This window comes from Sycon ciliatum, chromosome 2 (assembly GCF_964019385.1).
Source record: "Sycon ciliatum chromosome 2, ocSycCili1.1, whole genome shotgun sequence".
NCBI lineage: Eukaryota > Metazoa > Porifera > Calcarea > Leucosolenida > Sycettidae > Sycon > Sycon ciliatum.
The window spans coordinates 43,596,873-43,863,149 of record NC_088644.1 but is presented as its reverse complement, the minus strand read 5'-3'; the positions used below and the strand labels follow the sequence as shown (position 1 = coordinate 43,863,149).

Sequence of the window (266,277 nt, the reverse complement as noted above, 5' to 3'; positions counted from 1 at the left end):
TATGCGGTGAATAGTATTGATGTGCGGCAATTTTCAGTGAGTATGTAGTGAAATCCATCAGTTACAAGTCTCTGGTGTAAGCACTCGTCATATTTGAGTAAAAAGCCGCCACGATGAGACGTTGCTGACCGAACAGTGCACTGTGTGTACGTGTAGTGCAACACAAAAGTTCAAAAAACGCGGGAAAATCGCGGAAAACGCGGTCTTTTAAAAATCGCAAAAAACGCGGAAAAAACGCGGCCGCGGAATCGCAATTTCCCCGGGGACAGAAGAGGGTGCAAAAGTCAATGTACTCGTACATGTTTGTCATAATTATTGAACACGTAAACGTTTAATAGGCCTAGCCGCCCAGGCTACACGTCTACAGTCTATACGTATAGCACTATGTCTATGGTACTTCACTAGTTCACACCAGGCTTGTTTGTTTCATCAAAACACTGCTTACATTCAACGTATCTTTCTTTCTGTTCTTATGACGAAAGTTTTCAGCATGTATTGGCAATGTTCCATGATTTCAATAGAGAGTTATGGACTTGCTTCGATGGAAGCTCGCGGAAGAAAGGCGAAGCCCCGCGTCCTTGAGTCGCGGCAGGAGCAGCGCTTTATTCTGAAGCAGCGCAAGTGGATCATGGACGCACATTTTTACGTCTTCCAGTCGACAACGTTTTTGATGAACATCTCTGCTGCGCACATGAGCGACAACGAAGGGCTGTGGAGATCTTGATTTGAGTCAACGGTTTGGAAGGAGATATCGTCAATCATATCCTTGAACTGACTTGTATCGCGTGTGCTTGACTCAAATTTCGAGACAAAACGGATTTCTTGAACGTCATCGCCAATCCATGAGCGAACCAGAGCTAGAGATCGATCCCTCTGTACTGCTGTGGCTACTCTCCACTGAAGAAAGAGAGAAAAATGTATTTTGAACTGCATGAAAAGCAACTCTCTCTCACTTCGAAATAAGGACATAGTCACTGTAAACTGCCCGTCGATCGACGCATATGCAGGATAACCAATCCAGTAGGCACGCTTTTCTTTGGGCAAGATTGCCCGAAAAAAGGTGGTTTCCAGACACCAAAAAACTCATACGGTGCACGCGCCTGGGTTGGTAGAGATGATGTGGCGCGGTGGCAACACAGAGAGCAGCTGCGGAGGACCAGGCAAGTAGTGCAGCTTGTACAGGCAGGCAAGCGAGGCAACAGTGCGGCGGATGGCCAGGCTGGGTAGGTGTGCCCCAGGGCCGATAGCATGAAGCGCGCGGCGCTGAACATTGTTCAGACGCTGGAGGTGACTCTGCGCAGCTCCCATCCATACAAGAGGCGCATACTCCATGACTGGTCGTAGTCTACGAACGCCTTGTATACGGTCGTCCGGCCGGCGGGGGTGAGTATGTGGGCGGCTCTGTTTAGGACCCCAAGCCGTTGGCGTGCACGGGTGGCTACGGAGCGTAGGTGATCGCTGAAGGTCAACTTGGCGTCCACCTTCACACCAAGGAGGGTGATGGTGGTTGTCTCGGGCACCAGTGTGCCACCAAACAGGAGTGGGGGGAGATCTAAGCCGGTGCGTCTGAGGGTGGCTGTCATGGCCTGGGATTTGGTCGGTTCAAACATCACTTTCCATGTACGACCCCACTCGTGCAGTCGGTCAACGGACACCTGCAGTGACTGCGCGGCGACTGTTGGGGTCTGCTGGGAGGTGACTAAGCTGTACAAAGTTGTATCATCAGCATAGGCTTCCAAGCTGGCGCCGTCAGCGAGAACATCTGGCGCGTCGTTGACGTAGGCCAGGAAAAGCGTTGGTCCAAGGATGCTTCCCTGGGGGACTCCAGCGGAGGTCGTATACCTAGATGACGTCCGCCCTCCAACGAGGCACTGTAGGGAACGGGTGTCCAGGTTTCATGACGGCACTTGGACACAAGCTCTGACCTCTTGTTGAGGGAGCGGGTCTTGTCGGCCCAGGCAATTTCCAGCTTCTCGGCCAGACACAGGTTGCAGCGCTTCGATACATACATAATCATAGGATGCATGTAGACAGTAATTATTGTCTAAGGTCCTCAGGCTGCGTACAGTGCTCTATATCCAGTGGATGTACACACCTAGTAAACTGTCTAAAAGCACGTTCTAAACACCTACAAATGTACATTGTACATTGTACATTCTACTCTTGATTGTGTACTGTGGAAAGATATCCTAGGATTGCCCTCGTTCCCTTCTCCGACCCTACAGCATCCACTCTCTACCGCTTGCAGTGCCGTCCATCTCAATCGATATCTATGTCAGACTGTAGTCTAGATCAGCTCATACTTGTAAGTTGTAGTAGATCTTTGCGACACCTCTCTACATTGTCAATGGAGATCTAGATCATAAGATCGCCAAGACCGCAATGATAGCCAAGTCGCTGTTCGGCAAGTGTGTGTGTGTGTGTGTGTGTGTGTGTGTGTCTGTGTGTGTGCGCGCGCGTGTGTGCGTATATGCGCGTGTGTGTCTGTGTGTACAGTATGTGTGTGCGAACTGACACAAACGTGGAGCTTGAGATAATATTACTCACACATTGCAGAATCATAGCGAAGTTCTTGTTAGCACTTCGAGTAACATATACATAATACATGTACGAAGTATATCGCACAAGGAAAGACTTTTCGGTCACCTTTCTCTGTGCTGCGACGAATAGTCCATAAGGGAAGAAGCAGTACTGCCACCAGAGTGCCGGAGTAACTCTTTGCTGCACCACTTCCTCGATGCTTTGCAATAAAAATGAAAAAGGTGATGGAAATCGACGTCCCTGCACAAACTTTTGCATGCATATAACGTGCACACCTCAGAAGGTCCAACACACGCACCACAAATGGAATTGCACGTGCCAGCACATGCATTGCGTTTAGAGAAACATCTTGATCACGTGCTAACAATGAACATCTTCTTTTTAAAATGTCCAAGACCTACATGTACATGTACACCTGTATGTCTATGACCCAAAACACCTCCCCCTCGCCGCTAGGCGCTGCATCTGCCACCATGGTATTATTATTCTTTTATTCCACGATGGCGTGACGCCAATAAGGACGATTGATAAGTGTGATTGAACTGATACTAGTCAGAAAGTGGCAGAAACAGCTTCAAGTAGATGGAATTTACCCGGGGAGGCAAGAAGCAACGGATCATGAAAAACAAGCGGGGTCAATAGCAGGGGTGATTGAGATAGTTAAATACACGTCAGTTGGAGATACATGTATCAGAAACCGGGGGGGGGGGGGGTGCGCGGACCAGGAACAAGCACTGCTCAAAATAAGACTGGATGCATTGTTTCGGAAAGAATTTCTACGATGTTGGGTTGTGATGTCGATAGGGAGTGAGTTGTAGAGGGTGAGGGCACTGTTGATGGGGGAATCTCGGTGCCTGTTTGTGTGTGCGTGTCCAATGGAGTAGGTCCTTGTCTATCGAAGGGTGTATGGTTGGTGTTGACGTTGTGGTGCAAGATGTGGTTGTTGCAGGTGTGGTGGGGAGGTTTGGTGGTGGATGTCCCATGCAAGTAGGGCTTGTTTATCAAGGAGTGGTGAGCTAAGGGTGGGAAGCTTTGCGTGATGGAGGAGGGAACTGTGGTGAACTGGTGCAAAGAGGGGAATCCGAAGGCAGATGCGTATAGCACTGCCATGAATTCTCTCCAGTTTGTCCCGCTGTTGCTGTGTGATGTTGAACTTGGAGAGGGCAAGGGCAAGGGCAAGGGCAAGGGCAAGGGCAAGGGCAAGGGCAAGGGCAAGGGCAAGGGCAAGGGCAAGGGCAAGGGCAAGGGCAAGGCTGCCATATTCGAGAACGGGTTGGATGTAGGCTGGAAGCGTTCATTGTGTCACGTGTCTTGTGGAGTTGGTGTAGTAGTCGGTTATCAGGCATGGTGGCGGTGGCCTGACACAAGCCAAACCTCCTAAGCTGCTTGTGTTCTTCAACACTATTGTATAGTCAGTGATAGCGCGAACGTGTGAACTTTACTTGTATGACCCAAACACCTCTTCTTTATACGCTCTTGCCAGATAATTAGTTACTAGTGTGTTGCCACGGGGTTGACAGTACACTCACAGCTAGAGGGCAGCAAACCATTGTCATTCCAACGTCAATGAACGACAGCACAATAGAATGCATAGATTACCCACTATAAAGAACACTACAAGCTGTCATCATTAGCATCGCGACCGTATTGTAATTACTGCGGTTACACATGTACATGTACATGTACATGTACATATACACCGTACTGGATTAGAACTGTTCAGCAAAGTAACAAATGTAGAAGTGTTCCTCTGCAATCACAGCAGTCTATCACAGACATCGTGCACTGACTGTAGCGTCTTCCACACTACACCCTGCGTGGCATTGACCTTCAGAAGTGCATTTAGTACACAACTAGTCACTAGTGGCAGCACTTGTCTCGTGTTGGATTCCATTCTTATGCGTGATACAGTTAGAAACGATAGACACCTGAATAAGAGTCAAATATTTACAACTTAGTGAGCGAGTGTTAATACAATACTAGGAAGACAATCAGTGAAATACCCAGCGACACATATACCGGTACCTCCCGTACACTTATAACATACTACCAGCAGGCAGCAGCCCTAACTAATTACTTACACGGTCATCCTCTCCTAGCATGATACAGTATGACATGTATCAGCAGGCCACGCCAGATCCTCTTGTTTTTTTCCCATCACGTGTGTGTTCAGAGATTGAATACTTTGAACTCCTCCGACAGTTCGTTTATGCGGTCTAATGCTATTTATGCGGTCATGTATTCCCCTCAAAACCCCTTCCCTCCATTACTACTGGGTATAATGCAAAAGGATCTTTGGAAGTCGTTGCAAACTGGAAGTCTTCCGGAGGCGTTGATCGATGGGCAATGAGTAGAACTGATGTACACAATGATGTTGGATTCACATGATCAAGATCTCGGTGACTGAAATCAATACTTCCTATGTGCCTTGTGTCGCTGTGGCGTTAAGCGGCACACATGATAATTAAAACAATCAAGAGCCGCGTGTTGTCCAGGCAAAACAATAAGCGTCGTTCCGAAGCTTGTTCATCGTGTATTTGTAGAGATCCGTAGTGGTGAACTGGTCCTGAACACGGTAGCCCATGGACATGTACCGTACAAGTGTGGAAATCTGTGTTACTCCGTCACTCTAAATCATACGTGCATTGTTCTTTGTTCAAAGCCAAGGTCATGGCTAGTGCAGTAGTAGTGTTGTAAATCTTGTACATGTATTATTACTATGGAAATACCGGTGTGATGAGATGAGTGAGGTACGAAGAGTGTACTGTGTACCACCTCAAGTCAAGGCTCAAGTGACGGTAGACCACCTCAACTCTCTCTCTCTTCTCTCTCTCTCTTCTCTCTCAAGTGACGTGTGTGTACATGTACCGTGCCGCGTACCTCACTGCATTACGACACTCCAGCGTGCTCACTGCATGCACTATGCTACATTACTTTGAAGTCACTATCACTTACAATAATACAATACTCGTACTGATGTAGTTCCACACTCAACCGATAGACTCTCAGTTGCGTGTAGTATTAGAGCCGTGTCCCAGTGCAGTACTAGTGCAGTACTAGTGCAGTACGCACGTACTCATGGTAGTGTTGGCACAAACTAAACGTACATGTAGTTGTTAAATCGACGAGGCTCAAACTGAAACGCCGAATACGTGTATTCGTCCAGTGTTTGTAAGTCACGTTCCGCTATCTCCACTGACCACTAACACAGCACTGCACAGCGCAGCACAGGTCCAGTCAACGATGGCAAGCATTTTTACTAGTAGACCCGATCAGAGCACGGAAGATCAGAGCACGGAAGATCAGTCTAAGTAAAGAGGATGGCAGCAGTTTACTGTTTAGTTCAAATAATTGACATCCGCCCTTGTTGCTAGAAGCTATGATAGTATGAACCAGCGAGAGCATTCGCCGAACTCGCTAATTATACGCCGAAGCTATTGCGTACTGTCCACCGCGCTGCGGCACTGAGCCTGGGCCGGGCCGCGCGCGCAGAGAAACGAAAGTGCACGCGCCGGGTCAAAGTTCAGCCTCGGGTCAAAGCTCGTGCATCCACTATCTATTACTAAACTGTGATGTGAAATCCCGCTGGCATTGACAGGCCACTGTCTGTAGTCTACTGACTGTCATGTCACTAGCTCTGCGATCGTGACTGCAGTGCTGAAGGCTGTGAAGGCTGTGAAGCGGTAACACGATTATCCTGTACTGCTCGGGCTTGCAGTCGGTCCCTGACCAAGAGGAAGTGCAAATCCATGACAAATTGATTCGATGCTTGATTGGATGGCACAATGGCAGTAACGAAGAATGTCACAAACACCCAAAAGAAATGACAATGCCATCCAGATCTTCACTCTGTTCTATATTGAGTTCAAACCGCCGTATTCCTAGTTCATGCGACCAATATCCACAGCCGGATGTCGACGAACACATTGCTATTGGCTACCACTGTCAGTGCTGCATACAACTTACAAGCCCGCCATTCAGCTGATACATGTAGAAGCAATACTTGTGTAGCAAGAGTGCAGAGCTGCATGACAGCGCGACATGCAGGCTGCTCGGCTTGTAATACTAATAGTACTGTTGATCGGTAAGAAGATATACTGCTGACCGGTTTGATGATGCTGCAACTATTACTTTTTAGTATTAGTATTACGTCTTGCTATAGCACATATCGCGACCATCGCGGTTTAGCTGAGGACGTGTGTACACGAACATGGTACACAGCTTTCGCAGCTAGTCACGTGGTTACGTTCGCTTACAAAGTGGCTCGTCAAGAGCTCACCCTGGTCACAGCTCACTGAACACTCACTGAAACCAAAAAGAGCACCAACATCACCACGCGCTACATCACCTTCTACGTGCAGCCGCTAGCGAGCGGGGCAAAAGCCGCGCTGCAGGATATCTTCTAAGGCCCGCAGCGCAGGATCTGTGCTGCTGACCTTGGAAAGCGGAAGGCTTTCAAGAGTGGGTAACGTAGCCTAAGGTCTGGGTGACCGTCGACTGCCCTGGCACATTCTATTTCACTTGCCAGACTTCACAAGACATTTTATACTGTGCCCTGTGAACCAGCGACATTCACGCACAGGACTCAGAGGAATCCTAAAGATTCTAGGACCGTTTCTTAGACCAGCTCTGAGATAGTTGAGAGGTCGCACTCGATCACTTTCAAGGTTCATTGAGCGTCTCAATTGCTTTATAGGTCTTCCTTCGTAGAAACGAAACCCGCTGCCTTTGATCCTTTGGAGAAAGTTCAAAGGTGCCGGCCCACGCGGAGTAGCCAAAATTAAAGTGAAGAGTCACAGCTTGGGACGGTGCTGGAAAACGTTTTTCCTCGAGAAGAAGTTTCTCAGTCTTGGCTGCAACATTTCTCAACGCGACTGTGTTACAAGAACGCACCAGAACCCTTTAGTCTATACTAGGCAGCAGAGAATTTCTAGGACGTTTGGATGTTGATAAGCGGAGCGAGGCCTGCAGCAGAAAAGGAAGTCATCCCACAGACTGTTCAGTACAACACAATCGAAACTGTTTAGGCAGGCATCCAAGTATTGTGTGGCAATTTCCTCTTTGCTCCAAGTCAGAATATCATGGATTCCTGTTACCGATTACGGAGTATTGTTATGGCTGCGGTGCTTGGTCTGTTGGAATCAGGCTTATCGAACGCAGAGTAAGTGCTCCCGACTGAATGAGCAGTGTCGCTTGGTTGGTTTTCAATGTGTTTGTTTTCAGTTTTGTTTGAAAGGTAACCCGGCGATACACCCGGGGAGCCGAGTGCCGCAGATCTCAGTTACATGACGATGAAGTCAGGCGTGTGACATGGGTCTACAGAGTTACTCAACATACTGATTTTTGATGTTGTGTGTTTGTGTATGTGTGTGTTTTTCAAGGTTTCCCTATCACACATCCGCCGCACTAGCTACGAGTGGCTTGCGACCGATTCGCAGGGGAGACTGCAAGCGACTTACAGGTCTGACCGAGGGACAGTTCCAATGGTGCAAGACGCATTCTGTCTTCATGCAACCGATTGTCAGTGGTGCCAAACTGGGTTTAGCCGAATGCCAACGCAGGTTCTCCGATAGGCGATGGAACTGTCCAACGGACCAGCCAGAAGTCTTCGCTAAGGCCATCGAGACAGGTTAGTCTTGGCGTTTCTCTACCAATCTTTGCTGCTGTCCAGGTGGTTGGCAGGTTGGTCGCTGCGCTGTAGGGGTAATGTGTGTGTGGTGATATGGAGTAGGCCGGTGTGATCGACCGTTTTACTACTGCTTGTGTGTAGCCGGTAGCCTATAGTGTAGGGGTGATAATACCCTCTGGCAGCAGAATAGTGTGTCCCGTAATAGTAACCTTCTGACTCTCTGACTCTGGCCCGGTCTGGCGTCCGTTCACACGTTGAATGTGTTGTTCGTGGGTCGTGGGTCATCCTGACCCACCTGATCCTGATCCTGTCTCTTGTTTTGGTACCTACCTATGATGGCCTATGGCGGTCATAATGGCTGCGTCGAGAGCTTCAATCATGCTCTCTGTCACATGTTGGGACTAATCCGATTTGACAGCGTTGAAGTAATTAGCCCTTCTGGTCGTGGGGGCCAGTTTTCGAATCTTGAAATGCCATTGGCATTGGTCTCTGTGCGCAGACCAGGCATTCTCAGCATGTGTACATGTATTATCATGACCTTGCAGTAGCTCTTCAGTTAATTAACTCCTTTTCAGGAGGAGAAGGCCTCAGTGTAAGCTGTGTATGTTTGAATGAGCAGCTGGCAGGGGAAAGGCATCCGATATGCTATCAATAATCAAGTTTAGGCTGATTTACATACATGAGTACCAGCAATATGCGTACCCAGCAGATTGTGTACAATACCTCATACTACATGACTGTACATGTATGTGGAAAGCTGATGAAGCCAGGGCTGCTGCATACTCCAGTACATCGACACAGCACATCTTGTGTCAGGAGTGTAGCAATTCTGGACAGCATGCAAGAACACAACCGCATGCTTTCTAGGGCAGGTGACCATGGGAGCATTTTCAGTGACCACACACAAAGTGTACTCGGAATCTAGTGATGCCTAAGTGTTTACTGGGAATTCTTGTAGGAAGAGGGTAACTGTGAGAACTTGTTGCAATGTTGTAGTCAGAATGTACCAGTGCTGGCTGTTGTACTAGTAGTCAGAATGTACCAGTGCTGGCTGTTGTGCTAAGTCATCTACACTCTCACTGTGTTACGTCAATGAGGGCTCTGTGAGAGCTGGGCCAAGCATTTATGGTAAGGTATTTGCCAGTCGTTTGCAGCTCTAGGCAATGCCCACAGACTAGCTCAACAACTCTGTTCACATGCACTCACAACTCAGAGTGAGTGTTGACATCTCAAAGTATTTCACCCTGTCAGCAAGAAAACAAGCAATTCTCACCAAGAGAAGATGACCATTGAGACGGTCCAGGTATTCAATTGACCATCTTTGAAATTTCAACCTGGTTGCACTTCAAGGTGTGCACATTCACATGCTCATTCTGCAGTGTTGACGTGGATGAGAAAGGAATGCATTGCAGCTAAGCTTTTTAACAGGTCGCTTGTGACGACGAGGTATCCTCCTGGGCAAGTTGGAATGGATCTGCATAATGGCAGTAGGGGGTGTGTATGGACAGCAAGAATAGTGTAATAATTGCTTTCAGCACAATGGTGGTAACAGGGCACCTGTTTCCTTATCAACATGCTAAGCGGAATGATACCTGGAAGTGTGCACAAGCTGTCCACTATGAATCACACCAGAAAATCAGCAACATTGTTGGCTTTGACTTCGTGGCGTGCCCCCCAGGCGCCATCATTACTCCCATTGGTAACTCATAAACTTTCCCTGGAGTGTGTCGACAACTTCCCTCGTTTATTATGATAATTGGCTCATTAGGCAGTTTTCTAGAGGCTAGATATTAGGCGAGTGAGGAATGAAGGAAATGAGGGGCCGATGGCTACAAGCCGGAAATGAGCAGACCGTAGGCAATTGCGTCACCTCACTATCGCCTTATGGCCCATGTAACGTACTACTCTTGATGCGTAGTCATCAACACCCAAAACGCCCAGGGTGGGTCAGGCGTGGCCAATGTTACATTTCTTCTTTCCCCGGCATTGAGAAGTCAAGCAAGGAGTTACTTATTTACCTATTAGAGCGGGATTGCTGCACATGCATTTGACGTTTTCATTAGCAAATGTCTGCATGTACTAGCTTGGTATGTTGTAAGCCTGGTTTGATCAACATGTACCAGGGTGTACCAGCGTGTAGTTCATGTTGTTTTACTGACATTCACATGGCTAAAAGCGGTATGCAAGTAGCACTGATGGATAGTATGCCTGCGTGCTTGATTCCCTTGGGTGTAATTCTCATCAACGTGACGGGGACATGGTGTTATAACAGTGTTCTGTAGTTGAAGTAGTATCGTCCAACACAGTCAGTATCCCAGCAGTGGTGAGTAAACATGTCCGGCTTACAAACAGGAAACTTCAGCAAAGAATGATATGAAGTAATTAGTTGATGTAGAGATCCTTCCACTCCACTAAGGTCCTGGTCATACAAGGAGTGGAGGGGGGGGGGGAAGCCGCAATTACTTATGATCTCAACATGATTGCATTGACATACATATAGCACTGTAGCAGCAAAACACCATAAGGAGGTCTAGAAGTGAAGCTACCTTCTTGATTACTTCCTAAAGTTGAAGAATGAGGCAGGAATGAAAGTAGGACAGTCCTGGGAAACAAAACGTGTGCCGTGCATCTCTACAATAGCATAGCATTGGATAATGCTTGGTAGTACTGTATGCCTGGAGGTTCTTTGTAACATCTTGTTTGTTATCCCTAGAACTCGCAGAGTCCCATGTAGCCACGCTTCTCACGTTGAGTGCTGCTAATCAGAGAAACATGCCCTGCATGTGTGCAGTGGGCGGGGGGGGGGGGGGGGGGCAGTGGCTACATCCGTCCTGGACACTCAGCACTTTGTCAGTGCAATTCTGAACTTATGGGACTGGCGCCAGGATTCACAAAATCACCAGTCAGCAGCAGACTTAAGCTGACTTTGACATTTCAAGTTCTCACGTTGAGTGCTGCTAATCAGAGAAACATGCCCTGCATGTGTGCAGTGGGCGGGGGGGGGGGGGGGGGCAGTGGCTACATCCGTCCTGGACACTCAGCACTTTGTCAGTGCAATTCTGAACTTATGGGACTGGCGCCAGGATTCACAAAATCACCAGTCAGCAGCAGACTTAAGCTGACTTTGACATTTCAAGTAGGTGAGATGAAGTTGAAGCATCACCAGGGTATTCAGTGACAGTGTCTTTGTGTGTGTTCCTCCACTTGCCTAGGACAGCTAGCCATGACCATGGTGTGTAGTGTACAGCCTTGGTCATTGCATGCAGTACAATGATTTGTTGTGTCATGGTTAAATTATGCCATACAAAGCCTCCTTGTCAAGTACATTGTGGGTATGTTATGCCAGGCCTTGGTGCGCAGTAGTTAGGTTAAGCCGCGGTGCAAAGCCTGGATGTGGAGTAGCTATGTTACATGGTGTGCAGCCTGGTGGATACGTACCGTACTTATAGCAATGCCAGATGGTTGGAGACTTCTCCAGGGTGATGTACATCCAGTGTCTGAAGAGGGGAGTGCATATTTTGATACCTGATAGCTTCCTGTACTGTCCTGGTATTAACATAATACATTTATGTTAATTTCAGGGGTAGAGAGGGGCCATTGGCTTCATCAAGGAGAAACTGACTGTTGTAGATGAATATCAAGTGTTTTACATGCACTATCCCCAGTACACATGTATTGCGATAATGGTAGAGGTTGATTATCTGATACCTGTGTTAGATAAGCATCTACTAGTAGGTAACATGTTATTTGATTGATGTGGGTATCCATGTTGATGGGGCATCCATATTGTTTTGATTGGTTTGGAGATGGGTCACTCCAAACAGAATGACTCAGTCAGAGTGGAATACATGTAGATTCGAGCTGCTTGTACTTTGTACATGTATATATCAGAGATATAAAGTCTTCAAAATGATCCTACCATGCCCTACCTCTTCCCCCCCCCCCCCCCCCCCCCCCGGCCCTGCCCAATGTGCTTTACACATGACACACCTGACGTCTTCACTGAAAAAACAATGATGAAGTCAAAGCCAAGCCAACGCCAAGCATTGTTATAAACATGTACTGTGCATAATATACTTTCTTGGGAACTGAATGAGTACTCTCTTAGACTGAACTTCGTCCAATCAAGCTGATCAACTCTCAGCCCCACCTGACTATGGCTGTGCCGGAAACGTGTAACACCTTATTGGGCGTGGGACACTTGCAGCAAGGGGTCCACCCATCTTTGTTTGGAGCCATCATTTAGGCACAAGTATGGCCATGATATTGGAAGAAGAATACTGATCAGGTTCCCAACGATGTGCTATTTCCATTCGCCAGAAAATGAACTTAGCAGTGCTGTGCACAGGCTGGTTGAGGGTTAGACAAGACATTGCCAACTGCAACAACCATGGAATGCAAGTTCCACTCCCTCTTGAGCGGTGGTGCAAGCTCCACTCCCTCCTGAGCGGTGGTCTAACTACCTAATGTACCACTAGTCGCTGCAGCATGATAATAATGCATTACGGCAAATTGTCTACATCATCATGTCCTTGACCGCAAGCCAGGCTGCACCACCCACCATGCCGGTCCATGCAAAGAAGTAAAGGACCTAACAGTATTATTGTCTGTGTCCTTTACTTTACTGCTAGCACACGAGCTTGTATGTGAGCAGCATGGCTGGTGGAATGATGCCTGGCTGATGCATGACTGTAGAAAGCAGTTTGACAGTGCTACTCATACTTGGCATGGAGTGCGGACAGTGTCGGAAAGAGAAAAAGTGAGAGAGAGAGGTGAAGAGAGTGTTCTTGAGTCATGACAAAGGCTCACTATACCACCTGGTGTGCTGCTGAAACAGGTTCAATTGTTCTTCAAGTAGACACTGTCAGTGCACACAATCAGCTATGACTCTGAGAGTGTGTGTGTGTGATGCTGCAGTGTACTGTGCACTGTGGTGTGGGCTCCTACTCCTAGGAACTACATCCTCTTTGGCTGAGTGAGTGCACGGCAAGAAGAGAAAGGGGATATTAGGCTACACTGAGCATAGACATACAATCATGTATTCTGGGGACTCACTGCATCTCTGGCAGCAGACACAGACGTGTGATCATGTTCCACTTTCTTCACCCTTATTGCTTATTGTTAACCCCAACCCCGGCATACCTGAAGAGCACATGTTCCTTTCTACTTGTTACAAGTATTTACTCCAGTTGGGGGATTCTAAGCTGCGACATGTCACCATGAACAAACACACACAAGGTGTGCAAGCCGACTGGCTGTGTTGAATGTCAAAGTTTGAAGCCAGGGGTATTTTTAGGATGGTAAAGGATATGTTTGTTGCAGCTGGCCGGGACATGAACATGAGCATGGACACATTAATTACATCATTGTAGGTAGTTAAACATCGCATGTGGCATGCCAGTGACTGTGTGGCTGCCAATATGGAGAGTATTTTTATTAGTGAGAGCAAACCAGGGTACTAGTACGCGGTGGAGAAAACTAAGGCTACACTGAGGAAGAGTGAAATTGTGTGTGTGTGTGTGTGTGTGTGTGTGTGTGTGTGTGTGTGTGTGTGTGTGTGTGTGTGTGTGTGTGTGTGTGTGTGTGTGTGTGTGTGTGTGTGTGTGTGTGTGTGTGTGTGTGTGTGTGTGTGTGTGTGTGTGTGTGTGTGTGTGAGAGGCGGGGGGGGGGGGGGATGAGAGAAAGCACCTTCAGAGCAGATCCTGGATCAAGGCAGTACGAGTGAGAGCAAACCACGGTACGCGGTGGAGAAAGCTAAGACTACACTGAGGAAGAGGGAAATGGCGAGAGAGAGAGAGAGAGAGAGAGAGAGAGAGAGAGAGAGAGAGAGAGAGAGAGAGATAGAGAGAGAGAGAGAGAGGCGGCGGGGGGGGGGGGGGGGGGGGGGAGAGAAAGCATGCTCAGATCAGATCCATGATCAAGGCAGTACATATACTACATGACCTGAGCAGTGAACTACCTGTACCGGCATTGTCTATCTACCTGCGTTGCACATTGACTTGATGTATGTCAGTGCCTGCCCTGTGGCTTTCTTGTCTGCTAATGCACCTATTGTTCTCACTGCCTCTTTTTCACCATTCTCTACTTTTATTATGGTGTGCATGATCTTTGATGATGCTGAACCCTTCATGTTTGCCTGACTACCATGGCTATACTACCTTTCTTATCTCTTTACTCCTCAAAACGGAATGTGGTTTATTTAGAGAAACACGCATGTCTAGTCAATAGTAGTTACTCACTGGGTCGATGATATTGCATCTATCCACACACACACAACAACACACACACACGCACACACACACACACACACACACACACACACACACACACACACACACACACACACACACACACACACACACACGCGCAGGGTCTATAGCACTGCATCAATCCACACACTAAGACAAAGAAACTGAATACCAGTGCCACAGTTGCCGCCATGATTTACATTCAGCCCAGACTCCAGTCCTGTATCAGCACTCCAATCCTGTATCAGCAGGAATGCTGCTTTGATGACTTGTAAGGGAGCACACCCAGAACAAGGGTGGATGATTAGGAGCGGCATTGTTAGGCTAGATACTGATGATACTGATGATACTGATTGGCGATGGCGACCTAGGTGTACAGGTGTGACTCGCCTCAAATAAACTAAACAATCAACAGCAAGATCCATTGATCATCATCACCTCAATGGGCTGCTATATTTACCATGCCTATTGTTATCCGGTTGTGTTGGCTGCTGCAGCTAATCCCGAGGCATCATTCGTGCACAGCATCCAATCTGCTGGCATAACACTGGCCATCGCCAGGACGTGTAGTCGAGGTGATGCTCTGAAGTTCTGCCAGTGCGACCAAACCCTGACCAAGAATAAGGCCAAGGACTGGACTTGGGGCCCATGCACCGATAACTATCACAAAGGAAAGCAGTATGCTAAGGAGTTCCTGGACGCTGGCAAGAATGAATCATCGCCAATCTCCATGGTGGCAAGTTTCAACCATGAAACAGGACAGACGGTCAGTCCCAGTTCTGCTTATGGAGCATAATCACTTACTCGATGAATACAAGAAACCAAACTTGCTTTCATTATTGCGCTGATATCGTTCTTGCCTGAACGAAAACTTCTCGAAAATTTGTGATATACATGTATATACTTTGGAGTAAAATAGTGGTAAAGATACACCTGGTAAAAAGGCAGAAAATTAGCTTAAGTGCAGTCTTCAAATGCATACTGTCATGTATGTATGAGTTAAAATTGTAAAAGACACCAGCCATCCGCATAGAACCAACATCAGTGGATTCAGATCCAGAACATGCACATACACACACACATACATACATACACACACACACACACACACCAAACACACAAACACTCACACACAGATACATACGCACACAAACACACACACACACAGATACATACACACACAGATACATACACACACACACAGATACATACACACACACACAAACACACACACACAGATCCATTCACACACGCATACATACATACACATGCACACACTCAACCATTGTTTCCAATAGAGATTGCATAAATATGCAAACTCAAAATGAAAACACCATCTGGAGTCCTATAATTGGCAACATTAGCGTAATGAAAAACAATGGCTTCGCCTTTCGAGTCTTTATCAGTACAATATGACCTCCTTGCCACCGCAAATTCTCAGGCAATTGGCGGCATGTTTGTGCCTCTCCTCTTTTAGGATGATGGCATTGTCAGCTTTGTATTCTTTTCGAGCACACGCCGGTACAAACACCCAGAGTTTGGTTTTGGAGTAGTTACAATTCCGTGTGTTATGCTGCCACGCGTGTAGCCTGGTAGCATGCATTACTGTGAATTGTATTGATCAGGGACACAGACATTGTATTCCATGGCTAAATGCCAACCATATGCCAAAGGTTTTACCCTGTCTGCTCCACAATTATCACTAGGATTAGGGTAAAGAAGACAATGATGACAAAGAGGTCTTACAGCAAACACAGTGCAGTGGTGGTATGAGAGCACGTGTATAGATTTTTTTGGAATAAAAGGATGGGCTCTCATACCATGTGCACAGTATTGCTAATGATATGATTGGTGGAGCACACTAGATTGGGTATTAGCATAACAACAAGTAGTTGCACTCTCTTTTGAAGCCCTAACCTGCCACATGGTCAGCCATTATCATTTACCCCACACTCAGCAAGGACCACAATCAACGAGAGAGCTTGGAAGCTCAGGGCCCTACGCTATGCTTTTTTGCCTTGATGACCTAGACAAAAAAAAGCACAGGGATGTTATAAATTCTTTAAAAAATCCTTTATTTTTAAGACATAACCTGGGATTCGAATCCGCACTATGGCGCGCCCTGCATGCATCCCCCGATACACTTCGCATATATACTAATTCTTCCAAGTTGTTTCACATTGTGATCTTGCATTTTAAAGCCCTATTTGAATATGCATTGTGGCCAGCCGTCTTTGATGGCACGGTACGGTAGGGGATAGGTACGGGACAGGTACGATCGAGGGTAATACGACACCGTCTCCCGTACCGTACCGTACCATCAAACACAGCTGGCCACATACAGCTGCCCCAATATTCAAATAGGGCTTTCAAACGCAAGTTAATAACGTGAAGCAACTTGGAAGAATGGGTATGAATGCGAAGTGTATGGGGAATGCATGTAGGGCGATAGTGCGGGTTCGAATCCCAGGATATGCCTGAAAAAAATAGGAGAATTGAAAAATTTATAACATCCTATGCTTTTTTGCCGTCAGATACGGATAGCGCCAGGCGTGACACAAACAAACAAACACACACACAAACACCAAACGAGAGAGCTTGGAAGCTCAGGGCCCTGCGCTATGCTTTGTTGCCTAGCTCATCGTGCATGTTGTTAGAACTGGTGGAAATGCTTTTTCCTTTGATTAGCTTCATCATTGTATTGCCAAAACGTTTCAATTAGGTACTGAAGTAACGTCTTCTGCATAGCTTCGGGACCGGCGCTGACTCTGCCGATCACGGGCGTTCTGCAGTCGATGACGTTTCCTGGGACCGGCGCTGACTCTGCCGATCACGGGCGTTTATCTTCTTCTTATTATTATACTGGCGGCAACCAACATCCATTCTGATTGCATTTACTCGTCTCCCTACTTCGTATTTCTTTCCAGAAAATCTCCCCATACAGCAGGGAGTCGTTTACATAATATGACTCCCTGCTCTACATCTACATGACTGTATAATTATACGTTATAGTTATTATGCTATCCGCCTACATGCGATTCCCGGGCAGGTCAACAGGCGGCCCAGCCAGCCTGCTAATGGGATCTCGGCCTCGAACACAAATCCACACAAAATGTTACTGCACTGAATGCATTCCCCCGATACACTTCGCATATATACTAATGTCTTATTCTCTTGATGGTACCGTACTCTTGATGGTACGGGACAGGTACGGGATAGCGCCAGGCATGTCGATGCCACAAACACACAAAAATATAGTGGCCAGCTGTCTTTGCTGGTACGGTACAGTACGAGACAGATACGGGATAGCGCCAGGCGTGACACAAACAAACAAACAAACAAACAAATAAACAAACAAACAAACAAACAAACAAACACCAAATTAAAGCTGTGTGGACCCTGGCTAGCGCCAGACGTTACTGAAGTAACGTCTTCTGCATAGCTACGGGAATAATCTTGATTAGTGGTATAACAGTCAGTGGAGAACAATACCCTGGGCCATTGATTAGTATTGTTCAGCTCACACACAACCATATGGTCAAGCAGAGTACTGGCTTTCAGCTCGCCGCCTCGCATTGTAACAGTTAGACCACGGAGTGGCTTTGTGATCACCTACGAACATCACCACCATAATCAAATGTATTTGCTATGGATGATTGGAGGAATAGTGCAACATTGAAGGCACTAAGATTATGAAACGTAAAACTGCATTTTCTCGTAATAAGTAATAAGATTCACAATTGTGGAAGGATGACAATTAGTAACTGATCCAAATATTTCCACATGAAAAACGTGATGCCTCCAATCCTTCATTTCAGGCGTAGAAGTATCTGTATAGCAATGTATTGATGACTTACACGAGTGTTAGGTACCTCCTCCCGTACCCCAACGTGACAGTGCTTGAGATAATTGTACTGATATTATTATTGTACTCTGCTCTCTTTATTGCTGTTTTCATTGTTGTGATCAGGTTGTACGTCAGTCGATGCAGCTAGTGTGCAAGTGTCACGGTTTGACAGGAACCTGTGCACAGAAAACATGCTGGTGAGCGGATCGCTGTGTGGGCAGTGTCGTGAATGTGGCCAGGCTTTACGCACTCGGCTTTCATGCAGCACGGGCTCCTTTTTCATGGTTGAATTACTTAAATTATTTGAGTATTGACTATGCTGCCTTCTTGGGATGCTTAAACCAAGTGTGGCGATAGTATTGGAGATCCAGAGTTTAACGTTCTGGTGCAACAAAAGCATGGGATATACTTGAAACCCATCGCATGGATTATTAGTTTGGGTAGTAGCATCCAGGATGACGATATTACCAGACCATGGTGCATGAGTCAATTTGCGTTTGACGCCAGATTTGGACAGTCTAAGCTGTCTGTGCAAGAGTGATGTTTGGGACACTTAAAGTGAGTATGAATGTAGCCATGGCCTGCTGCTCCAGGCTACAGCAGAACACAAGCCTGGCAGACTAGCTAGACCACACGCAATAGAAGTCTTCCTCTGTCCATATAGTGCCCAGTATCATACAAGCTTCTCGGCCATATATGACTGGTTCACATAGTCATTGCCTCTCCTGCAAGTTAGACTTGACCGGGAGTCTTGAGCATGACGCCCGGGCCGGCATTGCTTCATGTCCCACTTGCCAGTGCAATGTCAGTTCCCCTGGATGCCAGCAATCTGCTATTCCCATACCCCATTGCATGAGCTCTTCATGTGTCACTTGTTAGTTCTCTCATTCTTAGTACAGTCAAACCTGTCTAAGACGACCACTCAAGGGACCTTCAAAACGTGGTCTCTGTTACCAGGTGGTCTCCTTAGCCAGGGTCATTTGGCTGGAAATAACATCCCTTGATCCTGGCTTCAGTGGTCTTCTTGGACAGGTGGTCGCCTTATCCGAGTGGTTGCCTTGACAGGTTTTTTGTAACTGTCAATATCGTTTCGTTTTCAAATTTCATTCTTTTCTTGCTTTTCCATTCTACACCTCAGGTACAGCCTCCCTAAGGTTCAAGTTATCGGTAAGAAAGTCCTGAACAAGTACACGCGCGGACTGCGCGTGAAGTGGGAAGCCCAAACCGAGCAGATTAAACCATACAGTGCGTTGGTAACGAATGTTACGGATCAGCTCCTATATTCCACGCCGTCGTTGGACTACTGTGAAGCTAACGACGGGACGGGAGCGCTGGGCACTGCTGGACGACAGTGCGATCCCAACAAGACCGGACCAGGTAGCTGCAATCACCTGTGCTGTGCTAGGGGCTACAATGAGAGGCGGCGCATCGAGGAGAGAAAGTGTAATTGTAAATTCCTGTGGTGTTGTCGGGTGGTGTGCTCGCGATGCTTGACGGTAAACAAGCACTACACGTGTCGATGAGCAGCAGCAGCAGCAGCAGCAGCCGTGTCACTGTTGAGACAAAGATTGCACCTTCATATGCATGTGTACGGGTACCCATACTGTTCCATGAGACAAGCTGTGTTAGCATCTCATGGCCAGCAGCATGAGCTGAGAATACCAGCTGCTGGTCATGACTATGACTCAGTGTCAGCATACATGTAGGTTACTCAGCTTTACACTATCCTGCACAGATATCTATTGCAGTGCCGTGTTTGTCGTGACACTGCCTGGCATCTGTGTTGCTATGTCTACTTAACGGCTACAAGTCCCTAATGTTCTCACTGTCACTGAAGATTATAACGATGGTGACTTAACGCAAAATGAACGCTTACCACCTTTTACCCACAACCTAATTTTGGCAAGTAATCGAGATAATTCCGTTTTTGATGATTCGTAGAATTTGTAAATAATACTAAAATAACATTATCACTCTTTAGCAGGAAATACGCAAGTGGTACAGGTTTTGTTGTTCTTCCTACATGTCGTTGCCAGTTTACATGGTTGGTCGATGTAGTACATGTACTGGTCTTGCACATTACAGTTGATTGTTATCAGGCCATTGCGACCTTACACTTTTGCTTTAGCCGTCGTTATTTCTTTACGAGACAACTTACTTGAGCATAAACTTACTACTTACTACTTACTACTATCCTGAATGATACACATTTAATCTATCAGCTAACTACAGTACTATGGTACTAGCAATCATGGACTACATGCGCTTGAAATCCTTCACTTGAAAACATGTTTTATTGTCGGCTACCTTCCAGAGTTCTTGGCTCACTCCATGGACTTTGGCAGGAAGGGGGGGGGGGGAAGGGGGCAACCTGTCCTAGGCCAGGGGACACCGAACAGACCGGCCACCCCTGGTCAGGGGAATATACATGTACATGTAGGCCAATAGGGACCGGCACCCCCTGGTCAGGGGATATACATGTACATGTATTACGATGTACATGTACATTGTAGGCCAACAGGGCCCGGGACTGGCCACCCCTGGTCAGAGGATATACAAGTAGGCCAATAGGGGCCAGAACCCCTCAGCCTGGTCAGGGGATATGACATGTACATGTACATGTATGTAATAAGCCAAGTTCAACTCGGATGGTGAGCCAATTCATAATACTTCAAAAGTAGTACAAAGTCATGTACTTCGACTACAACCATAACTCTGCCAACCGGGTTGTACTTGTAGTCAGGAGCACTATGTCACGTGTCCTCCTCGCCTTGTAACAAAAATGCTGTCAAAATCGAAAAACATGACGGTACTGTTTGTACAATAAACAACAAGTCATGTACAGTAGTTTCGGCCACCAAATAGGCCTTGACAGATTATGCTAATATTTTCGTGAAATTATGCTTTTCGCATTGCTGAAAAAAATGCAGAATTATGCCATTTTTATGCTGAAAGTTATCATGTTATGCCGCATTATGCTCAAATATGCTGCTAATGTACATGATTGTAGTATAATGATGGTTATGTGCAAAATAATAGGGGAATTTTTTTGTAGAGGGCGTTGTACTGTAGTAGCAAAAGTTCAACGGGGTCAACGCACCGTCCGACCTACAATTGTAGCTACGACCGTCACTGATTGTAGTGGACTGGACATGTTATCAAGGGAGTCGTAAACCTACGACTTCCTGGTGCACATCTACTTGTACTTGTAGAACATGTACATTGGAAAGGCTTTCTGTCTAAAGCCTTTCCATACTGGTGCTCGATGTTTTCAGTTTGGGGACACCAAAATTAGTGTACCGCTAAAGACACGTGGTCGACACGTTGTTGACACGTTGCTGACACTTTGTTGACACGTGACCCAATTACCGGCCTACCAAGTGCCTTTGGTGACCGCTAACAGCAACTGTGGAACAGTGCAGTGCCCTTTTTTGGAGCAACGTACGAGTAGTGCCCATGGATTATGACCCCGCGACCCCAATCTACGTGGCGGTCCGCAATTCGCTACTTCATACTGACTGGCGTCCGGCATCGTCCCGAATTTGGCCACAATCTGCTCTCGGGACCCCTATAGGGCTCCCTGACCTGCTCCATCTCCGCCATCGTCAATGTACTGCGCATCCACCCAGGCCAGGACTGCACTTACTTACGGGAAGGAGTATTTGCAAGATGGAACCTGGGAACTGGAAGACGACGAAGAGGAAGCGTGGGAATCCGGCGGCAATGGCTGGGATGTAAGTCCAACATTGCTGGTGCCAGAGTTGCCACTGCTTGCTTATAAGGGAATCATGTGTGTTGCCTTTTTGCCTTTTCCGACGTCCTCCTCCGACTGTACTCCCGATCCCAGGACTGAACTTACGGGAAGGAGTGCTTCCAAGATGGGAGACGAAGAAGAAGAAGCCGCTGAATCCGGCGGCAATGGCTGGGATGTAAGTCCAACATTGCTGGTGCTAGAGTTGCCACTGCTTGTTTATAAGGGATTCATGTGTGTTGCCCTTTTTTGCCTTCTCCCATGTTCTCCTCCGACTGTACTGGTGAACGCTGTCACATATGTTGCCATTTCCAGACAGTAGAAGGGAGGGGGGGGGGGCAGCACATCCTGGCATCCAGGAATGCTAGGCCCTAGGAACTAGGCAATCTGACCTTTCCTCTTACTCCAATAATGGTATGGATGGGGAGTTCTTGAACATCCTCAGTCTTGTTAGAGTGAACTGTGCAACTCGGCAATCGGTGATAGCAGAGGACCAATGCCGATGCTCCTTCCTTTTTCTCTGTCACAGGCTGCGTTCTCGAGAGGAAGCGTTATTTCTGCATTCCAAGAAGGACGGCACAATGGTGAGTGGAACTTCGTGGGTGTGCAGCAGTGAGTGGAACTTCGTGGGTGTGCAGCCTTGCTAGTTGAATTGTAAATCAACCATTCTTCCTGTCTCTGACTTCTTCAATGTCCTCCTCAGTGTCGGACTGTCCGCGTCGCATTGAACTGGTCCGATGAGGCTGCTATTGCACACACAGTGAGGGAACTCCCATACGGGAACTCGGAAGTACTGCTACAGTACAGGTAAGGTGGCCATTGCTTATGTGCGTGCGCCGTTGTTGTCAACTTCTAAGCCAGCTGTACTCCAACCTTCATGGAGTTTGAAAGTAGTCAGCTGGCGAACTACAATTGAAGTTTAGACGTTATATGCCGCGGCTTGGTCAGCTTTTTCAGTTTCACAATGCATTGCACTCAGCACCGCTTCTCGGAATATCTTGTCAGGATAGCTGTGGAACGCATCCTCCCCAGTGGGGGAACGGCAAATGTGCTGTTCATTTTTTAGGCTTGCTTTTATGGTACGTACAAATCCCCATTGAAAAGACACAGTGGAGACCAGAAACTGCAAATAGATGTTGGGAACCGCGAAGACCACCCTTCCTTGTCAAGTTCCCTGAAGGTGTGGAGGGGGGGGGGGGAGCGGAGGAGGGACATTCCTGCACTTCTTAAGCAGGATTCACAGGAGCATTTTCAGAAATTGCTTGTACATTTGTACCAGTTGTAACTGACAAACGCATTCTCATTGAGCTTATCTTGTCAGGATAGCTGTGGAACGCATCCTCCCCAGTGGGGGAACGGCAAATGTGCTGTTCATTTTTTAGGCTTGCTTTTATGGTACGTACAAATCCCCATTGAAAAGACACAGTGGAGACCAGAAACTGCAAATAGATGTTGGGAACCGCGAAGACCACCCTTCCTTGTCAAGTTCCCTGAAGGTGTGGAGGGGGGGGGGGGAGCGGAGGAGGGACATTCCTGCACTTCTTAAGCAGGATTCACAGGAGCATTTTCAGAAATTGCTTGTACATTTGTACCAGTTGTAACTGACAAACGCATTCTCATTGAGCTTTGACTTGAGGCACGTCAGCAAGGCGCTGTTGCATCGCTGACGTCTTGTCCTGATTCTGTAAATGGTATTTTGTGCGAGTTTGCATCGCACGCAGAATCGCAGGTCTTGTCGCATTGCGCAGCACACTGCCAAATTGCTTCTGTGAATCCCACGTGAATGGGAATTCCAATGGGAATGTAATCCATTGCCAACAGGTGTATTCCTGAGCTGCTCATCATACTGCAAAATTGCTCCTGTGCATGCAAATGGATTTCATTGCTCTTCTGTAGCTTGGGAAATTCTCGATTATGATAATTCTGCGTGTGTGTGTGTACACCAGCCCTGAACATACATGTAGGTGACCCATTTGTGGTGTCTCATAGCCTACCTCACGACCTTATGCTTTCTTTCTGTATCACTTGTATCTTGCAGGTATATCACCCCGTGACGACCACATCGAAGTCTGAAATTGAAGTGTGAAGATGCTTCAGCAACCCCTTCATATTTTTCCATTGCTTTTATTGTGCTTCTACTGTGCATGTGTGTAACCTGTGGGGTATGCATGTGATGACAATGTATGCCGGTGACACGGTCAGATTTTGTCCATGCGTGTAACGTACACCTGCATGCTATCGTTGAAAAGGATCTGCCACTTACGATCTTCGGACGAGTATCAGGTCAGCTTGGTTTTGTGTGGGCTGTACCAGACGCTGTTCACTTCTCTATCTGTTGGATATGTGACTTTCTGCAAGTTTCTGGTGTATGGTGGCCACTTCTTTGCTTGTCTTCGTATGACATTACAATAATTCTGTATTCACTGCTTCCATGGTGTGGTCTGCAAACTGCAATCCTTCGGGAAATATCATCACGGTTTGCAATATTGTGCTTTGGCCGCTAGCTTACCTACACATTGTATATGTAGTTGAATTATTTTTGTTTCACAACTGACTTCCTGAAGTATGGTGGCCACTGCTTTGCATGGCATTATACAATGTTCATCAAGAATTTCCTGTTTGGGTCGTGTGTGTGTATGTATGTGTGTGCGTGCCCATGTGTGTGTGTGCCATGTGCATGTGCGTGTTTGTCACAAGGTGTCTGTGTGCGGGGTAGCGAGGTGGGGAGGGCTGGAATGTATCAGTGTGCTACTGTAGTTGCATGGCTACAGTCAGTGCATCGCGCGCGTGCTCACCATGTTTATCTTCGGAGCTGGGCTAGGGTGGGGGAGGGAACAGAAAAAGAACTGAAATTACCCATATAAAAACCGCTCTGTGAGCGGTTCTGAAAAACCTCTACTGGTGCAGCCCTGTCGTAAAAGTAAGAAATTAGAACTGGCGCATTGTCCTCCCAAATGTGAACTGATCCACCTAAATCGCGATTGACGGGACCCGAACGCACCAGTAGCACGAGGTCGGGAGGGCACAGGATCACAGCCGGCGTCGGCGCTGATCAAGTTACCATACAACACTTAGATCTACACCGAAGCCCACCTTTGCCGCTTTGGCTTTGGCTATGGACCAGCGTCCCCAGCTGCATCCACAGGTAGGAACCTCGTGCTACTGGTGCGTTCGGGTCCCGTCAATCGCGATTTAGGTGGATCAGTTCACATTTGGGAGGACAATGCGCCAGTTCTAATTTCTTACTTTTACGACAGGGCTGCACCAGTAGAGGTTTTTCAGAACCGCTCACAGAGCGGTTTTTATATGGGTAATGTACATGTACAACTGTATGGAATTACATGTATATGAGGCAAACAGGCGGACTACCGTATTTCCGCAAATACCGTGGCCTCCGTAGGCCGGTCTACTATTTTTTCAAACTCGTCCTTACCCGGCCTTATAATTGAGGACGGTCATTTATTCTTTCAACCCAGTTTGACCCCCCGGTCTTCTATTTTTCGCCACACAGTTTTACCCCCGTTCTTCCATTTTCTTCTACACAGTTTGAGCACGGTCTTCTATTTTTCTCATACTCATTTAGTAGGCCCGGTCTTCTAATCGGAGACAGTCTTGTATTTTTTCAATCGCCCCCTAGGCCCTGCCCCGGCCTTGTATTCGAGGAAGGCGTTGTACATGTATACGAGGACGGTCTTTTATTTGCGGAAATACGGTATTCCAATTTATGCGATTCGTATGCAATTTGCCTCGAATTATGCGATTATTCGATTTTGGTAGGAATTACGCGAAAAATTATGCTAGCATAACCCGTCAAGGCCTACCACCAAACATTTATTTATTTTATTTATTTATTATTACAGCATCTCATAGCACAGTGAGAACACCGGCCAATACAAAGAGAGAGAAACATAATTGAAACTGCATCAGTGCAGCATGTTCAGCTCAGTACACAGTCTGCTGTTGTAGTCAGTAACCATGGTAACATCAAGAGTACAATCATAACTACACAGTGTGTGTAGTTATGTACTCTTGCCGGAGTCTTGGTAACATGTTAATAGTTCTTCCACTGTTCCAGTGACCATGGTGACCAGGGAGTCGTAAAAGCCCGGGAGAGGACACGGCACACATTCCCAGAAAACATCTTTGCCTCGCGCTGCCGGGGAACGTTGCCAGGGAACGGTGTCGCGAGGCAAGGAAATTATTATTTTCGAAAATTGTGATGTCTTCTTGAAATACTAATTGGGACATTCTCCGATTTCTCTTAGAGCACGGAGACGATTGCTCCGTCGAGTCTTCTGATCTCTATTTTCATCCTCAATTCTTCCAGCTGCCTCACTCATTCTCTCTCAGTTTATCGAAGTTAATTTATTCTGAGGCGATGGAAATGCAAGATAAATCCCTAATTGTACTTCAATTTTATTTGAGTTGGGTGAACGAAATGAGATTTGTGGAAAATGACGCCACTTCCCGTGTTAGCCGCTGGTCGTATCATACAGCCCATATTCCATTGCAGGTGATCATGGTGATGGGCGAACGTTCGTGTTGAGATCCGCTGAGCTTCCTCGTACTCGTGGAGGTGAATTTGTGGCAGAAATTGCATTGAATTGCAGTCAAATGGTTGTGAATGAAACGAGATTTGTGGAAAATGACGCCACTTCCCGTGTTAGCCGCTGGTCGTATCATACAGCCCATATTCCATTGCAGGTGATGGGAGAACGTTCGTGTTGAGATCCGCTGAGCTTCCTCGTACTCGTGGATTTATGAATTTGTGTCAGAAATTGCACTGAAATTGCAGTCGAGTGGACTTCTGTGCGTGTGTTGTGAGTGAATCGCAAAGGCTCCCTTCCTTCAGCATCGTCAAAACGCAACATAGAGCATTATTACGCACTCGTTCCATGATTCATGATATTGCCTGGATTCTTTTAAAAACAATCAATGTGTGTTCCCTATCTATCTACATTGTACATGGTTGCAGGTCGTTATTTATAGATCTTGTTAAAATTTTCTACACTTTTCTACTCGTATACTGAGTACTTTAGCCGTTTAGGAAATGGAAGGCTCAGCCTCCAGGTTGGCCAGAAAGGTTCTCAGTGAATCTAACCGAAGTCTTGGCGAGTGTACAAAAGGTAAACCTATCATTTGTCCTTCATAACGGAATTGTGCACAAAAATGCGCACGCATGCGTGCGCGCACACACACAAACACTGTACAAACACACACAAAAGTACAACTACTACAAGCACATGTGCACATACACACGCCTCCCCCCCCCCCCACACACACACACACTCAACTCCCCACCCCCTGTATGTACTGAGTCTGACAGACAGACACACAATCATGATTATGCTTCCTTCTCCGCCAGTTTCGGATAATGGTGTCAACAAGGAGTTGTAAAATATTGGTATTTTAGGACTCCCTGCCCTGCAGACGAGCACAGCGCCGTGGATCGAGCAGATCCGGCCGCGCCGGCCTAGCGTGCTTCACTTTCTGGCCGAGGCAAACATCGTCCGCGTGCGCGCATCCCGTGTCCTCTCCCGGGCTTTTACGACTCCCTGATGGTGACTCATGAGTCATGTCATGAATGATCACATGATCATTCCCCGGCCCCGGCCACTGCCATGCCCGGCAATGCCAATGCCATGGCAATGCGTCACCTGGCATAGCGGGGAGATTCCCGATATTGCCATAATAATTATTATAATACTTTTTGTGCTTACTTCATCAGAATACTTACTTAGTACATGCACTCTGTTACCTGGTATTCAGTGTGCAGAAGTGCAGTCACTACGAGTACGAGTAGATCTACGACAGTAGTCACCTTGGTCACGTCAGTGCAAGACTGAAGTGCAGGGATCGATCGGGAGTTGGGAGGTCCGCGATCCGATCCGAGCAAGAAAGACACACAAGTCGCGAAGTCGCAAAGAATGAATTTTTATGAGCAATCATTGTAGTAAGTAAGGTTTGGTGAGAAGCGGAAATAAAGGAAACGGGTCTGACAGAACTAAAAAATTAATAATATCTCACTTACAGGCGCCAGGCAGGAAAGAGAGCATCGGCTGCTCCCCCGGCCCTTGTCCAGGACGTTTTGCGTTCTTGCTACTTGCATATTTGAGTGGGACGTGTGCAAGGCACCTGTCCCTGCCGATAATCTGCCTCTGACCTGTGAACTAACTTACAGGAGTTTGCTTGGTCATAGATTTTATTTCAACTACGCGGTATCAACCCGCAACCAGGTTTGAGACATAGCCACTGTTGTTGGAGTAATTGAATCGCAGAAAGAAGCCCGACAACAATCTAGAAATATGTGTAGAAGTCGACTAGAACGCGAGGCGGAAATGCTGGCTCGTAGTGTTATGTACGATTGGCGAACTAGGATTTGCCCGTCGGAGTCGCAACCCAGCACACCGGAGACTGGCGGGGCGCAGAGATTAGCTACGTACGGAGAATACGTGTGTCGTGGCCTAGATCTTGTGAATAATGTCGTTGAAGAAGGTGCCTCAGAGGAGATGTTCATGGATGATGACCATTTCAAGCGACATCACTCCGGTAAGATTTTTCGTAACATTTTTTGAATTTTCCTGGTGCCCTTGTTGCGGAAATTCGGTAAAATAAAGAAACCTGTCTAAGACGACCGCTCAAGGGACCTTTAAAATGTGGTCTCTGTTACCAGGTGGTCTCCTTATCCAGGGTCATTTGGCTGGAAATAGCATCCCTTGGTCCTGGCTTCAGTGGTCTTCTTGGACAGGTGGTCGCCTTATCCTAGTGTAGTAGTGGTCGTCTCATCCTAGTGTAGTAGTGGTCGTCTTGACAGGTTTTACTGTAGGCAGTTGGACCACGGTGTTGCCACGTGCCCTCTACCCCCATGCGTACTGCCCAGTGCCATTTTGCAGAATTTTTCAGAGTTTTGCGTACTCGTTTTTTTTCAGGTCGAGATTCTGACTGATTACTAGTGTAGAGGGGACGGTTTCAAATAGGACAGAGGTTGCAAACCGGAACGGACTCAATATTCACTTTCGCTCTTGGTATTTTGATTAGAAAACATAGTCACAGTGAGACTACGATGTGTTATAATCCGAGCCAAAATTGCATGGCTCTGCGATGACCAGAAGCGCCATACCAAGCAGGTGAGTTTTTGACGTGTTGCTTCGCACTGCGACTTGAGTTTTACGACTTTCGAAAAATCAACTTCTTGTCGCAGGTAAACAGCGGCTCGCCTCTCGCCAATAAAGCACCGCATACCAATCAAAACTAATGGAAGCACACACAAGGCTTATTGTTACACTGTACTGGGCGTCGTGGAGCGATAGCAATTACCTAATTTCAGACCCAGGGTGAATTTGACGTGCACTCTAAAACGTGTCCGGTTTGGAGCCACCTCTGATTTGAACTTTTTTGAAGCGAAAAATTGGGCAACTTGGAGGCAATGGGTCAACACAAAGGAGTGGCTCAGTTCGATTGACTCTGGCCCCAGAGCAAACTTCAACATGCCAGTTTCCTTCAACAAACATATTTCGAGTGAAAAATCAACGCTGATGATCGGTTTGGGTCTATACAAATTTGGCTGTCAAAGCGTCCCGGTATCGAGCCATCCCCTCTACATGTGTCTGGTGATATGGTTGAAACCTCCGTGTCCAATGCCGAAATCACTGTTGCAGTGCTTGCAGAAAGCGAAGTGAACCTTCTTGCTACTCGTTATTCCTGGCGGTAGCGACCACGACTCTTTGAAGCAACCGGCAGCTTTTTTCGACTTTTCTTCAATCCAGGAGGACCAGCTTCTCGCCTAGGTTCCCGTCAGAATCCATACTTATGACTACACACTGTCATAACTGAAATCCCTACCATTTCCTGTCCATACCGTCTTGTCCACTTCGTTGATCTGGCCAAGACTGACATTGAACACGAGCGGCAAAATGCTCGATCGAAAACGGCAACCTGAGAGCTCTTGCGCTCTACAAGCTCTGAAAAGGGCGCACTGCGGCACAAGTCACACCACAAGGGTGGCGGTTAGGGCAGTTTGAACAGACCCATTCAGGTCTGCACACACACACACACACACACACACACACACACACACACACGCACACACCCGTTACGGCGGCAGGCTGCTACCGTATATATGCACATGTAGAGCGGCGCACTGCAGGCTGCATTCACTCTGCAATCCGATTTTGGATTGATCGATCGTGGACACATGGATGGCCGTCTTCTGCACCATTTTTCACTGATTTCGAAGACACCGTATTTTTCACTTTTGCGGGGTAATTCGATTGAAATCCGTACTGCAGACTAAACCTTCGTTTTCCGTAAAAAATGCATACAAATACGGGCGGTTGGCAACACTACGACCATGTGTTGTATCCATTGTCTTATACCGTATTTTACCGGTTATAAGTCGATCCCCGATACTCGGGGCCTCGATTTACCCGTTCAATATCAATATAGAGAAACCACAAACCGCTGGATGCAGTATTCTGTTCATGAGGTTTGTGGCGTCTCGTAAAGAAGTATCAACGGGGTGGATATGACTCTTAGCTTCTGTGTGTGTGTGTGTGTGTGTGTGTGTGTGTGTGTGTGCATGTGTGTGTGCATGTGTGTGTCTCCACGTGTATATTACTCTCCAGCTGCGTCAGCTGCCGAAGCAGGCATTGAATCTGGTGCTGAAGACGGACCTAGCGAGGAGGATATGGAAAAAGTCCACAACATCCTTGCAGACCTCAAGACAGAGATGGATAAGAATTTTTCTGATCTACCTGCTGGTGACCAACTGAAGTTAGTTGGCAACCTAGTGCAGAAGGACCTTCCTGCATTGGTGCAATATTCGTTATACAAATCGGTAAGTCCTGGTGTGTGAGTGAGAGTATTGATGGCTAGTTCAATCTGTAGTGGTTGGTGCTTTTCAAGCGGCGGCGCAGCAGTTCCCAATGCTTCTCTAGATCCGACTTGCTGTGTACTGTGTAGATTTCGACTTGGTACTTCTCGCCTGTAGTCTGGTCTATCAGTAGAATTGTTCGATATGTTTACCCGTATTATGTGCGCTGCTGTTGCCACTCTGTACGTCAATTATCTATACATGTGTCGTGAATATGCATCACGAATCCGCGTTACGCTGATTATTATGTCTTGATTTGTTTATGTGTTACATCATGTCGACGTCATGCTGATGTCTTGCGGCACGCGTCGCGTGCACCGTTTTGCAGCTCTCAGCCCAGAGCATGCGCAGCGAGCCTGTGGCTCCTTTTTTGCTGCCTTTTTCCTTTTGCATGCTTCACTTGTCTCAACTTGTCTCCAATAATGTTTTCTGGTGACACTCCTTTTCAGTCACCTAATCCTTTCAAGTAACAAGTGCAATGTCGTTCCGTGAACCGGAACCCCTCCATATTTGAGTTACCAAGACGTATTTGTGCGTGGCTATACAAGCTCTCCCACTCAACAGTTCAAAGTTGTGCACAACATGCATCATACTCAGACGTTTTCAGGGCCGGTTGTTTGTCGAAGTAACTAGTTAACAGTGCGCGTGTGTGTTTAGGACTGTTTTGATGTAAATTTTTCTTTGTTGTCTATTCTGCAGTTAGGTGCGTAATAGCACCTCATTGGCCCCGCTCGTTCCTCGTTCTGTATTCCATTTGGCCTAAGCGAAGACTAGCCAAGCTTGCTTGGCGGTGTTAACGCAAAGGGCCGATAATATTAAAAAAGTGCAGCAGTTTCGATAGGACGTGCTGATGTTTCATTAAGTTAACTGCCTGTCCTGCCAAACTATCGGAATCCTGCTACTTGCAATTCATATTGTTTTGTCTCGTTAGTGCCGAATCCATTTCGTATTACTTCGAGATTTGATTTGCCCTCTCTGGAGCGATGCGCACTCAGATCTAACGATGGGTACTAGAATTGCCTAGAATAGTACAAGGAATTGACTGTGGCATTGAGTGGTATCAAACATCTTTGCCATGTGTTTGATGTTGGTTTCAGAGTGTGTTCGAAATTACGCGAAAGTTTGGAGGCGGCTTCTTCCGGTCGGTGAGCACCGTCATGCAGCTGACCTGCTGTGTGCTGCAAGCACTCCATGATAGCACTCTCGGTGTTCCGCTGACTCCACAGCTGGAAACCGAGATCATGAAGCACACCTCCAACATCATCACGGACTTGGCGAAAGCGGGAGGAATGAGTGACGATACCAGTATCGTGTCCGAGGTCCTCAACATGGAGGATAATGACGATTTATGAGATGGCTTGGGGTATTCACACCTGCTTCTAGAGTGTGGCTACGTTTCCCCTGTATTTATGATGAGTTCACGAAAAACGAAACAGCATGCTGTCCACAGATTAAGCATATCCATCTCAATCTCAGGCCAATTATATGTGTGTACAAAAAAAGCCACTCTTCGCAACCTGCAACGAGTGTCTGTGTACTCAAGGTTCTGGAGCTTGCCTGGGCAGTTGCATTGTAGAGCTGTTTCGGTTAGATGACTGTGCCATATCGTAATGATTGCGCAGTGCTGCATGATACTGATGTATATAGTAGCAAGTACTTGATTGCGCAATGCTGCATGATACTGATGTATATAGTAGCAAGTACTTGTACTGCTACCACTCTATAGTATGTCCTGGAGGATGAGATGCTTTTCTTGAAAGTTTTGTCTTTTCTTTTTCTGTGCTGTGTTTGAAGTTTTGCCACCTGCATGCCTGCATTATGACCTGTAAAACCGGTACCTCCTCTTTTTTAAAGAGTCGGCGTGGAGAAAGCAATTTTATTAGTGCAATTAGGAGTATAATCGATGCAGACATGGCCAGACAACAACGAGTTCATGGAATTTTTAAGGATTTTTATGTTATTCAAAATCGATTTTCGTGTTCCGCTCATCAGTGAATAGTATCGGAACTGAGGGTACTGTGTACAACAATAGAACATTTTATAACAGCATAATTAATTAAAAGTGTGAACAACAAAGGAAGTGCTACAGCATTACATAATAGGTGTCAAACATAGTGCTAACGTATAACTGAGTGCAGCCACAAAGCAAGAGGTGATACAGTGCAACATATTATACTCCTAATTGCACTCCTCTTTTTTTTATACCTTTTTTCTCATTCTATCCGTTTTAGTTCTTGAGTAGATGTCAACAAGATGCATGCATAAGTTAACTGGCAAGCTACTTCAAAGTATTATTTATACATTAGTGCCGTATGCTCTGCTTTAGTCTGTGCTTCATAGCCTGTTTTTATCGGATCAAGCACAACTCATGTTGCACATCCCATGTATTGCTTATATTTTGCATTGATTCTTTTAAAAACGAGTTCCATGCCTTTTTTGCTATGCATGTTCACGTGGATTCACCGGTTGTGTTAGCGGCCGTCAAGTGCAACCATGGCAACCAATGTGAGTACAGACAAGTCACGCACAATCAAGGAGTCCTGTCCGGTCTCTTTGTCGTCTGTACCTACGTTACCGTTTACGGGGGAGCTCTTGTCAAAAGTTCACCCGGTTGCCATGGCAACCGCCGAAACCATGGCAACACCGCGGAACATTGGTCATCAGTCTGCAGGGAGTAACCAGGCAAGTGGCATTGCTCAGTCTGGCGCGCAGCAGGCACCGGTATCTACGTCGGCAGCTTCGGCAAGAAACGTAATCACTGCCCCTAACCGTAGTTCAAGTGGGGTCAGTGTACCACCCAGAGCATTGTCGGCCACGACCATACTCGTGCAGTCAGCCCAGACGCAACCAACTCCTGCAGTGCAGCCTCCTCGTGGGACGCAACCAACTCCAGCTGTGCAGCCTCGTGCAGTTGCAAGTCATACTCTCTCGGCTTCTACGCCTGCATTTGTGCCGGGATCAGGAAATTTGTACGTTCCGCCGCCGACCCATTCTGGACATCCATTCTCATTTGGAACACCACCGGGTTTCTTGTCGGCACCCGACTTCCCGACGCACGTCTTGCCGAATCAGTCTGGAATAATGTCTACCCCACCAGCGACCCAACCGGTCATGCAACAAATACCAGTTGGTCAGCCAGGTCACGCGTCACACCGTGAAGATTATGGTCTTGTGCAGCCGAGCAGTCTTCCAGTTGCCATGACATCGCCGAGTGGTCTACCAGTGCAAGCGAGTAGTTCTGGTAGAATCGAATTGTACCGACATTTAGAGAAAGTGTCAATTCCAACGTTCAAGGGCGACAAGCGGCAATATGAGACGTGGAAGGCGGCGTTTGAGATGTGCATTGGCTGCGCTAACATTCCGGATGGGCTGAAGTTATTGCAGCGCCGAAAATACCTCGCGGGCGATGCACTACGGTCTATCGACACTCTTGGCTACTCGGCCGAGGCGTATGAGGCAGCACGACGTAGGCTGGAACGCAAGTTCGGTGGTCAGCGACGTCTAGTTGCAGTGCATCTAGAAGCCCTTGAGAAGTTCCCAGCGATGAGATCTGCAAACGCCCAGGAGTTGGAGCGTTTTGCGGAGCTACTCGATGTCGCTGTGGTGAATTTGAAGGCGAGTGGTCAGACACAGGAGTTGGCTAACGGGACATTTTATGTCCGGCTAACACAGAAGCTGGGGGTGTCTCTTCTGCTGAGCTACCAGAAGTGGATACACCAGACCAGCACCTCTGAATCTGTCGAAGCGCTTCTGCAATGGGTGGAGCTGGAAAGCGAGTTCCAAGTACGAGCCCAGGAGACGATCCAAGGTATCTCCACGGCAACTCCAGTAGGGTCCACTCAAACAGCAAAGAGTCACCCGCTGAAGGGTCAGGCCAGTCATGGTGGAGTGAAGCATCAGGCATTCTTCGCTGACAAGCCCAAGAAGGCCCAGAGCAGCAGCAGTTGCCCGATCTGCACGAAGGTCCATCCCGTTTGGAAATGCCTAGAGTATCGGAAGCTGTCAATTGCAGAGCGTTGGCAGAAGGCCCGGACGCTCAAGCTTTGCTACCGTTGCCTTAACTCTGGTCATTTGGGAAATAACTGTCCCAGGTCGCAGCCCTGTGGTGCCGACGGTTGTACAGAGACCCACAACGCGTTGCTGCAATGAAAGTCTAGTGCTACTACAGACTCGAATGGAGCCTCACAGAAGCCAGTGCTCCAGTCTAGCGCCTCCACGGAGGGGGGTGACACCAGTTCCATGGCCACACATATGAGTAGTGTCGGCGTTAGAGCTGTCGCACTGCGAACCGTTCCCGTCATACTTCGCCACGGCGACAAGAATGTCACGGTCAACGCGCTGCTGGACGACGGCAGCACGCAGTCTTACCTTAATTGCGACGTTGCGGCACAGCTAGAGCTTAGCGCTCCCACACAAGAAGTGTCAGTGAGCACGCTGAACGGCCGCATCGAGACCCTAGAGACCATACCAGTCGACTGCCACATCGAGAGTCTGGATGGCAGATTTATCACACAGTTCTCTGCTCTGACTGCCAAGAATGTCACCGGTAACCTTACACCTCATGATTGGTCGGTAGATCAGACACGGTATCCGCACCTCAACGGCATTGAGTTTCCGCAATGCCAGAAGAAGCGAGTAGAGGCGCTGATCGGCCTTGACCACGCTAGTCTTCACAGGTGCATGGAGGAAGTCTATGGTGAGGCTCATGAGCCATTCGCACGCAAAACGCCACTCGGGTGGACATGCGTTGGCAGGAGCACCAGACCGCAACAGACGACAAATTTCACCCGCACGTACTTCGGAAAGGACGTCGACCTGAATGCACTGGTGAGAAGGATGTGGGAAGTGGAGGAACTTCCCCAGTCGTACAAATTCTGTGCAGATGATCAAGCCGTTTTTGATCAGACGGTCCAGTCGATGACCTACAAGAACGGAAGATACCAGGTTTCGGAGCCGTGGATCAAGAGACCACCTCCGGACAACTACAGTCGAGAAACTGCAATGAAGCGGCTCATCGCAGCAGAGAGACGCCTGGCGAAGGAGCCAGACGTCGCTGAGGAATACCGAACCGTGATTCGCCGTCACTTAGAACAAGGGTATATCAGCAAGATCAGCAACGCAAGTGATGGCGACGGCTGGTATCTGCCGCACTTTGCTGTTGTACGACCTGGGGCTACATCCACAAAGGTGCGTGTGGTCTTTGATGCAGCAGCAAAGACGAAAGGCAAGTGTCTGAATGACTACATCAGCACTGGGCCCAAACTACAACGGGACCTCACCGACGTTCTCCTGCGGTTTCGGCGACACCCAAACGCACTGGTAGCCGACGTGGCAGAGATGTATCTACAAATCGAGTTGGAAGAGGATTACCGGCAGTTCCATCGATTTCTTTGGCGAGAAGATACGGAGGACCAACCGGCCGTTTACCAGTACAATAGAGTGGTGTTCGGGATCAATGCATCTCCATTCTTAGCTCAACTGGTCTCGCAAGAGCATGCGCGGCGGAACCAGGAGGAGTTTCCTATGGCAGCAGAAACCGTGTTGAAGTCCACGTACATGGACGATTCAATGGACTCGACAAAGTCAACAGAGCTAGCGATTCAGCTGTACCACGAGCTTACGGCGCTGTGGGGTCTCGCTGGAATGCATGTGCGAAAATGGATTTCCAACAATGTTGAGGTGCTCGCCGAAGTCCCCGAGGAGGACCGAGCCAAGGAAGTGGACATCGCTAATGGAATCCTGCCGACGACCAAGACTCTCGGAGTTAAGTGGCGAGCAGAGGAAGACGAGTTCCTGATTCATGTCAAGCCGCCATCACACATTGCCACCAAGAGAGCGTTCTTGAAGAACCTAGCCACATTGTTTGATCCGATCGGATTCGTACTGCCGTTCACCATAGTTGGTCGGATGTTGTTCCAGAAGATGTGGCTAGCAGGTGCTGACTGGGACGTCTCTCTGCTGCCAGAGCTAGGTGCAGAGGCGCAAAAGTGGTGTGCCGACAAGGATGCACTCCAGGATGTCCGAGTTCACCGGTGTCTTCAACGCGATGAGGAGGTGGTGGAGACTCAGCTACATGTATTCTGCGATGCCTCGCAAGATGCATATGGAGCAGTCGCTTATCTCTGTCATGTGTACCAGGATGGTACGAGGTCCAGTCGATTCGTCATGGCTCGAGCCAAAGTGGCGCCGTTATCAGCTGTTAGCATCCCCCGACTCGAGCTAATGGGAGCAGTCATCGGATGTCGTCTTGGTGTGTCCGTAGCCAAGACACTCGCCATCGCAATGGAGAATGTCGTGTTCTGGAGTGTCAGCATGGATGTCCAAGTGGTGGAAAGAGTACCCGGATCTCAGTGTCGGTGACATCGTCCTCGTTGTGTCAGCTGATACCCCCGTGGCAGGTGGCCTCTTGGACGGGTGTTGGAGGTCTACCCTGGTTCTGACGGCAGAGTGCGTGTCGCTAAGCTCCAGGTCGGAGGCAAGCAGGTAACCAGGTCAGTTGTACGGCTATGTCCGGTTGTGAAAGGCTGACAGTCCGTACGCACGTTTTAGATGGACCGTGCTTATCGCCATCTTTAGTCAGTTCGATCTCTTTTCTCATTTTACTCATTCTTTGATACGGATGTATCAAGGAGGGGGGTATGTTGGGAAGGCCGTCGTGGCCATGTGTTTTTTATGAAGTATTTACTATTTATTCAATATTTCTCTCAGGATGTGAAATATGAAATGTCTCAGAAATTCAGTTTATTTTGGAACGCAATTTCGCGTACATGTAGTGATTTAGCCTACAGGTAGTTCACGAGTTATTTCGTAGGTTGTTTGTTTCTTGCGTTGCACAGTGCAAGACAAGAATTTGCACAACTGCACAAGAGTATTGACGTTGACTCTCAAAATGATTCTTGGTCGCATTTTGTTTGTTTCTTCTAAGTTTTGACAAAGGGACATGTATTTTCGTTTTGTCTTTTCTCGCAGTGTTTCCTTTCATTTTCTAAGCCGCGACGCCGTCGCGTACTGCGGTACGACGGGTCACGTGCTGCCAACCTACTGCATTCTTTATTCACCAGTTTTCACGGCTACACTGCATGCATTGTATAATGACTCATGATTATTTTTTGCTCTGCGCTGAATCCCGTACTAGTGTAGTGTAGGGCTTTTTCAGAGTTTTGTTTTTTTCGATGAGGCTCGGCAAGTAATGAGTTCGGTTCTTCGAAAGGAAGAGAAAGAGTTGCCTTTTTGTTGTTTGCGAAATATCTATTTTACTACCACGAAGTGTTCCCGTTGCGTGTGAGAACCTGCATGACAGCATGAATAAAGTACACAAATGTCGGTTCAGCTAGTTTTATTGATTGCGGTTATAAAACAAAAAAATACCGGTATTTTACTACTCCCTGATTCATGCCTTTCGCATGGACTGTTTTCATGCGCGCATATGCATGCATAGAAATAAAAAAAATCGTCGGTGCGCCGCCAAAAATCGGTGCGCGCGTACTCGAGAATCAAAGATAATTTTTACCATGGCCTAATAGAACAGATCGCATCATGTAGACGTCGCCGGATAATGCTCGAAAATCCCACGGATTATGCTTTTGTATTGTATTGTATTGTATTGTATTGTATTTATTTAAAAGGATTCTCCAAAAGCAAATGGATGCTTATCACGGAAGTCTCCCACATAAATATCGCTTTTCAGTATGCTGGCAATATGCTCTGAAAATCACTAAATTATGCTTCTTGACACTGTGCTCTTTCATGTTTATAATGCCATTAAAATGTATAGAATGTGTACTCGGGATCAAATGTGGACTTCCGGAGAAAACTGCATGGAAGATCTAGTCTCAGCTATGGATAAGGAACCAGGATACAGCTACTTCTATACAAAGGTTTTGTCCGACCCGCCCTGGAACACGCCACCTCGGCCTGGTCCTATGCCATCACCAAAGCTGAGCTGGAGCGTTTAAATATTTTACAAGCCAGAGTAGCTAGGAAGTATTTGCTACGTAAAAAAGTCAATGTAGATAGATGCGAAACGAAATCCCAGTTAAACGCCCTTTGTGACTTAGAGTCCTTGCACTTTCGCAGACAAGTATCAGCTCCTGTTACTCCATTTAAACTTATACATATATCTCCAGAACGCATCCAACATTTTCACCTTTCATTGTCTTCAAGTCCAAGAAGACCAAACAAACTTAACATCAATTATCACAGGAGGCGTTTTTCTTTCCTCTTTTCCAACAAAGCTGCAATGCTATGGAATTGCCCACCGCCTTCTGTTACCTCTATAAACGGCCTCCCGGGATTCAAGCATTCTCTCTATGAGCATTTTCGCCGATATATTCATTACACTGACGGTATCCAAACTCCTTAATCACCAGATGTTGCATGCTTTGATCTATTTCCTTAGCCTATCCTCGATTAACTGCTCCCTCTACATAAAGTTGTCATTTCATTCTTCTTGCAGGAGATCCCCTCGACAGGCCCAAAGCCTTTGGGAAATCCTTAAAAAATATACCAAAATACAAATACATGCAGGCACTGGAACATCAATACATGTACAAGCATAATTATGTACAGAAATAATAGAACTCTGGACGGTGAACTTTTGACCTTTTGACGCCCTAAACATTAGACATCTGTTACATTTACAGTGTAGATCAGGCCCTTTCACGGAGCCGTGCCAGATATATACCGTGGTATGGTACGACTCCCTGCCGAGTCCCGGGTGCAGATCTATTTATAGGAGGATTCCCCTGCCTTTGTAACAAACAACGGACTCTGGACGGTGAACTTTTGACCTTTGAGGCCCTAGCGGTTTTATGCAGCAGTTATGCTGAAGGATCAACTAAGTTATGCTCGGCAATGCTATTTTTCAGAAAGCCGTGATTATGCTCAAAATTATGCCGGCATTATCCGCCGATGACTACAGTCCATTCATAAAAAAATGGGTCCTGGCTCTGGCGAGCTCCCGTATTTGGCGATTTTTCGTGATTTCATCGTACACAGTGCAGTGCTGCGAACTTTGAAATTTGAAAAGGGTCCAAAAAGGGTGCCTGAACTGGGGTTCGAACCGCAGAATGCACTGTTGCAGGCGGGGTCAAACGGCCTGGATTTTGATGGTTTTTCCCAATTCAGTGCTTTTGGGGCAAAACCTGGCCGAAATCCTATTCTTGCTATGGCTTGCTTTTTGGACAAAAAAACTTCAGAAACATAATTGGAAGAGGATTCCATATGGGATTGCAGAAAAAAATTCTAAAAAAACTCAACGTTTGACCCATTTATGGCCAAAAGCTAGAAGTTCATTTTTTTCTGAATGGACTGTAGTCGCATGTCTCCCAAATAATTATGGGTTCCACGCATCTGTCAACTGTTTCACCATGAAAATTGATTGCAATTTGCAGCAGGAAGAAAAGCATACGACAAAACCCATATACAGGTTCTAGCATAATTATGACAAGTACATGCCATTCTTTTTACACCGATGTACATTTGTCAAAGCGAAGAACAAATTGCTATAATATAGCAATTTGTATTTTTTTATATTATAATTTAGTACGGGAGATATGACAAGGGATTTTGCAGCGTCAACAGAGGGAACACAAGGAGTTCATAGGTGCACACACGCAGAGAGCAATACAATCATGACGGAGTGTGTGGACAGGCAAAGACAGAGCATTCATTCCAAGGTGTAGCGTAGGGCCTAGGGCCTAGGGGCGGGGATGGAAGCTGAGCAGCCTTGATCTCCCTGAGGCCGCGGTCACCATGGTCACACATGAAAAGCTTGCACCGCTTTTGCGGAGGCGAAAAGCGGAACTACCGCAGCCGCTTTGGCGGACCACACGATGCAACGGTCACACATACATGTAATGGAGACTACTGTGCTCCTCAACGCTCCGCTTTGGCGGAGAGAATGCAAATCTGTCCCCGGGGAAAATTGCGGAAAAAATCGCAAAAAAACGCGGGGAAAAACGTGGCATAATATGGCATAATTTGCGGTGAATTTGCGGTAAATATGCGGTAAATATGCGGTGAATAATATTGATGTGCGGCAATTTTCAGTGAGTGTGTAGTGAAATCAATCAGTTACAAGTCTCTGGTGTAAGCACTCGTCATATTTGAGTAAAAAGCCGCCACGATGAGACGTTGCTGACCGAACAGTGCACTGTGTGTACGTGTAGTGCAACAAAAAAAGTTCAAAAAACGCGGGAAAATCGCGGAAAACGCGGTCTTTTAAAAAATCGCAAAAAACGCGGAAAAAAACGCGGCCGCGGAATCGCAATTTTCCCCGGGGACAGGCAAATGCAGCACGTCAGATGTTCTTGTCCGAGTTGAAGCGACCTTCGCTTGTACAAGTAGATGTATCGTGGATCGCTGGCAGGCTGCTGAATGTCTCCTGTCAAGTACACTCGTGGATTTGGGGCGCATTCACTGCGGCCCAGTACAGGTGTATTTGAATATTACTAGTTTGGTTTACATCAATATCAAATTCGAATAGTTGTATAGCACTGCAGGGTGTCGTTGCCTCCTTCTTGTCCGAGTTGAAGTGACCTTCGCTTGTACAAGTAGAGCTATCGTGGATCGCTGACAGGCTGCTGAATGTCTCCTGTCAAGTACACTCGTGGATTTGGGGCACATTCACTGCGGCCCAGTACAGGTGTACTAGTATTTGAATATTAGGCCACCCTTTGTTAATTCATTGTTTAACGTCCTTTTTTTCGCGAAAAGGTACGCGGGAGGGCGGAAAAAAAACAAAAGCCCATTCCAAAAACTGGAAACCCCAATCAAACATTTTGACCAGCAAAGCATGCGATATATACAATATTTCTGGGTCTAGCGGCACTTGCAGGCATGAACAACACTCTTTGATGGTACATTGGAGCACATGCCTGATGAATCCAACAAAACAGGTACATAGCATGGAGTTAGCATGTCATGAATTCATTACATCTGGATTTTTACTAGGGCACACACCGTACGATATTTAAAAGCCAACAAAAAAAAGAAAAAGAACACAAGACCAAGGCATGCCCGGGAGGCAAGATTATAAGTTTAAGGTCATGATCGGCACACTGTGAAACTACACAATCATGTATTTACAACTTCGCATATTATTGGCCGTACTACTACTTTCTTGTTTTTTTTTTCAGGTCGGAGGCAAAAAGGTACGCGGGCGCGGACGTTAAACAACGAAAAAAGAAAGGGTGGCCTTAGTTTGGTTTACATCAATATCAAATTCAAATAGTTTTATAGCAGGGTGTCGTTGCCTCCTCCATGATCCATCATCGACCCCAGCGACTGTGTGGATGCCTGGCAGTGAGGGTGTGGCAGAGTACTCTACTACTCCCTGGTTGCAGTCCTAGTGTTGCATACTCTGGTGGACGCCTTGCTAGGAGAGAGAAGGAGAGAGTTGGAGATCGTCTGCGATCGGGGCCAATGAGTTGGGAGACGGATTCCCTCACCAACTATCCACTCATAACGATGCAGTATCGTTTGCGAGATCTCCAGAACGTACAGTACATAGGCAAAGAAGATCAATATGAAAACTGAATACCAAGCGGCGATCAAACAACACCAGAACTCAGCGCAGAAGTAGCACACCAAACTCCAAAGCCATCACCACGCAGGTTCCGCCAAAGCGGATCCGCGATAGCGGAGGTTCCGCTCGCATTTATTTTGGCGTAGAGCGAAATCCAAACTTTCCGCCAAAAAAAGACGGTGCATGTGTGACCGCACACTCGTACTCCTTGGGAGTGCATTCCATGCCAACGCTGTCTAGTGAAAGGCCAGGCGAGATCTGCCGACTTCTGTCTGATTGTGCCGAGGGGACAGTGAGGCCCCTGGAAACCTGGTGACGGGTGGTGCTACCATCTGTTCGATGTTTGCGACTTTAAAATGAGGCAATGACAAGTGTCATTATTGCGATGACAAGCAGAGAAGCGGATCAGCACTGCATGCAGCAGTAGTCTAGGCTGCGTATGACTAAGAATTTAGAAATGACAGATCTGGATCCAGGACGCCAGGATTCCGGGACAGTACCAGTAATACTGAGTGATAACTACCAAGGCTGGATAGAGCCTACCCCGCCACCTGGGCACCCTGATTTTCGATAGCTGACATATGCCCAGATATATATTTGGGCGCATCTCGTGATGTCTCACGATAAGCTACATCATCAGTACATGGGGAGGGATCCCGAAACTTGGAGACGTGATCACGCGTGTTGACTGTTGTGTCATCATCGCCATCAGACTATATCTCTGCTGCAGTTGTTTGAACAGATATGAGGCACGAGCTAGTGGGTGTGCGCTAGCGCTGTCTCGGATCTCGCAGAGTTCGTTTGGATTTGCTTCAAGTAACGTTAGTTCACGTTAGAGCACGTTCCTCCACACGAAGAATGCACGAAAATAATGACAGCTACAATGTGCAGTAGTGCTGATATGAAAAGTCCATTTCATTCTGACTCTCAGTAGCTGGAGCGGCTAGAAAGTAGAATGAAGTACCGGCATGTCCCAGTCCCAGCCTCATATACATAGTGAGCTGATCAAAGGGGGGTTCACACCTCACCGACTGTCCGTTGGTTCAAGAAAGACTGTTCGTTGAACTAATACTTCGTTCATCCTTGCATTCTCCATTGGATGGTTATGGCGACACTCAGCTGTTGGTTGAGAGTACCGCTAAACTGCTTTTTCCTGTCCTAGAGGCCTTTCAAAACTAACACGATAATCCGAGAAGATATCTAGTACCGCGCAGTCATCGCTGGGAAGAGGTGCACCACTTCTCACTGCCTTCTGCCGGAATGACCGCTAAGCCCATGGCGGCCACCCAGCGTTGTGTTGCAGCGCTATGGCTGCTGTTCCTATGTACAGCGGTAAACCGGGTGGCGTCACAGAGTATTGTGAGCTTGGCTGGAGGATCACCAGAGGCAAAAAAAGATAGCTTTTACCTAGTGGACGGCAAACTAACGCAACAGATCATCGACGACGACAAGGGATTGCAGAATATTAGCGCAAGCCTTTCTCGACTGCAGGTGATGTTCAACGACAGAATCATCGGTAAGATGGCCGCGCTGTGGACTTATAGTTATCATCCATGCACAAAGCCGCACTCGTCTTGTCTGTTGTGTTACGGATAAAGCTGATCTTCTGTCCTCTTTCACTCGTGGGGAAAGGGTGGGAAGAAGTGTACCCTTCTGTTTTTGTATGGCTGCTGAGGTACGACCGAGCGCAAATTGATTGATTTTATTTTACTTCGCAAGTTCAAACGGGTTCCTGGCCCAGTTATATGAAAGCGAAGGATAGAATTTGCCAAAATCCTAATGAGCAACAGCATAGGCAATATTATCATAGAAGTGGAGTACTATGCGAGCGAGAATACTGAGAAGAAAGGGTCAAAACCTGACGAAACACAACCTATTCCAAGCATACATAAGGAAGGCAGGCTAGCTTAAAATCTTGCAATCTGGATACGGTGCGCACCTCTCTAGGAAAACTGTTCCTCAGCAATGCTCCTGCGGTGGCGAATCTCGTTTGGCCACACCGACTGCGAGCTGGCTGGCTGAGTATGCCATTGGCATGCTGATGGCACGTACTTCTGCCGCTGATGAATGTAATCGGTTAGTATATCGATCACTGTCTGTAAGGTCGCGCTTCTAATACTCTATGTTGGTGCGCAATGGCGCCGAATTGTCACCGATAGTGCAGTGGAAAGGATTGCCCTGCCAATCCGAATACCGCGTCATCCAGACCCATCCAGAGCCGGTCGGGTGCTGTGGTGTGCATGTCTCACTTCGCTCTTGCTGATAAAATTGTCACATTTCCGGTAGGAGGAGAACGTTCATGCAGGAAACTGGCATTGGAAGCGTCATCCATTGCGTACTCAGAGCATATCTTCTTCGGGACCTCTTTGTACTTCGCTCTTCAGCAGCTAACACTTTGCAATGTTGGACCCGCCTTCACTCCTCCAATGGTCTTATTTTACCCCGAGTTTATTCACGCTACGGTCTGTTTTCTCTCTCTTATTTGGCTGCAGACAGATGGAATAGTGCTCCATCTGATATCCGCACTGCTGCATCGCCATCCCTATTTCGCCATGCATTACTTTCATTCTTAGGGTACCCCGTAAGAAGACCTTGAGTCTGTGGGGACTGCCCTATTAGAATATTAATATATTTGTGTTTCTGATTTGTTTGCAATCACTGCTTATCCATGCCGGTTCCTTTTTCTTCTCCTCCCCTTCTCCCTGCCTTGCCGTGGTTGGCTAACACCCTCTCTCTTTGTATTGGCCGGTGTTCTCACTGTGCTATGAGATGCTGTAATAAATAAATAAATATATAAAAATAAATTATGAAGTCTGAAGAAAATGTTGAACGGCCTCTGCTGGGATGACGACTACACCATAGCTCAGTGGTTAGAGCATCGCTGGCTACAAGCGAGGGTCCCTGGTTCGAGTCCTGGTGGTGACAGTCAATTTTTTCTTCAGACTTTTCCCGTTTGTCTCTTTCCCTCAAACCAGTAAATATTATAATAATAATAATAATAATTCTGACTTGTAAGAAAGGGTTTGCTCCCCACACCGGAGCTCGCGCTATTCCGCCGACTTTACTTGACACTTGACTGACTCACGACTGCCATCCAGAGCACACGAGAAGTCCATCGAACCTTCGACTCGGCAAACCTGCAAGAAAGCACCACTCCCTGCTCAATACACAGTGTTTCGGGGAATTCACCCCTCATCAGTTGAGCTTGAGTAGGCTGAGGAAGATTGTGTGATTGTGTCAAGTAAAGTCGGCGGAATAGCGCGAGCTCCGGTGTGGGGAGCAAACCCTTTCTTACAAATCATCGCCGAAGTCGCAACCACTAATTCGTAATAATTCTGACTGTATATAGTATCTAGTTACAGTGGTGGAGAGTTACTCTCAACTCGTTTCCATATGTCCTTTTTCTTTTCCACATTTATTATTAGCTCAATACCCGAGTTTCGAATAATAATAATAATAATAATAATAATATTGACTGGTAGAAAGGAAAAGGACATAATTATGGAAACGAGTTAAGAGTAACTCTCCACCACTGTAACTAGATACTATATACAGTCAGAATTATTACGAATTAGTGGTTGCGACTTCGGCGATGATTTGTAAGAAAGGGTTTGCTCCCCACACCGGAGCTCGCGCTATTCCGCCGACTTTACTTGACACTTGACACAATAATTATGTCCTTTTCCTTTCTACCTTTATTATTGGCTCAATACCCGAGTTTCAAATATTGACTGGTTTGAGGGAAAGAGACAAACGGGAAAAGTCTGAAGAAAACATTGACTGTCACCACCAGGACTCGAACCAGGGACCCTCGCTTGTAGCCAGCGATGCTCTAACCACTGAGCTATGGTGTAGTCGTCATCAATAAAAATAATAATAATAATAATTTTAATATGGCAATAAGTAGGACGAGCTGAAGCGACATGTGGACTACTTTATTAACAATGTAAGCGATGGAGACGATGCAAGAAACAACCTAAAGGGTAAGGAAAAATACATGTAAGAATAAAAAGTCCTACTTATTGCCATATTAAAATTATTGTCTCCTCGTCGAATTTTTAAATAATAATAATAATAATTTAGTAACGAAGGTACGTGTTGGGTCGTAAGTATCCACGCAAACACACATCCAGTCAAAATAAGGCACTTGTCAAAGTATCCGAACGTTTTCGGTCCCTTCTCATCAAGGATTATACAGGGAATGGCTCAAGTTGGAAAGACTAAAACTTATATAGCGTAAAGATATGAGATAACAACACTCGTGACAAGGTGGAAAAAGTATCAAGTTCAGCACGACACAAAACTCGAAGGAAATAATAATAGCGACAAGAACATAGTGAGCAAATTAAGTTACATTGTTAACACCTCGACGAGGAGTAACACCAAACAATTGTAGCGACAACACATTTTCTTTCTGTACGCAAAGTTCAGGATCTAACTTACGGATATACAAAGCTTCTAACACAGCCAGATGCAACGCACATCTACCACGTGACAATATTGAGAACACATTATCACTGTACAACTCACGACAATTGGTACGGGCTGACAGATGTTGCTTAATGGACGAAGTGCGATTCCTAGCTCCGTTGGGTGTAGTCTCCTCCAATGTCCCGTCATCTCGCCTCTTCGCGGCATCACCACTATCCGCCTCTTTGCTTTTCCGCGGCCTTCCACGTTTTCTGACACCAGCCGTTGTGTGCGCGATGCCCAGTGTCCTTTCAGCTACGTCTCCTCCATTGCGGATTTCTATTGATCTTCTTACTCCAACTTGTCCGGTGCTCGATATTGAGGTTCGTTTTCGCGGTCTACCACGTTTTCGAATATTGACTGTTGTTGTCACTTCCGTTGTCGTTGTACGTGCGTCCTCACCAGTCCGTATTTTTACTTGGCTTCGCGTAACCCTTCCCGACGCAGACAGATCCTTTGTCAATTTCGGTGGTTTACGTGTCGGTCTTTCACCATCTTTCACGCTGTTCTCAGCTGGACCCTGCGCTATACACGCGGAGGAGGACGGGCATGCAGTGATATCTTCACAGGAAGAGGAAGATCCACCGATGGACTGGACAGTGTAGGAGACTACACCCAACGGAGCTAGGAATCGCACTTCGTCCATTAAGCAACATCTGTCAGCCCGTACCAATTGTCGTGAGTTGTACAGTGATAATGTGTTCTCAATATTGTCACGTGGTAGATGTGCGTTGCATCTGGCTGTGTTAGAAGCTTTGTATATCCGTAAGTTAGATCCTGAACTTTGCGTACAGAAAGAAAATGTGTTGTCGCTACAATTGTTTGGTGTTACTCCTCGTCGAGGTGTTAACAATGTAACTTAATTTGCTCACTATGTTCTTGTCGCTATTATTATTTCCTTCGAGTTTTGTGTCGTGCTGAACTTGATACTTTTTCCACCTTGTCACGAGTGTTGTTATCTCATATCTTTACGCTATATAAGTTTTAGTCTTTCCAACTTGAGCCATTCCCTGTATAATCCTTGATGAGAAGGGACCGAAAACGTTCGGATACTTTGACAAGTGCCTTATTTTGACTGGATGTGTGTTTGCGTGGATACTTACGACCCAACACGTACCTTCGTTACTAAAGTATTATCCGCCTCCGACTTCTTGTAAAATAATAATAATAATAATAATAATGTAGAAAGGAAAAGGACATATGGAAACGAGTTAAGAGTAACTCTCCACCACTGTAACTAGATACTATATACAGTCAAAAAGTGCAACAACTAGGCACAAAACTGACAGAGTACTGAGACATTCGACGTCACGAACCATACGGTGAAACGTACGTCGTGTGAAACAACTTGTTTTGTAGTCAACTAGTCCATCACAATGTCATGCATGAGGAGTACTGTAGGAGTTTAGATGTCGGCTTGTACAATTCGTTCTCGCAAAGCTTCCCCCTTCTTAACGTATCTTTGATATTTTTGACCCACCCAAGTTGGGTGGTGTGCTGCTTTGCTGCTTCGAATTGTAGTTAGACCGCTTTGTCAAATCGCCTACTGGTCTCGTCATCGTCCAGTGACAATCGACATTCTTTGTTCCGTTGGGACTGTAGCTTGTGCTCGTTTTCGTTGAGCTTACCTTCCCCTCTTTGGTCTTTCCATAACCTTGAACCTTCCAAGTTGGAAGGCTGTCGGTTAGCGCTACGGAGATGTGTTGAAGCTAGGTGTCAGGACGTCGAATGTCTCAGTACTCTGTCAGTTTTGTGCCTAGTTGTTGCACTTTTTGACTGTATATAGTATCTAGTTACAGTGGTGGAGAGTTACTCTTAACTCGTTTCCATATGTCCTTTTCCTTTCTACATTTGTTATTGGCTCAATACCCGAGTTTCAAATTGCACACCTGATGAGCCGTCACGAACCATACGGTGAAACGTACGTCGTGTGAAACAACTTGTTTTGTAGTCAACTAGTCCATCACAATGTCATGCATGAGGAGTACTGTAGGAGTTTAGATGTCGGCTTGTACAATTCGTTCTCGCAAAGCTTCCCCCTTCTTAACGTATCTTTGATATTTTTGACCCACCCAAGTTGGGTGGTGTGCTGCTTTGCTGCTTCGAATTGTAGTTAGACCGCTTTGTCAAATCGCCTACTGGTCTCGTCATCGTCCAGTGACAATCGACATTCTTTGTTCCGTTGGGACTGTAGCTTGTGCTCGTTTTCGTTGAGCTTACCTTCCCCTCTTTGGTCTTTCCATAACCTTGAACCTTCCAAGTTGGAAGGCTGTCGGTTAGCGCTACGGAGATGTGTTGAAGCTAGGTGTCAGGACGTCGAATGTCTCAGTACTCTGTCAGTTTTGTGCCTAGTTGTTGCACTTTTTGACTGTATATAGTATCTAGTTACAGTGGTGGAGAAATACTCTTAACTCGTTTCCATATGTCCTTTTCCTTTCTACATTTGTTATTGGCTCAATACCCGAGTTTCAAATAATAATAATGCAATGAATATAACTAAATGCGCACTCATATCACAACCATGGGGACGAATCATGTATTCCAGAACGTTTTCTTGTCACAATTATCAATGGAATTCGTGACTAAAGAGAATGATGAAACTACAATAGGATTTATACACTTGGAGTGGAACAGCGAGGATACAAGCATAGTAAGAAAAATAGCACAAACCTAGGAACAATTTGCACAGGTAATAAACTATAGGTGAGGTGAGATATGATAGGAAATTCAGCAAGTTTTTCTTACTATGCTTGTATCCTCGCTGTTCCACTCCAAGTGTACCAAGTATATATCCTATTGTAGTTTCATCATTCTCTTTAGTCACGGATTCCATTGATAATTGTGACAAGAAAACGTTCTGGAATACATGATTCGTCCCCATGGTTGTGATATGAGTGCGCATTTAGTTATATTCATTGCATTATTAAGATTATTGTCTCCACGTCGCCTTTTTAAATAATAATAATAATAATAATACAAATAACCTACGTGGAGATAATAATTTTAATATAGCTATGAACAGGATGAAGGCCGCAGACATCACGCAACTACGTTACTTGTTTGACATGTATTACTGTGTATTTTATAACAAAAATATTATTGAAAACCCAGAATCGATTTTCTCGTTCCTATCATCAGTGGAAAAAAACGGAACTAAGGATACAACCAAAGAAACTGAAGTTAAGTACTGTAAATAGAAAGGTTTGAAACTCGGGTATTGAGCCAATAATAAAAGTAGAAAGGAAAAGGACATATGGAAACGAGCTATGAGTAACTATCCACCACTGTAACTAGATACTATATACAGTCAGAAAGTGCAAGTTGTTGCACTTTCTGACTGTATATAGTATCTAGTTACAGTGGTGGATAGTTACTCATAACTCGTTTCCATATGTCCTTTTCCTTTCTACTTTTAAATAGAAAGGTGTTAAAAATAACATCAAGATACAAGTGCAATAAAACCACTAGAGGAAACGCAAAAAAGGTAACAAGATTACATATAACCAAAGGCGAGAAGGCACTGAACGAAGTGTCAACCTACGAATACAACTTCAGTGCAACAACGTGCTCTTTCTGCTTACACAAAACAGGCTTATGAATACGTATACAAACTGCCTCAAGGACTTTCAACTGTTGGACATAACGCGCACGACTCAGAAAAGAAAAATGAGAGTCATCATATACACCAAGACAGTCAGGACGAGATAACAAGTGTAGATACACAGCCGACGTCTTACGATCAACACATTCATCCGCCTCATCTCGCTCCTTCCCACCCGACTCCTCCTCGTCCATCTCATCCATCTCCACCAGCGGAGGTGGATGTGGCTTTGGCGACGCCACGTGTGTTGCATGCAGACACGTTTGCGTCATCATCGCTTGCTGCATCACCGGCAGAGACGACAACAATACCTACCTCAATATCAACGAGACCCAGAAGAACAACTGCGAATTACGCCATGACCTATTTCAGTACGGAAGTACAGAGCCAACGGAATGCACAACAGGAGCGTGAGACAAGGGATGGGAGGAGACGGGACCTGATTGCTCCAAGGCAGGACGTCGTTGAGGAGGATTCGGCCAGTGAGTCCAGTGATTATGACTCTTTCACTTACTTTGATTCCATAGAAGACAGCGAAGTCTTTCTTGGTGCTCTCAACAGCCTTCACCCTTCCCTCCGCTTCACATGTGAGCACGAGCAGTCCAGCAAGTTATCCTTCCTCGACGTACTTGTTGAGAAAACCGAATTTGGTAGCGTAACATCGGTGTATCGTAAACCGACATTCACCGGACAACACAATAATAATAATAATAATAATATTTCCCGGTGGATCTGGCTTATCGCCTTCGAAAGAAGTGAATAAAGGAGACATAATAATGTAGAAAGGAAAAGGACATAAGGATACGAGTTAAGAGTAACTCTCCATCACTGTAACTGCATACAGTCAGAAAGTGCAATAACTAGGCACAAAACTGACAAGAGTACTGAGACATTCGACGTCCTGACACCTAGCTTCAACACATCTCCGTAGCGCTAACCGACAGCCTTCCAACTTGGAAGGTTCAAGGTTATGGAAAGACCAAAGAGGTGTCAGGACGTCGAATGTCTCAGTACTCTTGTCAGTTTTGTGCCTAGTTATTGCACTTTCTGACTGTATATAGTATCCAGTTACAGTGATGGAGAGTTACTCTTAACTCGTATCCTTATGTCCTTTTCCTTTCTACATTTATTTATGGCTCAACATCCGAGTTTCAAAATAATAATAATAATATCTCCGTAAAGCATGGTAAATCCTCCCCAGTCACTGAGTCAGGTCATGGAAAGGTTGCTCTGCTTTGTGTATAGCCTCAAGGGACTGGTGTTCTAGGGACCAGTCATTTTCCTACACAGATACTCACATTGCATGTTCGGCCATTCTCAGACCCATCTCGTGTAACCGTGGCAATTGCGTGAGAATTTGCTCGACACAAAAGGCATACAACTTTTATAAAGACGTGCAACTGCTCGCTTCTTGTGCTGTGTGACAGGCTATACAGAAGATACGTGTGTTGAAGCGGCCACTCCACAGCAAAGCCAGACTGGTCCAACAAAGATTACCTTCGAGGAGGTCTCCACTCAGCTTGGGATTACAGTGCAGCATCGCACACAGAAGCCAGTGCGGCCGTACTGTCTCTTTCACTACGAGGTCACTAACCGCAACAACTCTGGTGTTTCCCGACTGGATGGGGAGTTCTGTGTCCCGGAGCATATCACAGGGGCGGCTGCAGCCGCTGATTACGACCGTGACGGCCTTGTCGACTTGTTCTTCACCAACGCCGAGGGTCCCAGTGTGCTATACCGTAATACTGGTATGTTATCATTGCTATCATTGCTATCATTGTGTTATCATTGAGTTGGACCTGGCCACACTGGTACAGTTAGCCACTCACTTTGTCTAGTTCTGTACACTGACAACGGGCGGTAACTTGCCGGTAAGCTGCTGGGAAAGTGCTGAATGCGCGAGGTGCAGAGCTTTTTTGTGCGTTTTGTTTGCCCATAAAAGAGGTTTCTTTTAGGTTTTTACGAGTACACAGAGGAGAGAAGAGGCCCTGCTGGAATCTACTTCTGAATCTCAGTTTGACCAGAGTTGAGAGCACACAGAGGAGAGAAGAGGCCCTGCTGGAATCTACTTCTGAATCTCAGTTTGACCAGAGTTGAGAGTACACAGAGGAGTGAAGAGGCCCTGCTGGAATCTACTTCTGAATCTCAGTTTGACCAGAGTTGAGAGTACACAGAGGAGAGAAGAGTCCCTGCTGGAATCTACTTCTGAATCTCAGTTTGACCAGAGTTGAGAGTACACAAAGGAGAGAAGAGGCCCTGCTAGAATCTACTTCTGAATCTCAGTTAGACCAGATTTGAGAGTACACAGAGAAGAGAAGAGGCCCTGCTGGAAACTACTTGTGAATCTCAGTTTGACCAGAGTTGAGTGGTCTGAGGGTTGCTTGAACATGAAACTCTGAGTCACAAGTAAATTTTAACTGGACGACAGTCTTCTCTGCTATGTGCGCTTGCAGACTAGATGTGCATGCAGGCCATGCAGTCCATACTGTTCATATCGCATGCATGGCAACACGTCCACTGAACGATCCGTGTCACACTTGTCAATGGAATCTTGTCACGGAAGGGAATGATGAAACAAGAATCGGATGTACACACTTCCCTATCTTCCCTCCATTTGTATAAATCCTATTGTTGTTTCATCATTCCCTTTCGTCACAAGAGGCCATTGAAAACGTTCTGGACCTCAGCGTTCATCGCTATGATTGTATTATGAGCAGGCACATAGTTTTATATATTGCTTTATCTGACAATGTCTCAGTCTTTATTGAAAGTTGAGCTCTTTGCTCATACATGAAAATGCATGTGCATGTGTATGTATGTGTGTTGCGAGCATCCATGCGTGCATACATGTATATATGTACGCGTGCGTGCATGCTCGGGTATGCTTGTGCGGATGCAGGTAGTGGATTTGAGGACGTGACAAGCCGCGTCGGCCTTGGTCCTTCCAAGCATGGCAGCGGTGCAGCATGGCTTGACATTGACAGTGACGGCGATCTGGACTTGTACGTCACCACGGTTGGCCACACAAGACATTATCTATACGTCAACAAGGTACATTCTTTTTACAATATCCCTGGCTTTGAATTTGCTTCCTCAGCTGTGGCACCTTCCTACAGTTTCACTATACATTTACACCTGGGGTATCCGGACTGAAGTTACGGGCACTTCGGTCTACCGTGCACCCTTTGGGTGAGTTTCCGTGGAAATACTACCACACTTTTGTCGCTGTTTGTGGCAACAGTGATGTCATATGGCGTATCTAAGACCTTTCCCAATGAAAATGTATGTGATTGGGAGTTAGGGACATTTCAAAGTTACGGACAGTGCCTGGTCCCGGACTGCCTGGATAAACCAGGTATGAGTGTACCTGGTTCCAACATTGCCTGCTTTACTGTAGCAACATTGCCTGCTTTACTGTAGCAACATTACCTGCTTTACTGTAGCAACATTGCCTGCTTTACTGTAGCAACATTGCTTGCTTTACTGTAGCAACATTGCTTGCTTTACTGTAGCAACATTGCTTGCTTTACTGTACCAACATTGCTTGCTTTACTGTAGCAACATTGCCTGCTTTACTGTAGCAACATTGCCTGCTTTACTGTAGCAACATTGCCTGCTTTACTGTAGCAACATTGCTTGCTTTACTGTAGCAACATTGCCTGCTTTACTGTAGCAACATTGCCTGCTTTACTGTAGCAACATTGCCTGCTTTACTGTAGCAACATTGCCTGCTTTACTGTAGCAACATTGCCTGCTTTACTGTAGCAACATTGCCTGCTTTACTGTAGCAACATTGCCTGCTTTACTGTAGCAACATTGCTTGCTTTACTGTAGCAACATTGCTTGCTTTACTGTACCAACATTGCTTGCTTTACTGTAGCAACATTGCTTGCTTTACTGTAGCAACATTGCCTGCTTTACTGTAGCAACATTGCCTGCTTTACTGTACCAACATTGCCTGCTTTACTGTAGCAACATAAGCATGCTCTGCTAACGACTTTTCATCCAACGAAATGTTCCTTATCTCAACATACCTAACCATGTTGACTTGTTCGCTCATCCAATGAGCTTGAATCTCCCTTGCCCTCTCTCTTTCTCTCTCTCTCCCTCTCTCTCTCTCTCCCCCCCCCCTCTCTCTCTCTCTCTCTCTCTCTTTCTCTCTCTCTTTCTCTCTCTCTCTCTTTCTCTCTCCCTCGCTCTCTCTCTCTCTCTCTCTCTCTCTCTCCCGCTCTCGCTCTCTCTCTCTCTCTCTCTCTCTCTCTCTCTCTCTCTCTCTCTCTCTCTCTCTCTCTCTCTCTCTCTCTCTCTCTCTCTCTCTCTCTCTCTCTCTCTCTCTCTCTCTCTCTCTCTCTTTGTGCGTGCAGGGTGGTGTGTTCTTGGAAGAGGCAGTGCTCAGGAACATCGACTTGGCAGAGCAGGATGGGCGAAAGCTCAGCGGCATGACACCCAACGTTGGAGACTACGATCGAGACGGCTACCCTGATGTCTATGTTTCTGAGTGGTCTCTACCATACCTTGGAAAGGTACGTGCTAATCTCACACACTGAACTATACAAACATGTATTACGCACTGGCATAGTTGTGTGAAGCAAACACGTACTAATAATATTACATTGGTACCCTCCCTCCCTCCCCCCCCCCCCCCCCCCCCCCGAACAACAGATCTAGAGAAGAGGAGAGGGGAGGAGGAGTGGGGGGGGGGGGTGAAGTGTCCACGGGGTGAAGTGTCCACGGGGGGGTGAAGTGTCCATGCTCTTGCGAGAACTGAGCCTGAGGAAAGACCGTTCACCCCCTCCCCTCCTCCCCCCCCCCCCCCACACACACACGCACACACGCACACACACACACACACACACACAAATACCTCTCTAGAATGATAACTACTGTCTGAATATGCTGATATGCACTTACACATCCACTGACAGTTATAGAATTGCATGGCATTAAGGATAGTTGGGAGAGGGGAGTACGTGTTGGTATGGATTGTGTTTTTGACTATCGGAATTTCACTGATTCTTCTAAACTAGATATTATAGGTACAAGTAAGTTAGTAGTTAGCAGTGTGCTTAGTTTGCTGTGTGCTTAGTTTGCCGTCACGTAGAGAATTGCAAAATTGCACTTTTCAAGTGGACAGTGAAGAAGTCCTTGCGTACTGTTGCAATATGTTCTTTGCCAGTATCGTATGTCCTGATTGTGTGTGTGTCAGTATCGTATGTTATGATTGTGTGTTTGTCAATATCGTATGTTCTGATTGTGTGTCTGTGCTGCTGGTGCGTAGGTGTCGGCAAGTCGCCTCATGCATAACAAGGGAAGAACTGCACCTGGGTAAGACACTAATATGTGTAACAACACCCTCTCGCGGTTACTTGTCACACATGTGTTAGGACTAGGTTTGCACATAGGCACAGCAGAAGTCGAATCGACAAGGTTCGAATTGGACTCGGGATGATCAGAGATTGAGAGTGAGAAAGTTGAAGGAAACGAGGTTATGCAGGGCCTAGGTAGCTATGGCAATGAATGAACGAGAGCGCGAATGTATATTAGTAGCTACCCACGCCACACGAATTATACGAGAATGCGGGAGAGTGCGGGAGCAAGAAGTTGTAGCGTATTCGAGAAGCGGGAATGGGAAAAGGGTGCATGCAGTAGTGTGTATGAGTGCGTGTGTACATGCATATATGGGGGAGAGGTCATTGGTGTGTGAGTGTGTGCATACATGGAATCATGCACCTAACACATGATTTGTATCAGTGCCGTCAAGCGTTACAGGCCTGATTTGGACTCCAGCACCATCAACTGTTCAGTTTCCCTGTTGTCATTTTTTTGATCCAATTCGTGTATGAAATGGTATGATGCGGTGGCAAGGGGATAACGAAGAGATCGCTAGGGACATGGTGAAGTGGTCGGTGACGCACGGCAGGGGGTGGGGTGGGGCGTGACAAAATGGATGGCAGTGGTGTTGATGGTGGACCTGGTAGTAGTGGTGGTGGTGGTGGACCTGGTAGTAGTGGTGGTGGTGGGGGGGGGGGGAGGTAATGAGGGTCACGGTGATCAATTTCTATGCATGCACATGTACATGTATTTGCCCTGTGTTGTTTTTGTGTGATATGTTTTAACCCAGGACGTTTGAAGACGTGACCACACAGTCTGGTGTTACAATGCCCTCAACTTACATGTTCTGTTCATCATTCACAGTGAGTACACCATTTTGTTGTCAAGATTACATGTATTACTAGTAAATTGCGACGAATATGTTCCGTTTTGAGAGCAGGCAAATGCTGCAGACACACTTCACAATTTTCAGTGCTGTAGAGATGCGTGATGTCCACCACTCTCTTAGCGCGGGGATTCTGAATCTAAAAATTCTATGATTTCTTACTGCAGTGAGGTCATCCACTGCAATCAATTTTCTTTTCTAGTTGACACTAAGGGCATGTTCGATTGGTTGGATCCGGATCCAGATCGATTCACTGGATCCTCTGGATCCACCAAGGTCCAATCAAACGCTGCCCTTGATCAAATCTGGAATTTTAGTGATTTTTTAGGGTTTCCATGAGAGAAAGCACCGATTTCCGCATCGTCACTTCTGTCCCCGCCCATTTGTACACATATCACGTACAGAGTACGATTTTGGAAAAAAAAGAATCCGGTGGATCCGGTCAACCCTGCTCCCGGAGTAGGGTTGATCGGATCCCAATTTTCTTTGAAACGAATGTGCACATATCGAGAGATCCAGATCCAACCAATCGAACATGCCCTAAAACTCCGGTTCACGTTTGCGAAACTGCAGTTTTCCTATACACGGTGTGCATATACATCTGTGTGTTGGTGTGTGTGTGTGTGTGTGTGTGTGTGTGTGTGTGTGTGTGTGTGTCTGTCTGTCTGTCTGTCTATCTGTCTGTCTGTCTGTCTGTCGGTGTATCTGTTTGTCTTTCTGTCTCTCTTTCTTTCTGTATGTCTATCTGTATGTCTATCTGTCTGTCTGTCTGTCTGTATGTATGTATGTGTGTATGTGTGTGTGTGTGTGTGTGTGTGTGTGTGTGTGTGTGTGTGTGTGTGTGTGTGTGTGTGTGTGCGCGCGCGCGCGCGTGTGCATGCTTGCAGGACATGGACAATGATGGATGGGGAGATATCATCATAACCGCTGACTACGGAGACTCCAAGATCTTCTGGAATAACAAGAATGGCACCTTCAAAGAGTGTACTGCTGCATGTGGTGTCACAGTGCGGGCTGTAAGTCACACAAATGGAGCGTGCACACACGTGTGTGTGTGTGTGTGTGTGTGTGTGTGTGTGTGTGTGTGTGTGTGTGTGTGTGTGTGGTTGTAGGGGGGGGGGGGGTGCTGTGTTCCAGTATAAGCTGACGGGTAACACACACACACACCTTGACCTTGACATTGCCCATTGCGTAGCAATGATAGTGCATTTCCATTTCTCCAGTCCACAACAATGACCGATGGTGTTTCAGATTGCCGCTTCGATGGAACATGCAGCCGCAGGCACATCTTTAGCTAGCAGCAGAGGTTGCCTTGGGTGGTCGGCGGGCAATGGTACGCAATAGACACACACCACACACACACACACACACACACACACACACACACACACACACACACACACACACACACGCACGCGCACACACACACACACACCTGTCCTGTCCTGTCCTGTAGAGCCACTGCCACAGGGGTCACGTGGGCCCCGGAGGGGCATCAGAGAGGAAGATGGAGCACGCAGCCTGATGACGCCGGAGATGGTGGAGCAAACGGAACCGGCGAGAACACACGCATACACGACTGAACGAATTACGCTGCTGGGCAGTCGGGCGCGGGCCAGTCCTCGAGCACCGGTGACGACCGCGGCCTTGCACAGTGCGAAAGCAGCACACACACACACACACACTACACCATGTCTATGACGCAAGCCCCATTACCATGTGGACATTGATACCAGAGATCTAGAACACTACCTGTCAGAGCGATGCTCCGAATAGAGCCACCTAGAACTATTAATACGCTAACTGGAGTATATGCAGGGCCGCTGGAAGCAGTTTGTCATTGGTCTGACAGTAACATAGCCTTTCATACTATGGTCTGACAGTAACATAGCCTTTCATACTAAGGTCTGGCAGTAACATAGCCTTTCATACTAAGGTCTGACAGTAACATAGCCTTTCATACTAATTAGGACTACTAAGTAGACGTAAGGTTTTTATGCATGATATCTGGATATGGTGGGTACACTGCTTGCCCTCCACAGTACTAAACACATGTCCATGGCCAAAAAGTTGGTCCGGTGATAACCTGACCAACCGGACCGCTTCCGGCGGGCCAGATATGCATGCTTTTGTTGTCATTGTTGTCCTTTGGACCCCTACGAGGTCCCTTTTGGCGCTGCGCTGCGCTCGGAGTTTGTCACTGCGTGCAGACTGTGCGCTCGGACTGCGCTCGGAGTTTGTCACTGCGCTCGGACTGTGCAGGTTGCGCCACTGCGCGCTTGTGTGCATGTATTTTCTCCATTTTCTCTGTACACGTTCTTTGCTTCTTCCTGAACTCTTCCTCAGAAACAGAAGAGAATCTGTTCCGCTGAGTCGTGTGTGTACGTGGCACAGGAGTAAGTGGGAAGCATCGGAAGGGCCCATGGTCAGGCCCTGCAACCCCAACGACAATTGGCGCCCAACGTGGAGCTCAAACCCACGACCCTGAGATTAAGAGTCTCATGCTTGACGGACTGAGAACCTGACGATGGGCTCTTCCGATACTCTCCTCTTACTTCCATCCCCGTTTACACACACAGGTCAGAGGAACAGATTCTCTTCAGTTTCTGAGGAAGAGTTCAGGAAGAAGCCCAGAAGGTGTACAGAGAAAAAGGAGAAATACATGAATACATGCACGCAAGTGTGCAGTGGCGCAACCTGCGCAGTCCGCACGCCCGGTCCGCATGCAGCGACGAACTCCGAGCAGAGCGCAGCGCCAAAAGGGACCTCGTAGGTAGGGGTCCAAAGTACAACACTTAAAGCATAACACATACACTGTAAGTCTCGCTCCACATATACTGGCATACACAGAGACATAGACAGCAATAGCGACAACACACAAAGTGAAGGGTAGTTGGCCGCAGCCAGATGTGACTGGGTAGTTGGCCGCAGCCAGATGTGAACCGGATAACGAGTGAGGTATGGAAGCAAGCAAGGACTGAGAACAGAGTGTCTCAGATAGAATAGTCGTGCCAGTGGATAGCAGAAATAGGCCATGATGCAGAACCACTTGGGACCGTCAGATTAATTTTCCTGGACCGAGCCAGCCGGGAAAAAACCCTCGCGCCGACGGACGCATTTGTGAGGGAAAAAACCGGGTGTATATCCCCAATGGCGATTAGGCATCATGTAGGCCTGGCAAGCACATCACGGCAAACAGTGATAAAAAGCATTGATAATATGCACAGAAATAAAGGGTGGGAGGGCAGGGACACTGGTGAGACTCAAAACTGACTGAAGAAGTCAGGAAAAGAAGCGACAACAAAGAACACACCAGATGCCATATTTGCAACTGAAAATATTTCGCGAGAAATCATTTCTCGCCTATCTCGCTGCGCTCGGCCGGCGAGAAATACAACGTCTTGTGGAGCCAGGGCATGGGCAATCGGTGACCCCAAGCCAGGGCATGGGCAATCGGTGACCTCAAGCCCGAGCATGGGCAATCGGTGACCTCAAGCCAGGGCATGGGCAATCGGTGACCCCAAGCCAGGGCATGGGCAATCGGTGACCCCAAGCCAGGGCATGGGCAATCGCTGACCCCAAGGTTTGCTCTTCACGAAACTAACTTTCCACCTGAACGCGCGTATACATGTATGTCAGGGCTTTGTTGTGTTGTGTTGTGTATTCTGCTGTTGTGCCACCATATTAGGACGCCATGGGTCACAGTATGGCGGACTGGGATATGGATGGCGTGATGGACTGGTGGATGACTGCCATACATGGAGGCAATAAATCTGTCAACTGCGATGTTGTCGGCTGCACGTTCTCAAACACTGGTAACCTCTTCTACCGCAACAAGGGCAATCGTCGTATGGAGGACTTGACAGATAAGGTGTGTTGTGCACCTGCACTGACAGTCTGTTTTGTGTTGCTGAAAAGTCATGTGACTAGCTACTGTCGTGTGGACATTGAAATCCATTGAGAAGTCAAGCAGCCACGGAGCGCTGTATTTGCAGGCGGCCGTGAGCACTGCTGGTCCATGTTTGCACTGTGAACATGAACTACGGTGCGTGTACGCGCTAAAGGCAGTAAGGGCGCCGGCCCCGGTCATCCCATCGGATTTTTCAATGTCCACCACAGCATTGTCCTTTTTACCACGGCCATGTCACTCTCACATGTTTATTTAGGTATCCGACTGACTGGCATCATGTTGCTGGGACAGTGCACATTCAGAATCATTCTTCCCCCATTCTTCTGGGCCGGTGTTTTTCACCCTGCTCAATACCGTTGTGTTCCCATCAGATCTAGTGATCTAGTGTAAATCTGCTATGTCTGCATGACAATTAGGGTAATGTCTTGGTCACGTAGCCACTTAGACAGTAGAGACGGCTTGCTTGTTTTGTCTGTATTTCAAGTCTCATCTTCTGATGAGGATCAGTGTACTAGTGTCTGCATAGCTTGAAGTGTGCGTGCACGTGTGCGGTTGTGTGTGTGTGTGTGTGTGTGTGTGTGTCTGTCTGTCTGTCTGTCTGTCTGTCTGTCTGTCTGTCTGTGTGTGTCTGTGTGTTTCTGTGTGTCTGTGTGTGTGTCTGTGTGTGGGTGCACGTGTGCGGTTGTGTGTGTGTGTGTGTGTGTGTGTGTGTCTGTGTGTGTCTGTGTGTGTCTGTGGGTGCGTGTGCGTGCATGTGTGTGCGTGTGTGTGTGTGTGTGTGTGTGTGTGTGTGTGTGTGTGTGTGTGTGTGTGCCAGCTAGTTCGGTTGGTGGGTACACTCATGCCAGATAGTGTTGGGTCTTGTAGTAGACGGACTTCCCCCTACACAAATCACTATGTATTACTATGTAGCGTAGTAGACGGACTTCCCCCTACACAAATCACTATGTATTACTATGTATTGCACTATGCATTGCTGACACCATCAGATCCCTTGCTTTCATTCGCTAGCTAGCGCTCGGAGCTGTAACTGGCAATCTCGTACCATATAATATATATAGATCCGTGTGTCAGTTGCCCAGCTCAGTTGTTGCAGAGTCTTTGCGTCCGTTGTTTCTGTCGTCTTCCCTTCACTTATTGAGTCTTTCAATATACTATAAGTAATTCTGTGTCACCTACGTTTGTCGTTCCGTGTGTGCAATATTGTTCCCTGAGAATACTACCTGTGTTTTGCCGGAGAGACTGAACCAGTTTTGCCTTGTCACTCGGTCGCGTATTACATTTGGTGGCAGCGGTGTTAGCTCTGCGTTCGTCAGTCGCAGTATTCCGGACCACGCCTCGTTATTTCGCCGTGCAGTGAACGTTGCCGTTGCCGTTCTCGTCTCAACTCAAGCTGAGTAACTTTGTTCCGTGCCACTTTACGATTTTAATATTTACATTTTTGTAGTGCTAGTATTTTCTAGGCTTACTTTGTTGGAGCTATTCGTAGTCTTGTCCCCTAAGTAAGCTAGCTCTTCGTTGCCAGTTTTTCTTGCACTGCTCGCCGTACTTGAACTGTTGCTATAGCGTCGGCTTAGTCCTCAAACGCGTCCCGTGTTGCTTGCGAAGTCCTATAGGCCTACTTGTTTGTTTGTTAGCCTTATATACAAGACACCGAAAATGGCACAGAATCCTCAAGCTGCTGCTGCCGCTGCCGCTGCTGCTCCCGCTGCACCAGCTCTGGCTCCGGGTCAGGTTCCGGCTCCTCGACAGGCACCACTTGCTCGGCCGGTAGTTGTACCGCCGACGTTTGGGGGTGCCAGCCAAGACGATTGGCACTGCTTCATCGCCAGGTTCGACGCAGCGTGCGTGGTCAATGGGTACCGGGATGCGGAAAGGCTGCAGTTTCTACCTTGTTGTTTCAAGGAGAGTGCTTTTACAACTTACCAGACCATTCTGGCGGCGCACCCGCAGTATACGTATGTAGAAATGTGCACCGAATTAGGGCTACGGTTCGCACCGCCACAGCAAAGTCGCCTCCTTGAGGCCGAGTTTCGAGCTCGCCTGAAACGATCCACTGAGTCCCAGGCCGAGTTCGCCGCAGCTCTTCAGCGCCTTGCGGCACGCGCCTTTCCAGGTCAACAGGGTCCGCTGTTAGATCGCCTGACGCTCAATCAATTTATTGACGGCCAGGTCAATAGTGACCTGCGCTTGCACATCAGGACATCCAGCCCTGCAGCCCTCGATGCCGCCGTTCGACGGGCGTACGAAGTTGCAGCGATCTTAGAGGTCGAGAATCGCCGCAGTCTTCCGGTTCCTACACCAGCCTGCGCTGCCCTGACCGCCTCTATGCCTCAGGCACACTCCGTAGGTCCACTCGCGGATCCGACTCCTACGTCCAGTGCCACCGTGGCCCACGTAGCTTCGAGTTCGACTTCGAGCTCCACCGACCCGCTCGTACTATCGTTGTTGAGCAAAATTTCGGACCAGCTAGCTGATCTACAGGTCTTCTCCGCAACCTCCGCTCCGTCGCCACGGGCGTATAGTGACGACACTCGAGCTCCACGCGGCCGTGGTCACAGCGTCTTCCCTCGAAGCGCGCCCATGTCGGGCCCAACTCGATTTCCTGGCAGCTCGAATCGTAACCCGCCTCCGTACAACGGCACAGGCCGCGGACTTTACGATGGCGCGCGGGATCGCGGGTGCTTCAATTGTAGCGATCCGTCCCACTTCCGTCGTGATTGTCCCCACTCGACGCGTGGGGGTCGTCCGTCGGGAAACCGCTATTGACTGGTGCTGCTCGGCAAGCTCCAGTCTTCGATACTAGTGTTCCTAGCTCGACTGTGCCGACTTGTACTGGTTGTGAATGTCGTCCCTGTTATTGTACTGTTGATGTGCGTTGCCCTACGTCTGCACCTGTGACTGTGTGTCCTGCTACTCATGTTCAGTCGTCTTCTGCAGTTTCTCCGTCTGTCTATGTTGCGGTTAGTCTCCAGGAGACGAAATGCCATGCTCTTGTTGACACTGGTTCTAGTGTGTCCCTTGTGTCTACTGCATTGTGGCATAGTCTGTGCACGACCTCCTCTGTCCCTGTGTCTGCTGCTCCTGTTGTGTCTGGTGTGACGGGCCGTCCCCTCTCCACTACGGGTACCGTGTCCCTCTCTGTTTGTACACCCTCGTTCGTAGCTGTTCAGAATTTTATCGTTGCTGCTGATATCACGTCTGATGTAATCCTCGGTGCTGACTTCCTACAGCAGCACAATGTCCTGCTTGATTTCTCCCGGGCTCAGTTGGTCCTGGATGATGTTAAATTGCCGCTTGTACCCCTTCCACGTGTGCGTTCGCTTTCTGCTGCTGTTGCTGCCGCGCCCACACCAGCCCATGTTACGACTGTCGTGCCCGACCTGAGTGCTCCGACTGTTCCTGCTGCCGTCGCTGCCTCCGTACCTGCTGCCGTCCCTGCCTCCGTGCTTGCTGCTGCTGCTCCGCCTGCTGCTGCTGCCAATGCTGTTGAATCTCTGGTGTCTCGTGTTGCTTCCTCGTTCCGTGTGTGCATCACACAGTCTGTTTCAGTTCCGCCCTGTCATGAAGTTATTCTTCCGGTTGCCCCGTCGGTATGTGCTGCTGGCTCTCCTGCTGCTGATACTTCGTATCTAATCGAGCCCCTTGATTCGTTCTCAGAGAAACACCCGACATTGGATGTCGGAACGTCTGTCACGTCCCCGGATAACTTGGTTATCAATGTGGTTAACCGTGGTACCACCCAGATTACCTTGCATGCAAATACTCATATTGCTGTATGTGAACCTGTCCCTGAGTGTGCTGCCACTTGTGCTGCTGTTGATGATTCGCCGTTCATGCCGCCGCCGCCTGTACCAGTAGAGAAGATTGATGCGTATATCGAAAAGAATTGTTGTCACCTGTCACCAACGGACCGTTCTACCTTGCGTGACCTTCTCCTGCAGTACCACGATGTATTTGCTCTTCATCCCGACGACCATGGGTACTGTGATCTTGCGCCACATAAGATAGCCACAGGTGATCATTCGCCTATTAAACAACAACCTTACCGTGTTCCATTCCGTCATCGTGAGCAGCTCCAGAATATTATCAATGACCTTCTGCAGAAAGGTGTCATTACTCCCTCTGCGAGCCCGTGGGCTTCGCCTGTTGTCCTCGTGCCTAAGAAAGATGGCTCTCTGCGTCTCTGTGTTGACTATCGCCGGCTCAACAAGATCACCACAGCTGATGCTTATCCTCTTCCTCGGGTCGACGATACCCTAGACGCGTTCTCTGGCTCTAAGGTATTCTCGACACTTGACCTTGCTAGTGGCTACTGGCAAATCGCAATCCACCCTCAAGACCAAGCTAAAACAGCCTTCGTGACGCCCCTTGGGTTGTACGAGTTCACGGTTCTTCCTATGGGTTGCTGCAATGGGCCTGCCACATTTCAGCGCTTGATGCAAACGATCCTAAATAATCTCCTTACCAGTCCTGATCCCGTCTGCCGTGTGTTTTTTGATGACATTGGCCTTGGGTCAGCCACTGTTAGTCTTGGCTTGGATGGCCTCCGGTCCGTTTTCACGTGTCTTCGTCGGTACAATCTCAAGCTTCGGCTTGAGAAATGCGCTTTCCTGCAGCCCCGCACTAAGTTCCTTGGTGTGGACATCAGTGCCGATGGCCTTCACACCTCAGCTTCGAAGGTTCACGATATTGTTCACTGGCGTACGCCGACATCCATTCGTGAAGTGCGTGGTTTTCTCGGCCTCGCTGGGTATTACCGGAAATTTGTTCCGCACTTCGCGCAAGCTGCCGCCCCACTGGCCGCACTCACTAAGAAAAATGCGAAGTTTTCCTGGGGTCCTGCTTGTCAGGCTGCTTTCTGTGTACTAAAAAAACGCCTCTCATCTGCGCCTGTGCTTGCTCAGCCTGACTACACGTCTGCCGCCGCTCCCTTCATCCTTGATGTTGATGCCAGTGATTTTGGTATGGGCGGTGTGCTCTCTCAGGTACAAGATGGCCATGAGTGTGTGATTTCCTACGGTAGTGCTATTCTCAACACCGCCCAACGTAACTACTCCACTACAGAGAAGGAACTCCTTGCATTTGTTCACTTCGCTGATGTGTTCCGCTACTACCTCGTTGGTCGAGCATTTGTTGTGCGCACTGATCATGCTGCTCTTAAATGGCTCCATTCGCTCAAGGAACCACGCGGTCGTCGTGCCCGTTGGTTAGAACAACTTGCTGAACTCGAGTTCACGGTTATTCATCGCCCTGGCCGTCAACATTGCAATGCCGATGCTCTGTCTCGCCGTCCTCCTGAGTCTGTTGCCGCCACTACCCGTCAGTCACCGCCGGACCAGTCGTCACCAGCCGCACCAGCAGCTCCTGCTCCTGCTTGTGATCCTGGACCCACTGTACCGAAACCTGCACCTGACTCCTGGCTGCCGCGCTTTACTGCTGCTGAGCTGCTTGCTGCGCAAAAAGAGGATCCTGATGTGTCCATTGTGTTAGGCTGGCATGATTCTAGTCATGATGTGTTTAATTCTCCCCCTGCACACACATTAACTGCCTCTAGCCGTGCTGTTCGCCGCTATGCTTCTGAAATTCATTTGCTTTCCCTACGTGATGGTGTTTTGTATCGCACAGACCCATCGGCTGATTCTGTTTTGCAATTAGCTGTTCCGTTCTCTTTCCAAGCTGATATCTTAGCTGCAGTGCACGCCGATGTTAGTGGTGGTCATCTCGGTGCTACAAAGACCATTGACAAGGCCAAATGCCGTTTCTTCTGGCCAGGTATGTCAGCTGATTTGCGCACATTTGTAGCTAATTGCCAAGAGTGCATGTCCCGTAAGAGCGCTACGACTGGCCGAGCACCATTGCAGTCCATGCGAGCTGGCTTCCCTAACGAGCTCGTAGCCATGGATCTCGTTGGACCACTGCCTACCAGTCGCCATGGCAACCGTTACCTACTGGTATGTAGTGACTACTTCTCACGTTGGCCTGAAGCGTACCCTCTACCCACTATGACTGCTGCTGCCGTTGCGGATGTGTTCTTTCGGAACTGGATCTGTCGGTTTGGTGCCCCAGAACAACTCCACACCGATCAGGGCACACAATTTGAGTCTGAACTCTTCAGTGAACTGTGTCGCCTCATGAATATCCGAAAGACTCGGACCACCGCGTATCATCCCCAGGGCGATGGGCTCGTGGAACGCCTCAACCGCACCATAGTTTCAACGTTGCGAGTGTATGTAGCGGATCTGCCCACCTTCTGGGATCAGTATGTTTCAACCGTCCTGCTTGCATACCGTACAGCCAAGCATTCTTCTACCCAATTCACCCCAGCTCAGCTTATGTTTGGTCGCCAACTCCGTCTGCCTATCGACCTTGTCTATGGGTCACCCCGACAGAGTTTGTGTCGCCCGCCGAATATATAACACAACTGTCCAAGTCCCTCCACCATAGCTTCGATACTGCCCGTCGTAATGATAATGCTGCGCACCACAGCCAGAAGGACCACTACGACCTCCGTCAACGTGGCACTGCATTCCAAGTCGGTGATAGTGTGTGGCTCCTTGAACCTGGAATGCGTCGCAAACTCCAGCCACCGTGGACCGGACCATACCGGATTGTCCATGTGTCGCCGCCAACGTCATACGACATTCAATTGATCAACGAACCCTCCAGCACCAGTAAGCGTGTACATTTCAACCGCCTCAAGCTACACGCCCGCTCAAACGCCAAGTCGTCAGTCTCTCAGTCCGGCCCAGATGTCCCGCTGTCTGAAGCGCCACTGGCTCCTACTTCTCCATGTCCGCCGCCTGTTCCGCTATTCTCCTGGCCTGATGCTGATGATGCCCCACCCCAACCTGTTCCTCCTCCGCCGCCGGTTTTGCTGCAGCCAGCACCACCAGCACCTGGTCCGCGTGCCCATCTGCACCGCAACGCCGGTCTTCCTGTTCGTTACAGGAACAACTATGTGTTCCCACAATGAGTTCCAAACTCGCACTTGCCTTGCCTTTCTGCTCCACTCTGTTTCCATTGTGTGCTTGTGTATGATTTTCTTTTTCTTGCTGATGTATTTTGCTGCTTGAGCCTCGTTTAGGTCTACGTTAATTCTGTATTATGTTCTTGTTTGTTTTCCGAGGACGGAAAATTATTTGAGGGGGGAGCAGTGTAGTAGACGGACTTCCCCCTACACAAATCACTATGTATTACTATGTAGCGTAGTAGACGGACTTCCCCCTACACAAATCACTATGTATTACTATGTATTGCACTATGCATTGCTGACACCATCAGATCCCTTGCTTTCATTCGCTAGCTAGCGCTCGGAGCTGTAACTGGCAATCTCGTACCATATATATAGATCCGTGTGTCAGTTGCCCAGCTCAGTTGTTGCAGAGTCTTTGCGTCCGTTGTTTCTGTCGTCTTCCCTTCACTTATTGAGTCTTTCAATATACTATAAGTAATTCTGTGTCACCTACGTTTGTCGTTCCGTGTGTGCAATATTGTTCCCTGAGAATACTACCTGTGTTTTGCCGGAGAGACTGAACCAGTTTTGCCTTGTCACTCGGTCGCGTATTACAGGTCTGTTGCCAACGGGCTCGGCTGCTTGAAGGTGTATTGTTGTACCTACCACCTTTGTTGGCTTCAGGGTTCATATACTTTCTATTTGAAGTAGACATACCTGTTAACCATGGACTGCTTCTGGCTAGATTAACTCTTGTTTAATCAATGGTGCTAGTGAAGCTTATATCAGATCCACTCTGATTTAGCCACCCACACTAGTAGCAAGTATTACCTTCACTGGGGGCAGGGGTAACTGCAGTTGGATCCCGGGACGGATACCCTGATGCCGTCAATCCTTTTTCTGCACCTTGTCCTCACCCACTTACTGAGGTGTGGTGAGCCCATAAGTGGGATCATTTCAAGTCCACCCTAGTTTGGGGATTTCAGAAGGTGTCGGCCGTTGGGCGGTTCAATGGCCAATTGAGTCATCTTTCCAAGATTCCTTTTGAGTCTCTCTCCCCTCTCCCGGGGAGACCCACGTGACCAGTTTTGGCAGTGAGCAACAAGTACAGTACAGTACAGTGTGTGTGTGTGTGCGTGTGTGCGTGCGTGTGTGCGTGCGTGTGTGTATCTGTATGGTGGGTCTGTATCCTGTATGTTATTGTGTGTCTGTCTGCTCCTCTCCATGTGTCTGTCTTGTCTCAAGATTGGTATCCGCGAAGGCTACTGGGGCTGGGGAAATTCAATGTTTGACTTCAACAATGACCGATGGGTCGATTTCATCATGACCAATGGTAGGTGATATATGCTACCAGGACAGTGCTGCCATGGTGATGTGCCCATGGTGATGTACCCATGGTGATGTGCCCATGGTGATGTGGCCATGCTGTTGCAAAAGAAGGATTCACGTGCGGGATTCGAACCCAGCACCCCTGTCTTTCCGGGACAGTGCTTTACCGATAAGGCTACCGGCAAGAGTACATAAAAACCAGAGTGTGCAGCTCGGATGGGTTGCTGTCACGGCGGAATTCCGTGATTACATCATTTTAGTGATGTAGTGCGTACAAGCAGGATTCAAGCAGGTCTCTTTCTGCACAACTGCAGCTCAGTTGTACGCACTACGCCATTTCCCGCCTCAGATCTGCGCCAAATATGATGTAATCACGGAATTCCGCTGTGACAGACACCCATAGCAGAAAAGGCCCCAAGCTACACACTCTGGTTTTCATGTACTCTAGCTACTGGGGATCACACACACACACACACACACACACACACACACACACACACGTGCACACACGTGGCTCCCTCTTGCTACCATGGTTATGTTGCCATGGTGATCTTGCCATGGTGATGGTTTCTGTTTTGTTTTGTTTTCGGGTTTTTTCAATTCGTTGCCTCAACAGTACTTTAGCAAGAAGGACCCATGAGTGTGTGTGTGTGTGTGTGTGTGTGTGTGTGAGTGCGTGGGTGATCCCCGGTAGCCTAATCGGTAGGGCACTGTCGCGGAAAGACAGGGGTGCTGGGTTCGAATCCCGCTCGTGGATCCTTCTTTTGCAACAGTACAATGTGCAACTTCAAAGAGTGTTGAACATGTTGTCTGTCTTGCTGTCCTCTTATTGGGAGATGATTATCAGCTGCCTAGTGTAGCAGCACTATGTTACCATGGTTACTTCACACCCTGGGGTGATCATCGGAGGTTGGTTTCATGCAGGGTCCTGGCTTGCCTGTGTATTTGTATTTGTGTGGCATGCTGATGGTGTGCTCTATTGCAGGCTTTGATACTGCATCCACCACAGTCGATGATCTATACAAGCAAACACCGTCGCGGCTCTGGGAGAATCGTGGACCAAAGTTCAATCTGAGTGCAGTCGAGGTGAGGGCGAAATTTACGGTTGTTGTGCTCTTCAACCATCACGCTTAGCAGCGATGAAGTGTTGTGGAAGCTGGGTATACAGATCCATCACCATCACGCTTAGCAGCAAAGAAGTGTTGTGGAAGCTGGGTATAGTACAGAACCATCACCATCTTCTGATGCAGTACATGTATCATGGGTTTCACACTAAGCCTTGTCAGTTCGACGAATAAAATCTTAGAAGGGAATACCAACGTATTGAGTTGTGGAAGTTGACCCCAGCTTCCTTTGCGGAGTAATTTGTGTCACCAGATTTCGTTTCCCCGCACTTCTGCTGAGAGCGCGTTTGCCTCTTTTAGTACGGACTTCCCCCCGGGAAGGAACTGGCAGCGGCATGGGGTCCATCTAGTTTGCTCATCTGTTTCTGCACAGCGAGCTGTTCACTATGGCATCAATCACACTGCAGAGGGAAGAGGTCTCCTAACAGTGGACATCGATGGTAGGTGATACATTGATAATACGATAATGGAAAGTGTGAAAAGAATGTTGTTTTTTGGTGTCAATGCTAAGTGAGAAAACATTGCTGCCTGGTGGTCATCGGTCATGTCATCGGTCATGTCATCGGTCATGTCATCGGTCATGTCACTCATGTGCAAATCATCATTATACCAGTGTGTATTAAAGAGAACTGAGGCTTTGGGTTATCGTGTGATGGTGGGGAAGTGGTGGTGATTGGGGAAGTGGTGGGGTGGTGGGGTGGTGGGGTGGGGGGGGGGGGGTGGTGGGGTGGGGGGGGGGGGGGGAGGAGTGCTGGCTGCACTGATCGTAGACCAGACTGGGGAAAGTCAATTTTTGCAAAGTGGAATTACTTGTTTGCGTGTTGAAGCTATCATCATGCATTGTAAATATCAACCTAGGTCTTCCACATCCAGCAACTATGTATTGATTATGCTATGGCCTTTCTGGCTAATCTCCCCCCCCCCCCTCCCCCGCGTCCTCTCGGTACAGATGACGGTGATGAAGACGTTATTATCATCAACGCCATAGGAACCCCGACAGTGTTGAAAAATCAGGGTGGAAACCGTAACAAGTGGATCAAGATCAAGGTCCGACACGCGTAAGCTGAACTTGATCTCTTTTCTCAAACTGCCAGACTGCGCATTTCGACCTTCCTTGCATGTAAGGTCTCCTCGACAGAGCTCGGCAGAGTAACTGACAGAACAATTTGCAATGTCATTTTGTCAACAAGAAAGCACTTTAACTTGTGAAACGGTCAGCTCAACACATCAAACTATCAGAGTACTCCAACTGCCTGCAAGCCATACAGCCCACTTTGGCGTAGTGTGATTTCTTTTATTCTTGTCCTTCGAAGTACATACTAGTCATATATGGTTGTCTGATGATTGGTTCAGCCATGAAACTCTGAGTCACAACGGAATTTGCCCAAGGTTTTCATTGTGCGCCCTTGTGTACTAGTCATGTAATAATATATGCCGGGTCTCATTTTGGAAAGTGGCCACAATCCATTGAAAATTATAGCGTATGATTTGAAGAATGCAACAGCAATTTCAATCAGCCATCGAATATCTTTCGTGTCAGTCATCCTCAGAAAGTGAAAATCGGTGAACAGAAATCAGTACTCCTGTGTTTGTTGCCCCACTCACATGTACAGGTGCCCCAATGATGCGGCACTGTCGTGTGACAGTCTGGGTTCAAGGGTTTATGTAACGTCAACTGACGGCTACACACAGGTAAGATGATAACAGATGAATTGATTTTCTTTGTCAAATGCTCCAAGCGAGTGTGAACTCCGGCGATGAATCATTTCATCTCCAGCAAAGTGAGCTGCAACCTTCAAAGCGGCAGAAGACCTCCATCATCAGCTACTTTAACACTTCTTCAATACAGTACATGCATTCACGCAATCCACACCAGTCCAAATGAACACTAGGAAATTTTAGAACCGAACGTTTTCGTTCCCTTCTCTTGATGGGCTCTTACAAGGAAAAAAGCAAAAAATGACTAAGACAGCAATTATATGAGCAAAGAATTGAGGGAGAAAACGTTCGGTTCTAAAAAAATTCCCAGTGTTCATTTGGACGGTGTGGATTGCTCAGAGGCATGTACTGCACTGAAGAATTGAAAACGCTTCCAATTTGTTTTAGAAATTACATCTAATCTGGTCATCAGAAATAGAACCGGATCAGGTTGCAGAGGACCAACAGTATCTTGGCTGGCACAGCTACCATGACTCACCCAAAACTGGTTGAAGCCCAAAAGAACACCCTTTGGTTTGACCCCATCAGTAGTAGCAGTAGTAGTAGAATTTATTATTTTACTAGGGAACTCCCAACAGGCGTTGCCTTTTTACCGAGTCGATGTTGTGCAATCATATTCCTGATCCAGTACCGAGTTCTGCTCTTTCTGTGTAGAATAGCCCTGCGGTGCGCAGGCTATGGCTAACAGTCACATCTGTGTGTGTCACGTGTTGGCAATGTGCAGATGCAAGAAATCGGCTCTGGATCACAGTTCATGGCGCAGAATGAGCTGACGGCACACTTTGGCCTTGGCAATCTCACTGATAACGTTGCTGTGAGGGTCACGTGGCCATGGCTGGGCAAGTCAGTGAATATCTCTGATGTACCGCCGAACAGCAGACTACGTGTTCTTGCGCCACCGTAAGCATTGTGGTTATTTTCAGCATTTTTAAACAATGTGTTTGACAATTCCAGTCATTCTTCAGCTATTCATTGAATATCAATTTTCATGTGCGGGTGAAGATTAGCTCTGTCTAAGTGTGACCGATCACTACTACCCCCACTCACTCCCGGCGCACTGTTTGACACTCAACTACTGATAACATACAAGTCTGCCACCGTGAGATTCGCGGGACATAGTGTGTCTGGAAAAGCCATGGTTCATCAACACATGGCACATGGTACATGGCACATTTGTGGGTTGGCCGGCAATACTTGCATATACCATGTGACCAAATGGCAAGCGACTGGTGTTTTCATGTGGTGACAACGCCATCACGTTTGACCAAGTGACCATATGTGATGTGTATGTTTCACATGACCAAGTGATCACATGACCAAGTGACCATATGTGATCTGTATGTTTGCATGGTATGCACCACACAACTAAGTGATCACATGACCAAGTGATATTTAGTTGTTTGCATATATCACATGACCATAATTGAGTCACTGCAACGCATGGCAGAGCACGGCATCGCCAAAAGGCCTGAGGCCATGGTCAACTGATAATATACTAGTGGGCCACCCGCGAGATTCGCGGGATATACCGTATTATCTCTAATATAAGCACGGTCCTTTATTTTTTCAATGTACCTCCGCCCCGTGCTATTAATGGAGACGTTCCTTTATTGGAGACTGTTCCATTTTTGTTTCAACCTCATTTCAGAGGTTGGTGCACCGCGCGCCATCGCGCGACTGACCACGATAACATGTACATGTACATGCAATGTGCGTACATATACTACCGTACCGTGTCCTTTATTGGAGACCCGGGTGGTTTTCAGAGCACTTCACAGTGAGCACTTCACAGTGTGCTTATAATGGAGACTGAGCACTTTATTTTTTGAATGCCGCCCCAAGGTGTTCTATTATTGGAGACGTGCTATTATTGGAGACTGTGCTTATATTAGAGATAATACGGTAGTTTGTCTGGCAAAGGCATGGTTCATCAACACATGGCACATGGCACATGGTAGCAAAGCAAAGGACCACGAGCGCATGCAGTCTCGTTACCAACTATTTCCTATGCTACTGCATTTGCACACTATCCTCTCCGTGTCTCCTCCTGCTCAATACCTCTGTCAACAGAAAAACAAGTGCAACATCTCGGACGTATGGGTCTCTGCAGCAGTGTCCCAAGGTCCTGCTCTCCAGTGTGTCCAAGGTAAGAATGTTCGGTGTCACAGCGTGTTGTGTATTCTCTATCACCGCCATAGGCATGGCCATGGCTTTAGGAGCATGTGGCAGGGCAGGGACAGGGACAGGGGCAGGGGTGGGGGCAGGGTCTCTCTCTCTCTCGCTCTCCCTCCCCACCCACTCTTGGTGCGTCTAGGTGGCTATGATGTCGAGACCCTAGGTCGGCGGAGCTCCCTAAACCTCACCACCACTGCCACGATTCAGGTTGTGCGTGCTTCCCCTAGCTGCATCTCATGTTTGGCATTAAGTGGTCTTTGTAAAAAAAAAAAAAAAAAAAAAAAAGGGGCAGGGGCAGGGGTAGGGGCAGGGGTAGGGGCAGGGCAGGGCAGGGGCAGGGGCGTTGGAAGGTGTTTTAGGGTAGTACGGTGCGCCACCTGAAGTATAATAATTTACTTGTGGGACTGGGGTGGCTCCTCTGGACATTTTCGAAATTTAGAGTCTAAATCAGTGCCTTTTACTAATCCACAGGTTACCAGGGACAAAGAGTGGTACGGTCAATACTGTATTGGACCAAGACCATTCGACTCAGCGCCCGAAACTCTACAGGATATGAAAGTTTCATTTTTTCGTGGAGTTCCCCTTTAAAATCCACAGGGTACCAGGACAAAGTGTGGTACGGTCAATACCGTAGTGACCGTAGCGTGTCCGACACCCCTGCCTGGTCTTGATCCTTCATGCTCCTGGATATGTTGTACTTGTAGCTGTTGATCTGGTGTGTATACCTGCCATCGTGGTCGTTGGTTTTCCTCGTGGTAGTTGAAGTTTTCAAGTGCTCCAGTCTTTGTTTCCACTCGCAGCCACACAACACCACAACTCATCTTGTTTATTTTTTCAAAGTAGATCTACTAGCCCTTAGTATTAGAGAAAGAAACGACAGTGCCGTGCGCCGTCTATCATGAATCGGTCCAGCCTACGAAAGGTCCACATCGCCTGATCGGGCCTGCAAACCTGCAAACTGATGTACCTGAAGTTTTTGGGAGCTGCTGATCGACTTGCGAAAGGTGGAAATAGCTAAAATGAGGCTGAGCGTAATCCGCTGCACACCAGCAAGTATTTTCGTACAAGGCGGAGCAGAGTCACCGTTGACAGCTCCACAAATCATTGCGTTTCGGACGACCAACAAAGATTGTGGAAGTAAAATTTAATTGAAAAACATTTGGTCACTCAGCTCGGCTGCTCCGACATGTCGAGTCAACACCTACCTGTACGGCAACCATACTCTTCAAAGGTTTCAACGAGTCCCTGAGTTTTTCCGTGGGCGCAGTGATGAGATCGAGAGGCTACGGAGTCGGTGATGAGCGCTGTCGATCACAACATCGTGTCCCAAATGGTGGCGAATGACACATGATGGTGTATGACTTGATGAACGATCATGTGGTTATGAATGGTTACAGAAATGTTGAAACCGGGAGAGAGAGAGAGAGAGAGAGAGAGAGAGAGAGAGAGAGAGAGAGAGAGAGAGAGAGAGAGAGAGAGAGAGAGAGAGAGAGAGAGCGAGAGCGACTGGATGAATGAGACTCCTGCACAGATGAGTACAGTCTTTGATGTGGTTGCATGGAATCGTGAGTGTGATTGCTCTGGTAGACCACTACCCCATGTACTGAACAGTTGCGTTGTGAGTGAAAAATGTATGGTTACTCGGCTCAGTTCATCTGCTTTGCATGTCGCTACAAATTATATCACCTATTGATCGTGCCTCTGGTTTGTGCTCTTCAGGTGCAGGTCTGCTGAAGATATAATAGTTTAAGTTGCAGTATTTGTGTGTGTGTGTGTGTGTGTGTACACGTGTATGTGCATGTGTTCTGTGTGGTTATTTATGTGATTTATGTATAGCTTGATAACGGAGTGAATTTGACTGTCAATCCTGATAACCGCACCATATCCGTGCAAATCCCGCCGGAGATGACGGATATTTCAGCCGGCAAATTCACCATCTCATTCAACTATACAATCCAGGTAACTTGGCTGCTTCGCAAAACATGGTACAGTCTCCACGTACTAGGGGCATCTCTACCCGCAACTGTAACCTTGGTGTGCTACACCCATAGTGCAGCAGCTGCTTGAAGCGTTAGCTAGGCTTTACCTGTACCAGATTCCAGGTTCTAACCGACCCGCGGTCAGTGCCATTACCATTATAATGCAGCCATGGATATTGAATTAAACCCGACTTTGGTCAAATTGAGGCTCAAATCCCACTTAAAATTTGGAAATCTGGGTTTGGGATCTGCTTTGGCGCATGGCGTACCTGTTGTGATTCTGTAAAACTCGGCTCAATTTCTAATTCCCCATCCTTGGACTTTTCTAGACTGGTGACAAAAAGATTTGCACTGGTCACACAATGCGAAATGCACCGTTGTTTTCACAAAACCTACGACTATGCATAGCAGACACCATAAAGTTAGATTGCCAGTTTTGGGATGAATGGACTGTAGTGCCCAAACTAAACTTAGCATGACACGTTGTGTTGGACTCTTATGTGTAGTTTGGAAAAGTAGAGTGAATGTGACCAGGACAGGATTTGATAATGTGTGTGTTTCGTGTCTGTTTGTCTGTCTGTCTGTCTGTCTGTCTGTCTTTCTGTCTGTGTGTATGTGTCTGTGTGTCTGTGTGTCTGTCTGTGTGTCTATGTGTCTGTCTGTTTGTCTTTCTGTCTGGGTGTCTGGCTGGCTGGCTGGCTGGCTGGCTGGCTGGCTGGCTGTGTCTGTATGTGTTTTTCCGTGTGTGCGCATGCGTGTGTGTAATGTAGTTGGTATCGTCATCAGCCAGCTTAAAGACCAGTACGACCACTGTAGAGATAGCAAGCACCCAACTACCGATTTCCCATCACCTGTTAGTCAACTGCAAAACAGCCCAGTACACACCGACCATAGCTCTGCCGGGACTAACACACAGGTCAGTACTAGAGTTGGGTACGGCTGACGGTGCTGCTCAAGCTGATGGTAATACTGATGCTGATGGTAATACAGATGCTGATGGTAATACTGATGCTGATGGTAATACTGATGCTGATGGTAATACTGATGCTGATGGTAATACTGATGCTGATGGTAATACTGATGCTGATGGTAATACTGATGCTGATGGTAATACTGATGCTGATGGTAATACTGATGCTGATGGTAATACTGATGCTGATGGTAATACTGATGCTGATGGTAATACTGATGCTGATGGTAATACTGATGCTGATGGTAATACTGATGCTGATGGTAATACTGATGCTGATGGTAATACTGATGCTGATGGTAATACTGATGCTGACGGTGCTGCTGATGCTGATGGTAATACTGATGCTGATGGTAATACTGATGCTGACGGTGCTGCTGATGCTGATGGTAATACTGATGCTGATGGTAATACTGATGCTGATGGTGCTGCTGATGCTGATGGTAATACTGATGCTGATGGTAATACTGATGCTGATGGTAATACTGATGCTGATGGTAATCCTGATGCTGATGGTAATACTGATGCTGATGGTAATCCTGATGCTGATGGTAATACTGATGCTGATGGTAATACTGATGCTGATGGTGCTGCTGATGCTGATGGTAATACTGATGCTGATGGTGCTGCTGATGCTGATGGTAATACTGATGCTGATGGTGCTGCTGATGCTGATGGTAATACTGATGCTGATGGTAATACTGATGCTGATGGTAATACTGATGCTGATGTTGCTGCTGATGCTGATGGTAATACTGATGCTGATGGTAATACTGATGCTGATGGTAATACTGATGCTGATGGTAATACTGATGCTGATGGTGCTGCTGATGCTGATGGTAATACTGATGCTGATGGTGCTGCTGATGCTGATGGTAATACTGATGCTGATGGTGCTGCTGATGCTGATGGTAATACTGATGCTGATGGTGCTGCTGATGCTGATGGTAATACTGATGCTGATGGTAATACTGATGCTGATGGTGCTGCTGATGATAATGACCATCACTTTACAGCACTACTTCGAAGTATACTGAAGTAAAAATCCTGGGAACCATGCAATGTGACATCTACATATTTAAACTGGGATGGTGAGCCAATGTAATCATGGATGCAAAAGAATTAGTCATGACTTGGCATCCTTCTTTTTTTATCCATGATTAGATGTATATATACCTTGTGATATGGACTGTGTGTAAGTGGTACATATCCGTTACTCTTGCAACATTCTGCAGCGTAGAGTGTAATCTCTGATTCAATCCTCGCCTGCACAGGGAAATAGCTGGCTTTGGTAACAATCAGAAGAACCCAATCTGGGGTGCGTCCGGTGCCAACCTACGCCGAGAGGTCCCCCAGGGATACTCGGACAGTGTGGCAACCCCTAGTGGACAGTGCACGCAGACGATGAGGATCAACGGCCAGTGCACGTACCCGCTGGAGAACACACGGGATGGTTCCGTACGGCCATCACCACGCAATGTCAGCAATGTCGTCTTCCAGCAGGTGTGTAGTGACTAGTAACGTTATCCCACTACCTTACCGTGTTCTGCCCGGATTCGAGAGTGGATTCAAGAGTGGATTCGAGAGTGGATTCAGAGATCTCTGCAGGAGGAGGGGGGGGGCAGTTTAGATCTCTACAGGAGGGGGAGGGGCAGTTTAGATCTCTACAGGAGGGGGGGGGGCAGTTTAGATCTCTACAGGGGGGGGGGGCAGTTTAGCTAAAACTGAATAGCTGATACATGTACATGTGCATGCATATAGTTTTTAGAAGTACATTTGCAAAATTTAGGGGGTTCCGCGGAACCCGCAGAACCCCCTGGATCCCCCTATGATTGCCCGGCTAAGGGGGGAAGGTACGTAACCGTTTGGGACGCATATAGAATATATTTTACTGACCGTGAAATTAACAAGAAAAATTGGATGTCCTCCACAGGGTCGTCGGAACCGGTGCAGCAGGTGCGGCCAAAGCCGCACCAATAATTCAATATCTTGTGAATTTTGAAGCAATGAAATATGCGCTGTTTAAGCCCAGTTTTCCCAAACCTTTCCCCGGGCAGGGCATCCAGACCCCCATCTTTTCATAGTCGCACCGATGTTGAATACATTCCGACACCTTTGCTGCTTAGTCTAGTTTGCACACTGTTGACCTGATGATGGAAAAAAGCTGAACAATCTGAAACGGTGTGCAGTGTGTGGCAGAGTGATGTGAACAAGCTGAACAATCTGAAACGGTGTGCAGTGTGTGGCAAAGTGATGGGAACAAGCTGAACAATCTGAAAGGCCTTTCTACAGAATAGAAGGTGTACGATAGTATCTCAAAGTCCCTTATCATCAGGTAGGGAACAGAATGTGGGGAACATTGGCCTGCGCAAGTTTGAAGAATGCATCAGGACTGGTGTCTAGGGTCCAGACTCCAGACGCTTATCACCTAGACAGCTGTTTCACATCAATACTACACAAATAATTGCTTCAGCCATGGAGCTTCCAAATCCAGCCAACCGCCCCCTAGCATCTATGCTTCACATGATAGTGCTGATCCCACTGCACACATGCCAAGTACTGTGACTTCCCACACAAATACATGTACAACCCCAAGGCAGAGGTGATCAGCCGTTCTATAGTCAGTCCAGGCTTACCAGTTAGCCTCAAGTGCCGCAGGTCAAGCATCCTGTACCTGCCCTGGCCTGACAGTAACCATACACACAGCAACACATACTCCAGCCTACCTACACACAGCAACACATACTTCAGCCTACCTACACACAGCAACACATACTCCAGCCTACCTACACACAGCAACACATACTCCAGCCTACCTACACACAGCAACACATACTCCAGCCTACCTACACACAGCAACACATACTCCAGCCTACCTACACACAGCAACACATACTCCAGCCTACCTACACACAGCAACACATACTTCAGCCTACCTACACACAGCAACACATACTCCAGCCTACCTACACACAGCAACACATACTCCAGCCTACCTACACACAGCAACGCATACTTCAGCCTACCTACACACAGCAACAACTTCTCCAGCCTACCTACACACAGCAACACATACTCCAGCCTACCTACACACAGCAACACATACTCCAGCCTACCTACACACAGCAACGCATACTTCAGCCTACCTACACACAGCAACACATACTCCAGCCTACCTACACACAGCAACACATACTCCAGCCTACCTACACACAGCAACACATACTCCAGCTTACTCGGAGTTGTGTGCAGAGTTTACACTGGAACGGTTCTGCGCAGTACAATTAGTCCTCTGCAGCCCACACACCTCTCAATACCACGATGGACAGGGCTTCCTTACAAAACAGCAGAACGAGAGGTTTTCTTAGGAGTCGAGTTTCGCGTGATGTGGTCGTCAGGCAAAATAATTCTATTCTTAAAACGTTTTTTGTTTGGTTGTCATGTGACAGGTCAGGAACGTGTACAGCTCCAGAGGACTGAGTGATATGCACTCTCATTTCGGGCAGGTAAGACATATAGCACGTTCATGTACATGTGTATTGCACAGGATTGCATCGGAGTAAGGTATTCATTGTCAGGCACGTAGCCCGCTTGGGGCATGGGGGGCACGTGCACCCCCCCCCCCTTAAAATATCGACCTAGGTTCAGCATGCACATAATAAACATGAATGACATGCACCGACCATCCTACACATACATGTACATGTATGCGGCCGTGCACACCCTAAAAGTGGGAGCAGCTACACCCATGATTGTACTAGTGTAGCAACTGCTTGGACTAGTCCAGGGTACTAGTGTAGCAACTGCTTGGACTAGTCCAGGGTACTAGTGTAGCAACTGCTTGGACTAGTCCAGGGTACTAGTGTAGCAACTGCTTGGACTAGTCCAGGGTACTAGTGTAGCAACTGCTTGGACTAGTCCAGGGTACTAGTGTAGCAACTGCTTGGACTAGTCCAGGGTACTAGTGTAGCAACTGCTTGGACTTGTTGTAGTTTATGGTAACGTGGCAGCCACTGGCTGGAACTGTATTGTTACTTGTGCATGCTCTGCTTGGTATACCTTCTGCGTGATGCCATTTTCCGTGTATTGATTGTAGGTTAGTGAGTGCGCGTCTGCGCGGTGGTGCATGCTTTTCCATTCACTGATTGACCTGTCAGCGGTCAATCTTCTAGTTGCGGTTTCGGCGTGGTCTGCGCTGCCCTTATTCCGAGTTTGTAGCTTTTGTGTGCATCCTGACTTATGTATGGAGTGTGCTTGCGTGCACGCTTGCTACGCGTTACTTTTGGCAAGCTGGCCATGGTTCTTTTTCTGGCTTAGCTTCCGTTTGATCTTGGCGTGGAGTTAGTTCCAACTCGTGGTGATAACAGACGTTTCTCATTTTCCATCTAGAAGAATAACTAATTTCCTTGGAAGCTCTGTGGTGTTGTGAGTGAACTGGCCGTAAGCCGGCGTGGAGTGCATGTTCTCCAACAGCTTTTGGTGCCGAAACCCGGGACAACGTGTTGCAGAGTAGGACTTTTGTGGAGTCGGAAGGAAATAGAAAGTCTTAGTGTTTGTTCATGAGAATAAAATGTCTGTGAAGTTGGATGGATTTATGCGTCCGTACCGAGGGCGAGGTGACGACCTAGATGTATTCTGGTCAAAGTTTATGATCCTGGCGAAATCCCACAAGTGGGATACGGGCAAAGAGCAGATGGCAAACTTGCCGTTGCTCTTGGATAAGGCTGCGTATACTGTATTCAACGCCATGCCCGACGCGGACAAGGAGAAACCTGACGAGGTGAAGAAGGTGTTGACTGAAGCCTTTGCTCCTTCTGCTGCGGAGTGTTACCGCTTGTTCAAAGCGCGTTCCATGGGATCCACAGAGTCAGTAGACGAGTATGCGGCGGAGCTAAAGAGGCTGTTGAAGAGCTCTGGTCACAACATAGCGGACGACAAAGATCCGATGCTGTTAGAACAGTTTGTTGGGGGCTTGCCCAGAGACTTCGCCAGAGAGGTGAGAATCCAGTGCTCTAGCGGTAGCATGACTCTTACCGATATGATCAAACGTGTCAGGGCTATGTCCGTCGATGATACTATAAGTGTCAGTGGAGGGAAGTCCGTGGCTGCAGCTGTCAAGTGCTATTCATGTAAGGAGCCTGGTCATGTAAGAAGGAATTGCCCTAAGGCCAAGGGCAACAGCCACACCACTGGCAAGTCACGAGGGCCACAGTGTTACTCTTGCAAAGAGTATGGCCACATCAGGCGAAATTGTCCAAAGGCCAAGACTGAGTCTGCTTCAGTGGCTGTGAGTGCTGGGCATTGTCAGGCTGGAGTGTCTACTGATGCTGACGGAATCCCAATATCAACTGGTGGGCAGAGCTCTAAGCTGCTGAAAGTTGATGTGTGTGTTAAGGGCCATGATGACTCTTGGATATCAGTCGCAGCGGTTGTGGATACTGGATGCACGCGATCTCTGATGAAAGAGAGTGTAGTAACTGCCGTGGGCCTGGCTGATCAGGTGGAATCGACAACTGACTGGGTGGTCGGCATCGACGGCACGTCCCTGGAGTCAGTTGGATCTGTTGCTGCGACTGTCCAGCAACATGATGATATAGTTCAGCTTCCGGAACTGTGCGTGGACTTCCTGGTAGTTTCAAAGCATGAGGGAGTGGATGCTGACCTGATTCTTGGCAATGACGTTGCCAGCGCGGCTGGTGGTCTTGAGATACGCTACCAGAATGGCTCGGCGAGTGCTATTCGGTTCGGAAAAGGGCCCGATGTAGCGGCTGCCGCAGCTGGCCATGCTGAACGAGCGCCGAAGCAGAAGCTCTCGAGGCACATCTCTGTTGAGCGAGATTCGGATGGTGTCACCCTCAGTTCAGCCGATTTCAAGGTGCGCTGGGACAATAGTGCAAAGTCGTGGACCGTCGCCTGGGTCTGGGGAGGTGGTGTAGAGCCGACTGATAGCATTGGCTCCGGAGTGACACAGTACTCACGGAAGAAGCTCTCTGCAGAGCAGGAGCAACAGTACCAGAAGGAGGTGCAGTCGTGGATCGACCATGGTTGGATGGTGCCCCATGATCCAGATCGACACGGCAAGTCAGGTGCGATCCTCCCTCTAATGGCTGTGTGTCAAGGACACAAGGCGTCTACGCCTGTACGTCCCTGCTTAGACTACCGTCGTTTGAATGAGGCGATTCTTTCCCATCCTGGAGGCGACGCGCCTGCATGCGACCAGAAGATCAGGGAGTGGAGACGCCGTGGCGGTGACCAGGTAGTCGTCGATATCAAGAAGGCGTTTTTACAAGTTCACGTCGACCCCAGCCTCGTTCGGTATCAGACCGTGGTATTCAATGGAGTCACGTATGTCATGGAACGAATGGCATTTGGTCTCAGCATAGCTCCGAAAGTCATGGACGCCATCGTGAAGTTTGCGCTGTGCGACTTTCCTGATGCAGACAACTATGTCGACGATGTCGTTGCTCCGTCCGAACAACTTCCGGAGGTGACTGCGGCGCTGAGTCGGTACGGATTACCGACGAAGCCACCAGAGGTACTTGCCGGCGCAAGGGTGCTTGGCATGCAACTATCGGTTGCTACGTCGAGTGAAGACGTGATGTGGCGTCGCCGTGATGGCATGGATCTGACGTTGCCAGAGCAGCCGACGAAGCGAGAAGTGTTCTCCTGGTGCGGTCGATTGACGAGTCATTACCCTGTTGCATCGTGGCTGCGACCGTGCTGTAGCTACATCAAGCGAGTGAGCTGTGAAGATGCTGCGGTTTGGGATAAGCCTGTCTCAGCTGCGCTCGAGAAGTTGTGTCGTGCGGTGGAGGATCAAGTTTCACGAGAGGATCCCGTCAACGGCAAGTGGACAGTCAAGTCGACTGGTGGCGTGTCCCTATGGTGCGATGCATCCAACCTGGCGCTAGGTGTTGTCATCAGCGAAGATGGCTCCGTGATTGAGGATCACTGTTGGCTCAGGCCTAAGTCAGACAAGCGGCACATCAACGTTGCCGAGTTAGACGCCGTCCTTCGTGGCTTGTCTGCTGTCGTGGATCACAGAGTGGCCAACGTTCGAGTCATGACCGATTCGAAGACGGTGCATGGATGGCTAAAGTCTCTCTTGGGCAACATCCAGCGAGTGAAGGTGAATGGCCTCTACAGAGCTCTTGTAGAGCGTAGATTGCAGCTGATTGACGACTTGGTCGAGGTTTACAAGTTGAAGATATCTGTCGAGTGGGTGCCTTCACAGAAAAACCTGGCTGACCGTCTGACCCGTGTGCCGGCATCCTGGCTCAAGATGCCCGAGTCACCGGTGGTTGCGGCGGCGACCCAGAGCAGTGCGTGTGCAGGTGTCCACAGTTCTGCCCCACTTGCCTTCGACATCATCCGGGACCAGCAGGGAGCAGATACTGCCATCCAGCAGACGGTGGAGGATGTCAACGGTATGCAGACAGTTAGGGCGAAGCAGTTTCAGAAGGTGGCACCACAGCTGAGAGTGCGGGATGGCGTGCTGTATCGGTCAATCAAGTTGCCGCCTGCCAATGAAGCATGCGAGGTGCCCGTGATTCCGAGCTTGCTAGAGCAAGATGCCCTCCGAATCGCCCATGAGAACACTGGCCACGGATCATGGGAGGTGGTCCATGAGATGATGCGTCAGCAGTGCTACCTTCCTGGGATGGCAAGGAAGTGCCAGGAGTTCGTCGGTCTTTGCGACAGTTGTGCCGCTGCAAACCCTGCTGCTGGTGGTCATGCTTCGCCGACACGTCCCGAAGTGCCGGCGCGCCCATGGCAAGTTGTGGCGATTGATACCTTGGAGCTAGGACCGAGCCGAGCTGGGTTCCATTGCGTCTTGGTGTGTACGGATATGTTCACGCGCTATGTGGAGGTGATACCTTTGAAGCACCATGACGCTAAGTCAGTTGCCGAGGCGTTTGTGTCTGTGTGCTGCCGATGGGGTCCGCCGGAGGTGGTCAGATCAGACAACGGAACAGAGTTCGTCAATGCTGTCATGGACGCCTTGTACTTGGCGTTTGGAGTGGAAGTCAAGCACGGTGCAGTGCGACACCCTCAGTCACAAGGAAGCGTGGAGAGATTCAACCGGACCCTGTTGACTCTGATTCGCAAAGTACACTCGCAGTCCAACGACTGGAAGACCGACCTGTCAATGCTGCTGTACTTCTATCGCGTCCGACCGCATGGAGCAACGGGAGTTTCGCCTCAGCTAGCGATGACTGGTTGGCAGCCCCGTGGTCTTGTTGTAGAGGCCCAACAGCCCCTGTACACCTTGCCAGCATGGACGGCTGAGCTGCAGCGTCAAGCAGCTGCCATTCGTGATTTGATCGATGAAGAAATGGCGTCAGCTGATTCCCAAGAAGACGCCGACAAAGCAAGTTGCTGTTACGGGCCTGGTGACGTGGTGATGATGAAGATGACCAGCCGCGCGCAGAAACGCCTCCCGAAGTTTCAGCTTGGCTGGAGAGTCAAGAAGGTGTTGTCGGAGTCGACTGTAGTCGTTCAGAAAGTGGAAGACCCCAGGGTGGAGAAGATCGTCAACGTAGAGCTGCTGAAGCGTGCCGCAGCCAATCCTACTGTAGACCTGCCTGAGCCGCCTCAGCCAGATGATGCGAGCGAGGATGACGGTGGTTACCCGATGCGGCTAGAGCCCGGTGAGCTAGTCGCAGGTGTGCCTAGAGCTGAAGAGCCAAGATATGTGCTCCGGAACAGAGCTGGTATCAGGGCTCCAGTGAGATACGACTGAGAACTAGTAGCTGGTGATGGTTCGCAGAACTTTCATGTCCTTTCGTTTCTCTTTGCTTCTTTCGATGTGCTTGCCTATTATTGTCTTTTTAAGGTGATGTTACCAGGGAGGGAGATGTTGTAGTTTATGGTAACGTGGCAGCCACTGGCTGGAACTGTATTGTTACTTGTGCATGCTCTGCTTGGTATACCTTCTGCGTGATGCCATTTTCCGTGTATTGATTGTAGGTTAGTGAGTGCGCGTCTGCGCGGTGGTGCATGCTTTTCCATTCACTGATTGACCTGTCAGCGGTCAATCTTCTAGTTGCGGTTTCGGCGTGGTCTGCGCTGCCCTTATTCCGAGTTTGTAGCTTTTGTGTGCATCCTGACTTATGTATGGAGTGTGCTTGCGTGCACGCTTGCTACGCGTTACTTTTGGCAAGCTGGCCATGGTTCTTTTTCTGGCTTAGCTTCCGTTTGATCTTGGCGTGGAGTTAGTTCCAACTCGTGGTGATAACAGACGTTTCTCATTTTCCATCTAGAAGAATAACTAATTTCCTTGGAAGCTCTGTGGTGTTGTGAGTGAACTGGCCGTAAGCCGGCGTGGAGTGCATGTTCTCCAACAGACTAGTCCAGGGTACTAGTGTAGCAACTGCTTGGACTAGTCCAGGGTACTAGTGTAGCAACTGCTTGGACTAGTCCAGGGTACTAGTGTAGCAACTGCTTGGACTAGTCCAGGGTACTAGTGTAGCAACTGCTTGGACTAGTCCAGGGTACTAGTGTAGCAACTGCTTGGACTAGTCCAGGGTACTAGTGTAGCAACTGCTTGGACTAGTCCAGGGTACTAGTGTAGCAACTGCTTGGACTAGTCCAGGGTACTAGTGTAGCAACTGCTTGGACTAGTCCAGGGTACTAGTGTAGCAACTGCTTGGACTAGTCCAGGGTACTAGTGTAGCAACTGCTTGGACTAGTCCAGGGTACTAGTGTAGCAACTGCTTGGACTAGTCCAGGGTACTAGTGTAGCAACTGCTTGGACTAGTCCAGGGTACTAGTGTAGCAACTGCTTGGACTAGTCCAGGGTACTAGTGTAGCAACTGCTTGGACTAGTCCAGGGTACTAGTGTAGCAACTGCTTGGACTAGTCCAGGGTACTAGTGTAGCAACTGCTTGGACTAGTCCAGGGTACTAGTGTAGCAACTGCTTGGACTAGTCCAGGGTACTAGTGTAGCAACTGCTTGGACTAGTCCAGGGTACTAGTGTAGCAACTGCTTGGACTAGTCCAGGGTACTAGTGTAGCAACTGCTTGGACTAGTCCAGGGTACTAGTGTAGCAACTGCTTGGACTAGTCCAGGGTACTAGTGTAGCAACTGCTTGGACTAGTCCAGGGTACTAGTGTAGCAACTGCTTGGACTAGTCCAGGGTACTAGTGTAGCAACTGCTTGGACTAGTCCAGGGTACTAGTGTAGCAACTGCTTGGACTAGTCCAGGGTACTAGTGTAGCAACTGCTTGGACTAGTCCAGGGTACTAGTGTAGCAACTGCTTGGACTAGTCCAGGGTACTAGTGTAGCAACTGCTTGGACTAGTCCAGGGTACTAGTGTAGCAACTGCTTGGACTAGTCCAGGGTACTAGTGTAGCAACTGCTTGGACTAGTCCAGGGTACTAGTGTAGCAACTGCTTGGACTAGTCCAGGGTACTAGTGTAGCAACTGCTTGGACTAGTCCAGGGTACTAGTGTAGCAACTGCTTGGACTAGTCCAGGGTACTAGTGTAGCAACTGCTTGGACTAGTCCAGGGTACTAGTGTAGCAACTGCTTGGACTAGTCCAGGGTACTAGTGTAGCAACTGCTTGGACTAGTCCAGGGTACTAGTGTAGCAACTGCTTGGACTAGTCCAGGGTACTAGTGTAGCAACTGCTTGGACTAGTCCAGGGTACTAGTGTAGCAACTGCTTGGACTAGTCCAGGGTACTAGTGTAGCAACTGCTTGGACTAGTCCAGGGTACTAGTGTAGCAACTGCTTGGACTAGTCCAGGGTACTAGTGTAGCAACTGCTTGGACTAGTCCAGGGTACTAGTGTAGCAACTGCTTGGACTAGTGCAGGGTACTAGTGTAGCAACTGCTTGGACTAGTCCAGGGTACTAGTGTAGCAACTGCTTGGACTAGTCCAGGGTACTAGTGTAGCAACTGCTTGGACTAGTCCAGGGTACTAGTGTAGCAACTGCTTGGACTAGTCCAGGGTACTAGTGTAGCAACTGCTTGGACTAGTCCAGGGTACTAGTGTAGCAACTGCTTGGACTAGTCCAGGGTACTAGTGTAGCAACTGCTTGGACTAGTCCAGGGTACTAGTGTAGCAACTGCTTGGACTAGTCCAGGGTACTAGTGTAGCAACTGCTTGGACTAGTCCAGGGTACTAGTGTAGCAACTGCTTGGACTAGTCCAGGGTACTAGTGTAGCAACTGCTTGGACTAGTCCAGGGTACTAGTGTAGCAACTGCTTGGACTAGTCCAGGGTACTAGTGTAGCAACTGCTTGGACTAGTCCAGGGTACTAGTGTAGCAACTGCTTGGACTAGTCCAGGGTACTAGTGTAGCAACTGCTTGGACTAGTCCAGGGTACTAGTGTAGCAACTGCTTGGACTAGTCCAGGGTACTAGTGTAGCAACTGCTTGGACTAGTCCAGGGTACTAGTGTAGCAACTGCTTGGACTAGTCCAGGGTACTAGTGTAGCAACTGCTTGGACTAGTCCAGGGTACTAGTGTAGCAACTGCTTGGACTAGTCCAGGGTACTAGTGTAGCAACTGCTTGGACTAGTCCAGGGTACTAGTGTAGCAACTGCTTGGACTAGTCCAGGGTACTAGTGTAGCAACTGCTTGGACTAGTCCAGGGTACTAGTGTAGCAACTGCTTGGACTAGTCCAGGGTACTAGTGTAGCAACTGCTTGGACTAGTCCAGGGTACTAGTGTAGCAACTGCTTGGACTAGTCCAGGGTACTAGTGTAGCAACTGCTTGGACTAGTCCAGGGTACTAGTGTAGCAACTGCTTGGACTAGTCCAGGGTACTAGTGTAGCAACTGCTTGGACTAGTCCAGGGTACTAGTGTAGCAACTGCTTGGACTAGTCCAGGGTACTAGTGTAGCAACTGCTTGGACTAGTCCAGGGTACTAGTGTAGCAACTGCTTGGACTAGTCCAGGGTACTAGTGTAGCAACTGCTTGGACTAGTCCAGGGTACTAGTGTAGCAACTGCTTGGACTAGTCCAGGGTACTAGTGTAGCAACTGCTTGGACTAGTCCAGGGTACTAGTGTAGCAACTGCTTGGACTAGTCCAGGGTACTAGTGTAGCAACTGCTTGGTCTAGTCCAGGGTACTAGTGTAGCAACTGCTTGGACTAGTCCAGGGTACTAGTGTAGCAACTGCTTGGACTAGTCCAGGGTACTAGTGTAGCAACTGCTTGGACTAGTCCAGGGTACTAGTGTAGCAACTGCTTGGACTAGTCCAGGGTACTAGTGTAGCAACTGCTTGGACTAGTCCAGGGTACTAGTGTAGCAACTGCTTGGACTAGTCCAGGGTACTAGTGTAGCAACTGCTTGGACTAGTCCAGGGTACTAGTGTAGCAACTGCTTGGACTAGTCCAGGGTACTAGTGTAGCAACTGCTTGGACTAGTCCAGGGTACTAGTGTAGCAACTGCTTGGACTAGTCCAGGGTACTAGTGTAGCAACTGCTTGGACTAGTCCAGGGTACTAGTGTAGCAACTGCTTGGACTAGTCCAGGGTACTAGTGTAGCAACTGCTTGGACTAGTCCAGGGTACTAGTGTAGCAACTGCTTGGACTAGTCCAGGGTACTAGTGTAGCAACTGCTTGGACTAGTCCAGGGTACTAGTGTAGCAACTGCTTGGACTAGTCCAGGGTACTAGTGTAGCAACTGCTTGGACTAGTCCAGGGTACTAGTGTAGCAACTGCTTGGACTAGTCCAGGGTACTAGTGTAGCAACTGCTTGGACTAGTCCAGGGTACTAGTGTAGCAACTGCTTGGACTAGTCCAGGGTACTAGTGTAGCAACTGCTTGGACTAGTCCAGGGTACTAGTGTAGCAACTGCTTGGACTAGTCCAGGGTACTAGTGTAGCAACTGCTTGGACTAGTCCAGGGTACTAGTGTAGCAACTGCTTGGACTAGTCCAGGGTACTAGTGTAGCAACTGCTTGGACTAGTCCAGGGTACTAGTGTAGCAACTGCTTGGACTAGTCCAGGGTACTAGTGTAGCAACTGCTTGGACTAGTCCAGGGTACTAGTGTAGCAACTGCTTGGACTAGTCCAGGGTACTAGTGTAGCAACTGCTTGGACTAGTCCAGGGTACTAGTGTAGCAACTGCTTGGACTAGTCCAGGGTACTAGTGTAGCAACTGCTTGGACTAGTCCAGGGTACTAGTGTAGCAACTGCTTGGACTAGTCCAGGGTACTAGTGTAGCAACTGCTTGGACTAGTCCAGGGTACTAGTGTAGCAACTGCTTGGACTAGTCCAGGGTACTAGTGTAGCAACTGCTTGGACTAGTCCAGGGTACTAGTGTAGCAACTGCTTGGACTAGTCCAGGGTACTTGTCATGTGTAGCAGTAGTCCTGGTACTGAACTGGCGGATGCTCCATGCCATGGCAGAATATGGTTTGGGCAAACAATTTAGGACACGTTGGAATGCTATCACGGCAAAGCTCCCACAGCTCAGCCACAAACCGGAGCTGGACAGGCCAAGACGCTTTGCTCATACCCGTGGCAAACCTTTGTATGCTATCTGTCGTACTTTTGTTTGGCTATAAGTCGACCTTTTATTACCTAAAACCGGATTAAAGGAAGGGGTAGTCGACTTTCAACCGGGGTTTAGTTGCTATGGATCATATTGACTCATTAAGCCGGTAAGTGGAAGACCCAACGTGGGTCGATTTATTAACGGTAAAATGCGGTGTTTAAAATGACAGACATCCCGGTTTGAACCCTGGCACTGTGGTGGTGGTGGTGGTCATACCGTATTTCCGCGCATATAAAGCCATGGCGTTATAGGTGAAACATCGCTGTTTTAAACCAATTTTTTGGAGAAAAAAGCCTCGGTTTTAACGCCATGGCGCTAAAAGTGAGAGGCGCTTACATGCAAAAATCGGCAGAGTTTTAACTTCGAGTACTCGTATGGTGCCGTTGCACGTTCATGTCGAGCATCCATGTACTTTCAATTTTCCGTGAAAATTTCAAATTGTGAACCTATTGTGTACAAGGTGGCATACAAACTTGTGTGAAGGTGCGGTGGTGGTATGGCATGTGACAGTGGGGATGGGTACATGCAGAGAGAATCACCGCTCCTGTAGGTTCACTGAAAGAATTGAACTCACCTTTAATGCCGGATGCAACTTCCTCCACATTGAATTTTGTTCACTTATAACGCCATGGCTTTATGAGTGAGAGTGGCCTTATATTCGGATATAACGCCATGGCTTTATATGCGCGGAAATACGGTAGGTATTAACATTACACTTGGTGTTGGATTTCTTCTTGACTGGATCACTCTCTTATTTATTGTTTTCTATTTCAGTTCCTGGCTCACGACACTGATTTCTCCAGTCCTCTTCCAAGATTTGAAACTGACCTTGACCGAGGTGACGTGTGGTTTCCCATCGGCATTCCAAAGGTCAGTGTCTACCACCGGTCCTGTTTCAGAAAGCTGCTTTTGTCCTGCTATTTATGTACTGTGGAGAGAGGTTTTCCGCGGCAATCTCCTGTCATGCGATCTTGCACAGAGGTAGCGCAAAAGACCCATTTCCCCATGGTTCACTATTCTTTTTATTATCCTTCAGTTTAATTGGATATGGTGATGGTTTGCCTTGTGCACAGGGTGATGTTCACTTCGATCCTTATGTTGAAGGCAGCAAGTTCATGAGCTTTGTCCGCACCACTTACTCAAGGTAAGGAACACTATAATTATCATTAAAATAGAAGAAATCACATGGAAACGAGGTATGAAGCAACTATCCACGACTGTAACAAGATAATAATATAGTTGCTTCATAACTTGTTTCCATGTGTGATTTCTTCTACAGTAAAACCTGTAACTAACGACCACCGTGACTAGCGACCGGCCTGGTACTACCGACCACTTCGTCAGGCACGGACGGTATCACATTCAAAATGCACTGTGACTAGCAACTACCTGCTGAACGCGACCAGCGACCGCCTTTTCTTGTCCCAATGTCGAATTTTGACCCGTAACTAGCGACCGCGATGTAGCAAATCAAACATTGCTCGAAGCTCTTTCTCGAAATTTTGATGATTTTCCATGGTCGTTTCGATACTACAGCTGGACAAATGAACGCAGTCTCATTTGGTAGTTGGCCGCAGCCAGATGTGAACCGGATAACGAGTGAGGTATGGAAGCAAGCAAGGACTGAGAACAGAGTGTCTCAGAAAGAATAGTCGTGCCAGTGGATAGCAGAAATAGGCCATGATGCAGAACCACTTGGGACCGTCAGATTAATTTTCCTGGACCGAGCCAGCCGGGAAAAAACCCTCGCGCCGACGGACGCATTTGTGAGGGAAAAAACCGGGTGTATATCCCCAATGGCGATTAGGCATCATGTAGGCATGGCAAGCACATCACGGCAAACAGTGATAAAAAGCATTGATAATATGCACAGAAATAAAGGGTGGGAGGGCAGGGACACTGGTGAGACTCAAAACTGACTGAAGAAGTCAGGAAAAGAAGCGACAACAAAGAACACACCAGATGCCATATTTGCAACTGAAAAATATTTCGCGAGAAATCATTTCTCGCCTATCTCGCTGCGCTCGGCCGGCGAGAAATACAACCTCTCTGTCGAAGTGCAATCACACAGCTCAGTCACCAGGGCACACTGACAGTCTGTGCTGGCTAGCTAGCATGCTACGGTACATGTACTCACCTGTACGGAACACAGGCCAGGATACGATGGCGGATAATATTAATAGTCTAGAGTGAAGGTGCGAAAACTCGCAACATCGCCACATCACGTAGATCTACTGGTAGACATACGGGCCAAAAGGTCGTATCGCTTCCAGTGTATAAAAAAACTTGATTTTCTCTCTCTCCAAGTGTTGTATGATCTGAAAGAAGAATGTCAGTGCGCAAGTGGTGGGGGATTGTATTATCTGCATTTTGACATACATTATCATATAGTGGGATCCATATATGGTCGCGCGGTGCAAACCTCTAACTAAAGACCACCTGCCACTAAAGACCACTTTTCCGGGCACCAAGGGGTGGTCGTTAGTTACAGGTTTTACTGTATTTGAGTTATTTGTATTAGCTCAGTATCCAAGTTAAATTACACTATGTCAACAAATCCGAGTTTCACATTTCTTTCCCTCTATTAGCTGTGAAGTGGGAAACCTTCACAGGAGATAAATTCTCACTATTATTTTGACTGGTTGACTGTGTCATTCAGATGCACTGGACGTTCCTTCAAGCGCCCTCGTGAACAGTTCAACAAGATCTCCTCAATCATCGACGCAACACAGCTGTATGGCGACGAAGACCGACTCAAACTGCTGCGAACGCACAAGAACGGGAAGCTAATCGTAGACAAGATCCAGGGAGAGGAGTATATTCCAGTAAGCTTGAGTCCTGTGCGATTGTTTCTAATCTTATGTTGCATACTAATAGTGCTGGTGGATATGGAACACTTCATTGCTTGTGTTTGAAATGGTTGCTTGAAGTAGATAGATAAAAGACCTCAACATCACCACATTCCGGTGTGACATTCCTGTGTGACATTCCGGTGTGACATGCCGGTGTGACATTCCGGTGTGACATTCCGGTGTGACATGCCGGTGTGACATGCCGGTGGAACCTAATACATAATCATGTGCTTTCCTGGATGGTCAACTTTACTACTCCTCAACTTTACTACTCCTCAACTTTACTACTCCTCAACTTTACTACTCCTCAACTTTACTACTCCTCAACTTTACTACTCCTCAACTTTACTACTCCTCAACTTTACTACTCCTCAACTTTACTACTCCTCAACTTTACTACTCCTCAACTTTACTACTCCTCAACTTTACTACTCCTCAACTTTACTACTCCTCAACTTTACTACTCCTCAACTTTACTACTCCTCAACTTTACTACTCCTCAACTTTACTACTCCTCAACTTTACTACTCCTCAACTTTACTACTCCTCAACTTTACTACTCCTCAACTTTACTACTCCTCAACTTTACTACTCCTCAACTTTACTACTCCTCAACTTTACTACTCCTCAACTTTACTACTCCTCAACTTTACTACTCCTCAACTTTACTACTCCTCAACTTTACTACTCCTCAACTTTACTACTCCTCAACTTTACTACTCCTCAACTTTACTACTCCTCAACTTTACTACTCCTCAACTTTACTACTCCTCAACTTTACTACTCCTCAACTTTACTACTCCTCAACTTTACTACTCCTCAACTTTACTACTCCTCAACTTTACTACTCCTCAACTTTACTACTCCTCAACTTTACTACTCCTCAACTTTACTACTCCTCAACTTTACTACTCCTCAACTTTACTACTCCTCAACTTTACTACTCCTCAACTTTACTACTCCTCAACTTTACTACTCCTCAACTTTACTACTCCTCAACTTTACTACTCCTCAACTTTACTACTCCTCAACTTTACTACTCCTCAACTTTACTACTCCTCAACTTTACTACTCCTCAACTTTACTACTCCTCAACTTTACTACTCCTCAACTTTACTACTCCTCAACTTTACTACTCCTCAACTTTACTACTCCTCAACTTTACTACTCCTCAACTTTACTACTCCTCAACTTTACTACTCCTCAACTTTACTACTCCTCAACTTTATAGTAACTGGTCCGTAAAACAGCACTAGTGCTTGGGCAAATAAATGTAGTTGTCCATTGTTCTGCCCTGGAAAGTGGTTTTTCCGTTCCTGTCTCTGTCCCCTGCCTCCTGCAGCTGAATCGCATGGGCCTGGCCAATGACAACCCTGTTGGTCGGCCCAGTCAATACCTGTGTGTGGCTGGTGATACTAGAGCTAATGTCCAGCCTGGTTTGATCGTGCTCCACACGCTGTTTGTACGCGAGCACAATCGCCTCTGTGATCTCTACATCGCCCGCAAGCCCACGGTAAGGTTAATGCAAACAATACGTCTGCGGCGCATAGTGATGTGTTGCTCGCACAGTTTCCACCGCAACATGCCCCTTCACTGGTACCAGTTCAGAGTGTATGTATGGAAATGAAAAGGAATTGCAATGCGCATGTGCATGTACAGTACTGGGAACTGAAATCCGACCCCTGCCTGAGCGGTGCGCTCACATCGCAAAGACCCAACACGGGATGGTAAAACTACGAAACAGAGACCGCTAGAATGTAAACCCACCGCTCAGGCAGGGGTCGGATTTCAGTTGCCAGCACTGTACATATGTTGATGTACAGATTATCAGTTGATTATCATTTGATTATCAGTTGATTATCAGTTGATTATCAGTTGATTATCAGTTGATTATCATTTGATTATCAGTTGATTATCAGTTGATTATCATTTGATTATCATTTGATTATCAGTTGATTATCATTTGATTATCAGTTGATTATCAGTTGATTATCAGTTGATTATCATTTGATTATCATTTGATTATCAGTTGATTATCAGTTGATTATCATTTGATTATCAGTTGATTATCATTTGATTATCAGATTATCAGTTGATTATCATTTGATTATCAGATTATCAGCTGATTATCAGTTGATCAGGCGCGTAGCACCGCTGTTGGAGGGTGTGGCCGGAGGGGTGGTCAGCCCGGGAAAAATTTGAAATTAAGGTGCAATATCCTGCATTCTGTGCACTTTTTGGCATTGTGTTAAAAAACTGGACCGGCTGCTATGTTGGTTATCAGTTGATTATCAGATTATCAGTTGTCTGAGGATTGCCTTAGCTTTGCTATGTGCATGAAACGCAGCGTCACAACAATGACCTAGCCAGTTGTCTCTTTTCTCTTCTGCCTTTTGTGGTATTGTTCCATCCTTGTGGTGTTGAGCACTCTCGGAAATCTGGAAATTCTCGCCATATTATGACTGTACATGTAGATGTAGGTAATTGGAAAGTAGAAAACATGTTTCTTGCGGGCACCTAAGTCTGGACCAGCATTGCCCTAATTGTACCACAGTAGCTCTTACTTCGTTCAGCCATGTTGTGGTGCCATGTAAACAAGGCTATGCACTCTGTTCTTGATTTGTGTCCTCTGCAGGCACTGGACTTGGAAGTATTTGAATATGCTCGCAGGATTGTCATAGCCGAGCTGCAGGCTATCACATACAGAGAGTACTTGCCAGCGTTGCTTGGGCAGGACCTGGCTAAGTACACTGGCTACGACTCCAAGGTTAATCCCAGCGTCAGCAATATCTTTGCAACGGCTGCTTTCCGGTGAGATATCTACTGGAAATATGTTGTACTTCGGAGTAGGATTGTTGTACATGCGGCGGCATGCTTTAGCTGACGACATTAGGATGCCGAATGGAAAAGGCTGGGCTATGGCAACCCTTTCTTTCTATTCAGTACAATTAAGATCCCGTCGTGGAGCGTAGGATGGAGCTAGTAGTAGTAGTAGTAGTAGTAGTCAACGCAATAAATAGAGTAATCTGCGCACTCAGTACAAACACCATTAGCAAAACTTGTTTTCATGTAAATAACTAAGCTTGTTCCTAAACGTTTTCGTCGCCATCTCATCAGAGGATTACTGGCAAATCAAAACTAGCTCTAAACTCAATATATATATATACGCACATTGCAAGTAATAATTTAGACCCTACCTAGCGCGAGAAAATGTTAGCTGAAAGAAACATTACATCAATCAACGACATCAGGTGACAACAGATGCGATAAATTCAGTACTAGAAAGTAACCACAAACGAGCACTACTGATCTAAATTCACAAACAATTTCAACGTAAACAAATTCGTGTAGGCAGAAAAAGAATTTGTTTACGTTGAAATTGTTTGTGAATTTAGATCAGTAGTTCTCGTTTGTGGTTACTTTCTAGTGGTGAATTTATCGCATCTGTTGTCACCTGATATCGTTGATTGATGTAATGTTTCTTTCAGCTAACATTTTCTCGCGCTAGGTAGGGTCTAAATTATTACTTGCAATGTGCGTATATATATTGAGTTTAGAGCTAGTTTTGATTTGCCAGTAATCCTCTGATGAGATGGCGACGAAAACGTTTAGGAACAAGCTTAGTTATTTACATGAAAACAAGTTTTGCTAATGGTGTTTGTACTGAGTGCGCAGCTTACATTTTTATCTCCACGTAAGCTTTTTAGTAGTAGTAGTATTTATTATTTGACTAGGGGAGTCCCAACAGGCATGGCCTTGTTACAGGGAACCCTAGGTGAAGCTGTTTTGAGTGTTCCAACATTTGTATGCCAATGCACATGTAATTGCACACTTTTTGCAGTTACTTGGTCTTTTCTTCACTATAAATTAATCCTTGGCTCTCCCGTCATCCGAGTTTATTCTTGCTGATAGCTTACCATATCAAAATGGAAAGACCCATTAGAATTTTCCATCATTGTCATTTTCGGCAGACCTCATTCCCTCGATACATGTTCATACCAATGACAGAGGCTCCACATTTGCATATCAATACTTCTAGATTTGCAGTACTTGCCATGTATTCGGTAATCATGATTGGGCTGATGCAGTTCTTCAGCTACGCTCGGAAGGTTAAACAAATTCTACTGATTTCTCATTAAATGGGAACAAGGAAAACGGTGGGGCACAAGTTAAGCATTAGGTTTTCTCGTTGAACAGGATTCTCCAGACAGGAACCGAAATGCAGCAAGGAAAACCCTGACCTTCCAGTCTCTTTCTGTCTGTCTGTCTATAGACTCTCATTGTAGGCATGTCAAGCTTTTACCAAACTCTCTGTCTCTCTGTCTGTCTCTCCGTCTGTCTGTCTGTCTCTCTCTCTCTCTCTCTCTCTCTCTCTCTCTCTCTCTCTCTCTCTCTCTCTCTCTCTCTCTCTCTCTCGCTCTCTCTCTCTCTCTCTCTCTCTCTCTCTCTCTCTCTCTCTCTCTCTCTCTCTCTCTCTCTCTCTCTCTCTCTCTCTCTCGGAGTACCTGACTTTCATCTGAAACTAAACATTCCACGGTGAAGTTTGTTGTTTGCCATGCCAATAGCTAACAAAGGCTGCTCTACCCTCACAAAGTAAATTTTTTACAACTCCCAACCTTGCCCATCTGCTGTTGTTTGGCTTGTATAGATTTGGTCACTCACAAGTGAACACCCATCTGTGGAGATTTGATGAGAATGGCAGTGTACCACACGTAGGGCATGTTGCCCTGAGGGAGGCCTACTTTACACCTGAGAGAGTGATGCACGAAGGCGGTGTAGACCCGTATCTACGCGGAATGGTGGAACAGCGTGCGCAAGAAATTGACACACTGGTGAGTAGAGTGTAGCGTTGAATGCATTGGACCAGGCAGGGGTGTCGGACACGATACGGTCACTATGGTATTGACCGTACCACTCTTTGTCCCTGGCAACCCGTGAATCAATCAAAAACATTGATTTAGACTCTAAATTTCGAACATTTTCAGCGGAGCCACGCAGTCCCAATAAGTAAATTGCAACCTCAGATGGCTGACCGCACCACCCTAAATTAAAGGGGAAGTTAAGGCAAAAATTAAAATTTCACCAGTTGTAGTCTTCGGGGTGCTGAGTCAAATGGTCTTGGTCCGAGAAAGCTTAAGACGCTCCCTTCCTACTTGAATCCCAATCGAACTCGCGCACTTCCACCGAAATTGGGTGACTGCGCCCTACTAGATGGGGATTTGTATGCAAAATGTCACTAAAAGCGCCATTTCGTTCTTATAAAAGCACGGATGACCGCGATTGGCCCATATGTTGTAGTCTTTTGGACGCTGAGTCGACTGGTTTTGGTCCGAAAAGGCTGCGATGCAGCGTTCCTCCTTTATTCCCAATCGAACATGGTTGAACAAGCGGTCACGTGCTCCTGGGTGCCCAAATCACCTGGTCACCACGCCAGCAGGCGACAACTTTCACACCAAGGCGTAACGCGCGACCAGGCTAGTGCGACAAATTTTCGTTGAGTTCGTAACGCGCGTCCGGCGGGGTGCGGCGATCTTTTCATTGCAGTTTGCACTGCAAAAAAAGGCTGAAAACTGTGAAAGCACGTGTACCGCGCGCGTGGTGAAAAGTTCAAAACTGGACGCAGCAGCAGCAGGAAGTCCTGACACTCGAAGGCGCATCATTCAGTGGTTGGCGATCTCAATGGTTTCTTCTTTCCCGAGGTCGTTTTGCACTCTGATAGTTAAAATATACAGTCTTCTATTGATATCGTTGTCGCCCTTTGCCGTCGGGTTTGTAACAGTTGGATAGCTACTGAATTTCTGTGCCTTCAATGTGGATGAAAAGAAAAAAATGATGCGGCAAAAGCAAAAAAAAATGATGCGGCAATAGCAAAAAAGTGATGCGGCAATAGCAAAAAAAGGACTGCGGCAATATAGAAACCTGTGTAACGGCTCCTGTGCGACTTTGCATGTAACGCCCTGCGTGCGGCAAACATGTGCCAATGTAACGCTTCATGGCCTCACTGCGGCAACATATATTGCCAGTACGGTACATATGGGCCAATCGCGGTCATCCGTGCTTTTATAAGAACGAAATGGCGCTTTTAGTGACATTTTGCATACAAATCCCCATCTAGTGGGGCGCAGTCACCCAGTTTCGGTGGAAGTGCGCGAGTTCGATTGGGATTCAAGTAGGAAGGGAGCGTCTCAGCTTCTTTGGACCACGACCATTTGACTCAGCACCCCGAAGACTACAACTGGTGAAATTTTGATTTTAGCCTTAACTTCCCCTTAAACTTCCGACGTCCCAGAGCATTGACTACCGTGTGGATACTGCATGGTATACATGAGTACGGGGGCCATTGTGCAGGATGTGCGTATAGTTATGCAATATGTGAGGTGCTAGTCACATGGTATGTATCATACAGCTCAGTCTCTGTGAAACGGTGTAGATCAGTACATCTGTTTGGATACGTGTGTGAATGTGCAGGTCTTCTGTCCGCTCCTAATTATCTGATGGTGGTACTACGTGCACAGATATCGTACATGTACTTGAATACGTAGAAGTTAATCGTGACACCTCCCTTCCTTTTCTTCTTTTGATAATGCTATTTTCCGTGGTTGGATTCATCCTCCCTTTCTTGTAATGGCTATGTATTGTTATGTGCCATGAAGTGGAGACGATAAATAAATAAATAATAAAATTAATAAAATCGGCGAAATGATGATTCTACAAGAACAATTAGAATCCACTGGTTTGCGTGTGTGCCGCTGTGTGTGTCAGATGATTGACGACATGAGGAATGTGCTATTCCCCGTGGGAAGACGTGATGGCTTGGACTTGGCAGCATTGAATATCCAGCGAAGTCGCGACCATGGTATTCCAGACTACAACACAGCACGGAAAGAAATCCTCAGCAAATGTAGGTCTAGATAAGGGTCACAAAAGCTTTGCAGCCTTTATTTCAAGCTTTTTTTCTCAGACCAGCTCTAAATTCAGAAAATTCTGACTCTGGAGTCACAAGATGTATCTTCCAACCCAGCCAAGTGCATCTTGACGCTGGGAAGGATCTTCTTTTTTTAAAGAGACTTTAAATGCAATTTTCTTTCCTGCTTTTTATGCCGATGCACGTGGATTAATGGCTACAAATGTACATTGGTCCACATGGGTACATGGGTTCATGGGTACATGGGTCCATAGGTACATGGGTCCATGAGTACATGAGCACACGAGCACATGGGTACATGGTACGTGGGTACGTGGGTCCATAGGTACGTGAGTCCATAGGTACGTGGGTCTATAGGTACGTGGGTCCATGGGTCCATGAGCACATGGGTACATGGTTCTATGGGCACATAAGTAGGACAAGGTGGAGAATAATACTATAAGTATGATCTTGGTGCAGTGAGGTGCACTTCTGTCCTATTCATTTTCAATGTGAACTCGTGCCTAAATGCTACACACAACAACACACAACACTGACAAAATGCAAGATTCCTCGCAACGTGCTAACTGGCATAGGATTGGTTGTGATTAGGGTTGAAATCTACAATGCCCCTACCTTGTGGTGGCTGATGTCATGTTCAGCACTATCATGATTCTTCCTTTCTCCCTGTCTGTACTATGCGCTTGCTTTGCTTCTAGTCTATCAAGATATTGCGCAGATCACAAAGAACACGACAGTCGTGTCCCAGTTGAAGGCTGTGTATCCCAGCGTTGACGTGCTAGATGCCTGGGTTGGTGGGCTGGCTGAAGATCATGTCAGCGGATCAGAACTTGGCCCAATGTTTCACAAGTGAGTTTAATGTCTATTTTGGATAATGGGAACCACATTTTCGGGACTGTCAGCAAAACATGCATTCTGTTGATATCTCGTACTTATGGTCGTATGCAAGAGCAATGGTCTTTAGCGATTTTGGTGCTGAATTTTCAATCATTGTCCTAACGCATGCTTGGGAAGCAGCTGAGCAAAGCCACACTAGAAGACAGAGAACACAAATTCTTTTCCAAGGGGATTTCCCTGGTAATTGGCAAACTTAGCCGAGGCTTACCAATAACACTGAAAAGATTCATGGATAAAAAAGTCCTTACCAGGAAGCTGCTAAGTCATCCACGGCACCACTGAACACCGACATTGAATTCTGGTCTGGAGCTGAGTAATGCCTCTAGCTAACATTTATTAAACCTGAGTAAAGTCTACTTGTTGACTGCTGCAATGTGCATCATTGGAGTGTGGTACAGTCAGACCTGGCTTTTACGGTCCTATTTTATCCGGTTCCCTCGTCATCCGGCAGAAAATCGTTGGTTACCGATTTACAGCATAATATGCTGTACAGTCAACTTGGCTTATAACGACACTCGGCGGGGCATCAGAAAAGTGTCCTTATTAGCGAAGTGTCGTTGTATGTGTAACAGTTGGATGGGACTTTGCTCTAGGCATGGAAATATATACTGTCGTTATTCGCGAATTGTCGTTATATCCGCAGTCGTTATTAGCGAAGTTGACTGTAAATCGGTAACCAACGATTTTCTTCCGTCATGCATACACACCGTATGTGTGTTCGATTATCCGCTTCCTTAGCCCATCCGGATATTTTGTGGAAAACGAATGTGTGCGGTTAAGCGAGATCTGACTATATACCAACTTCACATGAACTAGTGTGCCCTGTTTGCATTATGTTGTGTGATTGCTCTGCCGTGCTGCAGGATCATAGTGGCGAATTTTGAAGCCATTCGCAACGGCGATCGCTTCTGGTACGAACGCATCATGAATAAATCCGAGATTGAGATGATACACAACCTGACGCTGACCGAAATCATTAAACTCAACACGGGAGTCAAGAGCTACCCGAGCAATCCTTTCTTCGCAACACGCTTCTGCAAGTCGGTGCTAAACCATCAATGTGTCCCCGTGGACAAGCCAAGCTGTCCTGGACAGAGCTCAACCACTAACCCACCAACAATGGCGTCGTTTTCACCTACGGGAATTCCTAGTGGTCCACCGGATACCGACTCTCAACCAGATATTCCCACGCCATTGCCTTGTGTGGCGAATGGGACACTCCCCACGTCACCCTGTTGTACAGACCATGTGTTGTGCGAAGCCAGCCTAGCATCGGTACAGAGAAGTTTAAACATGACCCTTGCAGATGTGCACAGATATCAAGAAACCATACAAAACTTGACGAATGCGCGGACGGAAACACTGGTACGTAACATTGTACAACAAGCACAAACTTTGAAGTGCACAATCTTAGTACATGTACATGTATAATTATGTATGTAGCAGGATTGCAGCATGTACACACAGCAGGGTTCTAGCCAAAGCAGGGGGGGGGGGGGGGGAGGGGTGCAGCTCCCTCCTACTCTGATTGAGTGCCCCCTGTGAGAAAGTGGTGCCCCCCCCCTACTCATTTGCCGATTTTTTGTGTTTTTCATGCCATTCAACGAAAATGCAGTCGATAGTCACTACTAGTACCAGGGGATTCATAAAGGCACATTTGTCTGGCATGAAGTCGGGGGTTCACCCCTGTTTGTTGCATTTTGTATGGCAGGACAATTTTGGAAAATAGAAAAATGGGTTACGGGGTAACTGTTTCCCCTGCCCCCCCCCCCCTACAATTGTGACCTGGCTAGAACCCTGCACAGCACATGTACAGCAGTGTGTCAGTGTGCCGAGGAGCAGGCCTGCTAGTTTATTGTTTGTATACATGATGTATGTGGCAAGACGCTGATGAAACCTGACAAGGTCACAACAGCTAGCAGTCCAGAGAGTTAGGATGCACACGGCATATGCTAATGTGTACACGTGTAGCTAGAATGTTAGCCATACAAGAAGTACAAGAATAAGAGGATGAAAAAGTGCGTGAAACTCGGAGAAAAACGTGTTTCGTACCCTTATTCTTGTTGGAACTAGCTCTGCCTTTCGGTATTGAGCACTCTCTTTTGGACAGCCTGGAACCTCTCTGTTATAATGTTAGCCATAGATGGAACACTTCCTCAAACATATTGCCTCATTGCCTCATTGCCAGCGAACTATGTCATCCCCTGAAACTCTTCCTTGGCTCTTGTTTCCTTGGAATATCATGTTAATACAGTGTGCAAATCTTTACCGGCGTATTGTGTTCTGGGTTGTGATGGACCTTGTCTGCAGGTATTGTTGGCCAACTGCACACTAAGAGCCACACAGTCTGAGCAGGATCGTGCAAGACTGTCGACACTCTCCTCCAACTTGCAGGCCACCATCTCCAACTTGAGAGCAACGGTAGGGTGGAACAGAGTCTATACCATTCATTGCTGCTTTTAAATTGCTGCCAAAGTTCATTCCTGTTTCATTGTTGCTTCATTTTTGCTCTCACATGTATAAGTGTGTTGATATGGCGTTGGTATTCCAGCCAGAAACAAACTTAGTCTACTACTGTCGTGGACATAGAAATCCAGTCGATTGACCGGGGCCGGCGCCCTTAGCGCGTACAGGACGCTGTGTGCAGTGCACTTGTTGATCCGCTGCGACCAGCACGCTACAGCGCATAAATGCATGTGTGTACTGCTTATCCACGGCTGCATGGCCAGCGCCCTGGGGCTGCTAGACGTGTGACCGGATTTCCCTGGGGCTGCTTGACGTGTGACCGGATTTCCATGTCCGCGACAGTAGAAAAGCTTCCTTCTTCAGTATGCCATAGTCTCACTGTGTTTCTGTGCATTATGACCTTGAACCCATGTATTGTGACCTTGAACCCATGCTGCAGGTGACAACACTGCAAGGAAACATCTCCAGTTCATCGCAGACCATGGAGTTGCTGAAGAAGGAGATTGTGAACCTTCGCCTGAAAGTTGGAGGCTTGGAGAATGTAAGTTGAAAAGTCGTGAGGGCATTATATTGTATGCAGTATTATCTCTATTACAAGCCCAGTCTCTTGTAGAAGCCCAGTCTCTATTATAAGCGCACTCCAGGAGGGCTTCGAAGATATACAAGCCCAGTCTCCAATAAAATCACCGGCCTTATAATGGAGAACTATAATGGATCATGTCCATGCATGTACGACGTCACACACTATCACATGTACATGCATGTATGACGTCACACACTATCACATGTTCATGCATGTATGACGTCACACACTATCACATGTCCATGCATGTATGACGTCACACACTATCACATGTCCATGCATGTATGACGTCACACACTATCACATGTCCATGCATGTGTGACGTCACACACTATCACATGTCCATGCATGTGTGACGTCACACACTAACTTATCACATGTCCATGCATGTATGACGTCACGCACTATCACATGTCCATGCATGTATGACGTCACACACTATCACATGCACACATTGTAGCGCAGGTCCGTGATCCCCGTAATAAATAAAAAAAGCACAGACTCAGAATACCAGGAAGTACAAAACCGCCATTCACGGTATCTGGTGGGAAACTTTGTTCTACTGGTATACTGGTGTACTGGTATGACAACAAAAATATTAACCAATATACATGTACCAGATACTCAATCTGCGGACAGAACTGTTTCGTCCTTTGTGGACTCGTCAGCGCAGCACAGAGGAAATGAGGCCGAACCTGATAGCAATGGAAATAAAAAATTTCCAATCAGGTCCGAACGTACCTTGCCAGAGTGCTCAAACTGACAAGTCAGTGAGCTCTGCATAACGCAAACAGCAAAGGCACTACCCCACGCAAGAGTGCTCAACTGCTACAAGAGCAGGAGCGAAATACTCAATCTGCGGACAGAACTGTTTCGTCCTTTGTGGACTCGTCAGCGCAGCACAGAGGAAATGAGGCCGAACCTGATAGCAATGGAAATAAAAATTTCCAATCAGGTCCGAACGTACCAGATAGATGAAAATGTATAAGGTCCAGTCTCTAGTAGAAGTCCAGTCTCTAATATACGCCCAGCGTCCAGACTGCTTGGATTCCTACATGTATAAGCCCGGGGCTCGTACATGTAATGGAGATACAGGTAGACTCCCTTTAATTCGAACCTCAAATTGCCAGGCCCTAACTTCGAATTATCCAGAACTTCTAATTATCCAAATGCAGCCCCATGCACTGATATGTATGTCAAAATGCTTGAAATCGCATGCTGAATATTTTTTGCACATTTGTATTTGCATCAACGAAACATAGGTGGTCGTACCGGTCATGTACAACGGATCATCAAAACACTGGATCGACACAAAATCATTTTGACATTATCTTCATCTTCTAGTGAAGACGTTGTCAATCACTGCAGCTTTCCTGAAACAATTTCAACGGAAAAGAACTGCGCTGCCTAATCCGCGTCATGAAAGGCCGTCGAACAGCAGCACATCGTTCTGAAGAACGGAAGTTGAGCATAGGCATCGACAATATTTACGACAATAGTGTTGTTGTTCGCCAACATCCCCGCGCACGAGCTGGCGCGGCAAGAAAGGCCATCGAGATCCGCGAAGAGAGTCAGCCACCTGGAAGAAGTCGTCTTCAATCAAACCTTTGCAATTTGCCTAGCACGGGCTTGAATCAAATTTCGAGAGAAGGTGGGTTTCTTGAACGCTATAGTCGATCCTGCAGCGGACCATCAATCAATTTTTGAGCTACTCTTGGCTAGAGAAGGAGAAAAGAATGAACTTCGAATTACAAGGATAGCAACTCAATCTCACTTCGAAATAAGCGTTCAAAGAACATAGCCAATGTACTGTAAACAGCTCTTCTGTACGAAGACTGGGTTCGAATTATCCAACCGGCGCACTTTTCGTACTTCGAATTATGCATTCGATTTTCACTTGAAGTGACTTGCAGAAGATCGGTACGACGAAAAATTTCGAATTACACGGAATGTTCGAATTAAACCGTATTCGAATTAGAGGGAGTCTACCTGTAATACGTTTTTTCATTTTTGTAGTGCTGGCTCCGATTCGTGTGCTAGTTTGCTCAATATAGTGTAATAGCTAATCCTAGTGTACTGTACTAGCCACTAGTGCTAGCTAGTAACCACGCTTCCATACAGGTAAGTGTATGTTAGAGTTTTAGAGAAGCATTTGTACACTGTTTGTGCTGGATACTCGACTCATTCTTCACAAAGCTGGGGCGACAGTGGAGAATACGAGGCTCCATTGCTCCCAGGCCAGTGGCCTGATCACAGGACTATTGTTTCTGTTTGTTACCTGTTCTTTCCTACAGAGTGTTCATCTATGCCTTGGCAATGCCTCGCTCACTCTGGGACAGTGCCTGATAAGCCAGAAGACCCTCAACGCATCATTAGTGCAGGCGGAGCAGGAGAACACGCAGCTCACTGCTGATCTGCAGAGCTGCCAGGCTGATCTCGTACTGGAAAAGCACACATCCAGCGAGCTGCGACGAAACCTCTCCAATGTTTACAATACAGCTCAGCTTGTGCGAACTGATCTCACTTCACAACTGAAACAACAACAGTTGTCATGCAACAGCAATGCTAGCAGTCTGCTAAACCAACATGCCATCTCAGCATCCAACATGTCGTCACACCTCAACGCCTGCCGTGCAGACTCTGCGCAATACATGCAGATGGCATTGGAGCTCTCTGCAAAGAACGCAAACATTTCGAGAAAACTGACCAGCGCCAAGTCAGCGGCAATGACATGCAGCATGCACTGGAATGTAGCAATGGCAAACCTGTCACGCTGTGAGGCACAGCTAACAGGTCTCAACAAACAGCTGAACACTTCAAGCCAAGAGATTGGCATTGCACGGAATAACTTCACGCGGTGCTTATCAAGACTTAGCAGCGATCAACAAGAACTCGTCTTGGCTAAGAGTAATCTATCGCAGTGTGTGGTGACGCAGCAGAATATCACACAAGTCCTGACCAGCACAGAACACCGCTTGGCAAGCACAGAAGCTCAGCTTCATACCTGCACTGCTCGATTGAACAGCATTGCAACAGGTACGCCAGCTACAACACCAGACACTACACAGACACCTGGTATGACATCATCACCACCTGATATGACATCATCACCCCCTGGGGTGCCATCATCGCCACAAGCTATCACGAGCTATGCTGACACCACCTCTCACAGGACCCACGGCAACGGCGGATCCTCTTCTCACTGGATATCACGTGATCAACTAACGGAGTGGCGTGAGAAATACGAAAAGAACATCACATGGCACAGGGAACGCCTGCACAACGTCTCCAACCTGTACAGTGCAGAGCTTTCACATAGCCAAGATCTTGAAGAACAGCTAAGCAGTGCCCAACAGGATATGAGTGAGCACAACACCGGTTACAACACTAGCATGTGTCTAGATCCATGGAGAGTCATGTATGACACGTACCAAGGTCGCATCGTGATCAGTGTGGGAGGTGGTTTCTTTCTTCTCTCCGTCTTGCTGAGTATTGTCCTGTGCTGCAAAGGCTGCAGACGGACTGGGCCTCGTCCCGTCGTGCGTAAAGGCATTCAAGGAAGGGCGTTCAATAAGCGGCGATACTCCACCACGGAGAAGCCGATTATTCTGAACGAGTTTCCGCAAGATAACCAGCTCTACTGACCCACGCTGAGTCGTGATGCGGCCGGTGGAAGAAGATTATGCATGTCTGAACCACGCTATGTACATGTGTAGCAATTTATTCCACATTCTCCGAAGGGCACCGAGCAAGTATTTATCGCTTTTACGGGGACTCCTAATTTGATGACTGTATGCGAATTGTTAAGTAGGCCTTAGCCCGAACTACATGGTGTCATCGACAACCAGTGTATCAGACTGAATGAGAGATATGCATGCTAGGACCATTGAATTTCCCCTTTATATAGATGTTCTAGCTCTTACCGTCACTGCATGCACTGTTCTATACCAGTAGCCACACTAATAGCAGCAGCTTATAGTACAGTGTAGTCCAACACTCAGACCGTTCGTATCACCAGTATTCTAGTTTCCATTCACCATAGAAATCTAGTCACCAGTTCAAAATACCTGCCCCGTCACGTCGGACCTTCAAATTTCATCTTTTTCACCTGGCTTCTCTGCCACCTCTCTAGAAATGTGCCTACAACGCAATTCATGCCGCATTGATGTGGCTGAAAGCAAATCCCGCCTGATCTTTCTTAGCTTCCTTATTATTTTTGTCCCGCTATTGTTCCTTGAGATCCCCCCCCCCCCTCATACAGACTAGCAGAGTTGTTTTCAGATGCTCTGCAGTCAATAGCCTTACTTCCCTCAGCTAGATTTTGTCCAATTCTTATTTTGCCTTCGTGCACTGACTGGGCTGGCCACTACTACAGTGGTTGGTTGCTAACTCATTTCTGACTTGTCAACCGAATGGTGCAGTACACCTGTATGGTGCAGTACACCTGTATGGTGCAGTACACCTGTATGGTGCAGTACACCTGCATGGTGCAGTACACCTGTATGGTGCGGTACACCTGTATGGTGCAGTACACCTGTATGGTGCAGTACACCTGTATGGTGCAGTACACCTGTATGGTGCAGTACACCTGTATGGTGCAGTACACCTGTATGGTGCAGTACACCTGTATGGTGCAGTACACCTGTATGGTGCAGTACACCTGTATGGTGCAGTACACCTGTATGGTGCAGTACACCTGTATGGTGCAGTACACCTGTATGGTGCAGTACACCTGTATGGTGCAGTACACCTGTATGGTGCAGTACACCTGTATGGTGCAGTACACCTGTATGGTGCAGTACACCTGTATGGTAATGGGCACAGTCTACCTCACTAGTTTAGTACAGTCAACTTCGCTATAAATAACCACTGCGGATATAACGACAATTTGCGAATAACGACAGAATTTCCACGCCCAGAGCAAAGTCTCATCTAACTGTATTACATAATATAATGAGACTTCGGGTATAAGGACACTTCGCGAATAACGACATTTTTCTGATGCCCCGCCGAGTGTCGCTATATGCAAAGTTGACTGCATGGCTGCTGCATGGCTAAATGTGCTGTGAATCAGGATACACAGGACATGAAAGCCGCAAACAAGGACTGAGTCAGTGTTTTCTGAATCGTCCGGAGTTCCAACAACCAAGCCAATCGATTGTATTGTCCTATCTGAAAGCAACATTGCAGAAGTTGATGCTGACAGGAAAAAGAACGTTGAAATAGAAGGAACCCGACTTATGAGGTATTAGAAAAAGAATATCGGTATAAACGTTAATGTAAAAAATGACGCTTGCTCACAGCAAAATTGATATCAAGATACTTCCGAAACTAATAGCTTCATGCTGTTGACAATACAAAGAAGACGGCTAGTCATGTCAGGACGACTGACACTAGTACTGTAGACAAGACGTACAACAAAGACAAGAGCACAGTTTGTACCACACACTAGAAAGTAAAAACATTCTGTGTTCATGGAAAAAGAGTCAAATTTCTTACAGATGCGAGATCCTACATGACTATGATTGTGAGTTCATGCTTAACATGACACGGTCATCACGGTCATGCCTTCAGACTTCACAGTTCGACGACGGGATTGCTAGTACTAAACACTAAAAAGTCCTGACAGCGTGCGGCGTGCTAAGCCAACACAGCGGGCAATACGGTCCCTGGACAGAACACCACACCAGGCCCGCGCAAACCGTGGAGAGGGGGCCAGTGCCAATGTATATCATTATATACATTATTGTGTATAAAAACAGTCCAACATGAACATTCTCAACTTTGCCTTGAAAACATGTTCACATCAGCGAGCCAGCCAGCGAGTCAGTCTAGCCGTCATTTCTATGTTCTTTTATTGTGTTCGTGATATAAACCTGGTGATGGCAATTCCTCCTCCGACGACGACGACGACGACGAGGGGCACGTAATACTTGAAGTAGAACGACAACGTGTCCATGTATGCATGTGTTACCATGGCAGCTGCTCACTGACACAAAAGGCATTGTTCAAGTAAGGGTGGTCTCCAGCACTAGGCACCCTCAAGAGATTATTATGTGTCAGCTGGGCACAGCGTTCTCCTGGCTGGAGTTTGCCCAGTCTCTGCTCAGTGACTCCAGTGTATGCCACTGTGACCAGAAGTCTTGCACGTTCTCTTCACCTGCTGACTGACCTTGGTCTGCTTGCAAAGAAAGGCCTTTTCTAACCCAGGGAGGATGGTGTCCATCAGACGCTAGTTTCTGCAAGAATCGACAAGGCAGGCCAACGTACAGCATTTCCTAAAAACTCTCCAACTCCACTGCAGCGTTCTCTTTCCACTTGCAAGTACAGTACCTCCATTCCCGAACAGGCTCTCAGCTGGAAAAAGAAGAATAACGAAATACTGCCAACATTTTGCCCATTGGGCGATTGATGCATTGATGATGCCCGGGCCAATGGGCAAAATATTGGCAGTACTTCAGTATTTAAAAAAAAAAAAATTTTTTTAACTCTTTCTTTGGAGCTGAGAGCCTGTTCGGGAATCGAGGCATTTGCAACATGCAGTACACTCTTATAAGCATGGAGGACAGAGACTAGCCACTACACAGTATGTGCATGATGTGTGGACCCGCACTGGGGCACTGAGTGTGAGCGTGAGAATGTCACTTAAAGCAGGCGCGCGTAACCCGCATGGGGCACGGGGGGGGGGGGGGGGGGGGGGGGGGGGCACGTTCACCCCCTAAAATGTCGACCTAGGTTCAGCATGCACAAAATGACCATGGATGACATGCACCAGATATCCTACACATACATGTATGCGACCGTGCACCCCCCCCCCCCCCCCCCCCCTAAAAGGAGGACCAAGGACTCCTCACTAGTACCATGCTGAGTGACTTACATGGTAGAAGAGTGAATGCGCCGACCAGTCACGACCAACAAACGCCACCCAGTGCAGGAGTATTACACACGTTACAAACACAGCACCGAATATCACACCAAAATGGAACAAGACATGCCGGTCCGACACGCTGCAACAACAGGAAGTAAAACAGGAAAAGTGGTGTGCACTTGATTAGACTACTACTGCACAAACAGGAAGACTGCATGCGTACAGTTTGGGCTACTACTGCTGCACAAACAGGAAAACTGTATGCGTACAGTTTGGTCTACTCAGTAGTATGTTAATCGGAGAGAATCATCAACACTGACAGTGTGTAATGGCAGCTGCTGCTGGAGGGAGTGGTTGAATTGCTCGCGGCAATTTGGGATGAATGCCCATACCACAAATGACTCCCATCTGCCGGCTCATTGGGTTCCAACGTGAGCCTGCTTGCATCTGCATGAGATGATTTCTTTCAACTGGATAGTACTGTTACTTAGTGTAAGGCTGTACATGCCGCCGGGCAAGCCATACATGCAGCAGCTTGCCCGCACTTTGAAAAATAGGAAGCCTATCGACCTATGTAACCCGGGCACTGCCCCCGCCCCCCCCCTCCCCCGGGTAAAAATCAGGTACTGTAAAAACAAATTTTCGGTGATGTTATATTTTCGGTAACTGCAGTGCCTTCATTTCCCAACTCCGAACTCCAAGAACGGTCTCTTCACTGCGATTCCAATTTAAATTACACCAAATTTTCACACAAGATGTGTCCACGGGGGTGCTGCCGAACTAGACCAGGAGTCCCCACATTTTCAGGTCGTGCCAGCAATATAGAATGAGCTACAGAACATATAATGTATATCTGGGTTGGAGTTTGTGGCTATATTGTGGTTCAAGATTTAAACACGGAGACCAGACTCTCTAAGCTGCGGAACGGGCAAAAAAAGCGTGTACGAAATTGGCACCGCCCCAATTTTGGCAGCAGACCGCGAGTCGGAAATTCATTTCTCTCCGTGAACGCAGAGCATGAGAAACCGTCACCTTGTTTGCATGCACACCAGTACAGTGTAGTGAAAGTGCTTGTCTAGCGGCGGCATTCCCTTGATGCGTAGAGTGGAACCTTACTACTAGTCTACATTGCCGCGTTGTACTTGTAAGTTGTAGTGACTACTGTAGAGGCAGAACATTTCGTCGGTCAATAATTTCGTCCAACTCCAAAGAAAGGGAGTTCGTCCGGTTGAATATTTCGTCCATGGATCATAAGAGTGTATAGAAAAGCTGGACAAATCGGCATTAGTCCGGCATTTAATTTAGTCCAAAAGTTCCTTGGACGAAAAAGACGAAACAAGAGAGCTTGGAAGCTCAGGGCCCTACGCTATGCTTTTTTGCCTTGATGACCTAGACAAAGAAAAGCATAGGGATGTTATAAATTCTTTAAAAAAATCCTTTTTTTTAAAGACATAACCTGGGATTCGAACCAGCACTATCGCGCGCCCTGCATGCATCCCCCGATACACTTCGCATACATACTAATTCTTCCAAGTTGTTTCACATTGTGATCTTGCATTTGAAAGCCCTATTTGAATATGTATTGTGGCCAGCCGTCTTTGATGGCACGGTACGGTAGGGGATAGGTACGGGACAGGTACGATCGAGGGTAATACGACACCGTCTCCCGTACCGTACCGTACCATCAAACACAGCTGGCCACATACAGTTGCCCGCAATATTCAAATAGGGCTTTCAAACGCAAGATAATAACGTGAAGCAACTTGGAAGAATGGGTATGAATGCGAAGTGTATGGGGGAATGCATGTAGGGCGATAGTGCGGGTTCGAATCCCAGGATATGCCTGAAAAAAATAGGAGAATTGAAAAATGTATAACATCCTATGCTTTTTTTCCTTCAGATACGGATAGCGCCAAGCGTGACACAAACAAACAAACAAACACACAGACAAATACCAAACGAGAAAGCTTGGAAGCTCAGGGCCCTACGCTATGCTTTTTTGTCTTGATGATCTAGACAAAAAAGCATAGGGATGTTATAAATTCTTTAAAAAATTCTTTTTTTTAAGACATAACCTGGGATTCGAACCCGCACTATCGCGCCCTGCATGAATCCCCCGATACACTTCGCATACATACTAATTCTTCCAAGTTGCTTCACATTATGATCTTGCATTTGAAAGCCCTATTTGAATATGCATTGTGGCCAGCCGTCTTTGATGGTACGGTACGGTAGGGATAGGTACGGGACAGGTACAATCGAGGGTAATACGACACCGTCTCCCGTACCGTACCATCAAACACAGCTGGCCACATACAGCTGCCCGCAATATTCAAATAGGGCTTTCAAATGCAAGATCATAACGTGAAGCAACTTGGAAGAATGGGTATGAATGCGAAGTGTATGGGGGAATGCATGTTGGGCGATAGTGCGGGTTCGAATCCCAGGATATGCCTGAAAAAATAGGAGAATTGAAAAATTTATAACATCCCTATGATTTTTTGCCGTCAGATACGGGATAGCGCCAGGCGTGACACAAACAAACAAACAAACAAACAAACACACAAACACACAAATACCAAATTAAAGCTGTGTGGACCCTGGCTAGCGCCAGACGTTACTGAAGTAACGTCTTCTGCATAGCTACGGGAATTAAAGCTGTGTGGACCCTGGCTAGCGCCAGACGTTACTGAAGTAACGTCGTCTGCATAGCTACGGGAATTAAATTCCAGACGAATATTTCTGCTTGTACAGTACTTAGTAGTGGTTGCGACTTCGGCGATGATTTGTAAGAAAGGGTTTGCTCCCCACACCGGAGCTCGCGCTATTCCGCCGACTTTACTTGACACTTGACTGACTCACGACTGCTATCCAGAGCACACGAGAAGTCCATCGAACCTTCGACTCGGCAAACCTGCAAGAAAGCACCACTCCCTGCTCAATACACAGTGTTTCGGGGAATTCACCCCTCATCAGTTGAGCTTGAGTAGGCTGAGGAAGATTGTGCCTGAAGAGCACCACTTATATAGTGCTCTCTTCAGGCACAATCTTCCTCAGCCTACTCAAGCTCAACTGATGAGGGGTGAATTCCCCGAAACACTGTGTATTGAGCAGGGAGTGGTGCTTTCTTGCAGGTTTGCCGAGTCGAAGGTTCGATGGACTTCTCGTGTGCTCTGGATAGCAGTCGTGAGTCAGTCAAGTGTCAAGTAAAGTCGGCGGAATAGCGCGAGCTCCGGTGTGGGGAGCAAACCCTTTTTGTACAGTACTTGTTGCTACTATGCACATTCTCTCTGTGATAAGACTTATGCAAGTGATGCACTAAGAGTTGGCTCTGTGAAATGCACACTTGAGTTGAGGTATTTTAAATCATTAATTCCCCTGACACATCATCATCTCCACTCTAGGTGATCAAGCCGCACTGCACCTTGACACCATCAATGTGGAATTCCGGCACCTTGTACTTGTATTTGATTTTCCCCAGTTTCTCTCCTCATCAAGCCCTACTCAGTGTCTTTCTACATACTAGCAGTAGTACTGTGTTCTTTCCGAATCAAATGAACCCGGCCTCAATAGGCATAATATGCCTATTGAGGGGTTCATTTGATTCGGAAAGAACAGAACTACTGGATTACTACTGGATTGGCAGTGCTGCACAATAATTGTTATGTGCAGCACTGCCAATCCATGAAAAACTGGGGTATATGCCTCAGTACACCCACATAAATCCTATTCCTCTGCCTGCAGGTCTGAGTAGCACGGGGGCCAAAACACCAAGATTTATCCTAACTGCCTAAGTACATTGTAAAGTATTCCCAGCGTGAATAGCGGCATTAATTTTTTTCTAACTTCAAGTGAAGGTGAATGAACCTACAGCACACAACGTCACAAGGTACGTCGTGCTTACACGCACTGCCACTGGTCATGCAAGAAACAATCTGAACAAGCACTTGATCGTCACTCTACTCATCTACCATGCAACGGCACATCTCGTGGTTTCTCCGGTAAATGAAATTTCCAGCTGAGGGGGATGGAGGACTTCACCACCGATGCATGTATCATGCACGTCGCTTAGTTCTTACTTTTCCCAGGCCCACGCCCTTTCAGTGTCGGCAGCTGCAGCTGCGGCCGCTGCTTGAGGTCGCTCTCTCCTCTCTGCATCGCCGCTAGTCGCTGCTCCTCGCCCTCGGGTGCTGGGCTGGCTTGCACAGCGATTGCGGACTTGATCCGCTCCCCTCTCGCCGTCATTCTCTTCCATCCCCAGTGCAGCAGTCAGGACAGGTTCTTCAACTCAGCCCGCTGATAAGTCTAAATAATTACTAATGAGTAGCAGCAGCATTCAAGCACTCTATTCACAGCGGTAGGAAAGCTTGCCCAAGCGATCCGCTAGCGCTGAGGATTCCGTCCATGGATCCGTAAAAGACACAGGACATCCGGTAGCGCCACTAACGCATTGCTCTGTCCAACCAAGACCAGTCGATACGATGATTCGGTTCAAATCAGGCACACACCGAAAACGGAGCACTGTTGTTGTTTGTACCGCGCCGTTCCTCAACTCTCAGCAGAAGCAATCAGGCCATGCATACGAACTGCGTCCGACAAGCAAAGCAAGGCAATGATCACCAGAATTTACGGACACGGACGTACTCGACTGGCACTCGAGACTCGAGAGGTCATGGATACGAAACTGACTGTGCTCTTCGAAAGCATTCCGGCGATTCAGGCTGATCATTTTCCTCCAGCTGCGAAAATTCTGATGAAAAAATTCAACCAGAAACTGTGATAGTGCAGTACACAGTCCTGGTGATGTCCTAGATAGGACATCACGGAACCCAGCATGCCCCAGCATACATACTATGCTGTTCCCATAGTAATCGTGACACGTGACTCAAAACTTTGTGTCGCGTCCGAGGAAGATGAACATGTCGCACTCAAAACAAACGCAACGAAGGCCTTTCGTCTCAAAAGCATTCATCAGTTGTCGTTCTCCTGGCGGCTTGCCTCAAGCGAGTCGAGATTCGTATCTTGCCTCTTACATTCACGAATTTTATTTTCCTCGTTGTGGAGTACGCCTTGACAAAGGAACTGGCAAGCGAATCGTTTTGGTCACATTGAAAATTGCACGTGCACAAGAGGATTGGCGAAGCAATTTGTGTTCGCACTTTCAGCAGAGCAGTAGCTGCTGCTGCGATACAGTTTTTACTTTCGCCATTGGCTTCAGGCAGCAGAAGGATCTGGCTGAAAGCGATGGCGATACGTCCATGACCACCACGTCCTGGGTTGATATCCAAGAAAGACCGTCCAAGGTCCAGTTTTAGCCAAGAGCTGTCGTATCCAAGAAATCAAAAACGCCAACAGCAAGCTTTGGCCAAATAATATCCTCCAGGCAGTAATTTACGCGCCTAGCGCCTGCTGGCTCGTCTTCCTCCTCTGCATGACCAGGTTTGGGGCGAAATGAACGCATAGGGCGTGAACATGGTGAAGAAACATTCCAAAGGCAAAATATTCAAAATTAGAACCAATCGTTTCCAAAGAAGCGCCGCCTGGCTACGAGAAACCCCACATGAAATCCCCAAACGAAAACGGCCATTCGGTCGGGTATTCGATGGAGAATCGAATATACACTACCTCAATCCCCGCCGATGTCTGATATTCTCCGCCTATTCCCTCAAACTTGACCAATTCGGAAAGAAATCCATCGCCATTACGATCGTGCATCCTCCACATACATTCAGAAATGCTCACGCAGCACTTCTTTTCATCGCGTGTGCGCGACCGACGCTTCCATGACAACTCTGGGACAGGTAACCAATCAGACTCATTCAGAGTGCGATGTCCTAGATAGGACATCTCCCTGACTGGTACATGTAGTATAGTACTACTACTAGTACTAGCATGGCGTAGGGTCGACCGGTCATCAGGTCATGTGGCATGGCCCTGCACGTGTAGATGCTGATGATGAAGACACACTTAGTGATGGTGTCAAAAATGTCAACAAACAATGAACTCATGCCATGGCTCAGCATGTCGCAACCATACCATGAGCTGTGTAGTAGTGTACTAGACTTGTGAAGTTGTGTACTAGTAGTACTCCCTACAAAGGACCTGGGCCGTGGGCGCAAGGCCCGCAACACCCCGACACTGCGACACGCCGACACTGCGCCATGGCGCCAGTTCGAGTCAAGAGCGAGTTCGACACCTGGTAGCCATCCACATCTGCATGCACATGCTATGACATAGGCTACAGCCACACACACACAGTACAGGCACATTTTTTTTTTTTTTTTTTTTTTTTTTTACTAAGTACACAACCTACTCGTCAGAAGGGAAGACAACAGAGTATACAATGACGAAACAGCAGGGAGAGTAGGGGCTGCAAAGCAAGCCTGTGCTGGTGAGGCAAGCCCACAACACCGACCTATGGTCTCGGCGTTAACGTGAGCTTGCGCACCATAGCCTAAAAGAGGGGGGTGATTTAGTGCGATAAAGACAAGAGAAGGTGAGGTAGAATGGATGAGGAGAAAGAAAGAGAGAGAGAGAGGGGGGGGGCCCCGGGTGGAGAGAGAGAGAGAGAGAGAGAGAGAGAGAGAGAGAGAGAGAGAGAGAGAGAGAGAGAGAGAGAGAGAGAGAGAGAGAGAGAGAGAGAGAGAGAGAGATTACAGCAGTACAGGTTACAGTTTTGCAGTTGTGGGAGCTTATTCACTCCCAAGTTTTATCACTGTCTTTCTCTCGCAAAAAATAAGCAAGGCTTTTCATTGTGTATATTTTGCTCGTAAAAGAGGCCTGTTCATTTTTGGCAGCACTTCAAGCAAGAGTTTCACTCAGCTACTACCAGGGAGTAGTATTTTACTGACTCCAGTCCCTGGTAGTAACTCGTTCTTGCTTGAACTGAGCAAGAGTTGAATGTGAAAGGCTAGTTTACACTCGGCCGTGACTTTCTCGATTTGCAGCACGCTACGTGGCGCATTGTGGAGTGATTCCACTGGAGCTAACCGAACTCACAAAACACGCACACCCACACACACACACACACACACACATCGTGGCACACACACGCATGCATGTACAGGCACACACACATGCACACAGAGCACCAGAAGCACAATAGACAAGACCAAGACAATAGTGATTCAACTCACAGCAACCACGGTCGTGTCCACACTTGGCAATCGCATGAGCCGCTGAATGCTGCATTGTTTGTTCATTACGTCCGAATATGATTTGAAACCAAGAATATAATACCTATCCTGTATTATACCAATGTACTGTCCCCGGGGAAAATTGCGGAAAAAAATCGCAAAAAACGCGGGGAAAAACGCGGCATAATATGGCATAATTTGCGGTGAATTTGCGGTAAATATGCGGTAAATAATATTGATGTGCGGCAATTATTTTCAGTGAGTATGTAGTGAAATCAATCAGTTACAAGTCTCTGGTGTAAACACTCGTCATATTTGAGTAAAAAGCCGCCACGATGAGACGTTGCTAGCATGCTGACCGAACAGTGCACTGTGTGTACGTGTAGTGCAACAAAAAAGTTCAAAAAACGCGGGAAAATCGCGGAAAACGCGGTCTTTTAAAAAATCGCAAAAAACGCGGAAAAAAACGCGGCCGCGGAATTGCAAATTTCCCCGGGGACAGAATGTAGCTGTGCTCCGAACCAGCTCGCTGAAATTCCTGAAATATACTGTGGCTAAGAGTTGATACCAACACACTAGAAATCAAAAGGCGGTAGAAGTGTACGGGAGAAAGTCGTGATATTATAGGCTGAGCGCCGGGCAAGACGGTCTGATGATGTAGGCCGTTCACAAAATCTGTGTCGGATCATCGCCCGAGTGAAAGGGGATCATCCGGAGGCTAGATAAATAACTTGCAAATCTCTAGAAATCAGTAATGTGGATTCCTTATACGTTACGAATACAAGTAGAAATACAAGGCTTTGATAGACGAGCTGTACGAAAATGCAAGTCATATCAAGTTCTGAGAGAATCTTCAGCTGACGAAACAATCATTAGAAACACCGGGCCAGGAGTTTCCTAAATCAAACACAAATTCAGCCAAAAGCAGCAGCGTGCTGGCATACATGACCGTTATAAATAATGGAAACCGCTAAAAAAATAACCTATGCATGCTGGGGAAAAAGTGAGGGTACTTCGAAGTAGTAGGAGAATAAATCTTCCATAACACCAATGAATTGTAACTGCTGCTTGAAGTGGAAATATGTTTAAAAATATAATTGCTACTAGTAGAAAATCACTCTATGGGTTAATGTTACTATAGGTGTTTCATTTTAGTAACCAGCTTACCGTGACAATGCTGGTGGCAGTAGATGTAGTGATGATAGCTACATCGTATGCCCACAGTGCATGTACATGTAGATTGGCATGACACGGTTCTGGCAGCAATCCAGTGACGCACTGTGAAGAGCTTATGTCGTCTCTACTACTCTAGTATTTCATCGTATCTGGGTGGCGGCGGACAGCTTGAGCACTGCAATGCATAGGTATGAACACTCAGATCAACCACACTGCTGCAAGTGCTGTCAATGCTGTAGCGATGATGATCACAGACTGGCTGCTGAGATACAGACGACAGTGAGCAGTCAGCATCGTTCGCCGAAGAGGCCCGCGCTGCGTCCATGTACCGCGGTGGTGCCTCACTGTTCAGGATGGACTCGGCATGGCAATGTGGCTGGTGAGCGTTGACCTGTTTAGGTTCGTCAGCTTGGACATTGCCTTCAGCAACGGCATAGTTACTTCTTGGTCTGATTTGTCCGGTCTTCAAGGCATTTCGTCGTAGAAACATCATACAGATAAGCAGCACAATCATGGCCAGTGAGAGAAAGATAAGCACAGCTCCGGCGCCAACTAACACCAAACGATTGCCAGACTGGCTCCTGCTGCTGCTGTGTGTTTTATTCAGTTGTCTGCTGCTATGAATGATTAGGATCAGGCCGACGGCAAACATCGCCACAGCCACAACACCACCTGTAGCGCATAAGCACACACCGGCGCACGCACGCACACACACACACACACACACACACACACACACAAACACATACATACACACAAACACACACACACACATACACACACCAGAAACCAGACACACACACACACACACACACACACACACACACACACACACACCAGAAACCAGACATACAAACACCAGACACATGTACAACGACCAGGACAGTTACTAATGCAGACCCTACACTTGCTGAGGTAACTAGTGTAGACAGCGCACTGGTTTGATAGAAGCAGATGCTAGATGCACGGGCACGTTACGGGAACATGACGCGAAGAATTCCGGTAACTATCTTCGCGTTCCTGTAACGTGAAGGCAATCTGTTCTGCTCTACATTCACGTAGGGAAATCACATGGAATGTGTACTGGGAATTTCCCCTTCCAAATTTGGCGGGTTTCTTCTGCCTGCATCCGAATGATACCCAGCAGATACGTATGCATTTTCTTTGCGCATGCCACAACGTTGAGAACCTCATCTACGCGTCGAAATCTGGACCTAAAACACGCGAAGTCGTAGACTCTAACCCGGACATCTGCTCTCTATGTGAGTTCTCTACGTTTCACATACATGTATAGCAAAACCTCACCAATGATAACTCAGAGCCTATAAAAAAGAGAGAGAGTAAAATATCGCGTCCGCTCCCGAAGCGAACTCATGACGGCCGCTAACACCCGGTAAACCCTATAGACAGACTTATACCGACAACCTCAGCAAGGAGAACTATACCCTAGCTACATATTGGATTGTGGACACGCACACACGATTGGTTCCTTTGCCAATGAGGAAGCTAGAAGGAAGATATCACTTTTAACTGTTATCATGTTAAACTATGGCCTACATACTGAGATGCCTTAAGCTGCGGTCACATGTGGCGATTATAGGCAATTCACACGACAGGCAAATATACGTTTGTCAGGTGCCCGCAGAAAGTGAAACGTGAGTCCGCAGTTCACACGGCCGCGGGTGGCGGCCAGAGTTCCCGCGAATATTCAGTGAGTATACGGCGTTACTGTGGTGATACCGTAGTGATTTGGAATGAGTAGCCAAAGGCAAAGGCCAAACAACCAGGGTTCAAGACTACCGTACCATAGTACAACCTCACTGGCTCATAACTGTAAAAGTGCCCGCGGATGAGTGCATCCCGCGGACAAATTTTGGTCGCGTGTAGGAATGACCTGACCAGAACCGCCACTCTTAGCCTTTTCCAATAGGTTGGAATCTCCCACGTCTATGTGCTAATCGATCCATATAATTGATCCATAGTCTATTGAGTTCTAGCCAATTACTTTCGTAACGAGTGTGTATAGTACCAAGAGTACATAACCCCAAGAGTGTGCAACTCCAGCTATGGGGTCTGCGACGGCAGAACTTCACATCACGTGATGAACCCGTACACATTATTTGCACTCTGTGCATGATAGATACAGGGTTGTACGCAGCCCAGCTTTGGGTACAACTCTCTTGTGGTCACTTTGCACTGTTTGCCAGCATAACCTTTTGAACCATGTCACGTGATGTGAAGTTCTGCCGTCGCAGCACAGCATAGAGGTTGTGCAGGCAGTTGCACACTCTTGGGGTTATGTACTCTTGATAGTAGGGAGGTTTAGTCCCACGTAATCCGTGGGTACTTTACGTGTGTGTACCACGTGATACTCAGTGACCCACGTACAGACGTTTTCTGATTCACGACATACCGTGTATGGAGGCTCACCCACGTTCCGCCAGAACGTGGGTGAAAATCAGAATGGAGCGCATTGTGCGAGCTGTGAGGGTGCTCAGCTGAAGAAGTTTCCGAAGCACGAAATCAAAATATTCGATGAGCTTCTTAGGCCCGGGTAGCTTCGTCTTTCACCAGGTTTGGGCCTTTCGCTTCATGCTTTTGCTTGTTCCGTGTGACTAAACACAACATTGCAACGTGGGTGCCCTTCATCCACTTTACGTGGATCACCCACGTTCGCGTTTCCGTTACGTGGGAACTAAACCTCCCTAGTACCAAGAGTACATAACCCCAAGAGTGTGCAACTCCAGCTATGGGGTCTGCGACGGCAGAACTTCACATCACGTGATGAACCCGTACACATTATTTGCACTCTGTGCATGATCGATACAGGGTTGTACGAAACCCAGCTTTGGGTACAACACTCTTGTGATCACTTTGCACTGTTTGCCAGTGTAACCTTTTGAACCATGTCGCGTGATGTGAAGTTCTGCCGTCGCAGCACTGCATAGAGGTTGTGCAGGCAGTTGCACACTCTTGGGGTTATGTCCTCTTGATAGTACGCATAGCAGAAAATTTGAAATCAAACCGTACCGCTAAAATGCGACTGTTGCTTGTCACACACGTATCTACGCGTGGAAATGCAGAAGATCAGTTTGTCTCACAGTCTGGGGCTATCCCAAGATAACTGGCAAAGTTGTCATGGCGTGCATCCCTACTCGACACCGTCGCCAGTTCACACTCTAAATGCAGCCACTTTGTATGCATGCACCCCGGGCCCCACCCACCCCCATATGGCATGCTTCTCGACTTGCATTGTAGTACGGCTGCGTACCCGTTCCTGGTATTCGCATTTGACATCGTCAATCGGTGTCATGAGTGTCGTGCCGGTTTCCGTCACTCCTTACGTCGCTTCACCCTGCGCCGCACCCAGTCGAATGGGAACTAAACTTTCAAACTTGAAGAGCTGTCGGTCAAGAAATGTACCCTTTAAAAGCCCACAAACAGTGACTTACATATTCTGGGCGCGTAGAAATGGTCTGCTTTCTGCCGTCTTCTCCGACTTATACATGTGTTAGTGCGACGATGACGAGATTGGCGGCATGCGTTCATGTGGACAGTTGCGGCTCCATGCTGGCAGTTGGTTGCGGAACGACCGCTTGTTGCAGAAGCGACCCCAGCGTCTTCATTTTCATCTGAGGCCAACGCACTGTCAAGCTGCAGACTGGCTTGGTCCGATTGAAGTACATCGACTTCTGGTGTGTGAGGACCTTCCTCTAATGAGTGAGTCGAATCCGCCACAGACATACTAGTACTCGACGTTCACTACTGGGTACTGGCAGGGGTACGTCGTTACGATAGTCTGCTTGACCCTGTCCTTGTTTCACGTTGAAAAAAGGCCAGATATCCACGGACACACTGCTACTGAATACTAGCAAACTGGACAGCACATGCACAGCTGATGTGACAGCGACTACCTCGCTCTCCTCCAATTCCAAACATAGAGAAACTAGGAGCTGTGGAGCTACGCGTATGGAGACTTTCAAAGTTTGAACTTTCAATACACACTGTCAGACACATACCGTACTGATCAACAAGCGAGAACTTGTAGAGTAGTCCTCATGTTGTGCAGCAAGAGGGGGGTTATGTACTCTTTTGTGCAGTGTTTCGGTCACGAGCTGACTTCGACCACGGAACCGATTGACACAGCTGCCAGCCAGCCAATCCACTTCATCTGCCGCCTTGCTGCACGAAGTCGGAACGAAGTGATATTGTTTCTGCTCACTCTGTCACGGGCAAGGGAGCGTGGCTCTTTGGCATCATGGTGGCTGCGAGCCCCTCACCCTGTAGCCACTGCAAGCCCGAGGCAGGCAAACAGCACGCATCATCACTGCCTGGTATTGCAACTCACAACGACGACAGAGTGGGGAGCCAAAACACAGACTCAGTGGTTGTTTGCAAGTAACAGTTCGTTGTGAACATAATTTCTTTGCACACCTGCTACGAAGAGTGTTTATGGACTCTTGCTGCTACGAACCCACGTGCTTATCCGGTTGTCTGTCCTCATAGGGTCAAAGTACACTTGTGTGTACAGTCTAGTCATGTAGTCTTTGTGTGCCATGTACGTATGATCAAGACGACAAGACTGTCAAGAGGTTGATGTACTCTTGGTATCAAGAGCCCATAAACAGTTTATGCACTCTAGTTCACGGGTGTGATCAGTAGGTTACTTTTTAGTTTTTTTGTTTGCAGGTTTAGGCCACCCTTTCTTTTTTCGTTGTTTAACGTCCGCGCCCGCGTACCTTTTGCCTCCGACCGGAAAAAAAAACAAGAAAGTAGTAGTACCAATAATATGCGAAGTTGTAAATACATGATTGTGTAGTTTCACAGTGTGCCGATCATGACCTTAAACTTATAATCTTGCCTCCCGGGCATGCCTTTGTCTTGTGTTCTTTTTCTTTTTTTTGTTGGCTTTTAAATATCGTACGGTGTGTGCCCTTGGGCGCGTTTGGTTGGTACGAACTAGAACAGGATTCACCAGAACAGCGCGTTTGGTTGGGACTGCACCTGTTCTGGGTCGGCCAGAACATGTTCTGCTTGCTCCGCCTCGAGGCCGGAGCAGACCGAGCAGTTTCACTTTTTCACAGTGAAACCTGGCGGGAACAGCGATTTTGGTCCCAAATGATCACGTGCATACGCTTTTGGGTTGGACTCGTCGTACCGTACAACGTGACCATGGTGACCCATACACATTTTGAGGAATGCACCAAGTTTGGCACATTTTCCCACAAAAATGTGCTCTGTTTCTGGAGTGCCGTTTGGTTGGCATGAGGCTGCTCCATGTGCACCAGCTGTTCGATCCTGTTCTAGATCGTACCAACCAAACGCACCCCTAGTAAAAATCCAGATGTAATGAATTCATGACATGCTAACTCCATGCTATGTACATGTACCTGTTTTGTTGGATTCATCAGGCATGTGCTCCAATGTACCATCAAAGAGTGTTGTTCTATGCCTGCAAGTGCCGTTAGACCCAGAAATATTGTATAATAATAATTATATCACATGCTTTACTGGTCAAAATGTTTGATTGGGGTTTCCAGTTTTTGGAATGGGCTTTTGTTTTTTTTCCGCCCTCCCGCGTACCTTTTCGCGAAAAAAAGGACGTTAAACAATGAATTAACAAAGGGTGGCCTTACCATGGTTTACATCGCAAACCAAAGGCAAACAAACGTTAGTTGATGCCCTCGTCTACTACAGTACAATGTCATGTATCTACTGGATTGTGCATGCTATGCGTGTTTGTCTACAAATATGCGCATGTGCGTTGTATGTTAGTATTAGTTACTACTACTGTTAGCCTTTGGGTAATCCTGAAATAAAGATTATTATTATTAATTTATTATTAATACTAACTGTTGAACTTTTGACCATAAAACCCTGAAAACTGCACAAAGAAGATCCATACCCCATCTCAAGCTGAACCCGTGCACTTACTTCGAAGTATGTCACTACCAGTATGTGTCACCGGGCCGTGGCCTTCTCGCAGGAAAGGAGTCGGCAGGTCTTTGTAAGGTGTCATTCTTTGCTTCTGAGTTTTGTCATCATCCGATATACCAAAACAAACGTACTGTACAACGGGAGGGGGGGGGGGGCAATTTACTCTTGATCATGTCTCTAGGCTCTCGTGTATCCTTTCTTCGTCGTTCTGTGAGAGCTTTAAGCCTTAGCGCCTGGACACGTGTCCATACAATAAAAGGCAGCAATGAGAATGACTTTATGTCTGTTCATCCTGGCAAAGTAGAATAATACCAACCAATCAACCGACATCACAATCAGAAGTTTATGTATTCTTGTACTTGTAGTAGTAGGCTCTGCGCACAGTACAGCTACATCATGTACACTGATTGTATTAATTTTGTTGCCTGTGTTCGTGCGACTTCATTCCATTTATAATACTTGCCACAAACATTACAATCATGTACAATGTAATTTGGTCGATCGGAGATTGTGTGCATCGGGGTTGTATAGATCAACGGCATCCTCATGGAGATGTTCGCCATGCCACCCGTGACCGTGAATTGTATTCTGTTGAGTGTTGTGTTCTAATCATTCGCCATGCCACCGTGAATTGTATTCTGTTTGCCCGTACAAGAGGCTTGTGTGTCGTGGAGATTGGGAAGAGAGTGCCATCATTCAGATTATCTAATACGATCATGATTGTCACCCAATGCCATCATGATTGTCATGTAGTTTTGGGGACAGTCACACGGTGACTTTCTGACAAAACGGCTTCATGCACTCAGCTCGGGGAAGAGTGTGTAGCTCCATGCACTCAGCTCGGGGAAGAGTGTGTTGCTCCATGCACTCAGCTCGGGGAAGAGGGTGTTGCTCCATGCACTCAGCTCGTTCGTGAATGCACGCACAAGTTGTACTGGTACTGGTAGGGAGAAAAGAAGAAGAAATTGGCCCCATTTTGCAAGATTGTGCCGGCAACGCTAGTGTTGGCTACTGAGCATTGAGCTTGGGGACGTAGAGGATTGTAATACACAATTAGTAGAACTGGAACATACATGTACATGAGTGTACCGGTACATCGTGGCATGGGTCATTAGCTTCTGAAGATCGCACGCGCTTCAGTACAGGAAGACTGCGCGAGGTGTCGGAACAACAGTCGAAAACAGCTGCGCGCCGTGCCTTCGAGATCAAAGAGTGTACTGTGATTCCCATTGGCATTGCGCTTGTTCCACTACTACAACTAGTACATAGTGTGGCCAGTCCTACCTGCCCTTTTGTGCACCTGATCTCCTTCGGCCGTTCGGGGAGGGGCCCGGTGGGGCTCCTGTAACTAAACAAAAGAAGACTAACACAGCTCAGAGGATACTAAAGCTTAGTCTAAGGAGGTAGAAAGTAACCGGTACCAGGCGGTAGCGTAGGTAGTGTCCACTGTCGCATGGTTATGCTTACACTACGTAAAGTAACTACTACAGGCATTGTAACTAACTAACTAGCTGGGCGACAGTGTCAAAACCGCTCCTACAGCTCTCGGTAGCTCCTTTTCTTCTTGCTCGAGAGGCGTGACGATTGCACTCACTGTCTGTGAGTCGGGCAGTCTTGGGAGGTGGTGTAGTGGACTGTACTGACCTATCCGGCAGTCTGGGGAAGTGTAGTGCACTGCAATGTATTATCAGTACTCCAGTCTTGGTACCCTAATATAACCCTAACCCTAACCCTAACCCATCAGATGTACAAGCACAGTGTGTATTGTTGTTAGATTGACAGCATGAACAGTCTGTACAGTCTACTAGTCAGGTAGTATTGGGTTATATTTATTTTTATAATACCATGACTGTACATCTGTCTGAGCAATGAAGCCTTGAAGGTGGAGAACACAAGGATCAATACAGTCGTTATGCTCTGTAAAGTGGATCTACCCTGGAACACAGAATGACAATGTGTCTGTAAAATACCATTCAGTCCATTGCCATGCAGCGCAGCCTGGGATATACATGTACATGTACAGTGTGACTGTGTGACTGCGTGGATTCATCTGCACTCTCCAGCTCTGCCGGGCATCGCGCAGGCAGGCAGCGCTAGCACGAAGAAGGCCGAACCTCAGGCGACGCCGGATCTAACTTCTAAGCTACCACTGTTGCGTAGATGTACATGTACATGATTGTACGTTTCTCCAGATTTCTCCGATGCCAGGGAGGCAATGCGGTTCAGGAGTGCAGACGCTGCCTTGCCAGTTCTCAGTACCCGTGGCAGAGACTGAGACCAATGGAACGAAGCTGCTGTGCTCAATCTCCTTCACCCTCCGCTTGCAGCGTCTTCGCTTTTCCCACGGCACTGGTGACGTTCATAGCAAGCGACAAGAGAGGAGGAACTATCTGAGGGAGGGACATGTTTGAAGACCCCAACATCGAAAAAGGCGGGTTCAAATTGACCTCCCATAACTTTCTCCTTGCATCGGATAAAAGGTACTTTTTGAAGACGCTGCATAATAATAATTATCCTGCTCCAGCCACTTGCATTTGACCTCGGTTACACAATACCTCCGCTATAAAGTACAGGTTTTTACTTTCCCAGAACTTGGCAGAAGGTACTTTATACATTGTACATGTACCCAAGTAATTAGTTTCATTGCGCCATGCATGATGACTGTATAGCGCCATGGCGGCTTTATCACCCAGCGGACAAGATGTTAGTTAGGCTAAAGCTAGGGGGGGGGGGGGGCACATCGTCATTCCGTGCGACAGACATCCCAGACCACGCCACCACTCCCCTTATTCATGGCTCACACATGACGGGTACCGGGTTTACGTGGCTCTAGTAAAAAAAAAAAAAAAAAAAAAAAAAAACATGCAATGATGAGCACTACTGTTATACTTTACCGTAAATACAATCATGTAGATATAGACTACAGCAGGGAGCTGCCCTACACACACCGGTATGTGTAGGGCATGCTCCCTGATCTACAGCCACTATACTAGTCTACAGCCACTATGCCTATGGGGCTGTTAAGTGATGACGTCACAGTTCCTTCGATACGCATAACAACGATCCCACTGGGGACAAACAAAAGTATCGTCGTCTCCACCGACCCAGTTGTCAGTGGCAACATATAGGAATCGTGTACATTTCTTCGTTTCTTCTTTGCTGTTTTCAGTGAGTGTTTTGTTTTCTCTTTGTCCTTGATCTCGACGATGTTGTCGTGCTTATTACCTTACTGAGACGTCTCTTGTGACTGTAGCCAGTGTCACGGAGGATTTTATTGGCGTGACAAGGTAGATCGCCGAGATCGAGCGTGAAAAACGCCCTGCATTAGTAGCCGCTCCTGTAGAATGTTTTCTGAGTTGGCGTATCCATGGTCAACAAAACCAAGGTGCAAGACAGCATGAGAGATCGTGTAAACGATGTGAACTCCAAAAGGTAAGCTCCTGAACAAGTGGAAAGATATGGGTATTTACAAACTCTCAGTCTCTCTTCATCCATCGATTGCCGCTATGCATTGCATTTTGTCTTCACAGATAATCTGGCCAAATTTATTGTAACTCAGAGAGAGTGCAATCGTGCTTGGGGCCCATCCCAATGTCATCACATGGCTGTGGTGACTAGTGTATATCTGGGAGAATTTTTCCTCGACTGATACGGAGTGCAGGTGGATCGATTATGAGAAATGCGAACATGTGAAGTAAGTAATTAGTTGTGTCGAAGAAATGTGCAATAAAATAAAATTTACTTTACACTCAAACATACACTGTAGATGTACATGTAACATCATGATAATGATTCCATCTTCATTATCCCGCAACTGGTACACCATACGCACCGAATACATGATGTGTGCGCGCATGTACATGCACACACTCTCATGCGTGGCCGAGTCGGCCAGATGAACAGACCATGCATTTACACGAGGTGTCCGTAATGTCATTGGAACGCTGTACTCTATGACTTTATTCCAAAAGAGTATGTCTTGCCCCTGACGAATGGAGTTGTGTCTGTGCTCAGCGGGTATCGGGCTATGACGCAACACTGCAATCAGCGCTGCAATTAAAAGAGCACTGCACAGATTATTTTGACTAACTTCCTTTGCGTTTACTTGGTTGAGCCCGTGGTTTCATTTCTGTGTTCTGTCATGATTGGCCTCTGGAAATAATCAGAGTGGATGTCATTTTGCCATATATGTGTGCCTTGTGCGGCAGGTTCAAGGCTAGATGCACTTCACATTCGGCGTGCGATCTCAGCGTCTGGGACCTGATGAAGTCTTGGTTGGATGGTTATTCAAGCCTGATACTACTCGACACACCAATGTTCATGTCAATGTAATTTTTTCAGAGCTGCACTATTTACGTGTTGATGCTTACTTTGGTGTAGCGTGTTTCCCCCGGATTGTTTCTATCATCATGATCGTGTGTTCTTGGGCTGAGCGAGCACATGCACAAGTGTGCAGCTATAACCCTGTGTATCTTTGGTTACACTTTGTTCTGCAATGCATGTACCTTGTAACATTATGTGCTTGCACTGCTTTGTCTGGCCTGCGTATTTCAGGACTATTCAGTGCATTAGACCCAGGTTTGTTTGGTTGCCGGATGATCTCTTGTTGCGTCGCTCTGTATTTGTATTCATCAATTTTTGGGCTTGAGAATTGAGCTGTTGTGTGGTTCCCAATATGAAAACATCATGCTGGTGCTCTGTGTTTCGATTATCGACTGTCGGAGCAGTCATGCATATATTAGCAGAACGGTCAATACTGTAGTCTTTTCACGTGTTCGTCTTTTTTGTGTTTTCGCCGGGGGTATTAGCGGTAACGTTGCACACAGAACGGCAGTGTTGCATCACTGGACGACCCTGCCTCTGCATCTGACTTAATTTCCCCAGGATCTGGTGCAGTTACACCAGACAGCCACTTCCTGTAAACACGCAAACAGCAAAAGAAGAGATCCCGCAAATCAGGAAAAACCATTATGGAAAATATAGAATAGATCATACAACATTCAATAATCTGGAGTAATTACAGTGAGACAAACACTTCAAACAGTGCTCTCTCTCTCTGTCTCCATCCTTCCAAAAATACCCTATGACAATTCCCTAGAATTATTTTATTTTATATTCTTAGGACATCATTCTGAACATAATAAATTCTTCCATGGGTCTTCAATCACCACGGAGGGCGAAAATATATCTAAGTCATGCAGTTTACGGGAGGTGCGAGCTGTCATGGATATAGAGGCTGATATTGTGCCAGCGTGAGGGCAGAGACAGAAAAAAGACACTGATTTCTTGAACAACTCACCATTATATAATCGAATCCACAAGGAGCGCTCATACTTTGATCCATCAGGACGCGAAACATCTTCAAAGCACTCTCAAACACGGAGTTTTACTGTGGGTAGCCAATTTCACAGCCATCATGAAGGCACTCGACGACTACAGGAGTTTTGTAGAGGAAGGAACAAGGAGTAAAGAGCGACAACAATCGCTTGAAGAAAAAGCAAAGAAAAACAACTGTCTCTCCAGTCATTTAGATGCTGTTGCCCTTGACATCTGGTTCCATCCAGAGGACGCGACTTTTGTTTGTCCCCAGTGCTCTCCGTTGCTATGCGTATCGAAGGAGCCGTGACGTCACACTTAACAGCCCCATACTAGTCTACAGCCACTATACTAGTTATAGTCTATAGGAGTAGTCCACAATGTAGTTCACATCAAAAGGCCAACCACAGCTCTCCCAGCAGGATCACTGAAGAGTTGAAGACCGTCAATGATCTCTCAACTTTATCCGCCGTATGCCCTACTGCACCCATGGAGGGCACCCTGGTGTTGGTTCGTGAGATAGCAGTCACCACCCAGAGTGATCCTCTTACCATTGCTACGAGCCACTGATTCGAATCATCTAGGTACGGCCAAGATCAATGTGATACAGCATTCCACAATTAGGCCGAGTAAAAAAAATTACTAGATGATCGTCCTTTTTTTTGGAAAAATCGGGGAGGGCGGGAGGATTTTATTTTTATTTTTTTACTTTTTACCCTCTCATGCACACAGTGTACACAACAACATCAAGGTTTTTTTTCTCTTTTTTTCTTTTTTTTTCTTTTTTTCTTTTTCTTTCTTCAGCAGATCGATACTGACGTTGTGATATACTAGTAGTATGTGGTCCATATAGTAAAGAAAGTATTAAACAAAGCGTGCACATGTTTCCTGCATCCGCGATCGGTAAAAAACCAACGATTTCGGCAAAAACTCACGATTTAAAAAATAAAATATTTCTTGGGGCGCTGACAAAAACTGGGGCGGACGGGGACGATCATCTAGCTTTTTTTTTTACTTGGCCTTAAACAGGCCGTCTGAAATCGACCGCTTTGCCTCGACACCAAAACAGTGCACGTGACATGTAAAACAGTGCATGTGACATGTAAAACAGTGCATGTGACATGTAAAACAGTGCATGTGACATGTACATGATTGTGCTTGAGGTATGCATCTCTGGCATAGTCTGGGTGACTCTCCTTGCCATACATCAGCACCAGAATATGCTGCATTGTGCGTGCGAATCGATTAGACATATCCTTCAAACAAGGCATCAGTCTACTTTGACCAATACCATACAACTCAGGAGCAGATGCACAAGAATGACTGCGTTGTCATCAGAGAGTTCAAGACTGCAAACGTCCATTCATTGAAAATATCAAAGAGAGAGAGAGAGAGAGAGAGAGAGAGAGAGAGAGAGAGAGAGAGAGAGAAATTGTTAGTCATCGTCAACGTTATATCATAATAATTATTCATATGTGGTTGTGCACAATACGTACAAGTGTACAATATCATGATGTTGTTTGTGGCATGGCAGGAAGTGGGGGCGAGTGTACTGGGTAATGCATTCCTCAGGTGTATAGATTCCACCATTCTTCCTGTCCAGCAGGGGGTTCGGCGGCATGAATCAATAGCTCAAGCCCTTTAGATACTTTGAATAACCAATCACAAAGTGAGTTACTATTTACACAAAAAGAAAGATCTGTATAGAATGGAGTAACTAAAATTGCGTAGCTCCGAACTCCTATCCATTCAAAAACTAATAAACTGCCCAAATAACAAATACAATACATGTATCAAGAATGTCACCTTGTCATGCAGAATACTCATGGACCAGTCGAGAAAACCTGCATCGTTCACCTTGACCATGATGACGTCATTCAGTGCCTCGTGATGATGACATCATTCCGGATTCATAGGATGAGTTCATGCTCACCGACACTGAGCTCAAGTTATCAGTTACTGGTGCACCAGTACATCGACGATCGCGCTGTCACCTAGCTGCTGTTGTCACCTAGCTGTTGAACTCGCTGAGTGGAGTATCGTGTGGTGCCCAGACGACATTCTTCTGCTGGTCTTGAACAATGCGTAGCACAGCCTGACCATCACGACGAGCAACATTCGACAGCGTCACATTGCCTGCAGACACCAGCAAAGTCAACACACACACACACACACACACACACACACACACACACACCTTGGTCCTTGGTAACACTGCCATTAAATGGTCACGTGTCCCCTGTGCAGGGGTCGACAGCACTGAGTTCAGCATTGGATCCAGAAACGCCGTTCTACTTCCTGGACAGGAAATTAGCACAGCTATGCAGGTCGAAACCACGGGATGACTTGCAGCAGCGACCGCAGCCGAGACACACACACACACACACACACACACACACACACACACACACACACACACACACACACACATTGAAATATCCTGATGACATGCAAACAACCAGAAACTGAAGTAGTCACTCTAAGAACCGCAAAAAAAGCACGTGCCTGTATGAACCTGGCACAGCGTGTAGTGCCTGTATGAAACTGGCAAAGTGTATGTGGTGTGTGGATTCAGTCAAACGGTCTCGTGTCAAATGACCACATATCAGGCACGTCAGGATTAACAACAGTGTCCAGCCAAGGTAATTATTCCCTAAACTAGGCTCCAAGATTGATTGTGTTCATCCATATGGAACACTACGCCGTCTCAGAAGAGACGATTCCAGTCTTGCCATGATAACTAACCAGTGTGCAGCCAAGACAAACCGAACTCTTCCTTGGCCGACACCACTGACTTGTTCTTCAGCAGGAGAATGACGATGGGGTATTGCTTGCTGCTTAGCATAGTCACTACATCCCTGGGTGATACGTCCAGTAAGCAATGAAGACCCTGATGGAGGAGAGCATAGCATGCCAGCATGGTCGTGCCAGGAGCAGAGATTAGTGTTAACAGTCATAAGTCATAACCACGACCAGCACTGGGTAATCGAGAACTGGCATAGGAATAAGTATACATGTACATGTGGACACACACACACACACAAACTCATGCATTCATGCACGCCCCCCCCCCCCCCCCCCCCACACACACACACACAAACTCATGCATTCATGCCCCCCCCCCCCACACACACACAAACTCATGCATTCATGCCCCCCCCCCCCCACACACACCAGTGTGCAAACAAATCTACTACAATAGATGCAGCACATGTGTAAGACGGACTTGTGTGCATGTGTTCATCACACGTGTTTTTCACTAAACACACTGAACATTACACGGTCAAATACCAGCAAACAGAAGTTGATAAGAACTGTCCAGAAAACTACCTACCTTCTCTGCAGCCTGGCCAACACTGGTTCTGTAGACATATGTTTGTCTACTGCTGTCATGAATGTTGGTCAGTAGGAGGACATCTGGTCTGTCGGACATGTCTACATTTCCTATTACATCATCTGAAACAAAACAAAGACACACACAGAAACATAGACACACACAGAAACATACACACACACACACACACACAGAAACATACACACACACACACACACACACACACACACACACACACAGAAACACACACAGAAACACACACACACACACACACACACACACACACACACACACGCACACAGATATATCACTGTTCAAAATCGGTGAGTGGCTGCCCCATATATTCAATTTGTTAGGCAAACTTGATAAGAGAAAGACATGGTACTGAACATTCTTGACATCAGGGGGCTGTAATTCCTCCTTCTGAAAACTGCACTACAGCTGGTCAATCACTTACTTCTCTGGCTATTGGCCAGCGGTACATCAACACATTCCAGCGATACATCAACACGTTCCAGTCTCAACCCGCAGGCTATTGGCCAGCGATACATCAACACGTTCCAGCCTCAACCCGCAGGCTATTGGCCAGCGGTACATCAACACGTTCCAGCCTCAACCCGCAGGCTATTGGCCAGCGGTACATCAACACGTTCCAGCCTCAACCCGCAGGCTATTGGCCAGCGGTACATCAACACGTTCCAGCCCCAACCCGTAGGCTATTGGCCAGCGATACATCAACACGTTCCAGCCCCAACCCGCAGGCTATTGGCCAGCGGTACATCAACACGTTGCAGCCTCAACCCGCAGCTAATGATGTCAAAACATTGGCCTATCCCCAAAAGGGTGTACCCAGCAGCTACTGCTACTGGTCCATACACACTTGCATGCTTTCTTAGACATAACAACATGCCGTAAAGTCGTGTATAAAGGGGGAAATTTTCCCCCATTTTTTTGGGGGTCTTCCCCCACTTTTTGGGGGAAATTTTGCAGGCTTCTATATGAGACAGGCTTCCACACAAGACAGGTATTTCTATGCATGTCAACACTAAAACCAGGCTTATGTGCAGACAGTGTATCTTGAAAACCAGGCTTATGTGCAGACAGTGTATCTTGAAAACCAGGCTTCTATTCAAGACAGGCTTCTATTCAAAACAGGCTCCTGTATGACACAGGCTGTAACACCAGACACTACAGTAAGCACTGGTTTACTTTTCAGCTGAGACAATGCAATAATGCAATACAATGCAATAATGGCATGTTGGCATGTTCCGGAGAAAATACAGCACAGGCATGGCACATGTAATCTCAGACACAGCAACTCCAATAGGTGTGTGATAAACCCAGGAGCATCGCCAGGCAAGTGTGCTACTGCAGGACCAACAAGCAAACCTGAAGCAACGGCACTACTACTGTCACTAGCAATGACAGTTGGAGCATCAGTCCACTCAGAAATGACATTATGTGTACAACACAATACGCCCAAGGCTGACCATCACAATATGTGTACAACACAATACGCCCAAGGCTGACCATCACATTATGTGTACAGCCAACTTCGCTTATAACGACACTCGGCGGGGCATCACATTATCTGTACATCACAATTCACCATGGGGCCGACTTACAGACAGGACAAGTACAGAAGACTTTATCATACTCCTTCAGCAGATGCGTGCGCAGCGCTGTCACCGCTTGAGGAGCCCCCAGAAGTACCACCGGTCGCGGCTGCTCACCTGAACACACCGCGCAATACACACAAGACAAAACATCAGGCTTGGAAGGTATGCGTGATGATGGACCTTCAGCATGGGCAATGCCAAGAAAGTAGCAAGATCTGTAAGACGTAAAATCCGTGTAGTGCTCGGGTAACGGCAGGGTAAACATTGTGATGCCTATAGAGCTGTGTGTACAACCCAGGGTGATGATTCACTGCTGGTATGGAGTAGGGATACATGTATTGGGAGAGTATCAGTCCGGCAGTGCTTACACTTCAGCAGTGACACTGGTTCATACAGTGTGGGCGCTCCACCTGCAGAAACACATACCCGTGTATACACACATACACGCACATGCACACACACGCGCACACACATACACACACACACGAAATAATGTTCAACATGACAAATCAATGAGCTCTGTGTACACATTTGTACAAAATTAATGTTAAAATACCGTGGAATCCCGCGGATAAGCCCATGCCCGCTCATAAGCCCAGGGTTAGTTCGAACATCACAAAGCTTCATCGTACAAGCCCATGGGCCTAGTTCATACCATGAGTCCATAAATTATGGACTCTTGGCCATACCATGTACGTAGTATATGTACATGTACAATATAGTTCTTTTTGTACATTTCCAAAACAATCATCCGTTGTTTTTGTTTGCACAGTGGTTTTCAGCAATGTACTTCTCACTTCCTTGATACTTTTCAATAGCACAATGTTGGTGTGGGCGTATAAGCCCATGCCCGCGTATAACTATAAGCCCAATGTTCTCGTAACAGCCCACCAACTGAATGTCCTTGTGAAACACTGAGATAAGCCCATGGGCTTATCCGCGGGATTCTACGGTATGTGTAGTACACACCGGTAACACACAAACATGCAAAACACAGGAGTGCTAAGAAATCCACAAACACTTCAGAAACTAACCCTCGCCATCCACTTGTGCAGTGCCTGGATACAACATGTCCGCAGCCCTGTGCCGGTGATAGCGAGCATACATGTAGAGCAGAACAACTGTGTGAAATGTTAGGAAACGTGTCTTCCAAGTGACAAGGTATGCCAGATACAGGGTACACTGCATGGTACAAAAAAATCGCACAACTCCTCTCATGTTTGAGCCAGTGTCAGTTGATAGTATGTTGCAGTCTGGACAGATGGATAAGCTATGGGGCATTCAGTGCCGGAATAACAGTTCAAGAATCTCCAACAAAAACAACAACAACAACAGCAGCAGCAACAACAACAACAACAACAACAACAACAACAACAACAACAACAACAACAACAACAACAACAACAACAACAACAACAACAACAACAACAACAACAACAACAACAACAACAACAACAACAACAACAACAACAACAACAACAACAACAACAACAACAACAACAACAACAACAACAAGATCTCTTATTGGCCACTGGCTATCGTGAGAATAAAGATTTGAAACAACAACAACAACAACAACAACAACAACAACAACAACAACAACAACAACAACAACAACAACAACAACAACAACAACAACAACAACAACAACAACAACAACAACAACAACACTGAGCTCACACAGTCCATTTAAGACTGGACATCTGACCTATGGGCTCACCAAAGTATACTGTTTGTGCTCAAACAATATCATAGCACAGTGGAAAATCCTCCCGTTTCCCAACATGATTCTATTCTGGTGCCTCTCCTTTTCCCAAACATGGCCTTAGAGACTAACTCACTGTGTCTTTCAACTACTGCCAATGCTCAATCCTACCAAGAACAGCGAAGGAGACATGGAAACAATGAACTAAGGATTGATTGGTTGCGATGAGTTTCCTGAGACTGTTGTCCGAAGTTCAGAGTACCGGTAACAGTGAGTTTACACATTGGTTATAGCTCTGGTGATTCTGGATGTGACATATTGCGTATGCTTTACTTTTTCCGTGAGAGAATGAAGCCATGTTTATCCTTGACGACTCCAGTAGCCATGGCAACTTGGTTAACCTTCCACCGGTCGTCATGCGCTCTCGGGGCAGTCTCTGTAACGAGGAAGATATCACCCGGTGCCATGCCCAGATCCTGTATGGTCTTCTTGGCTTCCGACGGTCGGTTGATGTGACATCTGCAAACACAAGAGAGAGAGAGAGAGAGAGAGAGAGAGAGAGAGAGAGAGAGAGAGAGAGAGAGAGAGAGAGAGAGAGAGAGAGAGAGAGAGAGAGAAAGAGAGAGATAGATAGATAGAGAGAGAGAGAGAGAGAGAGAGAGTGCATGTGCAGAGGAGATAGCAGGCAAGAAATGAAGCACTGTACAATTAAAAAAGTATAAGGGACCATAAAAAATTTAAAAAATTCACGGTTTGAGTTTTCCGCATCCGTAGGAACGCCACCACCCTCTGGGATCAAGGCGCAGATGCAGCTCCTAAGCGGTGGAAGGTGAGTAGATCAGACCCACTACAAATCGGTCAAAGACCGAAAATCCCATTCACTGCATCCATGTTTCCCTCGTGGCAGGCCAGGAGTTCCCAATTAACTGTGGGTCGTGCTGCAACTTGTGACCATATGCAGCATCAAGCGAAGGCCCTGGCTCGAGTCCTGGTGGTGATAGTCAGTTTTTTTCTTCAGACTTTTCCCGTTTGCATCTTTCCCTCAAACCGATGAACATATAACATAATTATACTGCATGGTAAGTTAAAAGACAGCAGAATGGTTCGTCCCTACTCCGAACTCCGTGTACTCAGCAATCGGCAGCTAAAGGGGTGCAATGTACCGTGTGCGTGGAATATGGATGTGTGGTGGCCAGTTCGAGTCCACTGCTGTGCTGGCCATGTTTGTGCCTTTGCTCCACTACTCAGTAGGTCTAGCTACCGGCCTCACACTACCTTAGAGGGTGGATAGGGAGCACCAAACTTCATAGCTTAATGTTCGGTTGCAGTCACACAAACCCACCGCATTTGCACTTACACACCACACCTAGCTCAGGAACACTTTCACACAACCAACCTGATAAAAAAGTTGTCCTGCGTGTCACGGCCTTTGGGAAGACTTTCATACTCTGTGTACATGCGACAGAAGCAAGAGAGGGAAACAAACAGAACAGCATAAGGATACAACAACATTGCCATTAGCACGGCTACTTTGTTCTCAGAATAAGGGAACAAATATAGTCAGCTTTGTTTGCGCAGTGTAGTGGTGGAGGTGATAGTCAGCATTTTCTTCAAAGGCCGAGAGCTCTGTCGCACCCTGTGATAAGGAAGAAGTCGTCAGTGCATTCACTAATTTAACACTTTCATCCCATAAAATGATGAAACAACATTACTTTACTGATCCAAACTCCAAAAGAGAACACAGTCACGACAAAGAGCTATGGCAGTTAGAATGAAGGCCGTAAATGGACTTGCTGTTCTTCATTTCGGAGGATATATCCGGACAGGTGTGGGTTGGTGCTACGTTTCTAGCTTACCCTTTATGCTGTACTTGACGGAAATGCGGACTTCACCGCTCAGTCCCAGCATGGAGTGGCCAGCAGCGCTGTGAGTGATGTCCGCAAAGTCACGCTCTGCAAACTGCAGCCAAACCAGAGCAACACAGGTCCACACATATCACAAGAAAAACCCCATTCATTGCAGTAAGCTGCATACTTTGCCAAGTCCAGATTCATTCACTCATTACACTCATTACACAATGCAACTCCTACACATTCATTAACTGGTGTGTGCAGGTAACCACACTGTCATGTTACAGTGACTGCAGCCCGGCAGCATGCATTTCCTGACAAGCATGTATGTGCCATCAGTAACAATGAAAAACATTACAGCATAGTGTTAGTGTATACAATACTTGTACACCATACAGATACAGCAGAGCCGGCCTGAATGAATGCTTGGAAAGAAACGGAATCCGGGCAATCCGGCGTTTCAGGAGTTTCCTAGTCAAATTTTCAAGTTCATGCATTTGAGTCTCTCAAGAGAAGACACCTCTAAGAGGAGGGAAGTTTGGGCGCGTACCTAGGGTGTTCATGATTCTCTGGTCCCATACGACTTGTGCATGGGTCCCAAAACAGTACACAGACACCATACACAGTCACAATGTTTTTGTCAAGCATGCCACAGCACACAAATATGGAAGATTCTTCCATTCTTCCTCTGCCAGGAACTTACCGTCTGAATTCGATCACCAACTTTCAGTCCACATGTGTCGGCTAGGCTTCCGAGGGTGACAAAGTCAACGAACACGCCATATCCACGGCCACCAGAAATCCGCAGCCCCAGTGACAGACCACCCTCCTTGACAGCCACCAAGTGACGTGTATCTGAAGAGACTGGAGTAGTATCTGTAACTCTACCTGTTACAGCTGCGGGGGATACTGATGTAGTACCTCCACTGTCTGAACTTGATGATGATGATGATGAGCCTGCTGTTGCACTTGCACCTGACAATGAGGACCTTGACGTGGATTGTCCTTTGCGAGACAACTGCTTTCCGCTGGGGCTGCTTGTTCTTGGAGATGCAGTTCCTTGCCTGCTTGCAGCATCCTGCCTGCTTCGTAGTGACGATCGTCTTTCTTCGGAACTCTGACGTTGAATGTCTCTGGACGGTGTCGGCGGCGAGCGCTTCGACGTGGGTGGCGATTTCTTCGGCGGTTGAGGAGATTTCTTTGGAGTTGGCGGAGACCTCCTTGTCAGCGGTGGTGACGTCGTGCTTGTTGCTCCCTCGCGAGGTGGAGACGACGTTTTGGAGGAGGCAGCTGCACACAGAGGGGTAGTGTTAATCAGCAATACACAACGATAACACGTGAGTTAGTTATCCGGTGCTGCCATAAGCAGCTTCACAAATTCCATCATGGCTTAATGGCTTAGTGTGTCACAGCTCTTCCAAATTCCCACATAACAGTTATTCACACAAACTTCAGTGCAGAGTTCACTTTAAAAATATTACCTGGCATAAGAATTCCCCACGATATCTACATTATCAAGTAAGACCAGACACATGCAACAACAGCCAATGTGGATTCGCAATTCAGGAACGTGCTCAAACATTTCCCATTAAAGTATTGCTTGAAGTGGACAGCTCACCTCCTTTTTGTGGCTGCTGGTTCTGCTGCTGTTGCTTCATTTGGCTTCTGGAAGGTCGTGTGATGCACTCGCTACTGAGCCGGGGCTTGCGTCGCACTGGGGCACTCGACCCAGGAAGGTCAAAGAACATCATGGTATTGTTATCACTGCCTGCATCGCGCTCTGGATCTGCCACAGGCTGGAGTAGTTGTTGCTGCTGTTTTTGTTGTGCAAGACTACTAACGGTATCAGAGTCATGCGTGTCTGCTGTTGGTTGTGATGTGGGGCTGTCTCTGTCGCACACTATACTGGGCTGTGCTGACTGGGTGGTAGATCTGCTCTCAGCACTCAAATCAGCCGGGGACTGCACTTGGCTGGTATCAGATGCAGAAGACTCATCAGTTCTGCCATTCATTTCATCCACGTTCATTTGGGCTGCATCACTGGATCTAACATCATTGTTTGATGCAGCCGCCGAAGCAGCCTCCACTTGTTCCGATGCCATTGATGTGTGCTCTGCATACATACTGTTGTATTGACTGGGTTGTGAAGTCTCCACTGTACTATGCGGGTCAGCTGAATTAGCTGGGTCACGTGACTGGTGTTGAAGTGATTCTGGACTGCAAACAACTCTGCCTGGCGGTGCAATACCAGCAGCTGAGTGATCACAGGCAGCGATCTCATCAGAAACATCGGCTGTGCTCAGTTCTGAGCTATGTTCGTGAATGCTCCGCTGCGATAGTTCCTGCATGTCTAGTCCCAGAGAGCTGTTCCCACCCTCCAATAGGGCTGCCTTCACAACAGCCACATCATCAGAGTAGTCCCGTGGACTGGATGCACTGGCCAAGATTGAATCCGCAGCAGTGCTAGCCAGGAATGAGTCTGGTGTCTGTGATAGCGGCGGGGTATCAGCGTCTCTGACAGGCGTACTGGGTTTCTGGACTAAAAAAACAATCAAGAGAGAATCACGGTATCACGACAACACACAACCAAGAAAGAATAGTGGTAGCAGAACAATACCGACCGGGTGGCAGCATATGTAAGTGTAGTGAATAACATAAAGGAACCAATATGGTGCCAGACCGAGTCTCACTGCTTGCCTCAGACCGGGGACCGTAGCAAGGATACTACTAACAGGCAAGCGTTAAGCCTCCCTGGCAAAAAGGAGCATCAGCTTTCACAACACAACTCAGACACTCACCCGCTCGGCTTGGAGAGAAATTGGCGACGAGCAAGTGCTTTCCCACCACAGACATCAGCTTGTCTACGTGCTCACCGCATGTTGTTAACTGCTGTTCTACATCGGCATGGCAGCCAGCAATGCGGTCAGAAGCCTGTATTTACAGGAGAAGTGGAAGGGATCGGCGACGTACAGCAGTAAGACACTGTACACTGTACTATGCCAATGACAATAGGAGTGGAACACCTGGTGTCCGTACTTGCCATGAATCAGGCAGGCTACACTCTGCACGTACCGTATTTTCTGGAGCATAAGCACACCGAATCGGAATTCACCTTCCCCCCCCCCCCCCCCCAAAAAAACGGTGCGGCTTATACTAAGCGTATATGTTTACCTGCTTGGCTTGCCCATCGTTGCTCTGCTCAGATAGAGTCCACTTTTGACGGCCGGCATCCAGCCCCGACTGGGTCAGTAGCATCTGAAAGCCTTGAAGCAAGTTTTCAGCATTCTTGCAGCATGTCCCCGATGCTCTGAGCGTATCTTGAGCATCGCTCACTGCCACCAATAACTGGGATAGGTATTGCTGTAGCTCCAGAAATGATTGCTGTAGCGACACAGCTAGCGAACCAACAGCTCGCAAGTTCTCAGTGTAGGTGCCAGACGATAGCGCACTCATGGTTTTCGGGGTGATACTAAAACCTCACTTTATGCAGTCCAGATACTGAAGGCATTCGTAGCTAATGGGCATCATTGGATGTCAGTGGCGAGCCTGGTTCTGCTGGCTGGTGTCCACTGCAGCACACAAGATCACAACACGAAGCGAACCGCAGATTCACAAAATCATCGGCAACAATCCAACACAAGCTCTGTGCTAATTGCCAATGGCTAGGCAATGTGGTGATTGTATTTTTCAGATTTGTAGCGAACGTTACGAAACAGAGTAGGGCGCGCCGCAGTCCTAATCTCGCAGTCCTAATCTCGCAGTCCTAATCTCGCAAACTAACGCATAGACTATTCTTGACATTCACATATTGAACCAGATGCAGATGCAGGTGCAGACGACGCAAATAAAAAACTTGAATCGTAAACTAGTGATGAATAAAACAATGGGCGAACTCATATCACAAATACGAGAGACAAAGGATTGTTCCAAAAAGCTTTCTTGCCACAATCACCATTGAGATCTCTTGACTGAAAGGAATGGGAAACAGGAGAAGGATGCATACACTTGGAGTTGAAAGAAGAAGCGTGACGCAAACAATTAGCTAACAGAATGCTACGCTAGCGGCGAATGTAGACGTGTGAAAAATGTTGCCACTGTGAAAGGTGTCGGCGCGGTATTATGTGAAAGAAATGCTTTCATGAATTCACATGCACACATCAACCTTACTAACATTTTCTGGAACATTATTTTGGCTGCCATGCTTTTGATTATTATGAGTGTGCACTTTGTCTTACTCGCCGCTTGCATCACATTGCATTGAAATATGTGCGACACCAGATGACATTGATCTCTGACGATTTCAAGAACATTGAACTTCAATGTACAAGTAATACCTATGCTAATAGACATGGTTAGCATTTTACCGTTCACGCTACTTTCGACGGTCGGCCTGTACCGTTTTTTTGTGTGTGTCTACATGGCATTTTACCGTTCACGCTAGATCCAACGGTACTCGTACCCAACACCCAAAATACCGTTGGTTTGGTACCGTTTCGACGATAGAAAGCTCTGTTTGGCGAGAGCACGAAACGGTAAGATTCCAACTAGGGTTACGTCACAAGTCGATCCTTGCGTCAGGAGTCAGGACTCAGAAGCCGAACTGATAACCGTGTCTCGAAAGCACACAAAAAAACAGTAGACTCGCCCTCTACACGCCGACCGTCGAAAATAGCGTGAACGGTAAAATGCTAACCATGTCTAAATGTTACGTTTGGCGGCAAAAATGAATTAATGGATGGACTTCACAATAGGGCTTGAAAGTGATGACGTCAAAAACGGCCTGGGAGTAGTAAATTGACATCAGATTTCTATTTTGGATCCACTAAGGTGTGACTTTGCTATTGCCTAAGTATGTGGGTGCATAGCAACCCACTCATGTCGTATGCAGGTGTAACTTTTACTTCGCCACCAGTTGTCACCCCGCCCCCACTAGCCAAATCAGTCAGTTTCACTGGCAACATCACCTTGCTGTGAGTGAGACCGCTTGAAATGTGCTTGGATCCATACAAAAACTGGATCCAGGTGGGTCCAGTTTCCGAATTTTTCAAATTGTTGCTATGCCATTGCTATGGAGTGACGTAGCACTTTCAAGCCCTATTACCACCAGGTAAAGGTCCCCTATAATAATTATACTATAGTGTAGACTTCATAGTGCAGACTGTTGACTGTAATGGGATTCTCAAATAACACACCATACGTACAGTGACAAGCAAGCACGGGCGCGCTACAGTGGTGCGCTAGTACTAAATCACAATATCTACTCGTTACAGGAATGTCGAGTTTGTCAACCGCTACTACTACGATTAGCACATGTAATACCGTAATACAAGATTGAGTATGTAGCATATTTGGGGAGCGAGAAGTAGCACTTGACATTCCACGCCTCCCAATACAATGTTTGACGTCGACCTACCACTATATTCGGCTTGTGTATCCAGGTATCAGATCCAAGTCAGCCTCAAGATGATCTTGTTCACCGATGGTATCTCGGAAGGAACTAGTTGCCCGAGTTTTCAAAGACACGCCGATGCAGTCCACAGACTTGATGTTGTCTTCGCGATACGGCCAGAATGCTCTAGCACTAGCACTAGTAGCAGTGTTCAACACCTGCGCGAGTATTGTGTACATGTAATTGCCTTTGCAATGTCTTTTGCAATGTCTTTTGCAGGGATAAACCAAAAAAATGTAAGTCTTCTTTTCATGACGTCTTGTGACGCATTGCATGCAGTCATATACCTGATATACATGCGCGCTCATACTCATACACAAAGTGATAGATCCACTGGCACTGCTAGGCGCGCATGTAATCATTCATGGTAATGAAACAGTCTTACTATCGCGCATGGTTATCGGTCCGTGCACTCATCCGTGGATCCAGGCCAGGCAGTCAGACACACCACGGTACACCACGGTACACCTGTACACGGTACAACAGTATGACCACAGACTTGACAAGTAAGAAAGAAGGCGTTCCATTCTCTTGAAAGCGTTTCTGGGGAAATGCTCTCATCTATGATCTAGATACCTCATGCTCAGCTCAGTTCACCACAGTCACTGGCGTGAGTAGATCTACTGACTGTCGTACTGATCTAGTGTTTGCGAAAAAGCAGCACAATGGTCGTAGGAAGTAAGTAGTTTCGCTTGTGCCACGCCACCAGGCACCACTATAACTATGCTGGTCGTGTTTCTCGGCCTGTGCCTAGGCTGTGGTAACAAGGACGTGTCGTAGACACGTGACGACACGCTATACGCTGTCAAGGACTCAAGAGTCAAGGGGGAACCGGATACACGACAGACTTCATGTGCAATGCCTATTGCAAAGTAGTGGTATCTGGAACAGTATGTGCGAACGAAATTATTACGCACAGAATGTTCCTCCCCGTGGCATGAAAAATAGGGATTCACTGGCCAGAAATAGCCACTTCAGCTAGCTGTGTGGTGTGGACCAGGCTAAAATCAGTGGTGGTCGATTCATCAGCCTTGCGCAACCTGTTGAATGGTGTACTGATCAGGTTAATCCTAGCACTTTGCTATGTCTAGCTTGTTCGCTATCATCACTTCAGCTACAGGCATGAGTACGAGTATAGCTTGAAACTAACTAAGTCTTGGATACATTCTACCCATGGCGAAGTGGCCGATGTGGAGGGTAGACACCTCGTGTCGCATGTACTACTACTAGTAGCCTTGTAGGTGTAAACAGGCTGTGCACTCTGTGAATCACATGCATTTTGCCTGAGAGTCCCTTCATGGGATGTGAAACAGCATTTTATAGTATCATACATTCCACGAAGGGTAGACCGTCTAGACCGGTCTCTGGAAAAAATGTGACTCATTGCTCATCACAATGCTGCAGTGGCATTGCATACTGTATTGGGCATCATGCAAGCAACCTGGCCTAGCAGCAGAAATGCGGGAAACAGGAGCAGCAACACCACCACCAGCAGCAGCAGCAGCAGCAACAGCAGCGAACAGCCGCAACAGCAACAGCAGTGTTGATGATCGAAGACACAAATACACTAGCACTTCACACCACATCCATTGGCATTGGCACACTGATCTCAACAATACTGCAAGGCACTAGTATGCCGTAATTTTCTGGGAACATATTTCCAAGTATCTACATACATGATTATTCATAGCATTAACCTCAATTCGCCACCAAAAGTTCAAAACACATGGTGCATAATACGACAACAAGGCGGAACTCTCAGATTGGCTATCTTGCGCATAAGTATAATGTACGGTGGAACGTCCGAAAATAGCGCTGCAACTTTGGGAGAGCGGGTAATCTTTCTCATTAAATACGGCGTAAATATCGGGGAGATCTATTGTAAGGCTCATGTGACGTTTTTAACGGTGTAGCATGTTGCTAGTCTCTATGGCTATGGCTGTGGTGACAGAGTGTGGGAATTGCTATCTAGTGTGTACTATGTCTTGCACCTGCATAAGCCAGGGGAGTATGCGGAGCCGGAGTATTGATGATAGGACAGAGGTGAAAATAGATCTGAAGATCTGGGACTCAAGATTCAGACCTGAATAAGCATCATTTGAAGAACAGCAACAACAGCAGGAATAGCGGCTGTGGCATCAGCCGCAGCAGGTACAGTATCACCTAAGTGCATCTCTCGACATGTACTGAAAAAATTGCTCAAGTTCCAAAAGCGAAAACAGCCATTCTTCGGAAAGTCTTCAAGTCTGGCTCATATTTGACACACTATAAAAGAGCTACGAAACGACAAACAGTCCTCTTCAAGACCTAGCTGATGATCTGAAGTCTGAGCTGATGTAGGAGAAGCCGTGAAACTGCTCTTGGTCAATGGACAAAACGAGTTCCTTGTTAACAGGGGTTATCACTGCAGGCTCCATGGTGAAGTCAACATCAAAATTGTTAGCGTCAAACGCTGATTGCTGCACAAAGGAACACGAATTGGAAAGGGAGAAGGAAGGAGAGAGAGAGAGAGAGAGAGAGAGAGAGAGAGAGAGAGAGAGAGAGAGAGAGAGAGAGAGAGAGAGAGAGAGAGAGAGAGAGAAAAGCGAGAGAGAGAGAGAGAGAGAGAGAGAGAGAGAGAGAGAGAGAGAGAGAGAGAGAGAGAGAGAGAAGAGAGAGAGAGAGAGAGAGAGAGAGAGAGAGAGAGAGACAGAGATAGAGAGAGAATGAGATAGAAAGATAACCAAGCCAAGCACATACCTTTATAAATGAGGCAATTTTATTTGGGAAGACTGTTGCAGCAATTACAAACATGATCCCATCAAGTGTCGGAAATAATGAAAGGTGACAAAGCAGAATGTCATCATTGCAGGTTAACATAGCGCTCCTTCTCTGAGGGTACAAGTATTTCAGTTTTCCACTGCACCATCAGCTAGCATAGAAAAATAACTAAATACGTATGCAAGCACACACACAACACACAAATCGTGCTGACAATAAGGGAGAATAATGTTTCCTAGTAGTTCTTACCACATTGGGTTTGTATGGCGGACTGATTTGCCTCTTCTCCAGCTTAGTCCAGTCGATACGTGCAAAGAAATCATCCCGGCGGATATCCAGCTCAGATTGGCATCCAAGACGCTTCGTTGGGTCTCGCACCAGTAGCTAATAAAGAGTAAGAGGCACACACAAACACACACACACACACACACAAACACACACACAAACACACACACACCCACACATGCAGAATGAGGAACAGAAGCATTAGATACAACAAACTTCATGATCACACGATCAACCTCCAGTAACATAAGATCGACGACGGACTGTGCTACAAATGATTATGTGAAAACAGACCAGCCACACAAAGCCAGTAACACACACACACACACACACACACACACACACACACACACACACACACACACACACACACACACACACACACACACACACACATACACGCACATACACACACTCAGACTCAGACTCAGACATGCCCATCGCCGAAGCGATGATAGCGAACAGCCATGTTAGACATAGCAACTTGTGCTGGGATTACACCATTCAATAGCTTGCAAGGCTGATGCATTGACCGCCACTAATTTTAGCCTGGTATCCACCACACAGCTGATTGAAGTGACTTTTTCGGGCCAGTGAATCCTTATTTTTCATTTTTCCGTTTTTTTACACACACACACATCACCTACCCGACTGATGAACGCAGACGCTTGCTTGGGCAGCCATTTAGGATACACTACATCATCATGCTGGATAGAGTCGAAGAGGTCGTCTTCATCTTCGCCGCTAAACGGGGACTGTCCCAGCAGCATTTCATAACACAGAACACCGAGTGACCACCAGTCAACTGAGAAACCATAACGTGCTCCGTCGATAATCTACACAGGGTTGGGATGCAGGAGAAAATGTAGAACGGAAATAGTGGCACGATGAGATAATGTTACACGGATTAAAAATTGCGCAACACTTGCAAAGAAACCGGACTACTGCAGATGACCTATATTTTTTGGGTGCCGAAGAACTGGGGGGGAAGGTCAGCCTCCTAGCCTTGGTCGTTCCTAACTTCCTATGTTCATGGTCATGTAGTACAGTCTATGCACAGTGTTAGGTCACCGTGTATACATTGGCATGCTATGCTTGGTAAAACCCTAGCCTATCCGTGTATACATTGGTATGCTATGCTTGGTAAAACCCTAGCCTGTCACAAGTTGTTCTTCAGGACCCGGCAGTGCTCTAGTACTAGAGCTACATGGCACCTCGGGGGGGGGGGGGGGGGGGGGGCATGCATGCATACTTAACTGTCACGTGCCTGTTGGAATGCCTACATTCCCTAAAGACTGGTCTGCAGGCAACTAGTGACTGGTTACCAAACACAAAAACGTCTTATTGATCACAAAATGCACTGATATAGTACCTCTGGAGCGATGTAATCGGGTGTGCCGCAGAATGTGCTGGTTTGGCGGCCGTCGAATAGATCCTCTTTGCACATTCCAAAGTCGGTAATCTTGATGTGGCCATCGCTGTCCAGCATCACGTTGTCAAGCTTCAAATCACTGCAACACAGTAAGCAGCAGTCATATGAAAAATACCAGATACTCAATATTGGATGCTTACACAAAGAATTGTGGGTATTCACAAGGAGAACTGTGCGTAAAGAAAAAGTAAATCGCCGTGTCCGTTCCCAAAGGGAACTCACGACGGCCGCTAACACCCGGTAAACCCTAGCGGCAGATGCGTATTCACATGGAAAATACCCACAGATCTTCTACCTTACGGTTAGATCATCACTGGCCGCGACTTGCTCAAGCGAAGGTCCCTAGTTCGGGTCCTGGTGGTGACAGTCAATTGTTTCTTTGACTTTTCTACATTCCCATCTCCTAAGCCTATGAAGACCAATTTTTCTTGTAGCTATAGACAATGTCCGCCTCGCTAATTCTTCTGACTGTTATGAAGATCTTGTCACCGCGTCGCCTATTCATTATACATCAAGATGATCTCCCCAGAGTTTTTAGGAAGAGCGTTGCGTTAGACGATTGCACAGACTCACCGGTATATCACACCCTTCGTGTGTAGGAACTGTAGACCACACGTGATCTCTGCTACGTAGAATCTGCACATGCATACAGGTGCACACACGCACATACACACACACACACACACTCGCACACACACACACACACACACACGCACGCACACACACACGCACACACACACACGCACACGCACACACACACACACGCGCATATGCACACACACACACACACACACACACACACACACACACAAACACACACACACACACACACAGGTTGGAACACAAAGTCAATCGTGTGTAACACACTGCTAGTGTGCAGTAATACTCTGTGTCGCCACACCTGCCGACATGTCGGTAGACTGCCGATTTGGGAGGTATGTCTTGGAAGAAAAGTACCAAATGCCAAATCAACGAGACTTCTTCTTCCTCTTCTTGTTTTGAGTCGGAGGTGATGTAGTTGACGTGTGTAGCGTAGCGTGCTGCGTAAGAAATACCGGTAGTTTGCTTTATCAGGATGATGTCTGACTCTGATGTGGAAGACTCCCCGCCACGTCCCGTAGCAAAAGGAAGAGAGTAAAATGGTCCCAGGCTTACATGAAGGAATGGGAGGCCGAACCAGAGTTGTTTGACTGGTTGACAAAGTCCAAGCGAACTGAAGGAAAGACCTTTTGCATAGTCTGTTGCTGCGACCTTAGTTATCACAACGGTGGAGTGGCTGACCTAAAGAAGCATGCGTGACGGGATGTCCACAAGGCCAATGTTCGAAGTTGGGAGCTGCATGGAGATTTGCACAAGGCGAAAGCTGGCCCGAAGCAGCGAGATGCCATGTCAGTGGCATGCATCAACGCTGTTTTGAAGCTGGGTTTTTTCCTCGCTGAGAATCATCTGGCAATTTCCACTGCAGACCGCTTGTCACCGCTGATAGCCGCTATGTGCCCAGATTTGAAGATCGCTGCAGGGATGAAAGCTGCGAGGACCAAGATGACAGATACCCTGCACACAATTGCGGAGGACATGCACTCCAGCCTCCTCCAGATACTGAGAAGATGGCACTTCTCGATCATGGCCGATGGGCCCGCGGATGTTTCTGTACAAGAGCAAGTGGCTGTTCCAGTTCGGGTGTTCAACAGTGATGAGGGCCTTGTCCGTACCTACAGCCTAGGCCTGCGTCCCATGGACCAAGCCAATGCAGAGTGTATTTTTGGTGTCATCTCGTCCATGCTGGAAGACGGCGGACTGAGCTGGGAAAATTTCATTGGGTACTGCACGGATGAGTCAACGCGCCGTCGTTGAGCATGACGATGACCCTTGTCCTGATGCCCCTCCTTCTAGTCCAAACATTGACAAATGTTTTCATAATCATCAAGTTGTGAATGAGGGGCACTTTGTGTGTACTGTATGCGGACTTGTTCTTGATAGCGTGCTGTTGCCGGAGGTGAATTTTTCCGAGAGATGCACTCACGTTCTCATGATGCAGTTCAAACTGTGCGGATTCCAAGTGAATGGTTTTCCCTCGAGTATCGAATTCTTTTATGTTTAGGGTAAAATTAGCGGTATATCTCCCACTGCTCACAGCAGAGACTGCGTTGGTGGAAGTGTCCACCCTGGATTTGCAGGTCATCATCATCATCAGTGATGATGATGATGACGACGAAGAGGATGGGCCGCCAGCACCAGCACCACCACCACCACCACCACCACCACCACCACCACCACCACCACCACCACCACCACCACCACCACCACCACAACAGCCACTACAGCAGCATCTTATAGCATATGAGGAGGTGGTGGTGGTCAGACGAGAGCTGATGGATGGAGGACTTGTCAAGGTGATGACATTCACAACCAGAACATTCAAGTATAACACCGGTGAGGAGTTCACGAACGTCCACCTGTTTACTAATATTGAACATAATTTAATTTAAAAACGATGGTGCCAATGTCATGCGAGGGTCACGCAATTCTGTTATGACCCAGATCCTTGCCAGGCAGCCCCATGTGTACACCCTCCATTGTGTATGCCATGTTGCACAGCTGTGTGCACAAGCTGTGTGCGATGCCCTGCTACCGGATAACTTCCGGCACTGGCTTCATCGTGTGGTATAACTTCTTTGACCGGTCGACAAAATTAACTGCCGAGCTGAGGAAGGTGCAACAAGAGTATGATGTCAAGGAGCACAGGCTAGAAAAATACTGCACCGAAGAGATGGTTGAGCCTGCATACATCTGTAATGCGGATGCTGGAGCAGTGTGAGGCCTTGCTCCACTACTTTCAGTCGTGCCCGGATGTCTACCAACTGCAGAACGTAATCGACTGGGTGTAATTGATGGAGCGACCAGAAACAAAAGCGTATTTGATGTTTCTGGGAGAGGTTCTCCCATTGTTTGTCACCTTCAATCTCACTTTCCATAGTGAAGACGTGAAAGTGCACTTGCTTTCAAAGTCCCAGGCCCAGCTGCACAGAATGTTCCTGTTTAATTGCGTGAAGGCTGCGGCGGACGCTGTGGCATTGCTCGCCACATTGCCGGACGAACACCGAAAGCGGTTTGCAATCAGAGTTCGCAGTTTCTACCAGACGGCTGTGGTGCAGGTCAGGCATGTTGACTCATTTTGCACTACATCTGAGTGCCAATTATCATTCTATTATTGTTTTTATTTTGTTTAGTTTGTTATGATTTCTTGGTTTATCGGTTTAGCTTTACTCTTTCATTTCATTTTATTATTGGGTGCTCTGTTTACTATTTAGCACTATGTGGATTATAATTTCCTTTTTCTTCATTTTGTATTTCAGCGCTTTCGGGTGTTAACATTTCCTTTTCTTCAATTTTGCACCACGTTATTATTAAAGGGGAAGTATACCCTAAAATCAAATTTTCACCAGTTGTAGTCTTCGGGGTGCTGAGTCGAATGGTCTTGGTCCGAGGAAGCTGAGACGCTCCCTTCCTACTTGAATCCCAATCGAACCTGCGCACTTCCACCGAAACTGGGTGACTGCGCCCTACTAGATGGGGATTTGTATGCAAAATGTCACTAAAAGCGCCATTTCGTTCTTATAAAAGCACGGATGACCGCGATTGGCCCATAGGTTGTAGTCTTTCGGACGCTGAGTCGACTGGTTTTGGTCCGAAAAGGCTGCGATGCAGCGTTCCTCCTTTATTCCCAATCGAACATGGTTGAAGAAGCGGTCACGTGCTCCTGCGTACACCAGTCAGCTGGTCACCGTGCCTGCAGGGTACAACTTACTAGCCTGTTTGACCTTTTTTGGGTGCAGTCCTGTCACTCGAGTTGAACCTTGGTGTGAAAGTTGTCGCCTGCTGGCGCGGTGACCAGGTGATTTGGGCACCCAGGAGCACGTGACCGCTTGTTCAACCATGTTCGATTGGGAATAAAGCAGGAACGCTGCATCGCAGCCTTTTCGGACCAAAACCAGTCGACTCAGCGTCCAAAAGACTACAACATTTGGGCCAATCGCGGTCATCCGTGCTTTTATAAGAACGAAATGGCGCTTTTAGTGACATTTTGCATACAAATCCCCATCTAATAGGGCGCAGTCACCCAGTTTCGGTGGAAGTGCGCGAGTTCGATTGGGATTCAAGTAGGAAGGGAGCATCGCAGCTTCCTCGGACCAAGACCATTCGACTCAGCACCCCGAAGACTACAACTGGTGAAAATTTGATTTTAGGGTATACTTCCCCTTTAATTTTCTTGCTGTTGTTTTAGTCCTACATGTAATATTCAAAAAAATGATAATTATTGTCATTTGCTCCAGTTTGCATATATTATGCCTATTTTGTGCGTACATCAGTAATCCAGTGGATTTTCTGGTATGTCACGTGCCTGGTATAAATTGCTTTCCACTCTACTTGAATACTAAAAAAAGATGGCATATCCCTGATAAAAAAAATTCTTTTGCTAATAGCTATGCACAGCGTGCGAATGCAAATGGGTGGTGAGGTGCCAGAGGACATGGATTGTTATGTAGTGGCATGTGTGTGTGGATATTGGTGGTAGTGAGATTGGGGGTCCGGGGGCGAAGCCCGCGGACCATGCATTTTAGTTTTGAATCCCACTGATATTTGGCTAGAATGGTGTGGCAACACTGGCAGTAAACTTAAGATGCAAGTACTTGGTCCGCGTCAGCAATATTGTCGCTTATCTTTCGACAATTTTAACTTAGACTTTGGACATCAATGCGTGCACTTGAAGTGATAAAACTTGGTACGATGGAAGGTAAGGTATAGAATGACAACTAGCTATGAGGAATTTATTGTCCAAGGAAGGGTTCATACTTTTTTCGGACCTCCTCGTCGCTGCTCTCGGCACTGGTGACAAATATTTTTGCTCGGGATCGACTCTCTTGCTTTTGCAAGCTCATCTCTCTTCCTCTCCGTTGCCTGGCTATTTTCTAAAGAGAAGTCGATTGTGACGGTAGCCTTCTCTATAGGACTTCGTGTGGGTAGCTTGACAGCCTGTGTGGTTCTAATCAGACGCCGTTCTTTGAAAGATTTTATTTTGAACGACGACGACGACGCGTACAGTACTTGCAAATCTCCTTGTCGCGCTGGATACTCCAGGCGTTGAGCGGGAGGTAAGGGAGCTGCGAACTGAGCTTGACGAGCGATCCCTGAGGTGAGCGATCTCAGCCGTTCAGCAAAATGGAGCTGATTCCGAGTAGCCGATTACTTTCTTGTGGCTTGCGCTGCTCTTGCCTGCACAGCGTAGCAAGATCATCTATTTTTATGCGGCGCTGTATCAATCAAAATCACCCACCCGTCGTTCTCGAAATCCACTCGAAATCTAGCTAGACCTTTCAGGTACTAGTAAACTAACTTACTAACCAAAAAAAAAAAGCAGCTGCACGCGTTCTTTTATAACAAAAGTGTATACCATGGCTTACCTTGTTCGTTCTTCATCAAAGCGACCAGCTTGTTGGATATGGTACATGAGGTCTCCGCCATTGATAAACTCCATGACGAAGAACAAGTGAGCCTGCATTGAGCAAAAGCGGAAGAACACGAAAACATGCGTTTCAGGGTTCCACGCCAGGCCAGATGGAAGTATATCGCCTAGTCTTGTTGGAAAGTTGTTACTAATGAATACCTCCTAGGTTGAGCTCAGCTCCGGCACTGTAGAAATGCACGGGTTGAACACTCTACATGGCGCACTTTACTCAGTACATTACTACACTCCTGTGTCTGTCTTATCCGCACCTCCATTACTACACTCATGGGTCTGTCTTATCCGCACCTCCAAGCTACGGGCACCTTGGTCTACTGGGCACCTGCTGGACGAGTTTCAGTAGAGATATTACCACTCGTTTGCCACTTTCTGTGGAAAAGTGACGTCGCATGCCAGATCTCTGGCACGTCCCATCAAAGGTTATGCGCAGTGCCCGGTCCCGGACTGCCCGGATAAGAGAGCTATGAGTGTACATATAGATAGAAAGTGCATGCACTGTAGTGAACTGCAGTGTACTGTCATGCTGACAGCATAGCATGATCCCAGTAGGCAGATAGCATATCAATTGGCTAGCAGATTGCATTGTAAGCTGTTAAGAGTTTGGAGGGGTGAGGGACGGAGTACAATTCTTGGTCACCCATATAGTAGTATGGATGTTTTAGTACTTTGACAGTTGTCACAGCTGTCACAGATTGTACTTGTACACAGATCTAAGTCTATGCTGAAGGAAAGGATCAATTGCTCAATGCCTTCAACTTTTAAGTTCAAACAATTCTTCCTCGACTGATCCTCTAAAAAGTGTTAATTTTTTTATTTGACATGCACGTTAAAACACCATCAAACATCATGAATTTGTGTTTTCCAAAGAGGTTTCTTGAACCCATCAAACTGTTATATCCCTGCCTGGCTTATACTGAATTGTTGCTGACTACTACATCTATTTATTTGTTTAGTACCTCTAATCATGTCACGTGTACAGGCATTGATGCTCTGCTCGACTCTTGTCACTTCTTTGCTGACAAGCCTTCAAAGATAATACAATACAACTTTCTGCGACGCAACATGCGACTTGCGACACATGCGACGAGCTGCGACAGCGACACACGGTTCACAATATTCTTCATGTTTGCGACATCCTCATGCACAAGTAGTACTATGCAAGTGCACTGCACGTGCACCCAGGGTCGAAACTGTACTCCATTTGTGTATGTCGCGTGTCGCATGTCGCAAAAGTTGAACTTTCTTCAACTTCTGCGACAGGTGCATTGGGACAGCTTGCGACAGCTCGCGACAGGCAGTTTCTTGTCGCAACTGTCGCAAATCGCGTGTCGCATCGCAGAAAGTTGTATTGTGAATCGGCCTTTAGTTCACAAATTTTCGGCCAGTACTTTAATTTTCGGTACTTTCGGTGCATCTGTTTCATACCTAAAATTTCAATACACCGAACAAACACTAATACACATGATCCAAAAGGGAACTTCTTCTCTGTTCCTAAAATTTCTGTTCACCTAACCTGGCCTTTTGCCCTCATACCGAAAATATTGAGCACCGAAAATGTCTGAAATTGGAGTATATCACTTCTCACCATTTGTGTTTCCCTTGTGCTCGCAGGTTTGCATACTACACCTCTTTGTTAGTTTACATCATCATATCTGTATGCAATACCGTATCTACACATGTACTTTCATGGACTTGACTGTCCTGGGTATGATGCTCTCGGGGTCTGCGCTGCATCTACTGTGTTCTGTTTATGTACCTCACATACCTACTATAAGCATTCCTGGTGTATCCTGCACGGACTCCGTGTCCTTATGCGTGCCCTTCACATATCCATATCCGTGCTACCTAGCTAGGATTCTATGCCCATACATGCGTACAATCCAGGGATCCCGTCTTCATACTGGCTTCTTTTGTACCCACGCATATCCTTGTACTTTTCTAAGTTTTCTTGGTCCTTGGTCTGTGTTCACACAAGGGGATAGAACAATAGAACTGAGTAGAACAGAGTAGTTCTAACCTCCAGGTGTGTACCGGAGTACGCTCACTTCTTGCCTTCCCTATATTGCCTTTTAACTCCAGGTGTGTACCGGAGTAAGTTCGAATACAGTTATCACCTCGCCTCTTTCGTGTGTTGATTGACGTGCCTCCGTATCACCACTCGGCTACCTATTACATTGGTGGCAACGGTGCGTGAATTCGTTCCTGTACTGTTAACGAAAGGCAAGCCTCATTGTTAGTACCAAGTCAGTCATCAAGTTATGGCTCAATCCGCTGCTGCTCCCGCAGCTGTCTTTGCTCACACAAGGTGATAGAACAACAGAACAGAGTAATTCTAACCACCAAGTGTGTACCGGAGTAAGCTCACTTCTTGCCTTCCCTTATTGCCTTTTAACTCCAGGTGTGTACCGGAGTAAGTTCGAATACAGTTATCACCTTGCCTCATTCGTGTGTTGATTGACGTGCCTCATGGCCAGCAATCGAGGACATCTGAGAGTTGTAATTTTTGTACTCCTCCGAGGTGTGATTTTTGGCGTGCTGGGCCCAGCACAAGGAAGCCATCTGCAAAAAAACTGCAGAAAATGGTTGTTGTTTGATCCTTTGGTGTAATCTTTGTTTCTAGTCGAAGCTAGTTGCTGTTTGGAGCAGAAACGCTGAAATTGACTATTTTCTGCATGTACTCATACATGTACTCATGTACTCAGGCATGCAGTCTCACTCGTATTTTAGCTCTTTTTCTGGAATGGATGCTGCTCTGCGCCCCTTGGTGAACATTTCCTGCGCTCGTGGAGCAGCTGAAAAGGACCACTGGTATGTCTGGTTCCTGGTTTGAAAGTGGAGAGTCGACTTTTGTGCCTTGAAAAAGGAGTAGAGAGCGATAGAGGTACGTCTGTTGCTTATTTTTGAGTGCTCCTCGTACATTTTTGATCGTGATAGAAATTCTCAGACCAAAGTCAGACCAAAGTCAGCGCGATGATGGCCGTACAGTTTTCTTGTGGATTTTTTAGTTGTTTCATCTCGTATCTATGTCAGTATCGTGATGGTGAAGTGGAGAGGGTGATTTTCTTCCTCTAGGCTTCGTTCGGCCGACTTTGCTTCGTCCTCGTTGAAAAGTGATCCTGAAAAAAAGGTCGATTCGAAAAATTATGTTGATTTTGAATGTACGTGATGACATGCGATTGCTGGCTATGTCCGTGTTATCACTCGGCTACCTATTACATTGGTGGCAGAGGTGCGTGAATTCATCCCTGTACTGTTTACGCAACTTCAGTCTTGTTGTTACCGTACTTAGTCAATCGTTGACGTTATCGCTCAACTCCCTGCTATTCCCGCAGCTGCTTCACCAGCCGTCACTGGTCCTGCACCCGCCCGCCATGTGCACAACTGGGCCACTCCTGCCAAATACGCAGGTCGACTAGACGACACGTGACTGGGCATACCCTGGGCAACATGGTATGCCCAGTTCGAACAGGTTGCTGCGGTGAACCAGTGGACTCCAGCCGAGCAGACGCAATTCCTGGGGTTGTCCCTCACGGGGACGCCCAACTGTTCTACCTCAGTCTACCACAGGTGACCCGTCAAGGCCCTATCGCTGCCCTTGCTCAGGCCCTAGAGGAATGCTTTGCTCCAGGCCAGCGCGCCGAAATTCACCGGGCAGCATACGAAGCTTCGAGACAAGAGAAGGAGGAGTCGGCCAGTGCTTGCTATGAGAATGGGCGGGTGCCGGTAGCCCAGTCCTACCCCAACATGGCCGCCGCAGATAGGGATGTTCTTGCTAAGGAACAATTCCTTGCTGGCCTGGACTCAAGGTCGACTCGCGTCCGAGTACGGGAACTGGCTCTGACTACCCTGGATGCTGCCCTGCACAAGCACTCTATTCTGCAAGGAGAAGAGCAGGCCACACTATCACTTCCAGTCTGCTGGGTCGCACAACAAACACAACTAGAGGCTGTCACAAAAGCTCTGGAGGCAATCAGTGTTTGGCTCGCTGGCCTGGAACACCCAGACACCGGCCCACCCGCACTACATCAGCGCCAGCACGACCTTAAATCACATCACCGCCAGAGGAAAGGTTGTGACGGTACACCTCGCCCGCCGCCAAAGTTTGAAAAGGATCAGCTCGTTATTCTACACTCAACCGTAATCCCTCAAGATGAGTCCGCCAAGTTCCACAAGTTCTCGACAGGGCCAGCATATGTGATCCAGAAGGTAATTGATGACGTTACAGTGAGAATTGCTTCATTGTCTGATCCACAGAGGGGCTATTAATCGTTCAGGTAAATCGTCTCAAGCCACATCACCATGTAACAGAAGTACCTTCTGCGTCACCAGTAACATAATGATCCCGAGATTCACGCAAGGTGATAGAACAACAGAACTGAGTGGAACATTGGCGTGCCTCCGTGTTACCACTCGGCTACCTATTACAAAACCCACCACAGTTCATAAGCCTTCATTCGGCCCATACGTCACAGAGTTCCACTCCCGTCTTTCTACTTGCTATTTTGTTGGTTTCCTTTCTCCCTCCTTCCTTCTCACACCATGTTACTCATTATCTTGGTTGACTAACAACAAATGAGTGCTCTCCTAAGACAATTTGATATCGTTTAGAATGGTATATCTCTCGCTTCCATACGACAAGCCAAACTTGCCAAATCGCCAATTGTATACTCATGTTGCCATAGCGACCAGCGCAGTGATGACGTATGAAAGGCTTAGCTCCACCACAGAGAAGGTCGATCACTGCAGAAATTGGTCATTTTCAATTGTCTTACTGTATTCACGATGTGAAAGAAGTGCTGTGTTCAATGCTGTTAGTGCCGTGAACTGTTTATCGGCCTTCCCCTGCATTTCCCTAGGCTGACTGTGCCTAGGAAACGGTTTCCTCTAGGAGAAGATGCTTGGTATTCACCATCTCTCCTGAGACATTCTTAGCAAACTTTCAAACCTACGACATTATGTCATTCGTCAATCTACACCACCCGTCATCTCACCTGGCCTCAGAAGATGTTACGAGAGATAGGAGAGTCGCCAGGAAGCATCACATCCTTCTTCAGGAAGTGGAAAGAGCAAACGGCATGGTCCTTGGTTGGGGGAAATGCTGAACGTCTGATTTGTCCCAACCAAGATTTCAGCATTTTGTTCGTCACTATTTTCGCTTGTCTGGTGATGTCTCCGCACTCCAGCTTTCTCCTGTCGGTGTCACGTCCCAGTACACAACCGAGAGGACTACTAACAAACAGTTCACTCCACTAACAGCATTGAACACAGCCCTTCTTTCACTTCGTGAATACAATAAACCAATTGAAAATGACCAATTTCTGCAGTGATCGTCCTTCTCTGTGGTGGAGCTAAGCCTTTCATACGTCATCACTGCGCTGGTCGCTATGGCAACGTGAGTATACAATTGGCGATTTGGCAAGTTTGGCTTATCGTATGAAAGCGAGAGATATGCAATTCGAACCGATATCAAATTGTCTTTCTTCTGGACCCTACTCGAAAAATCGATGCACTTCCCCTCTAATTTAATGTCTGTGTCCTTTGCGCCATGGCCGGTAGTTCGGCTAACTCGTACTTAAAGTGTGTATCTATACTGGTGAGACCTAGATAGCCGAAACAGCAAGCTATGTACATCGCCATACACTTATGACAACATACAGATTAGGTGGTTTCCTGTACCAGTGGTCATAAAAGACATTGGCTTCTCTGCACAGCTATGCATTCGCCCTGACTTCACCCTCTTCACTCTTACCTCAGTCTGAAAGCAGGAGTGCAGGTGTGTGAGGAAGGGATGTTGACAGCTGAGCGCCAGCACTCGTTTCTCTGTCATGGTACAGTCGACGTCGTCATCCTCCAGCACAGTATCCTTCTTCAATACCTTGATTGCAAAGTACTCGCGCTTAGACTTCAGTTCGGCCAAAAGCACCTGAAACCAAAGATCGAAACAACATACGACATCTTCCAGTCGGCCGCTCATCATTGCTACATGTACACGATTACATCATTGCTACATGTACACGATAACATCATTGCTACATGTACACGATTACATCATTGCTACATGTACACGATTACAGGAGTCACATGACATGCACTTCACCAGCCGTTTCCTTGGTTAAACGTGAAACTACTCAGAATATAACCCAGTTGATACATCCAACGTTCCAGGCATGGAGAAATTGAGAACAAAACCTTACCGCAGTCTCCACTGCGTAAACCCAGCAATGAAAGTACGACAAGAAGCTGACAATTTAGATGGTAGTCACCAATGGTTACCTTTCCGAAGCTACCCTTGCCCAGGACCTTCAGAAGATTGAAATCTGCGAGAGAGTGCCGCTTGCCTCGGTACGATGAGCTCATGTTTGGATTGGCACTGAGGCTGCGGCTGGCGTGCAGACTACTGCTAGCTTGACTGACAGCCGACTGGGGCGAGTGTGGCAAGCATCCGTTGTTCTCCGGGGCCGACGTTTGCCGGTTTATCCGCGCCCCGTTGCGCGTACCGCCCTGCTCCTTGTCCCTCTTGACCTGCGTCAGAACCTCGGCCATGAGCTTCTCGTTCACACCACACAGGTTAGGCATCAGGTCACGGCAGCGCTTGTGACAGTTTGTGCCGCAAGCTGCAAGCAACAAGGGCAACAGGAACACGTGCTGGTGTGAGTGAACGGAAGTTAACGGAAGCCAGACATTGTGTTGCTACAGCTAAGTAGCCAATCAAACATGCATAAGAAAACGGAAACCGGACATGCACTGGGGCTATGACGATGTACTGGAAGTCAACAAATATTCGGCGCACATGTATTTTCGGCTATTTTCTGCCCGGGCGTCTGTGGCCTAAAATTTGTTGCGGCCGAAATTTTACTTTGCAAGGTTCAGTGTGACAGTGTATGCAGGCAGCAGTGGTAAAGGCTGAAACTTAATGCAGCCGAAATGGGTGTTAGCCCTGGGAGGCCGAAATTAGAACGCGCCAACAATTTGTAGACTTATGATAGCCACAGCGAGGTGGCACTTGTACTCCACATGGAATCCAACATGTCATACAGATTAAACTGCTATGGATCATGGTGATAGGCAAAGGAAGGTACCGTATATTCTCCATTATAAGCACAGGTCTCCATTACGAGCACAGTCTCTAATACTAGCACACTGTGAGCACCTTTCGAAACATTATAAGCACAGTCTATATTATTAGCACGGTCTTGGTGGAAATCAATGCTGCATGCATGATATCTAGCATGTATTTCTTCTTGATCTGTTTGGATGCATTGGTTGAAAAAATATAAGCACGGTCTCCATTATAAGCCCGGGGTAGAGGGGTGTTGGAAAAATATAAGCACAGCGCTTATAATAGAGAATATACAGTATGTATATCGATGTTGGCGGGCAAAGTGTGTGAATCTCTGTCATCCTTTCACCCTTCATCAAAATCAATGGACAGCGGAACACAGGGGTTTTTTGTACAGGAAATCATGCTCAGGTCACATGCACAGGTCACATGCACACATAAAACACACTACATTTTACACACAGACAAAAACTAACACGTACTCTACCCTTTTTTTCTTTTTTTTTCTCCCTCACATAAACACACACACCGGCACACACACACCGGCACACACACACACACACACACACACACACACACACACACACACACACACATAGCTATTAGCTGCTACACTCAGATGGAGAGCCAAGGATGTATTTAAATTTTTAAATTTTATAGAAAATAAAAAAAGTTGGTGTTAGTGGACATTACAGCGTAACTTGTAGTTCCTCGGACGGTCCCTTTCTTTTCTATAGTTACACTCACTGTCACATTTGTAGCCTTGTCGGAACAGCCCGTACAGCAAAGAGCCGCAATGGTCACAGAATGTCGGATGTAAGTAATTATTGATCTTGAACCGGTGCGGCACATCAATACTGAAGCGGTTCATTTCCTGCACACATCAATCAAGCGACAACAAAGGTGAGCAAAGGTGAGTACATTTCCTGCACGCGTCAATCAAAAGACTACAATCGTGAGTACAAACAGATCTTAATTTTACTACTATCACCTTTCAGAGATAATTCGCTCTCTTTGTGCCATTGAAATTATAACCACAACAAAGTTTGCAACAAGGTGTTGAAAATGGGCAAATATGGAAATTAGCTTTGAAGCTAATTTCACTGATTCACAGCAGAATAGGCCTGTGCAGCTATCCAAATTTCTGACTGTGAATTCATGACAATTGATGGCCTGACATAAAACAAGTGGACGAGAGTGGGATGGGAGGGGGGGAGGGGGGGGGGGGGGGTACAAACGTTTCAACAGCATGTAGCTGTTGTCACCAATCATCTCCCCCGGAATAACAGGCTTACATTACAAATGAAAATGCTGGAGAGAAGCTTCGGCAATTGGTAAACACAGCAGCACCCTAGGCATACGGGCTACAAGGCCACTACGGGATACTAGACTTCTGGAGGGCAGCAATATAAATGAAACCAGTGCCACCGTAATCATACCAATTCAACACACAGAATGGAAAAAGAAGATCTCACAACCAATGGTATGGCAAACAGTGACACTGGTGGATAACAAAACGTACATCCTCGGATTTATTATCTCTGCTGTGTCCATGTTCACGTCTGTCCGCCAGACTCTTCGGAGCGTCTCCATTCTTCCCTGGACACTTGCCTAATACCAGCTCATGACATTTCTTATGCACCACTTGAGCGCAGGCTGTGCACGCAGAAAAAGCGGCGATCGACACCAACAAACCAAGACCATCAATTATGAGGACAGGCAGGCACATACCCACTGGTCATCTGCCTATCTTACCCGCTCCCAACTTGACTAAATGCAGTCTGTACAAACGAGTTGATGCCCTATTTCATTTGAAACATAACGCAAACATTACACATATCAGTGGCATCTTGAACTTATTCTCTGGTTGTTAGCATTTCTGTTACGAGCCTAAGCTCAGGATCGAGTTTCTTCACTTTCACAGTTGCTCTCTGTCTCTGTATGAATACAGTATTCACAAGCTCTGGTCATTCAGCATTTTTACGACCTTCACTGATGAGATCTGTATGATCTAAACAGCTACAGTCAACTTTGCGAATAACGACACGGCTCGGCAGGGCATCGGAAAAATGTCCTTATTCGCGAAGTGTCCTTATACCTGAAGTCCCATTTGAATGTATGTGAACCCGTATTTTTGTATAGTATGACACGCATATCAAAATGAAGCTTTTTTCATGCTCTATGCCAACGTGTACCCCATTTTCATATTACAATTGAAAGGAACTATAAAGTCGATATGGAAGGGAAATAGATTGGAAAAATTAGCCTTTTGCAAGTTTTGGAGCCATCTACAGGGACATGTACAATGTACATGACATGTATGATGATTACTGTACAATCATGTACACCTGCATTGTACAACAGTTACAACAGGACATTGTAGCTGTGCTGATCACTCCATGATCCAACATGTATTTAGAAGCAAAAAAATAAAAGTACCCCCCCCCCCCTTGGCTGCATCTTCTTGCATGTGTGCCTTTATCCATCGCCATGCATGGCATGGGTTCTGGTACTTCTGCATGACAGGTACTTGAAATAGCTGTCAAAAGCCCAGAAAGTCGTTATTCAAGCAGTGAATATGACCTCAGGGCACTAAAAGCATGTCGTTATTCGCGAATTGTCGTTATTCAGATAGTCGTTGTATCCGAAGTTAAATGTATACAGTTAGATGGGACTTTGCTCTGGGCATGGAAATTCTGTCGTTATTCGCGAATTGTCGTTATATCCGCAGTCGTTATTAGCGAAGTTGACTGTATATGGAGTAATTTATGCCATCATCTACACCGACTTGGAGTCGTGTTACTGGGTGGTGTGGTGAATGAGGTCAGGCAGAGAGCGTATGAGCTGGAGTTGGGACTACGTTATATTGATGCTATCAAGCCAAGCAAAAGCACACCTAAAGCAGATAAGATTAGAGAAAAAGGCAAGTGGTCCGCTATCTCTAACTCACTCTCGCATTGGTAGCCTTGCTTGCCAAACCCCCACAGGAACTCCCGGCAGAAGGCACAGAACGTTGGTTGCCGGAAGAACCTCGCCTTGTACTTGTGCCCGTTGACGACGTGGCATTTCTTGTGGCGAATGGCTCCACGTCGGCCTGTTAGCATGGTGAGGTCTTTGGTCACTGCTTCATTGCTGTCCTCCATACAGACCGCAAACTCCTCTACAGGTGACACAAAACAGTTATAAACATGTCTACCTTTAGGGGAATACCCAGGCACCGTGAGCGAGCCAGCCTCTCTTGTGCTACACACCACATTCCCTTGTACTACAGAGCAGATTAGTGTTCGCCATCCAGCTCCAGCCAGCATTGATGCACACATTACTATCAATTTAACAGAATCGGCACCATGGCAAAGCTATTAACCTTCAGCAGCATGCTAGCACACTTTAGTGCTAACGTGAATGCTGTACTCAATGCAGTCAAAACACAATACCGGGTTAACACCTTTCCACCAGCTTTAACGTTCAAAACAACTCACAAACACACGCCTAATGGATATTAATAGCAGAATGGTCGACTCCAGTTCCGAAGAGTTTGCAGTGTCAAGGGCAGCATTTCTGTTACATGATTAATTTGTAACAGTTTCTCACATCGCCAATGGTCAGTAGGGACTAGACGCTCACGGTGCACTGTGGTCATGTAGACTAGTCCACTGCATGGCTTAGGATTACTCCACTGCATGGCTTAGGATTACTCCACTGCATGGCTTAGGATTACTATCATTAGTATGATCAGCATAGAGTAGGATCCTTTACCTAATGTTTTATTTTTATTTTTTTATTGCAATGGAATTACTAGTATTCGAATTGATTTGTATAGTTTGCTGCATTCATACATGAGTTTATTTGATGATATGTGTAATTTATTTTGCCCGTATAAGAGACTTAACTAGGCCATGCATGATTAGCTTTCAGAACTATCGCTGGTTTTAAGACAATCAGTATGTTAGTATGTTAAACACATCAACACGAACTAACCACCGCGCGAGCTAGAGTTTGGCAGTAGTGATTGGCGTGATGACGCAGTCGATACACTGTGCGGCGTTACGGGGGATGTGGTTGCTATTGACGATCCGGACGACGTCGATCCAATGGCGTTGTGGTGGTGTCCGTTCACCCCGGAGAGGTGCAGGGCCGAAGGCGAGTGCGACGACGACGTCTGGCCTCCCTGCGTGTGATTGCCGAGAGCGCTGGGCGACTGCATGATCGCGCGTGACTTGGCTGCCGGTGGCCTACCATTGGACTGGGGTGACGAGTTGCCTGACGCGGGCGATGACGACGGTTTCGGTCGCTGCGCTATTCCCACCGTGTTGATTGTCATGTTGGACGATGCAGCGCGGGAAGGACCTGGAGAGGATCCGGGCGTGTCGCCTCCTTTCTTTGCTGTTCACCGACACCATAGTTCAACAGTATTAGATGATTAGCCCTCATCCACATGATACACCACAATGAACCCGATTAGCAATTGCACAATACAGAATTGAAATCTCACACAAATGAAAATTACAGCTCTATGACGAGAGAACGCAGTGACACACATAACCAATGAGAGCAAACTGTATGTTTAGTCACATTGCATGAGAGCATGCCCAATGACATCACACATCGATAGGCATTAGCAGATACGTCATTTCACAGCACATGTACGTCAAGGCATTAGGCATGCACACTGCACAGCGCTGTTCAATGATTCTTTCTCACACCTCACATCAGCCATAACCAGTACAGGGTTGCCTGCCGACAGCCATATTGCAATACACTTAGGCATGCACACTGGACAGCACTGCTCAATACATGTACATCCCGACCTTGTGAGTCGGCTAGCGGCATGACCAGTGCAGTATAGCAGCCCCAGACCTGAAAACTACACGGTGTCTATACACTGCATTGACATGATGCTAGCGTACTCAAAAGCTAGGGTTTCGTGGAGAACGGAATAAATAATTAGTTAGCAGAACACCCACCCTAAACCGCACCAAAGGCGCTACCGGAAGACACTACGACTTGAATCACATGGAATTTAGCTTTTCCTAGATGGGTACTGTGGGTGAGTCATATCAGCAGATAAATATCAAAACCCCAAAATAGTGGGCTGGAGTTCTGCTGTACCTGCATCTCTGCCTGTGTAGAGTTTGGCTTGGATGATCAGCTTGCCAGACGGTCGTAGATCAAGCTAATACATACATACACACACACACATACCGGCAAGAAATACAGAAGAAAGAATGAGTACCAGGACCACAGAATGAAGCACTACAATTAACAACTTCATTGCAGCAAAGACGCTGCCCACAGAAGCTTTCCAATAAAGGGATTTTCGAGAAAGGCTCCATAGATGCAATTCATGCCCTTCTTGAGGCAATCACTGTGACCCACTTTCACCTGGCTTGCAGAGTTTGAACCAAAACTGGTCAGTGAACGTGCATAACCCTCCCACTAGTAACACTGTGCGTTCCTAGTGCCTGGCTCAACCCAAACATGGTACCAGCTGTGTGATGATAGATATCTCTAACCAGGCTAGCAGGACACAGATGCACACACACACACACACGCACGCACACACACACACACACACACACACACACACACTCTCTCTCTCTCTCTCTCTCTATCTATCTTTCTCAATTGACCGTGTTATCATCGCATAGTTCTCCTTTTTATATCTTCGTCTACACCTCCTCCCAGGTGCATCTGATGAGCTGTGACAAGAAGGGAGTGTAGATCCAGTTTAAGTTTTGCAGGTCACACCCACTCTGAACAGGTCAATACTGGTATGTGCTCTGCAAACATCTGGTGAGCAAATTTGGAATACGGGCTAGGAAACATGTTGATGGGTTGTCTTCAGTTTCACTTATTTACTACTACAGACAATCATGTCAGTGCTGCTGTGCTGCTGTGTTGCTGTGTGTGCAATGTCACTTCTAAAACGCACATGGTTATTGTAAATACTGTCATGCAAGAAACATGGTGAGAGAAGGAACAGGAGAATTAAACTGTTGACCTCTCCAAACTGGGCATGGCCCATCAGGATGAATTCAAAACAATAATGACTAGACCTGCTCCGAATTTGGACTTCGTTTTGGTGAATTGTAGTGCAAGCTGCTAGGAGCCATGGATAATGCAAAGTAATGCATGGGGGGGGTGGGAGGGAGGGAGGAGAGGGGGGGGGGGGGAGAAGACTAGGACTCAGTCATCCCCAGGGGATACACCGTGTGTGGACTGAGAGTAAACTGCAATGTGTGTTAGTAGAGTGAAATCAAGTATAGGTGGTACCTAAGTCCTTCCCTGGGCCACCTGACAATCAAATAATTTTGTGTAATACTGGCGGGGGGGGGGGGAGGCTGCAGTGTTGCTGTCAAGCACCACTTGGATGTTGCCATTGCCTGCACATACCCCAGGCTATATCCATGCATTGTGGCCATGCGCCACCATGCAGCCATGCTGCACTTCTACATCAATATCCACCATCTATGCAACACCAGCTACAAATCAGTAATTGCTATTTTTAGGTGAAACTGGCACTAGAATCTTGCACTAATTCTGTCTAATTGATTAGCAAAAGGCGTGCCAAGCTAACAATTGTTCATGCCTTGCATACACATGTATCACAAGAGTGGTTTATAGAAAACCTGAAACAAAGTTTGGCATTCTACATCAGATAAGTAATCAAACTGGAGCAGATGAATGCATTTTTGCACATCCCACTCTGGCTGTATACATGAACCCAGTTTTCACCATCCACATATGGGTAATGATTATGTGATCAACTTGATCAACACGTTCACCATGACCCTACTCAAGTTCAGGAATAGGTAACGCTGTGATAACGTTGACTATTCCAACAAGACGATGGATGACCATTGCTTCACGAGCACAGTACACAGCATGGTAAAGGCGACTGTTACAATGTCCTGATCACAGCAACGCCATACGTATGCTACGCTGTCACAGCACGGGAGCTGCACATGCAGAGGTGGCGTTTCCTTAGCAGTTCGCGTCCCGCCAATAAAGCAACGTACACCAATGAAAACTAATGGAAGCACACAAGGCTTCCTGTTTCTCTGTACTGGCGCCGTCGTTGAGCAACAGCAATTACAGAATTTCAGAACTCAGGGTGAACTTGATGTGGACTCCAAAACTGTTCCGGTTTGGAGCCACCTCTGTGACACCAAAATTCGAAACAAACAAAAAACAGTCAACTTGGAGGCAACGGGACAGCACAGAGGAGTGGCTCAGTTCAATCGACTCTGGCCTCAGAGCAAACTTCAACATGCCAGCTTCCTTCAACGAACATATTCGAAGTGAACAACCAACACTAAAGACCAGTTTGGGTCTACACAATTCGGCTGTCAAACTGCTTCAATTTCGAACCGCCCCCTCTACAACGCAGGTGTAATAATAGAAAGTAAAGTTCGCACATCTGCGTTACCACTGGCCTAAAATTGTCTTCAGAAACACAGCCAGCTGAGAAAAGGTTTCGCTTGTGCCAGGCCACCACAATGCTTGGCCATACCAGCAGTAGGTTAACACGGTTAGTACAAGTAAAGAAACCAGCTGAGGAACGTTCAGGAATGCTGGCGGCCTGACACAAGCGAAACTTCCTAAGCTAGGCAACGATGAATTCTCCGAATCTGCTGTTGCACAGTAAATCATGCAGCAAGCAAGACTTCGCTACGAGCTTTGCAAACTCATGCCAAACTGGCAAACCGTGCTACCGTGCTGGGCTAGCTTTCTGTTCAGCATTATCTAGAACCCTTTGACTCTCCAGACTTTCTCCTTGCGTTACTGTATAACTTAGTACAAATTTTCGTTTGGAGTCAACTTTCGCTGTATTCGTTAGGTTGCGCGAAATAGCTAAAGTTTGTACCAAACTAATTTTTTTTCCGAACACTAATTTTTTTTCCGAACATTCGGGGTGACAGACCGCGACCAAAAACGAAATTTAGTATGTAACAAGCCTGCTGGTGGAGTGATCTACCTAGAGATTTCGTGAACGACAATTTGTATTTATACACCTGAATCATGTCACGTGGCCTTGTCTTTCACATGCACATGGCGGAAAGCTCAAGACAAGATTCAAGAATCTGCAATGAGACGTTGCGCGTCTCAAGTGCTACGTGATCTTTTTTCACAGCGGACTACACTGCCACTGCACTGATCAGGTCAGCTACACCCACACGTACTGCTGGCCACAGAGAGGGGGAAAACTCTACTTGATTGCACGTTAGATCAGCAAGGTCAACGAGTTCAGGAGGAACGACTTCCGATCGTATTATGAATGCCAATAGCGGGCAGTCGACAGCGTTGTCGTCCAACAAACTGTTAGAACAGAGATGCCGAGCTCGATGCACAATATCACGCTAGTACTAGCGGTCACTGGCACGGATCTGGCGATGCACGGGCGGATATACGATTTCCTGAGACAGTACAGAGGCCGGGGAACAGGAGCGATGCTACTGGGGAGAAAAGGCTACCATCGCTGCGTCACCGAACGAGGCACATAGCGAGGCACATAGCAAAGCGCTGAAGTAGGACTTCACTCGTGCAAGAACTCATTCAAACAAACTGTGACAGGCAGCACGTTGTTGGCAGCTGCAGATAAACATGCACTTTTACAGGGGGTGCGCGTGCCACTTTTTATCCCGCAACACTTCTCAACATTTGCAATGACAATACTATTTTCAATAGTTACAACGTTCCAGTTTCAGCTCAAACAATTTTCTTTGGGCAATATTGACTAGACGATGCAGTTCGTTTCGTCCTCTCGTTTCGAAAGTGCAAGGAAAATAATTCCCGCTCAGCTGAGCGCTAACCGCCAGCGGAGGCTGTAAGACTGAGCTGCCGCCGACCGGCGCTCCTTTCGACACAGACTGGAGAGTGCCGAGCCTATGTATGGGCACATCTTCTCTAGCCTCACATCATCACGGAACGTCCTGAACAAGCCTGCTGGAGTGGTGGTGAGATCACGACTCAGCTCAGGACAGCGCACGATAGAGATAACAGCATCGTTTCACATACTATACTAGTAGTACGCTGATATTAGCTGCGCCGCTTCATTCGCCAAAATGACAAAAACTATTTTTGTTCGAAATTGGTCTACATTATTGCTCATAAACAGTCGACACATGAAGCAGAAACCAGAGTCGGGGTGAGACTGAAAAGCGCACTACGAGTTGTACGACAACACGTGGGACGCTTCGCTTCTGCTGGCTATTGATAGCTGGCACCAAGTAAAAGTTACAAGAGCCGCGACTGGCAGCGCACTCATCTGCAGCAGATTGTGGCAAAGACGCGAGGAGCGTGATGAAAAAACACTACCAGTAGATCTACCACTACGACATGACACTACCATGCACATACTGGTGACACAGTAGATCTACGGTGCAGGTCTACAAAATAAATATTTACAATGGATGCGATGCACACAACTTACTTCACAAGAAGATACATGTAAGTGTAGAGTCACACTAAACGTCAGACAGTACTCGTACTCACAAGTCACTCCCCAAAAGCCAGATTCAAATTATTGATTTCCACTCACCGACATTTTGGCAACACACGCACCCATCAGCTTGCACTGGTCCGCTATGGCTTGATTCTCCACAGCCACCTCGCCAAGAATCGTATCTCCCCGATCCATCACCATTATCTGTAACCTGCGACCCTCAATGACATGAGAATCGAAGCACTTTCCCCACTCGGGATAAAACGTCTTCTTCTTCTGCACAACTCTGGCATCACTCTCAGTCGATTGCACCACTTCTTTCACGTTCACAGCACATTTCGGCTCGAACGTAGGGCTACGCAACTCCGTCACCTGCAGTAGCTTCACGCGCACAAACGCCGACATAGCGCACCCAACAGCACCGCGGCTAGCGGCCTGCAACGACGACGACGACACAAGCAAAGGAGATCAGCACTTCTGCTTCGCGATTTCCTTTTTTTCCGCTCCACCAAGTTCTCCGAACCAGCTGATCGCGCTTGTAAGCTGGCTCACAATGACTCCAGCACAGGCACCAGCACCACAAAGACAGGTAGAGATTTCAAACCAGGCGCGCTGACCTCTCGCGCTACTTGTGCCCAGATGAATAAATAGTTTCACTAGCGATCTTCCTCAGCCTGCGATGACATGTTTAGCCACTACTAATCTCCAGGCCAACTGATTTTGTCACCAGAAAACTAGAAAGCTGTCAGAGCTCAGTACAGACAGTAGCAGTGAACAGCTGGCTGTATGCAAGTACTAGTGCTGGGCCTGCGAGTCACACTGAGGCAGTCAGGGCGCAAAACCTACAAAGCAAACGACACGCGTCCACGCGTGCGCGTATTTGCCGTGCCCTCCGACACAACCGTAGGCTGGCGTGGAATCTACGGAGGCGGGCACGCGATTTTACCGTTCCAGAGAAGTGCCACCTACAAGTCTCCTCTGGACTGAAATAACGACGTTTATGGTTTAGTTTCTACTAGTATTGCAAAGAGAGGTTGGTGCGGATTCACAAGTGAGAAAACCTGGAGACCACCAGGCACTGGCGCTGTTGGTAGGGCGATGGCCACTGACAGACCCTGTACTACACGACGAGTGTTGGAGCGGTCCCGGGATCCCAGCATTAGCAAGACTTAGTCTACATACACGACACCGTCGACTGTGTCACAGTGTGTGTACAGATCTTTCCACAGTGGCTGCACGCGTCGTCTTTCTTTCGAACAGGAGAGTTGAGAGTTGTTGGTATTGTGGAGCCGGTAGCCGGTATGCTGACGGTACGTAGCCCTGTCGTGACCCAGCTCTTCACTCGTACACGCCTGATCGAGCAAAACTGACAATAGGAGCATCGGCTTTGCACTGAGAACGGCGCTGCTGAGCGCTATTGCGTTAGTACGTAGTAGTGCGATAGGTGCCGCATTGTTTTGGCTTGACCATCGCTAGTAATACTACAGTACTAGTACTAGTATCACAACAGCTCACCAATGACTTGTCCATGCTACCATTCGTTCGCTCTTTCAGTCTTTGTGTTGTCTGAGTCTCTGACTCGCTGGTGCACCACCATCCTGAACATAACCCCAGTCACCAGTGGTTACTGTAGAGAGTAGCACCAGTCCTGGAGTTACTCAGTTAGCTTGACCCCAGCTAGCTATGGATAGCTATAGTGTATTAGTGAAGGGGAACAAAAATAATTCTGCCTGCTGAAAGGGAGCGGATAGCGGTTTCTACATGTAGATACCATTGTGCAGTCAGCGTCCATGTGAGCATCATGCCACGGTGTCTTGGCAGCAACGAATTATGGCATACAGTGTGGCTAGTACTAGCTCTACATCACCGTGATCACAGGTTTGTAAGACTGACGTCTGTAGTACTAGTAGTAGTACTGTAAACCGCCTAATATTCGTGTCACGAAATTTTCGTGATTTCTTAAATCCAGCAAGTTTGCGATGGCAAAAGTTCGCGAAGCACCTGGGCCACCTACATACACCCACTGTTGAAGTTTGATTTCACGCTGGTTAATATTCGCGCTACGGTCATCTCGCGAAAATAGCGAACATTAATACGTCGCGATTCGCGCCACGGTCATCTCGCGAAAATAGCGAACATTAATACATCGCGAATATTAGGCAGTGTACAGTAGTAGCAGAGAGTCAGCAAGCAGCATGGTATTTTGCAGCTCCCTGCTGAAAACCCCTACATAATAATAATACTGCAACCCCCTACTGGCAGCCACCACCCCCTGGGGGAGGGGCTCTCTCTTACCACCCCCCCCCCCCCCCACATTCCGACTCAAATCAGCTTTGCCCTAGAATGGGAGTCCCTCTCTGGAAAGCAATGCACAGCATGCACGGTATGCAGCATCACTTCTGCTTTCGTCTTCAAAATATTGCGCCGCGTCTGTTGCAGCTCCATAGCAGACTGCTTCGTGGAACGCTTCTAAACCAAGCTCAACTTCTGTGAGGAGAGAAGCACCAGGAAAGTTTTTGAGTGCCCCCCCCCGCACAATGCTTGATAATGTTGAGCTGATGCGTTCCCTTGGCTTGATGGTGGCGGTGGGGAACAAGCTGTGTGCTGTAGAACAAGATAATTATCATAGCGTTACTTGCAGGCTGGTATTGTACCCAATCCCTGTCTTGCCCGTGTGCTATGCTAGGACGGGAGCTTGCACATACTCCAGCATATCGACTGGGATAGACGTGCTGTAGTGTGAAGGATGTATGCCGGCACTCGGACGACGGGGACGGTATTATGTAGTACAAATTGTACAGTAAAACCTGTCAAGGCAACCACTCCGAGAAGGCGACCACCTGTCAAGGCAACCACTCCGAGAAGGCGACCACCTGTCCCAGATGACCACTGCAACAAGGGCCCAGAAAGCCCCAGATGACCACTGCAACAAGGGCCCTGTGATGTTATTTCTAGTCACATAATGATTCTGGGTAAGGAGACCACCTGTACACAGTGACCGCATTTTGAAGGTCCCTTGAGTGGTCGGCAGCAGGCATGTTTCACTGTACATTGTATGTGGATTGTAATTGTCCCCAAGATCTGTACATGTATGATCCGGTACAGGGCCAATGGCAATGCCTAGCTATAGCGTGTTGTCTACTTGTACCTGGCCATGTGTCTTCCATGTGGGTTGTGAATCCTAACCCTCTAAGAATGCAGTCTCGACAATGGTTTTGAGTGAACATACAGTATCACAGCCAGGCAAGTGCCAGGGCAATGCTGAGCCTATCAGTTCTGAACTTCATTCCTTGGCTGCAACCGTCCTTGCACTTGCAGGACGGGAATCTTTGCTTCTACTAAGTATTACTATTAGTTCTAGGTTTAGCAGAGATGGAAGTGAGCGCATTCCTGAGTGAACATGGTAGCAAATGACGGTGCCCAGTTCCTGGTTACCATGACAACTCCACTATGAGTGTGTATGGTATGGTATGGTATTGATTTATTTGTATTCACGGAACATACATGTACATACTCTTCACAGACGCGCCATTCACGCTCTCAACGCCGTTTGGTACGATGTAGTGGAATTTCCTGTTGCCAGTGTTGGACAGTAGCATGCAATGATCATGATGACTGGTATACTCATCAGTCAGATCCAGGGAGTCTTAAAATACCGGTATTTTACGACTCCCTGGTCAGATCCCATGCAGGCCCGGCGGAACCGGTCCGGTTGGTCAGGCCATGGCTGGACCAACGTTTTGACCACCAACATCATGTGTACACCCTTCCTGTTCATATCATCAAGAGTACATAACGGCAAGAGTAGTAGTTTATGTACTCTTGATAACGGGGTTATGTACTCTTGATATCATTATACACAACATGAGAGGCTACGGCATCACCGGACCAATCCAAAACTGCTTCCGCCGGTCCTGGCATGGCATGTGCTCAGTGATCCTGGGACACTAGTACTGGACAATGTTAGTCCTACAAAACGAAGGGAACTGTAAATAATATACTTGTACATGTACCGTACTACTGGTGCATTAGTGCCCCCTATACCCCCCCCCCCCCCCCCCCCTAGCCCTCGGGCACTACTACTGTACTATATACTAGTGTGTTTTCATTGTCCATCACAGACAGGGCACTATTCAAGAGAGGGCACTATTCAAGAGAGGGCACTATTTGTTTCAATGCTGGTAGATTTACATCATCCAGCAAACCGGTAACAACAGAGCCTAAACTAAAGTTTATTGCAAAGTATCACGACTGAACAGAAACGGCAACAAGAACTGCAATTTTGATCCTGAAACCACCAGTGCAGCAACAAGAAATTAGCAAAACAACACCAAACTTGCACGTGTGCTAAAGCGGTTACAAGCCCGGGGGGGGGGGGGGGGCTCTTTATTAGAGACCGGGCACTATTCAAGAGAGGGCTCTAATCGCGCAAGTACGGAACGTGCAATCTGACACAGTCCAGCCCGGGCGCTACTTCAGTACTTGTAGGTGTTTGACGCTTCACGTCGCATCGACCAACTGTGCTGGGCCCGGGTATGCTGGCGCATAACTCAAGCAAACTCTCAGTCTCTCTCTCCCTTCTCTCTCTCTCTCTCTCTCTCTCTCTCTCTCTCTCTCTCTCTCTCTCTCTCTCTCTCTCTCTCTCTCTCTCTCTCTCTCTCTCTCTCTCACACACACACACAACGTAAAAGCGTGCACGCACACTCACAGATGTACTCACACACACACATGCACAGACATACACACACACACACGTGCACAGATCTACTCACACACTCAACAACAGAATGGGGCTTGGGAGAAAAATCTTCTGAGCCTTTGCTTATCAGTTATGGAAGTTCAATTCAGATATTTTGCATGGCTTGACTGTATACAACACACGGGACACACGACATAACTTACACCCAAGTCAGAATACTGGGATCTAGGCAGAAACGTCAACATCATCACTCACAAATCCGGTGTCTGTAAATCTAGGCTAAGCAACAGCAATCCAAGGATGCTACTAAAGAGAATAAAACATGAAATTCGTTGGTATCAAGAGTGACCAGGTTGACCTAGTCAGCAGCATGGCAAGAGTCAGCTAGCAACAACCAAGCATAGGAGAAGTCTTGATTGCAGAGCGCAGCATCAGATAAGGAATGCGCTGACAACAGCGTGATGGTCGGAAACGAGTCAACAGTAGCTAGCGGACGGCGTCCAGAACGAAAGAAAGAGCGAGGGAGAAGAAACGTTAGTAAAGATAAGTTGGTTGTGTCGCAGCACTGAGAAGGGTGGTGGGTAATGGCCTGCACTGTCACAGGGATCACGTGGACAACGGTGGCATTGCCCCGCCTGTGCTGTGACGCCGTGACTCTGATTTGGCTTTGTCCTGGGCCAGGATACGGCGCATGCGTGGAGTGATCGGCGTGGGTGTGCGATTCTTCAGCAAGCTCTTGCCTTCCTTCGATGTCGGCTTCCACGGACTAACATCTATGGGATCTTTCTTCGAGAATTCTGCATCGACATCAGAGAGAGAGAGGGGGAGAGAGAGAGAGAGAGAGAGAGAGAGAGAGAGAGAGAGAGAGAGAGAGAGAGAGAGAGAGAGAGAGAGACACACAGAACAGAATAAACTTGATTCTACATAGCAGTACACAGCAGTTAGGCGGATGAAAGGGCTAATGGCACACCCAACACAATCTTCAGACCTGACCTGACCTTCAAATACACTCATACCTCGTTTATCCTGGTGGTCCGGGACCAGGCATGGCCTGTAACTTTAAAATTTGAGTAACTCTGAATCACAGTATATGTTGATGGAGAAAGGCCGAAGGTATGACATGCATACCTGCCAAGTATCCAGATTTTTTCGGGATTATCCCGCAATTTTGGATGAACTCCCGCGATCCCGAATTTCCTGTCGATTACCTCGAAATTCACTGTACAAGAAACAAGCTTGTTATTGTACTTGGAGCACTTCAAATGACTTATCACAGGCCAGTAATTGTCCTTGTTGATCCCGGACCGCCATAGCCTGCAGTACCAGTGGATCTACTAGTGCTCCTTCCATGAGCAGTGTCTGAAAAAACCTCCGTTTTTGAGTCTTGAACACGTGTAAGTGTGATCCGATGATCACCATAAATTATCTATTATCGAAATGTCGGTGCCATCAAAAGTTGAAAAAGGATTTTTTTAGTAAAAGTATGACATATCCGGAAAAACCAAGGCAAATCCCGGGATTTTGCCATGGCGATCCAGAAAAAGCACTCTCAGTACTTGGCAGGTATGTACATGTGATGTTACCATTTCCACTAAAAGTAACAAAAAAGCGGTAATATTTTCCACTGAAACTTGCCCAAAGGGTGCCCGGTAGACCGAAGTGTCCGTAACGTCGGTGTCCGGATAACTGAGGTATGATTGTAGGCTCAAGTACTATTGCCATACTGGTAGCCATACTGGTAGCCAATACGTCCAGTACAGTTAAACCTGTGACTAATGACGACCCCTTGGGGCCAGAGAAAGCGGTCTTTAGTGGCAGGTGGTCCCTAGTTAGAGGTTTGCACCGCACAACCATAACATAATGAATGTGAGACCGTCCGTGCCTGGCAAAGGGGTCTGTACTGTAGTAGCAGGCTGGTGGCTAGTCACTGTGGTGTTTAGTTACACTGGTTTTACTGCACATGTACATGGGATCACTTGTTGTTGGCCAGGCTGAGCAGTGGCAACTCTACATGTACATGGGATCACTTGTTGGAGGCCAGGCTGAGCAGTGGCAACTCTACATGTACATGGGATCACTTGTTGGAGGCCAGGCTGAGCAGTGGCAACTCTACATGTATATGGGATCACTTGTTGGAGGCCAGGCTGAGCAGTGGCAACTCTACATGTACATGGGATCACTTGTTGGAGGCCAGGCTGAGCAGTGGCAACTCTACATGTACATGGGATCACTTGTTGGAGGCCAGGCTGAGCAGTGGCAACTCTACATGTACATGGGATCACTTGTTGGAGGCCAGGCTGAGCAGTGGCAACTCTACATGTACATGGGATCACTTGTTGGAGGCCAGGCTGAGCAGTGGCAACTCTACATGTACATGGGATCACTTGTTGGAGGCCAGGCTGAGCAGTGGCAACTCTACATGTACATGGGATCACTTGTTGGAGGCCAGGCTGAGCAGTGGCAACTGTACACTCACGTTTTACTTGATTGTCCTTCATAGACAGGCGTATTCTTTTCTTTTTCCGGGGACTGCCGTCGTCTGTAACTGGTGTGGTTGCCTACGAGAGCAAAAAGAAATTACACAGGTGGTCGTACAACACAAAGGCACGAACAGAAGCGCAAAAGTAAATTCATATATTCAAATTCATCATCAACGAAATACCGCACGACATAACGACATCCGCTAATTTCGGTCATGACAACAGACAAGTTCTAGACGACTGAGTATGCATAGTAATAGTATACACTCAGGCACACACACACACACACACACATGTATGCGTGCACACACACACACACACACACACACACACACACACACACACACACACACACACACACATGTATGCGTGCACACACACACACACACACACATGTATGCGTGCACACACACACACACACACACACACACCGGGCAGTGACACAAACACACACGCACGCACTCATGCACACATGTACACACACATACACCGTGACACACACAAACACACACACACACACACACAAAAAAACAAACCAGAATCCCAGCACAGGCTGCACAAACCTCAGCTTTGGGAGTGGGCGTTGCCATGAGTTCAGGTACCCTCTCTGGTTCCGGCGATTTAGTCGGTGACAGCGTCGGCTCAGCTGCTGGAGACACGGGACTTTCCATCGGTGACTTGCGCTTCTGCTTTCGTTTTCTCTTCTTTCCAATGAGAACAGGTGAAGATGGCTCACTGGCACTGGAGTCATCGGAAGGTTGTGGCGCCGCAGACGCTCTGTGATTCGATCTCTCCACTTCTGAGTCATCCGCTAGAAATGAGACATATGAACAGAGAGAGAGAGAGAGAGAGAGAGAGAGAGAGAGAGAGAGAGAGAGAGAGAGACGGTGTGACCGAAAAAAGGAAAAAAAGTTTTTCTTCGTGGTGTTCATCTTTTAAACTTCACTTCTCAACTCCAAAAACGGTCTCTTAACTGCGATTAAAATTAAAATTAAAGGGGAAGTTAAGGCAAAATCAAAATTTCACCAGTTGTAGTCTTCGGGGTGCTGAGTCGAATGGTCGTGGTCCGAGGAAGCTGAGACGCTCCCTTCCTACTTTAATCCCAATCGAACACGCGCACTTCCACCGAAACTGGGTGACTGCGCCCTACTAGATGGGGATTTGTATGCAAAATGTCACTAAAAGCGCCATTTCGTTCTTATAAAAGCACGGATGACCGCGATTGGCCCATATGTTGTAGTCTTTTGGACGCTGAGTCGACTGGTTTTGGTCCGAAAAGGCTGCGATGCAGCGTTCCTCCTTTATTCCCAATCGAACATGGTTGAACAAGCGGTCACGTGCTCCTGGGTGCCCAAATCACCTGGTCACCAAGCCAGCAGGCGACAACTTTCACACCAAGGTTCAACTCGAGTGACAGGACTGCACCCAAAAAAGGTCAAACAGGCTAGTAAGTTGTACCCTGCAGGCACGGTGACCAGGTGACTGGTGTACGCAGGAGCACGTGACCGCTTGTTCAACCATGTTCGATTGGGAATAAAGGAGGAACGCTGCATCGCAGCCTTTTCGGACCAAAACCAGTCGACTCAGCGTCCAAAAGACTACAACATATGGGCCAATCGCGGTCATCCGTGCTTTTATAAGAACGAAATGGCGCTTTTAGTGACATTTTGCATACAAATCCCCATCTAGTAGGGCGCAGTCACCCAGTTTCGGTGGAAGTGCGTGAGTTCGATTAGGATTCAAGTAGGAAGGGAGCGTCTCAGCTTCCTCGGACCACGACCATTCGACTCAGCACCCCGAAGACTACAACTGGTGAAATTTTATTTTTTGCCTTAACTTCCCCTTTAAGATTAACATTACACCAAATTTTCGGGCCTGGCCCACCATCAGGGTAATGATGATGGGCCAGGCCCGAAAATTTGGTGTAATGTTAATCTTAATTTGAATCGCAGTAAAGAGACCGTTTTTGGAGTTGAGAAGTGAAGTTTAAACGTGTAAGTGGCTGTGTTGGAGTTTGCGGACAATTAGAAAAGTGTTCATCATTAGAAAAAGAAAGAGCTCTCAAGAGTGTGCAAATCTGCGTATGGCGTCCCCGACGGCGAAAACGCACATCACGTGTTCCAAGTACGATTTGTACCACATACGATGAAGGCTAGCGTGCATGCAGTACAAATATCTGCCGTGATCATGCTGATGACTTGAGAGTGGGTTTCCGTCAACGAGTGCAATTTTTACTACTCCACTGCTCCCTAAAACCGGGCTTGCAATGTACAACGTGAACACTACACCATGTGATCTGGGTTTTCACTGGCGGCGGTCCCATAGAAAGGGTATCCAGAGTGGCACACTCTTGGGAGCTAATATACTCTTGCTGATAGGATAACTGGAAGAAAGACGAATAGGGTACACTGATGGTATACCGAGGAAACAAATAAAAGTGAGTGAGAGAGAGAGAGAGCGAGAGAGGGAGAGCGCGCGCGCGATAGAGAGAGAGAGAGAGAAAGAGAGAGAGAGAGAGAGAGAGACACACACACACACACACACACACACACACACACACACACACACACATCAGCAATGTGCATACCGGTGGTGGGAGTGGGCGTCGTGGGCACGTGCTTCACAGCAATTCCGTCAAATCTATGCCAGGCAGCACACAGACACCAGCACACGTGCATGTTAGAAAGGCAGCAGCAACAACAAAATAAAGCAAACCACCTTCGAGGCTAGTGCAGTGCATGTACCCAGCACCTCTACGCCAGTATCAACAACACAGTGCATGTATCATAACACAGTCACAGACACTGCAAGCGGTTGGGAAACAAGCGGTAGGGAAACAAGCGATAGGGAAACAAGCAAGCTGAACGTGCCCAGGGCTGCATACCTTCGCTTGAGCAGGTACAGTGCAGAGCGTGCCTTTTGTGTAACAGATGATTGGCTACCAAGCGAGAAGAGGGTTTGAGCCAGAGCGCCATGGTCGACCTGAAGACAACAAGACGGGGGACCGCACTTAGCAAGTACATGTACGTGGTTGGTCGGACAGGTGCAATGCAACACCAAGCGCAAGAAATACCTACAATCGCAGGCGAACAGATTACAGCTGCATGACTAAGACGTTAGATGCACATACTGTGAAGTACAGTTCTATCTGCCCACCTCCCGCTTTCAGTAACACTGTGTCACTTCCCTGATATTGAACTGCAGTATGAGTTGGAACGAGCTCAAGGCTGTGAACTGCAGTACGATGTACAGTACAGCAGATTGAGAAGTCAGACATGCCGTACTGCACTATACACAGCTCCGTCCACTGCAATACCTTCAGTGCAGTATGCACATTTTCATACACTGCAATACATGCACTGTACTATGCACATCTTCATACACTGCAACACTGTACATCCACTGCAGTATGCACATCTTCATACACTGCAACACTGTACATCCACTGCAATACCTTCACACCCTCATACACTGCAATAGTGGTGGTGGTGTGGCGGACTGCAATACACACATCATTCTGCAGTCGCAGCACTACATAGAAGTTGTGCAGGCAGTTGCACACTCTTGGGGGTTATGTACTCTTGGTACAACACTGGTGCTTGGCCTAAATCACCCTAAGCCAGTTTTCAAAAAGGGCGGAGATCAACTATTGCTGATTGGATTGTAACAAGATTACTAGCAACAGCAGGGAACGGTGAAGCCAAGTACCTTCAATGGTGGAAGGTCCTCTACTTCTTCATCATCGTCGTCCATTGGTTCATCTCCATTACTTTCCTTAGCCATGGTGTCCGAGTCTCCGTTGGCAGAGAGCTGAGCGTGAATGGAGGGCAACTCCAGCAACATCTCAATGACACCTTGACATACAGCTTTCATAACTACGGGCCTGTGTTTGGGTTTGACAAAACAAGAAAGAGAGAGAAAAAGAGAGAAAGAGAAAGAAAGAGAGAGAAAGAGAAAGAAAGAGAGAGAGAGATGAGTTCGCAAGTAAAGCATATAATATGCCATCAGATACCACCACTCAAATGCCCTATCCAGGTGTTTATTGGCAATGCTAAATTCCAGAGATCAATATAACAGGTGCATAATGTTAACTGATATCCTGTCCAGAACAAAGAAGCCGAAAGGAGAAGTGTGCATTGCTTAGAAGCTATAGCAATCACATACTTATTTGTCTTCACAGCCAAGGAGAGGATAGGTTGCAGTAATCGCTCCAGAATATTCCACGGGATCTGTAGAAACGGTGACAAACCATCAGTAGTATTACCGTCAATATTACTGCAATACACACACATACACACCTTCCTTGCTTCTTCCACTGCCATGACTGGCTATGTGGGCCCCATAAGGGGCAGACCAGGAAGCGTGTTGTCCACCGGCACACACACACACACACGCACACACCTCAGACCTGCCCATCGCGGAAGCGATGATAGCGAACAGCTATGTTAGACAACTTGTGCTGGGATTACACCATTCAACACACACACACACACACACACACGCACGCACACACACACACACACACACACACACACACACACACACACACACAATTCGGCTATGCTACACATGTCATGTAGAGATAGTAGTAGAGGCGAGTGAATGCAAGACACACGAACATGTCGCTGTACTAAATCAAGCCAGGAGCCAATTTACCTGCTCACGATGTGCAAGGTCTACCAGAACAGGTACATAGATGTCAGCCAAGTGAAGCTGCATGCCGACAGGAACCTGGGGGATAGACACCAACATGACCACACAGACACACAACAGGACACAGAGGGCAAGCTAAACGACAAGAACACAAGTCATTACCAAACACACCTACTCGGTTGCAAAGCAGGAAGAAGAGTGTGTGAGCGTGATACAACACAATCCTGTACCGCCTTCTCGGTCAGCGTACTGCAGCATGTACATCAGCACGTACAGCACTGAGAACAAGAGAAGCATGGTACGATTCGTACATGTCAATATGGAAGATTGAAGGGAAAAAGCACATACAAAAGGTAACAAATAGCAGATGAGAAGCATCGTTCCCCCCCCCCCCCCCCCCAAAACAAAATTCACGGTTCACGCAAGACTTGGCTGAAGGGCGAGTTTTCCGCACCCATAGAAACGCCACAACTCTCTATGGATCGTTCACCTACATGCAAGAAAAATCATACATGGGGCAGCATACACACTTGCACACACATACTTCCTCCGCGTCATCGAAATTGTCGCAGTTTGACTAGTGACTTGTCACTTGTTACTGACAACTCCCAGTGTGTCCGTTACCTTGGAGTGCTAGTCGACCAGCACCTTGCCTTCAAGGAGCAGGTCGGGAAAGTTGTTGCTGACGTCAACCGTAAGCTGGCCGCATTCCATGCAAGACAAATCATACATGGGGCAGCATACACACTTGCACACACATACTTCCTCCGCGTCATCGAAATTGTCGCAGTTTGACTAGTGACTTGCCACTTGTTACTGACAACTCCCAGTGTGTCCGTTACCTTGGAGTGCTAGTCGACCAGCACCTTGCCTTCAAGGAGCAGGTCGGGAAAGTTGTTGCTGACGTCAACCGTAAGCTGGCCGCATTCCGCAGAATACGACATCACATCACCACCCAGGCACAACGTTCCTTTTACCTAAGCATTATCCAATCCACCATGGAGTACGCCAGCAACTGCTACGTTCACACGATATCAGCAACCCTATACAACACACTCATTCGATGCTTCAAACGTAGCCTCAGGATAACATTTGGCTACCCACCATGCCACCCAACCGCCACCATTTGTCAACGCCACAAAATTATTCCTGTCGCCATCCGTTATAACCTAAAAATATTTTGCCTTGTCTATAAATGTGTGCATGGCCGCCGCAGCCCTCTACTTGCCGAGCTTTTTGTACTTAGATCAAATAGCAACCATACCAATGCCTTGACCAGGGGACAGTCCGCCCTGGCTTTAGCCCTGCCTAATGCTTCGTCACGGTACGGTTTCTATGCTTTGCCTTACCTGGCTGCTGACAGGTGGAATTCGCTTCCAGCAGCATGCCGACAGGCAGCCTCCTTTGCAATGTTCAACAGTACTCTTCGCAGCCTCTTTTGCAACACATAATGGCACAGTATGCAGCCACCGTTTTCTTTTTTTCTTTACTCTATTTCACACACTTACGGCTTTCTTCATTCAGCTCTATTTCACGCACTTACCTAGGGTACCCTGTAAAAAGACTCACAGTCTGTGGGGATTGCCCTAGTAAAATAATAAATACTACTACTACTACTACTACTACTACTACTACTACTACTACTACTACTACTACTACTACTACTACTACTACTACTACTACTACTACTACTACTACTACTACTACTACTACTACTACTACTACTACTACTACTACTACTACTACTACTACTACTACTACTACTACTACTACTACTACTACTACTACTACTACTACTACTACTACTACTACTACAACTCCATACGCTAAGCCATTCAAAACTTATTACACAGTATGATAGTCTGAAGACTAGAGTAACGTTCCAGGACAGTTGGACTAAGAGTTTTTATGCAGAGATGAAGTCCTCGTCGTCGCTGATGTCAATGGACGCAAAAAATATCGTTCCGAAATATTTCAAGGAAGGTTGAAAGTTGGTCGCGCCTCATCCCAAACGCTTTGACTTTCTCCACAGGACAAGAGCTGCTATGCTTGTCGTCTGCTAGCTCTGGATGATTTCTACTTCACCACCAACGAAGCCTAGTGAGAATACACGATCGTTGCGAGGTCGGTTGATGACTATCGCCTATGTCCGATTCCTTGCCTCTGGTACGAGTGCTGGTGAGTAAATACCACGTTTTATATCAAAAGTCAAACTGCGACAATTTCGATGACACGGAGGAAGTACTCACATACACACGTATATGTACCAAGAATACGCCCGTCGCAAGAGAAGCATGCAAATCTGCAAATGCACTGGATGTGCACCCACGTACATACACGCACCAGGGTTCTAGCCAAGGGGGGGGGGGGGGGGGGCTACTCATTTGTCGATTTCTGTTTCTTTCAACAAAAATGCAGTCTCTAGTCACCACTATAGGGTTCACAACGGCACATTTGTGTAGGGTGAGGTCGGGGGGGGGGGGGGGGGGGGGGGGTTCGCCCCAAAACGTTGCATTTGGCATGGCAAGATACTTTTAGAAAACGGAACAATGGGTTACGGGTAACTGTTCCCCCCCCCCCCCCCCCCTGCTATTTTTACTTGGCTAGAAGCCTAGAACCCTGACGCGCACATGCACACTCACAAACGCAGCCACTGGAATGTACCTCTTCGCTGAGCGGGTCAAGAATACCGAGGGTGAAGTTTTGCAACATCTCATCAACCAGCCTACAGATGGAGACAAGGAGATCCAGCACATACAACACAGCACAGCAGATATCACATTTCACAACAAGAAGACAAGATACACGCAGGAACTTTTCAAGCCAGGGTGATCAGTCGGGGAGATGTCCTATCTAGGACATCGCACTCTGAATGAGTCTGATTGGTTACCTGTCCCAGAGTTGTCATGGAAGCGTCGGTCCCGCACACGCGATGAAAAGAAGTGCTGCGTGAGCATTTCTGAATGTATGTGGAGGATGCACGATCGTAATGGCGATGGATTTCTTTCCGAATTGGTCAAGTTTGAGGGAATAGGCGGAGAATATCAGACATCGGCGGGGATTGAGGTAGTGTATATTCGATTCGCCATCGAATACCCGACCGAATGGCCGTTTTCGTTTGGGTATTTCATGTGGGGTTTCTCGTAGCCACGCGGCGCTTCTTTGGAAACGATTGGTTCTAATTTTTGAATGTTTTGCCTTTGGAATGTTTCTTCACGCCCCGTGCGTTCATTTCGCCCCAAACCTGGCCATGCAGAGGAGGACGACGAGGCAGCAGGCGCTAGGCCCGTAAATTACTGCGTGGAAGATATTACTTGGCCAAAGCTTGCTGTTGGCGTTTTTGATTTCTTGGATACGACAGCTCTTGGCTAAAACTGGACCTTGGACGGTCTTTCTTGGATATCAACCCAGGACGTGGTGGTCATGGACGTATCGCCATCGCTTTCAGCCAGATCCTTCTGCTGCCTGAAACCAATGGCGAAAGTAAAACTTTATCGCAGCAGCAGCTACTGCTCTGCTGAAAATGCGAACACAAATTGCTTCGCCAATCCTCTTGTGCACTTGCAATTTTCAATGCGACCAAAATGATTCGCTTGCCAGTTCCTTTGTCCAGGCGTACTCCACAACGAGGAAAATAAAATTCGTGAAGGCAAGAGGCAAGATACGAATCTCGACTCGCTTGAGGCAAGCCGCCAGGAGAACGACAACTAACTACTTTTGAGACGAAAGGCCTTGGTTGCGTTTGTTTTGAGTTCGAATGTTCATCTTCCTCGGACGCGACACAAAGTTTTGAGTCACGTGTCACGATTACTATGGGAACAGCATAGTATGTATGCAGGGGCATGCTGGGTTCCGTGATGTCCTATCTAGGACATCTCCAGGACTGGTGATGAGTTCTTTCATACACTAAAACCTGGTGTAAGCGACCACCTGCTCTTAACAACCGTTTTTCCATGCACGGACAGTTCTACACAGACACTGTGGAACCTGGCTTTAACGACCGCTTTTGCTTGCACCGTGGGGTGGCCGCTTAAACCAGGTTTTACTGTACTTTGAAGTAACTACATATAAAATAGGGGACAGGGTATGCGAAGAAATGGAAGGAGAAAAAGTAGGCAGACCGAGTCTGCATGTGTGAGAGAGATCTGTGACAACATACACAGTGGCAGTACACGCCTTACTCACCCTGCCATCCTACCATCAAGAGTATATAAACCCCCAAGAGTGTGCAACTCCTGATACCCTTTCTACGGGGTACGCCGACGGCGAAAACTCACATCACGTGGTGCAGTGTTGCAGTTGTACGTTTCCAGCCCGTTTTTAGCGAGCAGCGGAGTAATAAAAAAAGCACTCTCTGACAGAAACTCACTGCGGGTATGCAAATCCCCAGAGTGATCATGGCAGATACCGTACTGGCAATATATGTTGCCGCAGTGAGGCCATGAAGCGTTACATTGGCACATGTTTGCCGCACGCAGGGCGTTAAATGCAAAGTCGCACAGGAGCCGTTACACAGGTTTCTATATTGCCGCAGTCCTTTTTTTGCTATTGCCGCATCACTTTTTTGCTATTGCCGCATCATTTTTTTGCTATTGCCGCATCATTTTTTGCAAACTGCAATGAAAAGATCGCCGCACACCGCCGGACGCGCGTTACGAACTCAACGAAAATTTGTCGCACTAGCCTGGTCGCGCGTTACGCCGCACCCCCCTGCGTTACGCGGCAACATATATTGCCAGTACGGTATTCAGATTGCGCGCACGCTATCCTTCCTTTGTACGTAGTACGAACGTATCTAGACACGTGATTTGAGTTTTCGCCTGCTGGCGTGGTGACCAGGTGATTTGGGCACCCAGGAGCACGTGACCGCTTCTTCAACCATGTTCGATTGGGAATAATGGAGGAACGCTGCATCGCAGCCTTTTCGGACCAAAACCAGTCGACTCAGCGTCCAAAAGACTACAACATATAGGCCAATCGCGGTCATCCGTGCTTTTATTATAAGAACGAAATGGCGCTTTTAGTGACATTTTGCATACAAATCCCCATCTAGTAGGGCGCAGTCACCCAGTTTCGGTGGAAGTGCGCGAGTTCGATTGGGATTCAAGTAGGAAGGGAGTGTTTCAGCTTTCTCGGACCAAGACCATTCGACTCAGCACCCCGAATACTACAACTGGTGAAATTTTGATTTTTGCCTTAACTTCCCCTTTAATGCAATGCTTTTTAAATAACTTACTCTGTGTCCCACTTGTGCTTCTGTAAGTAAGCAAAGTTCTGTCGCAGGTAGTGGCGGATCATCTAAATCATCACCAGGATGTGTGGAAGACACGGACACAGACACACACACACACGTGTTGCACGCGGACACAAACACACACACACACACACACACAGATGCGTGAAAGACATGAACACAGACGTACATACACATTAGCAGTCCTCGCAGCATAAACCAAGTGCTGTCTGATGATGGCGAACGCGTGAAACTCAACTCTAAGTAACAGCAATACAACTTTAGTAATAGGTTTTTCATTTGACCCGACGAGACCACACGACGCTTGCAGATCACAGCACGAACAGTTCACCAGCCACACTCCACGAAAGCAAGTAGTAGTACTCCTGATAAGTCTTGTTTCGTTCCATAGAGATAATAACGGGGAACTCATCAGAGGAGAAGCAGTTGTTGAATGAAGGAGTTTAGCTGAATAATGCCATTTTATAGAAAAGATATTGGCGCACTGAGGTGTAAACACTCAACTACCTCACATATGTGGTCTCGTCGGGTCAAATGAAAAACCTATTACTACTGTATTTGACGGACCTATTGAAGATGGCAACAAAGAATTAATACAACTTTAGCTTTCCCTTCTGAGTATCAGTACACCAAGACTGCGCATGCACCATATCGAATGCAGCAGACCCAGCACATGAAGCTTACCATGAGGTACTTGTCCATGCGCAGCCGGTCTATGTTATGCCATTCCTGGCACAGCGTCAGCCAGCCACAGTCCACAAATCTCAGCGCTGCACGGTTACACACCACGACGTACAGTACACACAAGTAAAGTTCACACGTTAGCATTACCTCCCGTTTTACAGTTGCACATGCACACAACAACAAAAATCGGATCAATCGGACACTTTGTCCGTCGCACGGTTATTTCGCCCGGATAACGATCGAAAACAGAAATTGTCCAATGTCCGATCGTTATTTCATGGGGTGGTGCAGCAGCGATAACAGTACATAATGGTACAAGAGAAAGTACAGTGGTGGACAATATGAATCTAACCAGAGAATTGCGTTGCCAGACTGTGTACAAGCGAAGAGATGTTTTTAGCACATTCCTCCTGCAAGCAATAGAAATAGGAGAAAAAAACATTGAACGTAACTCACACAAATAGGCGATGTGGAGACAAAAATTTAAGAAATGTCCACTGAAAAACGTGGTAAGAAAATCGATTCTGGCCAAACCTTTTTGAAGCTTCGATGTTGTGTGGTGATGACTGACGCACATATATTATTATTCACTCATATTCTGTGCATGTAAGTTCGCAAATGTATTTCAACGGCAGCAGTACTATTCGGTACAGCTAGCAGTAATAGAAGCAACAGCAGCAGCAGCAAAAGTCATAGAAGCAAGGGCAAGAACAGCCGCAGCACCACCAATATACAACATAGGGAAGAGAGTTGCCTTTGTGTACACTATGTACGGGAATGTCACTTTGGAGCGGTGATGGGGCTGGATGGTCTGCTGGTGCAGAATCAAAAGTAGAAGTGACCATTGCCCAACATAAGATCTCGAGAAAAGGCAACCAAAACCAAGTCCCAAGAGTATGCAACTCTGCATGGTTTTGCTATGGAGTCTGCCAACTATGATTCGCACGAGATATGACCCACCTCCTCAGTCACTATCAAAAACCCAGACTAAATCCCAGTCAGTACTGTAAAACCGGAAAGTCTAAACGAGTCACAAAGTCTAACGAACGACCAATTCTTTTTCGTTATTTGAAAAATACGTTATAGCTAGATGTCTGTGTAAAGATGCGCATACAGATGGGTGGCCAGGTAGCCATCGTTAAACTTTCTGCACGTAATCATGCCAAAATTACAAAAAACGTTAAACTTTTTGGTCGTTAGACTTTCCGGTTTTACAGTACTCTCTCTCTCTCTCTCTCCCTCTACTTATCACTCACTTACACACATGCATGTGAACACACACACGCACACACACACACACACTACAAGGACATGGACAAACATCGTGTCACCACTGTACATGAACTGGTTCAAACTAAAACTGAACCATAACTGAAGACGACAATTCTATCCACTACTTTCGAAACGTTCACAATCCAAATGTGAAGGGAAAATCACTTAACAAAATATGTTATTTGCCAAACTGAACACATAATGAGTCATTAATTTTATATTAATTTTATCCATAGGCGTGCTGAAAAGCTGGTGCAAAATAACCACAATTACGAACATCAGCCAAAGCGCAGTGCTCCGATAAGAGACTTGCCCAGAGTACTGGAGTGTTGACTTTCTCAACTACTGTACTAGTACTGGAACGAAACATGTACACAGGACGACAATGCAGTAAACATTTTTTAGAAATACATGTACAGGCTACTTTGTGTACATGCTGTACCTGTACAAGTGGCTTGTCCGACATCCACATGCAGTAATGTAGACCACGCCACAGCTTCATCATTTCATCTACACCGAAGTCTGCAGTGGGTATCGCAAAGGAGTCAAAATATCTCAATGTAGCAGCAATGGACAAGAACAAATCTTTTCTGCAGCGAAGTAACTGATTGTATCCATTACCTCCAGTCGGCTGGGATCGCGCATGAAGCCATGTTTTCAGCTTTTTCAGCGCACGATCACGGCTTCCTTTGTCCGAGACTGAGAGGCGCCTCGCAAATTCCACCTCCCGCCGTTCTGCCTCCATTTCTACGATCTCAGATGAAAAGTCTTAGATCTTCGTCCTGGAAAACTCACTAAAAAGCTGCACAATGCGCCGGGCGCTCTCAAAATGAAAAGCAAAAAATGTCCTTGCTCTCGCTTCAACTTCGACGCCATATTCTGTTTCCAGGCAACACTTCAAAGTGACGTAATCACGGTGATGTCAGAAAAAAAACAGGGAGCCGTAAAATACCATTTTTACGACTCCCTGGAAAAAACAAGTGCTGTATCATGCCAGCGTACCGCGTCCCAGCGAGCGGCGCGGCTGGGCGCGGTGCCCTGCTGAGTGCTAGTGCTAGCATGCAGCGCCGCAAGACTTTACGCACTATCCCCCCAGCCCCCCCCCCCCCCCCCCCGCCCCCGTTTCCCCTTCTAGTTCCAGACGGAGGACACCGCTGATCTGTACTGCAGCTCTTGCATGCAGCTGAGCGGCAGGTGATCTTTTCGAACATCAGGGTGCAGGATCGATACCATAGTCCATCTGGTCCATACTCCATAGCCCTAGGATAGTATGAAAGCATGGAGAGAAGTAAGTACACTGTAAGTACAGACTCAGTGCTGGCAACTGAAATCCGACCACTGAGCGGTGCGCTCACATCGCAAAGACCCAAAACGGGATGGTAAAACTACGAAACAGAGACCGCTACAATGTGAACCCACCGGTCAGGGGGTCGGATTTCAGGTGCCAGCACTGTTGATAGTGGCATGGCACAAGCTTTGTGTTGTTTGCACTGTTTTGAGTTCATTCGTGATTGAAACCAGCAAGCATGCCCGAAGGACCATGAAGACAGGAACGCGAGTTTCAGAGGGGCCGACTCGTCGATGATGAGCAAGGAGTGACCAAGGACAGTAGATGAGTGAGTGCGGCTGTAATAAGACTGACTACAGTGTAGTTACTAGTTACAGACAGCCACTCACAGTGGTGAGACTACATTGAATTTTGTATATTACCGGTAATGATTATATATTATTGTAAGCCATGACGGCATGAGCGCACCTTCTGACAAGGAAAATCAGTGGCAAGTGAATAGTACAGTCAACTTCGCTAATAACGACTGCGGATATAACGACTGCGGATATAACGACTGCGGATATAACGACAATTAATGCGATTAATAGTATAAGTGAAGCGGACATTACAAAATGATGAATGAGAATACATGTATCTAAAATGGTTGTTCCTAATCGATTTTCTTGAGACTATCATCAGGGAAAATCGTCTCACAATAGAGGCTATACGGAGAAACAAACTACTTATAGGTTATCGGATAGTGGGAAGTATACAAGGTGAGGTGTGAAAAAAAAACTAAAGTGGGAGAGAAGACGAAAGAAATTAGAAGAAAAGATGTGAGAGTGTTCTGACGGTGTGAGCTACTACAAAAGGTGAGTGAAATGAAGGCGTGGAAGCAGGTGAATGTGATAGAGTGAGGAACTGTGAGGTGTAGGTGTATGCGAATGAATACGTGTGTGAATGCTAGGTGAAGAGTCTCAGTTTTGTGACATTTTCTTTCTGAATGCATAGATTAGGATTGTGTTTACGGATGAAAACAGCTTCCAATACCTTAAGTTCACGAAACCTACGAGCACGACACAAAACAGTGAAGCATGAATCATCATACACTGAGCGGCATTGGCTACTAGACAAGAGGTGTTTCTTAATGGCTGACCCTTTCGTTGTGGTCTCACCTTCAGTTCGGTCATCTTCATCTTGGTTGTCCAACTCACTCTCTTCATCACTGCTCTCACCTTCCTCATCCTCCTCCGCTTCCATCCCGTCCTCTGCACCCAACGACAATCCCACGCTACTGCTCGCTGCCAGTCCATGTCCGGTTGTAGATGCTATTACCAGCGCACGAGTCATGCTCCTAGTTACTGGTCTCCGTACCTGTGTTTGGCCATTTCCTTCAGTCTCACGTACCTGTGTACTTGTAGTCCGTTCAACCGGTACTGTGTGGTTCTGTTGTAATTGTGCAACTGGCACCTGTTTGCGGGGACGGCCTCGTCCAGGTCGCTGGGCTTTGGCTCCATCTGACAATAGGTACAATGGTACATGTTGTTTGACGCGTGCGTTCAGGTGCTGAAGGGTTCTTCCTACATATCGGCTATCACAATGCCGACATTCAAAATGATAGATTACATGGCTAATCAGTTGGGTAGGAAGAACATCCTTCTTCACCGTGAACGCACGGGCCGTAGTAAAGACTGTTGTCAATGCTGTGGCAAAATAGGTTTGTCTGACAACAGTCCTCACGGCGCGGGCCACATCCAGCGAAATTTGACCTTTCCATGGAAGTCGTAAAAACACACGACATGGGTCAGGTCCAAACTCAGGCTCGGCAGCCTGAATATCAGGTTCGCTAAACAGCGTACTGAGGAGCTGAACAGGATATCCATTCTGAACGAATATCTTCTTCAGGAAACAAAGCTCTTGCTGAAGCTTATCAGGCGAGCAAATCCGCCTAGCGCGCATGATCAAATTTCGTACGAGATTAGTTTTGTATAAAGTAGAGCAATAGGAGTCGTAGACAATGTATTGCCCGGTGAACGTTGTTTGAGGATGAGGAAGGTGAGAGCAGTGATGAAGAGAGTGAGTTGGACAACCAAGATGAAGATGACCGAACTGAAGGTGAGACCACAACGAAAGGGTCAGCCATTAAGAAACACCTCTTGTCTAGTAGCCAATGCCGCTCAGTGTATGATGATTCATGCTTCACTGTTTTGTGTCGTGCTCGTAGGTTTCGTGAACTTAAGGTATTAGAAGCTGTTTTCATCCGTAAACACAATCCTAATCTATGCATTCAGAAAGAAAATGTCACAAAACTGAGACTCTTCACCTAGCATTCACACACGTATTCATTCGCATACACCTACACCTCACAGTTCCTCACTCTATCACATTCACCTGCTTCCACGCCTTCATTTCACTCACCTTTTGTAGTAGCTCACACCGTCAGAACACTCTCACATCTTTTCTTCTAATTTCTTTCGTCTTCTCTCCCACTTTAGTTTTTTTTTTCACACCTCACCTTGTATACTTCCCACTATCCGATAACCTGTAAGTAGTTTGTTTCTCCGTATAGCCTCTATTGTGAGACGATTTTCCCTGATGATAGTCTCAAGAAAATCGATTAGGAACAACCATTTTAGATACATGTATTCTCATTCATCATTTCGTAATGTCCGCTTCACTTATACTATTAATCGCATTAATAAAGTTATTGTCTCCTCGTCGCCTTTTCATAACGACAATTCGCGAATAACGACATAATTTTTATGCCCAGAGCAAGGTCCCATCCCACTGTGACACATATAATAAGACTTCGGGTACACAGAGGGTGAGGTTGTCTGATGATTGGTTTTTGCCATGAAACTCTGAGTTACAACAAAAACAGCCCTATACTTCCTTTTGTGTACCTCTTGTGAGACTTCGGGTATAACGACACTTCGTGAATAAGGACACTTTTCTGATGCCCCGCCGAATGTCGTTATAAGCGAAGTTGACTGTACATGTACAGTCTGTATCGGCTATAGAGTGACCGGATATAAGAATATATCGGCTACAGTGATATTGGTACGAAATATCAAAAGCAAAACGTATTTTATCCAGTACAAATATCACTATAACTAATTTTATCGGATGTAATGATAATATGATGGCAACAAAGAATCAAAACATGCATAACACACTATAATTTATTTATTACTATCGTCTATAATGATAAGTTTAGAATCCATGTTGCAATAATATCAAAGGCCCTATTTCTTTACTTTCTTCACGTTGCTTATTTTGATAGTGATTCTGTACATGTACATAACAGAATTTCTTTATGGAAATGCGGGCACTGTCAACTATGCAGCATGCTCATTTGTCACAACGCCATGCTGGAAGTATTTCCTTGCCTTTCATGTGTCGATCGAAAAAAATCGATCGTATCGCATATAGTGATGCATCGGTTATAGTGATAAAATCACGGAAATCAAAAGGGTACGCTATAGCCGATACAGACTAGTAGTAAAACCTATGACTGGTTCGAGTCCTGAAAACCTTTACTCATTACTCAGTACTTTCTATTGCTCTACCGACTGACTGAAGCTGAGTTAACAGTTGGCCCGAACAGCGGTTCTGAACCCACGACAACCTGAGACCGCCGCATTCAATCGTAGCCAGCATTTTCTTGCACACGTTTTTCTCCTCATACTCGTCAAGATGAAATTCGTCCCAGTCTTCTTCGTCACTCTGGTGGTATGTCTGGCTGTCAACAATGCTGTGCCATGGCAAGCACATGCCCAAGAAGATTCGCAAGATGATATGAAGGATTATGCTGAGTACCGGGACAACAGCCTACCTCATAGCGCTATGTTTGACCAATCGCACGCAGTGTCTGTCAACATTCAACGCTTGATTCTCCTTCCTGAACCTAGTACTAGTCAATGTGCCAACCCTATCATACAAACCACGCTATCCCTCGCTAGTTTATTCGCTATCTTTCCGTTATCATAGGCATACATGTCAATAAAAAAATGATGTCATGTACATTTGTAGTTGTTCTAGTGCTTTAAAAAAAAATTATACACTCTCTCCATCATTCATCCCATCCCACTGACACTCCGAGTCCCAGCCCCGCCATTCTATCAAAACGCTATCTACGTACAGATGCATACAGACAGTTCTGGATCACCCAACATTTTACAATGGCCACACTTCGCACAACAGCTTTCTCAAGTTTCTGACAACACAGCTTCCTAGCATTTTCCATCCCGACCATTTTTGCTGGATCAGCAGTCACTGCCCTTGAACAGATCCAAAATGCTGTATACCCTGCAAGCAGGCACGCACTCAACTCACAAGTCATGTAGCAATGTCATGATTATACCACCACATGATGAGCGAGTACTTTCCCAGTTTTACCGTCTCCAAGAATGACGCGATCGAACAAATCCCTTTTTTCACCGTTCAAAATCGAGACGTGAACACATACATTTTACCGCTCCACAGAGAGACAGGTCCTTCACACATTTACATTTTACACACTGGGTCCCTGCTTTATTATAATAATTATTATCAGTCTACCAAGACATACTGTCCTGCCACACATGACAATCCATGATTACAATACACGAATCCATCATCACATCCACCAGTGCCAAACTCCGCAGTTACAATACAATCATACGGCCAATTCCTCACAACAACCCAGCGCTTCTCTACACACGCTCATCATTCATCATTCCACCCATTCCCTCTGAAAGCTCCCAACCCGCCCGGCTACTCTTTCTTTTTCTTTCTTCATTATCCACTGCCTTGCGTTTTCTTTCTGTTTGCTGCTACCCGTATGCATGTACATGTACATGTACATGTCACCTCTTACTTTTCCTTCGCATGTGGACATGTGCCCGCAAAGGGGAGGGTTATGTTAGGGTAGAAATGCATACATTAGTATGACATGTTCCTGACTTGATTGCGACTTGATGATTACATTACTAGTAGTAGTAGTACAGAGGCAATATGCTTTGGTTCTGCAAGAGTGCTCAATGCCTGATTCAGGCAGAGCGGCGTACACAAAGGCACACAATGAAAACCTTGGCAAATTATTCCGTTGTGACTCCGAGTTTCATGGCTGAACCAATCATCAGACATCGTTGTCTGATGATTGGTTCAGCCATGAAACTCGGAGTCACAACGGAATAATTTGCCAAGGTTTTCATTGTGTGCCTTTGTGTAGTAGTAGTAGTACATGAACGTAAATGTAAGCCTCGTCATCAGCTATAATTAGATCTCCCATGGATGTAGTATCTAACTTTGTTGTCTTCACTTCTAGAACTAGTACTTCTACCACTTCCCTTCTAATAGTTAGTCAATCACGTCGTTGATTCCGGACTGTTCCATACCTTCCAAGTAATATGCCTGATCGGCAATGTTGCTGACTAAATTGCAAAATATAGATATCTCACCTTCTAGAATACCTCGCTTAGTCATTATAGTAATATTACGCAATGCTCATTTCATCTACATGTATAGCAATGATGATCTAGCTAGGTTTACCTTCTCCACTATTCTTGAACTTGTACATGTATAATATTATAGAAGGATGATTTCGTAATCACTGGCTTGCCAACCTTAGTTCTCTACCTTCGCTATAAAAGCTGCTACATTCTTAGCTCTTAGCTTCCTACAGATTAGTTTCTAACCGATTGAGATTAGTTTCCTGAAGATCACTTTCCGACAGTTCACTTTCCTAGATACTAGTTTCCTGCGAATTAATGTCCAACTGTGTGTTTAATCGAACCTTGACTCATTCGTGCTTTCGCGCTCTACCGACTAAGGCTGACAGTCAATTTTTTCTTCTTCAGACTTTTCCCGTTTGCGTCTTTCCCTCAAACGGTTAACCAGTGTCAGCGGAATACAACCGATAAGGGTCGTTTAATCCGTAAAGAAGGGAAGGAATGTACTTGGTGTACAGGTAATAGGAGAGGATAAGAAGAAGATTCAACTGGCGACTTTATGAACAGATTCACACACAACACTGGCAACAGACTGTCAACAGAGCTAGAGGCGAAACTGGGCTGTGTTGCTCTAACTTTAAATTTCACGCATTTCAGCGATCATCATCAGACAGCAGCAGCAGCATTTACAGAAAAGATTCAGGAATATCGCAGTATGGGCTGTAAAGATAACGCAGGGCCACCGGAACCGGTCCGGTTGGTCCGGTGACAACTGGACCAACTCTGGCTCAGGTCACCCCCTGGGATTCGTCTAAAACCATTCTGAAACTTTGTATTCTAACACATACCGAAGGACGTACCCAGAGTGCTGACAGTGCTCAACACCACAAAGGCAGAGCGTACTACACAACAGAACAACAAGGACAATCAAGGCTTGTTTGCTGCTACTTTAAGTTAGTTTCATGCTCACGCAATCATCAGGCAACATGCCTAAAATACCACCGCTAGCCCCCACAGTCTCACACAGCTTTTTATACCACCCACTCCTGGCATATATACCGGCATGGTCGGCACCCGATCTTCATGTTGCCTGATGATTGCGTAAGCATGAAACTTAAAGTAGCAGCAAACAAGCCTTGATTGTCCTTGTTGTTCTGTTGTGTATTCTAACACATACACAGAGGCATGCCTTAACCTGCAATAGTGCTCAAATGCCCGGAATAGGCAGAGCGTTGTACGCAAGAGGTACACAAAAGGAAAAAAACGGGAACAGCCCTATTTTACTTCCTTTTGTGTGCCTCTTGCATTCTAACACGTAGTAAGAACACGTCATGCATGGCAGCGCTAGTTGTAGAGATTGGAGTCACGGCTCTCGCTCTGTCTGCAAATCTCCAGCACCCGGCTATGATTCTGCACTCTTGCGAATTCACGCATGCATGCTCACACACCTGCGTACACACATGCACACGCACACACTAGTGTCCACATATACACACACACACACACACAACACTCCGCATGCCACGGTCAAGGTGTTCTATCATACACCCCAGTAAGGAATATACATGGCATCGCCGCATGGTGCGGTATTGATTCGGCCGCTCCAGTACACTTCAAAGTGATGAATAGCTCAGCTGCATGTTGCCGAGGCAAATTGCTGCATGCTGTGAGGCCAACACAAACAACACAGCATGGATCTCAGTCCGTCGCCACCGGTACAGTGTCGGACGACGAAGGAAGCTCGGCCATTCCCATGCATCGTTGGAAGTCTTGCTGGGGAACTGTACTGGGAAGTTTCTTGGTGTCTTGTGTTTATACAGTCAGCCTTCCACTGGTGTGCACACGCGGTGGCCTCATGTCTTACCAATGTCATACTCACAGTCAGATCACACTGCACTGGTGGCTAATTGTCGGATGGATCGGGGCTTTCCGTCAAACGCTTCGTGGCCATCTCGTGCAATGCTCGTTTATGTTCATACTCCTGCTTGTAGCGGCGCTCTGTCTCCGCAGCCAGCTGTGCACCGGACACAAACTCAGCGTAGTTGATTGCCCCATCACCGTTTGTATCCAGCTGCTGAACAAGTTTGGAGATCTGGTCACTGGTGAGGTTGATCTTCACCTGCCTTAACCCCTTCTCCAGTTCTTCCGCAGTGATGGACAGTGTTTTGTTTTTGTCGATGCTGTTGAAGAAGTCTACCAGTCTCAGATTGGATCGGTCGATGTACTGTTTGATTAGAACCATGGGCGCTTTCTTCTTCTCACTCTGCGCCCGCATCTGCACTCCACCCAGTCCACCATGGGTGACCTTCAACCCGGGGTGTACGATCTGCAACGCGTTCAGCATGTCCAGGACTTCCTGTGTGATTGCAACGTTGTCCAGGTTTAGCTCCTCGAGTCGATTTCCAGCGTTCGCCTTTATCGCCATAAGGATGGCAGTGACCCCGGCCATACCAATTGGGTTGCTCCCGACCTGCAAGTGTTTAAGTTTGCTGTTCACCTCGATCCCCTGAGCGAGGAGCTTTGCTCCGTTCTCCGAGATGCGATTGTGTCGCAGATTCAGTGACTCCAGCGTCGAGTTCTTTTTTAAAGCCCTCCCGACGGCTGCCGCCCCGTTGTCGGCGAAGCCATTCCAGGACAAGTCAAGGTCCTTCAGTCTCCCATTGCGAATCAGTGATCTAGCGATGGATAGAGCGCCATCTTGTCTCAGCTGGTTCCACTTCAAACTGAGCTCTTCGAGGGTATCATTCTCAGCAATAGCTGGGCCAAGCTTCTTGCCTGCCTCATCACCTAACTCATTGTAGCTGAGATCCAGTTTGCGTAGGGACTTGGTGGTGCGCACGATTTTCGCCCAATAGTGTGCACAGCGGTCGGTAATTTTGTCACCTGAGCATATGAGACCGGTTAAGCTCTGGTTTTGGAGAAGCAGTTCGTGGGCGGCTCGACTGCCATGGTAGCCAAGCCAGTTGTAGGAAAGGTCCAGCTCTTTGAGAGTGGTGTTGTAGTGCAGGGATTTCAGAATGATCCGGCAGCCGGCTGCTAGGATGTGTGTGTCACGCACGCTCACTCTTTCTAGTGTCTTGTTGACCTTGAGCGCCACCGCTATTGTCACCGCTCCCTTCTTGCCCAGGCGATAGTCGTCCAGCTGCAGTGTATCGCCGTTGCTGCATTTCTCTAGGAACTCGGTGACACTGTGTGTGCCCAGCTTCCTGCAAGCTTTCAGGTGTGCACCTTCGCCGTTTGCGTCCAGAGGGTCGTCCACTTCCGATGGCTCTTCTGAATTCACTTCCGACGACGACGACGACGACAACGACGACGACGAAGAGCTCTCAGCGTTGGCCACCGCCTGCTCGAGCTCGCTGCTGAGACTTCCCTCCGCTGCTTTGCGGGCCACCTCTGCTCTCCTTGCCGCTGCCACGACTTTAGCTGCTGCTGCTGCGGCTGCTGCTTGCGTTGCCGCTTCCAATCGTCGCATGCTGGCAAGAAGGGACTTTTTTCTTTTATACCGTTTTGGCGTCGGGCTGGGTCTTGGCGTGGCTTCGTGGGGATAATGAGGCCACTGGCTTAGCAGCGCCTCCATTTCTGTAGGGAGATGGTCAGACTCCATGCTCTCACTTTCCGCGCTGCTCCAGTCCTCCTCTTCTTCAGAAACGGTGGAAGGTCTGTAGACGAATGCTTCATCCTTTTCATTTTTAAATGTGTTGGTCTTCTTGACGACTTTCTTGTTTAACCACATCCCAGTTACTGAGGGCGACATGCTGCCAGGGCTATCCTGCTCCAAATCAAAAGATAAACTCGATGAGCTTGGCGTTGATACCAATAATAGTCGTCTGCAGCCAGCTACGTCATCATCATAATAATCATCAACATTACCATCAGCAGTATCATCAACGTTATCATCAACATTATTATCACCTTTTTCCTTAGTATCAGACTCAGAGTCGCTCAAGTCACGATTGCTAGTCGTGTCACCATCGCATGGCTCTGCCACTTTGTCAGCGTTCGCGCAAACAAACTGCATCAGCTCGTCCGCCTCAGTATTCATATCCAACGCCCGCAATCGTGTTTGTAACTCAAACGCAAACGGACGCATGTACACCTTCATGTCCGATTGTTTGCGATACCGGACCAGGTATGCACCCATCTTTTTTCCATCCTTCTCCAGGTAGTAGAACCATATTCTCTGCAGCTTTGCGATCAGATCTCTGCGCTTTGCACGCCGCTCTTGCCTTCTCAGCTTGCTTGCTTTCCTCTTTCTCAGTGCCTTTCCGTCCATAACGTCATCCTGAAGGTCTTGACCCGACAACTCTGGATCAGAATTTTCTTTCTTCGTGCGACCAACAGTTTCGTCATAGAGCTTGACCACGTTGCGCTTTATTCTGCGCTTCCATTTCTTCCTCGCCTTTTTCTCCGGGTCAATGTCCTCGTGCGCCGCTTCGTCGTCTGCAGCATTGCCCGGATCCAGATCGGCATCTGCTGCTGCTGCTGCCTTGGCCGACGAGGACCCCGCTGGCAGGGGCAATATCCCCGCAGCTCGGCGCCGGCCACGCCTAGCCGGCACAGGGGCAGCAGTCGCAGAGGCAAGCTTCTTCACCTCGGCCATTTCCGCAGTGAGTGTGAGTGACCCGCTTCGCTTGATCCAACAGAAATGCAGCTCCGAGTCAGCCAATGCGGCAATGGCTGCTGTACACGACTCTCTGCTCCGAATACACAAGCGAAGCGCCGCAAGCGTCTTCCACCGTAGATCTACTGATGTCATGCCCAGGTTGCCGGGATAACCCATGTGCAGACAGTCTACTGTCTAGTCGGTAACAGGGACACGCATTACCAAGAGGACATCGGGGCTATGTAGAGCTAGAGCTAGCTGGAGGGTCTATTCTTGACAGTCATTACATGGCGCACTAGTACTTCAGTAGTACCCCCTAGTGACTGGCTACATGCATGATTGTAGATCTACTTCTACTACTACTAGTACTAGTACTAGACCACGTAACGGTGTTGTGCCATCGCCCATAGTCCCCCATGGCCATACACACTCCACTAACGTCTGCGGTGACAGTAGATCTACTCTGTAGCGTGACAGCTAGACTACGAGACTGTACGAGTAGATGATGGAGCAAGCTATTGTAGTACAATGTATTTAGAGCGGGGACTGTATACACAATCGTGTACAATGTCGCGTCGGTACTTGTACTTCGTGTTACTCGCATTGTGTGGGTGTAGCCTATAGCCATGGGGGAAGGCCAGCGCAGCAGTTATTTTGGTGTGACCAGGGTCACTAACGTCTTGATGATTGTATGATGCAATGGCCTTCTTCTGCCATCGCATTTTTCGTGGCGATTCATAGGGGTCGGCGGATTCTGCCGCTAGAATTTCGAGCAGAATCGGGGGGGGGGGGGGGGGGGGTTCTGGAGACGGAGCAGAATTTGGCGGTGAACCCCTTTATTTACCCTGTTCACTGGGTCAGAAGTACCGGGCTTTCTGTCTCTGACCTCACCTGGCGAACTAAAAGTCTAAGGACTGAGGCTTAGGACTTAGGTTATCGTGCACACGCACTATATTATTATAATAATATTAAATTTTATACATCAGTTCATCCGCACGTAACCTTGCCCACAGTACAACTCTTCCAGCAGCCCGCAAACACTAGTGGCTGGTGTAGCAGTGATGTCTGGATGGGAGATACCTCCGGGTAAATACACAATCCTACCACTACCAGTTGCGAGGGCAAGACGCTCTGATCTTGCCCGAGGTCTGTGAGTGATCTTGCCTGAGGTCGAGATGCCCGAGGGGCTCAGGCCAGCGGCAGGGTGATCATCAAAATCATGTGACTTGTACTGAAGTAACTAATTATTAGTAGTGTAGGCTGGGCCATGTGTATACCGTAAAGTTGCGGATAAAAGCCGGGCTTATAAGCACAGTCATAACTTATCATAAGCCGCTTTCTGCATCAGGCTTCAATGCAAACCAGGCTTGTATGCAAACCATGCTTATAATTATGCACCACTGATGTTTTTGCCAGGCTTGTTATGTATGCACATCGGCCGATCCGGGCTTGCATAGAAGCCAGGCTTCTACGCGCGACACGCGTAGATCTACCACTAACTACCGGTATGTCTTGGGTTCGCTGCAAGTTTTGCCCTACTCCGGTCCAGCGTGATGTGTTTGCGCGGATCCCGGAATCTTCGGCCGGTGCAGTTGGACTCACCTCCCTCCTTGGCGGTTGCTGAGGCGGGCATTCGCATTTGATACCATTTGCCTCTGGTTTTGTCTGTATTGGTTTCGTCTGTGCTCTTTTCATCCTCTTACTAGTAGTTTTCAGTCCGCTATTGGGCGGCAGCACTCCAGCTCTGCTTTGCACTTCTTTTTCCTTTGACTTGATCATTGGTACATGGTAATCATTATAATTATCGGTATGGCGGCAGTTTTGCTATGCACTGACCTCTGTACAGTCATGTACATAGCGCATGCACTCCTGACCTACCCGATTCGCGCTTGCATAGCCTTCTAGTAAGTTCTACCGTATCTACGCGCGACAGGCTTGACCCGTTTGCTTTTCAGGCTTCTATCCGCGATGTGCTTGTATGCAAACCCGGCTTTTATCCGCGACTTTACCATGTTTACGGTATCTACGCGGTGGTGATGAAAGCAAAACAAATCCTGTAGCTGTGCATGTAATGGGGGACTCCCCCTAAAAATTACCCCAGTTGCGGAGAGACTGTGAGTCTGACAGCCACGCACATAACGTCATGAACCGACCCGTAGATCTACGCCGTGTGCATGGTGTCGTGTTCGCAACCATGCGTGTGATTCAAGACCAAAACAGTTTCGATTTCGTTGTTTGCCAGACCAGTGCCAGTGGGCAGTAGTCAAAGAGAGAAGTAGTCGGGTACTAGTAACTGGTTGATTACGGACAAATCCATGCTGTTACGTGTCCCACTAGCACTGATGCCGTGATGGCATGTGACTGCAGCCACAACTGCTTTGAAAAGTTACTTCTGCCTGCGAAGCTGGCACTTGTATTGGTGGGGGAAACCGTTGAAGACGAAAGGCGATGGTTATCAGTGTTTTAAATTTTTCTTGTCTTTCTCTCATGACTATAACTTCTAGCTATGGTGTATCATACTAAGTATTGCCCGGTACGGCGGTAGCGGTGACACTAGTCACTAGTACAGTCTAAAGCAACCACGCAACGATCCAGGTCTCGTGTCCTTCAACCCTTGCGACGTTCTTGCCCTTTGGGCTGACCCGGGATTTCAAGGACCTCAAGAATTGCGGCGGCGGCTCCTACAATGGCGTCGGCACGGGCTAAAGCCGCCCAGGAGTCGCCGAAGAGTTTGAACGCGAAACTACGCGAGGAAATCGAAAAGGTGAGCACATCAGAATAGCGGTGTTGAGAAGGCATTATTTGCATGCGGTTTGAAGTACAATCATGTACCGGTAGTTGCTTGTGTCGTCCGCTAGTAGTAGTAGTAGTAGTACAGTACTTGGAAGCATGTTTTTATTGACCGCATAATTTTTTTCTTTCTTTTCTACAAAATCCACATATCTCCAGACACTGGGGTGAATAATGGAGTGTGGTGGTGGGGACCATTAAGCTCCGCCGACCAGAGGTCTCGGCTTCATAGCTCCATGGACACACCAAAGGGAGATTGGGTAGGGAGGAATAAGTTGAAAAAGAAAACAGAAGAAAGAAAATGGAAAGATTGTATTGCTCAGTGAGCAAAAGAATAAGTTGCCGTGTGAGTATTGATGTGAATGCTGTTAGACTTTTAAATTCAATAGGAGACTGTCTGTGAGGAGAGATTATGTCCAAGCAGGGTAGGACACTGTACCCTCTTACTCGCGTATGCTATGAGTGACCCAGTGCCAGTTCGTTCTGAGGCGATGGTGATAAGCTGCTGTCTTGAACCTTTGGATGTTCTTTGGGTGAAATGGGTGGGGAATGATAGAGGAAGGCAGCTTCTCTTCACCGAATTTGCCTGCTCACACAATGCGCATGAACAATGTCTCACAGCACAACCATTCATCTATGCATGGTCTACTGGTATATCGTAGCACCATACTGCAAGTACATGCATGTGCTACAGCTGTACCAAGATTGTGCAACTCCCACATGCAGTGATGTCATACAGTGATGTCATACAGTGATGTCATCCAGTGATGTCATACAGTGATGTCATACAGTGATGTCCTACAGTGATGTCCCGACAGAATTTCAAGCCGAGAGCATTTTATGACGTAATACTCCTCACACGAGTGCTTTCAACGACGTTTGTACTGGGTGCCAAGGTATCAACGCAGTGTCCTTGTCCTCGTTTGTACATGATCAAAATAGGGATTTGTCCACAACAGGTCCAGTGTACGTCTGAGAATGCGTTTGTTGTTGTTTTTGTTGTGTACAGTGTTTATAGTGGAAATCAAAACAGGCATAATGCCTTATAAGGCATAATGCCTAATAACAATGGACACACTGTTTACAGTTCACATTGCATTGTAAAATTGACGTCAACTTGAAATTCTGTCCGAAAAGTACGCGCAGTGGAGTTGCACACTCCTGCGACTCGTGCACTCTTGATGTTACTTTAAAACGTTTTACCATCTCGCAAAAGAAAGACACTACCATCCAACTGTCACTGTGGCTTACAGTTTCTAAACATCGCCTGCTTGAAGTGGCAGAATATGATAATCGTGTTTAGCAGGGTTCTAGCCAGGTCAAAATAGTAGGGGGGGGGGGGGGGGGAGGGGTATGGGAAACAGCTACCCCGTATCCCAACTTTCCACTTTCCAATATTGTCTTGCAACGCTAAATGCAGCGTATGGGGCGAATCCCCGACTTGGCCCCAGACACATGTGCCTTTATGAACCATAATATTATAATAGTGACTTTCGACTGCATATTCCTTGAATTGCATGAAAAACACGAAAATCGGAAAATGAGTAGGGGGTGCCACTTTTTCACAGGGGGGGGGGGGGGGGTGCAAACAGAGTAGAAGGGGGGGGGGGGCGGGCAGCCCCCCCCCCCCCCCCTCCCCACCACCCTTTGGCTAGAACCCATTTAGCATTGCATAGGCTACATGTGTAGCGTTGGCACGCTGGTGACTTCAAAGCGTATAGCGTATAGTGTTTAGAGTATAGCATATCCCCGTACTGTATCCCCATACGTTAGCGTATCCCCGTACATTAGTGTACGGAGTTTACCTGTGCATTAAAGCTGCTGCTCACGATTCTTTTAGTTGCCAGTCACTTAATTATGTAGCCAGTTAATTTCATTGCCAGTTATAGTTACATTTCAATTGCCAGTTACAGTGTGTTCACTGAGACCCTTGTGTATTCTTGCCTCCGAGAGACTGCGGCCCGCTACAAATGTACATGTATGTCTGCAGTTGAATTATGCACATCACGTCTTCTTGACATGGATGGGTGCAAGACGTTAGTGCGATGTTGTCTTCCGCCACTTGCAACTTTAACAGCTGGCAATAGCGCGGGCGCTTTGAGTTCGTGTCACCGGTAATCGTCTGTAGTCAGCTATAAACAGAGGGGTTCCAGGCTGTCCGATAGAGAGCTCAATACCGAAAAGCAGAGCTAGTTCAAACAATAATAGGAGGATGGAAAAAGTGTTTTAACTATGTTGAATGAACACTCTCGTAGAATGGACTCGGATGGAGAGCCAAGGATTAATTTATACAAAATAAAAGGATCAAGGAACCACAAGTAACTGGCAGCGTTAGTGGACATTATAGCGAAACTTGTACTCCGGGGGAAGTAGTTCCTTGGCCCTTTTATTTATATGAACACTCTGTTGCTTGTGATATGCTTTTTTGTTGACGCAGGACAGCAGATTTCAAACATGGCCGATACAGGTGGAGATGACGCTGCATCTGGTGCTAATCGGCAATGTCCCGGAGAATGTCAGGCGTGGTCTCGCTGTTGCTGACGTGTTTGCCGAGGGAATATCACCGGGTATACTTCTGGGCAGTAAGGAGAGCCGTGCCTGCTCCTGTCTGTTGCTGGGTTTTGCTACTGACGAAGAGCAACGCAAAGCTCTAGACTACCTGAAGGGCCTGCAGAAGAGGAAAGTCAAGAAGGTTCTAAACACCATCTCTGGCGATTTGGACTTCAGCCAGTGTGTGGTCGAGGACTATGGCTCTCAGAGAGTCGTGTGTCCTCCGGTTCCCGAGATCTTTGCCAGGTATGACCAAGTATAACCATTGACTCTGAGCTCTGTTGAGGAGACCTCAGTGACAAGGTTGAAACAGCTAGTAGTATCTGACTTCAACCAGTGCGTGGTCGAGGACCATGGACCACAGAGAATTGTGAACTGTAATCATAAGAAAAATTCCACTGTTCAGTTTTGCCAAGGTTGTTTGGCATAGAACTGTGTGGAAAAAAGTGATACATCTGTGGAGCTCTCTATCGCTATCCTGAAGCGGTGTTCAGTATTCACTTATTGTCATGTACTGCTGTGTCATGTAGCGGGGAGCTTGACTCTTTGTGTCTTGAATATATTTCCGTTTTTTGGACCACTTTCAAAGTTTTAACTGTGGTTAACTTGGCTTCCTTGCAATGCTGTCTTGAGGGACATTCCAAGTTTCTTCGCAGGCTAATGGTCTCTTTCTGCTGTTTTTTCCCTCTCTTTCATTCACTGCAGCCCTCACTTCACCGAACCGTTCAGCTACTTTGATGTTCCCCGACCACTGACTCTACATGTGTGGGCTGTGGCTGTCGACGTGTTTGATGACGAGATTGCTCGCAACCCGGTGTTGCTGCAACGGCACTTCCAAGCCTTCTCCAAGATGGTGGCAATTGCCCACTTCTCACCCGCCAAGGTCGGATCATCCTCAACAAAAGCTACAGTCTACATTCTCGACAAATACAGTGTAGACTACTTGAAGAAGCTAGCTAAAAACCTGAAGGACTACCACTACTTTTCTGTTGTGTCCGTGAAGGAGGAGGAGAAGGTGCTGTCCGCGCTATGTGCCGTGCAAGATGTATGCCTCACAAACTACCTACAGGTGGATGGGGATCGGGAGATTCTAACAGCACCGGTCACGGTCCGGACGAAGGCTACCCGCCGCACTCACATGAGACTAATCTTCCAGATACAATCGCAAGACAAGTGGACCATAGGGTGAGTGAAGGAAAAGTCACTGCTTGTCCATATTAAAGGGAACTTTCCTAAACGGCTTTAGTTACAAAAGGAATTTCTTGTGTGTGTGTGTGTGTGTGTGTGTGTGTGTATGTGTGTGTGTGTGTGTACGGTGTGTGTCTGTATCTGTGTGTTCTGCTAACGGTGTTTTCAAGAGGTGAGGCATGTGTGCTAGTACACTGACACTGCCATGCGGCTACATCAACTACTGTAATTTCACTCATTTTTCGGTGTACTTTTATTTTCGGTACTTTTGGTGCATATGTTTCATATCTAAAATTTCAATACACTGAATAAACACTAACACACATAATCCAATAGGGAATTGCTCCTCTATGCCTAAAATTTCTGTTCACCTAACCTGGCCTTTTGCCCTCATACCGAAAATATTGAGTACCTTAAATTTCTGAAATTAGAGTACCCATTTCCAATGACAAGATTTCGAATGCCAGGTGATATTCCTCAGCTTCAAGCGAGGAAATGAAAAGTAGCGAAAAGTAGAAGACACAAATTGACAAGTTCCACTGCCAGGATTCAAACCAAGGACCCTGGCTATATACCAGCAGCAATGTTCCAACCACCGAGCCATATGAATTATGGCCATGGTGTAGTCCGCCTTTATCTTCATTTTCGGGAGTTTTCTTTTTCTGGTGTTGGTGTTCGTTGGCTGGTAGATGTGACATGGACAACATCAGGTTTTCTCCTATACCTGCCGTCGCCAGGGACGACCGTGATCGCCGCCGCCGATACCATAGTAAGATGGTGAGTATGCCAGGGCGCGACGTATGCAACTTCTTACTCACAACGCATCGGGCCGAGGCAGAGGCATTGCTTGAGAGTTCAAACTGCCGCTTCCGGGAGCGCCGTGGAAAGTTTCAGAACAACTCCTTTGCTTACCAGCTGGCTGTGGTCGAAGCTGACACAGAGGAAGAAGCAGCGAATGGCAAGGCAGCACTGGAACGACTGGCCCACGATATACTGCAGCATCGTGTCTACAAGAGACTAGTCATTAAGCCGCCCGAGCTCAACACCGTTATCAGACTTCCTAAAACAAAGCTGATGCAAGACAAAGAAACTGCTCGAATTGTGAAGCCCCGCACCAGAGCAATTGCAGACCAAGTTCCACTCTGCTTTGCAAAGTTGCATCAGTTCACCAGAGGGGAGAGACATGAACAGACCCTGACTCTGCAGCTCAACAAGCCCGTGTACAACGACCAATTTGCAATGGCTGATGTAGATGCAATGGTCCTCTTCTCCAACTCAACACTGCTTCTTGCTGACGGCATGGCACGTGACGTTATCAACCACGGCGGGACTGGCATTGCCGATGATTCACAAGCTTGGGTTGAGAGCAATGGCGACGTATTTACAACTGCACCAGCTCTGAGCAGCGGAAAGCTGCCTGCCCCGGTTCTCATCCACTCCAACCCGAACTGTATCAAGGGCGGAGATATGCGAGAAGGGCAGGTGTTCAAGACCGCTTTCTCAAAGCAACTCAAGCTCATCTTCCAGACGGCATCAGACGTCCAGGCAAAATCCATCGCCATTCCATTTCTCCCAAAGCCAGGACAAGACTATCTGACGGCTAGAGAATGGTTCCAGCTCATAGGCCAAGGAGCCATGGAATGTCTGCGTAGCGGCACAAGCTTGGAGAGGATCCTTTTCAACTATTACACCCGGTCTTCCCGTGACCCGATTGGTGATTTGCAATTCGCTCTGTCCGATCTGATGGAGGAGAACGTACCGACTGCACGCAAACGCATCGGCAACGTTCTCTTCTCGCTGCAGACGGTGGTGGATACACCAGCACCGCCTGTTGAATGCTGTCCACCGTCGGCATCTTTCCTGCTTGTCGCCGAGTCTTATAATGACTTGGAAACGGGGGAGGCATGTCTGCAGCAGACGCTCCGCGGTGAACTGATCATTCAACGGCATGAATGCAAAGGACTGGATGCCCACGACGTTGTGATGAGGTGGAAAGAATTGCTCATGGACTTGAAGGTACACTGCAGCCTGACAGCCGAGGAAAGTGAGCGAGGAGCCAGCTGTCTGCTCTTGCGTGGTCAGAGGAAGAATGTTGGTGATGCCGCTAAGCTGTTGAAGGTGCTGATTGCGGATCTGGTAAGTGAGCAGGTCACCATGCAAACATCCCGCTGCTTTGTGTTAGTACCCTACGGTAGCCGGGAACACACGCAGAAACACACACTCGCACACACACACACACACATGCCCACAAGTCATGATCTACATGTGCACTATAAAATTGGGGGCTGAAAAACAACCAGCCGGCTTGAAATTCACCAAAGTGTACATGCCAGTGGTCATTGTAATGTAAGTGATCGGCACTGTTCTCATCCAGCAGATGAGAAACGTCACAAATGCTTTGAGGAGTGGCAGAAGCCGGTATGTGGCCAAGCTGGCGCTTGCTAATGACTATGTCGTCTTTTCCAACATTGGCCCCGCAGTCCTGGTGGAGTGGCCACCCATCAGTGCGATCACGGACATTCTCTCAAGACAACACCGGGCATCTCACAAATTCAGTCACTCTGCAGTGCAACACCTGTCATCGCAGTTTTAAAAGTCCAGCAGCGGCTTGACCAGACACAAATGTGACGCACAAAACGTAGGACAAAATCAGAAAGGGCGACTTCCCATTCCAGCGCCGGTGCCGCAGGAAGTTTCGACTACACAAACATCGAGTGCATTGCTAGAAGTGCTGCCCCTCAACCTCTCCCACCCCTCTCCCCTGATCTGTAACCTACCAAGACAACTTGCGTCGAGATCTAATCAAGTGTGTGTCTACTGACTATGGCGTACGGGTGCGTTGTGCATGCATGGATATTTTCATTGCAGAAAGGCAGTACATCGGGAGTGAGCCTTGAATATCCAGCTGCGGCTGAAAGCTGTCATGCTGCCACCGCCGCAGCCGCCATACCATGAGCACTGAACAGTATTGGTGGACACATACATGTGTGTGTGTGTGTGTGCGTGTGCGTGGTGCGCGTATGTATGTGTGTGTGTGTGTGTGTGTGTGCGCCATCGCTGTGGACCCTGCCCGAATCGCCCTACAGTGACTGATCGCCAGCACTTTGAACATCATTGCCGAGTCTGTAATCGACGCCAGTTTCGGAGGCGACAGGACCTGGAGCGCCATTTGAGGCACTACCTACCTCTCCCCTAACCTCTCTGACAGTACCTCCCTTCGGGGAGCGGCGTGGCCATTTCTGGCAGCTGTCAATAGTAGTAGTGATGTGTGTGTGTGTGTGTGTGTGTGTGTGTGCGCGCTTGTGTATGCATGTGTGTGTGTGTGTGTGTGTGTGTGTGTGTGTGTGTGTGTGTGTGTGTGTGTGTGTGTGTGTGTGTGTGTGTGCATGTGTGTGCGTACATGAGCATGAGTGGGTGTTCAGCATAATGCCTTCTCAATATCTTTATATCATGCTTACAGTCTTCTCGTCCTGACTGTCTTAGTGTGTACGATGACTCTCATTTCTCTGCACTGTGTGACAGTGTAGTGCCTGGTATATGTCCAGCCGTTGAGGATCATTGAGGCAGTTTGTATACGTGTACATAAACCGGTTTCATGTAAGCAGAAAGAGCATGTTGTTGCACCTAGGCTCCGTATAGTCAAAAGTTGACGCTTCGTTCAGTTCCTCCTCACCTTTAGTTATGTACATTTGTTACCATTTTGCGTTACCATCTATGTGCGGTAGTTTTATTGCGCTTGTATCATGATGTATGTGTCATTATAACACCTTTCTATTACTCAACCTTAGTTGCATTCGTTGTTAATCCTTAGCTCCGTATGAATTCCACTGATGATAGGAGCGAGAACATCGATTCTGGAAATTTACACGTCTAAACTCGAGCAAGTGTCATAATTATAGCGTGGAGATGTCTGCAGCTGTTTAAAAAATACTATTGATAGCTATAATTGAAGTAATGGGAATGGACATTATGGGATCCCTTGCTCTAACAGCTCGTGGTTATAAACACATGTACATTCAGGTGGTGGGTGACTATTTTTCCAAATGGGTAGAGATGATTCCCCTTCCCGATATAGGCACCGGCGGATTCTGCTCGAAAAGGTGGCAGATTCTGCTCGAAAAGCAGTGAAATTGGCAGAACCATACAAACCTTATGACGGGCAATTCTTTCCAAAAAAAATTCTTCAAGAACAATAATTTGAAATGCGACTGAGATTTGCTGTCTGATATACATAGGAACCTGGGTGAGCAATCATCACCGAAACCAAGTCACCATGGTCACAGGCCTCGGGCTCAGTGCTCAAGAACGCGTCGCCTCAAGAACACACTGATCACTGACCTGTGTGTGACTGCGTAGAGATGCATGAAGCAAGCTTGCTGAGCTCTGCATGCAGCGCATACACTAATCGGTAGGTTGTAGTAAGACTACTACTTCGAAGTACATGTACACTAGAAATCAGGGAGTAGTACAATACCGGTATTTTACTACTCCCTGCTAGAAATAGAGAAGTGTGAAGCCGAACCGGTGTTAGCTCCCGGCTAAACAAAGTGCCCTCACTCTTCCCGAACACAAGGGTGTTATAGTATTGAATATGGAATAAGTATTTCGACAAGAGAGTAGACAAGAGTGAGAAGGAGAACAGGACAAGAACAACTCAAGACTAGAGATTCACTGGAGCATGCGCTCTTCTTGTCTCTCATTGCCAAGGGGAACGAGCGGGAAATACGAATAGTGAGTATGTACATTCCTATAAATACACCTATTACACCGGCAACAGAATTTCAGAAAATGACCTTCAGATAGAGCGAATGCAGCAGCAGTAGTAGTGGCAGCGGTGGCGACAGAGGCAACATCACGAACTGGATGCACTACCCTCTTGCACGGCAGCCGTGACCGGCAATGTAAAACAAAAAGTAAAAAAAGTAATCATGTACTAGCAGTCGGAACCAAAACCGTCTGCTTCTAATCATGGAGGTTTTGGCGCTTTCTGTAACAAAATGATTTAGTTTATGCTGCAGATTGGTCATCCAAATTTGTTACAGTCTTAGCGTAACGAAACCAAAGGGAAACAAACTTAAAAAAGCAAAGGATGGCCGTATCTACTCAAGATTAGGCCACCCTTTGTTAATTCATTGTTTAACGTCCTTTTTTTCGCGAAAAGGTACGCGGGAGGGCGGAAAAAAAACAAAAGCCCATTCCAAAAACTGGAAACCCCAATCAAACATTTTGACCAGTAAAGTATGTGATATATACAATATTTCTGGGTCTAACGGCACTTGCAGGCATAGAACAACACTCTTTGATGGTACATTGGAGCACATTCGCTTCCATGTAATTGGGCTTGTAGCCCGTGTGTACTTGCGAATTCAAATAAAAATATACATACATACATGTACATACATGCCTGATGAATCCAACAAAACAGGTACATAGCATGGAGTTAGCATGTCATGAATTCATTACATCTGGATTTTTACTAGGACACACACCGTACGATATTTAAAAGCCAACAAAAAAAGAAAAAGAACACAAGACAAAGGCATGCCGGCCGGGAGGCAAGATTATAAGTTTAAGGTCATGATCGGCACACTGTGAAACTACACAATCATGTATTTACAACTTCGCATATTATTGGTACTACTACCTTCTTGTTTTTTTTTCCAGTCTGAGGCAAAAAGGTACGCGGGCGCGGACGTTAAACAACGAAAAAAGAAAGGGTGGCCTTATTCACACTTGCCATGCGGGTAATGAGGCACTAATGACTTGGTTTGATTCGGAGGTCAACACTCAGGAGCCTGAGAAAAGCCCTGCAAACACCATGCATCACGGGGGGGGGGGGGGGGGGGGGTAGAGGTGGGAATGTAGCACCAAGGACTCAAGGATGCAAATACATGTGTAATGGAAATAGATCAATTATTCTAAATGAAATCACAGACCAAACATACTGAAATTGCTGGATCCGCACATGTGCATAGGTGCATACACCTATTCACGTACACACGCGCACACACGCGCACACACACACACACGTACACACACACACACATACACACACAGACACACACACATACACACACACACACACACACACACACACACACACACACACACACACACACACACACACACACACACACACACACACACTAGCAAACAGGTAATGAAACCCACTTGCACACAGATACACCCACGCACAACCACATGTAGACATGGAACTGGTAACAGCCAGTAAATACCGCAGTGTGATGATGCTGCTGTGCTGATGGCTTGCATAGACCTCGATCCTACCGGCATTACTCATCAGGCATCGCTTCACGCATTCGCTTCAAGCCAATCCGTATGAACAATTGGGTCAAGGATGTGCTCTTCTCGATTGCGTTGTAGAGTTCGACAAAGCCATCTTCTCCTGCTGACTCCACGGACTCCAGCAACATCTCACAGTTATGCCTTTCCTTCCCATGTAACCGCTCAGTCTCCATCAGCGTGTGCACCTGAGACAGTGTCAACAGTCCATGCTTCTCAAGAGTCCTTCTCAAGTTTGCTGCAGGGAGGTCGCACAGCCAGGGACGGATATCGCTGACATACTTAGGCGACTTGAACCAATCTGGTGTGTGCAGGTAGGGTGACACAAACGTTTCAATATTTCTTCGCATGCCGTTGAGATTGATTTGCTGAGCCTAGCCACCGGCCAGGGATTGTGCTCGGGGTTGTGCGACTCAAGTTCCGGTGAGTCCCAAAACACAAGACTCTGGCCCATCAGTGCATACTTTGCGGAAGTTCAATGTTGGATTCATTTTCTGTGAAGTAGGAAAATAGAGCTTGGGTTGAATCCTGAATTCAAGTGCTGCAATTTCAAATGTTTTCCTACTTCACAGAAAATGAATCCAACATCAAACTTCTGCAAAGTTTGCACTGATGGGCAAGAGCGTAATGCTTTGGGAATCGTAGGGAGTCATACAACCCAGCACAATCCATGGCCTAACCTTTCTATGGGTTTCTTTTGTTATCAAATATGGTCATTGCATCCATAAATGGCGCAACACTAATAGTGATACCTCCCGAGTAACAAAATAATACGTGTTCGCCTTCAGCATGTGGAGTCTAAGCTGCAGGGAAGGTTATTGAGTTTTTAAAAGGGATTTTAGAATGCAGGTAATATTCCGGAAAGTACTGTATGTACTTCAAACTAGACAATTTCAGAAGTTAGGCTGAACTTTGAATGGAATTCAAACCAGCCTGTTTTGCAGCCATGTCAAAGACACCACAATTCTAAAAGAAAATTTGAACAGTTGGAAAGAAACAGACTAACACAAAGTAATGGCTCGACTCTGGTCTCACAACAAACTTCAACATGTCAGTTATGAGTTTACACAAAACATATTTTGAGTGAAAGGTCACGGTGCACACTGATGAGACTATTGCTCGACAATTCCTTGCTGTCAAGCGGTTCCAAAAACGGCACAATCTCCTCCCTATTGTTTTGCCCCACAAATAATGGGCCTTGAGACGAACGTGAGGCATATAAACACCCAGTTGTTTTCCCCTCTGCTCGCCCTGAATGTGAGAGGGAGTCTACTAGTACAAACTGCATCAAGATGCAAGTTTCTAAAACGCTTTTCGGAGGGAGCACTCGAGGAATCGGCAGACGCGTACTTACATTCACCATCTGATCCTCCTGGCCTAGCTTCACCACCACGACCATGGCTCTACAAAGCAAACACACACACACACACACACGCACACACACACACACACACACACACACACACACACGCACACACACACACACACACACACACACACACACACACACACACACACACAAGAAAAACAATGAGCCAAAAAGTATACTACTTTGTTCTGAACCTAGCTGTGAGCAATGTGTGGCAAAACAGAGCATATTCAGGGTGATGATGTCATTGATTGATTGGATGATGTGAGTGTCCGTACCAGTGGTCTGTGTGTTACTATTCATCCTGCATTCACACAGTCAATACCCATCCCATCAGTACAACCACAGTCACTCCTGCCATGGCAATTCAGTCATAACGTGATGTCATACGTTGGTAGAAAGTACACCGTGCACGTCACGCTGGAGGTATCCGTTAGCCTTAGGTGTGAGATGGCTGGGTGTGAGGTGTGAGACGTGTTGGCTGGGCGTGAGGTGAGGGGGGGGGGGGATTTGAGAAGCACGGCTTAAGTTCTAGCAAAGGGTTCCGCGTTTGTCCTTCCCTAATTCCAAGTCATACTGACACCATGGAGATGCTTTGCACTAGATTGCAGTATGTGTACACTGTCTGTCCAACCCTAGTGAGCATGCGAACAGCACAGGATCATGCCTTTACTGAACTTTTAATTTGTTCAACTCATAGGTTGTATTGTGCACTTATTGCAAGCAGAATTACCCGGAATTGTATAGGTACCGCATAAAGGATGTGCATACACACATTCTAATAAAGTAAAGTGTGTACAACCACACGTACCAATTCCAATGAATCACAGGCGACCGCGTCAGTGCTCACACTCTCGGCAGCGCGGCTGTCGCTACCAGCATGTTGTCTGTTGCGCTTGTTGCTGCTGTGGTTTCTGCTGCTGTTGCTTCTGGTGGTGGTGCTGCTATTGCCAGCGGCATCGCTGGTACTGCTGCTGTGGCTTCTGATCCAGTAATGAACGTAGTCACAAGGCAATGACGTATGCTCTTTACAGCGTTTGCATTCATGCAACTCCTCAGTGTCGTCGTCTTCCATTTCAGCATAGTCCAGCAGGTCGTCTCCAGACAACTCGATCAAGCCGATGTCTCTGCGTAACTGACGAGATGAGGTTGTGGTTCGCTCAGGCGTTGATGGTCGACTACTGTGCCCAGATTCTCCGGCATCATCATCTCCATCGACGACATTGGATATGCAGCGCTGGCATTGGAAGCAGTGCGTCCACTCAAGACCCACAAAGCCCTGGTCGTTCAGGTTGCCCAGGGAATGCTTGATCACGCGGAGCAGCTGATGGGTGGCGGCAATCACCTCCTCCTTTGATTTGGACGATGACTTCACTTCCACCAGCAGTCCAATAGGAAACCAGGATATACGGACATGGTGCTGACGGCCAAACTTGAACGTGATAGCTGCGTATTCAACAACAGGATCGCGGATGCCCTCATGCGGCTTGTTTGAAACACAGTAGATTACCATGCGACTGAAGACGGCCGGTGGGAAGAAAGCACATGAAAACTTCATCACCAGAAGAGGTGGACTGTACCGCAAATTGGCTGGAAGAGTCTTCGCTCTACCTCTCTCACTGATGCAAAATGGAAGAAGATACTCGGTTGGCTCGGTGGCCAATATCTCAGAAGCTAGGCCAAAATGACACATGATTTCCATGAGTGACTGTTGAACGCATTGATCCAGTTTCCAGACTGCTGCCAGAAGTGAAGTTGACAGCCGTCCCTCTTCCTGCAGAGCCTCGATTTCTTCTACACGATCCAGGAGACGACGGTCGCTGTTGTCCCGATCATAGGAGAGGACAACCAGTTGCACGAATAGCTGTAGCAACCAGTCCACGTTGAGAAAGACAAGACTTTTAGCAGTAGGATCTTGCCAGTCGCTGCAAATCACAACGCCAATGTGGTGATAGTAAGACAAAGCAGCACGGAATTCCTTGTCTGACATAGACCCATTTGACATGAACTTTGCCAGCTCCTTGAGCTCTGCAAAGGTTGCATGCATGCGTAGATCCGGCGGCGTTTGGTTTGGCCTTGGTGTTTGCTGCTGCTTTGGTGTAGCTGCTACTTGAAGCATGGTAATTGCTTTCTCCAGCTTCATCTGGTTGAGGGGAATCATGTCAGGCTCAAGCAGGCGGATGTCTTCAGTCAAGTCCTCGAGGAATGTGCTCATCTCCGACGCGGGATGTCCGGGTTGTTTGTTGCTTACAAAGTATGGTCCAACCAGTTGAAGGTGAGCGGAATTCAAACGCTTTGAAATGCCCTTGACAACAGCAATTATTTCCTTCTTTTTCTCCTCGACATCGTCGACCAAATCTATGTGGGTTGCAACGAGGAACACCTTTGGCTTTGTCTTCCGTAGATCCGTGCCAGTTCTTGACTGCTGTGCGGTGTGCACGCTTGTGGTTTTTGCTGCCTCCGGGTTTGGGTTGGTGCTGGCTGGACTCTGCTGCATGCGCAAAGACACAGTGGATAGCCACATCAGCAGGAAATCTTCATGAGTCATTCCGGGAAACAATGGCTCGATGGAGACAGTCTTTCCTTTGTCATAGCGGAAAACTTCAGTGTCCACTTTGTCGCGCAGGTCTTTGCTGGCATCGAACGTGATCACGAACATTGCACGCTCTGAAGCAAGGCAGATGCTCTGTTGCGTTGCCATTGCTAGCTGACCACCACAGTCCCAAAACTCCACACTGGTTCGTTCGGTTTGATCCTCTTCGGTCCGTATTTGTTGCAGTCCTTCCTTGAGATCGTCATCAATGCCATGAAATAAGCCTAGTGGCCATGGCAACTCGTTAGTTCTATCTTCCTGATTGTGGGACATGTCCATGTGAGAGTCACCATCAGGAGTATGACTGCTGTCATTGCTGCTCTTGAAAGCTGAGATACTGATGTCTTCCTGTGTGGTGCTGGCTTCAGCCGCGGCTGCTTCTAAACCCGCAGCTGACGATCCACCAAAGGCTGCTTCGTCCCCTGGTTTAATGCCACCAACAAGTTGCTGCTGCCGCTGCTGCTGCTGATGCCGAATAGCTGCAGTCATGAGCTGTGCAGACAATTCATTTTTTTTGATGCAACTGAACTTGGGTAGCAGTGCGACATCTTCCTGACTGTCGTTGGCTGGCAGAGTAGCAAGGGTTCGCCTGACGTTTACGCCTTCTGTGCTGTCTTTATTCTGTTCGTACTCGTCGCCAAGAATAACTCCAATCAGAGTGGACTTTCCAGTACCGTACTTGCCGCAGAAGAAGATTCTCAGTCGACGGAGTTCAACATTGCATGTTGAAATGATGTCATCCAGTTCAGCTGTGCATAGTCACACACACAAACACAGCACGACCAGTTAGAATGGTTACATATAGATATGCAAGCCCATTCGACTGTATCTATTCTAAGGTGCATTGGGTTGGGCCAAGAGGACACCTGAACCCCAGAGGCCTCCCTGGGGCTACATAGCCCCCAGACATGCCAACCTGGAGGATTGAATTCCCTGGACAATGAGGCTGAATTCCCTTGATTTGGTCCGTTTTCCCTCGACACCAATTTTTTTTAGCGCATCCATCATTAGCAGATGTATTTTTCATGACTGCTGCACAATCAAAAGGGATGTCATTGCATTGAGCTGTAACTGCACAAGTAAACTTTCTGTTGACTACCGTTATACCGACGATCCGTTGCAGTTCCACATGGGTTTTGTTGTCTACTACGTGCTACATGCTGTGTGCACTTACAACGGATCTACAAGTTCGAGGAAACACTGAAAAAGCGTCATAAAAAGGAGAATTTCGATTTCAAAAGTTCCATCTCAGTCCCTGGACTTTCCTGGACCCCGGGACAAACACCCTATTCCCAGGACTGTCCCGGGAAACCCTGGACGGTTGGCATGTATGAGGGCTAGGGAGGCCTCTGGGGTTCAGGTGTCCTGTTAGGTATGTGCATGCGTTAGCTACTATATACATGTATGTCAAGCGCCTGCATCTCTGCAAGACAAGATGGATTCTGGAGCCTCACTGGCATTTGGCTGACCTCATGGACGTGTAGTATCCATCACTCACCTCTTTTTAGCTGGCAAAGACGCCAGGTTGTATTATTATTATTACCAAAAATGTGTTAGGCCACACTTTGTTTTTTCTATGTTTCTCGTCATCGCCCGCGTAGGTTTTCAGAAATTTCGGAAGAAAAAAAAGAGTTCATACTAGTGTCGTCACGGGTTTGAGAACCGTGCACGAACTGCTCTAGGCTCCTCGCCACGCCACACAACAAAGGACTAGTGCAAATTGTTAGAGAGCTTTTTCTTCTACTTCGCTTCAGTAGGCGATGGAGAACTCATGGTTATCAGACAACTAACACTGACAACGAACGACGGACGACTGACACTGAGACAAGACAACAGAATATATTAGATTGAAGGTGTAAAAAGGGGGCAAGACGAGCAAGTGTGTATCAACGGGGACAGAAGACGGTGCAGCCGCATGTACGCAGGAGTCGAAAACAGCGCAGCAGCATGTACCACGACTCAGCAGCATGTACAACAAAGAGACACAAAAGCAGCCACATGTACGACAAAGAGCTACACGTGCAACCGCATGTACTACGAAGAGACACAAGCGCAGCCACATGTACAACACTATCCCCCATCAAAAAAAGACATCCACTCCTGTGGATGGAAGCAATCAAAACAAAATTAGAAGAAAGACAGGAGAAAAAGAAATCAAATGTGAACAACATACACAGGAGAATAGAAACAAAACATGCAGGGCCAAAACAGTAAGAGACGTAACTCCGGACAACGGGGAAAAGCCAAGGCACAAATGTGTGAAAAGAAAACAGACCGGGCCCACCCATAGAGGGAACCGCCATACTTTCAGGCGTGGGCCGCCAGGAAGTAACCACGTTGCCCTGGTACGAAGCCAAGGCAAACCGACGGCACTGCGAAGACCGCGGCAGCTGAACCGGGTGACCAGGCATCTGGAACCACAGGAGTTGTCCGGAAAACCATCACGCAGCAAACCATCACGCAGCCGATGGGGCTACGAAAGCTCACAGAGACAGAAAGACACACACAGAAAGAAACACGGACTGACGCAAACATCTCAGCCATCGCCAAAAATCAGAAAAGCACACAAAGGAAGGGAAGAACAGCCAGGAAGAACACGTCGACTGAAACAGGAGCAATTAATCAGTGAGGACACCATTGAGGACACACAAACAAATCGGTTACCAATACGCAAAAGATAATGAAGAAAAACCACAGGGCGCTACCCTGAAAAACCCACAGGTCTCTAACCTGAAAAAACCACAGGGATTGAACCTGAAAAAACCACAGGGATTGAACCGGAAAAAACCACAGGGATTGAACCTGAAAAACACGGAACTACATCCGCTTCGCAAAACCAAAAAACCGAGACAAAAACTGTCAGGGACCGACTGGGGCACGCAAGGGCCAACCAGCAACACGCGGAAACCATAACACCCGCAAGGTAAACCGATACAACAAAACACAGGATCCCTGCAGACCACCAGGCAGACCGTGGCTCACCATGATCAGACGCCCACCCAAACGAACTAGAGAGACCCACATGCCGAAACACAATTATTACAAAACCATACGCTCACAAAAAAATTCAACCTGGATCCGAAACGAGAATCCTACATGAAGTTCACACCTCCCACCAAACCGGAAGCCACCAGCTTTCCGACTGGGTGCACAGTGCATGACCGAGCCTGACAACGCTCTGCACGGAACATGGAGAAACTACTACTACGACTACTACTTCTAGCACTAGAGAAACGGTAGAAACACGAAACAAAATATGGATCGACTACAAACGAGGCAGCACCTCGAGAACGTTCAGGTGGACATCCAAACAAATCACGCGACACAGTCACAATATCGGAGCAGTCCGACGGCAACTCGGTCTCCGTGACAAGCACAAGTGCACAACACAAGACGAGATCAAAGCTACCCATGCTGAATTCACGATGAGCAAGCAAAAACAAGTTCCAGATTCGAACGCGAAGCACACAAACAGAAGTTTGAAATTTTCATACACACAACCGTACGGTACAGGGTAGTCGATCTACTAGTCAGAGCGACACAGGAACAACGAACAGAACGGGGCGAACTTACAACGAGCAGCTAGACTACACTACACACTCGAGCACAAGAGAACAAGGTTCCACGGACCTCCTGCCGGGACCCGAGTCAGAGTCACCCAACGCAAAACAATTTGAAAAAATTCGAAATCGAATACAAGTTACGGCAACACATTACGCAGAGTAGACAATTACAAAGGCATTCTCACCTGAGTAGGCGCTCTCATGAGAGGCTTGGACGTTCGTGAGACTCAAGTAGCTGGGCCATGGCGAGAACACGAAGAGGAGACGAAAACACAGCTGATATGGAGACGAACTCAGGGTCGTGGACACGATTTGTTGGGCGCCAAATGTCGTCACGGGTTTGAGAACCGTGCACGAACTGCTCTAGGCTCCTCGCCACGCCACACAACAAAGGACTAGTGCAAATTGTTAGAGAGCTTTTTCTTCTACTTCGCTTCAGTAGGCGATGGAGAACTCATGGTTATCAGACAACTAACACTGACAACGAACGACGGACGACTGACACTGAGACAAGACAACAGAATATATTAGATTGAAGGTGTAAAAAGGGGGCAAGACGAGCAAGTGTGTATCAACGGGGACAGAAGACGGTGCAGCCGCATGTACGCAGGAGTCGAAAACAGCGCAGCAGCATGTACCACGACTCAGCAGCATGTACAACAAAGAGACACAAAAGCAGCCACATGTACGACAAAGAGCTACACGTGCAACCGCATGTACTACGAAGAGACACAAGCGCAGCCACATGTACAACACTAGTACTACGCTCGTACTGTACGTACATGTACATGACGATGTATGCTGCACATGCTGCAGCAGCTAGATGCGTCAATCAAAATCGTAAACGTTTGCACCACAGCAGCAAAGGAGCGCTTTCCGCCCGTTCTCTGCGATGAAGGCTGCCATGACGAAGCTTTCAGTCGTTCACTGCCTGAGCCTCGCGGGTCCCAGGAATACCGTAAGTCGGACGAGTTCCGTGGCACCTGGCGTCTGTGGAACGATGTCGTGGGCAGAAAATCCAAGCAAAGGACGCATGGCGAGGAAAAGATGAGCAGCATGGAGACAAGAGTTTGATAACCGGACACAAGAACGTTGAAGTAACAAAACCAAAAATGACGAGTGGGAAAGTGTTTGTTGATGTGATAGCAGATAAATGTATGTTCTCTTCGCCATCTCGTATTCATCAAACTTTATAATCTCATTGTTGCAGTTTGCCTGATATTCGTGGGCTGATGTGATAATGACTATGTACAGTCAGTAGTGCAATCATGTATGGGACTACATGTACATGATTGTACAATGACAATTGTGTAGTACTCTATACATGGTATACGCAGTGTCTTGTATGAATCACGCATATACATGTAAAATGTATACAGTTTTCAGTAGAAATTGTTCTTGTTTTTTCCTTGGCTTTTGTTTTTTTTCCGCCCGCCCGCATACCTTTTGTTAAAATTTGCTGACGAGAAACATAGAAAAAACAAAGTGTGGCCTTATCTACGCATGCATCTACGCAAGAGTCACCACCAGCCAATTAGGACATGTTGCAAAGTATTGAACGTTTTCGTTCCCTTCTTGTCAAAATACTACAGGGAATGATGGAAATAAGCTAAAAGACTGCAACTATAAGGAAAAGAAGTTCAGAAATACATCACTCCAATTGACAAATCCGTTGATTATGTGTAGAAGTGACACGAAAAAATATAGATGTGAAGAATCAAGAACACAGCATGCAAATCCAATAAGTGACGAAAACGTAGTGACAAAAACAGAGAGAAATATTAAGAGATCAATGGATCTATTTTTGCACCTTCACGACGAACAGTGCCAAACAACTGCAAAGACAACACATTCCCCTAATGTGAAGAAACGAGGTAGACCACGGAAGCAGGGCAGACTGGACGTGGAGCAGCACACTGATGTCGACAGAGGCAATCGGAATTGCAGGGACGCATGGGGTAATGGGAGAGATTCGCAAGTGGCAGGATCGGAGGTGACAACGGCCGAGTCATCGGGTCACGGAAAAGGTACCTCGGCGATCAAGTGTCACTTGTCGGGTAGTGCTAGTTGTCGTGAGTGGTATTCCAATGATGTATTCTCTGTTTTGTCGCGTGGTAGGTCTTTGTTACATCTTGCCGTGTTGGAAGCTTTGTACATACGTAAGTTAGACCCTCAGCTTTGTGTTCAGAAGGAGAATGTGTTGTCTTTGCAGTTGTTTGGCACTGTTCGTCGTGAAGGTGCGAAATAGATCCCTTGATCTCTTGATATTTCTCTCTGTTTTTGTCACTACGGTTTCGTCACTTATTGGATTTGCATGCTGTGTTCTTGATTCTTCACATCTATATTTTTTCGTGTCACTTCTACACATAATTGGAGTGATATATTTTTGAACTTCTTTTCCTTATAGTTGTAGTCTTTTAGCTTACTGTATAGCAGGAAAATTTCGGACGGAATTTATTTTCGTACGATTTCGTACACGGCCTCTTTTGTACTAAAATTAATTCCGTACTAAATTTGTTCATGTGAAGCTATGTACACTATACATGCGTACTGCATGCAAACACGTGCATTTAGCATGTAGCACTGTACGAAAATATAATCCGTACGAAATGTCGAAATTCGGCTTTGTCCGAAAATATTTCCGTCCGAAAATTTCCTGCTATACAGTATTTCCATCATTCCTTGTAGTATTTTGACAAGCTCAGCTGCTCTTGTTGTTGCCGAGGCGGCTATCCCCTGTTGAGGTTGACGGCCGTGCTCATTTATACCATGTTCTCATAATTTCTGCTTTTCGTGTCATTCTTGCTTCTTGTGTTTGTTTGTTCTCCTCTAGTTTTCTTATGTTCGCGGAGAAGGCGGAGAGCCGGAACGCAGAACCTTATATTTTTAATAATAGCAATGAAAAGTATGAATGCCGCAGACATCACCACGCAACATGACAATTTGTTCAAGGTTTGGTTTTGTGTGTTTCCAAAATCGATTTTCACGTTCCGATCATCAGTGGAAATACGGAACTAAAGAGATCAAGGGAAAAACAAAGGTTAAAAATCCAAAGAAGTGTGACACATGACGGGTAACTTGTGGTAAGTTTTACAAAAAGTGAGAACTAAAATAAAGAGTAAGTGTGACAAACGGGCATGAACAGTGCAGAAACAACTCATGAACACGGGGTGCAAACTCACGAAAATAACCTAAGTGCTAAAACATGTTCTTTTTGCTTACACAAATCGGGCTTATGCGTACGAATACAAACAGCTTCAAGGACCTTCAACTGCTGGACATAACGGGCACGACACAGTACAGAGAAGTGGGAATCATCATACACACTCAAACAATCGGGACGAGATAACAAATGCAAATACACAGCTGACTTCTTACGAATTTCACCCTCATCAGCTCCATCACCTTCCCTGCCACCTGACTCCTCCTCGTCCGTTTTATCACCATCACCACCAGCCGTCTCACCGTCATCCGCCTCGTCTTCATCCGCCGCCTCGTCATCACCCGCCTCGTCGTCATCTGTATCCTCGCCGTCATCCGCCTCGGCGGGTGATGACGAGGCGGCGGATGAAGACGAGGCGGATGACGGTGAGACGGCTGGTGGTGATGGTGATAAAACGGACGAGGAGGAGTCAGGTGGCAGGGAAGGTGATGGAGCTGATGAGGGTGAAATTCGTAAGAAGTCAGCTGTGTATTTGCATTTGTTATCTCGTCCCGATTGTTTGAGTGTGTATGATGATTCCCACTTCTCTGTACTGTGTCGTGCCCGTTATGTCCAGCAGTTGAAGGTCCTTGAAGCTGTTTGTATTCGTACGCATAAGCCCGATTTGTGTAAGCAAAAAGAACATGTTTTAGCACTTAGGTTATTTTCGTGAGTTTGCACCCCGTGTTCATGAGTTGTTTCTGCACTGTTCATGCCCGTTTGTCACACTTACTCTTTATTTTAGTTCTCACTTTTTGTAAAACTTACCACAAGTTACCCGTCATGTGTCACACTTCTTTGGATTTTTAACCTTTGTTTTTCCCTTGATCTCTTTAGTTCCGTATTTCCACTGATGATCGGAACGTGAAAATCGATTTTGGAAACACACAAAACCAAACCTTGAACAAATTGTCATGTTGCGTGGTGATGTCTGCGGCATTCATACTTTTCATTGCTATTATTAAACTTTTATCTCCACGTAGATTATTCTTATATTTTTAATTGTTTCTTTAATTAATTAATTATTTATTTTTTACCAGGCGTGGGCCATCCCCTAATCATAGGTGCCAAACATTTTTTTTTTAAACGTACTAAAAAGTACAAAGGCCACGGGAAAAAAATATTTTGACAAGAAGGGAACGAAAACGTTCAATACTTTGCAACCTGTCCTAATTGGCTGGTGGTGACTCTTCCGTAGATGCATGCGTAGATAACACATTTTTGGTAATATTTTCTGCCTCCGTCCTAGTTTCAAATTATTATTATTATTATATTATTTAAACAAACGGCGAGGAGAAAATAATTTGATAACCGCAATCAATAAAATTAGCTGAACCAACATTTGTGTACTTTATTCATGCAATGTAAAAACGGTGGAGACGATGTGCAATAAAACGATGAAAATATGAAGAAATGGTGTAGAGAAAAAATATGGATTCAAACAAGTTTCCGTACAACACTCATCAGGAATCGTCGTTGTACCAAAGGACACTGAAGACAAAATTGAACTATTATAGAAAATCTAAGTTAGAGAAATAACACTAAGAACAACAGCAGTGAAATTTACAATTGTGAAAACAATCAAAGCGAGAGCAATAACGAATGCGTGTGCTAACAATAAACTTGCAAATGGAAAATGAACAAATAAGAGAAAGAAAGAAGGAAGGACAAAGTGATAACACATAACAGCAGTACATTTCATCTAGAACATTAACGGCCAAGCTTGGCCGCACCAAACACGACACGTTACTTGAACAATTTCAACCCAAATATACTATATTTCTGTACACACAAATAAGCCTTATACAGACGCTGATAGATAGCTTCCAACACTTTTAACTGTAGTCCATCACCATGACGACCACGGCACAATATAGTGAACGAAGAGTCGGAATACGAATTGCAACGATCAGGACTAGCTAGCAGATGATTGTACACTGAAGACTTGCTACCACGAAACCTACGCACAACACTAACACTCTCACCGGCACTCTCGCCATCACTCCCATCACTGCTCTCCGACTCACTGCTCCCTTCACCGTCCGTTCCATCCGCCGCTTCCTCTGCACTCTCTCTCTGTCTCGTCCATCCCGCCTGACCAGGTCCATTGAACTCAACTCGGCCGTCACCCTGCTGTCACGTCCCTCCTTTCGCCCTTGTCCGTTGAGTGCGTAGCTTCTGTTGTAGTTGGCTGTTGATCGTCTTGGTCTTTCAATTGTGGGCTTGGATGGTGGATTTCTTCATATTTTCATCGTTTTATTGCACATCGTCTCCACCGCTTTTACATTGCATGAATAAAGTACACAAATGTCGGTTCAGCTAATTTTATTGATTGCGGTTATCAAATTATTATTATTACTGCTGCATAGCCCCAAGTCTGAAGACTTGGCAACTTCACGCCTGCACCTGACTCTTGCGCTATGATATGCGTCGCCTATGACACCCCTCAGAATTTCCCACCTTGCTCCCCCTTATGTTCTGGCTGCCCGTTTTGGATCCATCAGTTGCCTGATGATCGTAGTAATACGTGAAACTCAGAGTTGTAACAAAGCTTCCAATCTCTCTCTTGTGTATTATTATGTCTCCTTTATTCACTTCTTTCGACGGCGATAAGCCAGACCCACCGGGAAATATTTCCATGGGTGGGACAGCAAAAAGAAAGGGAAAAAAAATAAAAAAAGCCAAAAACCAAAGGGACAAGAAATAGGGGAAGGAAGAGGAAGAAAGGAAAGAAACTCAATCCAAACTCCAACATCAAAACAAGAATAAAGAATTTGCAACGGCAGGTATTGTACAAAGACAGGTATCGTATAAATGATAAGGACGTTGATGTTGTTATGGGGAATACAAAGGAAATATCTTTATCAGTCGTTATTCAAGTCTCTTGGCTATTGAACATGAAAACGCAGCAGATGTGCATCTACATGTTAAGGACAGTTCTTAGTATCTTAATCGAACCTTGGATAGCCTCCTGTTGCCCTATAGCCAGGTCTCCTCCCTGCACAGTCCGAAGGCATTGAGAAGTCTCTCCCACCAAGCCTCCCAGGGCACTGTCGTGAACGATGTCGTTACCATGACGACGCCGAAGCAATATACATGTAATTAGAAGTAAATGCAGCTGTTACAATGTAAGTTCATTTCAGTCAGCACATACGCTCACATCATATATTAAGCTTTCCGCCATGGTTACCATTGTTGTTGCTATAGTAACGATGTTTTGTAACTACCACCCCTTACTCTAGCTATGCCATATATGGTTTGTTTCTACACCATATTTGGCCTCTTCTTCCATATGTGAAATGGAACTTTGTTATGGTATACGTAAGAACTTCTCAGTCCTCTCTTGTGCTATCGCGGTCTTCGCGATAACTTCGCGACAGGCACCGACAACCACAGGGACCACGTCAACCTGGTTGAGGGACCAAATTCTGGAAATCTCTCGTTTCAAGTCATAATATTTCGAGCGCTTTTCAGCCATTTTCTTATTGATGTTGTTCTCACCAGGAACGCTGATGTTTATAATGTATGCGATGCGCTCCTTGTCATCAACAAGGAGCAGATCGGGCCTGTTTGCGGATAGTTTCAGGTCAGTTGGGACCGAATACTCCCAATAGAGCCGATACCGATCACTTTTGACCAATGCCTTGAGCTGGTGGTCGAATCGTGAAGCACCAGTAGGTAGATCTCGTGCTCTACACATTTCGAAGTGCACATACTTTACTATCCGGTTATGACGTTCGATGTAACTGGTGAGAGCAAGAACTGGGCAGGCACTGACAATGTGGTCAATTGTTTCTAAGCTGCCCTTGCAAAGCCTGCAATTGGCATCAGTTCGAGCAATTGACTTCATTATGGCGTATTGGTAATTTTTCGTTTTGAGGGATTGGTCTTGTGCTGCCATAATCATGCCTTCAGTTGAAGGTTTCAGTGTTTTTGATTTCAGCCACATGAAGGTAAGCTCCTTATCTAGGCAATTTTCCTCCAAGCGGCTCCAATATCTCCCATGCAGCGGCATAGTGGAAAGTGTTTTGGATTTTCGCTCTGCGCACGCTTGTTTCATGGTATGCTTATTGGGTAAAGCTGGTCCAGCTGCTGGCAGATCCAAACTCGACAGGAACTAGCGGCCTTTGCAGTTATTGAGTGGCCTTTTGTTGTAGGTTTTTGTTGATGATACTGATAAAGCAGGCTTATTCTGTCTATTGGGCTGGTACTCATGTAGCGGGCCAGGCCACACATGCTCCGGCCGTGCATATCCTCACAAGAGATCAAGCCCCGGCCTCCATCTCCCCTCTTCATGTAGAGCCTGTTGACTGAGGCTTTGGGGTGGTGAAATCCAGACGCAGTCAAGGCTGATCTTGTCGCTCGATCTGTGGTCTTTATTTCAGCCTCGGTCCAATTTACGATTCCTTATTATTATTATTAGACAAGTCAATTTTTTCTTCAGACTTTTCCCGTTTGTCTCTTTCCCTCAAACCAGTTAATATTTTATGACTTGGGGCTCCCCGCGTGCTAGTTTGTACGTGAAGTGTGTGGGTTACAGTGAGGGCTGCGTCCCACCCGCCTGTGTGGATTCACAGGAAGTGTGTGTTACGAAATCTGAAGAAAATGTTGAACGGCCTCTGCTGGGATGACGAGTACACCATAGCTCAGTGGTAAGAGCATCGCTGGCTACAAGCGAAGGTCCCTGGTTCGAGTCCTGGTGGTGACAGTCAATTTCTTCTTCAGACTTTTCCCGTTTGTCTCTTTCCCTCAAACCAGTTTTAATATTATTATTTGAAACTCGGATGTTGAGCCATAAATAAATTATTATTATTATTATTATTAACTGGTTTGAGGGAAAGAGACAAACAGGAAAAGTCTGAATAAAAAATTGACTGTCACCACCAGGACTCGAACCAGGGACCCTCGCTTGTAGCCAGCGATGCTCTAACCACTGAGCTAAGGTGTAGTCGTAGTGTGAGTTACGAAGTCTGAAGAAAATGTTGAACGGCCTCTGCTGGGATGACGACCACACCATAGCTCAGTGGTTAGAGCATCGCTGGCTACGAGCGAAGGTCCCTGGTTCGAGTCCTGGTGGTGACAGTCAATTTTTTCTTCAGACTTTTCCCGTTTGTCTCTTTCCCTCAAACCAGTTTTAATATTATTATTTGAAACTCGGATGTTGAGCCATAAATAAATTATTATTATTATTATTAACTGGTTTGAGGGAAAGAGACAAACAGGAAAAGTCTGAATAAAAAATTGACTGTCACCACCAGGACTCGAACCAGGGACCCTCGCTTGTAGCCAGCGATGCTCTAACCACTGAGCTAAGGTGTAGTCGTAGTGTGAGTTACGAAGTCTGAAGAAAATGTTGAACGGCCTCTGCTGGGATGACGACTACACCATAGCTCAGTGGTTAGAGCATCGCTGGCTACAAGCGAAGGTCCCTGGTTCGAGTCCTGGTGGTGACAGTCAATTTTTCTTCAGACTTTTCCCGTTTGTCTCTTTCCCTCAAACCAGTTAATAATAATAATAATAATAATTGTCAGTTTGAGCACTCTGGCAAGGTACGTTCGGGCCTGATTGGAAATTTTTATTTCCATTGCTATCAGGTTCGGCTTCATTTCCTCTATGCTGCGCTGACGAGTCCACAAAGGACGAAACAGTTCTGTCCGCAGATTGAGTATTTCGCTCCTGCTCTTGTAGCAGTTGGGCACTCTTGCGTGGGGTAGTGCCTTTGCTGTTTGCGTTATGCAGAGCTCACTGACTTGTCAGTTTGAGCACTCTGGCAAGGTACGTTCGGGCCTGATTGGAAATTTTTATTTCCATTGCTATCAGGTTCGGCTTCATTTCCTCTATGCTGCGCTGACGAGTCCACAAAGGACGAAACAGTTCTGTCCGCAGATTGAGTGTTTCGCTCCTGCTCTTGTAGCAGTTGAGCACTCTTGCGTGGGGTAGTGCCTTTGCTGTTTGCGTTATGCAGAGCTCACTGACTTGTCAGTTTGAGCACTCTGGCAAGGTACGTTCGGGCCTGATTGGAAATTTTTATTTCCATTGCTATCAGGTTCGGCTTCATTTCCTCTGTGCTGCGCTGACGAGTCCACAAAGGACGAAACAGTTCTGTCCGCAGATTGAGTAATAATAATAATAATAATAATATTGACTGGTTTGAGGGAAAGAGACAAACGGGAAAAGTCTGAAGAAAAAATTGACTGTCCCCACTAGGACTCGAACTAGGGACCCTCGCTTGTAGCCAGCGATGCTCTAACCACTGAGCTATGGTGTAGTCGTCATCCCAGCAGAGGCCGTTCAACATTTTCTTCAGACTTCGTAACTCACATTTTTATTATTATTATTATTATTATTATTTTTTTATGGGTGCAAGCCTCTTTTACGGGCAAAAATTAGCACAATGTATTAAAATGCAATACAACATACACTGGAGAAGAAATCAGGAAAATAAAATATGAGCTCAAAAATGGAACGAAAAATAGCAAATAGAATCAAAATTCACGATGGAATCAAACTCACGATGGAATCAAACTCATGATGGAAACTACAACCCAATGAGTTGGAAAACCAACCACAGAATTAGATATTGGGAATAGAGTCAGACACAACAACAACCGAAATCAGTACACCAAAAATCTGTCCTACAAAAAACAAAGGAACAAGAAAAACAAGAAAGACGAAGTACAAAGAATCCCCAAAAAAGAGGGGAGAACGGGATGAAAGAGGACCGGAGAGCGGCAAACCCCAGGAGGACTTAGCGTCACATAGTGGCGGGAATGCGGGCCTCCACAGAAACAGCATCCACATCCGCCGCCAGACCAGGTGCACGGAATGCACGGCAACTCCCACGAACCATCAGGACGGAGTCGCGGACAAGGCTGAAAGCCAGGTTATTATTATTATGACGACTTTATTCACTCCCAAAGCAGAAAAAGAAAGCTTGAAAGGAGGCATGAAGCACAGCACCGGGATCCATATGACCCAAGGGTGAAGCACCAATCAATGAAGATAAAAGAAAATCCTGAACCAAATTTTGATAAACTTCATGAGAGAAAAATTCAACTATACCAACTTCGATACTCATATAAAATCACAGTCATGTATAACAGAACTACTCAAGTAGTAAACACCAAGCATGCAGCACATGGGACACTCCAAGCAAGACAAACTCAGACGAGATAAAACGGCATATGCAGAGAAAGACAATACATGACTGGGGACATATGGCAGAAATTCACGCCTCTCGGCTCGTCACACAGCACATGATGCACCACAATCATAAAACACACAGACTGAGACACATCGAGACATTACGGGCAGGCTAACATAAGGTCAACCGACCGTTCCGACCATGCCACTCTCCCATCCATGACCAGTCACCGACCGCACAATTCTCAGGGTGCCCAGAATAGCACATTGCTGCAGCCGCTGGATCACGGACGCGTGGAGCCCAAGGCTTAAGATGTGGCTGCGGCTCGTTTATTATCTCTCCTTTATTCACTTCTTTCGAAGGCGATAAGCCAGACCCACCGGGAAATATTTCCATGGGTGGGACAGCAAAAAGAAAGTGAAAAAAACAAACAAAAATAAATAAATAAATAAAACCTAAAAACCAAAGGGACAAGAAATAGTAGAAGGAAGAGGAAGAAAGGAAAGAAACTCAATCCGAACTCCAACATCAAAACAATAATAAAGAATTTGCAGCGACAGGCAAAATACATCAACCAATGAAGGGAGTAACAAAGGAAATATCAGTCTTTATCAGTCGTTATTCAAGTCTCTTAGCTATTGAACATGCAAACGCAGCAGAGGTGCATCTACATGTTAAGGATAGTTCTTAGTATTTTAATCGAACCTTGTATAGCCTCCTGTTGTACAATAGCCAGGTCTCCTCCCTGCACAGTCCGAAGGCATTGAGGAGTCTCCCTCACCAAGCCTCCCAGGGCACCGACAACCACAGGGACCACGTCAACCTGGGTGAGGGACCAAATCCTCGAAATCTCCCGCTTCAAATCATAATATTTCGAGCGCTTTTCAGCCATTTTCTTATTGATGTTGTTTTCACCAGGAACGCTGATGTCTATAATGTAGGCGATGCGCTCCTTGTCATCAACAAGGAGCAGATCGGGCCTGTTTGCTGATAGTTTCAGGTCAGTTGGGACCGAATACTCCCAATAGAGGCGATACTGATCACTCTTGACCAATGCCTTGAGCTGGTGGTCGAATCGTGAAGCACCAGTAGGTAGATCTCGTGCTTTACACATTTCGAAGTGCACATACTTTACTATCCGGTTATGTCGTTCAATGTAACTGGTCCGAGCAAGAACTGGGCAGGCACTGACAATGTGGTCAATTGTTTCTAAGCTGCCCTTGCAAAGCCTGCAATTGGCATCAGTTCGAGCAATTGACTTCAGTCATTATGGCGTATTGGTAATTTTTCGTTTTGAGGGATTGGTCTTGTGCTGCCATAATCATGCCTTCAGTTGAAGGTTTCAGTGTCCTTGATTTCAACCACATGAAGGTAAGCTCCTTATCTAGGCGATTCTCCTCCAATCGGCTCCAATATCTCCCATGCAGCGGCATAGTGGAAAGTGTTTTGGATTTTCGCTCAGCGCACGCTTGTTTAATGGTATGCTTATTGGGTAAAGCTGGTCCAGCTGCTGGCAGATCCAAACTCGACAGGAACTTAGCGGCCTTTGCAGTTATTGAGTGGCTTTTTGTTGTAGGTTTTTGTTGATGATACTGATAAAGCAGGCTTATTCTGTCTATTGGGCTGGTACTCATGTAGCGGGCCAGGCCACACATGCTCCGGCCGTGCATATCCTCACAAGAGATCAAGCCCCGGCCTCCATCTCCCCTCTTCATGTAGAGCCTGTTGACTGAGGCTTTGGGGTGGTGAAATCCAGACGCAGTCAAGGCTGATCTTGTCGCTCGATCTGTGGTCTTGATTTCAGCCCCGGTCCAATTTACGATTCCATAACTATATGTCATAACCGGCAGAGCATACGTATTGATGGCCTTGATCATGTTTCGCGCATTCAATCCACTGTTAAGAAGCAAATACAATCTCTTTTTGTATTCTGCAGTGAGTTGCGTCTTGAGCTGCGGGTGAGGTATCATCGCTGCTTGCACTACTCCAAGGTACTTGTATGTTTCATTGAGTCGTAGCGACTCTGCAATGGTCTCATCGCCAACCTGGATAGAGCATCCTTCATCTGGTTTTCCTCTCCTGACGTGCAGCACGGCACACTTGGCAGGGTTGAGATTCATGCCGATGTCATCACCAACGCCACACACGGTAGACACGAGGGTAGTCACATCCTTTGTAGTTTTCCCGTAGAGTTTAATGTCGTCCATGTACCAAGAGTGATTGATAGACAACTCGTTATTATTATTATTATTGTAATATTATTATTATTATTATTATTATTATTAAGTAGTGGTTGCGACTTCGGCGATGATTTGTAAGAAAGGTTTGCTCCCCACACCGGAGCTCGCGCTATTCCGCCGACTTTACTTGACACTTGACTGACTCACGTCGTGTGCTCTGGATGGCAGTCGTGAGTCAGTCAAGTGTCAAGTAAAGTCGGCGGAATAGCGCGAGCTCCGGTGTGGGGAGCAAACCTTTATTATTATTATTATTATTATTATTATTATTATTATTATTATTATTATTATTATTCTCCCTGACCTTCGCTTCCCTTCAACATTCCCTTCAACATTTTCTTCAGACTTCGTAACTCACATTTTTATTATTATTATTATTATTATTCTCCCTGACCTTCCCTTCCCTTCAACCACGCACGTCTGGATGCTAGAGCAATATCGAATGGCGCTAAGATGTAGTTAGGGACTCAGCAGGGTCAAGCAGGACACAGAGTGTCCAAGTTCGGCAAGAAACATGAAAATTACAACATGTTGGAATTTCCATTTCGGCGCGGTTCCGTACGCATGGCGCCCCAAAAGCCAGCAAAATACGCACAAACGCGTGGTTTCACGAGAACACAGCTTAAAGGGGAAGTTAAGGCAAAAATCAAAATTTCACCAGTTGTAGTCTTCGGGGTGCTGAGTCGAATGGTCGTGGTCCGAGGATGCTGAGACGCTCCCTTCCTACTTGAATTCCAATCGAACTCGCGCACTTCCACCGAAACTGGGTGACTGCGCCTTTATAGATGGGGATTTGTATGCAAAATGTCACTAAAAGCGCCATTTCGTTCATATAAAAGCATGGATGACCGCGATTGGCCCATATGTTGTAGTCTTTTGGACGCTGAGTCGATTGGTTTTGGTCCGAAAAGGCTGCGATGCAGCGTTCCTCCTTTATTCCCAATCGAACATGGTTGAGCAAGCGGTCACGTGCTCCTGCGTACACCAGTCACCTGGTCTCCGTGCCTGCAGGGTACACCTTACTCGCCTGTTTGACCTTTTTGGGTGCACTCCTGTCACTCGAGTTGAACTCGAGTTGAACCTTGGTGTGAAAGTTGTCGCCTGCTGGCGTGGTGACCAGGTGATTTGGGCACCCAGGAGCACGTGACCGCTTGTTCAACCATGTTCGATTGGGAATAAAGGAGGAACGCTGCATCGCAGGCTTTTCGGACCAAAACCAGTCGACTCAGCGTCCAAAAGACTACAACATATGGGCCAATCGCGGTCATCCGTGCTTTTATAAGAACGAAATGGCGCTTTTAGTGACATTTTGCATACAAATCCCCATCTAGTAGGGCGTTGTTGTGTATCGGTAGAAAGACTTTTCATGGCTCTTTTTGTTGTGGTCCTTTCGTTTATTTTGGTTTGTTTTGCGTTCTGCTTTGACTGGTTTTGGTTGCATGTATAGTTTGTACATGATCCAAGTAACTGTTACGTCATTGTCATACGTTGTGTTTTGTTGCGCGCATGCTCGTATGCTGCCATAAATGTTAGTCTTTTTCTTCAGTTTTCAGTTTACCTCGTCGTGTCCGGTCTTCTTGTCTGTCCGTCTCCGTCTTGTCAAGAAATTATGTAGAACTCTCAGTTCAGTTTCGTTGTTGTGTGTGGCGGGTCGGATGGGCAGGGAGGCTGGGCCCCTGACGCCTGGACAACATGTGCGCGTGCACAAAAGGCGCAGTCACCCAGTTTCGGTGGAAGTGCGCGAGTTCGATTGGGATTCAAGTAGGAAGGGAGCGTCTCGGCTTTCTCGGACCAAGACCATTCGACTCAGCACCCCGAAGACTACAACTGGTGAAATTTTAATTTTTGCCTTAACTTCTCCTTTAAGTGTTTGTACGGTTGCAGGACATAGAGTGTCGACTTCGCGACATGGGGGCTGATTTATCGTTGTAACGATACGTTTTGGCAACAGCGTACTAATATTAGCGTTCATCTTGCTAAAGGTCGAACCCAAATCTCGCTATTTTCCCCCAATACGGTAATACCGTTACAACATAACGTTTTTTGCTAAGGGTGTCGATTGTAGGGGAAGAGTGTGTTGATCCCTACATGGGAGCTCGCGGTTTTCCTGCCGACTTGAATTCTCACTTGACTGACTCACGACTGCCATCCAGAGCACACGAAAAGTCCATCGAACCGTCCACTCGGCAAACCTGCAAGAAAGCATCACTTCCTGCTCAATACACAGTGTTTCGGGGAATTCACCCCTCATCAGTTGAACTTGAGTAGGCTGAGGAAGATTGTACCTGAAGAGCACCACTTATATAGTGCTCGGCTCCAGGCACAAGCATCACCAGGGATACAAACTTACAGAGACGCTCCGTTTCCAGCGCGACAAACACCTCGTGAACACCAGATAGCAGCGCGAGTCAGTGTCGCTCATGGAGGTGCTGAACAAGCGCTGAGGACCGTTCGCCATTCACAACGCTGTTGCCTCCAAACCATTAAAGTCAAGAATTAGGAAAACTACAAGCTCCCATGTAGGGAGCAACACACTCTTCCCCTATCATCGCCGAAGTCGCACCAACCTCTTCTTCACAGTGTCTATTGTAGTTATTATAATTATTACGCTATTGAGCTAGTTTATAAATGTGTAATTTTTCCTATATTCTTCAACACATGACCCCCACTATCACCCTGCATGCATTCCCTCGATAAACCTCGCATACACATTTTGCCAAGCTGCTTCATGTTATGATCCTGCAGTTGAAAGCACTAAAGCTGTCTTTGATGGTACGGTACGGGACATGTACGGGATAGTGGCAGGCATGCCCGACGCCAGAAACACACACACACACACACACACACAAACAGAAATACGAAATACAACAGTGTAGACCCCTGGCTAGTGCCAGACACTACTAAAGTAACGTCTTATAAATAAGTGAGAAATACTTTAGAGACATCTTAAATTTTCTTCATGCGCAGAGAGTAGCTGGGTGGACACACCCACAGTTTGGTGGACACATTCCCATCGTTTAATTTCGAACCTGACGATGGCAATTTTGCCGAAACGTTGTGCGTAAAGGAGTTGGTTCGCGTTTGCAGTGCTTTGGGAATGGGTGTGTCCACCCAACTACTGTCTATGTCTTTTAAATAGAATATTCTGGAATAAAACAAATTTCGGTTCTATTGATAGTAGTACAAGTAACAGTGCCATTAGTACAGCCACACATTATCTAGAAGACAATGCTGGTGGGTGCCTTCTTCCTTTGGACCAGGAGAGGGCGGTTTTCGATGTCCTGAGGGAGAAGCACCCGGATCCTGTCAACAGTGATGAGGGTATTCTGTTGGATGACGAGCTGATAGTTCCGGAGAGTGTGCTCTATGAAGGCATAACAGTGGCACGTATCAGAAAGTCATGCCGCATGATGTCAATGAAAGGCGCAGCAGGTCCCTCTGGCCTGGATTCAGCTGCCTAGCGACGCATGGTCTCCACGTTCAAGGCACCGTCCAATACCTTGTGTTCAGCTCTAACTCGTGCCGCCCAGTCCTTATGTACTCAGGCTCTCAAGTCGAAACATGAATGAAGACGGTGGCATATCTACTTGGTTGGGTACACCGCCCATGGTTTAACCACAAGCAGTATATTATTACTCAACAAAACGGCTTTCGTGACACTTTGTGTCTGCGCTATGGTTTAGCTCTGAGTAGTGTGCCTTCATCGTGCGTCTGTGGCCGTGCCATGACGACTCATCACGTATTCACGTGCCCTGGCGGAGGGTATCCTACTCAGCGTCATAACCAGTTACGGGACCTCTTTGCCGACACACTGGCAGAGGTGGTGTGTGACGCCGGTGGAGACTGAGCCCCCACTTACTCCATTGCAGGATGAGGCTTTTGTCAGGCAACACTGCCAATGGCGCTCGTGTGGATGTCCGGGCTTGTGGCTTCTGGTCGCGGCAGCAAAACGCCTTTTGATGTTAGGGTTACTCACCCAAGGCCATCTTTGCTGTCGCGATCACAAGTAATGAGCCAATTGGCGGATCACAAGCGTCAGAATAATAATAATAATAATAATAATAATAAACACAGCTCGCATCTTCCCTGAACCTGTTAGACAGGAGCAGAGTCGACGCATCTGTCAACAGTGTCAAAATAAGCGCCATTAAACCGAACGTATCAACAAGGTTGATCAGGGATCTTTCACGCCCCTGGTGTTTGCCACGAATGGCATGTGTAACAGAGGCCACCATTTTCCTGCGTACTTTGGCTGCACGAATTCACGACCGTCACTGTGACCTGTCGTATTCCCTGGTTGTGCGGCATTTGCGCTCGAGGATCAGTTTGTGCCTTGTGCGGTGGCAAATTACCTGCCTTTGTGGTGCCCGTGCGTCCTATGTCAGGAGGCATACTGGTGGCGGTGCTCATGGCTTCGACATGGAGTGCCGGGCCCGTGTTCATCTTTTGACCTGACTGTGACCGTCAATGTTCTTTTCACATGGACTGACTTTATTTATTTAACTCAGATGGAGAGGTAAGGATTAAAATTAAAAAGAGAGGACCATAAGTTTACAAGTTATCCGTTTTGTCCAACACTTAGGCTAACGATTATAAGCAGGATACTGTTGAGTCAAAATGTGCAAAAATTAACACAAACCTGACTGATGTGTTACTGACATTCAACACCCTGATGCTTAGCTGCATCACGTCTGGAATGTGGGGCTATTTGATCGCTTTCATAACTTAGAACCTTCCAAGTTGGAAGGCTGTTGGTTTGCGCATTCCAGACGTGATGCAGTTAAGCAGCAGGTCGTTGAATGTCAGCATCACATCAGTCAGTTTTGTGCTAATTGTAGCACATTTTGGCTCAACGGTATCCTGCTTATACCGTAAAGTACCGTTGATCCTCCCCCTCTCTAATTCCTGCCCCCTGTCGATGTTCTACCTGTGAAGCGATTTCGGCGTATACAACGAAATACGATGTTGAACCGACGCTTGCACTGCTGTACACAATACGTGCCAATCCAGGATGAAAATGTGCACAATGCAGCACATCGAGTCTGATCCTCGACGTTGTTGTACATCGTACTGCACTTCACAGCCTTGATCTAATTCCCGCCCCCTGCCGAAAAACCAGCTGGGAAGCGACATCGCGTGTGGAGGGGGGGGGGGGGGGGGGGGGGCGGATCAACGGTATTTTACGGTAATCGTTAGTGTTGGACAAAGCGGATAACTTGTAAACTTATGGTCCTCGCTTTTTTAAGTTTACTTATTACCCCACTATTCAAACCAGATCCATTCTTGTTGTTGGTGTTGTTGTGTTAATTTGTTGTATGTTGAAAGTTTTGCTTTGATTTGCTGCGGAAACGTGCTGACTGTGTTTTATCCATGTTTGAGTGGGGTCTATTTGATCGCTTTTTAGTGGTTTCTATTCTATGCTTCTCAGTGTGTGAGACTTCATTCACTCTTTTTCTCTTTATTTTCTTCTTCTTTTTAGGAAATTGGATGTTTCTTGCATCCATGCCTTCATTTGCTGTTGCTTTATGCCTTCTTTTTGATGGTTTCTGTTGCTAATTTGGATGGGAATAAAACAATTCGCCCAATAGTACCACTAGTGGTGTGTGCGTGTGTTTGTGTGTGTGTGCGCACGTGTGTGTGTGGGTGCGTGCGTGTGTACAGTCCATTCATTGGAAACTGGCACACTAAGTTTTTGGTGTCTCCCGCACATAGTTGTAGATATCCTGAAAACAACAGTACATCCTGCGTTGTGTGACCCGTGCAAATTACTCCTTGCCACATTTCAGGGCAGAAAAGTCCAAGAACAGGGAAATAGAAATTCAGCCAGGTTTTACAAAATCAAGACATGTATGCCATGGCAAAATGTGTGGAGAAGCAGATCCCAAAACCAGATTTTTGAAATTTAAAGTGGGTTTTTGATCTTCAATTCGGCCCCAATCGGACTTTCAAAAGTCACCGGGACTGTTCCAGATGAATGGACTGTAGTTGTTGATTAGTAGCAATTGTGTGTGTGTGCTTTTATGGAGCAATTTATACTTTCTGAGATCCACTTACTGGCCTCCTCTAAGGTTCTCTGTCTCCTCAGAGTAGACTCTGGAGCTGTTGTACATTGCCTAAGCATTAGTGAACAAATGAAATGCGAAATTGTGATGGTGTCTGGTGATGGCAGGTTTACTCTAATTTCAGAAATTTTCGGTGCTCAATATTTTCGGTATGAGGGCAAAAGGCCAGGTTAGGTGAACAGAAATTTTCGGTACAGAGAAGCAGTTCCCTATTGGATTATGTGTGTTAGTGTTTGTTCGGTGTATTGAAATTTTAGGTATGAAACAGACGCACCGAAAGTACCGAAAATAAAAGTACACCGAAAATTTGTGAAATTACAGTAATTGCACAAGTACTGTGCGCATGTGTGTACACCATCCTCAGCAATACAAATCATGAAGTGTCGGTGCATGCTGGCCCAGGAACCCATCATGGGTCCTAGTGGTTTTGCCTAGAACTGAAGGTCGCATTTACCTTTGTCAATCGTGGGACTTGTCTGCTCATCCATAGGCTCATCTGAAGTTGGTCTGTGGGACAAATACCAAGAACCGTGAATTAGAACGGAATGAAAAACCAGCACTGAAGTACTGGCGCACGCGCGCGCACACACACACACACACACACACACACACACACACACACGCGCCTTAAGAGACACCCATCGCCCAACACGATGAATGATACAACCAAAGTCATAGCAGCTTGTGCTGTGATTGCACTATTCAACAGCTGGCATGGCTGAAAAACTCACCATCACTATTCAGCCTGGTCTATACTACATAGCTTCGAAGTGAAGCTTTTGCTCAACGAATCCCTTGTTTTGGTCTTCATTCTTTTTTCATTTTTTCATGTTTTCTACGCACATTAAACCACATACTCCGGCATGCACTGGCGGTGTGTGGTCACCCAAGAAAACAAAAGAAGAGCCAGGAGGAGAGCAAGAAAGAGAAGAAAGACATGTATGACCATAATCGTCGGGAATTGAACCCACAACCTCTTGATTTGAAATCGACTGTACATACCATTGCACGATGTGGGACAAGCAAACACACACACACACACACACACACACAGACGCGAGACTAGTCGGAACCGGCAAGAGCAGATACACATATGCGGGAACTTGTCCCGTTCTCTGGTCGTTGGACGGTGGCAGTGCGTTGAATAGCGATGGCGGTTGCGTCCCTGGGTTAAGCGGAAACAACGATTGCAGATGTCGCAGTGAGCATTGCAGCAACTCGGCCGTTATCAAGGCAGATGCTTCTTCTGCTGACCTCAGCACCTTCCCGATGAACACATCAATATCTTCCTTCCGGAAACTGATAAGTTCCACACGGCCATTGAATTATTTCCTGCCACAGAATCAGTAGCTCTGTGCATGGCCGTGATGTCACAACCAGGCGGAGTCCCTTCACTGATGAGCCGTTCATGATGCCGCGAACAAAACCACTGCAGTCACTCAGGCGTATCTCATCAAGACCGTCAAATACAATACAGACTTGATGCGCTTGTTGGCGCACAAAACCGTCGATACTCTTGCGCTCATCACTCGTAAACTCTCCCAGCTCTTCCACGCCCAGCAGATCACAGATATTTGTCGCTTCCCGAACATCTATGTTGCACTGCTTCCTTGCTGCAACTAGGTCAAACTCATTCCATATCTCATTCCGAGTCCATTTGAACGGACCGACTTAAGTGAAAACAAAGGTCTTACCGCACCCAGCACTGGCGACTGCTAAGATGCGGCAAGTCCAACCACCACTCGTGAACTCCAGCTTCTGTTCATCACTCAGATTGAAAATACTTTCCAGCGAAATGTTCTTCAAACTACTGGCTACTTTTGTGAAAACGAGTTCCACACGCCATATGTCACCTGCGGTATCGAAGCTAGTATTCCTGAACTCCTGCTGAAGCTCTGGCCTGGGCAAAATGATCAGTTGAACTTGTACATCTGAAACACTCGGCTCGCTTAGTCCTTCGTCCACCATTCCTTCTCCCATGTCAACGGTAGCGCCGACATACTGCTCAACCAACAAACCTCGAAGTCTGCGTACTGCCTTGGGAATCCTGTTTTCCTGCAATTTGGCGTATGGAGCAGTAGATCCTGGGCCTGACGTGCCTGACTCACTCGCACTGCGTTTCTCGCCGCCACCAGTAGAAGCTGCGACACGATCGCTGGCGTCTTCTTTGCACGCCATGGCTCTTTAGCGGTATGGCCAGTGCTAGCGTACTGTGCTGCCCGATCCGCCTCCGCTCTACCAGCACATAACTACTTAAATACTCTCTGCTTTTCAACTGCGCAACCAGTGGTCCTGAAGTAGAACTCGAAGTACAGACTCAGTGGATCCTGGGCCTGACGTGTCTATAGGCGAAGGACGGTCTGGATCAATCACTCAACTAACTAACTTACTTACTTCTCAAAGTAATACTGACTGAGTACGAGGTCAATATACAATGTAGGAAATAAAAGCCGAGTAAAACTAAACTGTCGTCACGGGTTTGAGAACCGTGAACGAGCTGCCTCTACGCTCCTCGCCACGCCACACAACAAAGGACCAGTACAATGCGAGAGAGCTTTTTCTTCTACTTCATTTCAGTAGGCGACTGGGAACTCATAACGAAGAACCAACACTGACAACGAACGACTGACGACTGACACTGAAACAAGACGAGACACAGAATATATTAGATTGAAGGCGTACAACGGGGACAAGACGAGCAAGTGTGTACCAACGGGGACAGAAGACGGTGCAGCCGCATGTACGCAGGAGTCAAAAACAGCGCAGCAGCATGTACCACGACTCAGCAGCATGTACAACAAAGAGACACAAAAGCAGCCACATTAACGACAAAGAGCTACACGTGCAACCGCATGTACAACGAAGAGACACAAGCGCAGCCACATGTACAACACTTTGAATTTGAAGTTCTCCCAATCCTTTCCAAATAATAATAATAATAATAATAATTTGAACAAACGGCGAGGAGACAACAATTTGATAACCGCAATCAGTAATACAAGCTGGATCGACATTTGTGTACACTGTATTCATGTATTGTAAAACTGTGGAGACAATGTGCAATAAAACGATGAAAAATGTGAAGAAATTGTGTAGAGAAAGAAAGGGATTCAAACAAGTTTTCGTCTTTGAATGCCGACAATGCGCTAGTCGGTATGTTGGTAGGACTGTTCAGCACCTGAACGCACGCATCAAACAACACACACCACGTCACATACTTCCACCTTGCGCACAACAACAAAGACCGAAGCGAGGGCGACCTAGAAAACAACCATTAACCACACAGCCGTTGCCTATACAACCCGCGGATCCTGGCTCTCAGACTGTGCTTGCTCCGCCGTCGTTGGTGGCGGTGGTGGAGGAGAATGGGCGTGGTGGCTCATCGGGTCGGCTTGTGTCGCCGCCTTTGCTCCGGCCGTCGGTGGTTCCCTCGTCAGTGCCCCCGGCGGTTTTGGCTGGGGCGGTGCCGCTTGCGGTCCCGGTCCCACTGCCTCCTCCTGATCCTCCGCCATCGGTTCTTGCGGCGGTGGAGCTTGCCAGTGGCAGACCGCGAGCAACACTGACAGCTGCATTAACACTACAAATGCCGACTCAAAAAGACCCACCTTGCATATCAGTAACTCCCACACCAACACCTACAACGCAATCTACAGCAACTACAACTAATCCACCATCCAAGCCCATAATTGAAAGACCAAGACGATCAACAGCCAACTACAACAGAAGCTACGCACTCAGCGGACGAGGGCGAAAGGAGGGACGTGATAGCAGGGGGACGGCCGAGTTGAGTTCAATGGACCCGGTCAGGCGGGATGGACGAGACAGAGAGAGTACAGAGGAAGCGGAGGATGGAACGGACGGCGGAGGGAGCAGTGAGTCGGAGAGCGGTGATGGAAGTGATGGTGAGAGTGCCGGTGAGAGTGTTAGTGTTGTGCGTAGGTTTCGTGGTAGCAAGTCTTCAGTGTACAATCATCTGCTGGCTAGTCCTGATTGTTGCGGTGCGTATTCCGACTCTTCGTTCACTGTATTGTGCCGTGGTCGTCATGGTTATGGACTACAGTTAAAAGTGTTGGAAGCTATCTATCAGCGTCTGTACAAGCCTAATTTGTGTGTACAGAAAGATAGTATAATTGGGTTGAAATTGTTCAAGTAACGTGTCGTGTTTAGTGCGGCCAAGCTTGGTCGTTAATGTTCTAGGTGTAATGTACTGCTGTTATGTGTTATCACGTTGTCTTTCCTTCCTTTCTCCTTTGTTCATTTCTCGCTTTGATTGTTAAAATTCACACTTGTAAATTTCACTGTTGTTGCTCTTAGTGTTATTTCTCTAACTTAGATTTTCTATAATAGTTCAATTTTTGTTTCAGTGTCCTTTAGTACAACGACGATTCCTGATGAGTGTTGTACGAAAACTTGTTTGAATCCCTTTCTTTCTCTACACAATTTTTTCACATTTTGCATCGTTTTATTGCACATTATCTCCACAGTTTTACGATACATGAATACAGTGTACACAAATGTCGATCCAGCTTGTATTACTGATTGCGGTTATAATAATTTGAAGTAGTGGTTGCGACTTCGGCGATAATTTGTAAGAAAGGGTTTGCTCCCCACACCGGAGCTCGCGCTATTCCGCCGACTTTACTTGACACTTGACTGACTCACGACTGCCATCCAGAGCACACGAGAAGTCCATCGAACCTTCGACTCGGCAAACCTGCAAGAAAGCACCACTCCCTGCTCAAAACGAAGGTTCGATGGACTTCTCGTGTGCTCTGGATGGCAGTCGTGAGTCAGTCAAGTGTCAAGTAAAGTCGGCGGAATAGCGCGAGCTCCGGTGTGGGGAGCAAACCCTTTCTTACAAATTATCGCCGAAGTCGCAACCACTACTTCGTACTGTTGTGCCCAGCGCGGGCTTGCGACTAGTTGGTTTGGAGGTGACAGCGTTGCGAATGACTGAGGGTCCTCGACGTCTGTCTCACCGTCCAGGAGCGACACTGACTCACGCTGCTATCTGGTGTTCACGAGGTGTTTGTCGCGCTGGAAACGGAGCGTCTCTGTAAGTTTGTATCCCTGGTGATGTTTGTGCCTGGAGAGCACTATATAAGTGGTGCTCTTCAGGCACAATCTTCCTCAGCCTACTCAAGCTCAACTGATGAGGGGTGAATTCCCCGAAAAACTGTGTATTGAGCAGGGAGTGGTGCTTTCTTGCAGGTTTGCCGAGTCGAAGGTTCGATGGACTTCTCGTGTGCTCTGGATGGCAGTCGTGAGTCAGTCAAGTGTCAAGTAAAGTCGGCGGAATAACGCGAGCTCCGGTGTGGGGAGCAAACCCTTTCTTACAAAGCATCGCCGAAGTCGCAACCACTACTTCGTAATACAAAGGATCAGTTGGGGAAGTGAACTGCCTGAAAAGAGAAAAAACCGCCAGACCCACCAGGACTCGAACCTGGGACCCTGCTTGTCATGAGCAATGCTCTTACCACTGAGCTATGGGACCAGGCTGAACCTAGAAGGCGTTGACAAGTTTTTCACTCTAAAGACAGCTCACAACACGTGCCACACATACTGATGGCACTTGGGTCTTTCTCCCTCCCCCAGGGGACCAACCACGGTCAGTTTCTGGACCCTACCAGAAGTGAAAGAAAAGTGATTAATTTTTGAACGGATTGGGAGAACTTCAAATACAAAGGATCAGTTGGGGAAGTGAACTGCCTGAAAAGAGAAGAAACCGCCAAGCAGGGTCCCAGGTTCGAGTCCTGGTGGGTCTGGCGGTTTTTTCTCTTTTCAGGCAGTTCACTTCCCCAACTGATCCTTTGCATTTGAAGTTCTCCCAATCCGTTCAAAAATAATAATAATAATAATAATAATAATAATAATCAACGCAATAAATAGAGTAAGCTGCGCACTCAGTACAAACACCATAAGCAAAACTTTTGTTGATTTGCCAGTAATCCTCTGATGAGATGGCGACGAAAACGTTTAGGAACAAGCTTCTTTATTTACATGAAAACAAGTTTTGCTTATGGTGTTTGTACTGAGTGCGCAGCTTACTCTATTTATTGCGTTGATTAAATTTTTATCTCCACGGAAGCTTCTTAATAATAATAATAATAATTTAAAGAGTCAGCGTGGAGAAAGCAATTTTATGAGTGCAATAAAGAGTATAATAGATGCAGACATGGCCAGACAACGAGTTAATGGAATTTTAAAGGATTTTTATGTTATTCAAAACGATTTTCGTGTTCCGCTCATCAGTGAATATTATCGGAACTGAGGGTAATGTGTACAAAAAGAACATTTTATAACAGCACAATAAGAGTGTGAACACAAAAAAGGGAGCTGCTACAGCACTACATAATAGGTGTCAAACATAGTGCTAAAATACATTTTATAACAGCATAGTTAAGAGTGTGAACAAAAAAAAGGGAAGTGCTACACTGCATCACATCGGTCAAGCAAGTCACTGTAATTGCCTGAGACCATCGACTCCTCATACAAGTTGGACAGTGGTGCAGGAATATCAGATGGTAGCTTTGAAACATATGCATCTGCGTAATTCGGCACGATGGACAGCAGGGCTGGCATTGCCACCTCGGACAATTTGCTGTAAAATCCATCCAGTTCTGACGTTGTTGGTGCACTGGCCGAAATAACAGGAGAAGATGTTGGGCTGGGTAAAGCAGCAGACGACTTGGATGTCTTTGACTTCTTGCTGGGGGAGGTGAAATCCATATCAGCTATTCTCGTGTAGTCAACTGACTTTATGGACGGTGGCAACCACACACATCCCTTTGATGTGCAGGCGTTGTCAGACACAAGTTTAGTGTGCGATTCCAAGGCAAACAATAAAGCAGCGATGTGGGCGCATGCTTCACCCAGCCCCGCTTTGAAGGTGCAGTGGGCGCAAACGAGAGAGCCTGGAAGCTCAGGGCCCTACGCTATGCTTTTTTGCCTTGATGACCTAGACAAAAAAAAGCATAGGGATGTTATAAATTCTTAAAAAAAAATCCTTTTATTTAAGACATAACCTGGGATTCGAACCCGCACTATCGCGCGCCCTGCATGCATCCCCCGATACACTTCGCATACATACTAATTCTTCCAAGTTGTTTCACATTGTGATCTTGCATTTGAAAGCCCTATTTGAATATGCATTGTGGCCAGCCGTCTTTGATGGCACGGTACGGTAGGGATAGGTAGGGGACAGGTACGATCGAGGGTAATACGACACCGTCTCCCGTACCGTACCGTACCATCAAACACAGCTGGCCACATACAGCTGCCCGCAATATTTAAATAGGGCTTTCAAACGCAAGATAATAACGTGAAGCAACTTGGAAGAATGGGTATGAATGCGAAGTGTATGGGGGAATGCATGTAGGGCGATACTGCGGGTTCAAATCCCAGGATTTGCCTAAAAAAATAGGAAAAATTGAAAAATTTATAACATCCTATGCTTTTTTGCCGTCAGATACGGATAGCGCCAGGCGTGACACAAACAAACAAACAAACAAACACACAAACGCACAAATACCAAATTAAAGCTGTGTGGACCCTGGCTAGCGCCAGACGTTACTGAAGTAACGTCTTCTGCATAGCTACGGGAATAATAGTGCCATTGTGTTCTGCAGCTATCCACGGTGTGAGAGGGTCGCTGCTGACTGACTGGGAGTCCTTTGCTTTTACAACTCTCTTTTCGCGATCCGATGTCGCCTCGTACGCACTCACATCTCCCACGCTGCCACCAAGAACTTGTGACCGTCGAGACTTTTATACGTCTTCAGTTCTTCCTTCGTTACCGGGCTAGGGGCTGCAATTAAGTAATTGTACAAGTCCGGATATTCGACTAGAGGAAGCAAGTCTGACAAATGATCGCCTTGATGGCCACTGGCGTAGTACGGGCTTTTCGCTCCCTTCGCGATCAAATTTAGCTTTTCGTCGTGCCTTTTCTTTGCAGCCTCATCCAACTTCTTGTATTCTGATGAAAACTCCACTACCTCGCTTTGATCGCCATCCATTACTAACTGCTGCCTTCTTCTTCTCGTCTCGAACCTCTCCCGCCCAAACTCAGTGGTTCGACCGTTTGTACTTTCAAACTCAAAACTCTCTTTTGCCACTCAGTGACTCTGCAGCCCCCTTGGCCGCGCGATCCGTGACGTCATTGGATACGGTCTATACTAGCGGATACTTGCAGCGACTCTTCTTGGCTGCTACTATGCCATAGTCGTGTCGAAATCGGTCAGGATTGCTATTCTTCTTTGCATCCTTGGCATTGTCATTGTACCAGTCAGGAACGATCAACCAGCCATTCTTGTTCTTGTGGGTTATCTTTCCCATGGTTAGGAACTGGTCCTCAGATAAATCGCTGTAGATTTGTACCCAGACCCAGTGGCCGCAATCGTTGCAGAGCAGATTATGTGCGGCAGTCGCGAAGATGTACTCCTTGCTAGCTGCACAGTTCAGATCGCTGAGTAGGAAGCACGCTCCTTGATAAGCCAGAGTTCGGTCTTTGTCGCAATTGTCGCAGCCCATGTCCAGGGCAAATATGGAATGAAAGTGACTGGCCGTTTCAGCAGATGGCTCGGCCACGGTTACTCGCTCGTCCTGGCCCGGCTTTAGGCGATTCTCTGCAGTTCCAGTCGGACCCGCGCCCGGTTGTGCCATGACAGAAGATTACCCCTCCGCCATCATGGGTATGCCGGTTCAGGGCTCAGTTCAGGACTCCCTGTGCCGAAAAGTTCGCACGTTCGCTTGCCTTTCTTGGTGTTTGCAGTGCGCATAGCGCCCACTTGCACTTGTACAATAGATCTACGTACTACTAGATACTACTAGTAGTTGCTGCTACTACTTACTACTACTTGTAGATCTACATGACGAAAGACGATATCGATCATCGGTACACGACCGTTTTATTTGATTATTCATAATAAGTCTGAGGGACAGTCCAACTCAAAACGGGAAAGTCCAAAGAAAAACTGTCACCACCACAGAGTCAGTCAGTCCACAGACCACAAGTACATGTAACTGAATCTGCAAAAAAAACTTTTTTCAGCTAAAGTCATGGCATTGAACTCTGTAAAACTCAAACTTAACGCAATCGGAGGGGAAGAAGTTTGAGAATTGATTTGTCACATACCTGCTTGCTGCTGCTGTTTGGCCTCCTTCATAGAGTCAGAAAAAAAACAGAGGAAAACAATCACACATATGTGTCAAACACACACACACACACACACTCTCTCTCTCTCTCTCTCTCTCTCTCTCTCTCTCCGGGCCTCTCTCTCCGGGCCTCTCTCCGGGCCTCTCTCTCCTCTCTCTCTCTCTCTCTCTCTCTCTCTCTCTCTCTCTCTCTCTCTCTCTCTCTCTCTCTCTCTCTCCGGGCCTCTCTCTCCTCTCCCTCTCCTCTGAAAAAATCACATATATGTGTCAAACACACTCTCTTTCCCTCTCTCTCTCTCTATCTCTCTCTCTCTCTCTCTCTCTCTCTCTCTCTCTCTCTCTCTCTCTCTCTCTCTCTCCGGGCCACTCTCTCCGGGCCTCTCTCTCCGGGCCTCTCTCTCCGGGCCTCTCTCTCCTCTCTCTCTCTCCTCTCTCCTCTGATTTGTCACATACCTGCTTGCTGCTGATGTTTGGCCTCCTTCATAGAGAGTCAGAAAAAAAACAGAGGAAAACAATCACACATATGTGTCAATCTCTCTCTCAATCTCTCTCTCAATCTCTCTCTCTCTCTCTCTCAATCTCTCTCTTTCAATCTCAAGGTAGCGGCAGCATCATATGATTATGCATAGGTATAATGCTGAGGGTAAAAATACACCTTCCGTAGTGGGGGGTGCCATGGCTTCTAGGTTTATCACTTTTTTGGGGTGCAAGCGGGCATCATATCGTATGCGTGTGGTGTGACGCCTAATGCCAGGCAGTTGTGTGAGTTTTTGGCCTCGGTGGCCGTTCGTTTGCCCTCGCTGGGCAGTATAATTTCGGCCCTAGCGGGCAGTATGCTTTTCCCTTGGTGGGCAGGTTGTCGCCTCGGTGGTTGTTCGTTTGCTCAATAGGCAGTATGATTTAGCCCTCGGTGGGCAGTATATAATCGGTCCACGGTGGGCAGCATCGTTGGCCCTCGGTGGGTACTACGCTTTATCCCTTGGCGGGAAGTTTGCTTTAGCCTGCGGTGGGCAGGCTATTGGCCTCGACGGCCGTTGTGCACCCTCGGTTGGGCGGCATGCTTTAGCCTTCGGTAGGCAGGTTGCTGGCCTCGGCGGCAGTTCGCACGCCCTCGATTGGGCTATACGCTTATTCTTGCGCACTCGGCCGGGCTATAATCATGCGCCCTCGGTCGGGCTATAATCATGCGCCCTCGGTCGGGCTATAATCATGCGCCCTCGGTCGGGCTATAATCATGCGCCCTCGGTTGGGCTATAATCATGCGCTCTCGGTCGGGCTATAATCATGCACCCTCGTTTGGGCTATACGCTTCTTCGCGCGCCCTCGGTTGGGCCGGATGCTTTAACTCTCGATGGGTAAGCTGTTGGCCTCGGCGGCCATTCATGCGCCCGCAGCGGGCAGGTTGCTGGCCACGTCGGCCATTTGTGTGCCCTTGGTGGGCAATATGCTAACGGCCCACGGCGGGCAGGATTACTTAGCCCTCAGTGTGCTGGCTGTTGGCCTCGCTAGCCGCTCGTGTCACCGGTCCACGGTGGGCAGCTGCAGGCTAGCCCTCGGTGGGCCGTTTTTGCGTCTGCCCCCGGTGAGCAGTGTGAATCACTGACGATCGAATGTGATGATATGACGCAACTATTATCGTTTGTTTTCTTGGAACTGGTCTATCATCAAATACTATTATAATTAATATCTTTAGTCAATTTCGCTCGCCATTACTGTCCTCACCTATGTTGCCACAGCTCAACCATCGATTCCGCTCGCTTGTTGTGAAAGGTTGCTTTCCTTGCATCGTATCTCTTTCATGGCATGCCAGGGAAGGCCGAGAAAGTGATTGCGACTTATTTCACGGCCGTTTGTGCGCAAACCAGTCCCTCAAATCTCCATCACGAAGTTTTTGTTAACGGAGGAGGTATCAGTATATGTGCTCCAAATTTCCAGTCGTAAGGAAATTTGACTTTTCTCCAATTTGATTTATGAACAATGGACACTTCATCAGCATACTTTCTATCACAACTGGGACAATATCTAATGAGAAACACAATTTCATAGCCAAACAAGAGATCTGCGTTTCAATGACTTATTTGGAATTCAGGTACAGTAAGATCGGGCGCCGAAGAACGCCCAGGCTGGAAAACCGGCAAAATTTAAGAACAGTCCGGGCTAGAATTATCAGATTTAAGAACACTAGATCTACATTGTACGTAGATCTACATTGTACATGTATGGGAGGTGAGTACATGTCATGTACACGTGTAAACAGTAACTGCTACATGTACAGTCATTCCCATTTACGACACCCACTAGTTTAGAAGTACATGTACTACATTGCACTACATGTACATGTACATGTACATGACAAACGCCATGTCACTCGACTCCCCGCGCGCGTGTGAATAAGAACGGTCTGGCTAGAATCAAAAATTTAAGAACTTTCCTAGGCTGCGCTCGAGCCCCTGCGTTCTTCGGCGCCCGATCTTACTGTAGCGCAAGAAATGAACGCAACCTACCATTGACACACGAGCCCGTCGTGGCAGAAGCTGGTTCATCTTGTCGACCTTGTCGGGATAGTTACCCCAGCTTGCGATGAGCACCACTAGCTTGATGTAGCCGGCCATTTCCTCGCTGCTTAGAATGTTGATCAACTCTGCGTTGTGAATGCGTTGTCCATCTAGTCTCTCAATCCTCTTCAAGTCTTCTATCTGCTGCAGATCAGTGAAGAACCCGACCTCTTGCGCTCTTTTACGAAATGCTCCAGCTGGTAATTTGCCCAACCAAGGCAAAATATCGGTTATAAACTCACGCTGTTGGAATGGATCGCCGTACGACTTCTCATCCTCGTCTAATCAAGATATACATGGGATAAAAACACACACACGAACAAACATACAAAAAATGATTTATGGCCAGCCGTATACGTTAGGTTAACACAGCCAGGTTCTAGAGTGTCGATGTGCATCACTCCAGTCTGGACCTGTACATCATCAGTGGTTGATCTAAGTATGCTTATACCATGGCAATGGCTAACCTGGCAAGGATTCTTGGCATCTAAATCACTGTTGTGCTACATGCATGTGGCTCCATTTCAGTATGCCATGTATACTTTTATACACACCACACACTGTATTTAACATACACATACCCAATCTACGGAGAGAACTGTTTCATCCTTTGTGGACTTGTCAGCATACACAAACACATACTGTATAAGCATAATGCATGGTGTACAGATGAACGGAATTCCGCAGAAAATCCCGTAGCCCCTGTTGGGTGTTGAATGTGAAGAACCCTATTGTGTTTACTGGTATTTCCACTGTAGGGGATCCTGGTGCTGCTGTTGCAGCTGCTACTGGTGATACTGCTGCAGCCGAAGTTGCCACTGCTTGTGCTGATACTGCTGAAGGTGCTACTGGTGATGCTGCTGCTGAAGGTGCTACTGGTGATGCTGCTGAAGGTGCTACTGCTGCTGCAGCTGCTGCTGCAGCTGCTGCTGCAGCTGCTGCTAACAGTGCTGCTGGTGCTTGGGGAGAGGAAGATAGTTATTTTTGCTTTATTCCCTGTAAGAGCCTATGAAAAGAAGGGAACGAAAATGTTTGGTTCTAAAATTTCCTAGTGTTCATTTGGACCGGTGTGGATTGCGTGGATGCATGTACTGCACTGAAGAACAACCAGCTTCATTTAACACGAATGAGTGGTAGCGACCTCGGCGATAATCGTATAAGAAAGTTAGTTGCTCCCACGCTGAAACAGTCAGTCGTGAGTCAGTCAAGGCTCAAGTCAGGTCAACGGGAATAGCGCTGCAGCGTGGGAGCAACCAACTTCCTTACGGCTTCATTTACCACGAAATAGTGGTAGCAACCTCGGCGATAATCGTATAAGGAAGTTAGTTGCGCCCACAGGGGACATGACTTTTTTTTATTTATTGCAACATCTCAAGACTCGGCGGAAACACCGGCCAATATTACGAGAGTGGGTGATTGCCAACCACGGCGATAAATAGAAAGAAGGGGAGGGAAAAAGAAGGAGTAGCAAAACGAACAGCAACAACAACTCCGTAAAGAAAGATAATGTCAAATAAAAACAGTGAAAAACACAGAGACGCAAAGGACATGTGGATAATGAGCTATGCATGTCGTAGTAAATAAGGGGCGGCACGGATCTTAAACAGGCGGAGTGAGGTCAGGTCCTTAACTTCTCTGGGTAGAGTGAGCCAAACAGAATAAGCAATAAAGAGAGGGGAGCGCAAAAGAGTGGATGAGTTACACTTAGGGAGTAAGAGTGAGTTTCTAGTTCTTAGAGAAGAGAACCAATTAAAACACATGAGATGAGGTGGGCACAACTCAAGCTTAATAGAATGGACAAGAGAAGCCAGGTGTGCACTGCGTCCATGTGATAACGGGGTTGTGTGAGCGATTTTATAAAGTTCAATACTTCAAAAGTAGGAACACAGCTTAAAAACTAGGGCTGAAAGGAATATTCGAAATATGCGAGGCGGAAAAAGAATATTCTTCGTTTTAAAGTAGAATAGGAATATTCGTAAATGTACAGAAACTTGCCTTTGTGACATTGATCAAGCTTATTTAGTGCAAAATATGAGTAGGCTTGCCACCAGCCTCACGCTCATTTTCTCCGAAAATCGCCCGCAATCGAACGGCTCCTACACTCCCAGGGAACAAGGATGACTCCAGAACTACTACAAACTACGTTTACTCATAATTCGCTCTCATAATTCACTACATCCACACGACTAAAACTCTGCCGTGTCTGTGATGTATGTGTATAATATCTGTAGCAGGTCACGAGTGGAGATTGCCTTGGGGGAATCTCTACCGTACCTGTTCTAGAGTTTTTGGTGATGACGGATCATTGTTGTTTTAGGGGCCATCCGTAAATACCGATATGTATTTAGAAACGAATACTAGTAGTTTCTCTTCAACCTTCCTCCCTCTCCCTCAGAAACGAACACATACAAACCATGCATAGGATCGATATGTTTTCTTTTCTTTTCTGGACGTGCCCACACATACAAACTGTGCATCGATATTTTTAAAGAAAGGAACAGGCGCCCAACCCCCTCCCCCCTAAACGACTAGTTTTCGTTTCTAAATAAATATCTATATTTACGGATTAACCCCTTAGTTTACTTGGTGACAACTCAAGTTTGATCTCTCCAATGTCGTTTGTTGATGTGAGCTCGAACGAACATAACATGGCGCAGTGAACAGTCCATAAATAATGGGACATATAAATAATGGGACGCAAGCAAAAATGTTCCACATGGGTTTTGTTGTCTACTACATGCTACATGCTGTGTGCACTTACAACGGATCTACAAGTTTGAGGAAACACTGAAAAAGCGTCATAAAAAGGAGAATTTCGATTTCAAAATTTCCATCTCAGTCCCTGGACTTTTGCAGGACATCCCTGGACCCCGGGGAAAACACCCTATTTCCCTGGACTGTCCCGGGAAAACCTGGACGGTTGGCATGTATGAGGGCTAGGGAGGCCTCTGGGGTTCAGGTGTCCTGTTGGTCTACCATATATAGGTATGTGCATGCGTTTGCTACTATATACATGTACGTCAGGCGCCTGCATCTCTGCAAGACAAAATGGATTCCAGAGCCTCACTGGCATTTGGCTGACCTCATGGTCATACTACACAACCATCACTAACCTCTTTTTAGCTGGCAACTTGAGACGCCGGGTTGTATTAATATAACTTTTTGTGCTCAGCTCTCACACGTGCCGCCAAGTGTGTATGTACGCAGGTTCTGGAGTCGAAACATCTCTAGACGTTTTTGGCCGCCCGTCTTATCCCTCTGGATAAGCAGCCAGGCGTGAGGCCAAGCGCCATTGGTGAGGTGTTTCGGCGCATAGTCGGGAAAGCAACAATGTCCGTCATTGAGAGTAATGTGACAGCTATCACTGCTCCTCTCCAACTGTGTGGGACTTCCTTCTGCGCGGGAGGTGGGAATCCAGGCATTGTCCAGTTTGTACGGCAAGGAGAGCACTGACGCCGTTTTACTTGTCGATGCCTCAAATGCATTCAATCAAGAGTAGATCAACAAGAGTGTGCAACTCCGGATCTCTCCTGCACAATCTGCAGATACCCCCGCGGCGGAATTTTTTGTTGACGTCACCTTTTTTCAGAGAAACGCGTATTTTGCCGCAGAGCAGTGTGAGAGCACGTGCTGGGCACCGACCTTGTAATGCAAAGCTGGACCAAGACCACGAGGGAAAACTTTCCGAAAGACTCGCAGCGCGTGCGTCGTCGAAAAGATTACGTCAACAAAAAATTCTGCCATGGGCCAACCCATCCGCGAGTTGCACACTCTTGTTTATCCACTCTTGATTCAATGCAATGAACAGGGCTGCGCATTGCATAATATTCTCCGGATATGTCCGGCTGCCGGACGTGTGTTCATTAACACGTCCCAAAGCGACATACCACTTCTCCAGGAGGGTGGTGAAGTGATCCAGACGAGGGTGGGTACTTGTCAAGGCAACCCACTAGCCATGGCCTTTTACGTTTTGGCCTTGATTCCCCTTATTCGTCATCTGCAGGAGGTCTGCCCCTCTGCAGGACAAGTGTGGTATGCCAATAATGACGCTGCCGCAGTCAAGGTACTGGCGTTGCTGTCGTACTAGAAGGTGATACCGGATGAAGGTCCAAAGTACGGGTACTATCCTAACCTGAAGAAGACCGATCTCCTGGCAAAGCCCAATCTAGCTCTCCTTGCCGAGGAGACTTTGGCTGGGACAGGTGTTTCGGTTCGTACAGCCGGCGTGTGATATCTTGGAGGAGCCGTCTGTACGCAAGAATTTTGTGCCCATTTTGTTCGTGAGTGTGTGGTGAATTGGGCTGGCCTCGTTCAGCGCCTGTCCACGGTTGCCATGACGCAGCCCCAGGCTGCTTATCACCTGTTCGTCACATCCCTTCAGTCAAGGTGGTCCTTCCTCCAGCGAGTTATTGCGGCCCGGACCCTCAATTTTGTGGGCCCCTGGATACAGTCATTGTCCAGAGTCTTCTCCCCGCTTCAACGGGTCACACTTTGCCTGTTGAGGGTGATCTCAGGAAATTGTTGTCCCTGCCCGTGAAGTTGGGTGGTTTGGCAGTCGGCATATCTGGTCAGTGAGCGGAGGCAGAGTATCAGCTGTGCCCTGTCTCAACTGAGCCGATGGTCCAGTCTGTGCTATCTCGCACCCCTGGTCCTGCCTGTGCAGTCATCGCATGCTGTAGGACTCTTTCTTCTGCGGTGTGCACAGAGCGTCATGCTCAGCAGCAATCTGTTCTGACCAGTATCAAGCACTCTCTGCCTGACCAGCAGCGGCTTCTGGTCGAGGTTGCCGGCGATGGTAGCGTATGTACCTGACTGGGTACACCGCCCACGGTTTAACCACAAGCAGCATATTACAATGTACTCAACAAAACGGCTTTCTTGACACTTTGTGTCTGCGCTATGGTTTGGCTCTGAGTAGTGTGCCTTCATCGTGCGTCTGTGGCCGTGACATGACTTGTCGTGCATTCACATGCCCTGGCGGAGGGTATCCTACTCAGCGCCATAACCAGTTACGGGGCCTCTTTGCCGACACGCCGGCAGAGGTGGTGTGTGACGTGGAGACTGAGCCCCCACTTGCTCCATTGGAGGGTGAGGCTGTGTCAGGCAACACTGCCGATGGCGCTCGTGTGGATGTCAGGGCTTGTGGCTTCTTGTCGCGGCAGCAAAACGCCTTTTGGTGTTCGGGTTACTGACCCAAGGCCATCTTTGCTGTCGCGATCACAAGTAATGAGCCAATTGACTGATCACGAGCGTCAGAAGAAGCGCCGATAAGCCGAACGTATCAACAAGGTTGATCGCGGATCGTTCATGCCCCTGGTGTTTGCAACGAATGGCATGTGTAACAGAGGCAACCATTTTCCTGCGCACTTTGGCTGCACGAATTCACGACCGTCACTGTGACCTGTCGTATTCCCTGGTTGTGAGGCAATTGCGCTCGAGGATCAGTTTGTGCCTTGTGCGGTGGCAAATTTCCTGCCTTTGTGGTGCTCGTGCGTCCTATGTCAGGAGGCATGCTGGTGGCGGTGCTCATGGCTTCGTCATGGAGTGCCGGGCCCGTGTTCATCTTTTGACCTGACTATGACCGTCAATGTTCTTTTCACATGGACTGACTTTATTTATTTAACTCAGATGGAGAGGTAAGAATTAAAATTAAAAAGAGAGGACCATAAGTTTACAAGTTATCCGTTTTGTCCAACACTTAGGCTAACGATTATAAGCAGGATACTGTTCAGTCAAAATGTGCAAAAATTAGCACAAAACTGACTGATGTGTTACTGACATTCAACACCCTGATGCTTAGCTGCATCACGTCTGGAATGTGGGTCTATTTGATCGCTTTCATAACTTAGAACCTTCCAAGTTGGAAGGCTGTTGGTTTGCGCATTCCAGACGTGATGCAGCTAAGCATCAGGTCGTTGAATGTCAGTATCACATCAGTCAGTTTTGTGTTAATTGTTGCACATTTTGACTCAACAGTATCCTGCTTATACCGTAAAGTACCGTTGATCCTCCCCCTCTCTAATTCCCGCCCCCTGTCGATGTTCTACCTGTGAAGCGATTTCGGCGTATACAACGAAATACGATGTTGAACCGACGCTTGCACTGCTGTACACAATACGTGCCAATCCAGGATGAAAATGTGCACAATGCAACACATCGAGTCTGATCCTCGACGTTGTTGTACATCGTACTGCACTTCACAGCCTTGATCTAATTCCCGCCCCCTGCCGAAAAACCAGCTGGGAAGCGACATCGCGTGGGGGGGGAGGGGGGGGGGGGGGCGGATCAACGGTATTATACGGTAATCGTTAGTGTTGGACAAAACGGATAACTTGTAAACTTATGGTCCTCGCTTTTTTAAGTTTATTTATCTGTCCCCGGGGAAAATTGCGGAAAAAAATCGCAAAAAACGCAGGGGAAAAACGCGGCATAATATGGCATAATTTGCAGTGAATTTGCGGTAAATATGCGGTAAATATGCGGTGAATGCGGATATTTTCAGTGAGTATGTAGTGAAATCAATCAGTTACAAGTCTCTGGTGTATAAAGCACCCATTATTTGAGTAAAAAGCCGCCAAGATGAGACGTTGCTGACCGAAAAGTGCACTGTGTGTACGTGTAGTGCAACAAAAAGTTCAAAAAACGCGGGAAAATCGCGGAAAACGCGGTCTTTTAAAAAATCGCAAAAAACGCGGAAAAAACGCGGCCGCGGAATCGCAATTTTCCCCGGGGACAGATTTATTACCCCACTATTCAAACCAGATCCATTCTTGTTGTTGGTGTTGTTGTATTGATTTGTTGTATGTTGAAAGTTTTGCCTTGATTTGCTGCGGAAACGTGCTGACTGTGTTTTATCCATGTTTGAGTGGGTCTATTTGATCGCTTTTTAGTGGTTTCTATTCTATGCTTCTCAGTGTGTGAGACTTCATTCACTCTTTTTCTCTTTATTTTCTTCTTTTTTTTAGGAAATTGGATGTTTCTTGCATCCATGCCTTCATTTGCTGTTGCTTTATGCCTTCTTTTTGATGGTTTCTGTTGCTAATTTGGATGGGAATAAAACAATTCGCCCAATAGTACCACTAGTGGTGTGTGCGTGTGTTTGTGTGTGTGTGCGCACGTGTGTGTGTGGGTGCGTGCGTGTGTACAGTCCATTCATTGGAAACTGGCACACTAAGTTTTTGGTGTCTCCCGCACATAGTTGTAGATATCCTGAAAACAACAGTACATCCTGCATTGTGTGACCCGTGCAAATTACTCCTTGCCACATTTCAGGGCAGAAAAGTCCAAGAACAGGGAAATAGAAATTCAGCCAGGTTTTACAAAATCAAGACATGTATGCCATGGCAAAATGTGTGGAGAAGCAGATCCCAAACCCAGATTTTTGAAATTTAAAGTGGGTTTTTGATCTTCAATTCGGCCCCAATCGGACTTTCAAAAGTCACCGGGACTGTTTCAGATGAATGGACTGTAGTTGTTGATTAGTAGCAATTGTGTGTGTGTGCTTTTATGGAGCAATTTATACTTTCTGAGATCCACTTACTGTCCTCCTCTAAGGTTCCCTGTCTCCTCAGAGTAGACTCTGGAGCTGTTGTACATTGCCTAAGCATTAGTGAACAAATGAAATGCGAAATTGTGATGGTGTCTGGTGATGGCAGGTTTGCTCTAATTTCAGAAATTTTCGGTGCTCAATATTTTCGGTATGAGGGCGAAAGGCCAGGTTAGGTGAACAGAAATTTTCGGTACAGAGAAGCAGTTCCCTATTGGATTATGTGTGTAAGTGTTTGTTCGGTGTATTGAAATTTTAGGTATGAAACAGACGCACCGAAAGTACCGAAAATAAAAGTACACCGAAAATTTGTGAAATTACAGTAATTGCACAAGTACTGTGCGCATGTGTGTACACCATCCTCAGCAATACAAATCATGAAGTGTCGGTGCATGCTGGCCCAGGAACCCATCATGGGTCCTAGTGGTTTTGCCTAGGAGTGAAGGTCGCATTTACCTTTGTCAATCGTGGGACTTGTCTGCTCATCCATAGGCTCATCTGAAGTTGGTCTGTGGGACAAATACCAAGAACCGTGAATTAGAACGGAATGAAAAACCAGCACTGAAGTACTGGCGCACGCGCGCGCGCACACACACACACACACACACACGCCTTAAGAGACACCCATCGCCCAACACGATGAATGATACAACCAAAGTCATAGCAGCTTGTGCTGTGATTGCACTATTCAACAGCTGGCATGGCTGAAAAACTCACCATCACTATTCAGCCTGGTCTATACTACATAGCTTCGAAGTGAAGCTTTTGCTCAACGAATCCCTTGTTTTGGTCTTCATTCTTTTTTCATTTTTCATGTTTTCTACGCACATTAAACCACATACTCCGGCATGCACTGGCGGTGTGTGGTCACCCAAGTAAACAAAAGAAGAGCCAGGAGGAGAGCAAGAAAGAGAAGAAAGACATGTGTGACCATAATCGTCGGGAATTGAACCCACAACCTCTTGATTTGAAATCGACTGTACATACCATTGCACGATGTGGGACAAGCAAACACACACACACACACACACACACACACACACACACACACACACAGACGCGAGACTAGTCGGAACCGGCAAGAGCAGATACACATATGCGGGAACTTGTCCCGTTCTCTGGTCGTTGGACGGTGGCAGTGCGTTGAATAGCGATGGCGGTTGCGTCCCTGGGTTAAGCGGAAACAACGATTGCAGATGTCGCAGTGAGCATTGCAGCAACTCGGCCGTTATCAAGGCAGATGCTTCTTCTGCTGACCTCAGCACCTTCCCGATGTACACATCAATATCTTCCTTCCGGAAACTGATAAGTTCCACACGGCGATCGAATTATTTCCTGCCACAGAATCAGTAGCTCTGTGCATGGCCGTGATGTCACAACCAGACGGAGTCCCTTCACTGATGAGCCGTTCATGATGCCGCGAACAAAACCACTGCAGTCAATCAGGAGTATCTCATCAAGACAGTCAAATACAATACAGACTCGATGCGCTTGTTGGCGCACAAAACCGTCGATACTCTTGCGCTCGTCACTTGTAAACTCTCCCAGCTCTTCCACGCCCAGCAGATCACAGATATTTGTCGCTTCCCGAACATCTATGTTGCACTGCTTCCTTGCTGCAACTCATTCCATATCTCATTCCGAGTCCATTTGAACGGACCGACTTAAGTGAAAACAAAGGTCTTACCGCACCCAGCACTGGCGACTGCTAAGATGCGGCAAGTCCGACCACCACTCGTGAACTCCAGCTTCTGTTCATCACTCAGATTGAAAATACTTTCCAGCGAAATGTTCTTCAAACTACTGGCTGCTTTTGTGAAAACGAGTTCCACACGCCATATGTCACCTGCGGTATCGAAGCTAGTATTCCTGAACTCCTGCTGAAGCTCTGGCCTGGGCAAAATGATCAGTTGAACTTGTACATCTGAAACACTCGGCTCGCTTAGTCCTTCGTCCACCATTCCTTCTCCCATGTCAACGGTAGCGCCGACATACTGCTCAACCAACAAACCTCGAAGTCTGCGTACTGCCTTGGGAATCCTGTTTTCCTGCAATTTGGCGTATGGAGCAGTAGATCCTAGGCCTGACGTGCCTGACTCACTCGCACTGCGTTTCTCGCCGCCACCAGTAGAAGCTGCGACACGATCGCTGGCGTCTTCTTTGCACGCCATGGCTCTTTAGCGGTATGGCCAGTGCTAGCGTACTGTGCTGCCCGATCCGCCTCCGCTCTACCAGCACATAACTACTAAAATACTCTCTGCTTTTTAACTGCGCAACCAGTGGTCCTGAAGTAGAACTCGAAGTACAGACTCAGTGGATCCTGGGCCTGACGTGTCTGTAGGCGAAGGACGGTCTGGATCAATCACTCAACTAACTAACTTACTTACTTCTCAAAGTAATACTGACTGAGTACAAGGTCAATATACAATGTAGGTTACTTTACTCACGGTACGAAAACTAAACGAAGAATTTGTTTCAGAACGAAATGCAAAGACTAGAGAAACGAAGACTACCTCCGAAGCTACTTTGAAGTGGAATGGAGTCAATCCTTAGAAATGAAGATAGGGAACCAGAATTCTGCTAACCCAAGCGTGGAATCAGCCACAATGTAAGAGAGAGTAAGAGAGCACAATCATTGTCATGGTATATACGAAAACACTAATGTTAATCATCGTCATGTAATGCAAAATAGAAATGAGTTATTCCGAATTTATTTTTATGTATTTTATTGCTACGTTCGCGACAAAGGTTCGTGGGAGATTGAGGGCCTGCTAACAAATCCGAGAGCGGCTCAAGAATGCATGCACAATCCGGGATGAAGCGTCGGTAGAGATTTACTAAACCCAGAAAGCGAGGTAGAGAGCAGAGTGAGTGTCTGGAGCAGGGTAGTCCACCATGGCCTTGACCTTCTCTGCCAGTGTCTCAATGCCACCGCCGGCAGTGGCTTTGACATTGTGACCCAGGAATGTCACGGAGGGCTGCATGAAGACACACTTGCTTGCAATGACCACCAGACCATACTCTGCCAAGTGATGGAAGATGGTCTTCAGATGCTTGAGGTGTTCTGCTGTCGAGCGACTCACTACCAGTAGAATGTAGACAGTTGACAGTCAAGCCAGGAACGAATAGAGGCCACCGCTGGGCAGGGCAGCTTCAAGATGACGCCTCACCATGTTTCCAGTGGCGTGCACCGAGTCTTGAAAGGGGGGTTTCTAGAGTTGGAAATTTTTCTGTAGACCCACTGTATAGTTATGTATTTGTGCACATGCGCATCCCTCCAACATCCCGCCGGAGATAACGGCGAGGGCTAGGGAGGAGGAGGGGGGGGATTCAAGATTAGGGGCGCAGGGCACCAATGAACACTGGTGCTGATGAGACGGCGAGGGCTAGGGAGCAGGAGGGGGGGGGGGGACTCAAGATTAGGGGTGCAGGGCACCAATGAACACTGGTGCTGATGAGACGCGGGGTTCCGACTGCTATCATCAGAATCTGATCATTCCGGCACAAACGCGTCTGAGAGGGAACCAGGTCCAGGGGTAGAAAGAACAGAAATAGGAGCAATGAGAAATGGAGGGAGGGGACGATGTTGCATGGAAATGTTGGTACATGTATATTAAACCGGTAGCAGGATAAAACGGGTACGGCCGGGTTACCTTTTACATACCAGCACTTGAAAAAGTATTTGCAAAGGGGGTGCAAAAGTCAATGACTCATAATACATGTTTGTCATATTGAACACGTAAAGGTTTGATAGGCCTAGCCGCCCAGGCTACACTACAGTCTATAACACTATGTCTATGGTACTTCACTAGTCCACTCCAGGCTTGTTCTTTTCATCAAAACACTGCTTACATTCGACGTATCTTTTCTTTCTGTTCTTATGACGAAGTTTTCAGCATGTATTGGCAATGTTCCACATGATTTCAATAAAGAGTTATGGACCTTGCTTCGATGGACGCTCGCGGAAGAAAAGCGAAGCCCCGCGTCCTTGATTCGCGGCCGGATCAGCGCAAGTGGATCATGGACGCACATTTTTACGTCCTCCAGTCGACAACGTTTTTGACGAACATCTCTGCTGCGCACATGAGCGAGAACGAAAGGCTGTGGAAATCTTGATTTGAGTCAACAGTTTGGAAGGAGATATCGTCAATCATACCCTTGAACTGACTTGCATCGCGCAGGCTTGACTCAAATTTCGAGACAAAACGGATTTCTTGAATGTCATCGCCAATCCAGGAGCGAACCAGAGCTAGAGATCGATCTCTCTGTCGCTACTCTCCACTGAAGAAAGAGAGAATAATGTATTTTGAACTGAATGCAAAGCAACTCTCTCTCTCACTTCGAAATAAGGACATAGTCACTGTACTGTAAGCCGCCCGTCGCTCGACGCATATGCAGGATAACCAACCCAGTAGGCACGCTTTTCCTTTGGCAAGATTGCCCGAAAAAAGGTGGTTTCCAGACACCAAAAAACTCATACGGTGCACGCGCCTGGTTTCAACACTGTACCAAGGACAAATAACAAGAGGGAGAGAGAAAGAGAGAGAGAGAGGGGGGGGGGGGGGGGAAGAGAGCAGAGAGGGTAAGAGATTGACACGCAGACACACCAGCAGGCCGACAGATATGGTATTCTGCAATAAAAAGACAGGCAGAGACAGAGGGGGGGGGGGGGGGGGGGGGATTTTAGAAGGAAAAACGGTTTCATCTCCAAATTAGGTTCCCGCCCTCTATTCGAAATCTATAATTTTGCCAGTTCAAGTAATCCTTGGAAGCAGAAGAGTTTTTCCCAGCCGTGGTGCGACTCACTGTGAATTGGAAACTTGTGGTCTGGCTTGAGAAAACATGGTTGTGGCAAATGGGATTTTGGCTTTGACCTCTGGTTGCTCTCATCTATCCTCCCCCCCCTGTTGAGGAGCTGCATCTGACCGCTGATCAGGGTGTTGGGGTCCCGCGGAAGCGCAGGGTTGTAGTGAAAGGGGGGAGGGGTAGGGGGACACAGCCCCCCCCCCCCCTCCCCGCCTACTCTGTTTGCTCACGCTTCAGTGAAAAAGTGCTGCCCGTCCTCATTATCCGATTTTTGTGTTTCTTCATGCCATTCAATGAAAATGCAGCCGATAGTCAGTACTACATTTGTACAGGGTTCATAAAGGCACATCTGTCTGGGGTGAAGTCAGGCGTTCGATTCGTACGTTACATTTCGCGTTGCAAGACAGTTATTTGGAAAATGGGAAAATCGGTTACGGGGTAACTGTTTTCCCTGCCCCCCCCCCCCCCCCCTCCCCTCCCCCTCCTCCTCTCTACTATTTTGACCTGGCTATAACAAAAAGGCGGTTCAATGCTGAGACGACAAGCTAAGGTGCAGGCAGGATCCCAGCACAGACCGTTCATCACTTTCTCAAACAAACTTGACCACCGGTGACAACCCCCCCCCCCCCCCCCTTCACCCTATCCCTTCTCCCTGGCCCCGACCCGGACCATGTCACCAAAATACCGTATAACAATGATATGAGTCATTCTTGGTTAACTCACTGGAATGTTTTCTCAATCCTTTTCTTCCTTTCGGGATTCAGGTCTAGTGCAATCTTCTTCAACTCGGCCAGGGTGATTTCACGCGTTGCAGCTTGGTCCACGGCCCACCTGATAACACCTTGCATATTATCCGGTATGTTAGTGGTGCCAAGGTCGTTTCTCATGATAAAGTCTTGCATGTCGTCTTTGAAATCGTTGCTGTATTCTGGGTTAATCAGTATTGCAACGGCTTGGGCAAAGTCCTCTGGACACACAGGAGAACAAGGAGGGAAGAGAAAGAAATACAGCATTTCTCAGAGACATGTCGGTAGCCTATTCTCGTTCCCAATTCATGGCCTCACACCACAGCAAGTCTAAGCACAGGGACTACAAGTTACGCTATAATGTATATAGTCCGGTTCCAAGTCTTTATTTGGTACAGTAAAGAGGTGATAGGGACTTAGCAAGTAGCAAGTAGGAACAACTAAAATAACAACAAACAATGTAATGTATTTAGAGACACAAATATCTGGATGCGGATTATACTCCGGAAAATATGGTGCGTGTTTTGTCTTCGATTCTACATAGATAGGCAGCAACATACTTACCACGTTTAAGGCGGCTGATGCACCCTTCCATGCTTCGGCTGAACCTTTGAAAGTCAGTAATTTCTGACAAAACTTTCAGTCTGAAAGAGGACAACATGAAAAGACAACATGAAAAGGCGTCAGATGCCGCTTCTTTACGGATGGAGAGGAAAACTCAGATTCACCAATTACAGTTTATGGGCAAAGGTGAAAACCCATTTTCTGCATCAGTGTTGCCCTGTTTTCCACAACTCGTGTTCCCAACTCACTGTGGTGTACAGCACAGTTGAAGCAATCCTCTTCAAGTCTGGACTTCATCATGATACATATACCTGTCATTGCACAATCATGGTCAGAGAACTCACTCACTGGGCCGGCCTGACTCATTATGTTCGAAATGGTGCAGTACATTTCACTGAACTATACCAAGGACTGATTCAACGGTTCTATACTTCATTGTAGAGCAATGCATGCGTAGAACTTACAGTGGTGAAGTGGATAGGAAAGTACCACAACTTCCATCAGCAGCGCGATGCTCATGGCCTGATACATTCAACAGGAAAGAACAGAAAACAGAATATAAAA

The 266,277-nt window shown here is 47.1% G+C and overlaps 11 protein-coding genes and 4 long non-coding RNA genes across 21 annotated transcripts in view; 8 read left to right on the top strand and 7 right to left on the bottom strand.

Annotated features, from left to right (window-relative positions):
- The window catches only part of LOC135810232 (protein Wnt-5b-like), a 26,301-nt gene extending 5,730 nt beyond the window's left edge, over positions 1-20,571 (top strand). The window contains exons 1-5 of one of the 2 annotated variants that reach the window (XM_065323709.1): positions 6,893-7,702; positions 7,923-8,170; positions 14,916-15,184; positions 18,389-18,462; positions 19,404-20,571. In XM_065323709.1, the coding sequence (XP_065179781.1) occupies positions 7,623-7,702; positions 7,923-8,170; positions 14,916-15,184; positions 18,389-18,462; positions 19,404-19,788 (1,056 nt within the window). In that variant the 5' untranslated portion in view covers positions 6,893-7,622 and the 3' untranslated portion in view covers positions 19,789-20,571. Of the gene's footprint in view, positions 1-6,892; positions 7,703-7,922; positions 8,171-14,915; positions 15,185-18,388; positions 18,463-19,403 lie in introns of those variants that run through there. The other variant, XM_065323710.1, reaches the window with a different exon arrangement.
- Positions 20,572-21,507: 936 nt separating this feature from the next.
- Positions 21,508-24,265, top strand: LOC135810231 (uncharacterized). The gene is made up of 4 exons (XR_010552292.1): positions 21,508-22,194; positions 22,546-22,600; positions 22,720-22,823; positions 24,055-24,265. It is a non-coding gene; the product is annotated as an uncharacterized LOC135810231 (long non-coding RNA).
- A 3,635-nt stretch (positions 24,266-27,900) lies between these two features.
- On the top strand, positions 27,901-33,310 carry LOC135810230 (uncharacterized). The gene is made up of 3 exons (XM_065323707.1): positions 27,901-28,565; positions 30,641-30,852; positions 31,986-33,310. Exons 1-3 carry the CDS (start codon positions 28,322-28,324, stop codon positions 32,238-32,240), a joined length of 711 nt encoding a protein of 236 aa, XP_065179779.1. The 5' UTR covers positions 27,901-28,321; the 3' UTR covers positions 32,241-33,310.
- Positions 33,311-35,139: 1,829 nt separating this feature from the next.
- Positions 35,140-37,248, top strand: LOC135810603 (uncharacterized). The gene has a single exon (XM_065324096.1). The coding sequence runs from the start codon at positions 35,140-35,142 to the stop codon at positions 37,246-37,248; it is 2,109 nt and encodes a 702-aa protein (XP_065180168.1).
- Positions 37,249-43,343: 6,095 nt separating this feature from the next.
- LOC135810229 (uncharacterized) lies at positions 43,344-108,492 on the top strand. The gene is made up of 31 exons (XM_065323706.1): positions 43,344-43,931; positions 51,914-52,234; positions 53,386-53,537; positions 54,851-55,009; positions 55,765-55,811; positions 56,608-56,680; positions 57,591-57,719; positions 60,392-60,574; positions 68,814-68,901; positions 69,883-69,983; positions 70,395-70,461; positions 70,971-71,079; positions 71,635-71,713; positions 72,465-72,640; positions 73,811-73,886; positions 75,752-75,874; positions 76,665-76,810; positions 78,139-78,367; positions 80,314-80,370; positions 91,151-91,246; positions 91,450-91,520; positions 93,036-93,201; positions 94,571-94,741; positions 95,864-96,039; positions 97,877-98,060; positions 99,991-100,129; positions 100,852-101,002; positions 101,914-102,415; positions 103,361-103,471; positions 103,956-104,057; positions 106,394-108,492. The coding sequence occupies exons 1-31, from the start codon at positions 43,676-43,678 to the stop codon at positions 107,741-107,743; spliced, it is 5,790 nt and encodes a 1,929-aa protein (XP_065179778.1). The 5' UTR covers positions 43,344-43,675; the 3' UTR covers positions 107,744-108,492.
- Positions 108,493-109,235: 743 nt separating this feature from the next.
- LOC135810228 (uncharacterized) lies at positions 109,236-115,721 on the bottom strand. The gene is made up of 3 exons (XM_065323705.1): positions 115,047-115,721; positions 110,977-111,106; positions 109,236-110,338 (listed from the first exon to the last, which is right to left on the bottom strand). The coding sequence occupies exons 1-3, from the start codon at positions 115,220-115,222 to the stop codon at positions 110,159-110,161; spliced, it is 486 nt and encodes a 161-aa protein (XP_065179777.1). The 5' UTR covers positions 115,223-115,721; the 3' UTR covers positions 109,236-110,158.
- Positions 115,722-118,704: 2,983 nt separating this feature from the next.
- LOC135810227 (uncharacterized) lies at positions 118,705-123,797 on the bottom strand. Its single transcript, XR_010552291.1, has 2 exons — positions 122,732-123,797; positions 118,705-119,951 (listed from the first exon to the last, which is right to left on the bottom strand). It is a non-coding gene; the product is annotated as an uncharacterized LOC135810227 (long non-coding RNA).
- Positions 123,798-128,348: 4,551 nt separating this feature from the next.
- LOC135810905 (uncharacterized) lies at positions 128,349-129,957 on the top strand. Its single transcript, XR_010552449.1, has 3 exons — positions 128,349-128,648; positions 128,747-128,910; positions 129,425-129,957. It is a non-coding gene; the product is annotated as an uncharacterized LOC135810905 (long non-coding RNA).
- A 1,887-nt stretch (positions 129,958-131,844) lies between these two features.
- LOC135810223 (disks large homolog 5-like) lies at positions 131,845-144,703 on the bottom strand. The gene is made up of 14 exons (XM_065323701.1): positions 144,454-144,703; positions 142,212-142,609; positions 141,839-141,971; positions 140,659-141,579; positions 139,744-140,330; positions 139,047-139,149; positions 138,587-138,638; positions 137,524-137,709; positions 136,520-136,566; positions 135,854-135,895; positions 135,492-135,599; positions 133,867-133,988; positions 133,278-133,422; positions 131,845-132,668 (listed from the first exon to the last, which is right to left on the bottom strand). The coding sequence occupies exons 2-14, from the start codon at positions 142,491-142,493 to the stop codon at positions 132,544-132,546; spliced, it is 2,853 nt and encodes a 950-aa protein (XP_065179773.1). The 5' UTR covers positions 142,494-142,609; positions 144,454-144,703; the 3' UTR covers positions 131,845-132,543.
- Positions 144,704-146,078: 1,375 nt separating this feature from the next.
- On the bottom strand, positions 146,079-171,750 carry LOC135810225 (protein kinase C delta type-like). Of its 2 annotated transcripts, XM_065323702.1 has the most exons (14): positions 171,092-171,731; positions 166,660-166,723; positions 165,529-165,933; positions 164,501-164,710; positions 163,073-163,206; positions 162,298-162,424; positions 160,764-161,104; positions 160,240-160,413; positions 154,429-154,520; positions 149,540-149,602; positions 148,907-149,045; positions 148,182-148,370; positions 147,499-147,633; positions 146,079-146,948 (listed from the first exon to the last, which is right to left on the bottom strand). In XM_065323702.1, exons 1-14 carry the CDS (start codon positions 171,398-171,400, stop codon positions 146,790-146,792), a joined length of 2,541 nt encoding a protein of 846 aa, XP_065179774.1. In that variant the 5' UTR covers positions 171,401-171,731; the 3' UTR covers positions 146,079-146,789. The 2 variants fall into 2 exon arrangements, with proteins under 2 accessions (XP_065179774.1, XP_065179775.1); XM_065323703.1 differs by lacking the exon at positions 165,529-165,933 and having other exon boundaries at positions 171,092-171,750.
- A 390-nt stretch (positions 171,751-172,140) lies between these two features.
- LOC135810226 (uncharacterized) lies at positions 172,141-174,558 on the top strand. 2 transcript variants are annotated; one of them, XR_010552290.1, is made up of 2 exons: positions 172,141-172,305; positions 173,682-174,558. It is a non-coding gene; the product is annotated as an uncharacterized LOC135810226 (long non-coding RNA). The 2 variants fall into 2 exon arrangements; XR_010552289.1 differs by having other exon boundaries at positions 172,141-172,873.
- A 1,225-nt stretch (positions 174,559-175,783) lies between these two features.
- LOC135810222 (ribosomal RNA processing protein 1 homolog A-like) lies at positions 175,784-190,872 on the bottom strand. The gene is made up of 14 exons (XM_065323700.1): positions 190,659-190,872; positions 190,480-190,559; positions 189,118-189,175; positions 188,766-188,851; positions 188,064-188,125; positions 185,492-185,552; positions 182,831-182,905; positions 182,339-182,403; positions 181,883-182,057; positions 181,059-181,156; positions 180,762-180,814; positions 178,738-178,985; positions 178,171-178,252; positions 175,784-176,491 (listed from the first exon to the last, which is right to left on the bottom strand). The coding sequence occupies exons 1-14, from the start codon at positions 190,780-190,782 to the stop codon at positions 176,301-176,303; spliced, it is 1,458 nt and encodes a 485-aa protein (XP_065179772.1). The 5' UTR covers positions 190,783-190,872; the 3' UTR covers positions 175,784-176,300.
- A 7,402-nt stretch (positions 190,873-198,274) lies between these two features.
- Positions 198,275-201,464, bottom strand: LOC135810904 (uncharacterized). Its single transcript, XM_065324302.1, has one exon. The coding sequence runs from the start codon at positions 201,337-201,339 to the stop codon at positions 198,643-198,645; it is 2,697 nt and encodes an 898-aa protein (XP_065180374.1). The 5' UTR covers positions 201,340-201,464; the 3' UTR covers positions 198,275-198,642.
- Positions 201,465-203,612: 2,148 nt separating this feature from the next.
- LOC135810221 (uncharacterized) lies at positions 203,613-211,750 on the top strand. 2 transcript variants are annotated; one of them, XM_065323699.1, is made up of 5 exons: positions 203,613-204,106; positions 206,570-206,928; positions 207,388-207,867; positions 208,560-210,006; positions 210,743-211,750. In XM_065323699.1, the coding sequence occupies exons 1-5, from the start codon at positions 204,029-204,031 to the stop codon at positions 210,758-210,760; spliced, it is 2,382 nt and encodes a 793-aa protein (XP_065179771.1). In that variant the 5' UTR covers positions 203,613-204,028; the 3' UTR covers positions 210,761-211,750. The 2 variants fall into 2 exon arrangements, with proteins under 2 accessions (XP_065179771.1, XP_065179770.1); XM_065323698.1 differs by having other exon boundaries at positions 203,615-204,106; positions 210,739-211,750.
- Positions 211,751-212,455: 705 nt separating this feature from the next.
- The window catches only part of LOC135810218 (uncharacterized), a 71,974-nt gene continuing 18,152 nt past the window's right edge, over positions 212,456-266,277 (bottom strand). The window contains exons 5-15 of one of the 3 annotated variants that reach the window (XM_065323691.1): positions 266,178-266,235; positions 265,714-265,793; positions 265,127-265,370; positions 260,054-260,106; positions 252,001-252,332; positions 249,950-249,974; positions 249,477-249,501; positions 240,798-240,850; positions 216,354-218,884; positions 215,528-215,576; positions 212,456-214,474 (exon numbers count right to left, since the gene is read on the bottom strand). In XM_065323691.1, the coding sequence (XP_065179763.1) occupies positions 214,164-214,474; positions 215,528-215,576; positions 216,354-218,884; positions 240,798-240,850; positions 249,477-249,501; positions 249,950-249,974; positions 252,001-252,332; positions 260,054-260,106; positions 265,127-265,370; positions 265,714-265,793; positions 266,178-266,235 (3,761 nt within the window). In that variant the 3' untranslated portion in view covers positions 212,456-214,163. The remainder of the gene's footprint in view (positions 214,475-215,527; positions 215,577-216,353; positions 218,885-240,797; positions 240,851-249,476; positions 249,502-249,949; positions 249,975-252,000; positions 252,333-260,053; positions 260,107-265,126; positions 265,371-265,713; positions 265,794-266,177; positions 266,236-266,277) is intronic. The other 2 variants (XM_065323692.1, XM_065323694.1) reach the window with 2 other exon arrangements.

What these genes read in the sequence shown, in the direction of transcription:
- LOC135810229 (XM_065323706.1), top strand. Translation starts at nt 43,676, where the DNA reads ATGACCGCTAAGCCCATGGCGGCCACCCAGCGTTGTGTTGCAGCGCTA. An exon ending in GTTCAACGACAGAATCATCG is followed by an intron (nt 43,932 to 51,913) that starts GTAAGATGGCCG and finishes GCTGTGTGACAG; the next exon opens with GCTATACAGAAGATACGTGT. An exon ending in AAGTTGGAGGCTTGGAGAAT is followed by an intron (nt 104,058 to 106,393) that starts GTAAGTTGAAAA and finishes TCTTTCCTACAG; the next exon opens with AGTGTTCATCTATGCCTTGG.
- LOC135810223 (XM_065323701.1), bottom strand. Translation starts at nt 142,493, where the DNA reads ATGAGTGCGCTATCGTCTGGCACCTACACTGAGAACTTGCGAGCTGTT. An exon ending in CAGGACAACTTTTTTATCAG is followed by an intron (nt 137,710 to 138,586) that starts GTTGGTTGTGTG and finishes TTGTGTTTGCAG; the next exon opens with ATGTCACATCAACCGACCGT. An exon ending in TTCATTCTCTCACGGAAAAA is followed by an intron (nt 136,567 to 137,523) that starts GTAAAGCATACG and finishes TCACCGGCACAG; the next exon opens with GGCTGCGGACATGTTGTATC.
- LOC135810222 (XM_065323700.1), bottom strand. Translation starts at nt 190,782, where the DNA reads ATGGAGGCAGAACGGCGGGAGGTGGAATTTGCGAGGCGCCTCTCAGTC. An exon ending in TTGGCTGTGAAGACAAATAA is followed by an intron (nt 182,058 to 182,338) that starts GTATGTGATTGC and finishes ACCCAAACACAG; the next exon opens with GCCCGTAGTTATGAAAGCTG. An exon ending in CTGTACCTGCTCAAGCGAAG is followed by an intron (nt 180,815 to 181,058) that starts GTATGCAGCCCT and finishes TGCCTGGCATAG; the next exon opens with ATTTGACGGAATTGCTGTGA.
- LOC135810221 (XM_065323698.1), top strand. Translation starts at nt 204,029, where the DNA reads ATGGCGTCGGCACGGGCTAAAGCCGCCCAGGAGTCGCCGAAGAGTTTG. An exon ending in TACGCGAGGAAATCGAAAAG is followed by an intron (nt 204,107 to 206,569) that starts GTGAGCACATCA and finishes TTGTTGACGCAG; the next exon opens with GACAGCAGATTTCAAACATG. An exon ending in GTTCCCGAGATCTTTGCCAG is followed by an intron (nt 206,929 to 207,387) that starts GTATGACCAAGT and finishes CATTCACTGCAG; the next exon opens with CCCTCACTTCACCGAACCGT.
- LOC135810904 (XM_065324302.1), bottom strand. Translation starts at nt 201,339, where the DNA reads ATGGCCGAGGTGAAGAAGCTTGCCTCTGCGACTGCTGCCCCTGTGCCG.
- LOC135810603 (XM_065324096.1), top strand. Translation starts at nt 35,140, where the DNA reads ATGAGTAGTGTCGGCGTTAGAGCTGTCGCACTGCGAACCGTTCCCGTC.
- LOC135810228 (XM_065323705.1), bottom strand. Translation starts at nt 115,222, where the DNA reads ATGGAAGAGAATGACGGCGAGAGGGGAGCGGATCAAGTCCGCAATCGC. An exon ending in AGGGCGTGGGCCTGGGAAAA is followed by an intron (nt 111,107 to 115,046) that starts GTAAGAACTAAG and finishes CTGTTGTTGCAG; the next exon opens with CGTGTCGGACCGGCATGTCT. An exon ending in CGCATTCACTCTTCTACCAT is followed by an intron (nt 110,339 to 110,976) that starts GTAAGTCACTCA and finishes CGATTCTTGCAG; the next exon opens with AAACTAGCGTCTGATGGACA.
- LOC135810230 (XM_065323707.1), top strand. Translation starts at nt 28,322, where the DNA reads ATGTGTAGAAGTCGACTAGAACGCGAGGCGGAAATGCTGGCTCGTAGT. An exon ending in TTTCAAGCGACATCACTCCG is followed by an intron (nt 28,566 to 30,640) that starts GTAAGATTTTTC and finishes ATTACTCTCCAG; the next exon opens with CTGCGTCAGCTGCCGAAGCA. An exon ending in AATATTCGTTATACAAATCG is followed by an intron (nt 30,853 to 31,985) that starts GTAAGTCCTGGT and finishes TGTTGGTTTCAG; the next exon opens with AGTGTGTTCGAAATTACGCG.
- LOC135810225 (XM_065323702.1), bottom strand. Translation starts at nt 171,400, where the DNA reads ATGTCGGCGTTTGTGCGCGTGAAGCTACTGCAGGTGACGGAGTTGCGT. An exon ending in TTTGATGAAGAACGAACAAG is followed by an intron (nt 149,603 to 154,428) that starts GTAAGCCATGGT and finishes ATGCATGTGCAG; the next exon opens with ATTCTACGTAGCAGAGATCA. An exon ending in ACGAAGGGTGTGATATACCG is followed by an intron (nt 149,046 to 149,539) that starts GTGAGTCTGTGC and finishes ACTGTGTTGCAG; the next exon opens with TGATTTGAAGCTTGACAACG.